This window comes from Manis javanica, chromosome 17 (genome assembly GCF_040802235.1).
Source record: "Manis javanica isolate MJ-LG chromosome 17, MJ_LKY, whole genome shotgun sequence".
NCBI classification, from domain to species: domain Eukaryota; kingdom Metazoa; phylum Chordata; class Mammalia; order Pholidota; family Manidae; genus Manis; species Manis javanica.
The window spans coordinates 54,376,543-54,664,900 of record NC_133172.1 but is presented as its reverse complement, the minus strand read 5'-3'; the positions used below and the strand labels follow the sequence as shown (position 1 = coordinate 54,664,900).

Genomic DNA, 288,358 nt, shown 5'->3' with positions numbered 1-288,358 from the left:
GCTGTGGCTGGAACTGAGGCAGAGAGAATGCTGGCAGAGTGGCGAATCCACACTGCTCAGAGAGGCGGGTGTTCATTTAAAGTAACACGCTCTACACAGCATTTTCTGCACTGCTGGTTTAAGGAGCCTTGAAAAGCTGTTGAGTCAGTCTCCCCTGTAACCAAATACCAGTCTCCTAAAGCATGAAAATTAAGAGTACCTAAAGGAAAGTAGGGTTGTTATTCCCCTTGGTGGCTCCACGCCTGCTATCCAGTCCCATGGTAGCCTCTAGCTGTGGGCAGCCATTGCAGATTTAAAATGTGGCTAATTCAAATTCAGATGTGCTAGAAAGGAAAAGTGCACAGATAGTCAAAAGGGATCTACCTCAGCTCTTTCTTAGGTTTCTCATGGGCAGAGAAGCCATCTCTCTGTGCTTTTTAAACTCTCATACACCACGCCCAAGGCTATGGAATGGATGGTAATCCTTTAACTGTTTCCTAGTTCCTCTAAAAAGACCTAGTTGTGCCCCTTTAAATACAATTTTTAACTCTTCTTTTTGGTCTAACACTTCTATTACTTATTTTATTACTTATTCTGCAAGCTGTGGTAGGAATTGTTAAGGTCCATTTCCTGGTAATTAGCTTGTGAGCACCTACGTCCATTTCACTATAGTATCTCATCATTACATTATTTTATCATACAGGCATCTTGGTTACATATAACAGAAAACAGCTCTGGATAACCTAAGTAGAAAAAGAACATTGGAAGGACATCCAAGTTTGGAGAAGGTGGCTTAGTAAACTGGTGGGAACAGAGAGGGGACAGGCTAGGGGAAGTTGAGCAAAGGCCCCTCCTTGGATTCTAACACCCTCTCCACTGAATGGTCAAGGATGGCGATGCTCCCACTGTCCCTATAGTTATGCGGCTCCCTCAGATTCTCTGTGGGGGCATTTGATTGGTGGAGCCCAGCAATCTGTGCCCAAGCCCTGCATACCACAAAAGGCTTGTGGGGACCCATCGCACATTGGGAGAAGGCCCCTGCCCACCACCAGGACTTGCATGCTGGGTGTGCCTGTCACAAATTTGAGAAAGGTGTTCAGATTCTGCATAATATTTTTTAATAACAAATATCCCTACAAATCCATCCAGAAATATCACATCTGTGTATATAATAGTTTGGCCATCAGGTTGACACAGAAATTTGAAATTTCTATTTTTGGTGAAAAAGATACCGGTTATATTAAACACAGCATGGCTTTAAATGCATACGCTTATAAAAATAAACTCTATGATTTAAATTCAACAAAAATTTCCTGTGCTTTCCAAAATTGCACTGGCACTCTCCATGTGTTCCTAATGAGGACTGAATCTAAGTTTCAGAACCTTTCGATTTTTTCAATGTACAGACATTTATTGACCTATTAGTCTTAGTTCAGCCTCTAAGAATGAAAGATCAAGGAACAGCAAATAATTGCGTATAGACATTTCCATTAAAGGAGACCACCTAGGTCTTTTTGCAGTTGTTAATGGTCTGTTGACACTCACAGTGAGAGTAACTCATTATATTCCTGACTTTATATAGAGCTCTGCATATAATTAGCTATTCGTAGCTTAGGGTACTCATTTAACTGAAATTATCAAATTAAAAAATTCCGTTTTTTCTTTTACTTAAAAATATATACCCATCAAAACAATCCAGGCACATCCTCAAAATGAGTAGTGCCGAAGGGCTTACCAGGAAAAGCAAAATTCTTCTAACCACTCATTTCGTGCCCTCACGTATTTTAACCTTTTTTTTTTCTTGGTTCCAATTGTTCTGGAGGTTATACACACAACTTTAAATAAAGTATTCATACTGCAATTTAAAAAATCTATTATCTAGACCCAAGGCACTAAATGACAACATTCCCACTTCGTATGTCACCGTCTATTGATTACATATCATCACAAACAACTATAATTGGTGGAGACAAAGTAGAAGTAATTTCATGAGTCACAACGGAAGAGGAAAATGGACTGAATCAGAGGTTTTCCAGTGACCATTTTCTAGTCCGATTTGCTCTTATTCTGTTTCTTAGTGCCAGGGAGAAAATTGGGTAAATTGTCAAGATGCCCGGGTATTTATTATTTGGGGCCGCAAATGAGAAGGGAGAGGGGTTCGGGGTGGGAGCTGGGCTGCTGGGTGTCACGGGACCCGCATGCCGTCGCTAAGCACCACCCACTCTCTCCTCACACTCTCTCTTGTGTGTGTCGGTCTGTTGACAGCTCAGCAGCCAGGATGCAGCTGCTACTTGCGGCTTGGTTTTTTTCCCTTAGAAAACTCAAGCTGAGAGAAAAATGCTAAGGAGGCAGAATATTTATTCTGGGCACTTGCGCATCTATTGAAGCTTTAATGTCAGAAGTTAGAAAAATCTGAGCAACGACACAAAGCTGGCACCGTGGTGTGGGTGTCAAAAATCAAATCAAGGAAGTAGTGATCTATTATTCGAAGTGAAAATGAGAACCTCCCTAATTCTAACTGCTTTTTACCGTTGTGTGCACGCATGTGTGTTTCATTGGCACACGCACACTCATTATTGATAGAGATGGTCTTCCAATTAGGTTTGGTAATACTATTTTGAAAAAGACAAATATGATGTCCACATTTTTCACTTTGTACTTCATTATCTGGGGATAAAGCTCAGGAAATGATAAAAATTCTGCCCTCCAACACAAAACCTGATTTCTTGCAGTATTTGCCATCTTAATAAAAGAAGATGCCTTCCTTTTTGTTCCTTCTGTCAAAAATGTGGAATCATCTTAGTTATTTTTTGTGTATTTCGTCACAAGGCACAACCAACCCACAAATGAAACTGCTCAGCTGTCCACTCAAAGCATGTTCAGAATCCAGCCACTTCCCAGCACCTCCACGGTTCCCTTCTTGGTCCAGCCTGGCCTGCGATCGGGTTTTCAGTTGTGTGCCAACTAGTCACCCTCCTGCCACTCACAGTCACTTTAACCCCCATCTGGTCCCTCCAGCATCTCTGCCGTGTCAGCTCTGGTACTTGCTTTATCTCTTCAAATTGTGATTTTTGCCCTTTGATAGGTCTTATATATATTTTTGGCAATGGACATGATGGGCAGGATAAGAGGCTGCGGTCTGCCAGCCTTCGGGACGTGGCGGCGAGGTGTGCAGCGAGGAGTGGGGACGGGAGGGCGGGGGGACAGCGGTCTACAGCCCGGGGTTCAGTCTTCCAGGGAGCCTGGGCCTCAGGGCTGGGAATTTCACAAACGTTCCTGGGATTTCTGCTCCTCACTTGGGCTCCTTCCCCCTCCCACGGCCGAGGCAGGAGAGGATATTTTTCTGATATTTACTGTGTGATCCGGTTGAGCTCCTGGAGGTACATCTGTCAGCACTGTGGGAGTGGCCCTATGATGGGGCCTCCGGACATTTCTGACCCTCAGACTTGTCCACCTGGGAGCCATGGGCAGCCAGTCACAGCTCAGGTTTCCCACCCCGTCGCCGGTGCCCCCGGGATGTCACCTCCCGAGCCCCTAGTGCCCCTAGGGGTGCCCGCGGTCTCCCAGCCTTGGGGCAGCCTTTGGCCCTGCACCGCCCTTCTCCCAGGAATCCACGAGGAGCTGCTGATTTGCAGGCTGCTCAGCTCTTTACTGCCTGTTAGGATGGAGGGGCAACTACCAAGCTCCTTCCGTGCGGAACGGGAAACGAGAAGTCCCTTTGGCCGGGGAAGTAGGTTTCAACATCGTACAACCTCTTTCGGCGGAGCTCACGTCCTGAGGCGCAGGTGGCGTGGGGTCTTGGCGAAAGTTCTAGGCCGTGAGTCATCACCTCACCACTGGAGCTACTGCTCCTGTATTGAGTCTGAAGGAACTCCCTGTATTTCTTTATTAATTCATTCATTCAGTAAAGATATTGTGCTTCTCCTAAGGGCTAGATGCCACTCCAAATTCTGGGTAGAAAACCTGAGTTCAACACAGTTTCTGCTTTTAAACCATACACAATTCAGGGGAAAGGTCGGGGAAAATGTTTTACGACATAGAGGACGGTGAGGAGGGAGACTTGTGTGGTAGTTTTACTTAACAAGGAAAGAAGATGATACTGGTGAATACAGGGCAGCTCCAAAATACTTGTATTTATTGTTTATAAAGCAATGTAAGACTCCAGACATCTACTTTTGGAGTTTTTATCACACATTATGCTCTAATGCAGAGAACAGAAAATCCTTTCTAAGTGCTTAATTGGATTGAGACTATCTTGAATGGTAGTATCTCTGTACATAACATTTCTTGAACAATTCTAGTTGTATCTTTGGTTAAGGCCATAAGGTAGAGTTTCTGCCTTTCTAGTACATATCTAATGGAAGTCCTAGTTGGTGACTGAATTTTTCTTTTTCAATGAATATTACAAAAATAAAAATTGCTTGGAATTATGCTTATGCTCCTGTGGGCATATCATGTGGGCTTGGGGAAAACTACCTTTTTGCATAAAACAGTGCATTTAAATGTTGGCAAGCTTTCTTAATAAGATGGCACTTAAATATTCATATATTCCATTATAGATTCAAATTTTTATGAAGGGTATAATTTTTTAAGTGAATCTATGATACAACATTGCTCACAGCACATGAGTAGCAAAGTGCAAGATAATAAAGAATGTGTTCTAGACATACAGTTACCACCAAACACCACTCAGGTTACCCCTTCTATGAGACTTCATTCATACACTCATGCATCCATTCATTCATTCAACCAATTTCCTTGTAGCGCCCCGTGTGGGTCAGCCATTGCAAAGTGCCCTATGAACTTAAAGATATGTTTAATAAATATTTGTTGAATCAATATTGGGCAAATGGAAAACAAAGCACAGTAGTTCGTCTCTGGGCTCCTCCAGTCCAGAGGAGAACACAGACAAGAACCAGTGTTTTTACATATACAGCACTGAGGGGGTCACGGTAATGGGGGATGTGGAGCCAAAGGGCAAAGGGGCTCGTGAATTTCTCTCCTAGCGCCGTGACTGTAAATGCGTTGCTTGTAGGCTGACTAGCCTCTGCGTCATCTGCTAGGGCCGGTGGCCTTGGAGCAGATGGGTGATCAGCAGGTTACTCAGGGAGCTTCAAGCCTCACCTGGGGAAAATTCAACCTCCTAGTTTTACCCAGCCTCCTGCAGGCTGGTGCTGGAGCGCCCCCGGGTGACAGAGGCGGAGGGTACGTTCTCTCAGACTTCGGGCCACTTGTCTGTCTGTTCACTATCTTGTATCTCTTTCAACTTTCAGCATTCCTACCATGGGAATGCACTGGATCATTTCCAGCTTAGAGAGAAATCCCTTTACCCGGGGCCCACCAGTTACCTCCATCCTCTGCTTCTCTCTGCTGGCGATTTATGTCACCACCCTACCCACCATTCCTCCCCTAACTCTACAGTCCTTCCCTGTCTCCCTTTCAAGTTTCCCTTTTCTTACGACCACTTAAATATCAAATTTCTTCTGACACTCAGCCTCAAATCTTCTCTTTCCATTCTATTCCATTCCTCGATGATTGGACCACTCCCATGGTTTTAAATACTGCCCCCCTGTATCAGTAGTTCCCGATTTACATTTCCAGCCCTGATGAGCTCTAAGCTTACTGAGCCAAATGCCTGTTCAACACTCAGACATGGACATCTCACGCACAGCTCAGATGCTACGTGTCCAGGAACGACACCTTGATATTCTTGATTGTCTACTGATGTCAATAAAGAGAATTTCCATCCACCTGTCCGTTCAAATGAAAAAACAAACAAGTTTGGGTTGCCTTTTTTGGGGAAGATGACAATGCGATGATGCTTTATCAAATATATCACTAGCCCTAAACTCATCAAGTTGTACATATGAACTACATACAGCTTTTTGTATGTCAGCCATACCTCAAAATTGATTAAAAACCAAAAGAAACAAACAAAAAACAATCAAAGTCAGTCTTCACAGTTTCTTTACCTTCAACTCCCACATCCAGCTAATCAGAAAAACCTGGTAATTGACATAAAAGTTCTTTTCAATCATGTGATTCTCTCTTACCCACATTCTAAATCTAAGCTGTGGTCATCCCCTACATTCGCTCTGGCCTCAGCCCATTCAGACACATCACATGGACCTAAATTTGATATGTGAATCAGGTGTATCTATCCTTCAGCGGCTTACGCCCCATTATGAACATCCTATTCCATCAGTGACAGAACGGCTCTTTCATATATATTCACATGATGCACTGAGAGAAAATCAGTTTACAGTCGTAGGTAAAGACAGGGTCATATCTCAGAATCATACTGCTGGGTGAAGCAAGACAAAAACAAGAGTCCTTACTTTATTATTTCATGTAACTTTAATAATAAAAGGAGTGAAACTGATCAATGGTGGTAGAACTTAGAATAGAGGTTCCACGTGGGTGCACAGTCACCATAAGGAATTAGACTAGTAATGTTCTATAGCAGCCACCTGCCTGCTTCCAGTGAGAAAATTCACTGAACTGTGTAGTTATATGTGCATTTTTCTTTATGCACATTATGCTTCAATATAAAGCTTACTTTAAAAACCAAATAAAGAGCAGTCTTTTTTTTTTTTGAGTTACAAACCACTTTGGTTATGTTAAAACTAAGAAATAGAAATGGTAGGATCTTCTGCTGGGTAATTATTGTGTATTTAGAAAAATGCCTAATTATACATTCAACTGACACACCAAAATGATTTCAGAGAGCCTAGGCTAATAGAAAAGTATGTGTTCTGGATAAATAATATCCTATTAGAAAAGTAAATATCAAGGCCTATGATTAAATAATGTTAATACAACTACAGTAAAGAAATTAAAAAACATAAACGAAAGCATTGCAATACAACATTACAAGTTCTGTTCTGGTTGTTCAGTTAACAGAATCACTATTCTGTTTGAACAGAAAAAGTAACACAGAGGAGCTATAAGAAGCCGTGCTCTACAAACTACACTTACAATATGAATTCTCCTGTAACTGAGATTATTTTGCAAGTTGTCAGGGTTGGTATTTTTATGTACGTTATCTAGGTAGGAAAGAGCTTTAATAGTGATTTCAGTTCTAGAACTTTTGAGTTACTTATACAGATATTTCTTTTCTTAGGTTTTTTTTTTTCCCTGAGAAATTCAATGACATTCATTCATGGGTGAAAACTATCAAAGCCAGTAAATAGGACATAGTCTGTTTTTAATAACAAACAATAAAAACCTGATTTTGAATTCATAGGACAAAATGGTGATATCAGCTTTCAGGACAAATATTATCGCTTGACACACCTCATTCACAAAATACAAGGTGTAATACAAAATAGAAATAACAATTTCATAAGTAATATAAATTATAGTATTAATTATGTTCTTTCAATTTGACAGTTATGTTTACCTAGGCAAGAATAAAACACTGAAGACTAATCATTTGGAGATATGATGTGAAAATTCTTAATATGATTAAGCAGTTGATTTAAAATGTATAAATCATTCACTACCCTTGAAAACTCAGTTTTCTTAAATTATCAAAAGTTCCATATATTACAGCTAGGGATAATATTACCACTATATATACTACAGATGATTTCTGTTTTATTCTCTTCAATATTAGAATGAAAGATGTTACATTTGTTTTATTCTCTTCATTATTAGAATGAAAGACGTTGCATTTCTATATTAATGTAGCTTCCCCCTTGTCCCTTTTTTCTTATTTTTCATAAACTTTTCTAGCAGAAAATTGAAATTTTTACTGATTTTCTCTACAGACTTATCAACAGCTATGCAAACATATTCCTAAGATATATTTACACACCGTCTTTAATAGGTAAGCTTTTGTGACGTTTTAATGTTCCCGCTGAGGAAAGAAAGTCCCTAAAACAAATAGGAGTTTCATTGCCATTCTAAAAACAACTTCATTTTTCTATTCTCAAATGATTAACTCCATTTTACAGCCTCTGATCAACATCAGCCTGAATGATATCTTTTGTGCGGGGAAGGGGGCGCTGGGTAGGGAGCCGGGCAGATGGATTTTGCAGTCAGTCATGAGCACAGAGCATGACCCCTTCAAATTCCATTTCACGACTCACTTCATGTTCACAGCTGAATTTGCATGAAAATCAAATTCATAAATTCAGCCGCGGCTTTGATCAGGAATTTGTGCTTGTTATTGTTCTTTTTGAATTGTTGTAAAAGTCATGGCAGATGGTAATGTTTCTTGAAAGGGCTGTATATGCAGGTTCCTTCTGTCTCCCGGCAGAGTACAGGACTAGAACGTCTTCAGTACCTTCCCAGGATGGGGCCATCTCAGAACCTACACGGTCTTGGACCTCCGCCCCTCATTTTGTGTACGAGGGAAGTAGAGCTATAATCTGAAACAAACTTCTGTCCTTTAACTGCCAGCCCAGTGACCTTTCCAATATACTAGTAGGATCTTCCAAAAAGTGAGTGCCAAAGAATTGGAAACACTGGAATTGCAAACTCTGCTATAGAAATGACCATGGGAAAATAAGACAACATAGATACAGACAGATATATGTACATGCGATTGTTGTATTATGCCTTTATATAGGATATCTGTATTTATATCTATATATGAGAATTATAAATGAAAAAATCAATTTACATATATATGCAATTGCTGTAATTTATATATATATATTTACATATGCCCTTATAGATGATATTAACAGCAATTACCTGTAAGGACACACTGGTCGAGAGCATGGAGTTTGGAGACCAAGGAACATTTGAATCTCAGATCTGGGGCCTAATACTATATGTCCTTGGTCAGGTTATTGAACATTTTGTAGACTTTTAAACTATATACACACATATATGGGATTGTTGTGTGAATTAAATAAATGACTTTATAAACGTTTACCTCAGTGCAAGATGAATGTTAGTTAAGATGTTTCACAAGTTTCAAAGAAATATTCTATGCATGCATGGAAGTGGAGAGTATCACTTCTGTGTGCCAGAAAATGGGCCAACTGCTTCTCATGCATAAGCATCAAGCTCTTACATTTACCATGGAAAGATGGTACAACCGACACCTGGTTATAGGTGAGGGCACAGCACTCCAAGGAGTAAAATGGCCTGCTTACCATCTATTGACGGTGACTGGTATAGCTCTTAGCTACACTACCACCATGCATACAGAGAGGTAATTTCAACTTAAGCCACACAAAGAGTTCCAATTCAATGAATCCAAGTGTTTGTTTCAACAGTCCAGTCTCTAAAATCAACTTCATTCTTACAATTTCCATGTTCCTGAAGTGTTAGAAGACATCATAAAAAAGGGCGTTAAAATTTCTAGTCTGACACTTCTTGCCCAAATCTATCTAGTATCATCATGAAATGATACAACACTCTTCTCTTCAAGTCGCTTTTCCTTGATCTGGACATAAGCTATAGACAGATGGAAGAACAATAATCAACCCCCACAAGAAAGAGAAGATGGGTACCTGCTCGTTGGAACTTTAACCACACACCATGTTGCAATCTCATCTCTCCATAACCATTAATCAACTTCTAGGCTAGGACCCAAGATTTCTGTTTGGCAATATAATTTAAAAAGCAACCCTTTTGCATTCAGCATGCAGGCAACATGCCAAGAGAAGAAACAAAAATGATCTTGATTTGTTTGCCAGCTGGTGCCTTGAACTAAATGGCAAACCACCAAGGAACCGCCATCTCCCTATCAGGCGAGTAAAGTGAATTTCCTGCTGAGCACACGTACTTCTGACTGTTGAAAAATCATCCTAAGAAAATACAAGTTACCACAATACAACACCATCTTCCCCCACCCAGTATCCATCTGGAAATTCTGATAGACAAATATAAGGGATTTGGGATTAATAGGCCTATTGATTGATACACAGCCATTCATCATTTTTTTCTTGTTGGAATTGTTTCGGTAGAGTTAGTATCCCATTCTCAGTGTAGATAACATGGTTTTATTTGCTAACACTATTCTTTAAATGAGGAAATGTTCTTTATGTAGTTGTGATATATGCATGCATGTAACATACATACACATGTATACATATGTGCATGTGTGTGGAATGCTCTAGGCATCTAAAATATGTATTGTAAAATAACTTGAAGACCCACAGTGAATAATCTCCTTTATGCAAGTATAATGAATAATTCCTGGTCATTTTTATTATTTATTAGTGTCAAAGATATTTAGAAACCCTTGAGACTTGCTTTTGAAAGTGGGATTTGAGATTGGACTGACACGGGTGAAATACTAAATAGTAGTCATACCCACATGCCAAAAATTGTAAATGATAGGGCAATCTTCTAGGTACCACTAGCTACCGAATTATCACTTAAAGTATTTCACATGGATTTTTCTCAGGAAGATGTAGTAATTTGGAATTTCTTGCCCCTTCTTATTCTCCACATCATTTAACTGGAAGTTTGGAAAAGAGCTCAAACATCAAATTCCACACCAGCTGATATTTTAAGATGGGTGAAATCTTGTGGGAATGCTTCAGTCATTTTCAAACGCACTAGAAGCGATACTAGCATGTGGCATAGCAACATCCCTCATGTGGAAACATGCATCTTAACATGCTGGACTGACTGGTTTACAATGTCCACTTAACTCGTAAGTAACTACTTGAGCTGTAGATACATCCAGGCCCCCAAATTCCATTGCACGATAACTGCGTAGTTTGGAAGAACATAATGTGAGTGGACATATTTATTATGAACACTGATTACAACTAAGTCTGACAAGTGATGCTGACCTATGGAAATAAAATCATAAAACTTCCACTTCTTATGAAAGGAACTGAAATCCTAATTTGAAGAAATGCTCCATCTGCATCTACATGCAGCTTTATGATTGATGACAGAGAGAGGTTTCATCAAAAAAGGAAGTTGACTCTAGGAGTTATAATACAGTGGGAAGAAAATCTTCTATTTAGATGAACCAGGTTGCACATTATCTCACTGCCTTCATTTCAATAGCTGCTGCTGCTAGTCTCTCCCTGCTGTGGAGGAGAAGGAGATAAAGAACATGTTATTCCATGAGAATGGGAAAAATGTCTCATATTTATTATATTCAAATTTAAAAAATCTGCTAAGAAGAGTAATTTAAAACTATATATAATGATTCTATCCCTGAATTATTTTGTATTTTGTTGTGGCATATAAAGATGGGAGTAACTCAACATTTTATTAACGATGTCCTTTTTATTAGCAGTATTTCCATACACAGTAATTGAGGAAAAAGAAAGAAAAGGAAGATTTTGAAAGTTCTGTAATAAGGCTCAAATGCCATGGAAGCTTATGAAATTTCACAGTGTCCACCTTCCCTATTGATGGGATCCCCTAAGTTACTAAGTACATAAGGCTGTTCTCGCAGCAGCAAACTCCTTCCCCTGAATGTTGTCGGTTTCACTTTTTTCTGCATTGTCATTTTTAGAGCCTTCATTTACCTGTTCTTATGCGGCTACAATGAAAAGTCGGTAGTGTGTCAGATAAGAAAACTTTGGACCCAACATCTTAAATTAATATAGATCAGAATAAGTTTTAATTTTTTATTTTGATTTCTAAGCTCCCACGGAGACTGGAAAATGAAAAATCACTTGCACTGTACAGCTTTCTATCTTAGTGAAAAAGGCTCCCGTCATAAATCACACAGCTGCATGTAGATGCAAATGGAGCATTTCTTCAAATGAGGATTTCGATTCCTTCCACATTACAGCACTTGCCCATGCATGACCTTCAGAGGGTTGGGGTGGGTTTTTATTGCGTGTGTTTTTTTAAGAATTTCCAAATGTGACAGGCAGCGTAACACCAAGGAGTTGCTGTGCATCTCTGTAGGAATGTGTCAGTCAGCTGAGTACACGTGGTCATCAAGATTCAAGGTTAGAAGGGAAGGTAAAGCTCACTTGGTTCAGCCATATGGTCTGATCCTTGAAGCCTCTCTAGAGGGAGGCTGACGGGCCTTGGCTGCACGGGGTTTAATCCCGGCTTCTCCCTTTCCAAGCTTTTGACATGAGGCCAGTTACTTAACCTGTTAGTGCCTGTTTTCCTTATGTATGGAAAGGGAATGGTATTAATGGAACCTCTCCACAGCATCAGCATGAGAACCAGGTGGTTGTTACGTATAAAACATTTGGAATTGCATCTGATACCCACCTGCCCTTCCTCATTTCCCACAGTGAGTATCTAGTCTTTGCTGGGTAACTTCAAACAAGCCTATTATTTCGGACCAGCTTAGCTGCTGATGAAATCTTTCTTCTACTGAGCCCAAAGGCATCTCCGTGGAGTTTCTTATTGTCCTTACCCCATCCCTTGAGATCATGCAGCAAAAGTCTTAATCCCAACTTCTCTTGAATTATCTTCAAATATTCAAATTCAGCACAGGCTCCAAATGCAGAGAGATTGGATGGGGACTTGGAATTCAATGGGGCTAGTAACCTGAATCCTCTAACACCATGTTTTCTCATGGCTTAAAAGAGCGAGAGAGAGACTGTAATAGTGCCAGATTCTTAAAAGTGTTTTAGGATCAAATCAATATAAGTGCTTAGAATTGAATGAGTAGTGATCATGGTGAAGACCCTGATTCTCATATAAGGTTAAAATACTAGGTTATATATTGGACAAACAGGAGCTTCTCTGTGGATCACTGAATGCCATAGTCTTTAGACAATTGCAAAGCAAACCCTCACGCCTATAGTCCTCCACTGATTTCTGTTGTGGGTAAATTCTATTTCTGTAGTTTTGCCCATGGAATGATCTTGGTAATCGCTTCACTTATTTCATAGGAAAAACAATGTATCTTTGAGAGATTGCACCTATTGTTAAGATGTGAAATTTTCCCTGGTACGAAAACACTATAGCCAATTATCTACAACTTCTGAGTAGAGACCTTTATTTTCTTTATTTACGATTGCTCATTAGCTCTCATGTTCTATTCCTGTTTTATTTACTTTTCATATTGAAAAAAACCCATCCTTTCTGTACCAGCTTTCTCCAACAGAACTACATTTCTATTTCAGGCAGCACTTGTTTCTTATGTTACAGTTAACAATTTCTCCCTGACTTGTTTATACTGTGTGTTTTCTAAGCAATACTAAGGATGTTGATAAAACAAAGCATCACGTTACCTCTAAGAGAATTATGATAGCTTATAAGTACATTGCGCCTCCACCATTCATCTTATCACTGGAAAACAACAGTTGGTCGTCTTTCTACAACAGACATGCTTCCTTCATAGATTAAATCTTCTGTTTCACCACAATCACATCCAGAACGAGATGACTTTTCAAGGCCTCTACAGCCCTGTCTTACCTTAGGATTTATTTTCTCCCCAAATTTCTTTTTGTTAAAACTATTTGCATCTTATACATCATCTGTACAACTACCTGGGACTTACCCAGTTATTTCATGCTGCTCGGTAACTCTCTCATATCATGCTTGATATTCTGGCTACATGGAAATGCAATTACCTACACACCCACCTACCTACCTCTACACACACACACCTCCACTTACCCACACATGCACATGCACACACACACTGTTGCTTATCTTGAAAACTCTTCCTTGTTCTTTGATTCCCAGCAACAAAGATCTATCTCCTCTCTGAAGTTTTCCGGTTTGCCTTCTCACCGCTCCTGCCCTGCACCTGGTGTGCGTCGCACTGGATAGGATTGTCTGGTTTACCTCCAGGTCTCCTCTCTGAGATTTCACTGCAGGGTCTATCAGTTGCTTTTGCATCTCTGGTCTCAGGTAGACCAAATCGGAGTAAGCATACCACAGCACCTCAGCATGGGGAATCAGTAGTCAGACTGTGTGAATTACAAACCATTTCCCCTGCAGTGTAATTAATTTGGAACACGTTTCTAAATCTAGTTCATCAGTATCCAGCTCAGAAAAACTGTGCTGAGGAATAAATTAAAATGCTTAAATAGTATTTGGCATTTAGTAAATATTCCACTAGTGCCAGTTATTAAGTATTTTTAAGTTATGGGGTAGTACACATAGGCGAGGATATAAACTAAAATTAAAATAAAAAATTAAGCCAGTTAAGTTCCCAGGCATTTAAGTTTTTATGTCAAAAAAAAGGGGGGGGGGAGTCATTTATTTCAATGTCATTCTCATTTTCAATGATATAAAGCTCATTGATAAATTGTTTATTGTGCAAATAATATTTAACATTTCGTAAGCAACTAGTAATAATCACCAAACATTCCTAAATAATGGAGTAACCATTTATATATAAAAATGATAATGTCCTTGATATTCAAGACTGAAAAAATCAATTTCCAGAGAGAAAAAGCAACACGCATACAAGTTATAATGCCTGAATTTTGTTCTTTTTATCAGAACTCTCTGAGTTCTTTACATTTAGTCCTTTAGTTATAATGTGTGGTTTTTAAAGGACTGAAATGACATTACTTTTTAACTTTAGATGTTGTAAAAGCAATACTTTTGTTTTTAAACATTTGTGTATAACTTTGAAGTTTCCTTAGTTTCCCCTGCTTATTTTTCACTTCAAGTACATGTAAAGCTTTCTATTAAACATATTGTACATATTAATATTTAAAAATTCACTGAACATCAGCAACATTATTTGCTTCCTTATTCCTGGGGCATGAGAATGAATTTCTGCATTGGGAGAAAAACCTTTTTGGTTATATGGTAATAGACCGATTTGTGCAGTTTACCTTTTCTATCACAAGTATATATTAGTTTTCAATACAAAAATTTCATTTCAAGATAGAGAATGTAATTTATTTTTAAATGTACTTATTTCTATAAACCTGTCATCTATCTACTCTGCTTTTTGTGTATGTGCTTTTTAAAGTGAACAGATTCTGTTAACATTTGTAAACAATGGCTATTTTTAGACTGTGGGATTTAGAGAAATGCTTTATTTGTGCTTTTTGTTGCTTGAATTGTATGCATTTACCATTAAAAATAATGACAGACAATATCCTCTGAATGGAAAAATTTAAATTGTTTAGGATTTTGCACAATGGAAAAGAAGGTATCTGAAAACCAACAAGAATCTGCTAATTGCACATCAAATCACTCAAAAGAGCATAAGATTTGAAGTTGAGTAAGCAACTTTATATAATTTTTAGAATTCATGTATCCATTTGGCATATATTATAAAAATCCAGATGGCATTAAAAGGAAGAGGAACTTGCCACATTTTTAAAGCCATTATGGTCTCCCTGCCACAAAATTGAATCAAGAAATAAAAATATTCATTATGTAGTGGAAGCACTTATGTAATATATAATTGGGAAGATATTCTGGAAATTGCTGGGTAGTCATATGTGAAAGAACCGCTGTGTATGCACAGCTAAAATATCACCAGACCCCATCAGCTTGGGCATTCTCCATGCTTTGCCATAGGCTCAGACAATTATGGTAATCCTTTTTATAGGTGCTTACGGTAGAAAACACATTTTAAAGAATAAAGTAAATTAGCTAAAATACTCCAGAAGCAGAGGATGCTGAGTGGCTCTGCTCCCGCTGTCATCTCAAAAACAGGGAAGAGATAACATTCGTGTTTAATAAGCGGGCTAACATTCGGCTCGTGTGAGTTTGCAGAGAAAAAACGATCCGCTTCATCCCGTCTAACTACCTCTGACTGCGGTCAAGGACAAGGGAATCCATTCTATTGTGGGATGACATCAGCTCCTCAAAACTAGTTCGCCGAGATACTAACTGTAAATATTCACTCGCTTGCAGAGCGGCTACCATTTTAAGCCGCTTCCCTAGCTGTTCTGTCTTTCCTCGAGGACTAGCAGCCTTCAGCATCTGCTCACCTCACCCACCACAGGATCCAAAACACGGGGCTCCTCCTTCTCATTCAGTAAATAACCGACCAACAAGAAGACATAACAAAGCTGAAAATAAACAGTAAGCACGTATAAAAACCTAGTTTCATATATCCGACTCTATAAAAAAAACTGTACCGTGGGTCTGATTTACCCCACATAATAATGCTTTCTTTTTTTAAATTTTATCATAAAGGCATAAACCCTAATTCAGAATTGTCTGATCATCGCACTTGATAGATGGAAACAAAAGTAAAGCAGAGAACCCTAATACATTTTAAATGCTCTAAGTAATCCACTTGGTAGTTTCCCTAAACGTCTAATACATATGCACGAATTTGGTACCAGAGATATTGAAACAAATGCGTTCAAGTCACATCCTGACTAAATCCTTGGGCGCATTACAGATTCTCTCTGAAAGGGAATTTTCTCACTTCAATTTGGACATATCAAAAGTAAGTGATTACAGTAAATAATAAGCCTTATGGTGACTTGAGGTTCGAACAGGATAATGCATGTCGATCTGGAAATAAACTAAGTGATGATTCTTCTTTCCAAATCGGTTACACATAAGCATCCTTTTTATAAAAGGGCTCTTTTATGCCTAAACCGGACCCCCAGAGCAGGCTAAAAGCTTGTTAGCATATTTAAGCACAACTAATTCCTACAACTTGAGACCCAAGAACCTCACCCGCAACCCCCACTGACTGATGGACCTGAGTTGCCTTCATAAGTTTTTGGCAACAGAATTCCCAGGATTCCTAAGTTTAAACTGTGGTCTAAGTTTAGGAAAGAGCAAGATGAAAGAAGAAAAGTCAGTATTTCCCATGTTCCCCTTGGATGTCCAAGATCAGTGAGAGCTGGTGCCCTTCACAAGGAGGACAGGAAAGCTCAGACTGCCCCCCAGATCCTGGGCAATGAGCCCCCTCCCAGGGACGGTCCACGCCCGCCCGCAGCACCTGAGCATTTACGCAATGACTTCAAGCTGGCCCTGGTGCGGAGTCCCCCGGTGCCTCTAATGGCACAAATTCTCTGGGGCATCCAGTGTCCCATGTTTACCCAAAAAGTGTTTGATTTGTAGGAGAATTGATAACTCTCTGTTGGCTTGTCAATACCACCTCCTGAGGGCAATTGATGAGTATCTCCACGAGGGAAGCCACACTTTTATGCTACAACATTTCTTCAAACAATACTTCTTAGGGAACCTAAGTCGATACTCCCTGGAGCCCCTTTAGGGAGCCAGGGTGATGCACCGGCGGAGTGAAACACGAGCGGGCCCTGGTCCGGTTACTCTGCGCCTTATGGCACGCCCATCCCTGGCACCACTGCCTGGTGACAGAAGCAACGGGAGATTCTTATTTGCCTGACCAGAGCTGAGTGCACAGACGTTTCAGCATCTGCCTGCAGGGCCACCTACCTCACTTGCCTTCAGCAGGCTCCACTTTCCCACAAGCGCTGAGGTCCTCCTAAAGACATGTTCATTCTTTTCCAGTAAAGTGAGAAAAATTTACCACAGCAAAAAAGAGACTTGAATGTCAAGACCTTGGCTTTCTGAAACCCAAGCCCCAAAGAAGGAAAAGAAATCTCTAAAAGAGATAAAGGGAAAAAAAATACTATGTTTGGGAGAAATAACAGTAACATTTATAGGTTAATCAGAGGGATGCTTAGTAGGAGCGTAATTGGACCCCTACACTCACATTCTTTTAAAATTTGCTTACTGTTAATATAAATAATAAGAGTTGATAATTATATGTTGTTTTGCTATTTCTAATAAAAATTTTATAATGGAAAAGCCATTATTACCTGCTTAATGTGTTAATCTATTCTCTTGATTTCCCCACACGCAGGAGTAGCCTTTGCCAAATGATTAATAGTCTTTATGGTCACAATTAACTGTAATTGAATCCATGAAACTCAGGAGGAAACGCGAAATCTCTAAAAGGCAGCCTTAAAGCCCATAAAGAGACAGTAACACAATATGTATTGAGTCCACTTAAGACTCCTAGAATGTGGATTAAGACTCATTTTGTGGTCACCATTAAAAATACAATGCAACAGGCATTCACTTTTAAACAAGGTTTAACAGCAGAGGTGGGCTGGAGCCATCTCGGACCAGCTCACAGAAAAGCCAATTCTGTGAATTTCTTTTCAGCTCTTAATTCCGTGATACCAATGGCTTGAAATGGACCAGGTGGGAATATTTACACCTTGGAAATTGGCAAAAGCTACAAATTAGGATTGGGTTTTCCCTTTTTCCATCCTTTTCTTGTTTCTCCCTCAATCTCTCTCTTTTTGAGAATCTGACCAAGACACCCCTAGTCCAAAGAGTGAATTTGAAGTGTACTTAAAGCAGAGTTACTTTCAGAAAGATACTTTGGGATAAAAAAATTGACTCAATAAATGCAACAATTACCTGAAAACACTGCTTCTCATTCCTTCATTTCATTCTTATATTATCTTCTTAGCACCTACAATCTATGCTGACAATTATATATATTTTTTCAATCCCACATTTAGAATTTCCTGTTATCTACTACATTTTATACTTTTATCATTCTTTTCCAAAATCTTCCATTTATATTTATTGATATTTATTTACTTCTTGCTTCTATTAATAACCACCCTTAATCAATACACACATAGGAAGCTGGGAACCATTAAAACCTAATGTGTAAAAATTCAGCATATTGTGAATGAGAAATTTAGTAGTGCTGGTAGAAGTAAGCATAGGGGAGGGCTGGGTAATCACAGGTACCGTATGCTGCATTATCTACCATATGCTGGACATTGATCCTAAAATTTTTCATTTGATTTTTTAAATCAACCCTGTTAAGTACCTGGTACGGTTGTAATTATAACCTACTTAAATGGGGTTATAACTTTTGATGTTGTCACCCCGTGAATGTGTGGCAGAACAAAGATTTGAACCCAGTTTTTATGCTTCCTCCGGTGTTGATGATCTCTACTGACAGGACTGAGATGTGTTGATGCTGTTCTGGGAGGTCAAAGGGCATTCTGGACATGTCAACATGTAAGAAGGAAGGACATGTAAACAGAGGAAGGATGGTAGACTGCTTTTAAAGTATAACAAAATATATTCTGAACTAAGCAGAGGAGAGGAGAAAAATTAAAGAGGAGCAGGCATTTATATAAAAAGCAGCGCTTTCTAATCTGAGTCCTGGATGATATCTACGAGTTCATCATGGCTTTGTTGCACTTCCCAACAAAGATGATGCAATTGCTGGTCTAATTAAAAATTGGGTTTAACATTGAGCTCAGTGGCAGGAAAAAGATACCCCTGGGAAGGAACAGCCAGTACTCTGCTTATTAAAATTTGGATCCCCATGAAAAAACCATTTGTTTGGAATTTTATGTCACATATCAGGTGTCTGAGGTTCACTTATGATTGGTGATGCCCAAGAGAATGATAAGCAGAGCTCTGTTAGAATTGTCTGGAATGAGAAAGCTCCAAGCCAGGGTCTAGACCAGTCTACGTTCACTTTCTGTCTCAAATTGGGATCACATCTTCCATGGGGCAACTCTCCAAGCCTGCGTTAAATACTCCAGGGTGTCTGGGCTTCCTGAGTCCTAGTACTTATCACACAATTGCTTGTCTCCCTAAAATTGCAAGATGCATGAAGGAAAGAGAGATGTCTGTCTTGCAGATTACTCTATCCATGGTACCTACTAGTATCTCAATGAACTCATTTTGAATAAATGGATGGATGAATGACTGTATGAGGACCTTGGTGGCCACAAAGGTACTGCCTTTCATTCTGTGGCAAAACCCAATTTGGTTGGTCACCTAGACCTCTTTATATTTCTCATTTCAACACCACCTATTAATCTCATCTACTAATAGCATTTTGTTAGAGGAAAGTTTAAATAATAAATCAAACATTTCAAAAATAAGTTAATTTTATATATTTATAACCATAACACATTTTTCAAGAAGTAATGGCATTAACTGCTGATAGATCCTCAGGAAAATTTCAGCCACATTAAACACAGACTAGATTTTAGAATTTTAGAATTTTCACCATTTTAGAATTTTCCCTAATTCCATTCTATTCTTCCTGACTCCCAAATTTAACCTCATCATGGCTGTCTGGCCTCCGACAAGACACTTCAGGGAGCACTGTCGGCTCACATAAATGCTGCTCTATTACTTTCAGAGGAAGAAAGCACACTTATTTGGGTATAAAAGTAATCACTGGTATTGATCTCAATTTGATTATGCAGATCAAGAAAAAAAGTAATCACTGGTTAAAATGTTTACTTTTAAAATCCTCCTAATGTAATAAGGCCTCACTGCAAACTTGTACTTGTCTTCAATCAGGAGACTCAAACAAAAAAAAGGTAGAAGAACGGACAGTTGGCTAGGTGGTGCACGGAGGTAAAGAGTATAGTGGCCCGCACAAGGTCAGAAGTTGGGAAAAATGATAGAACTACAAAATTGGGCCCTGGCTAATTTGAGTTGGATTACATAGCTACCATAAAGAAACTCACAAGGCCAGTAATAGTAATCAGTAAAGTTGATAGAATAAAAACTCTCCATTATGAAACAAATTTGTTGTAAAACGATACAGAAAAGGTCTTCGTGAAAATATTTTCAATAAGATATAATTAAAAATAAAAAAATGAAATAGTTTTATATCATGCTATGGAATATCAATCAATGAAATAAGTTACATTAATAAAAGTAGCTCTAGAAATATTTTTCTTGATACATTGTCAATGCTGTATAATTACTATGATAGTATTTATAAATGTAGATGCAAGATTCAGAAACGATTTGTTCATGCAGAGATGCCAAATAACTTGATTTCTGTTCTTAGGAACAACATAAACATTTTCCATTTTAGCTAATAACATCAATATTCTTGACTATTCTGATCTGTGGCTGTGTGAAGTAGGCATATGTACTTGGCCTGCATGTACTGGGCTATTTAAAACTATTTGAGAATACTGGCATCCAGTGTATTCTATAATTTATGTGACATTTGTTTAAATGCAATGCCAATTATTTTATTGAAAGATTACTGTTTAAATAACACATGTGGTCTTTTCCACGTCAGTGGAAGATTTTGATAGCATCTATCTTAAGATTAATAATAGCATAAAAGGTAACAAGATATCTTTGAATAACTCAGATTGGTTGATAAAAGCGTTCAGTGACTTAATCCACAGACCTAATATTGCAAAACACATTTTAAAAGTTGGTTTTATAAATTTACTTAGAGAACCACATGATCTCAGCTTTCCTCAGGGATCTGAGAAGCCAATTGGCTCTGCAACATGCTCCTTAAAACGTGATTCACTGGTGACCGCCAATAACATTTCAACCCACACAAATAACTTCAACATGAATCAGTTCAAAAATGTAATGTTATATAACATCTACCAAAAAGTTTTGAAATAGTTTATCTCACTTTACAAATGACTTAGATGAAGCAATTTGCCTCAAATCACCTAATTTTTAATGATAGAACCAATACTAGAATTAGATATAATGACTCTTAATCATGAGCTCACTTCTAGAAAACCAATTACGTATTCCAATTCATAATGTGTTTTTCGATTTTCAAAACACATTTGCCAATAACCTAATGTATTTATAAATCAATCTTGGTAATCTCAATCTTCTTTCATAGCCCACCTCCAGATGATGTCACTATAGATCTGAGTATCAACCTGGCATGTGCAGGAGAAATCATGAGGAGTATTTAATGTGTCTATTCCACTATTACTATTTGAGTTTTTGAAGAAATTGGTTGGGTTCCTTTTTCTTGTTTCCTCTTCTCAAATCCTTTAAAGAAAGATAACTTCTCAGAGTAAGCAGGTCAAGACATCAGACTCGGCAGACTCAGACTGTACATCACAAATCATTTTAACACACCCACCCCAGTTTCTTCTTCAGCATATAAAGGCATTTTTACCTCACTTATATGGTAGACTATTATTTGATCTAAACTTCACGGTGCCATCAAAGAAAACTGCTAGGATGGGCTCCCACTGTTTTCATTAAAGTGTTAACTCTTGAATTATGGCACTGTGTTCACGTCAATGAAGTGTCGTATTCAGTTTTATATTGCATGCATGCACACAGTCTAAGACCCTTAAAAATTTACTCCTATCCACACATGCCTGGTTCTGATTGACATATATTAGCAATGTCCTGAGTCCACTTCACCATGTTGGCCTTTTTCTCCCCCAGGAGCATGGTCTGTACTTCATCATTCAGGACATATTGAGAACTAAGCCTTGTTATTGACTTGGAGGCAGTGAGGGGCAGTGGGGTGGAGAAAGTTGTATCCTGCAAGGCACCTGCTTTTGGCAGGGTGTCCACTTGGTCTCCAGGCAAGGGAAAATTGATCTCCTTTGGCAAGGAACTTTGAAGACCGAAGGCCTTGTGTTTATCTACCCATATACGCCCAGGTAAGTCTCAGGGACCTAATGTTTTTCCATCAGTGCCCTGATTTTGACATTGGAAATTTACGAGGGTTGTACATTTAGTTTTGTTTGCAGCTTTGCTATCTTATAAGAAGAGCCCAAGCCTTATCTTGAGCACGATGTTCTCTGAGGCTACAGGAGGGCACACCCGGAGCTGCACTGGAGGCCATCTGGCTTCCAGAACATCTTACATTGGCAGTTGGCTGCCCTGAGATGGTCACATCTGTCATTTCTGCCAGAGGCCATTCTACTCCATTATCCTGATGTATAGCAAGATTTCCTTGGTCTTCCAGGGTAGTGCCAGGAGCTAGTAAACCCAGCCACTTCATGCTAAGGATTACTACCACCTTCTTTCATGGCTAGCAATATGGTTACTATTACTTTCATTCAGGGGAACAATTAAGGGAGCAATTCAAATCCCAAAACCCATCTTGAGGATCTGTATTTTAAAAATACTTTTGGTACAAATTATCTTACTCTAGGAACTTTAGAAAGCAGAGCCTGAGGAAAGGATTCTGGTGCTAAAACATTACTTGGGTGGTAAAGCCCACAGAAAAGCAAAGGAGAGGAAAAGAACACAAGGCAAAGGGGGCCGGCTCTGCAATGAGATGGCTGCTCCTCCACGCTGACCCCCGGACTAGCAGATCACAGGAGCATTCATTCAGCTCTTGGGAATTCTCTGGAAGTGTTGCAAAGAGGAATCTCATCTTAGGGAAGAGAAGAGTGGGGGAGCTTATCTACTTGGCTCCTCCATGTTTCCCATCTCCTGTTCAGTTTTCCCTTTTGGTGTGCTAGTGCCCTCCAGACCCCTGGACAGCCATGCAGGAATCCAAATCTCATACCCTGAAGTGTGGTGATGGATCCTACTTCACAAGTCTCGCATAGGTGAGGTGACAACCAAGAAAGAGAAAAAAGGCATCTGGGAATCTGACAGGGGAGATGACAGTTTTATCCCCAACCAGCCCAGTTTCCACTCATTAACAGAGCTCTCCAAGCCATGTGGGGCCTCCACTTTGTCCATGAGAGAAATAAATGCATTACAGCGATACAAGGCATGCCCATGGGACCTTAGAATCTGGTTGATGAGAAAGCATAAGTGAATAAAAGAATTAAGGCCCGCAGTTAGGTGTGGATATGGAGTAAAGTGGAAGAGAGAAGTGAGGAGTTAAAACTTTCTGGAAGTTGGATGGGTTTGGTCCCCATTTTTTTTTTTAAAGCAAAACTTACATAGCTTCTGCCCCTAATATGTCTTGACCCCTTCCCATCGCACTGTGCATATGGCCCAGTTCCTCTCGTACTGCATTAACATGACCAGGAACAACCCAAGGGGTTAATTCAATGGAGTCCCGATGACACAACATGATTTCACATCACGTTGAGGGTTGACATAGAGGGACAAATCTAACTCATTTCCTTGACAATCTAGATAACACGGCTATCACTAACTATTCTAACAGTCTCAAGGATAATTAAAGAGATGAATAAGAGTTTTTTATAGAGAATTTTTTAATAAGAATAAAAACTTGAAAAAAAAAGATAGGGAATAGGCAGAAATGATAATGCCAGGGAAATCATTATCTTCACAAATTATATAACTGAAATATTTAATTTTTCATTCAAATCACAGTTTTAATCCAGTAGCAATTAACGCTGAGCACATTTTATATAAGTAGCATATTTTAATACAAACCCAATTAATAAGCAAATTGCTACCCAAATGCATTAAGTGTATAAGGATGATTACTTTCCCAAAGCAGATGCATAATGGATGATGCAGAGATTCTTTATTACATTGTTTCTTTAAAATTCTCTCAGTAAAATGGACTTGTTTTGAATGTCACTGTTGAAACCCATGACAAGCCACACCCAGATGAGGATCACATAGTGATGGAGGATATTTATCATGAATACAAGTAGGATAATTTAAGACCATTTTGAAGAGCAAATGTTTTGTGCTTCAGTTTTATATGACGACTCTATACACACACACACATCACCTTCCTCTAAGAATGTAATAAATCAGGAATCTTAGCTGGCCTTAATGGTGATAACCTGACCTCGGGATATGTTTTCAGGGTGAGTTAATTCCTTTTTGTAAAGCCAGTAGCAAGAGAAAAAAATCATGTATCAGTTTTGTACTATGTGAGTTAAATAACAGTCCCCACAAATTACATTTGTGTTATCTACATTAGTGACTACAATTAGGCTAAAACAGGTGATATACATGATACATGCTATTGTGGACAACTGCACTCTGACATTTAAGCTTTCTTCCCCCAACTGATTTTCCAATAGTTGTTGGCTTGATTTTTGTCACCCTGCACAATAATGATTTGAAGACTAACTTAGGCAATTTAGTTCATGGAAATGCCTAGGTCTTCTCTGAGATGGACACCTTTAAGCCTTACTTACACTTAATTAGTATAAATCTTTATTAGTGGTTTATATGTGCAAGATATTTATTTCCACCTCCCATTTTCTGTTCTCTGCACTGCAACTTTTCAATCTTGGTAAGGAACCCATCCATGTTGTTTTGATAAATCAAATTTCCATGTTTTAATCACGCTTTTTTGTTGTTTAAACAACTGAATCAATGACAGAGCCTTCCAGCAAATTCATCTAGCGTGTGGCTTTTGACCATATTGGGTCAACTGACCCCTTTGGCTGTTCGGTGAAGTTTGTGGACTCCATCTCAGAATGATATTGATATACAGATATCAAAATATTATATAAATATGTATGTTTATTACATTACATCTTTCATGGCAGGCTACTAACCACTGTGATTTCTAGACATGAATGTAAACCTTATTTTGAGATTATCTGTAACAAACATAATGTGACATAAAAACATTCGATTTCTATCAAAGCAAATCACAAGTTCTATTAATACTACTCTGGATAGCTGCTGAGAATCAAACTAAAGGAAAGGCCATGGATTTCAATGAGCTCAGCTATCAGCCAGTTTAACTGTCTTCATCCAATCCATAGATAAATGGTGAGCATTTAGTAAAATGTGTCCTGAAATGAAGCACCTTTCAGTATAGATTTTATTTCTAAAGAATAACCTTCAATTTCATCTATTTTCATGCACCTGTCTTCTGAGGTGGAGATGCTGCCTTTCCAAAAAACCTCCAATTTTCAAGTGGTAAAGTCTTTAGGAAAAATGTGTGATAAAATAACTTCTGCTTTATGCAAATTGGAATAAACATGGTACTGAGGGAATTGGATAAACATTGCTCAAGAAACATGTAAATACACGCTTTGGCCCCCAAATGAATATGTATTTCCATATTAGCATAGATGTAACCACAAAATTACGGGTGCATCTAATATTGTTGGGTACATTTTAGCAAACGCAAGACAAACTGACAGTGCTATTTGGCTTTTAAAATAAACATTTATCTTTACAATCTCTATTTCCTAGTTTTCCCAGTGCTGCTTCCTAAGTACTTACATCATAAAAATAATTTAATTTATATAAAAAAGATTACCAATCTTCGAGTATATCAGGGTTGCCCAGCCTCTGAATCATTGAGACATATTTCATTTGAACATCCATCCATCAAATTAGCTCTGTATGTCAACTCAAGGAGCATTAACTTTCTGATGGACAAAGGATTTTATACAACCATCACTGACAAAGTAGTTTCATGGCCCTTATTTTTATGTGAAACTGAAAAACTGATTTGAATGCCTACTGGAGAAGCTTAGTTTTTATTAACTATGTGGGCCGATAGGACATACTGCTTTAGCCTAACATCCAAACTGAGTCAAGGCAAAACAAAGACTCTAGCTGTTGCATAAGCCACATTACTCCTAATTCTTTTGATTTCATGAAACACGTAGTTTTGGATTAAGCGAACTTTCACCAGCAGCGTATTAAATCTTAAAGCATACATGTGTGTGCATACGTGTGTGTATGTATGTCCACACTGAGTCTAGACATGCGTGTCGGGAGTGTGAGTGTGGATGAGTGTGTCTATCAGTGAGTGTATGGGTGAGAGTGGGGCACACATGCTCATCATCTTTAACACCAGCACATTCCTCTGTTTAAAATCATGGAATCTTCAACGTTCAGGCGATTCTTAAGGTAACTTACTTCCAACCCTCGGATTGGCACTGCCATAGATGAAGTCCAGGGAAGTTGTAGTTTATTACTCAAACTTTTCTTTTTCCTTCAGACACAGTTGGTACTTGCATTCTAACTATGTGGTCTCAGGTACCACTATGCATTTGTAGGAATAAAACGAACTTCATCCCAGACAAAAAGAAACATCTGGAAAATAACCTGCCACAGGGGCCAGTAGAAGAACCAGGAGCTGAATAAACTTCAGATCTTGGAGGGTCCCACTGGACCGAAGCATAGCCATGGGCTGTAGATCTACAGGGCTCTGTGGGTTTTTCGAGGTAGAGAATGAAATCAAGCATATCAGCTCTCTCCACTGTAATTCCTTGCTCTTCTCCACTGACTTCCCTATTTTTTTAATTCCTGTAATACTTCCACCCTAAATGGTCAGTCTGGATGGCATTTGGACCTTTGGACCCCAGGTGGTAAACCAAACCTCAATTACGCAACATGTAATTGCCTTAAATGTACTTTTAGAACAATCTCAAACCATTTTGCCATCTTTTGAGCATTTGATGCTTTTAAACATTTTTATTTACAAGAAGCTCATTTTTAATAGGCAATTGTGTGGATTGGCAACACATATACTTAGAAGGAACAAACAAACCCCCAGACTCAAACCTCAGACCTCTTTCGTATCGACCCTCCATCCTGGGTGATCTTCTCCAGGACTGTGGCTTCAAATATCATCTGATTCATGACTCCAGATATTATGTCCAGTTTCACACCCTCCCTGAACTCTAGATTCACATATCCTTAAACTTACTCTCTGATATCTCCAAATGAAGGCCCAGCTGGCATCTCAAAATCAGGCTTTACATGTCCAAGGAGAACAAAAGAAAACACAAGTCAACAGTTATCTGCCTCTCACACTTCTACTGTCACTCAAGTAACTGTTTTTTAACCCTGGTAATATTATATGCATGCATCAGGACACACACACACACACACGGACCTGGTCGGGGGCAGCTAAGAAGATGGTCCCAAATGACCCCATCTTCTGGCGTTAGAAGCCTTCTGTAATCCCAACACTTGACTCCCTTGCTGCTAACAAATAGAATACCTCAGCTTTGAGAAACAGCCACTTCTGTGATTCAGTTATAAAAGATTATATCTTGGATTTTGCTAGCCAGCTCTCCCTCTTGCTGGCTTTGATGAAGCGTAAGAGAAGTGAAGCCCCACGGCAAGGAGCTGAGGGCAGGGTGCAGCCAGCAGCCAGCCTGACAGTGTGCGTATGAGCTTGGAAGCAGAGCCTTCCCCAGTGGAGCCCTCAGCTGAGACCCCACCTCTGCTTGGCTTCCTGACTGCTGGCTTGTGGAGACCCTGAGGAGGAGAATCTGAGACAGCAGGGATGTTTTGCTGTACATGTTCACTACCATATCTCTGCTACCTAAAACAGAGCCTAGCACAGGTCCAGTGCTCAGTAACCTTTTATTTAGTCACTGAGAGAGGTGCCCCTCCCCCAACAGATCTTTCTCTCCTTCGCTAATAATTGTGCAAAATTTGAACAGAGTTTGGAGGTCATCCCTGAAGGACCCCCTTATCTCTTTTGGATAAGGTCCCCTTCTCAGTGACTTCATGTTATTTAACTCAGAACCTGAAAGCCTGGGATGGATTTTCTTCTTAGATATACATCTATTGTAGGGACACACAGAAATTTACCTCTTCCTTAAAGTCTCATCAGTAGATATAAGAAACAAGAGAATCAAATTAAAAGAACATTTTTAAGAAACAATTAAACCTATGTGCAAAACAGAGACAATTAACTTCCCCACTAAAGCTGAAATAAAGTTATGGGATTCCATCATTGATCACAGCCTCCTTTCAAATAAGAACTACAGGGTTGTAATTATTCCAGGGCTACAAGTTTCACACAGTTTCCACTGCCAGTATTGGCTTCTCTGGTAATAGATGGCTTCATGATTCTAGAGGGCTTGGAAGCATCAATAATTCTTTTTCCTTAGTCTACTCTATTTCTGATGAAGTCTAAACATTCCTCCTCCAGATCTTAATTTAGGCATCAACTCCATCTTCAGAGACCTTCCTGAATATGTTCACCATTACAAGACACTTATTTACATATTTCTAGCTGATATTCTCTTAAGACTATCTGTTTTGTTAAGTTGCTAAGTCCTTCTACAGGAAAAGGAACTAAGTAGCTCTTGGTACATCACAGTAGATTCTCCGAAATGAAAGTTAGGTCAGCCAAGGGGAAATTTTATTGAGAAATAGCAACTAGAACTGAGAGGTAGTGACGTGCCCCAGGACCCAGCGTAGGGACAGTAGAGAGATGCTCTATCTTCTGCCACTTTCTCCTTCCTCTGGATCCCACCGCCATTACTGCACCACATCGCTCTCGCCCATGGCACAGCAGGTGTCGGAAAACAGAGGCACAAATAACTGTAGCCATCAAGGATATTTATGAGGTGTTCGAATTTTTTTCTTAGCATTAAAGCCCAACTTAGTGACCAAAACAGTTGAAAAGCTACTGAAATTTCTTAGAAGCTCATTTGCTTCCCATTTTATTTGGGGTCATAGTGTATTGCTAGCTTTAGTTTTCAGGAAAAAAATGGCAGTGACAGCAATGATGCTTACTCTCTTATATTTTTGCACTTCAAGCCCAAGAGGCAGTTTTTATGCCACACTCCCATCAGGAACATCCACCCTCTTAACCATGGATGCAATTTCTTGGTTCTTGTGTGCGGTGCCGCCTCCCCTGTTTCACACAGTGACCGCTAGCACACGGACATGCTAGTCGTGTACTGCATGCTGTAACTAGGAAGTGCTGGGCTGCAGCTTTTAGCTCTACCATTGTTGTCTTGGATTACACCACGGATGCCAAACCATCTGTCAGGAAAGTGCTGCCAAGAGTGGATATGTATCTGGCTTTTCTGTCAATTTAAGAGGACTTAGCAAGGTGGCCACCTGCCAACAGCTACAGAACCAACCTTCAGAGAGATGACTGCTGAGGAAAAGATGGAAATGGTACAATTTTAATGTCCCTTTTCATTTATCCAATTTCTCCACATCTGCACAAAATGAAAGGGGAACTGACTCAACACCTGCACCCTGGCGCCCCCACGCTTGCCCGGAATTCTCTCTCCTTTCCCATCTGTCTCTACCTGTCAGAGTCCCGTCCATCCTTCAGGGTCTGGCCCAAACCATAGCCACAGGTGGGACCACAACAGCATGCCTACCTTTTGTGTTCTTGCTGGCCTTTGGCCCAGCACATTTATGAAGCATCTATCACATGTTGCATTACTGCCAGACACCTAATAGATTGTACAGCAACCTAGCCAGGAATGCAAGAGTCTCTAACTCGCTCACCTTCTCACAGTATCTACTGCATGATACCCACGGAGTAATTATTACAATAAATGGAACGAAGAGGCAAATCTCTAAACAAATTTAGAGGTAGCAGATACTTGTGAGAATCATTTATTGAAATTTTCCTATGGGACCAAACATTGGCGATACAAAGACAAGTCAAACACGGGAGATTAAGCCCAGCACTGAGGTGAGACAATGCCCATCCAATATGGGACGTGGATTCCCAGTGAGCTTCAGGGGAGGGGCGTGCAAAACTTCCAGAGAAATTATTGGAGTTATGGTGCATATATATGTAATAACTGATTGCCTGTTTTCTCTCTCTTATAAACACAAATAGAAAAGAAGAAGGACATTTAAGAAAAGGCCTCACACAATAGTCCTACGTTAATTTACTCAAGTGGGCAGAGAATGAGTTAAACAGTTTTTGCTTTTCTCTGGGATGCCTGTCCTACCTTTGGTTGTAAAATATGCCTGTAAATTCAGCAGATTGTTTTTGGCAAAAGGAAAGAGTTTTAAAGGAAAACAGAAAACCAGAAAAATCAGGTTTATCATCTCACGAGAGTAGCTTTTGGAACGTCCCTGAAGTGTAATTATCTCAACTGGAAGCTTGGAGCTTCTCTTTGGGGTGAGGTGAATGATTTTGAAGAATATGAGAGCACGCAGATCAATGAGTAGAGGTCCGGGGTTGTCAGAAATTGACACTGGCCATTTGTGGGGTCAAACTGGCTTGCTGGCTGGGAGCTCAGAGAGGCTGCCATGCAACCAGGCCCATGTTGTCAGCTGGCCTGTAAGTCTGAAGGCTTCCGCAGAATGTGATCAGTTAGAACACTGATGCCATGTGCATGTGATGGGGAGGTGTCCCTTAGAGCCTGCACTCTCTTACTTGGCTGTATGCTGGAATCTCCCAGGGAGTTAAAAAAAAAAAAACATGCTTGGGTCCTACCCCAGGGATTCTGATTTGACTGGTCTAGCGTACAGCCTAAGCTTTGGAATTTTTTTATACATCCCCTAAAGTTTGAGAAATCTGCCAGAGAAGATAAAAGGACTCAAGATACAGTATTAGGGACAGTTGGCCAAAAAGGTCCTGAAAACAGATGCCCAAACTGGTCCCCCCAGGTATCAAATTTGTGTGGAAAATCGAGACATGAGATTATACAGTTGGCAAAGAGGCATCCCTAGAAAGTCACAGAGGACTCTTAAAGGGGGTAAAATACCATACAGAGTGATGGTCAATACCGGTGTCCAAGACCCTGTGGCCAGCAGTTAAGGACCAAAATGGGCCTTCCCCAGAAAGGTGCAAAGATACGAGAAGGGACAGCTGTGAAGGGCCCTGGGAGGAATATTACTTGTTCCTCGGTGATTGTGATATGAGATCTCTACCAGATTTTACGAGAATAAATGCATTGCACAGGTTAATCAGCAAACATACCCATATATGACCTACCACGAATGTCAGTATTTCCCCCAGATCCCTCCTGATTAGCTCTACTTCCACACATTTGCTTTGCCCACCGAGCAGCGCCGGCAGGACTGCAGGACCGCATGATTGCAAGGGGTGATGCTGACCCACGCTCTGCTCCTCCTCACCAGAGAAAGGATGTGGAGTCTCACAAAGGCCTTGTTTCAGTAAAACTCCCTCTGTATCAGATGGGAGTTCACATAAATCTCTGGTACATCTTTGTGTTTCCTCCCCAGCTGAATGTTTAAACTCCAGCCACTCCTGGGCATGTACACACTCAGTTTAAAACCTCACTAGTCAGAGTGTGGTCTGTGGACCAGCAACATCGGCTACCCTGGAAGCTTGTTAACAAGGTGCTTTTGGGGTAAACCCCGGACCGTGTGAATCAGACACGGCTCTAACAAGATCCCTGGGGACTTGTGTGTAGGTTAAAATTGACAATCCCGGCTCTAGATAACCTGCCCTTCAGATTCCTCTGGATTTTTAGGGTTTGCATTTCACATGTTTAAAGTTTTTGTGTTCATTTTTTAAAATCTTAACTTCCCACTGATTTCAGGAAAAAAGTTCACAAGAGATGGAGAGAACAGTTGAATATATGATTTCCAAGGTTCTATCCTCTCATGCTCTCCTACAACTTCAACCGTGAACACTCATGCAAACCATCTTCCTTAGTACATCTCCACTCACCTCCCTCAATATTCAGGTTCACACTTAAAACATGCTTACTGGACAGAATCCATCATTACAGGCCTGTAACAACTAAAAACCAAATGGCCTAAAATTATCTTCTGCTTTAAAGATGCTTTGTTTTTAGCATTACAAGTGATAAAAAATAATAACAAGAGATTCCCATGGGATTCTAATGATCAAGCCTGTTGGATAAATTCTAAGTAGATTCAATACTTCTTCCCACCTTTTGAAAGAGGCAGCCAACTTCTGAAATAACTCATTCACTTCAATGTGTATTTATATTACATCTCAACATATATCTTTGCAATGGCTTTTAAGATGATTAATCGTGTGTGTGCATGTTGGGGGTTGGGGGGTGCCTTGTATTGGCAGCCTAACAGTATATAGATCTACCACTGAATTAAGTCAGAAGCCCTGTAAATTCGAATTTATATTTCTAGGAATTCCAATTTTCCAAATGACTTTGGAAAACATCATTGGAAATTGAACTTTAGCCTCTTAATTACAACAACAGCAAATCTTTTGCTATTACACCACTTTGAGATCATGTTCATACCCCCAGGTGAAAAATTTTTGGCTTACATTAACATTTCTACTTGTATTTAATTCCCAGAGACTGGGGAATCTCGATATATTCTACAGCTCAGAAGATGCTCAACTGAACTGAGTATCAACCTCAAAGGAGTTATATTATGCTTTGAGTGAAAGTTGGATGTTACATCCTCTCTTCAAGTTTGAAAATAAATAGAAACAGGAGAGCGGAGAAAAAAAATGGTGTGCAAAAAAGTAACTTACATCATATGAACCCATGGTTTCCGTCCATATCACAAGCCAGGAATGAATAAATCCAGTCAGTTCTGTTTATAACAATTAAGGTGAAAATTGCCATTGATTCTAAATAGCACGCACTCATTTTAGCACTTTCTTAGGCGATATGCTGTTGCAGGGTGGGTACTCATTCTGAAAACACATATTTAAAGTTTATGCCTTTTCCTGAAATCAATACTGAGATGACTGACTTGTCAATAAATGCAGCTCTGAATCAGATGAGGTCAAATGCAAAGGTTGGGTGGTTTCTGGCTCACTGAGAAGGAGAACTCAGACACTCACCAAGCTTCCCACTGCGACTGAGCTTCGCTGCCTCCGGGAAGCCCCAGCTCACGCGTACCCGCTCCCTCCACAGGCTGCTGCTCTCATAAGTTCGCCCAGTCTGGTCTCCTGCAGCCGCCCCCTCCATGCCCCTGGCCTCCTCCAGAAAGGCCGGCAAATCCCAAGGGCAGCTCTGAAGCCCCCAACTCTACTCTGTCTTCCACGAGCATGGAGATGTTGATTGGAAATGGAAAGTCCTGGTGCTCACACTTGGACTCACTTGACTTGGGATTTGGGTGTACACAGCTGAAATGACTGATTTCAGCAAATTTTGAGAACTACTGCATCTACTATATAGAGAATGTGGATCCAAGTCACATACGCCGCTTGCACATACGCCTATCTTGCCAAGTGATTTGGAACCTGCTTTGGAAAAGATTTTTGGAATTTATGCTTTGATTGGAGTAAGGCAACTAATATTTTCCTACGTACATTAACATTGCATGGAAACTACTACCGATATTTTACTGACGAGTCAACCGACTGAGGTGAAATGCATAATAATAGATACTAATACTTCCATAGAACCTAGTATATGCCAGGCTTACATATCCTGGGTGAATATACAGATACCATGGAAAGTCACTTGCAGTGTCAGGATTTCTAGGATGTATCTTCCAGGAAGCTGTGATGGGAAGGCTTTGGAATATGTGTTGTTAAATAGATAAAGTGAATTTGGAAGAGAGAGGTGCCTTGAAAACATAGCAGGCCAAATGAATGTACAAAGTTTTTATAGTGACCCTTTAACCATCTCACAGTTAGAAAATGATCTAACTGCCTTTATGCATTCCCAGCAAAACAGATTTTAAAACGTCTTTTCTAATTCAGGTGACTGTAAAAGAAAACATACAGACAGAGTACAAGCATACATAGTACATAGACTACATAGGTATATATATATATACATATACAAATATATATACATCATATGTGCACATACATATGTATTTATATAAATGTGTTTTAAAACATCTAGAGGAAAACGTTTGGTCCCATAAAAAAATCGAGGTTCACAAAATACACTGACCCACGGAAAGACTTTAAAATAAGCACCAGGTGTGAGACACAGCAGCTGCAGCTGGGAAGACAGACCCAAGGCATGACCGGCCGCGTCTCTTTGTGGTGGACACATGCTCACAGGTAAGAGCCAGACTGCAAGGGGATGAGGTGAAAAGCTTTGTGTCGAAAAAGATACTCTCAAAACCGATTCCAAAACTTCAGAGCGCTAGTGTCTGCAGAATAAAATCATAACCATATTTCTGGGTCAGAGCAAACTCATTAGCAACCAACAATCGGCCCAAGAGTTGGAGGCTTCATGACAGACTCTCCCCTTGACCACATCCCAGCCAGGCGCCTGCGAGCCTCTTGTCCGAACTTGTCCTACAGAGTTGAACCAGCACTAGCACAGTTTCTAACATGCCTAAGATGGTCCTAGCCTCCCTGAAGCAACTCCAAGTTGCCAAATAATTTACTGTTTGTTCGAGCCAGCACTGAGGGCGGAATCCTAGCTCTGGTCATCGGCAGCAAGCAGACATCGGGCCTATGCAGCACTTATGCTGACCAACCCATCTCAATTTTTCACTCCCGGAGCCCACCCCACCCCATACTCCCTCATTCCCCCTTTCCAGTGCCCAGTCATCTCTGGGCAATCCAAGCCCAGTTCCGTTCACACTGGATCCTTTCTTGCTGCAATAATTATTACTAATTAAAATCTGTCCTTACCATTTTAACTAGTGTCCGACTTTATCTGTCACAATAGCAGTATGGACTGTTCAAAACAGCCAAGTCAAAGAAGAAGTCACAGGTTTCTTCTTTAAATAGAGAAGGGAAGGCAAATCAGACTTAAACTGATCTGAGTTCTGCTTAATATTGTTGCAGCATAGAAAGGTGTTTCACATGGGAAAATACAGTTGTTTACTCCTGTACCATTAGGTATTTTCCTGCTAGAAATATATACAGGTTAAGTATTTGTGATTAGATCAATATCAGTATCAATGCCTTACAAAAACCCAGCTGATGCCTCTCCGGGCGGGCAGCACCACAGGGGCCAGATGGAAACAATCTGAGCAGCAAAGTAAACAGTCATAGTACGGGACCACAACTCAACAAACAAAATAAATATGCATGCATCCATATTGACATAAATAAATAACTGAATACATAATTAAATGATGGAGAAAGGCAATGCTTCCTTATAGAAAAATCCAAATTGATAAATGTGGAAGGTATGAGGGAAATAAAAATGCATCATTAGGCATATGCTGCAGTAAAAATCGTCATAGGCAAGATCCACTAATCGATGCTGACATCAGTCAGTGAAAATTTAAGGAGAAATAGGCTGTCAGACTAGGCTTAAAGTAATTTTACAAAGGAGCAACCCAATTGATGCCCCATGAACCAAGAACCCAAGGCCCAAATCACAAGTAATAGGACATATTGGTATCACCGGGGATATAAGGAGACATCATTTCTGTGGTATTCTTGCCAAAAAAATGCATAAGCTCGATGTAACCATGAGAACACATAAGGCAAATGGGAACTGAGTGACATTCTACAAAATGATCTGTTACTTTAAACATTCAGATGTGTCAAGGTTATGAAATACAAAGATAGACAGACTAAGGGCCTGTCACAGAAGGAAGGACATTAGAAAGACACAGGAACTAAACGTAAGCAGGGATGCGGGGCTGGGTCCTGAAACAAACACAGGACATAAGGGGGAAAACTGGAGGAATCTGTGTAAGATCTATAGGTTAGTGTTCAACGTAAATTCCCTGAGTTTCACAAGTAAAGTTTGAGGGAAGCTGAGTAAATGTGATTCTCTGTTCTGTAAGTCTAAAATTACCTCAAGTAAGAGTTTTTAAAAAGGTAGAGACATAGTTTTTTCTACCCATCCTTTCTTGTGCTCTTTTCAAATGACGCCTAAAACACTACTGAGACATTTAATTTCCTTCCTGGAACTCATGTGAGTTTATTCTTCTGAAAGTCACTCCTAGTACCGGACACCTCTTCTCCTGTAAGGTGCCAGAGGTCTGCGATAAGCGGAAGTCCAGCCTGCTTACTAATAAAATGCGTTTACTATAAATGTGGTTACACTCTTTAAACATTACAATAAGTAAAAGATAATTACTGATGAATATAGCATGCCAAAGGAAATGTTAATTGCCCATAAGTGTTATTGTGGGTAAATTGGTATTGAACTAGGGCGACATTTTTAGCACTAATGTATATAATATGACTCATTTAAAACACATTTCAGTACCTCAAAAATAAAATTTAGCAAATTTAGGGCATTTGAGTAATTGGCTTTCATTAAGATTTTCTTAATTAGATACTTTCTAAATAGGTTTATTAGTGATCACAAAATGAATCTATAAAGCAACTTGTAAAAATGTAAAATTTACCGTGTAATGGACACTGTATTCACGGTTATTACTCTCAAGAGGAGTTGGGCATGTGATAGAAAAGCTACATTTTACTTAATGTTTGCTTTGAGGTATTTTATTGTTCTAAATAGGTAGTAAATGTCCATTTAAAAAGAAAAACAATAGTCAGCAAGCTGCATAAAAAATAACTATAGAGAACTGCCTATGTGTCTACCGATTTTAATCAAGTAAGTGAAAGCAATCACCCTCCATCATCCTGCACGCGGAAGCCACTCTCACTTGGAGCCACGCTGACGCTGCGTAAGCCACAGGCGGGCTGCTGCAGCCCAGCTCCTCACAGCCAACCGCTGGAGCAAGTGGGAGCAGCCAGTCCGGTAAGAGCACATTCCCTCCCTCCCCGCCCCCTACCAAGTCACAGAGATCTCAGGCGAAGCAATTCTCAAACCACACAGAACAATATTACAAAATGTAATCCACCCAACAAATTATGCAGGGCCATTGCACTACTGAGAATCCGCATCTTTCCCACTAATGCAAACACTAGTGTCTAATCTATTTTGCTCAAACTGTACCCTTTTTCTTTTAAGTTAATTCAAATGCTCATAACAGCGTTTGTAATTGTGACCAGATATCGTATACCTCTTATATAAATTCAACGCAAGAAAGTGTTACATCAGCTCTTGAGCAACTGGCTTTCAGTTCTACCTAGTGGCAGAAATAATCCTAAACAGAAGTAAATGACTGCTTGTGGCAGCATTGTTTATAAAATGTGGAAAAGTGGGGTGGAGGTTAATGTGTTTTATTTATATTGTCCTTTATACAATATAAGGAGTGTAACTAGAGAACAAAGTTTTCAGTGCAGGCATTTGCCTTTTGTTTTTGGTTTGCTTGTAAGATAGTAAAAGAGGACTAGTTAGTAACCGTGTAACATTACATAAGCCCCTGATTAAATAAGCTTGACTGGTAAGTCCACTGGCCTGGGGATGGGTAAATCTGTTTTGTAATAGCAGAAGTTGCACTTAAACATTTCTAGTGGTCTTCAAGAACTGGAGATAATTATTCCACTTTGTAGCAGTCTTCCTTAGTGGGTGGGCCACTTGAAAGTGACCCTTTGATTATATGTATACAGAAAATAACTATTTCCTAGTCATTATTTATCCATTTCACTCTATTGGGTGGCTGTGAAGCACTGGATCTTGTGCTGGATGTGAAGCTGGATGTGAAACACAGAGACAGCTCTGGATCTATGGGGCTCTGTCCCTGGGCAGAGGCACTCGGGGGCTGTGAACCAGTGCTTGCAGTAGAACTTGACCTGGCAAAGGGGACCAGGGAAGGCTTTGCTGAGAAAGGGTTGCTCCAAATGATGGTAATGAGTTAAGTAATTAATTTGAAGGGAGAAGAATTGTACTACAAGGGAACAGCAAACTCAAAATCTATGTGATAGGGGCAGGGAATAAACAGAAAATAAATGCAACTGGACTAAAAGAATGGTAGGGTGGAAAAACATACAGGTATCTTTGATATGAGACTGGGACCAGATCATAATTATGTTTAGGTGAACCACATAATCTATCATTTAAAAAAGAATGTTCTTGATGGTGAAATATGATACATTTATTTTCAATCTGGGACAATAAGGATAACCCATATGGAACACATATATGCTCACCATGACCTTCATCTGAAAGAGCAAGGAGAAGTTTCTAGAGTGAAAGTGAGTTGACAAACAGATTTGCAGAAAAGAGGATTGCCAGGAGGTTGGGGGGTGAGAGCCTAAGAGGAAGCCACTTCAGTGGACCATGGTGCAAGGGATGACAATAGCTAAAAGGGGGTCTTGGAAAGAGGGAGAAGAGGATAGATTTATGATATATTTAAGAGACGAATAGACATATTTTGGTGACCAATCAGATAAGGAGTGTGATGAAAGGGGCCTCCTGGCTTGATTTCCACTTCTGACAACTAAATGGATGTAATAAAGCTCTTTCACAAAACAGGAACCATTGCAGGAGGTCAGCACCAGTTGCTGCAGACAGACGCACTGTTGGGACGAGGCTTAGAACATGGAAGATGAGGATAACCCTCATGTGAACCCAGGGACAGGTCCACAGGGTGTTCCAGAGAGAGTAGGCTGAAATCCTCTGCAGAGTGCTCCACACGGAGGCTCTAGACTTTAGGAAAATCTCTATCAAGCCTTAGAACTATCCTGGTCATGATTTGGGAGCTAGAACCCTATCCTGCACTGGGTAAAGGTTTCTACTAAATAATAGGAATGCCATTCACCCTGGGGCAGAAACACAGCAGGTGCTGGCAAGGAGCTGCCCTTTCCCTTGGCTACATGTTGGGTGGTGGGAAGGCAACTGTACCATCTCATGTGAGAGGGACAGTAAGACAGAAGGCTAAGTAGGATGACTGATGGGAATGGCATGATTTGTGGACTCAAGGACTGTGGTAATTGCTAACCAACTGAATTCAGTTGTTCTGCTTTGTAATTGTTTTGTATTATTTCCAAGGTGTCCGTTCTTTTTTCTTACCTGCTATACGCTGGTCTTCCCTGTATTTGGTGAATGAAGGGAGAGACCTGAGCTTCAGCTAGAGGAAGTTGGACACGGAAAACAGAGATAGATAACCTACTTAACATAAATTCTGTTCCTGTCAGTAGAGTAAAGGTCTAAGAGGGGCCGCTGGCTGCAGTAACTTATAACGACCAAGCTGGGTTTGTAGAATATGACACGATTCATCCAGGGCCTCCAGAAGATCTTGGAGTGGTGGGGAGGAGGCATCCACTTAAAGGATCCAACTTCCTACAGTCCCAAGATAGGAGCTCAAACTATTTTTACTTCAATATAAAAAGAAAGGATGGTATCTGAAGGCTGAAGGAATGAGGCTGAGGTGTGCCTTGGTTTCCCAGAGCTGCTGAGAAGCACCCAGGAGATTCTATGCCTGTTCCCATACCTACTCCTTCAGGGGAAAATCAGTCGCGTGGCAAAAAATGGTGCATGTGTGTGACTACAGTTTCTGTGGGCAAGTTAGCAGCAATCTTGTTTGTACAATATCATTATTTCAGAAAATAGTTCCCTTCGAATGAAAGATTTCAGAGAAGACTGCCTGTTCATTTATATTATGTTTTATAGCTTAAATTCCGTAGCTGAGCTTCAATTTCATGATAGAGGCCAACACGAAGGTAGAAATTGCTCAAAGAAGTTTTCAGAGACATTTTAGCACCATATCCATTTCAAACATCATGAAGTTTCAACTATGATAAAGCCAAAGTGTACTAAATTTTGACTAAGAAAGTCATCAGGGAAGATGAGAGATTTCCTTTCTTATGCAAATTACAGGTAGAAAAAGGATGTGTGGACAGAAAATGACACTACTCAGAAACTATCACCAGCATTATCACAATAGTTCCTAACGTACAAAGATTCTGAGTGTGAAATCAGTTTGGTCAGTATTTTCATTTCTGATTTTTTTCTGGTATGAAACGAGGTGGTGCTTTTGTTATATGTGGCTTATTTTCTTGCCTGTCACTATAATCCTATTCCAGAAGATGCCACTCTACATTAATTTACCAGGTGCCATAGATAACTACAAAGAAAAGTTTGTTAAACCTCTTAAAGAAATGAACAGAACTATTGTGGGTCTTAATCATCATAGTCATTTGTGACCATCTTCTTTTAACATGCATTGTAAGAGCGAGTCATTTAACACTCAATTAAAAATTAATTTGTTCCTGTTGAAAATATAGAGAAACATGAACCATTTATATCTCCTTATTTTCAATGAAAATATGAATTCATTCACAGAAACATATCAGAAAGTGTCTCACATGAACAGCTTGGAAGCAGATATGTTAGTTCAATGGGCATAAAGTCATGTCTCATCACACATGGCATAAGGAAATTATTTTATTAAGAGCAAACACAAATTAGTCTGGCATGACACAAAGAATTATAGTAAGAACTGGTTTTGCTACTTAATGGCCTGATGTGATAGATAGTAATCATTTAAGGAATTCTCAAAAAATAATGGTTAGAGCTCCTAGTTGTCAGACAGGCAATATAAGGTACTGCATGACTCAAGTTACATGCATTTCCAGTCCTTTCTCAGGAGGAAAAAGTCAACAGAAAGCTAGAGCCACGGGAGGAACCCGTGCTCCACTCTGGCTAGACTCACTGACTATTTCTATTCCCTCCTGATAAGAAAGGGGAGACAAATTTACATAAAGAAATGGACCAGACATTATATATCTCCCTCACGAAATAGGCGGACAGGTAGTTACTTCAGAGGCATTTTACATATAGAAGCATCGTGACACCTGAATACAGGTTTCTCTCTAGAATAGCTCAAACAAAACAGATCTGGAGTGAAAGCTATCAGGCCAGTTGAATGAAGAAAATTGTAGTAAACAGGGGGTGTGGTAGGCAAACTAATGTCCCCTCAAACCTGTCCACATCTGAGTCCCCATACCCTGGGAATATGTCGCCTTACATGGCAAAGAGGAATTCGGTTGAGAAGCGCCAGTGCAACCACTATGCCAGCTGCTGGCACGTCTGCCAGAGCAGAGGAACGTGGTCTCAGGGCTACAGGGTGTGGATGCTGATCTGAAAACTGCATCCTTTCCCAAAGCTAGCAGAGAGGATATTTAGAAAGTTTGTAATTACCTGGACTGGACACCAAGGCTATGTCGACCGTCCCTCCGTCTGTCATGGTATAGTTTGGAGCGACGTGCATCAAAAGACCCTGCAGAACACCACACCAGTCTACTATGTTATTAAGGATCTAGTGTTTGGGGGCAGAGGTCAGAACATACAGCTTGTGCATCAAATCCAGCCTACCACTTGTTTTGTGCATAGTTTAGTTGGAATGCAGCTACACTCATTTTTTTAAATGTCTACGGACACTCTCACGTGACAATGACAGAACTGAGTAGTTGTGGCTGAGACTGCATGACCACAGCCTAAAATATTTACCATCTGGCTTTTACAGAAACAGTTTGCTGACTCCCCACCTCCATCTTGGGCATGCTGGGATCTCTCTCCAAATACACAGTGCCTGGTAAGCTTCTGTGGGTTCTGGAGGCAGCCTTTTTCCACACTTAGGAATAGAGCCGTGACCGTATATTAGGTAACATGTAAGGCTTCATCCAGCTTTGCACAGGGCCCAGAGCAAACGAGGGCTCTCTGGGGGGTCTGGATGGCAGATGAGTGGTCCTTCCCCTTGGACTATACAGCCCTGCAGACTCTTTGCTCATAGTGGTATCATTGGTGGGGAACATGCAATGCAGACTTCATTGGCAGTCACCACTGGAAACATGACATTGCAGAAATTCAAGGCTTGGGAGTAAAGCCATGCCATCTGCAGCAGAGAAATACACGACTCTCTAAACATCACCTAGCACACTGCTGAGCCCCGTAGAGATTAAGTGCCTCACCACGGGACACAAAGTATGAGTGGACCTGTCCATAATAAGCTGCATTCTGTCAGATTCACCGAGTCACGGAGCCACCATAAGCTGGAAATGGTGCATCTGGGTTAAACATGAGGAGTACAAACAAGCTGCACGAGTCACTGGCCCAGACCCCAGTGTCACCTATTGCACCTCCCCCAGGGCGCTTTCCTTAGCTCACGTTTCAAGTTGCATAAATGGTCCCTTATTATCACCTGCTTGGAGAAGGGCAAGGTATGTGCTTGGTGCACAGAGGGGCTGACATAGAATGTGGTACAGGCTGAAAATGGAAGGTAGCACCACTGCCGTCCCCGTCAGGGTGGCCTGGGCAGTGGTGAGGAGGAAACCCTCCTGATGAGCAGGGCCCTTGGAGGGTGCCATGGTCATTCACTGTGTGTGAAGGAAGTCGCCCAAGGTTATTATACAGAGGGACTTACGAGCAGGAATTTGGCCAGTTTGTGAGAGACCTAGAAGGAGATTTGGAAGCTTGGAGATGAGAAGGTCTGAAATGGAAGCAAATGGATGGATCTGTGGGAGTGGGCGTGGAGAGGAAAGATCTCCGGCCACCAGAAAGAATTATGCTGCTGCTGGCGAAGTGCTAAACAGCCAGGCAGATGAACGACGCAGCCAACTGTGGTCAACCAACCTCAGCCACTGGCCGCTGAAGTGCCAGGACCATGGGTCATGAGCAGGGTAGCCGTGGAGGCAGGGAGGGAAGCTGTGGCTCATCACGCAGCATGAGCTCCTGTCATCAGGACTGATGTAGCCACTGCCCCTCCTGAGTGTTCGAATGTCAGCAACAGAGACCAGTGTTCAGTCCCCACAATGGTTCTCTTCACAAGGACACCGGTTTTGCAGGAAGATGACTACACTAGTTCTTCTCCGCCCTGAGAGGATCAAAGATTACTTCTGATTAGAATCATCACTTATTTCAGGCATGGGTTGGCTTCACTGCCTGCAAGGCATCAGCGACACCACCTCTGATGGTATGGTAGTGAAGGGCCGGTGTGCTTGCCCCACACACCTTTGGCTGTGGTGTGGACCCTCGGCTGAGCAATGTTTTGTGGGAGGCTATGTCAGGGGGAAGTGTCCCAGATCAGTCATAAGAAACAGAGCCACTGTTACACCATGGGGACAGGGAGGAATATGTTTGGCATGTAGATGCTCCTTTGACCAATTTTCATGGTAAATGCAAAACTCCCGCAGCTACAGCCTGAGACGGTCATCTGAGCAGCACAGGGGTGGGCCCTGGGGGATGCTGGACTGTGCCCCCCAGATCCCTGTTTCAGGACTGAGCAGTTGATTTTCCCCAGAGGCTGAACTACCATTCATGAAGTTCATGCCCACATCCCAGATAGTCAGCAACCAAGCCTGGCTGAGACAAGAGAATAAAGCCCAACCCCTTCACCCCGACTCAGGACCCTCGTGGCAACTACCCCACGGCCCATACATGTGGATCTCAGCAGAACTCCCCAGCACATTTCCTTCATGACAATGTCTGTCTCAGAGTTTGCTTCCCAGGGAACCCAGCCTGTTCCAGCATGTAAGTAAGAAACACAGAGGTAGCTAAAAAGAGACCATCAAAGCGTCGAAAGTGGCAGGGAAGGGATATGGCAAGGAGAACTTATTTTTCCTTATAAGAGTTCTCATACTATTTGATTTTAAAATGTATTCACATATTTTTAACAAAAACATAAATATAAAGGTATAAATAGGGAAAAAGATTTTTTAAAAAAAGATCGTACTGGAGGAGCCATTATACTTGCAGGTCAGACTGTTTTCCATTGCATTTTGTTTCCATTTGCAAATCTTCAAAACCAGGCTCCAGGAAAGCTATTGATTTACTCAAAATCCAACCCTCTTACTATATTATTTGCAAACTGTTCCATATTCCCCTTCTCCTCATTTCACATTCTTTCTCGTGCACTTCCATGTGCGCACTCACACACATTCCTGGCACCCAGACCGTCAGCATCGGAACATGCTCTTCCCTGTCACCACCCCATCACCCGAACTTTAGAGAGGCAGACCACCAGGACAGACTGAGGGTCTCTCATGGATCAGGAAGCCAAAAAATCAACTGAATGCATCTTGATGAAAATGCCCATTCATCTTTCTTCTACCATAAGGGGACTACTTGATGGCTCAATCAGTCCCATCTAACTCACACTGTATATTTCACATAGACCACAGAAAAGTGTAATTGTCTCTCCTGGAGTCCAGGACCACAACCGTAATAAATATTTTTAAAGAAAACCAAATCCATCAATGGTAGTGACCTATCAAATAAAGGTTTAGGTTCATTTTATAAGGCTTTGGACAAGATCTAAAACTGCAGGTTACTCTGAACGAAGAGATACTGAGACTCTTCAAAGTTTCTGCACCGCTAAATAACTGTCAGAACTCCAGGTCTTAGAAGTTCTAAGATCAGCAACATGTGGAGTTAAAAAGGAAATGCTAGTCACAGCTTCATTATTTATACACTGCGCCATGTCGCTCTGGGGACATCACCTCATGTATCTGCGTCTCGGACATTTCCCCTGTAAAGCTGAGCTGTTCGCATTAATATATATTATTACATAATAACACATCAGGGCTCTCCAATTGCGTGATGGTCTGTGTTTCAGGATTCTGTTACATATGATGGACAATTCCAGCGAAATGATTTTGAACGACTTCCTTCTTTTTGATTGGCCCTTTTGTTGGTTCTTATTGTTGAACTTACCATCAATAGAATTGATTACATGTGTTCTAAAGAGCAACACTTGGGAAAGGCTTAAAGAAAATGCAGCCATTTCTCAGACTGGACAAGGGCCATTCTAGGGCCAGGTTTCTACAAAATTCAGGTGTCGTTTCCCACGGATGAGCCCCACTTCATAGAGGCAAGTCTTCCATGCCAGTAGCTCTGCTCTATTTGCACACTGCACATTTGATTTGAATGAGATTGGGAAAGTCAGGCCTCTCAAAGAGGACTTCCATATTATTCTTCCATAAAATCCTGTGCATTTATATGGGGCTCACTGACTAAGCTCTCTGCAGAATTAAAAGGACATCACCGAATTCAAATATATAAAACCTTTCAACAAGCAATTACTGATGGTCAAATCATTGCCTCTGCCAAAACTTTAAATCTAGTTTAACCTCTTTTGGTTGTTACAACCAATAAACATTTTTCTATATTTTTTCTTTCACTTTTGTATGCATTTAAAAGGAAAAATACACGATAAATGCAGTTTTTGTTAATCACTCATAATAATCACGGCATGTACCAAAAGGTTTTTAAAAAAACACACACACACCAGTAGAAAAGGGGAACATCTACACATCCTTTTACTGTTTTAAGAAAATGAAAATTCAGTATAATTCCCTCATTTTAAACTTTTATACAAGTCTCTTAAAATATATTCTGCATTTTACTTCAAAAATGCATTTTATTAAGAAAAAAGAAAGAACAGATTACAAATCAGGAAATGAAAATCATGGCATATGATGTATCAATGCATTTTGATGCCATAATGGAATTTCTAGCAGAGCAGACCACAGTATACAGTGAGGCTTCACCATCTATATAACCTGTCTACCTTCCCGCCCAGCTTAATGCTGCTCCTAAATAACATGAGCACTTGTAAAAGATTCAGGGCTGTTATGATGTTTGTGTTCAGCTTGGCATCAAATAAAAACTACCGTTTCTGTGTTACATCCTTTGCTAGCCACTACAAGTCTTTCAGTTAAAAAAAAAAAAGCCATTTATCAACATAGGTCCCTTCGTAAGCTACTGTGTTAGTTCATGTCCTTAAGATTTAATCAGGCATTTACAGAAATATAAAAATGGATCCAGTGCTATATAATATAAAGACAGGCAGCTTTTGTAAGGAGAGCTAAGAACAAAAAGACAGCAAATAAGATGCTTAATTTACATATTTCCAAATAGTTCTGATGTGGGAAAACTAAGGAATCCAATTTTTCCTTGGCAGGTACCTGGACAGTATGAGTAGAAATGACAAAGTGCATTTATTATATAATTGGCTTATGGAATTTAAGGATAACTACATGCAAGTATCTTGATAACCTTGCCTCAGAATTAATTATGGCAATAGTTTCATAAGGTTATTGATAATTCTTTAATCTCCTGGTGTGTATATATATATATATACACACATATATATATTTACACACAGACACACACTGACTAGAATGCACTAGTTTGTAGGTTATATTGATTTTTGATACTTTTTGAAAAATTTACCCCATCATTGTAAATGAGAAGTGACTAGAATGGCAGACTTAATATAGATCATGTAATATCATCACCCCTTAGAGAGATCACCTTTAATCACTCCACTGGTTTGTAGAAAGGGGGCATGGTTGCAGCTTATATTTCAAAAAGTATATCCTAGACATCAGTGCACTGCAGAATGTGTGCCTAAAGGGGTATATATTTTAGGATGGGGAATGGAGCTCTACACTTCAAACTGTCCCTTTTTTCTAATACATAAAGAACATGTTCCACAGAATATAGTCAAGGGAGATCAAAGAAAAGTTGGTGATAAACTTTGGAAAAACAGAACTATAAACCTATAAAGAAAACTGACATAAGTTTTGGGGAAAATAATCTCAGAAGTATATTTCATTCGAGATATTACAGTTGTAAATAAAATTCTCTTGCAGTGTTAAGAATTGTGTTTTTTTTTTTTTGTATCCACAAGTTTAGGTGCAAACCTCTCCCATTCTTTGGGAAATTGGCCTTCCCCAGGATCTTAACTGTTGCCACTACCAAACAATGATAGCAAATTAAAGAGAAAATTTTTAAAAGGCAAGACTTCACACGCTGACAACCAATGCACTTTCTGAGTCTCATTACCCATGAATTTTTATGTTCAGAGATGAAGTCTGACACTCAAAACCCAACAGATTCAAAACCATTGAGAAAAGCCAACTACAAAAAAGAGCAATACAAACAAAACAATGACAACAAAACATGTTTCAAGACTACTGATAAACCATATCGAATGTAATACGGAGAAAGGCAAAGGGGTTTGTATGCTTTTGGCCACTGAAGATGCAAACACCAGCCAAACAGGATCGCAGAAGCATTGCCAGGTCTGTGCGGAACACCACGGGAACACTAAAGCAAACACAGCAAATGTTCTCAAATAAAGCAAGGTCATTATAGTCCGATTTTGATGGTGACCTCCAACAAAATTAGGTATCACATGGTTGAGAGACCAGGGCTACAGTTTTCACGTTTAAAAACTGCAGTCATCAAGTCAGTTAAACTTCCGTTTTCGATCATATCAGAACAGTAGGAAATTAACAGCAATTCTAATTCCTCGTTATATAGGATGACTTCTATGGGAAACACGTCACTGGATGAGGCCTCCTGGAGCCACCTCAAGTCTGGATATGGCAAGATGGCAGTGCTGCAAATCCATTGCCTGTACATTCAGTGTGAGAACATTTTTGTGTCCGGTGAGAGCCCCTGGCTTTTAAAACAGACTGTTAGAATTGTAAATTAAATCATAGCCACCAATCAGAAGAAGAACTCTTTCTGATTTTCATTGACAGCATTTTGTGTATTAAGCTGGCTTTTCAACACAGCCTCAGCACTGTCTACGTTCTCTGACCTTTCTGCTTCATTTCTTTTGTATAACCTTTTCTGCTGATAAATGCGAACAGCTATGGCAGTGATGCACAGCAAGATAAAGATCACAACAGCTATCAAACCTAGTGAGAGAAGAAAAAAAAACACCAATCAGAAGTTTTGTCCAGATAGAAACAGTGTAGCCTTCCTTTCTTAATAAGCCGTAATAAAATTATTTTCTACTTAAGCATCTAGTATATACAAATTAGAAATATCAGCACCTTGGGTATTTCTGGATAGAGTGACATCATAATAGGTTGAGCTTACTTCTTTCTGAGTTCTATCAGCCTTGTGGATTCACCTCTACTGTGAATGCACAGTATACTGGATCATTTAGTGCATTTATATTTAACACAAGATATTACCTATGTATTTCTAAGACCATGTGGTCTCTTCATATTAATACACAAATTTTAATTATTTTGAAATTACAGAGAATATCATAAAATAATTAAAGAGTTTCATACTTAATTATGTAAACATTTTAATGAATTTCATTTTCCATCATTTGTCATACTGCTGAATAGCAGCAACAGGTTATGTACATGAATTATCCTAATGAAACATATTGATACAGATATATAGATATATTTAGATTATTTCTATATGAGAAATATTGATTTTTTAAAGTAATTATTGTGTTATAATTCCTACAACACAGTCAGCAAGTGAATTTGAGGCATGGAAGGAGGCTGATGAGGTTGGCAAGTGCTGGCTCATACAGGCTCCTGGTAAGGAGATGTTTGGTTTTTTTCTAATGAGATTTTATTTTTAAAAAATTTTTTATTGAGGTACATACAATAAAATGCACAAATCTTAGTGTACAGCTCCATACATTTTGACATGTGTATACACTCGTGTAACCATCACCTAGATCGAGATATCAAACATTCTTGCTAACTTTTTTCCCAATTTTTTGAAACATCTGATTGTCAATAAAATAATTAAACACACAATTGGTAGCCTGGCCAGTGTTCATCAACCCTGGCATGACGCTGGGTAAGTAGTCTTCAAAGTGTGACCTGTGAGTCCTTGTGGTCCCCGGGACACTTTGAGGAGGTCCACAGGGTCAAACCATTTTCACAATAATTCAAAGATGCCTTTTTTCATTGTGTTTATATCCTCGCTCATAGTACAAAACATGATAAAATTCCTAGTACTTTATCACAAATTAAGGCATGGCCACCAACTGTAATAGTGGTCATTGAATCTAGAAAGTGGAAGGCACTGCACTGCCACATAATTGGAGGAGAAACAAAAAGCCAGATTCATTTATCTTTTTCTATGTTGACAGATAGGAACCACACCAGCGGGGGTGAAGATTTAATAATAAGGGTAAGTGTTAAACCGCTGTGTTGTATACTTGAAAACAATGTAAGACTGTTTATCGATACTTCAATAAAAAGAACAGAGTGTCTTTGATGATGCACTAAAAATTAATCATTTTATTAAATCTCGACTTTCGGCTCTAAGTCTTTTTAATGTTTTGGGGGATGAAATGGAAAGTATACACCAGGTATTTTTGGCGCATTCCAAAGTACAGTGGTTGTGTCCTGGAAAGGCACTTGTGTGATCACTTGATTCTGAGCTGAACTGTGCTTCTTGCACGTGGAATACCATTTTTATTTGAGAGAAGGACCAAACTGTGGTTGTTTTGACTTGGATATTTGGCAGATATTTTCTCTAAAATGAATGGAGTAAGCCTTCTGATGAAATTAGTTGAAGTGCTAACTGGTGTAGTTGTTTTTAGATAAAAATAGGTACAATGACGGCAGCAATGTGGATCAACTCCCGTATTGTTAAACTGGGACTCTTCATTCTAAATTAAATTAGGTGTGTAAATGGAGTCCAGCCAAGTCAAAACTTTGAAGGTTCCTGTCATTCACGATGGATTCCTGAGCACATGATTTCATAGGCATGTTCACCATAGCAAATTATAACACTGCCAATGGCAAAGCCGATTTTTGGCTAGGTCAGTCTTATCTGAGGATAGTAATTCCCTGCTGATAAATCTAAGATGAACGTGGCAACCAATTCTGCACTTGAAATCTGAAGAATTTACTAATGGACATGGCTATTTTTTGTTATTATTAGTCATATTAATAAATGATAACTTTAATCAGAATATCCATTTGTTATAATCTTGGCCTCTCATCCTAGAAAAGTAATCAGTTGAGTTGCTATAAAAACTTAGATTGTCTGGTTAGAGGCCTCTTGTTTAAAGAGAGAGATTCTGAACAATTTCAATGTGAACAACTGATGAAGTTTATCATAGAGAGCAGACTACTGCAATTACAAAATAAATGTCAACGTCACATTGGCCCAGACGGTCAAAATCATGGATGGACTCTGAACTATTGCTCCACAGATGCCATGTTCCTCCTTTAATTTGGGAAAAGCATTGATCAAATTAGGATTTTTCACATCCAAGAAAACTAACCTGCCCTACACACAAACACAAAAGACATTCTATATGAAATATGTCCTACTACCGAACTCCATGCTATCTGCAACTCTTGTGAATGTGTTTTTATGAGGAAACTTTGTAGCTTTCTCTCTGTCTAAATCTGACCAAACATATTTGTGTAGCCTAGCCAAAAACCCTCTACAGTATCTGGCTGACCAGTTTCAAATGTCTTATTAAAACTATTTTCCCATCTTACATTATTCAATGTTTATAAGTGAAGAGAAAGATCATCTAAAATGTAGAACATAGAGGGATTAGCCAATTTGGAAAATCCTTTAAGTAGATTAATTATTGTTACACAGTGGGGGCAATTTATGAGTAACTAGACAACAGGCAGAGAATTCTACCACGATGCTACCATACGGAGAAATGCACTGGAGAATGATATTCTGTGATTTAGCAGATAAATTGCATGTGGTCCTAGACAAGGCCCTCTGAGCTTAGATGCCCATGACCGGCTGCTCTGCTTCTGAAGCTCAGTCCCTGCAACGATCAAACACAGACACCACTGGATTCATAGTCCCTGGCAAGTCCCTGAACGGCAAAACTTCCATATTGTCTTTCTCTGCTCTATGCATTTGAGCCAAGGGAGAATTTCACAGGTGACCTATAACTCGCTTCCATTCTAGAATTACACAGAATGACTCATCAACACACCCCTCCTTTGCTCTGTAAATCTTGCCAGTGATCATTGCCTAAAGCTACAATATTCTAAAGATTAAATATTTTGTTCTAACATTAGCTTAACTATATACTTTGTATTCATATTTACTCCTGTATCTATGTCTCCCTGTATTTATACTAAAGACCACCATTATGAGACTGAGACAATTTGTTTGACTAGGAATCTAGTTTAAAAGGTTGAGCACATTTTAAATGCTATAGCTTAAGTGAATTTTTAACCATATAACGTATTAGTGACATTAATGTATTTCTTTTATACACCCACTTATCAACTGCTATTCTAGCAGCATTTTCATTTTTGTTTTTTGCTTGTTATATGACTAAGTGGAGATCCCATCCACCTTTAATTTATATACCACTGATTTAATACAAAGAAAACCAACAAAAATTGCAATGGAAATGTTAGTATCTCACACAGTGTTGACCAGTACTACTCTCTATATAAATGAAATCCTACTACTTAAAGGAAGTTGTCCAGATGACTAAGGATATAAAACTGAACCAAGTGGGTCAGGCATAAAGCCCACAAGCATAAGAGTAATTATCTGCCAATGTAATAAAATGATTGTTTACTTTTTATGTCCATATTGTATGCAGTGTGGAGAAAAGGTGAGTCACCTAACATTTCAATTATCTGATTTATAATTCTTAAGCCCATTAATCAGGAAGGAAAAGGTATATTTGGAGGACTGGTTTTGAATAAATTATGTCTCAGAGAACAGCTGTTTCACTGCCAAGAAGATATACTTAAATTTTTTTGCGTTAATTCTGTAATTTAAAATACCTATGAATTACTTTTATTCCATTAGCCCACTATTTGACAAAAATGCAACTAAAAATGTTATATTCATTGATGGGAACATCTAACCCATAGGCGGAAATGCCCACTTTACTGAGCATTAAGGCAACATAATATATATGCTTCTAGGGTGAATCTCAAGTTTTTCCTACTTTTTGCACAACCCCCTGCAGAAGCACTGATATGTTGGAGATGCTAACAAATATCCTTCTTCCTCAGATATATTCAGAATTCCCTAACGATTCATGGCCATTTCCAAACTAAATGACATTCGCTGTTACACAGTTTAGCAACTGTTACTTTGAGTGGTGTTCAGTGAAATTATCAATTATTTATAATGAAAATCTCCAAGGAAACTGGAAATGCGGGAAAACTCTAGAAAAAGACAATCCAGTACAAACAATAAGCCATCCCCACCACTCAGGATTCAGTGCCTAACACTGGGGTATATATAGATGCTTCATAGGTAGTTTCTAGAATGCTAATTATCACCATTATTAGTAATGATAAGCACCAGAGAAGAGCCCATTCCTGCTTTCTGTTACCTCCAATTACTGCAGAGTCATTTTTGATTGCGTTAGCTAGGGGTTCTCTGTCATCTCTTGTTCCAGAATGATCTGCAGTTAAAGGACACAAACGGTGAGGGGTAATACAGGCAAGTAAAAAGAAGAAATTTTTAGAAGTTCATACATATTTTAAACCAGAACAGGATTATGGAGGTCAGTGTAGGGATTTTAAAACTTTAGCAAGGTCACCGTAATGGCCCACATGAATAAGGAACTGAGAATATAGGGAAAAAATGGGAAAGAGAACTGAGAATTTAGAAACTGAAATGGGAAAGTTAAACAGAAAAGAAGACTATTTTAAGAGGCTGTCTCAAGAATGTAGCTTAATAGCAACATCAGATTTCAATACCCAGTGGACAAGTGTGTGTGACAGGGTGAATGCAGAGCCGTAGACCACCTGCAAACGAGTGTGTCCTTTCCCTCGATGTGGCGTCAGTGCCAGCCTGGGCTACGCAGCTGGACTCTGTCACATGTCCAGAGACAGTGATGGGGGCTGGGTGGCTGGGGTGCAGAGCAGCCTTGAGGGGGGCCACGTGGCTGAGCTGCACAGCAGACAGACAGCCCAGGAAGCCCTGAGCACCGGCCAGCGCTGTTTCCGGGTCTACATCACTGGGTTCTGCGAATCCAAAGAAACATGGTAATATTAATAACAGCCCAAGTGCAAATGGGCAATGCCACAAATGGAATGTTCTGAGTCTGATGACGTAAAAGCAGTAGGTATACATATGGTACATACCCAATTACAGTGACTAAGTTCCTTTTTTTGGTCTTTTACAAGAATCAGAACCGTTAAGTCTTTCCACTATTGGTGAATCTTCCCAGGTTAACGGGGGCACGTTTTTAAGTATGCCTAATTAAATATGATACGGTGAACTCTCTGGAAATGATTAAAGCCTCCCAAAGAAAGGACCAGATTATGAACTCATGAGGGTTCATCAGATTTTAAACTTGAAAATATATCATTAAAAATGTATTTTTGATAGGGTTTGTAGTCAATATTCGAGAGATTAAAATGCTTCCTGATTTGGAAATGAATTCAGCTCCGCTTTGGAGATCTAAGTCATGAAAATAAAGGAAGTTAGAGAGAAAAGTGAGCTTCTGGAGTTCCCTTACGCCCCCAAGCGCTTAGAACCACTCCTGACTGACGCTCACCCCCCCGCCCCACCCCTTCTCACTGTTGCCTTGTCCTCTTATCACTCAGACAGAAACATGTGTGTCCCCCTACAGAGGGAAAATGCCTCTCCCGTATCAATGACAGTTGGGTTAATAATGGGCCTGTTGTGGAACAGAGTGACTTCGTGAATGCCAGGATATTAATTTATAATTTTACAGTGAAGAATATACTTATATTTCATGTTTGGTGACCATGAAATCTAAACAAGGGGAATTAATTACAGAGTTTTAAAGTTCAAATGTCATCAGACTACAGCGCAGCCATCCACCCAACAGGATCACAAAATCGCACGACCCTTCCCCACTGCCCTGCACATCCTTGGACATGGACACAATTTGCACTTCTGTCTCTCTTGAATGAAAACAGATATTAAGTATTTATTTATGAAGTGCTTAGTATGTGTCAGGCACTGTTCTAAGGGGAGTGCAAGTTTGTGCTTAAATCTTCCGCAGCCACGAGCATCTTCCTGCAGTCATGCAGGCAGGCACTGAGGTTCCCGCTTCCAGTGATCTGCCCGAGCTGATGGGTGTCGGCCTCATGAGCTGGACTCCGAATCCAAAGCCTCTTTTGTTTGTGAGCCACTCTCTGACTGACACATGCTTTCCTTTCCTGTGATTATATCTTCTTCAGTACTGTTTTCTTTCTTTCTCTTTTGACTGAAGAGCTATTCTTGAAGGAACTCTGGGCAACTCTACTGATTGAGCCCACCTTGTTCCATCAAGGTTTTTGGAGAACACTTCTTTTTGCTCCATTTTCACTCAAATTTTATACCTTGCCTAATAGCAAAAATACTGGTTAAATGTTTAGTATCTTGAGTGTCATTTGCTGTAAAAAAGAAATACGAACACTAGAGAGCTCACGTCACTTTTCTGCTGTGTGGGGATACAGTGTTCGGGCCCAGGCCTTCTAGCTGCGGAGGCCACGTCCTTCCCACCAGGCTATCCCGCCTCCTTGCACAGAGACAGTACTGAAAGAACGCCACTGCTGCTTACGTGCTAGACTGTCAGCCCCCTGAATGGAGAGGGGACCCTCGACTCCCAGCACTACACTGCTCCCTAAGAGGCATTTCATCACTGTGTATAAACCAAAGAACAAACCTGGTGCCACCCCAGAGCAGTCCCGCATTTAAATGGATGTAACGTGCAAACATACATATTTTTAGAAAGACCGCATCCTTGCTTGCTTTGGATGCTTTCATAAGAAATGAAAAGGAAATATAACTCAATAGCAACATAATTGAGACGAGTGCTTTCCCATTTCTTCTGCAAGGTTAAAATCTTAAATAAAATTCCTAAAGATCTTTAAAAAAAAAAAAGTCTTACCTTTGGAACCAAAAAAAAAAAAAGAAGTAAATAGATAAGATTCACTTCTCTTGTAAAAGTCTGATATGAGATAAATTTTGAAAACTGTACTTTCAAATTAGAAACATTCTACCTATTATAAATTATTATATGAAAATTTTTGAGCTCAAACTTAAAATAGGCAGTTAGTCTCTTAACATTGTAAGAGCTAAAGATACAGGAAGGAAGCCCCTGCGTACCAGGCATCTTACATTCTGGTCGGGGAGAGAGAAAATAAACATCGAAACAGGGACTGATGGAAATTTTGAAGATTGACAGTGTTAGGAAGACATAAATTACAAAATGTGACAGAGTGTATCTGGAACAGAGATTCACTTTGATGCACTACAGATTCTGGGGGGCCTATTTAAAGGAGGACTCTGCCACAGTCCTATTCTCTTGGTAGCTCATGGATATTATTCCAGCATCTTCTGCCTCTGTTACTTCTTTCTCAAAATTCAGAAGATTCCCTGTGATTTAGGAATTTGGCACAGAACATGGTGAACCCTTTTAATCTAGAGACACAGGATTTTTTTGTTAGCCTTTAAAATATCTTACTTAGTGGGGGGCAAATACTGCTTCCCTTTGTCCTTTCCGTCCTCTGGACGGCCAAATACATGAGGTCTCTGGTGCAGACTAACCATTTTTAGTTTCCCTCCCGATTTCTACCTTTTAAGACTTATCTTCGTGCGAGCCATGTGCTTCATTCACTTGATGCTCCAGGTAATGAATTCAAGTACCAACAAAGGTCATTCTCTCCTGCTGAATTTTTTGTCTGGAAAATCATATATTTTAGTTCCTCAAGGTCTTTTTATGGCTGTGCTAGAGTTTCCTAGAATTCCCTTTAAGTGCTCTTAACTAAGCTTCACCCTGGATGGTGTCTTGTGTCCCTGAAGAGCTTTATTTTGGTCAGAAATAATTCTGATTGCTTTGGTTTTTCTCCCATTTTATCACTGTTGAACCTCCTGCAGTGGGTCAGCCTCTCTCGCCTGCCGGCTGAGTCTCGGTCGCCAGCTTCCTTGGTCGCCCGTGGCACAGGGCAGGTGGCACGGGAAGGCGGGCATCTCCGTGGGGCAGCTGCAGCTGGGGCGCCCCCCTGACTTGGGGCCAGAGCGCTTGGCTGCGGTGTCAGGTCACCCTCAGCGGGCCTCAGGTGAGCCTCAAACTTAAGGTCATTAGCTCTTTGTGAAAGCGGGAAAATGGGCACATGGATGGGCACACGGATGTTCTCGGTGCTGCTCTCCCCAGGGGCCCGAGGACATCTGCAGGCCAAACATTTCCAAGTGGCAGGGGATTCATACAATTCAGGGTCTCCCCCTGAGGCTTTCTAGGCCGGGCCCAGAGGGTCTTCCCACCGGAGGCAGGGAGTCCGGCAACACTTTCTCATCGGCGGCCTCCAGGCCCCCCACCGCCTCCTGGGCCCGGCCAGCAGCTCCTTGCTGCAGGAGGTCAGTGGGCTGGGACTGGAATGAGTGAAGGGCCAGGACAGGGACTTGGCGGATCTCCCCAGGATCGAGTCCAGACAAAACTAACGACTTTGTTCAGCTGCTCTTCGGCAAAGCTGGCCTTAGAAATACACAGCACCAGACCCCTGAATTGACGACTGTGCTTACAAAGCCACTGGGCAAACTAACACCCTTCCCTACTATCTGCCTATGGAAATGCCAACAGCATGTGAGGATTAGACCAGAAAAGGTAGAGGAGTTGAAGACAAATGCCTCCCACTTTACACCAAATCCTGATGAGACAATCATGTTTTGAGTATTTCCGGTTATAAAAATCCTTAACTGGCTCAGATTTGTGGGTAGTCTTGCCTATTCCAAAATCAACCTCAATGATATTTTCCACCACAGGGAATGCCTCCTGCTTTGCTAAAAAAGAAACCTTTTTAACAAAAGGCCTACAAGAAAAATAGAGTACTAAGGACTCTATGGAGAGCCTTTTTCTTGTCCAGAGAGAGGACGGTTTCTGGGAAGGGCACGAGGTAAATGGAAGAGCGATGGCCAAGAGCGCTCCGTAAAATGTCTCGTGGCGCTCATGACCAAAACCAGAACGGAACACTCCCCACAACGCAGAAACACAAAGCAGCGGACGCGGGACACAAAGCCAGGTAGTCTGGCCACAACATGAACAAGGGGCTGTCTTTGAAAAGGATCCCAACATCTTTAATCCACAAAGATAAAGAAAAAGAAGGCTGGCCAGAAAATGGTGCAGTGAGTCAGGGCAGGAGCAGGGCTAGAACCCAAGAGCCTTTCACCACCGCATTCGATTACAGCAAGGGCTCAACAGCAAGAGTTGGCGGGACAGTAAAATGGCAAAGCAGACAACTCCTGCGTGGATGAAGAACCAGTTTTTCATAAAAGGCATTTATCTGCCGACCAAGCCTACTGCTCTGAGATACACCCTTAAAAACCTAATTAACACAAAAGCTATTTATAGTTAGATATCTCGGGGTGCCCTGTACTTCTCTTTTGCTTTCAGCATAACCTGTCTCATCCCCAGTGTCACACGACGTGACATTTACAAAATCACCACGTCCTTAAGTAATCTAATTAAACTTTCTTCTGTACCCCCTTGGCTTTGAAGCAGCCCATAAAATACCCCTGAGATTGAAGTTTGTTCCTGAAGCTCTTGTGAGGAGGCGGAGTAGACATCCTCTTCCCTCTGACCACACACTTTATTTACATCTGGCCGAAATCCCCACTGCAGAAATCGGTATCACTTCCTGGCTCTGCGGCCTCAGAGGAGATAAATGATCCCCATGGGTCATTGCCTCTAAATATACCAAAGCAACGGCTCAGGATGAGTGAAAAGCATCTTTAGGTTTTTACGAAACTCATCTAACATAAAAAGCAATCCAGAGCCAGAGCTCAGAATTTAATTTTACAACAAGTTTTGGGTATTGAGAAAACACGTAATGCAGTGTAATCATTCCAAAGGACTAGGAACCAAATTCACTAAACGCCACTGGCTCCTCCCGCAACCACCATGATGTACGATACGTTTCTGAGGTCAGCGCTCTTGTCCCCTTACGTATCTGCTGTGAGAAAGTAACAGTAGTAATTGTGAACTTCACTCAACTTTTGAAGAGTGATTTTCCAGTCATTTTGCAATAGGTTAAATTTTATCATTATTCAAGACGTGGCATATTTTTTCATGAGAGGCTTTGTGCAACTTCAAGATTAGGTAACACTCTTAGTTGAGACTTTTTTTTTCATGTGGTGGAACTGTGGCCCAATAGAAGCTTACTGAATTAGCAAACAACTTCAAACCTGCATATTTCCCTTGATTCGTTGCATCTTAGAGAGATCCCTTTTTATATAATTTTAGGGTAAACGGTTCTTCTGAAGGAGCTGATGGAGGGACCATTCACTTTGGCATCAGTATTTAATACATTGTGAACAACACACTTAACAAAGAAATTATGTCAGTCTACTTTTCAGAAGAAGACCGGAAAGAGGCGAATTGCCTTCTCTCTATTCTCCCCTACTCATTCCCACAACTGAGGATGGGCTGTACGGACAGTTTCTAAATTCCAATCTTCATTAACAAGCACTGTGAGCCGATATCAAGCAAGGAAGGTAATTTACAGGTTAACAACATTCAACTGCACTGTGATGATGCGGCAGCCATCTCTCAGCCTCTATTACACTTGACAGACAACACCAGCAGAACTCAAATGTCACTCATGTCATCCAGCTGGCCTGTCCAGCATCTCTCTGCTGTGGCTCTGCCCTCTCTCCATCCCAAAGATGTGTCTCCACCCTCCTGCTAATCTCTTCCTCTCTCTTTCTCTTCCAGCAATTCCTGTTCTTTAATAAATTCACTCACACAATGGTGTAAGCCCCTGACCGTGGCTTTATTTTTTACTTGTTAAAGCATGTTAAAGCATGTTAGTAATTAAAGCAATAAGCAATTGCTTTCTCCTTTTCTTTTAGACATCATTCTAGTTGATCATTGTGTAAAGCTTTCTAGATTTGGTAGCTGATAAGCATATAATTAGGGATGTGTGGCTTTTGCTTTTACAGTCTGGTGTTCTTTGCAGTGTCGGGGGCACTCTGTGTTTTATTATGCCTGACGCCAGATGAAATGCAGGTGACGTCACTGTGAAGGGAGCACACCTGCCCGTCCCCCCTCAAGCACATACTCATGAGGAAGTGTGCTGCCCACAGAATCCCTGTGTCTTCCTTATCATTTGCTCTATAGTTAAAAATCAGATGATATGTTTCAGAATTATGAGCATTCCTTGGGTTTGGCACCGGACACTTCTGATCTGTGCTCCCATATCACGATGAGGAGAAAGGTTTTTAAGTTTCAGGGAATGGCCAGTTCAAAAAGACAAGAGCTAACTCTCTGGAAACCACCTAAGCCTCCACAAGGATGAAGTCATGCTGTGCACAGGAGATAGCTTGTAACATTTGAGTTGCTAAAATATTCCAAAATCAACCTAACAAAAAAATATTAAGTAGATTTCTTATTATTCTTGCTCTAAATTATACTTCTCTTTCAAAACATGCTTTAAAAATTACCAGTCCACTATCTTAAGTGTCATTTCACAAGATATTTTCAAAATCAGTGTATCCTTAGACGGTCTGCGTCACCTCTTCCCTCACCTCCATGCACTGGAGCAAGTGTTCCACACTGGAGTGACACACTGGAGATGGTTCTTAAAACAGAGACTGAGTAGATGCCCTTTTCTTGCTGAGTACAGACTTTACCTTTACATCTGGCCTCAATCCCCACCACAGTAACCTGAATATACTTCCTAGCTCTGTGGTCTCAGAAGAGAGAAATGATCACTATTGATCATCAATATTAATATACAAAAGCTACCATTCAGAATGAGTGAAAATAATCAACCAGCTCTTTCTTAAATAAATCATAAAACTATTCTGCCATATGAAAATATCCAGACACAGAATTTAGAGCTGGATTTTACAATGAATTATGAACATGAAAAGCAAATTTAATGTACTCTGTTGATTATAGGAAGATCTGAGCAGAACAGCTTGGCTAAAACCTTGACCTTCTCACCACAGCTCTCAACCACCAATGATCACTGTTGCTGGGCTTAGTGGGCCCTTAAATGATCTATGTGTAACAGGGAAGTAGAGATGGTTTCCATGCCATCAGAGTACAGTTTGATATTGTCTCTAAAATTTATCCTCGTTTTCAGTATCTATTATTAATGTTTGTTAACAGTGACAGTAATCCAAAATTATCCCCATAGTTCTTCCTAAGTTTAAGAAACGAGTACCGGAGAAAGTTGAAAGATGGGACAAACTCCCTTTATTTCTGAGTTATCATCTAAAATGGCAATGGATGATGACAACCACATCTTTGGTTGAAAATGTAGATAAACTGCAACTCCAAAATATAATTAGTCAATGTTTATATTCTGCTCCCTTAAAAGAAATATCCAGAAGTTATAAAGTGATACAAATACAGTATTTTCTTTTAATTTGCAGAGTAATTTGGAACCATTTTATCTAAAGCAACATAGCTTTAGATAATGCTGCTCCATTAGCTACATGGGAACATGGTACAGAATGATTACCTGCAAGCCCACTAACCATAAGCTCTGTGATGTAATGTCCACCTTGTTTGGTGGCATTCTCTGTGTACACAACAGGCGAGCAGAGCATGTGCCACATGAATCAGCGAACCAAATGCACTTCCAAAAACAAAAACATATTTGATCAGTGTGGGGCTATAAGAAGGCGCCTTGCAGACTTCCAACTAGAGGAAGTTAACTGACCAAGGGCCGCAGCTGCTGGGCTCTGAAACTGATTTTCAGACTTGGGCCACGGCCTTGACTCCAATGGGCTACTCCCAGCCCGTGGCTGATCACAGCAGGGATTCGAAGGCAGGCCCATTCCTGGGGGACATGGGGCTCCTCTGAGGGCTGACTGACTTGAGGGCTCCCCAAAGACTGCTCGACTTCGACTGCACAGAACTGCAGGATGCTTCTCGCTTTCCCTCCCTCCGTCCTTCACTTGGTGGCAGAGCTGCACGGCCATCTGAGGCTCTGCCAGTCTTGGCCAGCAGCCTCCTTACTTTCTCTTTCACAAATGCTCCCTTGATAAAATCCTTACACCATCTACTTTGCCTTGGCAATTGCTTCTTGGAAGACCTGGACTAACATAATAAGAAACTTCGAGACTGAGCAACTCTCTGGAAAATTAACAGCTCTGTTTCAGCATCCATTTTACTATGAATTAATATACCATATTAAAATATAATAATACACTACATAACATTTTATTGTAAATTCATACACCATACCAAATTTGACCACAGATTATTAGTCTCCTTTGAACTACAAATGATTTGAATGTAACATTAGGTCCCTGGTCAAAACCCTCACCTTAGGCACATGCCAAATAAATTCTTACTTACAATTTTAGGAAAATGAGTCCATTCAGACTATAAAGCTCACTGCTGAATTTGGTCTTTAATCCTGTTTTTCAGCTTGAGTGATATGCATTTTAATAATATGCTATTTTTGAATAAAAACATTAACATCTTTAAATCCTTACTAATCTCCCCTATTCATTTACAAAAAGGGAAACAAATATTTATATAATGAATGTTATTATTCTCCTGTTTGACTGATACAGTCCTCCTCACAGAATGCACATCAGTTTCCCCATTGTTTTTTAATATATTTAACATATTTCTACTCACAAAAAACATTTCCATCAGTAACTCTGGCATTAAATTTAAATATGTTATTTCTTCAAAAATATGATTTTTATCAACATTCTACATAAGTGTCAGAATTTTTTACCTTTTTGTGTAATAGCTCATCTCAGACCCTGTTAGAGGAACTCTTGAGATCAGGATTTGTTACATCTAGTTGACTTTTTTATCACTATCATTGAATTTATATAGTTTATGTTATGAAACTCACTTGAAATTTTTCAGTTAAGCTTCCAAATATTTAAGTTCTACTTTGCACATATTTTTATGTCCACAAGAGCATACTGGAAGAACATTGCAATTCATGATATTTCCCATTTGTTTGGAGAATAAGAGCATACAATTTCGGTGCTCAACACAGTACTAGAAAGTCTATAAATATTTATAAACTTAACTATTAATCTTCTCAAGGGCCAATATTTTGATCACACACTTGTGGGTTTAATCAAACATTCTCAAGATTCTGAGATTATGTACAGGAAATGTAAGGAATGATTAATCATGGTACAAATAACTGAAAAAGGTCAAAAAAAAAGATTCCATTTACTATCTTGAACAAAATATTCCAGGTTAGTGTCAAATGTCAAACTAGGAATGAAAACCAGACATAAGAAGTCCCTTACCCCCACCAAATAATGTGAAATATCAATACTCTTTGTAGTTTCACTTCTAAAAGAAAATCTCTTTTAAAATTTCCTGCTTCTCTTTCCATTTGGTCTTTGTTAGCAAGTATTAAAAAAGTATACATATTTTGATGTTAAAAGGCAAGGGTATGTTTCTACTTCAGTGCTATTATCCGAAGTAATTGGTGGATATAAGTAAGAATTTCAAGATGCTTCGATAGACATGGGTTATAAGATAACATCTTACAAACATCTCAACAAAGCAAACAGGATCCAAGCCATAACCAGAAGCATATTCACTAACTAGAAGGAAAGAATTGCTTTCTCCTCCCTTTTCTTTTAGACCTAATCCTAACACTAGATGATGGTTTGTATATTTGCCAGTTGATTTACACATAGTCTGTCATTTCTCCCTTTTTTGACATTTTCGAAGCGTGAGAACAATATCATGTTTCATTACACTGGACTGACGCACGGCAGAGTCATTTTTATGCTTGCTCAGCAGGAAGTCCCTCTCACACTTACCTGCACCTCTGAGAAGGTCCAGCTTCTGGCTTGATCATCCCCATCACTTCGTTTTAAAATGTGTGTGTGTGTGTGTGTGTGTGTGTGTGTTTACAGTATGACTCTTCTGACCCACATTATACATCATGAGTATGGGACGGCTGTTCCTTTGCTTACCTAAAATCCTGCCCAGCACCAGAGATTTGATTGCACTGAATTCTGTACCCGATGACAGGTGGACTTGACTCTCTGCATTCTCGTCAACCTGTACAATTGTTACATGAGATGCAAACATCCAAGTGGATGCCATTTGGTTGAGAAGACAGGAAGCAAAGGAAAACAAAAGAAAAATGATAAAATAGGCAACTATCTGTATGGCCCCAAATATCTAGAAAAATAAATTTTAAAGAGTTAGCTATGTATAAAGTTGAATATTATTTTCTAAATTATTTCTATACTACCCTCAGATACTGGAGCTCTCTATCTTCTACTCCTTATATCACTTTATTTTTCTCCATGGTTTAAGAAATCCAGAATTGGTCAAATGAGCAAAAATATGAGTTATTTTCACCTTGATACTTTTACTTAGCTTGGTATTTTTACTTGAGTAATTCAGCTAAGAAATTTTCCTGTATGTAGAGGAAACATTAGCGCTCTCCTTCAAAAGCTAGCAGAGTGAATAATTCCAATTTCTCTGCTGTGACTCACATCTTTTAAATACAGTCTGATATTGCAATAATTAATTTCCGTGCAGTCTTAACAGCAGTACACTATGAAAGACTAGACCACAATTCCCTCCTGAGCAAAGTAAAACAAATGAGGGAAGTGGCATTTTTAAGAATCAAATATTGATAATAGTTTAGCCAGAATCTTATCCCTTAAAAATCTCCGACCACATTTGATGAATAGCACAGAGAGAATGTCTTTGTTTAGTCTGTTCATTATTAGCACATTTTTGTTGAGGGTCCTCATGCTGGGAAGTCATAATTACAACCATTGCTTCTGTTGAATTTGCTATATTACCTCTACAAAGACCACTCCTTCTTCTCTGTTAATCTTTACGTGGTGAAGGTGCCCATCAGCCATGTTTTTGAAATCAAAGTTAACAACATCAGGTTCTTGATGTCTATTTAGCTTGTACCTAATCTGCAAACTTCCTAAAGTAGGGGGAGAAAGTTATATTTTTAGTTAAAATTGTATTTTAAGAACTACTTATAAAAAGTCAGAGTACTTTTTTTTTTGGTATCATTAATGTACAGTTACATGAGCAACATTATGGTTACTAGACTCCCCCCATTATCAAGTCTCAACCACACGCCCCATTACAGTCACTGTCCATCAGCATAGTAAGATGCTGTAGAATCACTACTTGTCTTCTCTGTGTTGTACAGCCCTCCCCATGCTCCCACACACATTATGTCTGCTAATAATAATGCCCCCCTTTTTTTCCCCTTATCCCTCCTTTCCCACCCATCCTCCCCAGTCCCTTTCCCTTTGGTAACTGTTAGTCCATTCTTGGATTCTGAGAGTCTGCTGCTGTTTTGTTCCTTCAGTTTTTTATTTGTTCTTATACTTCACATATGAGTAAAGTACTTTTTTGTTATTTATTAATTTCTAGGGAGGACTTCACAATCATTTATTTGGATGTAGCCTTTCATCACAATTTCTAGAAGTCAATTTCCATGTGAAATTGTGCTATTTCAGTATCAAGACCAGCCATATTGCTAACAAGCAGTATCTTTTCTGCAAATTTTCAATTTTTTCCCTAGACGTCAAATATGCATTTGAACATACGCAAATCTCTGTTTTAGTCTCTAAGTTGAAAAAAATAGTAAGTCTTAGTCTTATATTATGAAATGCCTAACTATTGTGGAATATTGCAATAACATTCTGTTTCTATCATCTCATCTTTTCAAAGATATAACTACCACGCCTAAAATATAACTGTTTAATAAAATTTTTATAAAAAATGTAATTTTGCTAAAGATGAGAAATATTTTCAAATGGACATGGTCATAGACTTTGGGATGAAGTTAGGATGAAATGGATGGTTTTAGTCAAACCTAGCATGAGATTTAATACTACTCACTTAATTGCCTACAAAGAGGTCAATTAATTTACTTTACAGGATAGTTTCCATTTTAATAAATATTCTAATGAATAGATAAGTTTCAGGCTCAAAATGCATACAGTGAGGGTAAACATATTTATTGCACACTATTATTTTTATTTTAGTTTCCAGTGCTCTTGGGCCATATTTATTTTAGTTGAAATAATTCATGTTCATAAATTTATTTTCCTTATCCAGTGAATTCATTTAAACTATTTTTATCTTTACTCTGGATATAGGGAAGAGAAAAAAATGTCAGTAAGTGGTTTTCTGTGGTAAGTTTTTGTGGTATACAGATGCCCAAATTCACATCCCATTTCTCTGCATTGCGTATCAACATTTCACATGACTCTTACATTGCCTGTATGAGAAGTGACAGATTATTTTGGGGACATTTTCTTATACATAATTCTAGTTTGTTAAGATTTCCTCAGGATTTCTCTACCTTTAATTAAAGGAAATATTTGCTATGTACAAACAGATAGCTTATTTCAAACTGATACCGATATTCACATGGTACAGTAAATAACTGGCAATAATAAAATGTAAGAAATATTTTGTATAAACTTCATACTGAATATGTAAAATTATCAAAATCATAGAGAAACAAAGGCATGTTCATTATTTTAAATAATCCTTTTCGACTCAATTTACAGGATAGTACTACAAAAACAGAAATGAAAACACAAAACAGGCCCACTTTTTTCCCGTTTGCAGTTTGAGAGGCAAGAACAGGAGAACGATCCATATTATCACCGATCTAATGTTCTAATTCAGTTTTCTCTCTCTCATCGAAAAAGAACTCACCATTTTTGGCAATGATAACTGAAAGGTATTCTTTATAAAAGGAGCTCACGTATAGCAGTAAGCTTGGTGTTCGGGTGGTTCGGAAGCTAAATGTGACCATTTCTCTGCTCAGCTTCATATCCCCATGAAATGAAGCAGCGTGGGAGCTGGAATTTTTACTTAACGAATAATTTTCTTGAAAATTGTAAACCACAGATGAGCCAGATCCAAAATATGCGGAAATCTCTGAAATGATAGACACATTTTATGTTTTAAAAAATCAAGTATGAGGAGCTTGTTTCCATTACTTTTTTAATTAAAAATAATGAATTGTATAGATATAACAAATAGCCCCAAACCAGAATGAAATAACACAGCAAATTAATTCTGTGTTCATGACAGTCCTTGAAATGGCTGTATGTCACAATTACATGTAATTAACTCACTAGTTACCCTATCATTGAAAGCTAATGCTTTCTTATCTGAATCCAGACATAAACCAGGCTTCCTGACTTTCATTTCCTTTACCATTCATTTTTTATTTAAATTTTAAGTCCCAACTATTATTTTGTAGCTGGAATACGCTAGTATTCCTGTAATAGGAAGGAAGTTTGAGGGATCCTCTTACTTCCAGGATCAATAAGCAGAAACTTCCCTTTATGCCTAAACACTCATATTTATTGGGCACTATGAAAAGAAAGCTAAGTCTAGCGTTAACATGAGAGAGTAGCGGGCATTTGTGTGGCAGTGATCAACGTAAGGCACTAACCAGTCTCTTTAAAATCACTTTACAAAAGCGTAGTACTTTCTTGATAGTAGGAGTAGTACTTGATTCCTATATGCCAAATTCACACATACCAAATATATATGTGTAAAGTGAAGAGAATTGTGGGAGGAATAATTACTTTCAGCTCCTTGAATCTTGCTTCTCTCTATGACTATAAAGGGCCAGTTGTGGAATATAAATTGTAGATGATGCTCACGGGGTTCTAGAGCAACAGCTCCACTTTAGGAGTTTCTTGGTTGTTTTATTATTTTTATTATCTATCAAGTACTTTCTATATTTAGTATAACATGTGGGTGCAGATTAACATTCCTAATTGCACCTAGCAAGATGAACTGGAAAGAAATCATTTAGATTGAGAAAAACGAAAACATGTTCTCCTGAAGAAATGGTGTTAATTCTAACTTAAAACATGAAAAGTTTCCTGGAATGACAGCAGCAGAGTGTGGGTTATTATCACTGGTTAATTTTGAATTATAACTTATTCCTGATAAAAAGTAGACAATTTGAAGAGTGTGTTTCTGCCAACTTTTCATTAAATAATCTCAAATGCTTTCTTTGCAAAGCAGGGGTTGCTTTGATTTGGAGCCAATTTTTGTTAGCCTTCTTCATGAAAAGGTTCAGTTGCCCAGAAACACACATAAGGCAGCTGAATTAAATTGTATGACAGTTTTCTATGAGGAACTATGAAAGCATAACCAATGTTTACGTATTCAGAGAAGTCTGCCCAGAACACTTACTACTACACTCGGCTCTTTTCTTCCATGACCTAGATCATGAACAAGACTGAAAAACAGTCCACTGTCGTATTTCACCAACAGATAGTCGGCATATCACACAGAAAAATGCCTGAGAATCTCCATTTTGTTCCACATCAGTTTTTAATGGGAAAGTTATTCTCATTCCCGGAAAAAAATATTTGTTTAGCAAACAAAGAACAATGCTTCCTACATTTTCCTTCATTGTTGACCATCATCATCAGAAATAACAGTAATGCCTTTAAAGGTGTTAAAATAGAGAAGTGCCCCATGGGGCAGAATTTTGACAGTCATAGCATTTGAGAAAATCAACATTAGAGAGAAAATAGCTGATTGAACAGCTAACCCTTTAAGACATCTGGAGGCAACTTTAGAGGACTTATCATCACAGGATGCTAGTTTTTAAGAACTGACTTAAGTATCTGAGTAATGAAATGTGATTGGCATAAAATAGGTAATTTGCCAAAAAAATCAGAAATGGAAATATTTTTGTTTCCAACACCTACACAGAAAAGAACTGGGAGATGTCTTATTCCTATTGGATACGTTTTCCTGCTGAGACACCGGGGGCATGCTTACCATTGGAGCAGAACGGCCCTGTATATGCGGAGAAGGTGCAGTCACAGGAGAACCCAGCGGGCCTTTCTCTGCACTTCCCTCCATTACGACACAAACCCCCGTAGCTGCTGCAATGCCCCCGACAGCCCGGCTCCACACCGGGGGTCACCGTGGCTCTCTCTTCCAGGTCCAGGGCCAGTCCATTCAGCTGCAGAGACCGGATGCATCCCAGGAAGCCCCTCTGTCTGGTGGCCGTCCCACCTAAAAGGGAAACACTGCACATGGAGATGCGTTCCTAGGTGTTTGATTCAGGATTTAAAGACCAAGCAAAACTGAGGCCTCAGAGAGAAGGGCAAAAATCTGATGAGCCAATATAATTTTGGAAGCACAGTTTGTGACAAAGTAGCAAAATAATTCAAAAAAGATAAAACGGAAGCTCAATTTTTCCCAAAAGTTGAGTTTGTTACATATTTGTTTTCTAAAAAAAATTTAGGAAACATTAAATTGGAGAGGTTTTTTTTATTATTATTAGTCTCTTCATTTCAAAGAACAAAATAAAGGCTATATTTTTTCATTCAAACTAACAGTGAAATATTTATATTCTTATGTAGAAAACTTTTTTTTGTAATTTTAAATAAGCATATGTTTGTGGGTACTATGGTTTGTCCTTCATATGGAAATCAGGTCATGATGTGGGTACTATTTTTACCTAGTGACAACTGTGAAGGAATCCTTGAGTCTTCTGTCTTGACTGTGCTATGATGTAGTGTTTCTGTTATTACTTTTTCATCAAACACTTGGACTTGGTAATTGAGCATCAGATTATTTGCTTTTTTCTGGCATATTTCCCAGTGGATTTTTTCTAAATATTGGTCCAGTGTTCACTGTTTTAAATTTGGAAAGATCCTCAATAAAACTGGGAAAGGAACTGATGAAGAAACAGTGGTGTAACATTTACTGAATTACATTTGACAATATGCATTTATCAAGTCACCCTTGAAGAGGCTGACAATGTTTGGGTAGAATCAGACTCCAGCATCGTACAGCAGAGGCTCTCAAACTCTAAGGAATATGAGCATCACATGGGAGCCTTCTTAAAAACAGACTCAGGGGATCACTCCAAGAAACACTGACTCTGTGGGCCAGAAATGGGGCTGTGAATCTAAACGGTCAACAAGCCTCACAGGCGATCACTGGATCACATTTTATAAACTTGGTTTCAAGTAAACAACATAATTGATTTCACAGTTATCTACATTATGCGATGTTCACCCCAACTAGCGTAATTACTATCTGTCAACAAATTCCTGGCAATATTGGACTCAGGAAATTAACACTACTTAGAATTCAGATTCACAGACATAGTGGTTTCTATTCAAACAACTGTATTTAAACTTCTGTATTCAGATTGACTCAGTTGATTTAATTTGCACGTCTTTGATGAAGACTATGAAAGTCTTAGAGATGTGGGTCACAGTTTCTGTTTACGAATCCAGATGCAATACGGTATGGAGCCAGACACGTTCCAGTTCCAGCTGATGTGGGCATCGCAGGGAAGGAGTTGATTTCATCCCAGAGTCTCAGGATTGCTGACAAGCTTCTTGCTCTGTTCCTCCCAGGTTTACTCAGTTTCCTTCCATTCTTGAGGCCTCTCTTCTCCCCTTACCCTTGGGACTCTTTTTCCTGCCCCATCAAAGCTGCTAGTCACCTTACCTCCATACCTGTTCTGTCTCTCTGCTAACGCATCTCAACGAGAATGTCTAGGGCTCAGAGTTAAGTCTTTAACCAAGATTCTTTCAGTCCTCTTGCTGGAGTTTTATTTCCTGGGTAAAGGATCCTGCAACCTTGCCTGGTTTTAGCTTTGTCCCAGGAACTCTCTGGAGGAGGGCCAGGTGCTTTGAAGTCTGAATTAGAGGTGTATTCCTGGTGTGTTTCATCTACTCCATGTCACAGTACTTTAAATCATGGTATATAGTGTATACTACACAGTAACACTAAATCATAGTCTGTTAGGCACTTGTCACCCAGAAACATACAGTCTCTCTGATTTAGGGGTTGATCTCAGTCTGCCAGTGACATCATAATAACTACGTAACTTGGAGTCCAATAACTGAATACCATCCATTTTCATCGGTCCCGACCTCTTTATTCGTGTTTGTTTTCTTTTGTTTTGTTTTAGATGATGAGGAACTAGTGGCATAGAAAAGTCCAGACACTAGATCCTGGGCACAGTTGAGGAAATACTAGAATAAACACATTGAGTTGGAGGCAAAAGAGGATTAGAACCTACAGCTGGCCTTTTATTACAAGACGTCCCTTCCCTCTCCACATCAAAATATGGTCAAAAAAGAAAATTTCCAATTTCTTCTACTTCTCAGATCATTTTTGGTTTGAATGATACTTCAGTTCTGTAAGCTTTATTTAGTAGCTCTTTGCTGGGCATGGTGTCTGACTCTGTAGGTAGAGAAATATATGCAATTGATCTGGTACTCAAAGAGTTCAGAGTCTAGTAATAGATACAGACAGGGAAATACATATTTACCACATGATATTAATGGTAGAAATAGATACCAGGTAGAGAAGGTCAAAGAAGCGTATATTAACAGGAAAAATATACACATGTGTGAAATACATGTATTTGTAATAGAGGGGAAGGAAACCAACACATAGCTTTGTAAACAGGACTTCCAATTCTGCACTTGAAAAGAGTTAATGTCTACCTAATTAGTTTGATATCTTTAAATTATCAAAGAAACAGTGTCTAATTAAGCATAAACATTTGTTTCATACACATATTGAGCATTTCTACTTTACCATTAGGTTTCAAGCTAATAACCTTTTAAGACGTAACTTATTCTGGAAAACATAGCTAATGTAAATAGGATTGGGTTTGAAAGCTTAATTAAAGATTCTAGGGACTTACCGGGGTTAGAGTATGTCCAATTAAAATGAGCTGCAGTTTGATTAATTGATTCTGGATGTTTCCACTGAGCTATTATGTTTGGAACTGTCTTCCAATTAATTTCCTATCAATTTACCTGCCATGCTATATCAGATATAATGAATTCTGGAACTTCAAAAACACTGGGTATCTTGCAAAACGAATGCCTAACCTTTCTCTGTGAATGAATAAAACTGAATCTGTTCACACACATGCCAGTATTGGGGTGTTGCCCCTAATAGGTGTGTTTGGTGCTGAGTAAAGACTGAGTCCAATCCTTTTATCGTGCTCATTACTCTCAGGAAGTGGGTCTGTGACAGATGCCATGGTCACAGGATTCAAGCTGGCTCTTTCCTATGCCAAATTTTTTTGTAGCAGGAAGACCTTTAATTTCTTAATGGCAAATTATTTATGTGCTGTGCTTGAATATTATTGAGGATTAATTGGAAACAACTATGCATTTGCCCAAGGGCCTTGGAGAAAGAAAGAAATCAAGAAGCCCACAGTTCTCTTTAAAATTTTAAATAGAAATTTGTCTGGCAAGTATTATAGGCTCTCCCTGACAGGGCTCTGTGGCTGAGGAAGGCAGGTAAGGCCCTGGCCACAGCAGTTGGGGCAGGAAAGCACTGGGGCACCCAGGCTGGGGCCCGTCAGCCAAGGGACTGAATCATGCATCGATCCTTTCCCCACCCAGCCATCCTGGGGGAAGACTTAGCCTTGCAGAAATGGCAGCATGAGTTAATGGAGAGGGCTATGGAAATGGAAGCCTCGCTATGGTTTTGCCATGGAATGTCCTTCACTGAGCAAAGCTAGGAGCAAGGGGACTGTGTTCTCCCTTAGGTTCAAAGAGCTGCTATGGTTGAAGGAGGCGGCTGGTGTAAGCAGCAGGGTCACAGGCAGACTCTCCATCACTTTTCCCTGAACCAGAGTCAGCGTGAGAACATGCCCAGCGCTAGGAGCGGCAGGGAAAAGTGGGTCTATTCAGACTTCTCTCATGTCAAGGCCTCTGGTGTGACCCTACAAAGGCCTATTTTAAAGAAATGAACAGTCGGTGGTATTGGTCATAGTCTTGTCTCAAGAAATCCCATTCGAATTCTGATGTCAGCCAATGGTCACTAAGATTTGTTCACTGGACCTGGAAAAGGACACTGGGAGCTTCTTAGGCTAATCATGAAAAAGACATCTCACGGAGGGGAGAAGAACATAGTAAGTGATGTGATTCCATTCAAGAGAAACTGGCTTTTACTGCCCTGTACTTTGGTAATGGGGGGAACATACTTACTACAAAAGAAAATTAGATTGAAACAAAAAATATTCAAACATAAAGCTGTTTGATCTTCACTTTCAGTTCCTGTAATTTGGCCTATCAAAAGTAAACTGAAAGCAAAAAGAAAAACACTAGAATATATTATAATTAAGAACTTCTGTTCACCAATAGGCACACTTAACAATATGAAAATACAATCCACAGAAAGAAGGTATTTGTAAAAGATTTCCCTGAAAAAGACTGATCCAAAATACACAAAGAATTTCCACGAATTTATTTTTCAAGAAAGACACCCCTGTAGAAAGTGGACAACAGATTTGAACAGCCCCATCACCAGAGAGGATCTCCAATGGTCCACGGAGATCTGGCTGGGCCTCCTAATGCTCGCCATTCGCATACCCTGTGACCCAGTAATTCCACTGCTAGGTATACACCCAACAGAAATACAAGCAAATTGTTCACCACAAGGCCAGTACAAGGATATATTTGTCATATACAACCTACCCAAATGCCCATCCACAGTAAATAAATGTATCTTTGAACTGGTACTGCCAATGGCCTCAAGAGACCCCCAGGTGATACTGATGTGAAAATGAGGTTAAGAACCAACCTTCAGAGCTCCCTCATGCTTACAGCTCCACATTAACCTGTGTGTATGGCACTTAGAGATTATTTGCTCTAGATACTCAATAAATATTTGTAGATTTGATGCAATTCAAATGCAATGACATGTCTTCTGAGTTTATGTCAGGAGTTCTTACTTCTCCTTCCAGTCTCAGTCATGGAGTATTGAAATGGAGTTTGCCCCGTGTAAAAACCTGTCAGTGAAAGAATTTGCACTGCAAACAAAAATTGCAGAGTTGGTTGAATGAAAATCAATTCAAGGCTAATTCAAGAACCTTCTAAAAAGAAAAATGCTGAGTTTACAAACCAAAATAGAAAATGACCACTGTCACATTTCAGCTTTAAAAATGATTGATTCTGTTTTCTCCAACACTTCCGTGCCTGGAGAATGTTTGTGAGCATATGATAGCAGCAGCGTCTCGATATCGAGTCCTCAGTGTTAACTAGGTCAAGTGCATATGTTTAATACATCAATTAGCGTCACGTCTCTAAACTTATTTTGAAGGTAATGCTTAGCACCTCTGAACCAGACATGTCATGAATCAGAGGATATGCCATAAATCACACGCAGACAAGAGAGGACAAAGTGAAAGAATGGGAAAAGGTCGGCAAAGACCCAGTGCCATAAGTAAGTACAAGAATGGAGAAAGATGGGCTGCGACTAGTGTGTGAGTCATCATTTGTATTATGAAAGCAACATAATGGCTGCGATTATTTGGGGAAAGAGGGGAGATGTCCACTGCATTGGGGTTTGCCGTTTCTAATCCGACTATCACATTAATGTTAACTTTTTTCACTTTTTCATATGTTTTTGTTCATTATTTTATTACTCCTTCACTCTGCATGGCATCCTACAGTTTAGATTAGTTGCGATAATTGTTCTAATATCTGGAACTACAGGGATTGCTAAAAATCCCTGTTCTGTAATTCTTTGCGAGTAGGCTAACACTAGCTGAATTTCTGAAACTATCATCTTATTCCTATTTCAATTGTCATAAATAATTATTGCCCAGTGGAATCATGTTTTCAGTCATGCTTTCTACTTATTTGTACTGATTGCTCAGAAGTAAAAACTTTAGTTTTACCTCACAATTTCACTCTGAAATGTGAACACTGGTTTGGAAGACAGAATGAAGCAAGCAATGGAGAATATATATCAGAATCTTTCATGTTATCCTATTACAGTGGACTCTTTTCAGAGACTGCCAAAAACTTGTATCTCAAAAAAAAAAAAGAGTAATGTCAATAAATATCATCAACATAGGCCTGGCTATGAGGTGGAGAATATAAAGTTACCATATATTAAAATTTCCACAATGTTTTACTTGTAGGTAAAAGCATTAATGATAGTATCATATCTTTATGAAGATAGAAACATATTTCTACATAATCTCAAATTTCTAATGTTTCACAGCATAGGGATTAGAACATAACTTTATTTGGTATTTGAATTATTCCACCATAGTGTTAGTGTTTTCTGCTAAATTTGTGTACAAACAAGAAGGTACATTTTTGGTAAACTTACTAAATGTTGGAATAATAACATGATCTATCTTAGAGTGATTAACACTAACCTGATCTTTCAGTTTTGTCCTGTGTTTAAAAAGAGTGTTTTCCATGTGGCTTAAACCCTTATCATCACCATTAGTGTCTGGATTTAAACATTTTTACTGGGAGAAAAAAGTTTGCTGAAAACTGTAGACCTACTCTTTGCAATTACGTTTATCTCATTCATTTGTCCTGAAACACAAATACAAACGGTAGTCATTATGCACACTTGGAAATACTGATTAACCATAATTATTTTTAAGATGGACAGGTGAACTACAAATTACACTCTTTAACTTCTAAGTTAGGGGAATGAATTTACCCTTTAAAATTTGAACCAGAAAATAAATTGTACCAGATTAAAGCAGAGACTCCCAGGCACCCAAGGAGTCATCAGCTCCAGGTGCGGACGTAACTCAAACCTAGTTGAAGGTATTACTAGGTGGGGAAACCGATTCCAACAGCAAGTTCCTTCTACATCGGACGTGTGCTGGCACAGAACACATGAACAAGGAAGTGTGACGAGGTGGGTGTGATGATGGGGCGGGTGGGCTCTCACTGACGGAGGGGAAGAAGGTGAGATATTTAATATGGACTATAAGAAGGACCAGGGATCTTGGGCAGCCTGGCAAGGATATGTTTTGTCGTACAGAATCTAGCTTGCTGGTGTCAGGGAACAGCCTGACTCATACTACAAGTCAGAATAAAGGAAGAAAACAAGAAAAACTAACTTCAGTTGAAATTAAAAACTGGAAAATGATGTGAGGATCCCAGAGATCTGCAGAGAACTGCCTTGCCCACGAGGACGTGACCGGGGCATGTAGTAACACACTGAGCAGTCCGTTGCAACTTGTGCGCGTCCACGTTTGCAGAATGCCCCAAACTGCCTCATTCTCCACCTCAGCCCTGCCACCCCTCTTTCTCACGGGGACCACTGGAGCCTGCTTGTACCTCTGCCCTCCATCCATTCCTCACGGCAGCAAGAGGAAACACGGAGAGGGTACGTTTGATATGCCATTCCTCTGATCCCTAAAAATCCAGTCCCTCACCAAGGACTTACAAGGCCAGTATGCAACTTGGCAGCATTTCACACTCACACTGGTTCTCTCCTCCAGCCACGATGACCTGCTCCGTGCTCCCTGACTAGCGAGGGCTCATGCCCACCGCACTGAGCATGTTCGTCTGCCTGGGATTCTCTGCCTTGAGATGTTCACAGGGTTCCCTGTCTTGTTTCATCCGGCCTCCATTCAACTGCAAGGTCCCAGAGAGCGCTCCTCTAGGTGCCCACTGGAAACAGAAGCCCCAGTCAGTGCCTGACTCTCTACCCTACTTTAAAAATAATCTTTATCATCATCTGAAATTATATATATGTACATATGTGTGTGTATATATATTGTAAACACACACATATGTATGCATGTGTGTATATATAATATAGATATATAAACCTATATTATATATAGATTTTTGTTTTACTTTTTGTTATTTGAACTCTTATTGGCTGCCTCTTGTCTCTTCCACTGAAATATACTCCTCTCAGGAAGGCAGAGAATGACTTTTTGGTCTTAGTAAGCGCTATGTTAAATTAGCTCTCATTGTTACCGATTTTTTACTCATTTTCACCCACTTTCATTAATTCAGTATAACCTTTTAAATTATCATTTAACTTCCATTGAATCTTCCTACTGGGAAGAAGTATTTCATTCAGAAGTTAAAAAAAAAACTATTCTGATTTGTTTGGTAGTCATGTTGTAAATTGATAAATTAATACTTCGTCTTATACGTATTATTTTATTAACTTGGTTAGGGCCCTTTCCTAAGAGAATGGTCTACTCTTGTGGTAGAGAGGTAGAGATAAAAACAAGAGCCCTATGTGGCCTCTTGACAGCGGATGATCAGCCTCTACCTAAGACTGCCAGCCCTTTTTTAAACATAAGTCCTTTTTAATACCATCACATTAACCATGTCAATTTACTCAGTTGCCTGTAAGTAGGAAGGGGAACTGCAGAAACAGATTTTCATTAATAGCAGATGTTTTTCAGGGATTTTTCTTCTGCCTTTTTAAAACAAATTTCCAGCGACTTAAGCATAATAAAGATTTCCGTTTTTAAAACTTTCACATAACACAGTCATCCTTGAATTTGAACACATACAGGAATGTCAAAAGCCTAATCAGCTGCCTCCATAAACATGAAATCTCTCAGATTGTTATCAAAATTGTGACCTGTGATTGATGGCAACAGACTCAAGTCGGTCCTGACGCAGGATTCTGATATCATGACAATACTGCCCTCCCTTACAACTCCCCGAAATTAAGTCAAGGTCAGGGTTCTTATCTGACACAATATAGACATAGACTCCATTTCTATAAGGTTAAAACTCACACCAAAGATGAAAGGTCTTGTGCAGGCAAATGTAGCAGATTTCACTGAAAAATCCTAGGACTGTTCCAGCCTTCTCAATGTCCAAGAACAGTAAGGCTATTTCCAAGATACTGACAGATTTTAAATTGCCATACCTTTTGTTGAGGCCACGTCACATTTTTTTTGTAATTCAAGAAATATCTATACCAATATCCTGACTGAGCCTCTAAGATGTTTTTCTTCTAACATGTATTTCTTCTCATGTATTCTTTATTATTTCCATACCCTTAAATAAGTCAGTCAAGTGGCCATAAGATCATGATTAGATTGTCTATTCAGCGCCTTACTCATAGAAGCTGTTCATTAAATATTTATTGACAGAAAGAATAAATAATAGAAAAAAATGAGTCCATAAGCTCATTAGAAATCCCACTATATCACAAATAAGCTTCATCTTTTGCAGTGAGAAAGTGTTAACAAAACAAGTTATTAAGCAATAAAATGGGGATCTGATGTAATGGGGATCTGATTAATTTTGTTCTAGAACATCACTCTTAGAAATGCTTGAAATATAATTTCTGATCATTTATTATTTATCCTGCTTTATAGTGTTGTGCATTTACATTAAAATATATGAAAAGTGATCAAGTAAGAGATAATTCCTTGAACTTTACAGTCTGTAAGCTCTGTGAAGTAATTAGCAAAGATGCAAAATAAAACAAACACATCAGAAGGATTCCACTATCAAGTGCATAAATACCAAGTGAATGTGTTTAGAAAATAAAAGGAACAAGGCTTAGATATAAATACAAGGTAGGCAATCAGAAGTTCTCCAAAATATGGGCAAAATGAATGACACCAGCAGGACACTGGTGAGACAGGCCAAGCTATGGGTTTGCACACTTTTCTTCTGCTTTTCTTTTTTCTGCTCTTGGCCTGTTTTTATGGGGATCACTGGTTGGCATTAGCTGGAATTACCAGGAAGGTTCCTGGACTCCTCTGGGAACAGAGATAAACACCTCCAATATAACATGAAAAGCACTAATATAAAAAAAAAAAAAAACAGAAACAAATTTAGAACAGAGCACATAATCTGAAATATTAAAAATACAGATTTAGGAATTAGACAAACAGAAATTTGAATCTCACTTAGTCGGTGGATTTCTGGAGGCAAGTCACTTCAATCCTTTGAACCTTGACCTCATTAGTACAACAGGGATAATAATACCTATTTCCCAGTTTGGATCTGAGGAAGAAATAAAAAACCCTGGCACAGCCTGGAATATAGGTTCTCAATGATCAGGGGTTTGTGGTTGTTATTATCATTATTTTCAGTTGGTATCGTTTTATTTGGCCCATCTCTGCACTTACATGACACAATTAAATAACAAACTGCTGACAGAGCTTACCCACAAAGAGCTGACTGTTCAGCTGTAAAAGGACATGCCCATCAGCTGGAGCGGGTTGTATCTTTGGTGGGAGCTGGTCCACTTGAATTGATGCCTCTTTCATGTTCCTTTCGACTCGAACATGGTGCCACTGATTGTCATTGAAGTGAGCAGGTGACTGCACTGAGATTTCAAAAGGCCCATTCCCCACGTCAAATGAAAAGGTCACCACTGCTGGAGCTGGAAATCATAGATACAAAGAAGCTTGTATCAGGTTAGTGCCTGTGGTGGGGAGCTGAGCTTCAATATCCTTAGGAAGAGCCCCACAGGAGAGCAATCACTAAATATAAAGATAACGGTTTGAATCCTACACAAGGAAACGAAGACATTGATAAAGGACAGACACAGAAGGAGACAGCACAATGTATTTGGAAAATAACAGATTTCAAGAAATTCGCCCTCTGAGTTAATTTTTCATATTGATAAAGAGCAAAGCTATTTAGCCAGGGCCACAAAACTAAACAGCCTCTGGCATTTTCGGTAAAAAAATCATTTAAAATATTTTATTATTTAATTTTATAATAATTTACATAATTTTAAAAGCATGCAATACATATTTGCTATGAAGATACTAATAGCAGTCTAAGACAATGTCAAAATCATGGCTGGTTGATTGACTTTTGCAATTAACTGAGAATTTAATTTAAAAAATGTTTCAATTATTTGAATTTAAAACCCCTCCTAAATTGGTTCTAGAAGATACCAATGATTTTCCCTAATTATCACATGTAAAGCATTAAATTATCTTCTTGCAAAAAAGGCTAACTTTAGTAGAATTTTTTCCAAAGGGACACAATCAAATGATTCAGCTGATAAGGTAAAAACAGAGTACTCTAAAAATTAGTTCAAGGATTTTCTACTAAATAGAATCCCACAGACTGCTAAGAAAAAGGAAACTTACAGAGTAGCTCTATCCGTATAAAATCGGTAATCCCCAGGTTCTCTAAAAACACCCCAGAAGAAGCTGTTGTCTTAAAAAAGAAAGACACATCTGCACTAAGCTCTCCGTGGAAAGTAGGAAAATGAAGGTATGACGCCTCAGTGTCGAAGGAAGCTGAATTCCAAAATGGCCCTGTGTTTTTAAAAGGGAAAATATTTAAAAAGAAAAATTCATGAAATAAACTGACATAATTACATTTTCCATTTTTAGCATATTTATTAAACATACTGCTAATCTATACAAACTCGCTTTTCTTTTTTTTATTAACTATAGACTATACAAGACATGAGCATACAATGGAGATATTACGAGGATTGCAATCCTGGATTCCTTCCAAAACAGGAGAGGGATGATCGCTGCAGAAATGGTCTGAATGTTGTATTTTATATAAGAAAAACAGCCTCAGCCTAAATGCCATCACCTGCCGAAGTGATATGATAAGGACCTGCCAAACATTAATAGACTCAATCTTTACAGCTTCAAATTTTAAACACCTACTTTACTTTGAATAACAAAAACTCTTAGGAAGCTTGGGGTGTTTTTTGTTCTAACACTTCTAACATACACACTTCACAGACTTACACCCTCAATTAACTGTTTTCATTAATAGGCCTTGTGATTTGCTAAACCGAGATTGGCATTCAAAATATTCCCAACTAATTAAAGACAATTACTCTGTACTATGCTGATATTCTTAGGAAAATGCACTTGTCATTCAGTTATTTTACTTTGCTTATAATAGTGAAGTAGATCAAGAGTAGGAAAAAAGGCTCTCAAAAAGTTTAAAAATGTTCTAAATCGGGAGAAAAGGTGTAAAAGGCTGGGGTATAAACTAAGATATGTGAAAAAATTACATGCACTATAAATTTAATAATAATTTCTGTCCAAATATAACGTCTGGTCTTCACTCTCCCGTTCTTTTTGTTGTCTCTACAACTTTCCTTTTGAAAACAATACTGTGAGTCTTAATATAGCAGAAAGTATGGGAAGTAAAATATACATGCAGCGGCATGAAGTGACAGGAGTGAAATCCAACGGATCATGTGTGGTTGATGAGAACGACCATCAGAGAAATGAAGTATATGCATCGTCGCTGTCACCAGCAGGTTCCTGACACACCAAACATCATACACATCGTGAGTTTTAACCCACCGCACTCATAACACTGGATAAAATTCTCCTATCTAAATCATCTTCCTGGGGGAAAGATGTATTGATCCTCTAAAGCTAGAAAACAGTAATTTCAAAACGATGGTTCATTATGTTAGCAGAGGACGGATACCTAGCTAGAGTTAAAAATCACCCACTTGACTCAGCTTCTCTTTGTTCCTTAGGTTTTAATATAAATTCTGGACCAAACACACAGTGCTTATGTCTGTCTTATTTTTTCTGTTTTTCTTATGGACCTGACTCAAAAGTCAATTCTCAGCTCATCTGTGGACAATTTTAGAGCTGAAATTATTCAACTGAGAATATTCTTTGAGGGCTTGGTTTTTTCCTACAGCCAAGAAATTGGATATTATCTGAGTATGTCAAGCCTGGTCCTTGTTTCCATTTCACAGTTATTTCTACGCATCGACATTTTGATCTCTAGGAAAGAATGCAAGCAAATGCAAAATATCAAATCAGGGATTACAATACATTTGTTCTCTGGAAAATTCTTACCTGACCTATTTTTGGAAGGAATTGAATAAATGTCTTTCTGTTGAAATGTTATATATATGAAAATTAAAATAAAGCTATAACATTAAATTATGGGATAATATTAAATCTTACTTATTTGGTCAGCTTATTCAGAATTAAAGGACTAAATTAGATAATATTACTGTAAGACATAATATTTCACTTGTTTCATTTTATATCACAACCTACCCAATAAAATATGATCCAGAAGGTTTTGGGGAACGAGCCGAAGGAGAGGAATAATTCTTTGAATTGCTATCTTTACAATGAGCCCTTTTAACAGAGTGAACACAATTTTATTACCTTAGGAAGCTGAAACATTCTCAGACACATAATAGAACCTATTTTGTCTAGTTAGCAAAGCTTATTGTACAGATTCACAATAGGTAAAAAATGAAGAACATTTTTATTGGATCAAGAAATTGCTAATTCAAAACAGTTATAAAGAAAGCAAAGGCCAATATTTTCATGATCACATACTGTTAATGGTATATGAGATTTCAGCTCTTTACAGACTGTGCTAAGAGCCGAAGACACTGAGCTGCCTCAGAGAAAGGAGGGGCCAGGAGGAGGGGACAGCAGAGCCCAGCAGGGAGCAACAGGCCTTCTGAGGAGAGGAGGGTGTGGCTAAGGTGGTTTAAAACCCCTAGGAAGCTCCAGTCACAGATCTGGATGCAACCACTTGTTGTATGAGTTCAAGTTAGGAGGGGAAGACCCCTTTTATCAGCCCAACAAAAACAAATCATGATGTATTATTCTTTGTAATTAATAATTACTAAATCATTTTCTAAAGGAACTAATACTATATTTCCAACTAAATTGAATATAGGGTCCTAGAAATTTGGAAAGACTCCTTCAGGAATGCCACCTTTTGTCTTTCCAGAATTAAAAAAAAAAAAAACTGTCACAGGTGACAGGATCCTTACAGTTATTTACATAGAAGAGGAAGATGTACTAAGTATTTAAAGCCATATATAAAGTAAAAAGAGCTTGCTTGGGAAAATAAAATTAGTGGAATATTGAGATTACACGTGATTTTTCTAATATTTCTTTTGCTAAACTTTAATTTATACTATTAATAAATCATCCTTTAAAAAATAACAGACTTACAGAGACTGAAATTAGATTAGGGTTTTCCTAGGGCTACGGAATTGGAGGAATTGAAGGATGACAGGTAGGGGAATGGAGTGCAGAGTTCTTCAGGGGTTAATGAAAATGTTCTAAAATTGATTGTAATGGTTATACAATGCCATGAATATACTAAAAGTCATTGACTTTATATGGGTCACTTGATGTGGGTGAATTGTATGGGCTGTGAATTATCTCTCTATAAAGCTGTTCTTAAAAAATATTACTTTTTAAGACAGTATGTTCTACACTTAAAATCGAAAGGCATATGATATGCCAACACTACCTTTCTTTTTTATACCACTTTATCGAGGTATGATTGACTTACAAAAAGCTAATGTATTTAATGTATAAAACTTGGTGAGTTTCATAACACTACCTTTCTTAGAAGTAATTAAAGTAAAATGAAATAGAGAAATGCCAAAGCCAAGGGGTCATTTTCTAGCCAAAGGAATCTTTCTGAATGCAAAAGAATCATTTTAAAAAGCTGGAAATATGGATTTCTTTAACTAGAATTTTTACTTTTGAGATCATTGTAGATTTTCATACGGTTGTAAGAAATAATAGAGAGATTCTATGTACCCTTTACTAGTTTTCCCCAGTGGTAACATCTTGCAAAACCATAGTACAACATCAAAACCAGGATATGACACTGGATACAGTCAAGATGCAGACCATTTGGATGACCCCAAGTATTCCTCAGGCTTCCCTTTATGGCTGCACCCTCTTCTCTCCTGCCCTCCCTGCCCTCTGTAACCCCATGGCAACCATTTGAAGACTCTTCTACAAATAAAGGCATATGGCATGCAGCTCTTTGAGACTGATGTGCTTTTCACTCAGAATTACTCTCTGAAAATTCACCCAGGTTGATGTGTGTATCAATAATTCATGCTTTTTCATTGCTGAGTAGTATTCCATGGTATGGATGTACCAGAATTATTTCAGCCATTCTCTTGTTGAAAGACATCTGGGTCATTTCCAGTTTTCAGCTATTACCAATAAGGCTGCTTCAAACATCCATGCACAGATTTTTGTATGAACACAAATTCCCAGTTCTCTGGGATAAATGCCAATGAGTACAATCACTGGATTGTATCAGGGCTGTGGGCTTTCTTTTTAAAAAAACTGCCAAACTCTTTCCAGGCTGGCAGTGATCCAGTTTCCCAGGAGTGATCCAGTTTCTCCACAACCTGGCCAGAATTTTGTATTGTCACTGTTTTTTGGACAATACATTTTGGATGTTGTGTAGTGACATGTCATTGTGGTTTTAATATACATTTGCCCAGTGGTTAATGATTTTGAGTACCTTTCCATGTGCTTATCTGCCATCTTTATTCCTTCTTCTGTGAAGGGTCTTTTCATGCCTTCTACCCATCGTATCCCCAGCTTGCAGATGGCTACCTTCTCACTATGTCCGCACATGGCCTTTCCTCTGTATTCGGTTGGAAAGCGAGAGCTCTCTGGAGTCTCTTCCTCTTCTTATAAGGACACCAGTGCAAGCAAATTAGAGCCCCACACTTATGACCTCATTTAACTTACCTTCCCTCCTTGAAGACCCTACTGCTTAATACAGTCACATCAGAGGTTAAGACTTTGACATGAATTTTGGAGGTGGGGAAATACTTCGGTCCATAACATCCATATGATAATTGATTGTTTCCCTTTTCTCTGCTGTTAACTTTTGAGGGTTCTTTATGTATTCTAGATGCTAGTCCTTTGTCAGTTCTTGACCCTCATCTTACTTAACCTATCAAGTAACATAATTAATTGTTCTCCTCTCTATGAAACATTGTCTTTACTTGGAGTCCAGAATACTAGCATCGTTTGCCTTTGTCATTAACAGTACATTTTTAGTTTTCTTTCTTTCTTCCTCCTTACCTCCAACTTATCAATGTTGGAATGTTCCAAGGCCCTGTCATTACACTTCTCCATCCACAGTAACTCCTGCTGGTCCACCTTGTGGCTTTCAATATGCTGATGACTCATAAATATATATCTGAAGCCTGGAACTGTAAAACAAATAACCCTACCATTTCTATCTGAATATCCAGTGGCACCTCAACTTAAATTGCTCTGGGACTCCTTTACCCCAGCAGCAATCTTCTCCATCTCCATTAGTGCCAACTCTATGCCTCTAATCGACTGCTAGACCTAACACCTTGGTGTCATTCTTGACTCTTTCTTTTGCAACGTACATCTATCCAGCAGCAAATTCTATTGCTTCTCCTTCTGAACTATACCCATATATAAGTATCATCACTGGCCCATGGCCCAAGCCACCACAATCCCTCCGCTGGGCTGGCGGAGTGAGCTCACCAATGTTCTGCTTATTTCAGTTGTACCCTATTCAATCTCATTAAAATGAAGATCACACCATTCCTCCTCTCAGAATTCTCTGTTTCCTTACCTCATACAGGTTGGAAAAATAAAGACCTTTGAAAACCTCCATGATCTGATCACTAGCTCCCTCCCTGCCTTCTTTTGCTCTTCTCCTCTTTGCTCACCTGCTCCAAACACACTGACCATTGTCCTGTTCTGTGAGCAGCCAGCTACGTTCCCATGTCTGCATGTTACTCCGACTTTTTCCTCTGTCTAGACAGAGTACACTCACAGATATACAGAGGCCTTCTCTCTTAGTTCCTTTGAATTTTATTCAAATGCCAACTTCGTAACAAGCACTTAATGAAAATCCTACTTAAAATTTCCAGCTTCAGCTCCTCCTGCTCAATTACATTGTCTTCACATCACTTACTAGCATCTATCATACCATATATTTTACTTACTTGTTTACTGTCTATCTCCTCCCAAGAAAACTCAAGGTCCAAGGACAATGTATTGGCTCAAAATATATCAGTGAATGAAATTATGTAAGATTTCCTCTGTCAGAGTAGCAATCAGAAAGTTGAATCACTCCCAGGTAGGTTGCATTACATGTATCTCAATAAATAAACTCAGTTTCTTTGGTAAACAAGGAGAAAGAGGAACGGAGAGTGGGGACAAAGAAGAGGGGAAGGGAAGAAGTGGGAAATGGGGAGAGGAAGAGAGGGTAAAAAAGTGGAGAAACATTAGGAAAACTAAATAAGGGAAACCCAAGGAAAGAAACTAAAATATAGAAATTAAAAAGAATTTCCCGATAATGGAGGACCATCAGACATAGTGGAGCTTGCAAAATTATATGATTATCTGTTAAAATGGAATTGATCCTTACTATTTTTAATGGTTTATACATAGTCTGCCAAATGAACAAAATTTTGTCCAACAGAAGAGAAATTAACCAAATCACCAGTCGATATCTATTTCCAGTCTAAGAATGCAACTTCTGCAAAGTTATTTATTGCCAACATGCACCTTTGGTTATTTAATGCATTCTGGGCAGCTGTGATTTCTCAGACAGGTGAATGAGTTGATGCAGAAGAAATAAAGAAACTAATCTCAATGACAAGAATTTCTTATAACAAGAAACTTAGAACAATCCTTTCTGACTATGCAAGTTTTCAGAGTTACTTGATTAGGCAAAAAATTTGTATGCAATGAATTAACTGAGAAGAAACGCATTTAATAAAATAGGTTGAAAAATTCAAATGACAGAGAGTTAAAAGTACTACCTTGTTCAGATTAATGAACCGGGAAAAGAAATTTAGATCATGTTTGCAACAATTTTAACACCTTACAAAATATATGTACATTTTACCATATCACATCTGATTTCAGGAAAAATTAATACCAATGCACAACACTGAGGTACATCCTTGTTAACTTACTGACCTTTAAGGATAATTATTCCTTTAAGTATCAGTCTGAAAAAGCTAATCACCTACAAAGGGGAAAGTTAACGTGACCTTAGAATTCTCCATAGCAATATTCAGGACCAGGAGATAAAGAAGCGCTGTCCACAACTTGGAATGGGGGACCGAGGGAAACGGAAGTGTCTGGTAAATGCATTTTTTGGGGTGATGAAAATGTTCTAAAATTCACTGTGGGGATGACTGCACAACTCTGTAATGTACTAAAGATATTAAACATGCTAAAAGAAGGTTAGATGAAATGATTTCACTCATATGTGGAGTATAAGAACAAAGGAAAACTGAAGGAACAAAACAGCAGCAGAATCACAGAACCCAAGAATGGACTAACAGTTACCAAAGGGAAAGGGACTGGGGAGGATGGGTGGGAAGGGAGGGATAAGGGTGGGGAAAAAGAAAGAGGGCATTACGATTAGCATGTATAGTGCGTGGGGGGCACGGGGAAGGCTGTGCAACACAGAGAAGACAAGTAGTGATTTTACAGCATCTTACTACGCAGATGGACAGTGACTGTGAAGGGGTATGTGGGGGGGACTGGGTGAAGGGGGGAGCCTAGTAAACACAATGTTCTTCATGTAATTAAATAAAATAAAAGAAGGTTAGATGGTACAGTTTGAACAGGTAAATTGTAGAGCATGTGAATTATATCTCAGTAAAGCTGTTACCAAAAAATACTATAAAGTTAAACCAGCCAAGATTATTTTAGAGTTCTGACACAACAAATACTCTCAAGTACGTGCAAACTCAGGATATGCAGCACTCATGAGTCTTTCTGGAGAGAAGAAAATGGAAAATAATCAACTACCTGACAATGAGACCCAAGAAGAAACAAATAAAAATAAAAATCATTCAAGAAACAGGGAGCTTAGCATTAAGAAATGAACAACTAGATAAATAACAGCAAAACTAGTGAAAAGTGGGTGGTGGGGGAGAAAAAGGAGAGAAGAGAATGAAAGCTAATTTTCTCATTTTTCAAAATAGATCGAGACTGTCCAAAATTTAAAAATGAGTTTAATACAAAACCTTTGCGATGCTATAACCTTTTAAAATTACACAATCTTTTTCTAAGGTTCGGCAGGATCATTCAAGTTGAATATGTATTTGAGATACAGTCAATATAAAGCAATTCCTTTCAATTGGGTTTCTTCTTTCTCTGTCAATTTCAGTTAATAAGTTTTGCCAATGTATTTCTTAATCTCTTTTTCTACTCCACTGTCCAATTCAGTGCTTCTCAACCAGGGGGAATTCTGCACCCCAGGGGGCACTTGCAATTTCTGGAGACACACTTGGTTGTCACATGGGGCAAAAGGTATTACTGGCATCTAGTGGGTAGAGACCAGGGATACTGCCCAATGCCCCACAATGCACAGGAGGCCCCACCCATAGCAGGGGCAATTACCCAGCCCAAAGTCAAGAGTGTCCAGGTTGGGAAGCCCTGCACTAGAAATATTTAGCAATGTCTGCAGTAATGCTTTTATGAGTAATGGTATTAAGCATTATCTTGGAGTTATGTAACTCTTAGTGATTATTACATTATTTTCTCTGACATTTGTGTGGGTATCTTAAAATTTTATGACTCTGTCAATTAAGCCATTCATATTTAATTTTAAAACAATGAATCTTGAGTATCACTAGGATTCCCAGTCTCAAGAAAATGGAAATCTTTTGGAAGTGTCACAAAGAAGGTTTCTTCCCTCACATTTGTCAAGTTTTCTTGATAGTAATGGGAGGCTTTTTAAAAAAAATAAAAAACAAAGCAAAGTAGGCCACAAAATTTTTTTTCTCTCCAAGGAGAAAGTATTTCAGTTTTACAAAGGTACTCTCATTAAAAGAGTGAAAATCAAAATATTAAGTAAAATAGTGTGTGTATTTGAAAATACTTTTCCTGCCACAAACTCGTGTATTGATGAGACATGGCTTGGGTGGAACTAGCTGCTTTTTATAATGTGTAATTTTTTTAATCAGAGTAACTCTTTACAATATAATCTAAATTACTTTCATTAAAAGTATATATTTGCATATCATTCGATTGCTTACATGATCAAAAATTTATTTATGTCTCTGACAAATTATTCACAAGCTATCGGTTTCTTGGAACTGTCTATGATGGATCATCCTCATTCTGTTATAAAATGCTATTTATTGATTATCTTTCATGTAACAGGTAATGTACTACATGCCAGGAACACAATAATGAGCAATGTACTTGCTTTTGAGAGACTCAAAAATAATTAAAAACCAGTATGAGAAATACATCCTTGTAATACATTCAAAGTTCTTTGAAAGGGCAAGACAAAGTCCTCTAGGAACCCGTGGAAGGCTTCGTGGAAGAAGGGTTTGAACCTGGATGTGAAAGATTTCAGCGAAAGGATTGGGAGATTTTGCAGGTGAAGGAAGGCAAGTGGAGAGACACGGGAGCCAGATGCCATCAGTGGTCCACAAATTTCCTTCATGATGCAGGACCTGCAGAGGTGGGGAAAGGTCCCTGTACTTGTCTTCCTGGTAGATGTTAAACATCTAACCCTATGTGTGAACACTGGACTTCTACTCTCTCCTTAGCATCTGGGGAGGGTTCTGAAGATCCTGCAACCATAGTCGGCATGCTTGCTGGGTTATTTTTAGGTGTGCTGAACAGTGGAGGAATTACTGGAAGACTTTTGATGGCATCTCAAACATGAAGACGATCCCACTGCTCCTGGGAGAGTGACTGGAAAGTACAGGAGTGAGCCTCCTCGTTACAACTCCTCTGCCAACTGGCAAGCCCAGATGTCTTCCTATGACTCTTTCTTTTGACTCTTTGCTTCTAAAGTTAATGTAACTCGAACATTCAGCAGGATTCCAAGACTGTCTTGGCGAATACCCATATTCCTAAAACCCTTATTATTTTATGAGTTTTCTTCTGGTATTTCTTAACGACCTAGATTTAAAAGCAGCAGCTATGATCCTTGGTATGAAATGTACCATTCTTGTGAGTAATGGTAATGGGGGAGGTTATACATGCATGTGAGCAGGAGATAAATGAGAAATCTCTATAGTTTCCTCTCAATTTCATTGTAAACCTAAACTCAAAAAATCTTCTTAAAAAAATTAAGCAACTATAACTAGTCATAATATCATTTAGGTTTTGCTTTCATTTTTGTTCTTCGAGTCAGATGTATTGAAGGATAATTTCCATGAAATAAAACTGAGCTTTTGTGGGTAGCTTTAGGAATTCTGACAAACACATAAAGTCAAAAGCCACCACCACACTCAAGATACAGAACATTTCCTACACTTGTTCCCCTTTGCAAAATTTCTCTCACTTTCAATCTGTTGGCGACAGAGATCCTTTTTCTGTTTCTGCAGTTTTGCCTTTTCCAGAGAATCTTAGAAATAGAATCATCCAGTAGGTAGTCTTTTGAGTCAGGCTTCTTTCACTTGGCATAGTGCATCTGAGATGCACTCATGTTGGGCGAGTATCTGCCAGTAGTCCATTTCTTTTTTCTCTTCAGTAGCATTCCACGGTACACTGTGGACACACCACCGGAACACGGAAAGTTTACCTATTTGCTAGCTGATGGATAGCTGGGTGGTTTCTGGTTTTGGGAGACTGAATTGTGAACAGAGCCAATATAAACCCTACCTACGTACAGGTTTTTCATTCTTCTGTGTATCTAGGAGTGCAACTGCTGGGTTAAACGGCGAATGTGCGTTTAACTATTTTAAATTGCCAAACTTTTTTCTAAAGTGGTATGAGGAGTATAGCAGCCCTGCATCCTCAACATTGTTATTACCAGTTATTTTTCTTTTTTAATTTTAGCCATTTTAAGAGTTGTATGTTGGCATCTCATTGTGGTATTAAGTTACATTTTCGCAGTGATTCGGTGAGATTGAGAATCTTTTTATGTGCTTACTTGAAATCTGTCTATTTTCTCTGATGAAGTATGTCTGCAAATCTTTTGTCCATTTATTAGTTTGATTTTTTTTTTTATTATTGCCCAGTGAGAGAGTTCTTTATATATCCTGGATACTAGCCTTTATCATGTTAAGATATGTATTTTGCAAGTATTTCCTCCATGTGCGGCTTTTCATTTTCTTAATAATGTCATTTTAAAAGCAGTTTTTTATTTGGGGGAAACCCAACTTACTATTATTTTTTTAATTTCATGAATCATGCTCTTGGTATTGTTTCTAAGAAATTAAGGTCTAACCTAAGGTCACTAAGATTTTTCTCCTATATTTTCTGAGACATATTTATAGCTTTGAGTTATTTTTTGTATGCGGTTTAAAGTATGGGTTGAGAGTCTTTCTGTTTTTGTAAATGGATTCTAATTGCTCCAGCACTATCTCTTGAAAAGGACTGTTCTTTCTCCATTGAGTTGTGTACACACACACATATATATAAGTCATATATATATAGATATTTATTTATTTATTTATACATCCCTCCCCCCCCCAGGCTCTCCATTCTCTTCCATCAATCTATTTGTCTACCTTGATGTCAATACGACACTGTCTTGAATTCTGTAGTTTTGTAATACGTCTTAAAATTGAGTAATATAAATCTCCAACCTTATTTTATTTTTCAAAATGCTTAGCTATGCTGGTTTCTTCACTTTTCCATACGAATTTTAGAATAAGCTTGCCAAATTCTACAAAAAAGAAAAAGAAAAATACCTGCTGGATTTTGATTGAGATTGTATTAAATCTGTATATCCTTTTGGGGAAAATGGACATCTTAACAATATGAAATCTTTCAACCCATGAGTATTATATTTTTATTTAGTTCTTTAATTAGTTCTCATCAATGTTATATAATTTTGTTATATGTATATCAAAGTATTTCATATTTTTGGTGCTACTGTAAAAGAAACTTTTTAAATAAATTCAATTTATAGTATTTCATTATTAGCATATAGGAATATAATTTATTTTTATCTGACTTTGTATCTTGTGACCTTACTAAACTCATATTTTAATAACATCTTATAGATATTCTATCTAAAAATCCATGTCATTTGTAAACAGACACATTTTTATTTCTTCATTTCTGATCTATATGTCTTACATTCCTTTTCTTGATTTATTACATGTGCTAGGACCACCAGTATGATATTGAATAGGAGAGGTGAGAGCAGACATCCTTGCCTTGATCATATTCTTAGAGGGGAAGCATTGAAGTCTTCAACTATTCAGTACATTAGCTATCAGATTTTCACAGATGCCTTTAAAACATTAGGGAAATTCCCTTCAGTTCCTAATTTTCTTCATTTTTATCATAAATAGGATGGCAAAGTCTGCCATTTACTTTTTACATATATTTTCAAAAATTTATTTCCATATTCATAAATAGATAAGTTCATTAAGGACAACAATATTTACCAAGTTTCATGTCTACAGCACACCTTTAAAGGCAGCTTTATCATCCATATCTGACCTACTTTTGGGTAAAACGCATAACGATGTTATCTGTGACTTCTGGCATCAAACAATAACAGCAGCAGTAACAAGGAATTTCAGAACCACCTACATTTAAAAAAAATTAAAAGAAGCTTAGAAAAAAACAACATCAGTTAATTAGGGGTAAGCTCATATCTGGCTCACATCTGGGACCAATAGCTCTCAGAGTAATTTTTGTTTATTTATCCTACTTTCTCAAGGCTTCTGTCTCTTTCCTAGAAAAATGGCTAGATATAAAATTTTCAACATCTCTAGTTTGTGTGACAAAACTAAAATGTTTCTTTTTTATTCTCATCTTTCCATTTTCAAAGAAAACCTAAAAATTCCTTGTCTCAATGAAGTGTACTAGCATCCTACCAGCATCCTGTTATCATAGTGGTGGGTACCAGCATCCTGTTATCACAGTGGCGGGTACCAGCATCCTGTTGTCTCAGTGCTGGGTACTAGCATCCTGTTGTCTCAGTGGCGGGTACCAGCATCCTGTTGTCTCAGTGGTGGGTAGCAGCATCCTGTTATCACAGTGGCGGGTACCAGCATCCTGTTATCACAGTGGCGGGTACCAGCATCCTGTTATCACAGTGGTGGGTACCAGCATCCTGTTATCACAGTGGTGGGTACCAGCATCCTGTTGTCTCAGTGGCGGGTACCAGCATCCTGTTGTCTCAGTGGCGGGTACCAGCATCCTGTTATCACAGTGGCGGGTACCAGCATCCTATTGTCTCAGTGGCGGGAACTAGCAGCTTTACTCAAACCAGAAAGCTGGGGAGCACCCTCACATTCTTTCAACCTTAACTCCTCTCTAGCAGAGTCTCTTCTTTAAGCTCCATGCCAGTCATTGCTTGGTTCCATCTACATCATTTTCCCTTGTCTCACATCAAAGGTCACTTTGCTGGTCTTTAGGTTTATAACTGGTTCTCATGATTCACTGGGATCATAAGGATGAAGTGATTTCTTAGCCTTAAATTATTCAATGTTCCAGACCTAATGCCTTCAGGATAGTGCCTGCATATCTTTCTCCTGTTCATAAGGCCCACAGTGCATGATCCTCTGTCTGGATACCCCTATCTACCCCAATTTAGCTCACCTGGGAAGAAAAAAACTGCCTAGGGCATTGCTTCAGGGCTGCAGATTTCTCCAAGAGAAAAGGGGGCAGTCACTGTGTGCGGCCATTGCTCTGCTGACTGAGAAAATGAAAAACGGCCCTTCATGCAGAAAACAGTCCTGCGACCACATGTGAGGATGAGCCTCAACCCTGACCCAGACGTAGGAGACAAGAAGGCCAAGGAAAGCTCGCTCCACAGTTTCATTAATAAGTCAAACTAATGAGCAGGTCTCCTAATACTTCACACTTTGTGAATTCTTATTCCCAACATTGTTATCCTCCCTCTAAACCCCAAGGTCACAAAAGTTTAAGGCCGTAGTTTCTCAACTCTGCACTCCTGATGTCCTGGGCCAGATATTTCTCTGTGGAGACCCGCCTCCTGAGCTGCAGGATATTTAGCAGCGTGGCTGGCTTCTCCCTCTAGATGCCAGTGGCATTCAACCTACGACACCTGTGACAGTCAAAAATGTGTCTAGTTATTGCCAAATGTCCCCTAAGGGGGCAAAATTGGCTCAGAGAGAGAATCACTGCTCTAAGCAAAGAGGTTCTATGTGTTTAAGATCATGGCAGGACATCTGCAAGAAAGCAGCTCTAAGGGATAGAGTTCGAGAGAGTCAGTCAAAGCAAACCAGATTTCCGGGGATCGTGGCAGCCGGAATAAGGGGGATGGCGACAGCCAGCCTAGGACCCTGAAGGATTAAGATCAGAGCCGGCAGAGAAACGGGCATGTGATGTACAGAACGATTTCTCTGCTCACACAGGCTCACTGCACAATCCTGGATGCATCCTGAGTTTACAACCTCATCTCTTTGCACATAATTTTTCTCTCCATGAAATATCTTAATGTCATCTTCATGTGACTGTGTAAGGCCTACCGTGAGAACAGGAAGCAGAGATGATAAAGATTAGGGATAGTAGGTATAATGGCTGACAGTTTTTTACAAGTACATATAAATTTTTATAGGCCGGTCATCTTTGCTTTTTAACGAAGCAACTTCTGCTACATATCTCTGTAAATCCACAGCATTGTTAGATCGTCTCTTCCTCTGTTGAGTGGCTGGGGTAAAATTTTCATTTTGGGGCACACTTTTAATATAAATAAATGTTTCTTCCATTTCCATTTTAAGTTCTGGAAATAACTAAAAGCATAAATAATTAATGTATCAGTCTCTAGCCTAACAGGTTTCAGACAGGTTATGAATGGGTACATATGCTCATTTCATTCCCTGCTGAAAATATGTATTTTCTGTGAAACTGTATTTGAAATTTAAAATTCTGGTTTAGAGTGTTAATACATTGGATATACAAAACAGCATGCCTCATTGATTTAGAGTAAACACACACACACACACAAACTGAAAAAGAATGAGATTAAAAGTTGAAACATGTCTGATTCAACTGACATTCGATTCTATTGATGCTCTACTTTCAGCCCAGGCCCCAAAGTAGGAAACTCACAAACATTTGTTTCTGAACAACTGTATGTAGCACACTGAGGTTTTCCTATGTGGATAATGCTATGGATGAATACGGGAATGTATTTATGAACCAATGAAATTGGGATGCTTAGTGGTTCCTTTTTCTTGGAATCTTAACAAGGTTTGCCATGACAGCATTTATTACATTTATTTATTGTGCTTTATAGGGGTACTTTATTCATTGGCTGACTAGAAGAACTAGTTCAGACATTGCTTATGAGTTTTTGTAATAGAAATCTGATTAGTTATTATATGATGGAAACATGATTCTTAAGTGACATCACTTTCCTCAGATGTGTTTGCAACACACGGCCACCACTTACTGTCTCCCCGGCAGAGTAGAGGCCCCAGTTTATAAGCTGCTTCTGAGTGCGGTCGGCCTGTGTCTGTAATCACTATCTTAGTCACTGGCAGATGTTCTTTGTAAGAAAGGAATCCGGTGTCATTGGTCCTAAAAAAAGAGCATCAACAACAAAATTCTTAAAATTACTCTGATTAACATAACTATAAAATAAATAACAGTCTTTACTGCCTCTCAAAGCCAAGATGTTCTGAGCTAAATTTGCACATACAGAAAAGTAAGGATCAAACTGCTCATCTGAGTATATAAAAATACCGCACTTTAATGTCCCTTGCAGACAGAATAAAGCTGGTGATTTTTAAATTCAGTTGGCCATTTTCTATTTTTTAGATGGAATGCTTATATCAAGGTGATCATTTTCTAATGGTTAAAAATATCAAATTACCCCATTGTGCACCTGAAACCAGTAATTCTGTCAATTATAATTCAATTTTTATAAAACAAAATAAATGAATAATAAAAGGAATGGCTTATCTATTGTGTAATTAGTGTAATGACTGATACTTTGTGGACCTATCATTTTGGTACTTGTTAATTTTTTCCTCTAGGATTTCTTGTATTTCTGCTCCCCCTTTTCTACCTCAACTTGGTTTCCTCCATATTTTTTGTATTCAATTTTATTGTTTATGCACTTTTTAGCTCTATGTCTGTTTATTGTATTTTAATGTTTGCTTTATGGATCCTTACTAATGCATCCTTAATTCATCATAGTCTACTCGGATTTTATGCTTATATATTTTATTACTTAATATAAAATGTCAGAAGCTTACTGGGATAACTTCTTTATCACCCCCTTCACACACACACCTGTTCTTTGTGCTGTTATTGCAATATATTTTAAATTCTTATGTTATAAACGTTATAATATAATTAAACAGTGAATTTTAATTTTTTAATTAAGAGAAGAATTTAAACACTGGCTATTTTATTTACTGACACAGTCAAGATTTCCAGTCCTCTTCTTTCCTTCCTGAGGTCTAATTTTTCATCCAGTGTTATTTCCCTTTAGCCTAAGAATTTCTGTTAGTTTATGGTGTAGTTCTACTGGCAAAAAATTCCCTCAGTATCTGTTTAATCTGTGAAGGACTTTATTTCACCTTCATTGAAATATACATTTGTTCAGTGTAGAATCCTAGGTTGACATCGCTTTCTCATTACAGCACATTAAAGATATTATTCCATTGTCTTCTGACTTGCGCCCCTGATGAGAAGTCGGTCTTCATTTGCACCATTGTTGCCCTGTATGGACTGTGTTCTACCAGATACACCCACCCCGGCTGCTTTCAAAATATTTATCTTCACCAATGGTTTTTTGCAATTTGAACAACAAGCCAACATGCTTTTCTGTGTTTTTACTCTGCTTGAGTTCCTCTGAGCTTCTGAAATCTGTACATTTATATTGTATTAATTATCTACTATGGCTTCACAAATTATCCCCAAATTTACAGACTTAAAACAATAACATAAATGATGTACAGTTTCTGTGTGTCAGGATCCTCTGGCACAGGGTCTGTCCCAAGGCTGCAATCAAAGCACTGGCAAGGACTGTAGTCATCCTAGGATTGACAGGGAAGGATCTGCTTCCAGATCCTTCCGCACTCCTGCGGCTGTGGGCTGCTTCTGTTCCTCGCTGCTTGTTGGCCTGAGTGCCTCCATTATTCACTGGCTGTGGGGTTGACGGTCACCCTCAACTCCTTGCCATGTGGGCAGCTCACCACATGGTAACTTTTTTCATCAAAACAAGAAAGCTAGACGCGTCAGAGAGAGAGCTGCAAGCAAATCAGAAGTCACAGTTTTTTGTAACCTAACCTCAGAAGAGCCATCGCATCACTTTCACCATATTCTATGTATTAGAAGCAAGTCACAAGGTCCAGGCAACATTGCAGGGGAGGAAATTACACGCTGGTGTGTATAACAGGAAGCGCGGACCATCAGGCGCCATCATGGAGACTTGCTACCATGGGTGTTTTACTTTAAACAAATTTGAGAAATTTTCAGCCATTATTTCATCAAATTCTTTTCCACCTCATTTTATTTCCTGTCTTCCAGGGACTCCAATTTCTTGCCTGTTAAGTCTGCTGTTTTCCCACAAGCCACAAAGGTTCTGTTCATTTTTCCTCCAATCTTTTTTCCCCTGTGTTCTTCAGATTGAGTGATTTCTATTAAGCTGTCTTCAGGTTCACTGAAGATTTCTTCTGCTGTCTCTATATGAGTTCAAGTCCATCCAGTGCATTTTCCATTTCAGATGTTGTACTTTCCTATTCTAAAATTTACCTTTGCCTCTTTAATAGAATTCTCATTTGTCTGCTTCAAATACTCTCTTGTGATTATTTTTGCCTTCACATCTTTGGTCATGTTTATAATTGTTGCTTTAAAGTTTTTGCCTACTAATCAAACATCAGTGTCCCAGGGTCTATTTCTACTAACTGCTTTTATTTTCTTGACTTTGGATTGCAGTTCACCCTTTTGTGGGATATGCAATAATTGTTAAGAAGGCGCTGAATATTGTGGGTGATACACCATAAAGGCTTTGGACTCTTGTTATCATTCTCTGAAGACTGTTTTGTTTTTGCAGGCAGTGCAATCAGAGCCTTATCACAATAAATTGTGGAGGTTGGTTTTATATGTCCGCAGGGTGAGCTGTGTCAGTTTTGCTTTTCATTTTCAATCATACTCAGTTCTGGGGACATAGTCCTTGCTGTAAAAACATGAACCTTCTGTCATTTCTATGGAAAGCTGAGGGCTTTACAAAACCCATTACAATTAATAAGCCTTAAACTCCAAATTCTGTCTCTCCGCTGGTAGTAGCCACTGATAGCTTGTTTTCTCTACAGTTTTCCAGCTGTAGCTCTCTGATTGGTTCCTAGAAACCTCCGCTCTGTGTGTGCAGTTCAAGGGTCACGTGGGGATCTGGGCAGAGCTGATAGTAGACTTCCTGCAAGGTTTTCCTTTCTGGGATTTGCACTCCCTCAATTTCTAATGATTCTGGAAGCCCCAAACTCTATCCTCTGATACTTCAAGTCAAAAAACACCTAGAAATGTTCTAATCACCCCACGGTTTGTGGTTTGGGGAGTGCCCCGAAGGGAAAAGGCACATAAACATGCATCTCACCCACTTAAGTTCCTTTCTTTCACAGGTTAAAGGCCCCCAACTAACACCGTAGTTTCTGCCCACATTTGGTTGTTCTCCAATTAACATCAAGTGGGTGTTTTTATAAATATATTTCCTATTATAGATGCTATATGAGGGAGGTTAGTTCCATGCAAACTACTTTACCATAAACAGAACTTAATATGAGAAGTTTCAAATGTTATTTTTAGAAATTAGTGTTGATGAATAATGTTATGGAGGCACTAGGGAGTTGCTGGTGATTAGGTTAGGCTGTTTTCTTTCTGTAAACACTGCTCTTAGCCTTTTTATTCCCATTTTAGAATATAAATATTACTGTGTAGGCATTATTTTTGAGAAGGCAGTGAGAAAAGAGTGCTTTCCAAAGGCAGGAGGAATTTTGAAAAATTGTAGTTTGAGTAAGAGAGACAATATTCTTATCAAATGTGTAACACTGAAAAGAGTCATGATGCCATACGGATGCCTCTTTCTAGGATATTCTAAAAGAATCTGTCTTCTGATATAATATAATCTTGATGTTTGCCAAATAAATAAATGAAATATCAGGCAATCCAAAATATGAGCTCAATTAACAGCTAACTGATTTCTGGAATTAATGTTTATTCTGCAACCAAATCAATCATATTTACAGCCAAATTGACTGTTAATATTTTTTAAAAATTCTTGTGTGTAAATTCAGTTGCTCAGCAATGTAAGATATACATTTTTGAAACATGAATATGAGAATTTAAAATTTCACTTCACAAATAAATAAAGTCAATCTACATTCCACCTCTGGTCTCAAATATAACATAATAATTGTATTAAACTTTCCAAAGGAGAACATATGCACAAGACTTCTCTTCTACTTAGAAGAATACTTTGAGCTCGACTTTCATATCCTTAAATGTTTTAGGTTCAAAATGCGACAAACAGAACTTCAGTTCTTTGTGGCATGGTCTGTCCTTTGCAAAAATAAAAGAGCTACACCTTCCCCAATAATTGTGGGACCTTCTAAGTTTACTTGTTTAAAGGTTTCATAGGCAGATTATTGAAATGTGCTTTAATAATGAATGGTTGTAAGTATCTTTTGAGAATAATGGAATTTTTAATGACACCTGATTTTAAAGAGAAAGGTAACTGGTTTACAATGAAGAGGTATCATGAAACGGACGCCCTGTCTATTGTTATTGCAAAAATAAAATGTACACGATTCATGGTTAACAAAACATCCCTTTACCTAATTTCATCACTGGACTAACTTGTTCAGTATCTGCCTTGCTATACATATTTTGAGTGAACCATTTCGAAAAATAAACTTCGTTTTGCGTAAGGAAAGCATAGGAAAATCACCATTCATTCCGGTCAGCGTCACAGTTGCAGTGATACTGAGAATCGATGCAGTTCCCCTCTAATCCACAAGTACATTTTTGGGGATCAGGCAAAGAACCTCCCCAATACGTCTGCGTTTCATTGGTTCCTCCAACCCACCAGCTCAGAGGGGTTCCATCTGAAAGACAAATGTAAGAAATGTGACACCTGATTCTCACCCCACTGCCTTCCATCCCCTTATAATTTCCTACTTCCCTTCCTTCCCAAATCATTCAAAAGGGTCAAAGAAAAAAGAGAAAGATGGATTTCATGTAGTGATATTCCAAACACTTTTAATGATGGCATTTCCTTAAGAAAGCTTTTTTAAAAAATACTTTATTACTTAAAATAAATGATTGACATATTTTTCTTTGAGTAGAAAAGAAACTGCAGTTCCTATTTAATTTGGGCACAATGCTAAAAATGTATCGAGAGTAGTTCCATATATAATTTCTTTAACAATAATTTCTGAAATCACAAGTTAACAAAATATAAAACACAGTAATTAACATATCAGAAACAAAACTGACTTGATATCATAAAATGCCCATTAAAACATCATGGAATGTTATATAAAGTCAGTGATTTTTCTCAATGTGCTTATTGGCTAAATAAAAATCAGTTGTTTATTAAATATTAAGCATGGTAAGGCACTCCCCTGTCATGATTTAAGACCTATTTGAATGTACTTTTTTTCTTCCATTTAATGGTTTGGCTATTTATGTGGAGACTATAAAGTAACACTGGAAGATCTTTAAGCCTAAAGCAAATACTACATTTAAAAATCAAAGTTTCTCTTAGCCAAATGTACTTCTTTATATAATGAATGATCAGCTACCAGCTCTTTTCAGAGTTAAGACCAAACATGAAGCCAAGGAACTGGAGCAAAGGGAAGACGGCACATTTCGGTGAGGCATGCAGGCAATCTGCCTCAGGAAAAAACACGTAGAGAGGAAAAACCATAGTCATTTGAGAATCAGGCATGAAAAGAATGTGAGAACAACACAGCTCCTCAAAGGTGCCTAATCATTATTCTGTTGACTTTCAAACCTTTAAATTGTTGCCAACGGCCCTATGAAACTCTGGGACACAATTTCTCCCTTAGAAATGCCAATGCGCATAATAATTTGCTATTAGATGGGTCCTCTACTAATGTGACAACCTCTCTCCCAGTGTCACCATGCATACTGGTCCATGCCATGCCAAAAAACAAGACGTAACATAATCAGAAGCTTGTGTTATGCATGAAGACATTAATATCAAGAATCTTCATTTTTTAAAATTCATGATTAAGTATCAACCAAACGTAACATCACCTTGAAATATATTTAACAGATATATTTCAACATATACCTTCAAACATTGTGTTCATAGATCAAAAAGAAAATAAATCACTACTCCTAAATACTGAATAATATTTTCACATCTAAATTTCCTATCTTCCCTATAAAATGAAAACCACATGTTTTCAAGATACCAAATACCTTCATTTCCTCTCAAGACTTTTTGAAGTGTTCCAAAGAATTTAAGTATGAGATGTAAGTAGGAAAATCATGAAATTTTATCAGGCATGTAGAAAAGACATAATACCCACTCTCCTTAAAGTTTTCCAAAAAACAGAAGAAGAGGGAATACTTCCAAACACATTCTATGAAGCCAACATCACTCTAATACCAAAACCAGGCAAAGACCCCACAAAAAAAGAAAACTAGAGACCAATATTCCTGATAAACATAGATGCAAAAATACTCAACAGAATATTAGCAAACTGAATTCAAAAGAGGCTCATACATCATGATCAAGTGGGATTCATCCCAGGGATGCAAGGATGGTAGAACATTCCAAAATCCATCAACATCATCTACCACATCAACAAAATAAGGACAAAAACCACATGATCATCTATCTCCATAGATGCTGAAAAAGCATTTGACAAAATTCAACATTCACTCATGATAAAAACTCTCAACAAAATGGGTATAGAGGGCAAGTACCTCAACATAATAAAGGCCATATATGACAAACCCACAGTTAACATTATACATAAAAACAAGATGCTGAAAGCTTTTCCTCTAAGATCAGGAAAAAGACAAAGATGTCCACATTCCCCGCTTTTATTCAACATAGGACTGGAGGTCCTAGCCATGGCAATCAGACAACACAAAGAAATAAAAGGCATCCAGATTGGTAAAGAAGAAGTCAAACTGTCACTGTTTGCAGATGATATGATATTGTACATAAAAAACCCTAAAGAATCCACTCCAAAACTACTAGAACTAATATTGAATTCGGCAAAGTTGCAGGATACAAAATTAATACACAGAAATCTGTTGCATTCTTATACACTAACAATGAACTAGCAGAAAGAAAAATCAGGAAAACAATTCCATTCACAATTGCATCAAAAAGAATAAAATATCTAGGAATAAACCTAACCAAGGAAGTGAAAGACCTATATGCTGAAAACTACAAGACACTCTTAAGAGAAATTAAAGAGGACACTAATAAATGGAAATTCATCCCATGCTCTTGGCTAGGAAGAATTAATATTGTCAAAATGGCCATCCTGCCTAAAGCAATCTACAGATTCAATGCAATCCCTATCAAAATACAAATAGCATTCTTCAACAAACTGGAACAAATAGTTCTAAACTTCATATGGAACCACAAAAGACCCCAAATAGCCAAAGCAATCCTGAGGAGGAAGAATAAAGCAGGGGGGATCTCGCTTCCCAACTTCAAGCTCTACTACAAAGCCACAGTAATCAAGACAACGTGGTGCTGGCACAAGAACAGACCCAGTGGAACAGAATAGAGAGTCCAGATATTAACCAAGCATAGATGGTCAATTAATATATGATAAAGGAGCCATGGACATACAATGGGCAAATGACAGCCTCTTCAACAGCTGGTGCTGGCAACATTGGACAGCTACATGTAAGAGAATGAAACTGGATTATCGTTTAACCCCATACACAAAAGTAAACTCGAAATGGATCAAAGACCTGAATATAAGTTATGAAACCACAAAACTCTTAGAAGAAAACATAGGCAGAACTCTCTTGAATATAAACATGAACAACTTCTTCATGAGCATATCTCCACTGGCAAGGGAAACAAAAGCAAAAATGAACAACTGGGACTATATCAAACTGAAAAGCTTCTGTATAGCAAAGGACACCATCAGTAGAACAAAAAGGCATCCTACAGTATGGGAGAATATATTCATAAATGATATATCTGATAAGGGGTTGGCATCCAAAATATACAAACAGTTTACACACCTCGACAAACAAAAAGCAAATAATCCAATTAAAAAATGGGCAGGGTACTGAACAGACAGTTCTCCAAAGAAGAAATTCAGATGGCCAACAGACACATGAAAAGATGCTCCACATCACTAATCATCAGAGGAATGCAAATTAAAACCACAATGAGATATCACCTCACACCAGTTAGGATGGCCACCATTCAAAAGACAAACAATAACAAATGTTGGCAAGGATGTGGAGAAAGGGGAACCCTCCTACACTGCTGGTGGGAATGTAAGCTAGTTCAACTATTGTGGAAAGCAGTACGGAGGTTCCTCAAAAAACTAAAATAGAAATGTCATTTGACCCAGGAATTCTACTCCTAGGAATTTACCCTAAGAATGCAGGATCCCAGTTTCAAAAAATATATACACCCCTATGTTTATCACAGCACCAGAATAGCCAAGAAATGGAAGCAACCTAAGTGTCCATTAGTAGATGAATGGATAAAGAAGATGTGATGCATATACACAATGGAATATTATTCAGCCATAAAAAGAAAACAAATCCTACCATTTGCAACAACATGGATGGCGCTAGAGGGTATTATGCTCAGTGAAATAAGCCAGGCGGAGAAAGACAAATACCAAATGATTCCACTCATCTGTGGAGTATAAGAACAAAGAAAAAAACTGAAGGAACAAAACAGCAGCAGACTCACAGAACCCAATAATGGACTAAGAGTTACCAAAGGGAAAGGGACTGGGGAGGATGGGAGGGAAGGGAGGGATAAGGGTAATAAGGGGCATGACGATTAGCACACATAATGTAGGTGGGGCACGGGGAAGGCAGTATAGCACAGAGAAGACAAGTAGTGATTCCATAGCATCTTACTATGCTGATGGACAGTGACTGTAATAGGGTATGTGGTGGGGACTTGAAAATGGGGAGGAATCTAGTAACCACGATGTTGCTCATGTATATTAGTGATACCAAAAAATAAAATCATGGAAATTTTTCAAAGTTCAAAATTAAAATTATAAATTATCAGTGATCATGGTAGAACATCCCATTCCCCATAGTTAAAATCCCAATGACTAGAGCATTCCCATTTATTAGCCTTCTAATGTACTGACTCACAGCTTTACAGCTTGCTGAAAATGAAATTTCCTACACATCCCAGTTTATTCATCCACAATTATGGCACCATTATTACTCGAAACTTCTGTATGTTCAAGATCTGAAACAACTGTACATTTTACTTGCCTGACACCACCTTCCCTTCCTGTTCTGCCCCAAATATTCCTTATTGTGAACTCAAAATCCAAATTGTTCTATTTTCCAACTCATGTCCATTCTACATGGATTCTAGGGGTCATGGATCCAAGGAAAATCTGTATATTCATTAATCATCACCATCCCTTATTCTAGATGCTTCTAGAGTATACTACTTTCTTTACTAGTGGCTCTCAAGCCTGGCTGAAACACCTGGGCAGCCTTAACCAAAGGCACCCCACACCACCGGCCGTGAAGGCAGGACCTCTTTCCTACTCCAGGCCGATGCCTTTACTCTGTAGGGCCCTTGCTCACTGACCCCTTGAGGGTTTCTCTTTCTGGTTCTTTCCGTGTCTGACCCACTGGTGACTCTGAGGATTGTCTTCGTTTTTGTTTTTTTATTCCAGCTGAGCAACTCAGTTCATTTTCGTCTCATCACACTCACTTTACCTTCTCTATATTTAAGGTTCTCATTCTTAGAATGCACTTCCATATTTGCTTATCTCTTTTGTTAGATTCCAAGATTACTATTCAGCAACAATGAAAATCAGTTGCGCATGAAACTGGCATGTTAACTATAACCACGATGCACCTCAGAGCTGGGAGGAGAGGGGTCCTCTTTGTCGTCTTTATGTGGCATGTCACCCACTCCTCACCACACCCCTGTGAGGTCGGTATTCCTGGCCCCATTTCAGAGAAGAGAAAACAGACTGAGAAAGATTCTGCACTGGAGCTAATCGGGAGAGGCCTGGGACTTGAACTCACGTCTCTCCCCACCTTTAAATCTTATGCTGCTTGCACTACAATTATCCGAAGGCCATTCACAGGTGCAACTGAAGTTTCAGAGGGACAAAATCAGAGGCAAGACCAGGAAAATGGGAAGAATTTGGAGGGGTCAAAGGCCAAGTCAGGACACTCTGGAAAAGAGGAAAATTATGAAGAAAAGGAGGAGGAGGGGGAGGAACTCAGGCACAGGGGAGAAAATAATTGTATTGAGTGGATGGAAGTAAACAGGTGAGATGTTGAGAAGAAAATGAAAGGTCCAAACACCTTTCCAAGGGCTCAAACTCTTCCTGCATGATCCACACAACACGTGATGATCACACATGGAGTGCATTTCATTTAAAATTCTTCTATCTGGAACTCTCATCTCTTTCAAGACAACAAACAGAGTAAACATTTGAACAAAGTGGCTTCATGGTGCAGATGTCTTAGAATCTTTAATTTCTGAAGAAATACATACCTCAATATTGCTGCTAAAAAACAGGTTGTTGGGGGTGGCGTGAAGGTTGCCTAAACAGAATGGACCCATAGTCTAAGTTCTGGTGTCCAGACACAAAAGTCTGTTTTGAACAGACAGGAACCAGGGGGCACTGGAGTATCTTACACAGGACGGGGTCATGATGGAAGCAGTGTTTCTCAAAAGTTAGTTCTTTTCAGAAAGATCACTATTTCAGACTCTCTGTGGGGTGGTCAGAGGATACGCAGAGATGCGAGCTAGGAGCCCAGCTGGAGGCTCTCAAAGAAGCTTCAAGAATCAGGCCGCTGAGGCCACACAAAGGCAGAACTGGGGGGACCTAAGACGCCCTCGCCTAATGGGACAGTCTCAAGGGAGAAAACACAAAACCAGAAACAGAATTCAGACGTAGACTGCTCATTACAAGTAGAATAAAAGAAAGAGTTAAGATGGTTTTCCAATTCCTGTTTGAGCTACTGAGCTGTTTCCAGCAGCCTGTTCTAATTTTCAGTTACACCCAGAGGCTGTCAACAATCCATGAAAAGAGTCACACAGAATAGTCACTTTCAGAAAAGCAAGTCATATTTTTATTAGCTCTTGTCCATGATAAAAGAAGCCATACGCGTCACTTGCCCTTTATGAGGGATAAACACTGTACATTCACTGAGTATCAGAATGAAGCCTCATTCTGCACAGTTACCCGATTAAGGTCAGTAAGAGACTCTCAAGGCGATCAGGGCTTTGAACAAAGTTCAGTGTGAAATGACCTTGTTCTTTTCTTCAGGCAAAAGCATCTCTGTGACTTCCAGACTGAGACATGTTTGCTAAGTATAAAGACGTGCACCTGGGTATGCAGGGGCATGCTAGATGCCACCGCCACCTTGGCAGATTAAAATCCTCAGGAGCTGATTAAGTAAAGTGCCCTGTGTGAGCAGCGGGGCAGAGGCCTCAGGTTATTTACCTTGCTTATCCACAAGCCGTGACTTCTTGCAGTAGTAGGTAAGCTCCTGTTCACAGTGCTCCGCGCGGCTAATCGTGGCCTGGAGTTGCCCCATGCTGGCCACATACTTGAAAACCCCAGCATATGGGTTCTCTGGGTGAGTATTTCTGACTCTTGTTAAGTCAGAACCATTGTGCTGTATGATGGTCCACGCAGTTTCTTGTAGGCAGAAATGGGGAAGAAAGAGAGGAGACCATCACTAGTCTGCAAAAGTTAAAATAAATAAAGAAAATCAAAATCACCTTTTATCTGAGTCAAATTTTTCTACTCATCAAACCTCTCTGAGAGGCAGAATCAGCACAAATGGATTCTTAAAAATTTTTAATTACAGTAAAGTGATTCTTTTCCCTGAAATTTATATGATTGCCATGCATTTGCAAGATAACTTAGCCAGAAAATATTTATGTTGAAAATTTAAGAAATCTGATTATTAAAATTTGTGGTATATTTCATCAAACCTGATATCTCCTTGTTAAAGATAAATCATTATTTTCCTTTAAGAAGGAAAAAAAATGCTGCCTATTATAATTGCCAAATAGCATTGATTGTTAACACACCCAGAATTTAGAGATGTTACAATGTGAAAAAAAGTACATCTTCAAATTTGTAAAATATGTTAAATTACATGAGGTAAGCAATGACTTTTTTACTCTTAGAAATCATTCACGTTACCAGCAATAATAAAATCAAATTTTTATGGACTGTATCTGTCTCCCTTCAGACAACATTTAATTATGAGTGTACACCTATTTCTTTACAAATCAAATTTGAAATACTCATTTTGGTTTTCTGCTACGACACTTAAATAATGCAATAGTTATACAACGATAAGAAGTTGAACCATTGTTCAACAGCTCTCTTGAGCCACACATATCTGATACATTATCAGCAACTCAACTAACACAAAAAATATCTTTTTGAGTTTTCAGTAGAGCTGTCATTGTTGCCACCTGAATGTGAACATTTCCATCATACTGATTACCAAAATTGTTTAGATGAAACAAATATCCTACAATGTCTACAATAGAAGATAGGCATACTGTACTTTCCCAACAATAGACTTCATATTATATTTACTGTGATATATGCAGGGACAGGAACAGATTAATCAAAAGGCCTCTGATTTAATAGGTAAGAAACAGATTGGAAGTTGTCAAAACTCTGCTGTATTTGTGCTATTAAATCACATAATTCTTCTGTATGACAGAGGAATATTCCAAGTTGGAGAAAAGCAGTGGGTAGAATGTTCCCCCCTCTTTTAAGCTAATACATTCACATGGAGTGATCAAAACAAGGTAAGAAATTTCATCCCCACCCATCTCCTGGCCACCAGATTTTTGAATAGAGAGGCCTGCTCAATAACTGAGGCAGGAAGCAAATCTGACAGCCTTATTGCCTCTGATGTGTGGACCATTATTTTTCTCTGAAACAACAGCGGTTACATGTTTTTCCACCTTGTATTTCAGCTCACCATAAAGCTTTATCAGTGAGCTCCTTGGAGGATATGATATATAAGCTAGTGAAATTAATTATGGATGGCCAGATAGCAGTGCAGTGTAGACCGTTAGGAGATGTGAACTGCAGATCACATGGATGTGTGCCCTTAAGAAAGTCAGGTAAAGTCTGAGCCTTCATTTCCAAATCTGGAAAATAAAGTGGCAGAATATAGGAGGCAATATAGTAGGTCTGAAATTCTACAGTTTTAGTCAAATCAACCTTGGCTATGGTAAGTTTAAGATTATTAACAGGCAAATCTGTTCACCTAGCCTCTGTTGGACTCTGCTTTTATTGTTCAGCAAAATGACTCATCTTTTCTTGTGGTAAATTATGGCCTTCATGAGGAAACTCAAATCTGGCTGAGTAGCTCTGAAAAGAACAGGATAATAAACCTGCTTGAAGCCTTGGTCTCTTTGCCTTTGGGTCACAAAGAGAGGGACTTCCTATCATTTAGCAGCTACTGGGTCACAATTAACATGATTCTAAAGTTCTTCTAAGGTGTTGTTGGAAATCAAGGCCAAACTGCATGACAACCGTTACAGGGCAGCTGGTAGAAATGTTTCCTTTTGAAATACTAAAATTTCAATATTATGATAGTTTCTGCAAGTGATTTTATTTTCTAATATAAAGTGCTACAAAATATGATGTTAAGCAGATCCTGTGCTAATCAGACGTTCTAGATTTCCAGAACAATCTAGCAGATTGTAAATGGAATCAAAATTGTCCAATGAAATCAATCAGAGACAATGAAATCATCACAACAGATTCTGAGCAACAGAAACGAGTGCCCAGCAGTCATGTTCCAAATCTCACGCACTTTACTAACGGGGAATCTCTCAAAAACTATTAACTTAGAGTCTCTTTACTGTTCCTTCCGATATGGTTATATTATCTGATGTTTCTACAAACACCCATTTAGAAATTACAACTGTAAAAGTCACAGACCCATCACAATTTGTAATGGAATATTTTGTGATTTATTCTATTGGTCTTTTTTACTAATCTGTAAATTCTATGGGAAGAGTGAAAGCTTCTAGTTTGCTAACCATAGTATCTCCAGCACACAGCGGAGGGGCTTGGCACAGCAAGCAGAAGACACTCGTTAGAGAAAGAAGGGAATGAATGAATGAGTGAGTGAGTGAGTGAATGAATGAATGAATGAATGAAAACAATGCATTGTCCAGACTACAGCACAACCTTCCAGGTTATCGGATTCCAACTGCATGGCAGCTCTGAAACTGTCACTGCCTTTTAGAACTCTGTAAATTATGGAGAACTGATAGAATTATAAAACATTGTTGTCTAAAACTGAAGAATGTGGGATGTTATCCTACTTGCACATTATCAGGTTATCTTGCCTCATATCTAACTTGTCTCATATATAAATTATATTGGTCTCTAGATGTAGAGATATAGATGATATGGATATCAATATATACTGACAGACATGGGGTATCTCTAGATCTGGACCATTTGCTCAGAGAATCCCAGCAGCACCCACTGTCCACACTCCCCATGTCCCTTGGGCTGACACAGTGATGACTGCCAGATGCACCGCACATGCTGGGGCTGCACCACCAGAGGAGAACCCAGTCATGAGACGGAGCTTAGGGCAGGCGGCTGGCCTGGCTTGTCCCCTCTGACAGCGACAGAGGAACTTTGGCTCTGGGATGCAACAAATCTTCTCTGAGGAGAAGAGAGGCAAGTCCTTCGGTTTTTATCACTCTTAGACTGTAAGCAAATGCATCTGGGGGAGATCAGCCTTTAAATCTCTCCAGAGAAATTTACTATCTCTAACTTCTGAGACATATTTACATTCAATTATCCTTTAACACAGGCTTCAGATTTTTTTTCTCTTTGCAAGCAAGGCATTGTTGCCTCACAACCAGTAATTCTTGTCCACACAAGCAAATTCTACCTGCTGAAGGTTCAGCTGACTTTCCTCTTCCAGTAAGGAAAAAGCCAGTTTTGTTTCCATTTGCACATTAATTTCAGCATTACTGATACATAGATATGTCTGTTCTTGGATTCTCCTTGGAACTGGTTGTAACATCTTACCAGTTTCCTCATTCAATAATGTGTTGAACAAAATCTTTAAAACGTGTGTTTTAGCTCTTATTGTTATATCTGTGTAAGAGTCATGATTTGATTGTCTTGCAAATCATTCTTTACCAGATGCCGAGGGAGTTGTTAAGGCCAGGAGGGGCACAGAGAAGTGAGAAGAGATGGCCGAAACAGGCAGAAAAATTTATGAAACTTAATGAACACACTAAAATGAAAGGCAGTTTGGTTATTTGGGTGTCTCTCCCTGAAGAGATCTATGATATATAGATTGTACGTAAAGCAACTGAGTAATTAAGAACTTGATTTATTTTAGGCTGACTGCTATTATTTGTGTGCTACCAGTGTAAAGAAAAATTCATGCTGTGTAAGCAACACAGTTGCAGGCTTGTGCTCCTTCAGGATTAGCAGCTGCGGGGGATAAAGGCAGGTAAGAAGCTGCTGTGTTACGGGAAGCCAGGGAGACGAAAGGAGAGAACAGCTAGCCTTCCGGAGCAAAACGATGCAGACAAGGTTGCGCTTGAATAATGAGAGATGGTTAGTAACTGTCTTAGCTATTAAGAAGGGCTTTATTACTGAAATCCCTGAAGTAAAAATAATTTTGTTATGGTAAGTCTTACACACTCCAGCCTTCTCATGGAATGATCACAGGAGCCCTTATCTCAGAATCACAGCGGGGAGCTTTTTAATAGAGCAGAGACACAGCCCTTGGTCTCTAAGCTTCCTGAGTCAGTGAAACTAAATGCAGGGGTCCTGGTCCTGGTGCAGTGGGAAGGGAGAGCTTAAGCCGCAGAATGACCATTGTCACAGAAGTGTGAAAGCCACTGCTTTAGTGCTCATCAATTTTTCCCCACTGAAACATTTATCTATAAAATGCAATCTCTGATAATGAGATAACTTCTTGAACATGAAACTATTTCATTATAGAAAAAACAATCTGTTTAGTGTGGAAGAAAAAAAAACCTGTATATTTCAATAGGGATGGCCACTGGGATTCATATTATCCTAATTATCTTAAAATTATATTTGGAATACCCTGTTTAGAAAGAATTTTCAGTCTTTAACATAGTTTAGGAAATTATCCATTTGAAAGAGATTTTCTTTGTATCTTTTTTTTTTCTTTGTATCTTTTAGCTCACAATGCTTGGCGGTATTGGTTTGACATGAATTCTAGACTAATAACTGGACTTTTAAGTTACACATGTGCAAGCTACCGATTCCGCATTTTGTCTTGTGCTCATTACCGTTACACCTGAGTTGCATAACTAGAGGATATGTTATTGGCTACAAGCAATGAGACATTGATAGAATGTGACTTTTTCTAGTGGAAAAATTTTCCAGCTGGGAGGAAAGAGACCAAGGTTTTGTTCCTGATCCATCCCAAATGATCTTTCACCTGCCTCACTGAGCATCCCTGAGTCTTGGTTTCCCCATTTGCAAAACCAGATCAATAAGGAACTGTGTCAAGCTGCAACATGTATTTCTCACTGGGTTGTTACGTTCTGGGAGTGTCACTTTTGTTTGAATTATTTCAATATTCCAGAGCTTCTGAAGACACTTAGCTGTCTCCTAACTAGATTATCTGGGTCTCTGCACTCAAAAGTTTGGTTTTCAAATGGCTTTAAATTTTGTGGATGTCTTCTTTTTCATCAATACATTTTGATAATTTACTAATTCACCTTTACCCTCTGTGCGTGTCTATGTATTTATATATGTATTTACTTCAAGTCTCTTAGAGTTTCTAGAGTTGGTGTGTGGTTTAGGTGATTAAAATAAGGAACATCAATTAGTAATGTAATATGATGAAGTAAATGTGGATTTAATAGAAATGAAATAATTCATTCAATAAAATGAAATTGATGATATCATTATCATTTAAATAGTGAAATATGCATATGGCCTATAAGCTACTGAATTATTACCCTTTGAACCTCTGGTCACAATATCATATATGTGTATGTGTATATAATCAATCTACACTATTTGTGAATTTGGTTGCTCACTAAAATGTATTTATAACCCCAAAATCAATACTCAATGCACTCTCATACATCTGCAGACAGGTAGGAAGCTGCAAAAGGTCTGAATCACCCAACATACACATATCCCGCTGAAGTTAAACAAGAAAACGTTGTCCCCTTGTTTCAGAACTCATACAAATTTCCTATTTGTGGTCTATTTAGTGCCATGTGTTTGCATTTCTGTCTTTATGTTATGTGCCTGCCAAGAAGACATGTTACATAAGCTCCGTTCAGGTCTGAGTTACAGTGCTGCTAGCTATGAGTTCACACTAATGAATCAACAATATGTATTGAGTAAGGTGTCTTTAACCTGAAGTACACATAAAACAAGGCTATGTGTTGATTGGTTGATGAGAATGTTGTGACCAGAGGTTCAAAGGAACCTCACCTTATTGCATTTCCTCCAGGAGCAATGGTCCAGTGTCTGCTAACTCAGAGTCTATTACTTTATAGAATATAGCTACCATGGATGATGAAAATCATACATGTATGTGTGCACATGTGTGTCTGTCATGTGTTTTTTCAAGCTTTAAATATTAGCAATATTTATCAATTTAGAGGAATCTGATTTACAGAATCAAAACCTCATAAAGCAGGTGCATGTGACTAGTTCACAATGGCATTTGTGGCAATGCAAGATACAGTGACAGACTATTAAATCTCACTCACGACTCAAGCTACACAAATCGGAAAACTAAAAAGTAGTGAACCTTCCTGTGTAACACCTCCCGCTGCAACTTAATGTTTCCTTTTTCCATTTATTTTGCTCCATGAAACTTTGACTTCTTAATACAGTGCTGTCCATTGTAAACTTTCTTCAATAATGGAATAATAGGTGGCTACTCTGCAGTTAAAACTTGGCCAGTGAGAATGAAGAACTGGCAGTTTATTTAATTTTCTTTTAATGAATTAGTTTAAATTCAGATTTGTAAAATTTGTTTCAATTCATTTAGTTTTATTCATTAATTTTAATTAAATTTGAATCTAATTGGGCATTTGTTGCTGGTGGTTACTATATTGGACAGCACAGTTCACCTAGAGTCCATTTCTTTGTGTTTGATGATGAAGGAATCAAGATTCCATCTTACAAAATTTATATACAATTTTCCCCAGGCACTGCTGGTTGAAAACAATCTTTCCTTTGATACGTCAGTGCCACCTTTGCAATAAATCAACTATCCATACATGACTGAGTGTGTTTATTGATTCTCTTATTTTGTTCCATTGTTCTATTTATTATCCTTGTGCCAGTCACACAGTTTGCTGAGCCTGTAACATCTTTATATCTGGTAGAATTGAGTCCTTCAACTTTATTTTTCACGACTGATTTGGATCTTCTTGTTCCTTCAAATTTGCTGATAAATTTTAGGATATGTTTGCCAATATTCACCAATTATACCAACCAAAAAATAAACATTCTTCTGGAATTTTAATTAAAGCTTGCACTGAATCAATACCTTGTTAGGAAGAATTGACATTTATACCAGAGTGAATTTTCTCATTATGACAATTTCGTATTTCTCCATTTACTTATGATTTTATTTTCTCTCAAGAGCATTTTATACTTATCTGTGTATAAGTCCTGAGCATCTTCCATTAGACTTACTGCAATGTATTCACATTTTTGATGCTATTGAAAGTAGATTCTTCTAAAATTTCCTTGTTTGATTGCTTATTGCTGGTATATAGAAATGAAGTTATTTTTTATAATAACTTCATATCCAGTGATGATCCTACATTTTAATAGTTTATCTGTAGATTGTTGAGAATATTTTCAATGTATCACCTGCTCATCTATACATAAGGACAATCTTAGTTCTACCTTTCCAGTATTTATATCTTTCATTTCTTTCTCTTGCTTTGTTACACAGGCTAAGATCCCTAATACAATGGTGAAGACTGAGAGGAGCAGGGATGAAGCTTTCACTGCTTCACCATAAACTGTGATATATGTTGTAGGTTTTTTGTGGGTACTCTTTAACAACGTAAGGAAATTATCTTCTATTGGTAATTTATTGAGTTTTCATTTTCTCTTTAATCATGACTGGATATTGAATCTCACCAAACATTTGCCCTAACTATTAATTCTTATTTAGATTTATGTAAATAAAGAATTCAAGAATAAAATTCATGTTTACCTACAATTCAAAAGTAAATATTGTTCAAACCTTTCACACGTATCAATCTTCTCAGAGAAATAAAAGTTTCTCTCTTTTGTTTTGGAACTAAGTAAGATACATTTACTATTAAATACCACATGCATAGAAAATAATGACAATATTTTAAATCTTTATCATTAAACTATTTTTTAAAGATTTATGTTAGATTCTTCTACTGAACTATGTATTTTAATCAAGTTACAAATTAGGTCAACTTTCTGCTTGTTTTGTTTTAATTCTGTATGTTTAAAGCATTTGCAAAAACTTAACTACTGAATGAAAGTTGATTAACTCACCAGTCATGTTGCAATAAAGGAGAAATGGTTCCAGGGGACCACTTCCATCTGAATCTATATAGTAAAACCCTGAAGTATTTCCTCTATGCTTATAGGCTTCACAGGACTGCTCATAGATAGCTGTAAAAAAAAATGGATCATCATAAATGGAATAGTATAAAATGAATCTCTTCAATTTTAATTTGGACACAAAATACTCCAAGTCTCAAAATTTAATATGTACATTACTAACCAGGAGAAAAGGTAAAACATACTTTAAAACAAAACTCATTCTTTTTTTTAATTAATATAGATGAAAGGTAGACAGAAAAAAAGAGGAAGAATGAGCTTATATTTTGTACCATTTCTTTTTTATCACTAAAGGAATATGAGATTACTTAGTCAAAAACGAAAATTGAGTTGGTTTTTACATTAGGTGAAACAACAAAACAAAAATGATGTGTTTTAAATGTAAAGACACTTATAAGTATAATGCGACATCCACTTTGGACATCCATCCAAATGAAGCCTTCAAAATTCAATTTGAAATTTCTGTGTCCAGTATCACCTGGACTTGTATCTGAAGTCCTCATATCTGAAGCATTACTGCAATCTCCTTAGATAATCTGCCGCTATCCAATAATTATGCAATAGAAACATTTCAAATAATGCTGTAATTATTCTCCTTTCTCACATCAAATTATCTATAGGTAAAATCCTTCTTTTCATAAAACAAATATGATTTCCAAAGCTCCTTATCGGTAATTTTAAAAGTAATTTACAAAAGGTATTTTTTTCTAATGCTCTATAATGAGAATTTAAGATAATTAAAATGCAAAGCAGATGAAATATTTATATGAAATATGCCCTCAAATGGTCTCAGTGTGTTTTGATCCATAATTGAATGTTTTTAATTATATGATTATATATTTGCCATGTACAAGGTTTGATATTAACAACTGTATATGATGCACACACACACACACTGAACACTTAACCCAAGGTACTGATAATTTCCATCAAGACCTTTATTTTGTGAAATGAAAAAATACAACCCTTGAATGTCCTTCCCTTGATCTATTCTGAATTTTTGAAAATTATGTTAATTAGTTTTTAGACAGTATGAAACAATGTGGTTTGTTCAGTGTTATGGAAACTTTAGATAATCAGACTTCTCCACTTCTCCACAATGTAATGGTTTTATTTTGCTCCTATTTATATTATATAGACAGAAATATAAGCATGGATTGTTTTCTAGTCACATTTGTATTTTATGCAGTGAAATGGACATGTAAAAATGGTTAATTTATACATTTTCACATGCACATACATAGGTTTATAAATTCCTTGAAAGAGGCTGGCAGGACATATGCATAACTCAGGGGTGAGGCTGTATTTAGAAAGGGCACATGATGCATGGGGGTAATTTTGGAGTACCTTTGCTCTATCTGTATTGCTTGATTTTTTATTATATGACTATTTAAAATACCATTTTATAATAAAACCTTTTTCAAGACCCATCCCTCCGCCTCCCCCTACTCATGCTAACGATAGTGCCAGCTTCACTGTAATCAGGCTTAGCATCCTAACCCCATTTCTCAGAAGTCATTGGTAAAAAAACAAAAACCTTCAGCTCCATTTAGACTACCTGCTCAAGAACCTAATAAATTAACTTAAAAATGGGATCAAACTGTGGGCCACAGATGATATTATCTTATTATTTATTACATGACTTTTTCTTTAAAGCTGTTTGTGTTTATATTTTGATTCAGTCATTGGTAACAAAAACGAATAGTCAATTAAGACACACTCAATTAGCTTTCTGTTTTGAGTTAGTTACTACAATTGGGATGATGGGGGGTATGACAAATTAAAATACCCTCTGCTGACTGGGTGACCTGCACCAGGTAAGCTGGCCTTTGGCTATAGTAAGGTGTGGCTTTAGCAGCAGCAGGCATTCTTTATGATGTCATGAGGCCCCCCAATATGTAAGCTGATGCCCCGCGGATGAGGCTGCCCACAGTGCTGGGGGCATTAAGGCGCGGGGCTGGGAGCTCCTGCTCGTACACTCTCCAGCATGAACTTCTGAGGGTCCCTTGTGGTGCCTCCAGCGCTGGGAGCCCAGGATCCAGATCTCACCTCCAAGAAGCATGCAGTGAAGGGATGGAGAGTGGGGAGGCTGATGCCTCTGGACCCAATACCCTTGCTCAAAGTCAAGGGCAGGGGAGATAGTGCGAGGAGTTGCTCAGCATGTCAGTAATCGCATGAAAAATTGGGAAGGAAAATAAAAGGGTATTGGGTCTCCCCATCACTTGGACTGGACAAGCAGACAACAAGATGACATGAGTCTTAAAACACATGCAAACCATTCATCAGAAACAAACGTGTGGAGAAGAGCATTGGTTGCTCGGGAGCATAACCGCAAGCGCTCACATTCTCACTGCGCCTCAGCTGCTTACGGAGCCTCGGGCAGGGTGGCTCATCTCTCTCCGTTACCTCATGAGAAAACTAGGGGTAACCATAGTACCCACCTCCTAAGTGGTCACCAGAATTAAATGAATTGGGAAATACAAAAAATACTAGCTCACTACCTGGCACTTAGAAAGCACTCAATAAAATTAATGATTACGATTAATACCATAATAGCCTCATCTTCCTCATCCTCATTCACAGGGTTGCAAGAGAACTTAAGGATGACTTAAATTGTACTTCACACTTACCCTCAGCTAATTTCCGTTTTCTATCTGTATCGTCCCTGTGCCCGCTATCCTACTCCTTCCTATCTTGTTTCACATCACATATTTCTCTAAGTTACCTTGACTACTTTACGAAGAGGTGTGGATTAAAAATAAAGTAGAAATCAACCGGATGTTAAAATTCAGGGCTTTACATTCCAATACATGGTTGCACACACCTGGACATACACACACACAACAATGAAAAGGGAAATGCAACAAGGAACTCAGAACAGAGGCAAGAACAAGCAGATGTGTTCGGCTTACAGTTGTGGCAAGTCGCTCCCCTGTAACCAGTGTTGGCACAATTGCAGTGAAAGGTGTTCCAGGACTGGGAGCAGCCCCCGCCGTGTTCACAATAGTTGGGCGAACACCTTAAAAAAGGTGCAGACATGGTCCTTATTTTTCATTTTGAGATATCATAAAATATTGATCATTTACACATGGTCATGAGAAAGAACAAAAGAACAATGTCAACAGTAACGGAAAGAGCAAGTGTAACATGACTAATGGTCATTTGGCCTTTCGTTAAGGTACTGTAATCACAGAACTAAACATCAGATCAATAAATTCACCAGATTTCAGCCAATTCTCAGGTAGTCGTGACTGCTTAATTTTCAGCATGTCCTACTACATCAGCGTCCTCTCTTTTCTGTCAGTGATATAACACCGATTCATATATTGCCAGAAATGCCAGTGCTCACATAGAATAACAACAGTGATTCACTACATACTCATTTACTACACGGAATACTTAGAGGAAGAAGGATTACAGAAGGGGGAAGGAAAGAAGAAAGTGGGAGGGAGGGCGCAGATATCCGGCAATGCTGACAGTGTGTTGCGCAGACACACGAACCCACGCAGAGGGTCAGGGGCTCTCCGGGGCTGGACCAAACTCACAGGGGCTCCCAGGATATTTTACATTTTCAAGAGAAATACAGGCATACTCAACATCTGTCAAACACTGGCCATTACTGGCTTGAGGCCATTCGGTTGCAACATTAGATTGTGACACATTCCTTTTAATGATGTCCTGTCTTTGAGAAGCTAGGTAGTAGTAGATAAAAACTTTAAAAATTGTATATATAATATTAACATATTTATATATGAATATAAAAATCATTAACATATTTTAAATACATTTATGCATTAATATAACTTAGTTTTGATATATTAATTACATACAATATATACTTTAATTATTAATAAAAGTCCTAGTTGCTGATCAGAAAAGGGCAGAGCAGCTTATTCTTTAACGGACTACAAACCATGTTTTAAAAGGGGGCAGATATAAGTGGCTATAGCTAAAACTCTAAAGAGTGAATCTTTCATTAATGTGATTCATGTGCTATTTCTATTTGATCTGCTGCTGAAAATACTGACCCCATTTTCCTTGATTCTTGTTAGAACAGACTTTTCATATTTTTTAATTACAGTGTGAGAGACAGGGTCATGGGTTTTATTTAAATTCACTATACAGTAGTTCTGTTTGATTACTGGTGAGTAACCTGTGACAGAGTGCATTGTATAGTGAAGTACTGATTATTCTTAAATATTCTAAACAATTTATTTATACTTTTCTCCTCACTAGTCCTTCCGGTACAAAGTAAAACAATCCATCAACCCATTTGCTCTAGCTTCCAAAGCTTTCCCTTAGACATTTCCATCATTACTGCCATTGCTTGGGAGCTTCAACAACTGCCTACACGAACATACCCAAACCGGAAGTGACACGTACGATCTTGGTTCATCCTGATTTCCTGTCCATTTCCATTTAAATTTCAAAACACTTTCACATAATGTGGAACTTGCCTGGAATTAATGATGGTGAGGTTAAAAATCTATATAACATTATCACATTTAGGAAAATTAAACAGTTAGTACTTATGGATCCTAGGATAATGGTAAGCACCTGAATTCAAAGAGCACATACTTCCTCAAAACTGTGCAATCGCCAAAAACCAGCCCCTCACCTCCCACCCTACTCTCTTGGTTCCCCCCCACAAAAATAAGTGAGCATTGTCTTCAATACTGCAGGGAACAGAGTAGCACCACAGTCTTCAAATCAGCTGTCAGCAGGGGATAGCACCTCACGTGGGCCTAAGGGAGAAGCAACAAGGGCAAGCGGAAGGGGTCCTCGGAGGAGAGGAAAGGGAGGTGGGGGGCTTGGAGGAGGGCAGGAGGGAAGGTGGTGCAACGCGGGCCTGACGCCCCGGCCCCACACGCAGGCGGTGGGGGCACCGGGAGAGCAGCTTGAGGGAGGCCCAGAGGCTGCAGGCTGGGGGCCCAGGAGGCGCGCTGGGCCTGGCCAGGCCACCGTGGGGAGCGCCGTGACCCAGCAGCCGCTTCGTTCTGGCCGCGGCCTCTGTATCATCTGGACCACAGACACACCACGCCTCCTGCCTTACTGCACTCCGGAGGGTAGGTGGCGTCAGGGGAGACGGCGGCCTCCCCACTCAGTTGATAATCTTAAAAAGTTGGTATCAAGAGATATATCTATTACTATTATTTAATACATAATTAGGTTCAAGTGACTTAAGAATTATTTATGCCCTGATAACTGTCTCCCCTGCCCTGTCCCACTTGGGTTTCTGCCACAAGACACAGGGACATGAATGGCAGCTCCCTCTGCAGCTTGCCCTCACCCCCGTCGAGGGACTGACTGCTCTCACTCCTGAGTAATCCCCTCCCAGATTTCCTGACTAACGACTGCCCCTGAATGTCTACAGAGGACAGGGGGTGGGTTTCTAGATGAGTACAAGTTTGTGTATATATAGCATGTGAATGTGCAAATGATCCATGACTACGTGTGAGTGTGGAAGAATGGTGTGCGTGTGGGTGCATGTGTACGCATTAATGAGTGAGGATGTGTGTGAATGTGTGTGTAAGGAGCATGTGTGAGCTGACCGTGCACTAAGGTGCTTTGATGTCAGTGAGCACACAAGCATGTGGGTATGCATGACAGCCTGTGCGATGACTGTGTTAATGTATATAAAGAGTGTGTGTGAATGGCTGTGTAGCTGTAAGCACATGTACAAATGTATGTACATCTTTATACTAGGTTTGATCCAACTTAAAGTTAGTTACAGTAAAAAAAGATCTACATTGTTTAAGTTCCTGTCAGATTAATATGTTTTTAATGTTCCTGTTTGTTTTTAATTGCAATTTATTAAACATTAAATTATGTGTTTATTATACATAGATTAAACATTAACCACAATAAAAGCTCATGTGCATCCAGGGAGGCTGCACAGCATGGCAGGTAGAGCGTCGGCAGGGCGCTCCTGGAGCCGGGGCTGAGATTCGATGCAGGCCCCACATCAGATCTTGGCCATCTGAGCCAGTTACTCAACCTCTCTGTGCATCTGCTTCCACATTTAGATGAAACAAATACTACCAAGAACAGATTCTAGGGGCTTTGTGAAGATCGATTTAAATACATGCTAATTAATTAATTTAAAATTAATTTAAGAACATAGTCATGACACAGCCTCCCACACACATACACATTAAAAAATGCACACACATATCTAAAACACCTTATATATCCACACAAATCCTTACACACATGATCACACAAGTCCTCACACATCAACCACACATATGCACATGCACACACACACACTCACACACATATCCACACCATCCCTTGTAAGTTCATGCACACTCAGTGCCAGACTCCTTACAACTCACACCATCCTCACACACACTTACTCACACACAGAAACTTAAATATTAATTCATGTTTAGTGCTTAGAATATAGCCTGGTAAACAGATAAAAAAAAGCTCTATTTAGTAATGCTTTGAGAGCTATATTAATAGTTATAGCATGTAACACCAAAATAAATGGATATGTTTTTTCTTTTGAATATAAGAGAATGAGCTTAGAGATACTTTCAGAAATTTAAATGGTATGCAAATATAAAAGTTACTTTGATTTTTGCTATTAAGATGGCCAGGTTTACCATTAGCCTATGGCTTTTCTTAAAAAACAAATACATACAGTCTGGATCCATCCATAATTTGCTATTTCTGATAAGTGTTCTAAGGTGTGGTTCTGAAACCACACACTGCCCAGTGATGCTGTATCACACCCGACTTTACAAGTGTGGCCCCCAGAAAAGAGGCAACATGGATTCCTTGGGTGAAAGGACAGCTTCGGAGAGGCCCACATTAGAGAAGGACGGATCCTCTTGTATCAAAGTGTTCTGCAGTCTGAGATAGTCAACCTGACTCTCATTCACAGTGTGGATGACCCACTGGTGGCTGAGGGCCGCCACCCACTGTGGGTGAGGGCTCCCTGCCTCTGTGAGTGTGCTGGCCCAGGGGACCTTGCTGCATGCCTTTCCCCAAACAGGAATTAAGTTTCCAGAACTGGTATGTCTGGAACTATGGAGAAGTTCACTGTCATTCAATCCCCAAATCAAACCGATTGAGGTTTATTGTCTAAGTTCTCCCTTTATATATTATCTTTCATTACAGGAAGAATTATTTTATCTATACACTGGGTTAAATAAATAAACATATATTTGTAGAGGAAATGATGTCCTTTTGATCTGTTGCTAGATAAGATTATAATTATTTTTTCTACACATATCACAGTATTCATGAGTTCAAAATAGGATCAATAGACATTGATAGAGTAAATTGGGTCAATCAGATATAATAGATGTATGTTCATGTTGATAAAATGTTTCATGCAAATAAAAAAATATTTTTAAAGCTCAGAACTTATGTTGTTATTCAAAATATATATATTAAGCACTACTATAGGGTAGGAGCTAAATTTGTCACATTAATTCTTTTCTTGATCTCTAATAGCCGTGACATTCCATTGAACTCAGTAATTAAAATTAACAGCCTTGATAGTAAAGCATGACTGGCTAGATAGTATTTGGTTATAGTTGCCCATGTCTAAAAATACTTTTAAATTAGTAACTATAGTTATTATTTCAAAAGGTGTCCTCTACAATTAACCCCTAACTATCCTGTCTTACACTTGCATTCCTGTTGAAACTACCAGATCATCCTTATACCTGGACCAACACTATGGCACCAAGCTTTTCCAGAAGGGAGGTTCCTTTCTGTTTCCTGGCAGAGAAGGTAGTCTTGGCTTGTTGAAGGTGCACAGTAACCAGTTCGATTCCTATGCCTCTGAAAACACGACTCAGCTGTCATGGAAGCAAAAACCAGTTGGATAACTGACAACACAGGTACCTACAGTATCTATGGTACCTGATGACCAATATTATTGTTGGAGTGTCCTAATCTGTTGAGTTTGATGATATATAGATGATACGTCTGATACCCATCTAAACTTACAGCAGCATCAACATTATCTTTTGTGATTTGGTAGCATGTGTAAATAAAAATAACATGGCCACATGTCTTCTATCTAAATTATATCACTGGAAATAGGAGGTATAAAACTAAAAGTGCATTTTTCTTACTTTTAATGTGAATATAATTCACTTCCCATGGAAGAGAAGATGGTGGAAAGAGGACAGAAAAATGTTCATTTTATATATATATATATTTTTTTAGTCTGCTGCCAAATGTTTGGAAATGGGCATGTCACGATAAAGAAGTAAGACGGCCCTTACCTGTCTGTGATCCCACATGAGTCTATCTGAAGGTCACTGAAGTTTCCAACAGACCCGTGCTGAACTGAAATCAGATCGACCTCCTTGTTACTAGTAGATATGAGTCTCATACATCCCTGAAACCCACCAAATGGGTTTTTACATTTAGATCCAATGCTCTTGTCAGGACAACCTGATAAAAACAAAACAAAGTAAATCAGGATATGGCATAATCAAGATTCAGTGTCACAGAATACCTCGTTGAAAAAATTACAAGAAATAGACATTTGATTATTTTCTTAAAATTAAAAAAGGGAGGAAACACCCATTGTAGTTATGATTAGTTTGATCTAAGTTGCAAATTGCAAGTCATACAAAGTATTTACCCTTATTACCATAGGATTCACAGGGGATTACAAATGTTATAGTAATTATGTGCAAGTATATTAACTTGATTCAACTTTTTAAAATACACATATTAGTTCCAGAATCCTAAACATGTTAGCCAGCAGTATGAAATTATGTATAACTTCAACACAGGAACGTAGTCTTTTGGAGCACAAAAGAAGAGCATAAAGGGTGAAAATGTGCACTACAGGCAAGAAAAGATAAGTAATGACATGCCTTTGTCTTTAAAGCTGTTTGGAAAAGGAGTTATATTGACGTGGAATAGAATTACCAACTATTTATTTAATTAAATACTTTTATTTCCAAATGTATATGAGAGCCACGTATACATGCATTTTAGTAAATCATAATGGCTTAATGTCAAAAACGATTCACTGTTCGATTGTTTATTCTTTGTCTCATGAAAGAATGCTTATATTGATTTTTTTAAACATTTATCTGAAACCTATTTCTAATTTTTTAAATAACAAAGAATTATAACATTAACTTTTATTGTCTGGAATTTAATTATGTTCTAAGTGTTTATACAAGTGAAATAAATAATTTTATGGAGTAGGAACACATACATTATGCTTACGTATTTTTCATTTATCTTTCTTTTTCATTATGGCTGTCAACCACTGTTACAATTTCAAGGAATAAGAAATGATTCAGTAACTTCCTAATTCCTGTACAATCCACCCTAGTTTTCTACCTGGGAATTTCCATTATAATTTAATATTTTAACTGAGGAAATTTCCATTTAATGCTTGTTTTTCTAACAAAATGCATTTACGTGGCAAGTAAAGGCCAGGATGCATGTTTAAAACTGTTATCAGGCACACTAAAGTATTACCCTTCAGCTGACAGAGACTCTGCAGTTTCAAATTCAATGTATCAGGAAAAGGTGATGAAAGCTTTCTGAGTGTCAATTTATTGTACATGGTACTACATACACTTTCAGTGCTTAAAATTCTTCTGGGTATAAGATATGGTTACCATAATCTCAATATGTTTTCTAGATGACTTCTTAACCAATTAAGAATGTTAAAATAAAAACTGAGAGGATAATAGTTCAATAATAAGGGGCAACTACAATATGCCAGGAATGTAAACAGTTCTGCTAATCTCCTTTTCTCCAGGTGTTGTTTCCTGACACATTTCAAACTATTTCAGAATAAAACAAATTGTGCAATATGCCTGTAGGGAACAAAATTAAGCAAACTCATAGCCACAAGGAAAGGTCATGGAACTTTAATGAAAGCACACCATTGTATCATGGGGCACTTCACACTCCCAGCTACAATGTTTAATAAGCAAGAGATTCTAAGAACAAAGGAAGGTTCAAGCTAGGTTAGTCTCATTAGTCCGTGATAACAGGCATCCAAAAGTTAATATAATGCAATAGCAGAGTGAAGTTTGGCACTGAACCGGTTTGAGATGAAAGTTCTAAAACAAGAAGATTTCTGGGGAATACTTAATGCTGAATTAATGGATGGATCCATTACTAGAGGCAGTCAGCATGTTAAGCACCTCTGAGGATGACAGATAAATTATCACTCTATGTCACTGTACCAGAAGTGAGATGTCGGCTTTGACTTCACGGTGGTATAGCCAGTTCACTGGATGCATAAGGTTTGATTTACACAAGCAGGGGTGTGAGGATTCTGCACACAGTTCGGTACCTCCAGCTTGAGCCGCACAGTGCGCTGTTCAATAGCACGAACATTGCATACGGGAATAGATGGAAATTAGACATGCATCCATCCTCAACCTGAAGAACCCAGATTGCAAATTTATAATTTATAAATGATAAAAGCTGAGCACAATGCACCACTATGCAGTCTGACTTTTGGAAAAGCACTCATTTGACAGGGTGAACAAGTGAAAAGTGACAGACAGACAGTGAAGTCTGTTTTGGTGTGGCGTACAGGGAATACTGTGGTTCCAGCGCAGCCTGCTCTTCCAGCACGACAGCCATGCTCTAGGCTGGCCGGGACGGAGATACAGCCCAGGCTGTTGGAATAGCCTGCTCCTTTGCAGGGGGCACTGCAGCCACATTAGACTGAGTATGCTATGAGATAACTGGAAACTGCAGCTGAATTTAGAGAGAAGTAAAGGAGGATTGATGGAAAGTATCTCAGAACCTGGGGTATTTATTTGCTTAAAGATAAACTGGCTGAAAAATTAGATACCAAAGAAAATCTTCCACTTAGATAAAGTGGATCCTACTGATACAGGAGACCCTCAGCAACACAGAACAGAAGGTTTTCTTTGCCCTGGGACTCAGGATTTCTCGTGCTAAACTTGGGAAGAGTTGGTCACCCCAATGTCAGTAGCACTCACGCAATCAGGGTGCCATGCCCATGCTGCATGGTGGGGACCCTACTCTAGCCTTCTCCAGCCATACTTTTGCCTGCAGCCCCAGGACACCTCCTGGGGGAAGTGATGTGCCACTTGGAAGCCCCTCCCCTCCAGTCCACTTGCAGAATCCAGAATCCCCAGCCCAAAAGCCGGATGTGGGCTTCCAGGGGAATGCCATCCCCCTACCAGTCCCTGAAGGCCTAAGACTGGGAAGAGGAGAGAAAGGGGGAGCAGAAGGCCTTCTGGTTTCTTTTGGACCCTTGCTCCCAACCAGGGAAATGTTAGGGCACCCTAAGTTTGCAGGGCATGTAATTAGGGATCACAGAATCTCATGCCAAACATATTTGGGTTCTGAAGGTCACCATTTGAGAAGATGATTAAGTAAACAGAGATATCTAAATAAACCTGAGATTGGTTATTGTTTTTAAGTCCTGGACTCAGGATTTTATTATGGATGCTTCCAAATTATATTGTTTAGGAACTTAGGACCACAGCAATAGACATCAAATCATCAAGAGCATGAGGGAGAGAACAGCCCCCAAATGCAAGACAGCGCTCACCTGGGGAGATGAAGGGGTGCGATCCTGGGAGGGCAACTGGGGATCAGTAAGACCGCCGTTCTAAGCTTGGAAATGCATGTGTAGATGTGTATTTAAAAAAAAAAAAAGATTATTCTTTAAAATGCATACATGAACGTGGGTGATGTGTAGGAGACAATACTGATTACACCCACTTTATGCACAATTCTAATTTGATAGAATTAGATAATCAGTCTATATGAGGCCTCTTCTCTGCCCTTAAGAAGCCAACAATCTCATTAAGTAGATTATAAAAAAAAAATGCATACATGATGTAAGATGTGAGCAGCAGAGGAAACCAAGTGAGGGTATATGGGAACTCTGCATATCTTTGCAACTTTTTGAAAAGTTTACACTTTTGCCAATTAGTTTTATCCAGTCTTTTTTTTTCACATTTAACAATATGCCTATTTTTTTCTTATCTCTTTTAGTGCTTCCAAATCTTTTCCTTTGAAGTGAAAGTTATTGGTTTACATTGTTCTATATATCTGTATCATGTATTAAAGGAATGTATTCCTATGGATTGCCATAAAATCAATCATACATTCCATGAGGTTTTATAAACAACTTGGTTCAAAAAGAACAAATCTCACTAAAAAAAAGTAATTGTATCTTTTAAGATTATTGGCACCATGCTGCCTTTTACAGTAGTAGAGTATGTAGGGGGTCTTCTGTTTGTTCTTAAAAAGGGTGAGCAATGAATGGCCTGGGTGCTTACTGTGAATTCTTAGAAAGGAATTTGTTCTTTTTGGATGAATATAAAAGACTGGGCTACTTCCACCAAATCCAAAAGTCATTCTAGACAGAAGTTAAGTATTAAAATTCAAAATAACAGTAAGAATACACCTCAAGTCATGATCAGAAATGTCGTACTATTAAGAGCCTTACAACTTTGCCTTTGTAATGGCAAATGCCATTTTATTTTACTTTTCCAGTGCTAAAGATTCACTTCCACTTCCAACAGCTCCTTTTCCAAGCTTTCAGATTGATCAAACATCCACTGGGCAGGTAAACGCTTCATTTGTTTTGTTCTCTAAGAGAGATGGCCTGGTGTTGAAGGCGGCTGCCCTAATTTCATCAAATGTATCAGAACATTACTACTTAGCAATGAGAAGAGGTTTCTATGGCTAATTAAGTTAGATTATTTGCCCATTGGCATAATTTTGCCCTTCTATACTGGGCAGTAGGAAAGCAATAAGGATGCTCCAGAGGAGCTAAGAGGCATGATCAGGAAAACACTGCCATAAAATCAGCTAATAAAATCAGAAAAAGACATATAAGGGCCATTTAACACTAGGAAAATACAACAAAGTTTGAAAGTAAGAACTGAAGAGGGTGGCCTATGGAATCATTCTCATTATGGAAATTGTAAACATAAGTAAATCTACCTCAACGAAACACATTTGAGGTCATAGTGTGTCACCTCAATCCACTCAACATTTCCATGTTCAAACCGAAGTGAGAAATTATTCTGTAGTATTGATTGGTTAAAACATGATGGCATCATCCCCACGACACACGGGTAGTAACTGCAAATGTGGTCCAATTGGTCATACAGCCTGACCTCTTTCTTCTCTCACCTCCAAAATAATAGGTGCCACCTGAAAAAATCTGCTCAGGCCCCAGGGAAGGAGCGGCAGAGACCATGTGACCGTCCACCACCACGCTCAGGTGATTCCTTTTGGCAGATAAGGAGACGGAATGCCACTGCCCGTCACTTAATCCAACACCTGGAGGAGATAAAATCAGTTAACAGAGGTATTTCTTGACAGTGGACAGGATAAGCAGTTGGTTAGAAACAGCAATATACACATCACCCAAATAAGTACAGCACACACATCTATTAACAAAAAGAAACAAAGAAAGGGAGGCGAGTGGGAAATCGGGGCCCTCCAGTGGGAAACGGTGATTATTTTCCTTCCTTAGGAACTCAGTAAAGAGAACAAAATTCCCAACTTCGGACAATGTCAATGGCTGAAGTTTTTCAATTATTTGGCACAGACCAATTTTCTGTATCCATGATATAATTTACCTTTTATGGGGAGGGGTTTAGGAGGAGCCCAGATGTTTTCAAAATTCTGTTTTACCAAAATTCTATTTTCTGATTTATCTGCTTTTTTACATTTTTGTGTAGTCATCTCTTATACCATTAAGAAGAATATTTAGCAAAGCATATCAAGTCAATCATTACAAAACTATTTGAAAAGATTATCGATAATGAATCTTGAAAGTTTACCCAAATAATGCAAACTCAAAAAATAAAGCAATGTGCAAGACCACATTTACACAGCTGATCTCTGTAATTTGCAGATTCCATATTTTCAAATTCACCTATTGGCCATAATTTATTTGTAACCCCCAAATCAATACTCAGGGCACTTTTGAAGCAATTTACTGAAATGCATGGAGAAAAATTTGAGTTGACCAAATCGCATGTTTCCAGCTGAGGTCAAACAAGCAGATGTTTCCTGTTTCAGCTGTCATAGGTAAATGTGTTTTTCATGTTTTTGTGCTTTTTGTTGGTGATTTTGGCACTGAAAAGGCCTGCAAGCAGAGTGATGAAGTACTGTCCCATGTTCCAAAGTGCAAGAAGGTTTTCGTGTGTCTCACAAAGAAAAGACACGTGATAGATAAGCTTCATTCGGCATGAGTTACAGCACTGTTGGCTGAGCATTCAATGATAATCAATTAACAGTAAATACTAAATAAGGTGTCTTTAAACAGAATCACACATAAAACAAAGTCATGTATTGATTAGTGGACAAAAATATTGTGACCAGAGGTTCTCAGGAATCTAACCCGGTGCTTCCCGTAGGAGTAATGGCTCAGTATTTACTAATTCAGTGTTCACAGTAACTTTATAGAACATAACTACTGTGAATAATGGGAATTGTTTCTATATATACTAACAATTCTAGCATATATAATTCTAATTATACTCCTAATTTTTGTATAAATGTGCAAAAGAACTGCAAGGAAATGTCCCTACATATAAACAGTCATTTTTGCATATGGGAAAATTGTGGGGTTTTCTACTCATGTTTATATTTTCTTCTGTATTTTCCAAGTTTATATATCATCAAAAATCAAAGTTTTGTTATCACCTCTAAAAAACAACCTCTAGTCCCTCCTAAGGTAGTCTAGTCTTCATGAATCTGGGAGATGATAGCCTTTCCTTTTTAAAGGGAATTAAGTCAAAAAGGCTCTGTGGCTGCATATTCAGCAGACAGATGGAACCAAAGCATCCGTATTGCGGACTCACCAGTAAGGTTTACGTCCACTGAATACTCAACTCTGTATGACTTTGTAGACCAAATTAGTAAACAAAAATATAAGTACTCTATTAAACCCAAAGGTCATGTGCCTTTTTTCTGACATTATATATGATTCCTTTATTCACCCAGCTATTTTTGGCCACAAGCTTTCAGACAGAAAAAGCGTAGAAGCTCCCTTAGGTGATTAAGCTTTCTGCCCTGGACTTATTTGTATAATACGAGTTCTATCCTGGACACCGAAGTTCATTTTTACACTACATCCATGAAGCAGAAAAGATCTTCAAAGACCCAACCCTGGTTTAGTTTGTGAAAGCGAATGAGAAAGGCCTGAAGAATGAAAGATGAAGAATGTAGGTTAGATACTTGAGACACATTTTCTAGGAGTGAATTCTGAAAGAGACGACTGAATAGACTTACATAGTCCCTGTAGGTATGAAATTGGCCTAAAATAAATCAAATGTCCCAGATTTGTCATCCAGTGCTTCCTTTAAGAGGATACATTTAGGGTGAAAATCCTGGTACTGAGCTTTGCGTCACCCACAGACCCTTCCCACTCTCCCCCAACCACACTTCCTCAAAGTCAGGATGTGCCTATAAACATAACGTTACGTGTGTCATTTTATTTTAGGCTTTCCAGTGTCAAGGACAGAGCTTCTCAAACTAACTGTGGTGACAGACATTTTCTTGTCCCATCTATTGCAGACGGATGCTTCTAGAGAATCCAATAAAAATTAATTACTAAAAAGTTACATGAAGAAGATATATAACATACAGCCCACTGGCCTTAGATGTTGCAGGAAGATCTTATTGCTGCAGTTTCTTCCATCACTACGGAGGCCAATTTAGATTAAGCATGAAAGTCTGCCTGGATAGCCCACTCTGTAACTTGACACAGTGAAATGCACTCACTTCAGCAACTAGGTTATGAAGTTGTCTGCGTTTGCAGGGGAACCTTCAGGAAGTATTGTGAGCCTCACTTATACTAGTTAGACACTGATTGCCAATGATAAGAGACTTGTGACCCATTGATGGGATTCATTACACAAATAATGAAAGACCCACATAATTCACTTCACCTAACTCTACATGACATAAAGGAGAATTTTTAAATCAGATCTTTTTTTTTGCAGTATACAACTCCTCCCCACTTTTAGGTCTGATGAAAAGTGAGCCCCTTTCAAAGGTCACATCACTGTGAAAGAAGGGAGGGAAAAGGAGGAACCATAGATTTGCATTTTTTTGTGTTTGTGACATTAGGTAGCTAACTGCTAATTCTCGTTTACTGCTCACCACTCAGAACTTTTGAGTCTGGGGGGAAGAAGAGGCACATAGTTCGTACAATAATGATGATGACAGTTTTACTGAACTATCATTTGTAACAGCTCCTGTGTATGTTACATGTGTGGTGTTTCTTAATCCCCCACACTGCTATTATTATTCTCATTTTAGATATAAAGAAAATGAGGTTCAGGCAGGCCAATCCTATCACCCAAGGTCATATCCATCTGGGGAGCTGATTCTAAAACAGACACGCTTCTCTGTCTGTGCATCAGGTGGTCCCTGTTATATTTTTGTCCATGTTAAAACTAATTTTGAGAAAGAGCTGGAAAAAGGCCAGGTGCTCTCCGTGAGGCCTGGAGTGGGGTGAGAAGTCGGCACGCGAGGCCAGGCCCTGGTGCTCTCCCGCTGACCATAGACAGTCTCCCGGCACACCAGCAACAGACAAGGTCACCCTGTGGCTACAGTGCATCGGGACCAACAGCATCAAGGCGACTTCGTCATCTTGTCTGAGTCTAAGCACAGACAAAAGCAAGGCCACTGTGCAAGTCACAAAACACCAAACTTCCTCCCTGGAGAACATGAATCACACCTGGTTTTTCTAAAAATTATTTACCAATTACAACTTAAACCTTAGTTCATCGCTCTGTCCTTCTAGTTGTGATTTACAAAGATATCTAGTCACGCAATTACCCTCACTTCCCGGCAGCACTGAATCCAGGGGCAATTGTCCTCTTCCTTGAAACCTCCTCCCAAATCAGCTAGCACAGCCCCAAATCCTGTAATAAGTGATCCCTAGCACCTCTGTGTTAAGACCCCGCCATGGCTCCCCAGCGTGCGTGTTCCCGCTGCAGTGAGCCACACAAACCCAACTTCTTGATTGCAGGCACGTCACCGTGGACTTGGGGTGGAAACACTGGCAACTCCACGTGGCAGAATGGCATTGTAAATGGAAGTGTTTGCAACTGCAGGTAGCAGAATAGGATTGTTTATCAGGACTCTCCCTCTCCCTCTCTCTTTTCCTCTTCTCTTCCCTTCCCTATAATTTCTCTCCCTTCCACCTTTCTGTCTCTGTCTCCCTCTCTCTTTTTCTCACCCTCTCAGGCCAATCACATAAACACACAAAATACGGAAGAAGCTACCAGGTTTCTCTCTGCCACCTTGTATATAATCTTCTGGTACCAGTCCTAAATTGCTACAGAAAGACTGTGACAGCTTAGCCACCACCATGCTCTCATAAGACTGTAGCAGGCACCCACAGAGTTAGATGCATAAAGAAAAAATAAGATTCTTTGCAAAGACGCAGAAAGTAATTATACATCGGCTACTGCTCAAGGAGCAGCTGAAGGACTGTGTTTGTTCCCAGATATTTTTTTCAATGCTCAGAAAGAATGCCATAAATTACTATATCCGTCAACTACATACATGGATCAGAATGAAAGAACCCAGCCACCAGATAGCTCTTGTCAAGATGAATATATGGAGGTCACTGGTGTCAGTCATTTTAGGGGAAAGTGGGAGTTTCAAGGAGAGACAGGCTTACAACCTGAATGTTAGGAAAATTCCAACAGTGAAGGGACGAAAGGGGAATAAAAAGAGGCTTCTCCTGGGTGAGGCAGATCGAAAGGGTTGCTCCATTGCCAGGGCCACAAGATCACACATGCCTAATAAATGAAAAATGCAGAAACATCTCATATTCTGTAATCCTGCATCTGCCATACCCTGCCTGTGAGAGCAAGAAGTTTGGGTACAGGCCTGATTTTCACCTTTCAACAAAAGTAGCAGGAGAAATGCTAAAATCAGAGTCGAAATCTTAAATTTGACAATAAAAACAATAGGAAAATATAACTATTGTTCGTTGGGTTCCTGATGCCATCTGAGTGATTTTTACTTTAACATCTATAAAAGTGTCAAAGACTGAAAGTATCTTGTGTTATGAGAGATTTGTAGTACTGCTAACATTCTTTAAGATTTAGACTAATATACCTTTAATATTTCGAAAGTGATATAGAGAGACATAATATTTTCAAAGAATTCTAAGTGACAATTTGCAAAACTGTCCATCATATTAAAAATTTAGCCTGATAATTCGAACATTTTCACAATTCAGTTCTTTCTCACCACAATTTAGTTTTTATTCCGTCACAAAAGATATAAAACTTTGTGTTTTTAAAAGGTGTTAAGATTAGTAATGTATATTTGCAGGAGCTAATAAAAGTTGAGTCATCCTCATAAAATGGAAATATTCAACATTAATTTGGTACTAATCCATCCGTAAGTACTTGATTCTCTTTAAAGAATCATTAAAATCCATCTTGACAACTGATTTAATTATCAAGCACTGTACATGCGAACATACCCCCATGACAGAATAAACGGACTACCCACCCAACTACAACTTAGTTTGTTTTCAAATGCAAAAATGTACACACTTCACTGAAACTAGCAAAAATTAGTACTTTTAAAGAAACTGGAAAAATGGGGATGGGAGAGTTGGTAAGTAAAGGCCTACTTGTGTTATCTGAAGTATAACAATTTTCCTATATTGATATTCATATTTAGCCTAGACTCATTGTTCACTAAAGAAAGTCATGCTAAACCATATGATACCATAATGGATTGTACTATATAAGGATTTAAACATTAATTTAGAGATTTTGAAATCAGTCAAGGTGTTCTATATAGAGGTACACCTAGTAATTTATTAAATATATGTGCCTGTGAAGTGTTCAGAAATGAACTAGCTTCATAGGGCTCACTGCAGTAACATTGTATTGAAGCAGTTTCTTTATGCTGAAAATTTGGCTAGGAATATAACCACTTCTAAGGATGTCAAATAAATCACAATAAACTACATATTAATGACAAGCTTACATTTTTAGGCCTTCATTTCAGGGAGTCTATTAATTATTAATATGACACTGATTAATTTATTTCCTTTTGTCAAGCCTCCAAATCTACCACATTTTGAGCATTACATTAAAATGTCACGGCCTAAAACCTCTTAAAAATTATAATTAATATTGAATTACCAGCTCCCTCATTTAAACTGCAGTGATAAAGGGACAACAAAAAAGATATATAAAGACTAGGTATTTGTGTATCCATTTATATACCTGTTTTTCTTGTATTTAGTTTCCAACTGTACTTTGCTGATTTTCCTCTCCCAAATTTTATTAATTTTGGTCATAGTTAATATAGAGGAGTAGTACAATGGCATGTTTAAATTGTTTTTAAAGATCATCTATTACATTGACGTAGCAATTTACCCCAATGTGACCTCCAGTTGCTTGGCTTGGGTGTTATTCCATATATATGAAAATGTGATGGAGATTCCTTGTCAAGGACTATATAATTTTAATGAAGAGACAAAAATATCCGTCACCCAACGCACTGACCTAAATTAGACACCAATTTTCCAGATATTCACGTAAGTCTCCTTAATTATATTACTTCTAATCATTAAAATGATATTGTGTTGCCTAGAAGTGGAGAAAATTCTATTTGATGCCCAAATGAGGACCTTTGTATCTTTGCATCATCTCCAAATATATCCAACTCTGGGCAGAATACAGCAGCCAGTGGAGTTACTTTGACTCAGTATTTAGGTTTGAAAGTGCACGCTAATACAGAGCTACAGATGCAGGAGAGATGTCTCCCTTTCCCTGCCAGACAAGACTAATAGCTGTGTTAAAGCCTAGTTTTCTGCTGAAGTCACTCAGTTAACTTCTGGGCCCATTTAAAAGTCTTTCAGATTTTTCCCAAAGACACATTTCCTTGGGGTATGTTCGTTTATCTGGAGTAAGCAAGAGAGACATGGAAGGAAATTTCTATTCCCCTATAACTATCATGTTGGTTAATAAGAACTGCTAGTGTTGGAGCAGTATTTAAAAGGAAATTGGAATCAACTTCCTCTAAGGAAGAGTACAGATAATCTTATTAACTCAAATATTCATTTATTGAGCACATATTAATTTGGGGGTTATGCATAAAATTTTATGGAGAAGGGACAGAGAGATAATGAAATCTTTTGAATCCACATGCTTTGCCTGTGGGAATACACGTATTACCTGCTGTGATGTCACTGGGCAACTTTCCCGGCTGATAGAGAGTCAGCTTAAGTTTTCCATCTTTAAGAAAGAGGAGGAGACCCGAAGCCAGCTGAAGTTCACTGAACAGCAGAAGGCCTGCCTTATTCCAGGTTCGAAATTGAAAACTAGAAGAAACCTCGTCCTCGCCAGAAGAGGCTGGCAGCGCTAAGTAACTCCTGGGGCTGAGAAAAGTCACAGGCACAGATTGTGACTGTGAACAGGAAAATGACACATTTCCCTGAAGATAAAGTAAAAGAAAGATCTTTAAGAATGACTCACATCACGTTAGCAGTAGTAAGTGAAATATTTACAGAGGCTCTTGATCAATTTCAAATTATCCTCAGTCAAAACAATGACAACAAATTGCTATCAACATGAAAATTGAAATCCTTGCCATCTATCGGGATGGTTCTTCAAATCTGGTGATATTACAGTCAGGCAAATCTTTCCCTGAGTTCGGAGTGAAATCCCTTTCATTCTTCTATCGTTGGTGCCTTTGGCTTCAAATCCATCCCATAACAAAACCAAAATTAATGAGCTACTGTTTTTCTTCCATACTTTTTCATATTTTTCTGTTCCCACTGAATGACATACATACAGCTTCAGTTACATGCACATACAACACTTAAGTGTTTATGGATATATATATGTACACACTAGGCACTGTTTTACAAAAGTGGGAGTTATATTTTATGCTGTTGACTGTATCATGATTTTATCACTAAAAAATGCCTTATGGAGATCTTTTGGAGGTATCTGGCATAAGTCGAATTCCCTCTTTTTATTGATGGCATAACATTCTATTACGTGAATGTTCCAATTTTTTTTCGATTGTTTTCCTGATAATGTGCATTCATTTCATTTCCAGATATTGCCTCTCCCAGCAATGCTGTGATAAGTAACTTTGCATCCTTCTATGTGCACTCGTATTTTGAATTCCACAGAAGAGGGTTCTAAATACAAAACGGTATGTACCTATATGTTTAAATAAATATTCCTAGCTTCTTTTCCAAAAAGAAAAGGTTAAAATACTGCATATTTCCACCAGTAATATATAAGAATATCCTCATCCCACCTCCTCAGCAAGAGTATTGCAGAGCTCCTAAATTTACACAAGTTCAATGACAAATCACCATAGTGACATATCATTCTTGTTTATCTTACATTTACCTAATGGTGATACTGAGCCTGTTCCCTGAGTTTGCTGCTTTTTCGGACTTGCATTCCTGAATGTTCTGTTCATATCTTCTGTGCCTTTTTCCTTTTTTCCTTTTTTCTTTTTTTAGGTTTTACACTGGACACTATAACATACAATGTACCACTTACATTCCATTTTTTTAAAAATCTTGTCTTATCATTTTGCCTTCACCATCATATTTACATGTATTATATCCCTTCTACTTGTTTAAAATAGATCTTCAAGAAACATTAGAATTTAGAATTGCATAAATTTTCATCAAAAGAATGTACATGAAAAATTACCTTGCTATTAGAGTAAAATACATAGTTAAAGATTTTAAAAATCTTTAAGGTCTGAATTACTTAGAAATAATTAAGCATATTCCTTAACACGCTTCAGAAATGAAGATGGATGTTCTCATTTTTCCTGAAAACAACCTCTAAACAAATTCTCCAAAAATAGATTTAATAAGTCCATGAAATCAACATTATTTAGAAGGACACACATTGGCATTAGAACATTTGATTTTGGTTAAACAAAAACATTTGGCTATATTGTAGTTCTGCTCAAAGTGAATTAGCTTTCATCTGTGGACAAATACCTTATTCCAATGAATGAAACAACAAAAGCTAAAGAGTAAACTACATAGACCCATAATGTAAAGGCAATTATAAGAATAACAAACGTAAAAATGGAAACATTTTACCAGCTGCGGTTCGGGGCTTGGCTGCCTTTGGACAGCTGCCTGCCGCCCTGCAAGCAGCAAACCCTCTTGCCAATGAAAAGTGCATGTTAGCTGTGGAAGTAATTCCTGGAAAGTCACACATCTGTGAAACACACACATCTGACTATAATATTTTAATTTTCTTTCTATTAAAAAAAAATCTCGCTGAATGGTCTCCTCATGTAAGTACTACAAGTTCACACAGGAATTAGGATAACATTTTGTAAACAATAAATAGTCCCGTGATGTGCTCTGGGATTTGCTGACACACTATGAACTTAAATGAAAATATTTTGAATTTTGAACTAATTAAAAATTGTTGTCTAGTGAATATATATGTCTGCTTTTCTGTCAAGAAGCTGATTAAGCTGGAAATCATGTTTCCCAGAGTCCCTTTTCTTGTCTGATTCTAGCCAAAAAGAGAGCTTGTGTGATATTTGAGTCAGAAGTGAAATGTCAGCCATGTTCCTCCGAAGGTTTGTGTGTGTGTGAAAAAGCACAGGGAAGGAGGATCAGAAGGGGCTGGTGAGTTCTAGCCTGTCTTGCCTTTCCTCTCTGCTCCATCTCTTCCTCCTGACAGCTGGCTTCCACTTCCCAGTTCGTCTGACAATTGTTAAGATCCAAGCCCTGAAATAGATCCCTTGTTCACAAAACTCATAGTGCTGCTTCCCCAACTGATCCCTGACCGACACAGTTATATTTAAATTCTGCCACATTCTCACAGAATGAGATTAGAATGCAGCCTGACCAACACTGCTTACTGGGACAGACTGGCAGCTGCACTGTTGTGACAGCCTATTAGTTACTTTTATTCATTATGAATGACCGTGGCAAAACACAAGTTTTTCAAATGCCTCTCTAATACACATGAATGTTATCTGACTCCAGGAACTCGGTATGCTTATTTAGAGAGTTTGTTAGGGAATAGCTTATTAAAGAAATCACAGAGCAAAAGAAATTATTCCCTTGGTAGTAATAATATCACAACAAAATCACATTATCAACTATAAAAAAAAAAAAGACTGGCTTCACTGGAGATGGCTGGTAATTATAGATTTGCTTAGTTTATATTGTATTCCTATTATGTTAATATGTGTGCGCAAGTTAGTTAGTAGTTTAAAACCTATACATGCTTAAGGTACTCTACAAGAAGATATGGCAAAGAAATAATCAATCCTCCCATGTTTCCTTCCATATGCTACATCTACAGCTTTTCTTCTTCCTTCCTAATTACAACCCTTAAATAGAATTCATGCCTCATATCGAATTTACCGAGCATCATAATTCCTCCAGGTGGTAAAGATACCTCGAGACAAGTGCTGGGCATAGAAGCCACAGGGCATAAATCTGCAAAGAAGTAAAAAGCTAACCTTTTCAAACAATATGGCTTCTCTCTCACTTACCAACTTTACATCTCCCTGTATGGCCCCGGAAGATGACTGGTTAGCCAGAGACGGGTAAGATTCCTCAAAGGAGGAACAACCTAAGACAGGCACAGTCGCAGGGGGGCCATCAGGTGAGAAATTGGGGATCAACAGAGGTGAGGCTTAGAACCTCACCCCCCCGTTTTGAGAGAAATCTTCTGCATCTGTGGATGTTTTATTGCCCTTGTCTAGCTTGGATTAACACATAGTCTACAGGCACACACCTGATCGTCTATAATTGCCCTCTTACAGCACTAAACTATGTTTTCTACCTTTATCTTGCATCTACCTACCACTTCAGCATTTTATTAAAAATAATAATAATAATAAAGGGAGAAATGTGGGATCCACATATAAATCAAGTATAAAAATCAAACGAATATTCTTATTTGACCTGATTGTTTATAGTTCATAATGCGTGATCAAAACCGAAAGTTTCTGTGATGACTGCCCTTGCACTGTTCACCATGTAAGAACTTATTCACTATGTAAGAATTTGTTCACCATGTAAGAACTTGTTCGTTATGCTTCAGAAGATTGGAGACTGACGAGAATTAGGCTTGAGATGGACTAATGATTGTGCATTGAGCATTGACCCCCCTATACAGAATTTTACTGTTGTTAACAACCATTTGATCAATAAATATGAGAGATGCCCTCTCAAAAAAAAAAAAGACTGCTTTACTTTTTATGAAAATAATCATGCCCTATGATTTTTAGTTCCTTGAGATAGAACTAATCCCTTATGTGTATATTGCCAAACAGAGAAAAAGTTTTAAAGAGTAAGAGTAATCTCTAGAACACCTTAGCATATGGGATTCTAAAATGGAGCAACTTTGTTCTATGGAAGGCCACGTAGCTTTACTCATTCATTCACATGAAGTCTGTCTTACCATAGCAGTGATCTGTGGACTCTGTTGCTTGGCCAAATCAATGATATCCACTCCATTATAATAGAGATTTTCTAAACACCCATGAAAATTTTTATGGGGAAATGACATTGGTTTTCCATGTGCTGGAATCCCTCCAAAGCTGATCTTAGAAAGAAAAATGGCATCAATAATATTGTTTAGTGATTTTCTGATAATCTGCTTAAGTAACTTCTAATCATTAAAATGATAGCAACTATAGCTGTAATCATCACAGAGAGATTGATTGTTCATCAACCCACACTGCTGTATTATTAATTTATATGGAAATTTTTTAAAAATTAAGATGCAGATTTTAAAACACATTTATATGCATTCAGTTTTCATTTACATGAAAGCTTTATCCTTACAAGTTCTTAATCACACCTGGATTTGATACTTATTGGTTGATGAATAAAAATCCATCCTCATATCCATGGTAAATCTGTTTAATAATACAACCAATTGTAATAGCGTTCTATTTTATATACATTTCTGGCACACACTGTATTTGTACATTTGAATCAACTGTTAATGAACTCATTAATCTACTCATATCCTCTCCATATATCTACACTGTTCAAGGGTACCCCATGGCTCAGAAAAACCAAGCAACACATTCCATATTTACTTCTGGTAATGAGACCTCTTCTTGGAGATTTCCTACATGAGATGATCTAGGACTACACATTGCAGGTAAAAAAAAAAAAGATGATGACCTCTCTCTATAATAACAAATTAAAATATTGCCAGAAAAACGAAGAAGCTTCACTAGTATAAGACTAAATCGCTTATTGTGAGTGAGATCACTTTGGGAAACACTTCACCAGGAATTTGATTTACTCTAGAACCACAGGGTAGGTTTTCTGCAGCATATCTTCTTTTGCATGGCTACACCACATAGACATCACAGAATCTGTGCAAGCATACCTGGGAGATATTGTGGGTTCAGTTCCAGACCACTGCAATAAAGTGAGTATCTCAATAAAGCAAATCAGATGAATTTTTTGGTCTTCCAGTGTATTGAAAAGTTATGTTTATACTATACTCTAGTCCTTTAAATGTGCAACAGCATTATATCCTTAACAACTATGTACATACCTTAATTAAAAAATACTTCATTGGTAAAAAATGCTAACCAGCACCCCAGCTTTCAGCTAATTGTTATCACTGATCACAGATCACCATAACAAACATGGTAACAATAAAAAAGATTGAAATGCTGTGAGAATTACCGAAGTGTAACACGGAGATACAAAGTGAGCAAATGCTATTGGAAAAAAATGGAGCCAATAGACCTGTTCCATGCAGAGGTGCCACAAACGTTCAGTTTGTAAAAATAAACCAGTATCTGCAAAGCGCAATAAAGCAAAGCATGAGAAAACAAGATAGGCCTGTATTAAATGAAATGTAACCATCACACCTCATAGTCAAGATCCGGGTAACGGAACTCGCCCTGGGCATGGAAATGGTGCCTATGCTCATCCACTGTGAAGTTGACCTGCCTGCCCAGGCGCTGGAGGAGCACAGAATGCCAGTGTTGATCGTCCAGGAGGCTGCCCAGGGTGAGACTGACCGGGGCGCGAGTAGAGGGCAGTTTAGCTTCACCTTAGAAGAAAACAAAACAACACCACCATTACTCCCAGTTAAAAATTTTTTTAAATTCCCTTTTGTGGACCAGCATCTCAACTCTTAAAATAATCACAATCTCCTTTTGCGCATCCCATACAAAGACTAGTGTGGGGGTAAAACAGGTGAAGGGTATAAAGAGGCACAAAATCTCAGCCATCATATAAATTAACCACAGGGATGAAAATGCAGCATAGAGTATATAGCCTGTAGCTCTGTAACATCTTTCTGTGTTGACAGATGGCAACTACTCTAGCTGGGTAAGGAATTAACCGTGGATATAACTGTTGAATCTCTATGTTGTATATGTGAAACCAATTCAGTAATGTGTATCGATGACACTTCAATAAAAGAATATCAAAAACAAAACACAATAAAAGAATATCAAAAAAACAACACTAGTGTGGAATTACTTGAAGACTGAATATAATATTCTCTCATCCTTGTTGCAGTTTCTCCACTGTTGTGTTGTACCTATCGCACACTCATTTTTGATGTAAATCTTATCTTTGCTACAACCTCACTGTTTTTATGACCTCAATATTTTTCAATGACCTGTCCCTTTCTTCACAATGCTTGAAAATAGCAGTGTAGTTCGATTGGCACTGTGTAAAACACATCAAATGAGGGTCCTGTACAATTTGCAAAATAGGAACCATTTTTACATAAAAGTGCAATATTGGCATATACATATAAGCCCTTCAATCTGGAAATAAGTCCCTTTAATTATTATAAAATAAGCTATAAAAGAATGCAGTCACTGAAGTAATATCTAAATGATCAGATTTTCAAGCACTTCATCAGTTAGTTTACCTGAATTAATAAGTAAAAAAAGTTTTCCTCTTCTTAATTCCAGTGTAATGTGATCTCCATTTTGCCCTTCCCCATGGAGTATAATCCCATCACTCTGCAGAGTTTTGAATTTCAAAGAAATAGTATCTTTTATTGGGCTCAGGGATTTTTTATCAAATCTGTAGAGAAGGGAACTTCTTCCATCAAAATCTACCACCTCTGATCCTAGAGACAAAGATGTTAAAAGTCATTCTAAGGATGAATACGCTTTTCATTAGAGCATTTTAGTATATACAGAGAGAGACAGCATTATATACACACATAGACATGAGCAGTTCAGCTCTAAGCCAGTCATAAGGGAAAATAAAACCACCAAATATCTAACACCCTCCCATTACCTGGGATTGACTCCATTCTAGTCTTTACTAACTTATTTACAAAAATTCATGATCTACAGAGAAATGCAAATTAAAACCACAATGAGATATCACCTCACACCACTTAGGATGGCCAACATCCAAAAGACAAACAACAACAAATGCTGGTGAGGATGTGGAGAAAGGGGAACCCTCCTACATTGCTGGTGGGAATGTAAATTAGTTCCACCATTGTGGAAAGCAGTATGGAGGTTCCTCAAAAAACTAAAAATAGAAATACCATTTGACCCAGGAATTCCACTCCTAGGAATTTATACTAAGAATGCAGAAACCCAGTTTGAAAAAGACATATCACCTCTATGCTTATTGCAGCACTATTTACAATAGCCAAGAAATGGAAGCAACCTAAGTGTCTATCAGTAGATGAATGGGTAAAGAAGATGTGATACATATACACAATGGAATATTATTCAGCCATAAGAAGAAAACAAATCCTACCATTTGCAACAACATGGATGGAGCTAGAGGGTATTATGCTCAGTGAAATAAGCCAGGTGGAGAAACACAAGTACCAAATGATTTCACTCATCTGTGGAGTATAAGAACAAAGCAAAAACTGAAGGACCAAAACAGCAGCAGACTCACAGAACCCAAGAATGGACTAACAGTTACCAAAGGGAAAGGGACTGGGGAGGATGGGTGGGAAGAGAGGGATAAGGGGAGTAAGGGGCATTATGATTAGCACACATAATGTAGGGGGGGCACGGGGAAGGCAGTATAGCACAGAGAAGACAAGTAGTGACTCTATAGCATCTTACTACACTGATGGACAGTGACTGTAATGGGGTATGTGGTGGGACTTGATAATGGGGGGAATCTAGTAATGACAGTGTTGTTCATATAGTTGTATATTAATGATACCAAAACAAAAAAATTTTTTAAATAAAATATGCATTACATTCTCAGTAAAAAAAAATAAATTCATTATCTAGAAATACATTTTAAAATGTATTCTTAATTTTCTCTTATATTACTGGAGGCTGTTTCTTCTCAATCCATAAAAAAGGAGAATAAAATTAGGAAAAAGGTTATAATCCATATCCAAAAACCACTTTGCATATTTCATGATCAATATTTTTTAATGGTGTTCTTTAAGTGTTGATGTTCAATAGTTTTTAGCTCCTGAAAAAGTGTTTTGATATCTCAAAATTCTTTCATACGTGTTATACATAAGAAATCCACAAACACATGCACACACATATATCAAACTCATCAAATACCACCTTTGTGTAAAAACATTAACCTGACCTTGGTAGGTTTTTTGGTTTATTATTTTTGTGTCTAAGTAATAGTATTTAAGAGCAATACTATTTTCTGTCTCAAGGGCACTGCTGGCAAGACATTCATTTAATATTATAAGGGCTGCTTTGTTACATTCATGTCAAAACTGTGACACTGACATGTTTTTTCAGCTTTCTGGTGGTGTCTTATCTACTCATTGTCAAGATCACTTTTATTCGGTTCATTTGAAAAGAGGTGTCATGTTATACCAGTAACATAACAGTACATCTGTCAAAATCAGTTGCACCCTTGAACAAGAGGTGCACACACACACACACACACACACACACACACACACACACACACACAAAACCTGATAATACTCAGAGAGTCTAGCAGTGTTTTGTATATTTCATAAATCAAGGATGTTTTTAAAGGCAATTACACTTGAGAGCACACTTATATAATAAATGAAGAGGTTAGAGAAACCCAATAAAATAGGAAGTTATTTTTCAACTGGTTAGTTGACTTTTCCCAGTCAATGAGATGGCAACAGTTTACTCATCCTGTTTCATTAAAATGAAACTATTACAGCTACTTGTACGCCCAAATATACATTTCACTCAGATTAGCCACTGTATTTAATGTGAGTCATTTATATTCACCACCCCCTGAAAATGTTTTCAACTATGTCATGCAACTATCTTTTGAAAATTCCGAGGTTTGCTTTTTCCACATCTTGTTAATGTGCTTATAAAGAATTCATTCACCAAGTGCATATGAATAAACATTGCATTCTGTAGAAAGAATAATGCTAACTGAACAATTACTCCTTGTTATATAGCTGAATGAATGTGCATGGTAAAAACATAACTCTGTGTCAAATACAAATAATGTGTTCTATGATTATTAGGTTACAATAAATTAAGAAAAATTCCAATAAGACAGACTTTAAATGCTGACACATTTGGAGCAATGCAGTTATCTCTGAGTTAATGTATTGCTCAAAGGCAACCATGATAAGAATGACTTTATTTCAGATAAAGTTTATTTTTGGAATTAACTACCAAGAGAATATTTTCCAGTAAAGGGTTGGCCTGTTACTTTAGCCTATTGTTTCTTTTCTTCTCTTCTTCACCATTGCTATTATGACATTATTATGGTCATATTAACCTTTCATGGCACCTAAAGCTTTTGTGCCTGGACCGTTTAAATCAGCAAAATGAAGTAGTGACTAACTTACCAGACATGCCTAAAGCAATGGTGTACCACTGCATCTCTTACACTGAAGCCACTTGCCATTTTCTCTCACTCCTACGATTGTCTTCTTACTTCAAGGGTATAACACTAGGTAATTCGATGCATCCATTCAACAAAGATTTACTTAGCCCATTGTACCTGAGGCGGTGTGACGGATGCTGAGGTTAGCGGGTGAATAGCATCAACACAGCCCCTGCCCTCATGGGGCTTACATTCAAGGAAGATGGACAATAATCAGCAAGTGAAAAAACAATTTCATAAAACCATTAGAGACTGTACCAGGTAATCTGATCCAGATTCCAGAAAACTTTAGTTAAGACAGCTAGGGTCCCAGATCTAGTAACCTGAGGCCAAAGCAGATGGTAATCAGTTATCTTTCTATTCTCCACCATCTGCAGATCCTATACTGTCCCCATAAACTAGAATTTAGCTATTCTTAAAACCCCTAATTCCAGGAGGCCTAGAGATTCTCCCAACATCCTCTCCTTCACAGTCACAGTCCTGACAAGAATCTCTAGGGACTGCTGAGAATATATGGTGACAGTCAGCAATCTGCCTCTCAGATGAAGGAAGGGGCAGGAGCAGTGGGGTTGCCTTGAAAACAGGCCCGAAAACAAGAAAGGAGTAAATCAGAGAATCAACAAACTCGCTCAACCATATCACAGATTTCATGCGTATGTGAGCAATTTCCTGTGCGTGCCCTGCAGGGAAAAAACACGTATGTATGTAACTCAGAATGTGAGTACAATGTCAGTACAGGAAAACTTCAAGTTACATATGCAAATACACATATATGAGGATTCTCACAAAAGAAAAAAATTCAGGATGACTCCTAACCATAACACTTAAGATAGAAAACTCACTTAAAACTGGTCTCAATTAAGTCACTCTTATTAAAAAAAGCTATTTACACATCTGATATAAAAAAAAGCATATAATTTTAAACAATAATTACAAAACACTGTGTTCTGACACATATAGTTATGATATAACCACCTGGAACTACCTGAAAAAAAACTGATCTTTTGAGAGGGAGATGGAAAGAGAGAGGAAGATGTTTTGAATTCAATTTAAGCATCTAGCTCTCCAAGGATACCGGCGGGAGAAAGAGGTATATGGTCTCGCCTGGAAATGATCTTACAACTGTTAAAAATTGTAGAACCTGGAGATAAATCAAAGGAATAACTTCATATCCTTTCAGTGTCATACTGGACCATTTTCTAACAGGACCATCTAAAGATTATTTAATTCTATATAAATTAATAAATGTCAGATTTACTATTTATTACACATTTGGATCAGACTGTGAAATTACAAGTCAATTTATAGATTTTTTTCCCAGTAGAGATGCAAATGATTTCTCTCAGGTAGAAAATATATCCCCAAAGGTTATGGCTTTTTTGCCCTACTGGAGTTAACTATTTGAGTACTTAGCCTAGTAACAGCGATCCAACATTCTCTTTGCATTCTTATACTCAGTCTCTCGAATTTTCTTTGAACCAGCTTTATCAGCCTCCTGATTTCTTCTCCAATGAATCAATTACATCTTTAATATGTGCTTATTCTATATTTGAATAAAGGTCATGTTTTTACGCTTTTGCAAATTTTACTTTCAACACTGCCAACTTAAAAAGTACACTCGGGCTTCACATCACTGATTGGGGACGCAACATTTCAAGTCTTAGCCATTGCCAGTAATGTTCGGGGTGAATTTATTTTCATTATTCCACAAAGGTTTTCAGATTTTTGAACCCTTAAGAAAACACTGCCAATGCAAATACATTCTCACAAAAGAAAGTTCAGATGATGCATAACAATATTCCTTGATACTGAAACTAATCTTTAAACGAGCTGAGGTAAGCATGCACCATGAATGAAACAAATCCAATTTTAGAAACACTAAATTAAGCATCCAAAGGAACATTAATATTTATATTAACAGTCAATGTCACAATTTATTCCTCTTTTGTCGTACATTTTAGGGAAAAGGATCTTTTGTACACAGTTAAAGGGGAAAAGTAGAGGTATTAGAAAATTCACCACAGGAAAAACTGAAAGTCAGAAGTTAACCAAATTCGTGGCACTGAAGAACCTATAGACTAATGATGTCTGGGAGGAGACATATTACTTGATTGAAAGGAAGAATTATTTTTCTAATTTTAAATGTGTTCATTAGTATGCTTATTAACTGAAGTTATATTTTAATGATTGGATTATTATCGATATTAATAACAAGGCCCTGTCATACCCTGGCTCACCACAGGGAGGGCATGAACTCTAATTTTCTGGTTAAAAGTTGCTAATTGTTCTGACTATTTCATCTCCTCTTCGTCTATTGCCCTTTTGCGTCTCTCTTAATAGTGCGTATTCTGGTCTAGCTGGGTAGTTAAGGCAGCTGGTCCGTGTGGGTTTGAATCTTCCCTCTATCTGGGGCAAGTGCGTGTGTTTCCTATCATTGCTGAAACAAATGACCCCCGACTTGGTCATGCCAAACAACACAACTGATTATCTTACAGTCTTAGAATTCAGAAGTCCTAAAATCAAGATGTTGGCAAGCACTGCCTTCCTTCTGAAGTTTCAGGAAGATAACCCCTTCTTCCTTGTCCAGCTTCTAGGGACCATCTGCATTTCTTGATTCCTGGCTCCTTCCTTCACGTCCCAGGCCAGCATCATGGCATCTTTCTCTTCCCCCATCCATCTCTTTCTCTCTCTCTCATCTCTGCTTTCATAGTCCTATCTCCTCCTCTGACCTGACCCTGTCACCTCTCTTTTATAAGGATACTTGTGACTGCACTGGTCCACTGGATAATCCAGGATAATCTCTCCACCTCACAACCCTTAATTTAATCACATCTGTACAAAGCTTATATCATACTGTAACATATTTACAGGCAGAGGGCATTATTCTCTCTAACATAGCAAGTCAACCTCTTTGTCCCTGTTCCCTTATCTGAACATGAGAATAATAATAGTATATCCTTTATAGAACAATTGTATGAATATATGTGTGCAAAATTTCTGGAAGAGTTGCTGGCACATAATTAGAACACATGTTAAACATTATGTCAACTATTCCAAATGCTCATGCTATTATTTACTGTTAGAATATTGGGCAGAGAAAGATGTAGAGCAAAAATAGTTTAATAAATACATTTGGTGTATTTATTTTTAAAGATAGACTCTTTAAAAAATAATGAATTTCTGAAGTGCACAAGAAATGTTCAATTTTCAATATGAATGCCAGGTTAGGCAGCAGGCATGATTTTGAGCCATCTGTGGGCTCTATGGCTTCTTCTCTGCCAGTTAATGCCATGGCAATTGTCAGCGACCTGAGTCCCCCTCAGTGAATACCTCCATTCTCAGATCTTCTCATTCATAGCAGGAATCAAGGAAAGAAGACACTCACAAAGACTGTAGGCCCGATGCCCATATCAATTCTCCCTGTGACCCCAGGAGAGAGGTACAGTCTGCTGTATCTGCATGATTCAGAAATATAATCTCCCATGAAATTAAGAGTTTTCTGATAGAAAATATTCAAATTTTTTTCAGGCTATGGTGTCACAAGTGGTTTGCTGAAACGTGCATTCCGCTCTCCTTCCTACATCACGTATTTATGGAGAGCTCTCTGTGAATACAGTGGAAATACAGCAGTGCATAAAAACAAAGCATGTTTTTTTTTTTTCAGGGAGCCTACATTCTGGTGGGAGGACACACATCCCTGAGATGAGATTAATCACGCCAGTTCTCAGAGCTTCGCTTGTGCATCGGGGCTGGGTCCCAAATGATTTCTAACACGCGCAGGAGGAGTTGATCCACGCAGCCTCAGAGAAGGATTACAGCTAAACTGCAGAAGTGCTTTCCCTCTGTGGGCAGCAGATGTGTTATTCCACCTCTGCATATTCACATGCAAGCACATGCCTCCATATAATAACTTCTACTTGACCCGGTATCCTTCCCTCACCCCTGCATCCTATCCCTGGCTCCAGAAATTTGAGGCTCCCCAAAATATGAGAGATTGCCATTTGAAAAAGCCATGTCCTCCGTGCCCCACATTGGACGACTAAGAGAAACATACCCAAAAACATGCTTTCTTAAATGGAGCCCTATGGCCCTGCCATGGTGGAATCAAATGATGAGGGATCTCCAGAAATATCCTGGGCTCTGCTTTTTGTCCACCAAATTAGAATCTCTGACAGCCACACCTAGGACTGTGACAGCATGAGGGTTGTCTGACCAGAAAAACAAGACAGTTACAGAAACCTATTCTCTGAAAATGAACAACCTTGCATAAAGAATTGTGCCATGGAAAATGAGTATGTTTTATTTATTTATACTGCAGGTGATATTTGCAGAAAAATTGTGGAGGTGGTAACGACTTGTCCCTGAAAGATGTTTTGGGGAAAAGTTGATTCTGTGAGTTAAATTATGAATCATCACATTATTGATGAGGTCAGTTGACAAAGAAACCTAAAAAAACTGGAATAGAAAGTGTGTGAAATGGAAAACAAATCCTTGAATAATAGAAATGGACTTTATTGAAGGTCATGAAAGAGTTCTTGAAAAAGACAAGAGCATTTACTCCTATTAATTCTTTGGCAAACACCCCAAAAATATAAATAGAAAAAAAGTGCTAGAAAAAAAACAATGGACCAAACTCCTCCCAGTGAAATGAAGTCAAGTCTTCAACACTGGTCATACTGCTTACTTATTTGAAAACCACCACCTATGAATTTCTAAACAAATAGTAGCCCAATTCTGACTTCTAAGAAACATAAGTCAGACTGAGTCATTATCAAACTATTGTACAGTGAAATATTAAAGCAATAGCATGATGGATAGGCACTTGAGATCTGCATTACTGAAGTAGATTTTAAAGAGATGGAGAGGAGAGACCAAGCATTCGAGAAATCAACAGGAAATAGGTTGTACTATTTTTGCATAGCAGCATAAAAGAACAATGATTTAAGGGACTCTTAAGTTTGAAACAACTAAAATTAATACAGTGAAACGGAAGAAGGCACAGGATCAAGTGCTGCCTACAACCACAGGGCAAAGGGGGCTTTACTATCATGGCTTTAAATAGACAGAGTTAAGGTCACTGACAACACTCCAGGAGATAATGGAAATAAACATGCTTGCTGCCAGCTATATATCAATCGAAATTAACCTTTTAAATAGATTTTTAAGTTGGTAAATATCTACTACATCGAGGACACTTGAGTATGTCATTAGGGAATGTAAGTTGTATTTCTGTTTCTAATAATTATTTGTAACTTTTGTAATGTCACTGCCATCACCAAAATGCTCATTCTCAATTTCCTTATTTGGAACATGTGGAGAATAATTGCAGCCTCTCACAGTAACCAAAGAAGCTGTGGGTATCAAATTGAGCCTCGAAATGCCTTAATATTTATGAAATATTTCATGCTCTTTTTATCATTTTAATAATAACAAACATATGAAATCTTATATGTCCATCTCAGAGAGATTTGTCCTTTCATCAACTGCTATTGTATGAGTGTAATAAGTTCGTGATTTTTACGTATTTATTCATTTTTTAGTTTACATTGTGGCTGATCAGATGTTTTTCTTAATTATTCCATTTAACAAATAGTTAGTTACTGAACATTGACTCTGCCGAGTCCTGCCGTGGGAGCTGGTGCTGCGACCGCGAACACATGCTGTCCGCATGGATCCCCCAGTCGGAAGGGAAAGGAAGACATCAGGCAGCTCATCCCACATGCAGACATTCTACACATTATAAGGAGAATATGAGAGGGAAAGACAGGGTTTTATGGAGCTTTGAACAGACAGATCTAAATTGGGTTGTCAATTAGGGATGAGATCTCTGAGGAAGTGCTATTCAAACCGAGTAGCTGACCACCCATATAAGCATCCAGAGTTAGGAAAGAAGGAGGACATGGGGAAGAGGAGGGGATGAGTAGGGGAGTGGAAAAGGGGAGCTGGGAGGTGGGGAGAGACTGGGGAGGAATGGGTGGTGCGGGCAGGAGGTAAATGAGGCAGTGCACAGGGAGTTCAGGGCCGGCAGAGCACCTGACCCCGTGAAAGCTTCGTTCCAGGTTTCCGAGGAGCAGGTCATTTCGTTTTGTCCTCCATGCTAGGATACAACAAGTGGACCCGAGACTGGTCTCTACTCCTAAGGCAATGCCCTTCTGGCTTTTCAGTTAGAAGCTCATGGTATTTAACAAGCCCCTCTGAGCTGGCAGGACTTGACCTCCAAAGATGTTCTTCCCAGCATGAGGCAGACGCTGGTTTCTTAAGGACTTGAATCTCCCACTTCTGCTCTCCCTGGACTCCTCAGTGTATCATCTGGGGCACATGCAATTCAGGAATCAGCCAAGGATTTAAAGGGAATTTGTATGCAGGGGTTGCAGCTCTCCCTGTGGAAATCCCTCCTTTTCAGTAGGCCACCCTAAATTTCCAGCCTCTCTGGCAACCCTGAACTCTGACCTCTGCCTCCCCAGTCCTGTAAAATCTGGCTCCTTTCTGCTTGGGCATGATGCCCTGCAAACTTGGATATGTTTTCAGGAAAAAGTCAGTTAAATGTGGATCTCCCCAGATTTGCTCTCCTTCTCTCAAGAATCAAATCTTCTCAAAGTTCTGCCTGTTTTGAGTTGAACTTCAGGGCCCTGAAGCAGATTTTTTTAATGGCTATATTTTATCATTTCATCCAGCAATTATAATTGCCATGGGCAATAAGATAGTTCAATAAATGTGACTCTGCTAGGACCAGAACCAAAAAACGAATCCTCTCTCTACTTGTGAACTTCTCTAATAACTGAGTTGCTTTTAATTATTTAGGATTTCAAAATGGGCATATACCAATTCCATTATTCCTTCTTTATGCATTACCTGGAATATACCTTTAAAGAGAAATTCCCTCTCATCTCCTATTTGGTTACCTTGAAGTACAGATTACATAGGAAAAGTAAGATAAATGCTCAGTGTTTTCCTTCATTTATTAGTTCTCAAAATAAAGAGTTTGTCTCTTAATATCTCTCATAGGTAACCGATCAGATTTGATTTTGGTATTGTCATGAGCCCTTCACTTAAACATTTCAATATGTTTCAGTACTGCAGTTGCTATCCTACTGATGCTACAGTATTTCCATTTTGGGTCGGTTTCCACCAGAATCTAAGGCCCGCTTTTGCTCTGAGTTCTTTTAACACAATCCTGGAGAGTTTTCAGAGTTTCCTTATTTTCTGGTATTATAATAGCTAAACTTATCTTAATTTTCATATAACTTCACTTGTCATCACATTAAAATCTTAAGACTATACACTTTGCAAAGAATTAGAATTTATCATCTTTGGTCTTAGGCCAACAAGACAAAATAGGATTCCTCAGCTACACTATTTAGCTGATAAACAGTCTGAGAGCAGGGACTGGATTTAATTCAACTTGGTCAAGTTTTTTAGCAGTTAACGTGGGAGTTGCTTAAAAAACAGGTATTGAATTCAATTACGACAATTCTAGATAGTAAATCTAGTAACAAATTTTCTGCTTTTCACTTTTTTCCCTAACCAGTCGTGTGTTAGGGAAGATCAACATGCTGAATAGACAGGAGAGTATTGTCTAGCCCTCTGTCATTTTTTTTCCCATCCAGGTGAATATTTGCACTTCTCAATTTTCTTAAATTTCCTATCAATTTTCTTAAATTTCCTATCAATTTTGTAAAAATGAAATCTACTGATGTAAGTAGTTCTAACTTTCAATGTTTTACATTACAAAATGCACATTCCTATTTTTAAACATGAACATGTTTTACAATTATTGATTTACTCCCATTTATTAAATAGTACCCACAATTCTCTCTTAAACAGTCTGCATTTAAGCAAATAAACCCTATAGTTTAGCACATCTATTAATTTCTTATCTTCCCAGCTTCTCACTCATCCTCCTGTAGTTTACACCTGATCTTTCACATGCTGAATATGCCCCTGAGATGATGGAAAAAGCCTTCCTAGGCACCAATCCACCTCCATTCATTCATTCATCTCTCCAGAAGACTGGGAAGGGAAAGGGCCAGCCCATAACACTATAGTACAACGTGTGCGTGATAGGATCAGAAGCAGAACGGCTGTTCCAGGAGCAGGTGGAAATGCCCTCTGACCTAAATGTGGGGCGTCAGAGAACTTGTCAGAAGCAGTGGTTTCTATGCTGAGAAAAGGTGATGAGCAAAGCGTTATCCAGGTAGAGGAATGAAGGCTGGATGTGTCGGCAATTGCCCCAGACATCATGCAGAGACCCTGTCTGGAAAAACCATGAAGTCATGGCAGGTCAAAGTTCAGGACGGCTGGGCAGTTGGGTGCTCTCACTCTGTTGAGAAGGAGGATCTTTACACAAAAACTAGAGAAAAGGAGTTTAGTATTTATATTGAGAGCAATTATCTCAGCAATTCATCCACAATTAAAGAAGATTATCTTCTGTGGCTTAATTGCCACTTGCTGAGGACATCTCAGACACAATCACTTTCACCCAGTTATTTTCCATTCTCTGCCTTTGTTGACCGCTGTTTACCCTCCTTTGGGACATTCAGTAAAGTAGCATTACTGTACCATCAAAGAAGTTCTTTTCTTTTTCTTTCTTCTACAGGTTACTTCCTTACCTACATCTCCTGTCTAGCTCTGTAAACATGTTCACAGAGGCTGTGGCCAAGACATCTGAAATTTCTACTTTCCCTTTGAACCCATAAAATTTAGCTTCCACTTCTCATTCCTCAGGAAAGAACTTCAAGTTTACTGACATAAAAGTAGAACATGCGCTTTGATATGGATTTTCCATTCAGTTGATGCTCCTTCATTACAAATTACTGCTCTAACTCATTGGGATAGAAGGCAATAAAAGCATGTGTGGTTCTTGAAAAAGCCACTTGTCCTGCCATATTCACAAGACCAGCTTGCATCTATAACCTCAGCAAACATATGTATTAGGCACAAGGGGGCCTGGCATAAAAATGCACCTTACCTGAAAAATAGTACAAAGGACCTGCTTTCCTTATGATAGAAACGTGTTTCTGCTTTTCAAAGACACAAGTAGCTGTCTACACATAGCACTTTATACTTTATTATTAACAGTAATGCAGTAAGTGGGAATGTTATGATTTAATAACAATAATATTTGCATAGGTTTCAATTATATATCTTCAACCCAGACAGTTTAGAGTCCCAACCCTCCATATTTCACAGACACGTGAATTCTGTGAGTTAGCAATGGAGTTGATTCTCTCTCCTGTACTTTTTCAGAACTCACTTATCCTCAATGCCGCCACCCGGTAAGTAGCACCACCTTCCAGACAGTTGTTCAAATCTATTGACTCAGCGTCCCTCGCACACAATCACTAAGCTCTCCTGATTCAATATCCTCAATACATGGAGTCTGATTCAAGACAGGAGATCCGTCTCTCCTGCTGCTGGTCCTCTGGTTTGAGGCCCCACAGTCACTTGCACAGATTAGCTCAGAAGACTCCTAACTGAGTTGCTGCCTCCAGACTTAACCTTCCAATCTGCAACCCTTCACTTCGGTCTAAGTGCCCATTCTCAGAAACAAACAAATCCTCCAAGCAATCCTTGTCCCTGGGCATGACTACGGTCCACCTCTTCTCCTATGTGAACTATCCTCCCAGCTTCCTATGTGAAAATACCATCTTAGTTTCAGAACCTATTGCTATAAACTCATACATGAATCTCAATTTATTGATCACTTTATTCTCATACCCTACACTCACGCTACAATATTTTGCATTGAGTTTGTACAATTTTAATGACACTGCCTCTTGTGATCTCCAATGCCCACACCACATGCAAATGGCATAAATGGTTCTGTTTTTACACATATTCATGTACATGCTCCTACACCCCAATCTCCCTTTCTCTCTCTGAAATTGCTGAGCCAGTTGAGAGTCAGCTGTGCAAGGCTATCAGGGCACCCCCCTGCTGTGGCTTTTATTTATGGTGGTCTTTCAGGTTACCTTGGCAATGCGTATATTGCTTTTTGGCTTTTTTTGAACAGTCAGTACTATAAATTTTCTGCTCGCAGTTTTGTAACTATGCAGCATTTTATATGATGTGTTTGTGCTTTGTTGTAGAGAGTGAAAGGATTGTGTTGAATGAACCTAGGATTAGGATGCCAAAAAAAAGTATATATAATAATCCCCATATTTATAAAAAACATATGCATATTATTTTAGAGTTTCTCCCTACACCCAATACCTAGTAGGGTTCTCTTTCAGCAAGTGTCAGTAAATACTTAAATGGTGAATGTATATATGATTCATATAGTTGTCAAGACTTCGGAAAGGAATAGATCTGATTTTCAATCCTTGATCTACCAGGTTGTGTAGTCCTGGACAAAGTTCCTAATTTCTCTAAGGTTCACCTTCCCCCAGGTCAGGAGACTGAAAGCCCCTTGGTATATACACCACTCTTGAGAGAGTGGCTCTGGCAAACCCCGCCAAGCGTCTTAGTAACGTGGTGCAGGTGTTGTGGACGCACAGGCTGGCGGGTGGTACACAGCCCACCAGACCTTCCAAGCTCACGTGAAGCTCACGTAGTTGTCAGAATGGATGGGCATCACATGACTGTGTTCCAGGGAGAGACTCTGCCATCTCCCTGCCTCCCAAACCACTGTTCCTCTTCACAGGGGTTGTGGGACAGTTGCCTTCTATGTCTAGAGAAAATCCAGTCTGATCATGGATCTGAGCTACTCAGAGGAGTTGCAGGCAAAATCCTGCAGCTGGGTCCTTGTGCTGAGAGTGGTGCCTGCAGCTCCTCCTTCTGAGGACGGGGTGGTGGGTGGTCCCTGCTATTTCTGCACCAGGCAACCCAGAGCAAACCACAGGGCTCATTCAGCCCACAGTTCTGTTTGTCCCCTCTTACTCCTTCATACAATGGGAAGATTCATGCACCTACTACACTGTGTTGTTAGGACTAAATCAGAAAATACCTAGGAAGGATAGTATCTCCACATATTTACTATTCAATAAATGATGGCTATATAGTATCATGCTTTCATAAATTAATATTCTGCAAGGCTGCCGCTATGAACAGGTAGAGAATATGAATGTGACTTGGGTGTAATTGAGGAATTAAAGTCAATTTGGTCAAGTATATTCCTGCTAGGCACTTAAACTCAACTGATTCTGAAGTTATTTTAGGTAATCGATGAGAGTATTTTTCCATGACGTTTATTACTCTTTTTTTATCCAAAATTATACAATAGCCATTTTACATTGAATCCTGTCATATCAGTTCACCATTTGTGTTTATGTTTGAGTTTAAAATCATGTGCATTTCTAGTACTGCTAATTCAACCATGGGTCAATGAGAAAAGACTGACTAAATACATGGCCAATATGCTCCCTCCAAGGAAGCAGAAAGTCACACAGAAAGAACGTTCCCCAGGACTGCAGACCAGTGCCAGTGGGAGGAGCCTCGAGTTGCCATCAAGCACATGGCAGCAGAGAACTCAAAGGGGCCTGCCCCTCGGCAGCCCCATGGGGATGGTATGCATGGTGCTCTCGTTTTTGAAAAATAGCAGAAATGGTCTTATTAAACTAATGTTGAATTTACATCCTAGACTGAATGTGCATTAAGTGTGTACTACTGAGAAAATTACTTAATATTTCTAAGACTCTATTAGATGGGTAACTTTTAGGATTAAATGAGAATGTCTATAAAAACCGTGTCTGACACAGAGTAAGTGCTCATTAGCTATTAACTGGTCTAATACTGTGATAAATAAATATTTTACAAGGTGGGTGCTCTGAATAAGTAGAGAATGTAACTACAAATATGAAGCATTTTTGAAGTTTGTCTTGCTGATGGTCCATCATGTGCCATGGACTTTGCTAAACTCTCCCATGCAAAGACTTAAGAGTTAAGACTGACTGGACTCTGTTCTGGAACTGCAATTTGGGTGGGATTTTTTTTTTTAGAGGATGATTTTACTCAAGTGTGATAAGTTTGGGAGGGAAGAGCTAACACATACCAGGAACAGCTAAGCTGAGTTGTCGAAGCCAAGAGGGCCAGCAGTAAGTTGGGCAGATGGTGAGAAGTAAGGTGCCCGTGGCTCATCGCCGCGGTTCACCAGCTGGAGGGAGTGTGAGCGTGAGCTTGGCCTCTGGGGCCTGGCAGACGCGGCTGCACACCCACCTCTGCCACTTCCTCCCCGTGGGGATGCAGCAAGTCACCCTCCTGAAGCCTCAGTTTCTTCAGTTGCAAAGCGGGGGAATGGAATATTCTCTAATAATATTTATCTGGACTGTTTTTGGAATTATAAACTAGCTTTGTAATATAGTGCCAGATATATACTAAGCCCTCAAGAAAAATTCCAAAAATTATGAAAATTTGTACTATTATTTCTTATTATTATATGTAATTATATATTACTACTGATTATATTACTTAACATATTTTTATATTAAATTATATAATTATTATTACCACTGATATTAAGACTATTACTACTATCCCATAGGCCCTGAAGGGAACAGAAGGTGCACCCATTATATCTGACGGGGGAGGCGGCACGTTAGGAACCACCAAGTACACAGGAGACCCGTGCGATCTGTGTGCCGTGGTCTCTCCGACAGGGTAGACAAGTTCAACAGGTGGCCCGCCCACTGTAAGGCATGTATTCCTTTCATGTAAGTAAACTGGAACCTAACGACTTACATCACAAAGCGGTTATGTCTGAAAAAAGCTTTAGTAGCTAAAAAATGAACGTTTACCAGAGGAATACTGATGTAGTGGAAATGAAACTCCTGGGTTCTTTTCCAGAATCTTCCAGGTACTAGTTGTGAGATGCTGTGCAAATTACTGTATCTCTCTAAACCTCAGGCTGCTCATCAGACAAATGTGGATCATGTTAACTAACTCATTCTATAATAAAAGAACCATCTAGGCAGGATGGTGTGGCTTGAGGTGGACTATCAATAACTCCTGGGCCCCTGCCCCACAAAAAGATATAATAAAATGCTTCATTAAAAGGAGACTAAGTGAAATCTGTGGTTTCTATCTTTCTTTATGTGACAGTATTTCAAACACATTTTATATTTTGGCAGAGGTCTTCACCCTTTTTATGAATTTATGCCGAGGGGCATAGCATGTTTATAAGTGAGGTACATAGCATATTATTTTTAGAACATTCTTTGGTCTTCTAAGAGGTGATTGGTTACACTAAATGGAACACTGTCTCTTTTATTAAATTCAGGGTGCCTAAATGAAACATCATCAAATATAGTCCATGAGGGAAAGTTCAAATATTTGAAAGTTAGAGTCTAGTCAATAATATTAGATTTGGATAAATGGACTCACATATGTCTATACACACATCTGTATCTATCTATATATGGATCTATCTATTAAATGTTCCATTTCTGACTTAAAATATAAAAGCTAAATGCTAAGTTAATATTGACATGTATGGGCACCAAAAAAAAAAAGCTTCCTGCAAAAATCATTCCTGTTTTATACCTCTTTCTCTAACTATAAAGTCAATTTCAGTATGTAGGTTGGCTTCTAAAACACCTCCTTTGATTTCTATTTGTTTCAGTGCTTTGGGTAAACAAACACTTACTATATGCACATCCGAATGCCTCTATCCGCATTCCGATTCTGCCCTTGGGGTTCCATTCTAAAGGGATGAAGCGCAGAAATCTGGCTTTGATAGAAGGCTGGAGTCTGTAGTACACAACACTGTCTGCATTTGCATTCCCTGGAAAACCCTAAAAGAAAAGGGAAAGAAGGGAATCAGTGTGTCTAGAGAATATCTGTGTCATCTTGTCACCTATGATGTCAATGAACGATGTTTGATGGGCTTATTTACTATAAAATGGCCCCCTTTAAGAAAGTTACATTAACATTTACGCTGTAATATCTTTGCATGTACAGAAGTTAGTATTGCCTCAGTTTTTCTTAACGTTAAGAGTAGTTTAAATCCCATCATCCCCATTAAGCCAGCTTTCCACTATGATACCCTCAATAAAGTTTGTTTCTAAAAGTTACAAATTAAACAAAAGTTATTTACATTATGAGCCCCAAAAATTGAGACAATCTTTCAGTATTCCAAAACCAGGATCTGATTCATCAAAGGATTTGCTCACATCATTGATGAGTAAGAAGTTATGACATGTTCCTGTTGTTTCACTTTCTCATCTTATTCATTAATACAAACAAAATGTTCGAGTCGCAACTACACTCTGGTAACAGGGCTGTGAAACCTCATAGCCAGATCCCCACATTAACACTGTCACACACCAGATTTAGTCAATAAAAAAAATAATAAAATAAAAGCACCTGTTATTAAAAAAGTTGTTAAGGGAAATTGGAAGCACTAACAACTTGAAAGGACCTATAATTAGACTTACAGACTCTAGAATTTAAAAGCTAGAAAGACCTCAGAAATGATGCTAACCTAGCACAAATTGCAGATGAGGAAATTTAAGGTCAGGAGGTTGATAAAAAAAGACCCTCTGGTGTTTGTAAAGCTATCGTCTGGCAAGATCAGGAGCTAAGCTCCTTCCACAACGTCAGGATGCATCCATCCAACACATGGCCCCCCTGCAAAACCCACATATTATAGTGCCTGACGTCTAGTAGCTTTTATTTCCTCCCACACAACATACAGGAAGGCTTCATATATGGAAAGGTTAGGGTGAAACAGAAGCTGTTCTCAGTAATTTATATTTAATTTTTATTTCTTCTTCTCTTTCTCCCCTTGCTCCTCCACCTCCTGCTTTCTTTCTTTTTAACTGTAACAATCAGCATATGTAGGAGTAAATAAGGGCTACTGCTACTATCTATTCAGGCTTATGAGGCCCTGTTAACCATGACTGGATCAACAAATAAGGTCAAGTTCATGTAGATTACATAAGACAAAGGCAGAGGCATTAGGAATATGAAATACCCAGAGAATCTCCTCATTTGCCTACTTTTATTTCTACTTCACAAATATCCCTTAACCAGCAATTACCAAAATATTTTTAATACATTTTTTGAAAGCGGGGGTTGGGTGTTTCATTAGTCAAATTAATTTGACTTAATTTTCCTCATCAGCCAATTCCCTACCTCCTGCCGCCACCCCATCAACACCCCATACATCCAATTCCCAGGCTCACACACCACAGGCAGTTCTGCGGGGACACTTGCAAATTAGACCCTGAATCAGGGCATCTCTTCATCTCAGCTGTGACCACCCAGTTCAACAAAGCATTATCTCACCAGAACTATCTCAAAGGCCTCTTCCTCATCTTTTTTATTCTTCCATTCCCTGTCACCATCCGCACCCCCATCCCTAATCTCTAGCCCTCTGAGCAAGCAGATTTTTAAAGGTAAATTAAACCGCATCATCCCACTGCTTCCTTTCCCACTTAGACCCAATCCAAAGTCTTTATCAAACTTCCACAGTATTTGGCAACATCCTCCGTTATGCTGTAACCATACCAGATCTCCCTGAACTCAGGGCCTTTGCACCAGATGTCCATTCAACTCCAAAAGTTCTTCCCTTGGAAGCTTTACACAACAGCTCCTCTTGTCAAAATATTACCACCGAACACAGGCCCTTTCGGACCACAGCTCCTGTAGTAGTGTTCCTGGCACCCCCGTACCTTACCTTCCTGTTTTATTTTCTTCACTCCTCATGATTGGGGAGTCTTCTTTTATGTGATTATTGTTTGTTCATGTATTTTATCCTACCAGAAGACAAGCTCCATTAAAGCAAGGACCTTTACTGCCTCCATGCATAGTGCCTAGAACGTGGCTTGGTTCAAAGTGGTTCTCAGTAAAATGTTTGTGGGATGTGTATGTTTGGGAAAGACTGGACTCAAAAATAAAACATGGCAAAGTTCGACACATTTCTCAATTGCAGGACCTCTCAAAACACGTCAAATGCAAATGCGCAAGTATGCGCTGAATCTCCCATGACAAGGATAGCCATCAAGCGCCCAACCTATCAGGCCCACACTCCTAGGTATTGTTCCCAGGACACAAATAGGAGAACATGTGGACACCTATTTATACTGATATTTGGCCTTATAACCAGACCATTCCAGAAAGTTCCATTCTATTTCACTGGTCAAAATTTCATACACTGGTCGCGCGCGCGCGCATGTGTGTGTGTGTGTGTGTGTGTGTTTACAGACTCTCCAAATCAGGGTAATGTGCATCCACAGTTGAGAACCTGATCTACAGATACTCAATCCTAATCAAACCCTCTCATGGTTCTGTTTTCCTGGGTGCTACTGGCTAATACACCCTCTAATTAGGATTCCTGGCAGTGAACAGCTGGATGATGAATTAGATAACCCTCCAGAAGATTTCACATATTTTCAAAATTAATGGAAGTTCATAGATTCAGATAGATACCACTGCAACGACCTCAGCATCTTCAGGGATTGGGAGAAAAGATGCATAGTGATAGTGGCAACAGGCAGGTAAGTGGAATGGGGGGATCTACAAATAACAACCTTTCACATTTAATCTGATCCATTTATGATTTATTTGAATTTTGAGAACATAAAGAAGAAGTAAGATTTTAGTTTGTATACATAATAAAAATATCCTGGCATATTCAAAATTTTAAACAGTTTTTTTCTTACAAAAAGTGAGGAAAATTGTGAAGCAGGGAATAGGGGATTTTTAGCACGTTTCAGTCATACATGGATTTTTTTAATGAGCATGAGTTAATTTTATGATCAGTAAATAAAGCAGTTTGTAGACACAGGAAGTATGTACAGAGACAGAGCCGGCAGAAACATGTGCTAGGGCTCTGGCACCTTACATAACTTCAGTATCAATGTCATTGGAAAAATATGTACCTTTACTATTAGTTAAATATATTACATTGAACAATAATATTTGTATTGTTTTGCTCCACTTGTAGTTTTTTCAATACATAACGAAGATTCTGCTGTGGAAATTAATATTTAATGGGAATTTTTTCAGAATGTTTGTGAATGAGGCATGGCATTGATGTTATATTAGCTTATAAACGAAAAGTCCTATGCTTACTATCACATTTCAAATGTGTTCTCTTTGCCTAGGAGCCATTCCTTAATTTGCTGTGGAGATTTTTTTCATACCATTACAATTCAAAAAGAAATGCATGGATTGAATTATCTCTTTCGAAAAAAATAATTCTGTTAGTTGAATGCTTATGCCTTCCCTTATAGATTCTGAACGTTAGTGTAGGTCAGAATTACTCGAGGTGCTGTTGAGAAACACAGATTTCTAGATCCTGTATCTCGTGTACTAAATCTGTAGGTGGGGCCCTGGAATCTGAATTTCTAATGTGCACCCAGCTAATCTGTGCTTTTGGTCTTTGGCTTACTGTTTGAAAATTCTTCTGGCTTGTGGATTAACCACACTCTTTTTTCCCTCCCTGCATTATGTCAAAACTTTTCAGAGACAGGAAAGATTTTAGGAGAAGAGTTCACATGGCCGACTTCCAAAGAAAGAAATAAGGAGCAAGTGTGTTCTGGTCATTAACCTACGTGTCTCCAACATGACAGTCTGTGTCTCCGCGTCAGACTGTACATCAGAAATACATTACACGTGGCTCTAATATTTGCATCAACCCTGTGAAGTAGTCATTTTGTATTCACTTTAAAACTGAGGATAATGAAAATTATAGAGGTTACGTGCCTAAAGCCACACAGCTAGAAAATGGCAGGGGAAGGATTTAATTCCAGCATTTTCTGACTCCAAAGCCCATAATTTAAGCCAAGCCATCAATAGACCTCATTCTAGCAGAACAGGAAAGCAAACAGTTCGCCCTAGAGGAAACTTGGTGTTTTATCTGAAGCTTATTTCCTTATTTTCTCATAATATATATTTAAAATCTCTGACACATTTGAGAGTAACTTAGATTGCTCTAAGTTTGCTCAGCTGGGTTACAGGTCTACCAGTTGACTTTTACACACACAGAAGGCTTATTTTTTTAAACTTTACATTTCTCAAAATTATTGGAGTAGAATAAAAATAAAAGACACACGTTCAATAATCAATAGGACTCTTGCATTCAAAAACCTCCTAATAGACACAGAATGTAAAAGAATATGCCACTGTATCATCAAATAAATGAAATATCTATAAGTAAAATTAAGGTGATGGGTCTGTGATAAAAATAAAAAAATATGAATTTTGTTTTTTTTTCTCCAAGATTTGATTTTAAAACTCAATGAGGTGTTCATAGGTGGTTTAAAATGTATTCTAACCAAGATAATTTATGGCGTTAATGAGTTAAAGTTTTTTGCAGGATTTCAAGTATTTCCACAGCTATTCTAAAGTTTATGCAGAGGCGTCAGAGCATTAATTTCTTTTTCAAGTATTCATGGAACAGCTCATCTAAAGCCAAGATGCATAAAGGGAAATGTCCGTATGGCAGTTCATGAGGGGAACCAGAACTCTGCTGTAATAAATCAGGAACGTGGGACCAGTTATTTGTGGTTATATAGCAGACTCTGTAATTACATATAAATTGGTCCAGCTCCCACCAAAATAAATGACAACACTAGTAGAAATTAAACATACAGGCAAACACGAAAAACTCCAGATCTCTCCTATTATAAAAATTCATGAGACTTACATATGACCTGCTTCCAAATACAACTCATTTTGACAGAGGCAGTTGACATGCAGACACTAAATATATCATAAAAACATGCTGTCTAATGGGTATGAGTTCTTTGTTTTATGATGTTAGTTGTAAATATTTACCAAGTGTGCTTCCCAAAAGATTGTCTGGTTTAAAAAAGTACAAAAGAAAAGAAAAATAAGAACTACTAAAAAGTGGAAATTTTATTAACATAAACTCAGATAAACATGAAATCGAATAACTTTTCAACATATGTTGAATAAGACATTATATCTCTAAAAGTTGACTTCATCTTGAGTGTGAATGTAATTCATTTATCAAAACAGAGAACAGCAATTAGCAATAGAAACAGCAAATCAAATCAGGAAGTTTTGTCTTATGTATATAATAATCAGAATTTTTAAATATAATTTGATTAATATGAAATCAGTTTCTACCACCCCTCTGAAAATATTCAGCATCTTTCAAATATTTATTGGAAGAAATACCAAATTATTAACAATATTTCAATGAGGTTCCATGTGCTAGCCATTATATTAGAATCTTTGTGTCTCCACACCAAGTTGTATAATTTTCCATTGTATACTGTTTAGGCCCATTTACCATGGAAGGGTCTGAATTCTCCAGACAAAAAGATCAAATGGCAAAAAAGAAAAGACATGTGAAAGTTGCAACCTTCACTATAGTCTGTAACTACTGTTAAGACACAGCAATAAATTGTTTTATGGAAGATACATGGACAGGTCATTAAGCCTAAATCTGTATTAGGGTAATATATGTACAGCTTTGTGGAAGACTAAAATTTTATTGAGATGGAAAACAACTTTTAATGAAAAAATACTATAGTAATGGTAGACTAGGGCATTCTGAACACCCCTCCTACTGGAAAAACTGTACAAAATGAAAAATATAGAATGAAGCTTACTGGCTGAAATGGTTTTGTCTGCTCAGGGAATTTTCAAGTCTGGTATTCATTTTGCATTTCACTTTCATACGATCATTAATCTAAAGAAAGCTGGAGTGGCTATATTAATTTCAGATGAAGTAGCCTGCAGGACAAGGTAGATTACCAGAGATAAATAGGCACATCGCATAACGACAAAGCAATCAATTTTCCAAGATGGTATGACAATCCACTATGTGTATGCACCACAGAGTCAAAAACATGTAGCAAATACGGATACAACCACAAGGAGAAACAGACAAATCCATTATCACAGTGGAGTAACTGATAGATTGAGGAGGCAGAAAAGCAGTAAGAATACAGAAGACCTGTGTATCATTATTAATCAACTGGATCTAGTTGACATTTTGAAATATTCCATCCAAAAACAGCAGAAACAGTCTTCTCGAGCTCACAGGAAACATTTGCCAAGACAGACTGCATTATGGGCCCTAAAATATACCCTTCCAAATTTAAAAGCATACAATTCATACAAGGTATGCTCTCAAGTCACAATAGAATTAAACTAGAAATCAGTAACAGAAGATAGCTAGAAAGTCCCAAATATTTGGAAATCGACCAAGAGTTAAAGGGTAAGTCTCAAGTGGAATTTTTAAAAGTTGATCTAAATGAAAATGAAAGCACAATTTATCAAAATGTATGGGATACAGCATTTCACATTTATGGCACTAAGTACATATATTAGAAAAAAAAACAAAGCTATAAATAGTCTAAATTCCCATCTTATGAAACTAGAGAATGTAGAAAAACAAACGAAAAACGCTGAAAGTTAGAACACAAATTAGTGAGACTGAGAACAGGAAAACATTCGAGAACATTAACAAAACTAAAAGCTGGTTCTTTGAAAAGCTTGCTAAAATTGACAGATCTCTAGTCATACTGTGCATGGAAAAATAAGACAGAGAAGGCCCAAATTATCAAAATCCCACGTGGAAGAAAAGTCACGGCTTCTCATCACATGGACATCAAGAGAAGAAAGGCAGAAGACAAATGAGCTAAGGATGGATGTTAAGACATCAGCGAAAAAAGACAGTAAATTAAAACCAAGAATGAAACAGGAAGTAAGGGATAAAAGTAAGGCTTTGAAAGGACGTTGAAATTAATGAAACCCTCTATTACTCACCAAAGAAAAGAACAAAGAAGAGACACAAATACCAACATCAGGAATGCAAAAAGGCATCTTACTGTGATTCCACACCCATTAGAATGATATTAAGTGGCTATTTTGAACAGTTTTGAAAATTAAATGAAGTGGAAAAATTCCAAACAAGCCACAAATTCCCAAAACAGATGAGAAATTAGAAAATCTGAGTTGCCTATATCTATTGGTGAAATGAAATCCATAATTTTAAAATGTTCCCATGGAGAACACTTCAGGCTCTGACATCTTCCCTTGTGAATTCTTCTAAACATTAAGAACAAAATAACACCGATCTTACACAAGCACCTTCAGAAAGTAGAAAAACAGAATGCTTCCCAACTTGTTCTGTGTGGCCAGCATAACCGTGGCATAAAATCTGACAAGGAACTTTCAAGAAGGAAAATAAAAGCCAATCTTCTCCTAGAAACATAGATCCAACAATCCTTTCAAAATAGTTGCAGAACTATTCTAGAAATACAGACATAAAGAGAAAGTGTAATAGATCATAATTCAATCAAGTTTCTTCCACAATATAAGGATTGTTTAATATTTAAAAACCTTCCATGTAATTAATCAAACTGAAGAAAATATGGTCTTCTAAACAAATACAAAAAGAGCATTTGATTAAATTCAACATCTAAATGTGATGAAAACTTTTAGCCAAGAAGGAAATTTCTAATTTTGTCAAGGGTATCTACGATAAAAATTCTTAGAGCAAGCCTCACATTTAAGAGGAAATCCTGAGCACTGCTTTGAGTCTGAGAGCCAGAAGAAAGTCCTCTAAAGACTCTTTCATTCAACATGTACTGAGTATTCTAATTATTGCAATAAAGTAAGGTAAATATTTTTAGCAGGTAGTCAGGATTGGAAAGTAAGAAATAAACCTATTATTCATAGCTTGCATGACTGTGTAAGAGGAAATTTGTTTTTAGTCCACAGAATGAGTTGGGCAAGTTTGCTGGATGGAAGTCTATACATAAGTATGAACTGAACTTACCCACCTGTTCGAATGGCCAAAATCCAGAACATTAACACCAAATACTGGCGCAGATGGGGAGCAACAAGAACTCTCAGATGTTGTTAGTGGAAATATAAAGGGACAGGAATCACCAAGATACTCTTTAAGAAGAAAAACGAACTTGGAGGATTTTCTTTACTGGCTATCAAGCCTTAGAATGTGATAAAAAAAATTAAGAGAATGCCATATTGGCAGAAGTTTACTCAAACAGACATGTGGAACAGAATAGACAATCAAGAAACAGACTCAACATATATGAAGAGTGGATTTTTGACAATGCCTGCCATGCAGAGCAGTGAAAAAACAAAAAACAACAGTAACAATAAAAACTACCTCTTTTCAATGCACGGTGCTGAGTCAATCAAATATCTAGAGTGGAAAAAAGAAATCCTTAAATACCTTAAATCACAGGCACAAATAAATTCCAGTAAGACTGTAGACCTAAATGTGAAGGCATAACAATGAAGCAACCAGAAGACAACACAGCCGAATACCTTCACGTATGAAGTGTGCAAGGACTTCTTAAATATGACACAAAGGCACTAACCATAAGAGAGGAAAGGTAGGAAAATCAGAACATAGTAAGTTTAAGAACTACTGGTCATTTAAAGATGTTAAAATAGTGAAGAGAAAAGTCACAGAATGAGAGAACCTATTTTCAGAATATTAGTACCCAGAATATATAGAGAACTACAAAACGGTAAGAAAAAGAGGGACAAAGAAATATCTAAATGACAAACCAATCTATGAAATGTGTCCAACCTCATTAGCCGTAGGGCATTGCAAATTAAAACCTAGTGTGAGAGTTGTGCATTCCAACCAGAATGGCTAAAATTGAGAGACACAGTAAAAAGCTAAAATTAAAAGAAAACTGACAATACCAAATGTTTTCAAGAATGTGAAGGAAATGGAGTTTTCACGCAGTGTTGTGAAGAGTATAAGCTAGCACAATCTCCCTAAGAAGTATTTCACATATTCTACTAAAATTGAACATATTTTCATTTGATGAGCTAGCAATTCCACTCTAAAGAATGTACCCAACAGAAAAACAGGCACTGTGTGCCAGAAGGCCTACACATCAATGTTCTTGATGTATTATTTCAATGGCCCCAAAACACAACTCACAATGTCCATTCATAGCATGGATAAACAAGTTCAGATATATTCATATAATGAAAGGTTGCAGAGAATGAAGATAAATCAATCCTACCTATGGACAACAATGTGGATGTTTTACAAACATAATGTTAACCAAAGAAGCCAGGTATAAAAAAGTACATGATTCCTTTTGTATATAATTCAAAACAGGCATTACATATCAGTAAATGATAATGATTACTTTGGGGGAAGAGGCAGGGAGTAGTGATCAGAAAAAGCATGAAAAGATTGTTTCAGATACTGTAATATTCTAGGTAATACTTGCATAGGTGTGTTCACTTTTTGTTAATTCAATGAGCTGCATACATATGTGCCTTTCATCTTTTGCTGGATGTATCCTGTACTTCAATGTAAAAAGTTAAATGAAAATAATAATGCTAACTATGGAAAAGAAATAGGTCTTTAATGCTTTAAAAAGACAGTTTAGTGAGGACAATCAAAATTGAAATTTGCATGTATTTATCCAAAAGCTAAAAGAGAAGATTTTTGAAGAATACCTCATTAAAATTGTATTTTTTACTTTTGTGCTTTTCTATAGATCATTAAGAACACCATGAGCAGTACCTTTCAATTTCAGATTAGATATCATATAATTTGTCATGCATTATACCATAAAGAGCTCCATTAGCATCTTTCCTATACCATTAATATTACAAAGAATAATGGCATTCTTATGACCATTACCATTAAAATAACTATTGTTCAGTGATGAAAGAAAACTACTGAGTTCTCTATTAAAGATATTACAAAATTTAAAGTAAATTAGTCCTCACCTCTATATTCTATTAATGTCTTTATACAGTCTTTCTAATATATTGATTATTCAGAATGCTTCAAATGCCATTTACTAAATGAATTGCTAATAGTTTGCCCAAGGAGAAACTTAAATATGTGTTTTAGAAAGACACTAAAAAGTCAACCAATCTTTCCAGCAGAATAAAGTAAAATATTCACCTTATTATACTTTGAAAAACTGAAGTGTTTAAAAGTGTTTAAAAAGCTTGGACAGAGTTCAATCAGCCCTTACTGTTCCTTATAGTTTTTCTCTGTGGCTCTCATTTCAGCATCTGAAGCCATTCATTACTTAACATACACTAAGTACATTCTATTAATGACTATAGTATGTACATTAATGCATATTGTAATATACACTGTAATATACCTTAAATACTACATATACATTCTATATAATATATATAATTTATATATATATATTATATATATTTTTTAACTGATGAACACTTTATCTCCATTTAGATCATAACCTAAACTGTCATAGAAGATTGTCAGAGAAGCTATGCAACCTCAGAGGTATGCCTAATTGTAACATTAAGTCTCAGCAGATACAAAGATTAATGGGCTCTTAAGTATTCTTTTTAAAGTTGGTGCCAACTTTAAATTTTACCAAGTATTTTTAGAACATATAGACAAAAATGTGATGCAGTATTATTTTTGGTTGTCTGACCTTCAGATTCTGTATAATTTGGTCACACAATTAAAGTATAGACAAAAATATGATACAGTATTATTTTTGGTTGTCTGACCTTCAGATTCTGTATAATTTGGTCACACAATTAAAGTCTCACTACAAAGAAAGTCAAAAGAGAATGTTTAGTAATAACATAAACAGGGAGCAAAAATGTACAGATTTTCTTAACCTATTCTTCACCAAAGAGACAAACTCCTCTGTCCCCTGGGAGCCAAGGATGAATAATGCACACAGCGGACACTGGGGTACAGAGACTGGCGCAAAAGTGTTTTTATTTCAATCAATAATAACACCTGCCGACTTCCATTGCCTTTTGAAACACTGCCAGATGTAACAAAACAGCAGCACAAACCAGCAAATGGCTGACATGCCCATGGGTACCTTGATATAGATAAATGGAACAAGGAATACAGAAAACTCAAACGCCTGAATGCACGTCCTCCATTTTTAATGCTAGGATGTCTGAGATTTGGAAAGTATTTCCTCTACTCAACATAGACAACACAAGCTCATTTACTTCATGTTCAACTAAGCATCTCTTTTGTCTTTGTAGACAATTTTTTTCAAGCCCCCAAATCATTATTCTGACAACTGAAACATTAATAATGCCTTAACCTCCCCTCTCCACGAAAAGAGAGAAAGAATGTCCATCCAAACCTCTGTCCTGGAAAAACAATAGTGGCTCTTAACAGTGGGGAATCTATCACTTAGCTGAAGAAACTTGAATGCGATGTATTTCTAAACCTCAGTTTCCTTATCTATAAATTGGGCATAGACATAGTTACTTCTAAAGTTTGGGGTATGAATTAATAAATGGATTAACATCTGCCTGGCTAATAATGTGCCTCAATAAAGTGCAGCTGTGGTTGCTATGCAGTGCAGTGATCAAGTCCTCACAGATGGCACCCTGTCCCTGATAGCTCCTAGTCTGACTCATTACGCGGGTTTAATACCTGAATCTCCCAGCTAAACAGTCAAAAGAGAAACAGCAACTCCTCTCAATGTACTTGATCGAAGTGGCAGTCCCATTTAGGAAATAAAGCCAAATACTTATTTGAATGTAGTTGACGATATTTTTAACCTCCAAACAAAGATATCAAGAAATTACCTCCCAGGAAAGTTACCTAACACCAATAGCTATAATTTCTTAAACGTAGTTTTATTTCTTTTTTAACTAGTTTGCATTTGAATATAAATTTTGGAAATTATATTCAGTCAGTGTAATTATAGCACCATGCAGCAATAAGGTTCCTAAATGCCCATATCATTTCTATTTCAATGCAAATGAAATTAGTTGATGAACATTTGAAAAGTATTTCAAAAGTGTGTAATAAATTACAACATAGATAACTTTTATAGATATTGCAGGCATCCTTGAAGTCAGTTTATAAAATATATTCTATGTGGCTTTAATAATATTTTGTAAGTACTCAAATTCTGCTTATTTGAATTTTAAGAAACTACATTATTTGTAATATACAGAATAACCATATTTCCTTAGGAACCAAATAAAACATAAAGAAACTAAAGTGAATGAATCTGAGAGCAACCTCTACTAGAATTCCAATGACACAGTATTGGGACTTTTTATTTTACACTTAAATATATTTATCTTAATGTAGTATGTAGTGTAGGGTCTATTGTTCCATACATTCAAATTTTCCTTTAAATTCTTCCAGAACAGTGGCAAATTCTATGGCCACAGAAGTAACAATTATGAACAAAGGAATGACAAACACAATGACCAAGTCTTTGATCTCTCAGGAAAGAAAATCATGGCTCTGTAAAAATAAGTGTCTGCTGTGAACACGTACACCTTCAGGAATTCAAACCTCGGCTGAACAACAACTACTGAATGAGGTGATATTGCACAGAACACACGCACAGGTACATGTGCCAAGGACAGGCTCTGGCATCAACAGCCCTTGATATGAATCTTTATTTCTTATTAGACTGAGGTCTTTGAAAAGTTAGAGATTTTCTTTCTATACTGGGAATAATAAAATGCCTGTTTCCAGTTACTTGTTAAAAATTCAAAAACCAATTACATCAATGATGTAAATGAATTATTGTTAATTTTTTTAGGTTCTGTTTTGAGAAAGGCTTTCACCTTTCAGAGATTCACACTGATATAGTTAAGGATGAAAAGCTGGGAATTTTCTGTGTTTTGCTTCAAAAGAGTGCAATGTGGGAGCTATACTGGGGGGAGATGGCTGGGACAGGATTGGCCATGGTGGATGGACACTGAATGTGTACAAGAGTGTTCATTTTACTTTTCCGTTTGCTTGTGTGTATGGAATAAGTGCAGGCAGGGATTGTTATGAAGATTAAATGAATTAGTGTACATAAGAAGCCTAGTATGTTTACAAGCTAATAGTTCCCCTTTATAACACTCTTCTACTTATCATAGGTATATTTTGAAAGTTTCCTATTGACAGGCAAGAAACATTTATCTTAATATACCTAGTCGACTTACAAAACTCTCAATGCACCAACAGAAAACTGTTCTACTTAGTAATCAAGACCGACTGTGTTTGGGAAAATTATATTCCATACATATTTGTTTCCATATATGATATTCTTTAGCTATGTAAAAAAGTATAATCTGGGGGCCATTTACATGCTATACATTCTGTTTCCAAATAATTTATTTAGAAGTTGATATTCAAAGTTGCAGTTCACCATTTTATTTTGCTCAGCAATTAAACTGGTCAGACCTAAACAAACCACAGGGAAAGAGCAAACAAAACACTTACGTGGTTTTATGGTAGTGTCTGGAATAACGTAATCTAACGTTACCTTTGATAGTGAGGGCTAAGTGACACTGGAGAAACAATTGTTCTTTACCATAATGTCATTGTCATAAGTTCCAAACTCCTCATAATGACTGTTGATATAAAGTACTCTGCAGTTCTTGTAGCAAGCCTTAAATGTATTCACCGTGGTGAGCAATTTCACACATTCATGTAATGCTCACAAAAAATCCCGACAGAGTCTGATAGAAAGACACCACATTATCAAGCAATTTAAGAATGATTAATCAAGCTTTCCAAACACCCACCTGTAGGGAGAGATTATCATGCAGCCCCTCAGTTAACCTTACTCCGAGCTGTTTCACTAAGAATTGGGATGATGTATTAAGCATCATTGGAATTGGAAAATGGAACACCTGTACAAGCTCTTGCAAAGGTCGGATCGAAGGCGTCATCTTAAGCACACAGCCTTGCTCAGTCCCTTCACCTCTGACCAGGTACTAATGCCCAGACCGCCCGGATCACAGCGCTGCTTGAAGACGATGTTGCTAAATAAACGAGCTTACTCTTCACGGCGCCAGGCAAATACAATGTATCGGTAAGCACACAGGTTTACGTGAAGATACGTTAGCATGTCTGAGTCCATTTATTAAATTAATCTGTAATTTATGCCACACATTTTGAAGATTCTGAATTACTTTCAGATCCACAGCACTAAAATATAATTACCCTGGCACATGCACTTGGTGGAATATTATGAACCAATTAAAATGGTGATTTTTGCAGACTGCTGCAAAATTAGCATGCTCTCTTCCTTATTTAACTATGACATGTTATTGTGTGATCAGCATACTTATAAGTTAAAGTGAAGCATAATAGAAAAGAATAAAGATGATACATCAAAGATTTAACTGAGGTTTTTGTTAAGTGATAAACTTACAGATTTCTTTTATAATTTCTCCTATTTGGCCATGTTTAGTGATGTGATTATAATACCTACACATAGAAATGTAGACTAAAAAAGGATGAGCAAATTGTCTTACTCTTTTTTCATCTACTGCTAGTCTCATCCCTTTACCAAATTTCTTTGTCCTAGACATTATCAGTTTCCTGGATATTGTCTACTGCAAAATTTCTCTTGAAATCTTCTTACCATGGGTTCCATTGCCATCATGCAAATATCCCCTAATTGGACTCTGATTATTGACAATTCTCTTATAACCCTTACTGTTTTCTAAATTTGCCTTCTGCTAAGTCATATTTTTTAATCAAATCCAAGAGTCAAAGCAAATACAAACAACTCCTTTGGAGAGCTTACTACTTTGCAGACCTAGCACAAATCCCTTTCCATGCATGATCTCATCTCATGATCTTCCTATGAGAGAGAGATTTACTTTTTCCTCATTTTAGAGATGACAGAACCTAACTTAGGAAGGTGAAGGCACATCCGAGATCACACAGTTGGCGAGACTAAAAAACAAATATGCGGAGATGCACAATATCATTATTTTAAAAGGCAGTAAGAAAAAAAGATACCACCTTGTTGCTTAAAAGCCTAACAAAAGTCAGAAAGCTGAATGGTACCATGTGTGAACAGGAATGTGGGGCTATAGTCACCCTCGTGCACTGCTGGTGGGAATGCAGGCTGGTGTGGCTGTTCTTGAGGGAACCTTGCATTACGCAGCACAGACACTGACCAATCATTCAATCATTCACATGAGTATACTCTCTTACCAGTGCCTCTGTTCCTAGTTACACATCCAAAAGTAATTGTCACATAGGTGGGCAAGTGATCTGTGCATGATGCTGTAAAACACGGTGACTGAGAGCTGGAAACAATCTGAGTGTCCACGGCTGGGAGGTTGAGCAGTGAGTGTCCAGCTGGCAGTTGTGAGGCAGTTAGCAAGCCCTCTGGATGATTCTGGTGTGTAATGAACAAGTCTGAGAACCTCTTTACAAACGAATCTAAGGTTTCCTCTGGCATAAAATCTCTCTCTCCCTATATATACATATATACATATATACCTATGTATATCTCCTTTATTTATTTATTCATTTATTTATAATGCTGTGATTACAATCATGAAATTTTATTCATAAAATGACAGAATTCATCAACTGACTATAACACTTGTATTTCATCAGGCCTTGTTGTTTCTAGCTATTTCCGGCTACTCTTCAGTATGTAACAGTCTCTACATATTCTCTTCCTGGAAAGGCATAATAATGGAAACAGTATCTGATGTGTGCTGTGTGCACCTTCCAAAGCTTCCTTCCCCTGTCGTGTGCCCAGCCCTGCTCCCCTTGGAAAGGAGGCCAAGAGCCACTGAATTTGCTTGTTCCATTTCCGCTAACAGTTAACCTTATGAAATCACCTCCTTCCCCACAGATCTCGGGGCATTAATTTACCCAACACGTTTCTGGCTATCACATCTCACAACTTTTCTCAGCTCTCACTGGTTGAGAAGCCCTTCATCTTCTACCATCCCTCAGCCAGCAGCAGCATCTGTGGATTCTCTACCTGGAACTTGCTCCCCCCACTTGGGACTCATGGCCCAAACATGCCCTATTGCATGAATCCTTTCCTTGCCCCCCACTGAAGGGTTGTTCTTTCTCCTGCAGGTCCTTGGGCGTCCGTCATTCACATTTACTAGAACAGAAGCTGGACTGTTTGCATGTCTGCTGTGATAGCTTCTAGGAAAGGTAGTGTGTTACCCCTGGCTGATTCCCCTGTGTCTAAGCCACAACTCTCAATAAGTATTTGCTGAATAAATGAATTAATATTTGATGCAAAGGCTCAGTGAATGTTTTTCTTATTACATACACCACTCCCATCTTGGGATCATCTTTAGTCCCAGTGAAAAACATTCAGTGACAAAGTAAGCATGACCCTCTCAGCCTCCTGTCCACACCCCACGCCAGTCTTGCCTCCCCAGTCTGACTCACAAACTCCTTCCCATGTGCTGTCACTCCAGCCATACCACCTACAGCTCTTCGTACTCTGGCTTTTTCTCCCCTCTACCTTTACTCACAGTAGACAGGCAATAATTCCCAGACACACCAACCCAGGAAAACTCTTTGAAGTTCTCCCACTACATACACTACATCCCAGATGCCCCACTTCCACATGCCCCTGAAACCACCTGTGTCTCTGCTTCCTTTGAAACTTCTGTTACTTGTGTGTTTCCTTATTGACCTAATTATGTTTTTGTGACCCACTGCTTCAGTTCTTCACTGTGCATAAATGGGCAAGCCACTGGACTTCTGAGAGATGAGGCTGTTTTCCGTGTAAACTGGGGAAAACAATACCTCCTATCCTGGCAGGGGAGTATCAGAGAGCACACGCCTGCGTGCAGGTCGGACAGTGCTGCCGGTACACAGCGTGCACGACGTGAAGAACAGCGAGAGAGACAAGAGCAGCCCTAACCGCAGCCAGCTGGGAGCAGCCAGGAGCAGCCGGGCTGCTGTTGTCCTATTCAACGTAAACAGCTTCACGGGACACCAACTTCACACGAGGCCGCTCTGTGACTGTGATGGAGGGAGACAAAAGTAAGGCCGCTCTGTAATCCTGCATACCAAACCGAAATCATGTCTGCCCCTCAAAAGGGGCCGCATGCCTGCCTCTTGGCTAACGGGAGTGATTGATTGCTCCTTCTTTATCAATTACCGCTTTCACGCCATCTCATTCCTCCACCCTCTAGATAAAAATTAGGATACTCAAATGTGGTGTGCCTTCTCTCTTCTTGTAATGGGGGTAAGCCCAACTTTGTTGGCCCATGGGCCTTGTTTCTGGTGATGTCTGGCAGATGGGCAGCAATGGCAGCTATTATTGAACTCATAGTATGTTTGCTATTATTTGTTCAATTAAACTGCGAGCTACCACATGGGTTTCAAGGGATGTGATGTCATCCCTTTTGCTCTTTTAGATATGTAAATACCCAAGAAGTTAGTAACCAACGTTTAAGGTAGCAAAATTCATTAAGTGAATTCCACATCACAAAGTCATTCACAAATATATCTTATTTTTAGTTTATGTTGAGCTCTTTCCTTATTTATGATCAATATTTTTTTTATTTTACCCATTGTTAAGGTTAACAAAAAAACCCAGATCTTTTCAGGAACGACAGTGTGGCCATTACCTGTTACCAGTGTGTATGACCAAGATATAACCGCTAAAGGGCTCTCCTTGTACATTTATTCTTACTGAAGATATGTTCAAAATGCAATTTCTCTTCAAACAAAATAATTTATCACACTCTATCTTAATAATCTTTAGCCTAAAAAAGGAATAGTGAAAGTGAAAAAAGTATTAATAATGTCAAGTCCCCTGATGCCCTCTAAGAATCAGACCTGAGCAATTTCAAAAGGTCATCACCCCCCTCAAGCCAGGTCTTGGTGCCTCCGGTCCGCTCCCGTTTACTGTCCTTATGGCCATTCCCCTGGGAGAATCATGTGTTGTGTTTTCAGAAGTAAACCATTTCATGCACACAACTAACTGCCTTTTAGAAAGAGGAATGTTTGGGGGTTTTGGTCACATTGACTTGCCTACTTATTCTCTTAATTAGCAGAAACTTATTTATTATGTTATCTAGCCACCACTTTGGGAAAAGGGGAGTGACTGCGGCCCTAAGCACACAGGGCCTGCCATCTGTAGGGTGGATTGGAGGAGAAGACATGAAAGGATGTTTTCAACGTTGGGCAGCTGCCGTGGTAGGAAGGTGTGAATGACGTATGCCACTCGTCACAGGGGATGGACTCTGCATGCGGCCTCTGGGTTTTTACACATTCGTTCATTAATATTGCCTGGGGCTTCTTCAATAGTGGTAACATTTTAACTGAACTAAATAAATATTTAAGTAGATGCCAAGAATGCTTAAATTTATTTCAACAAAACTATTTTATTTCAGAATATAATTTATGCTTGAAGTAGTGAAAACTTCCATTATAAAAGTAAATTATATATGTTCTTACAGAATTTGGGGGGAAAAGAGAAGGAAGAAAAAAACCCTACTCACAGTCTCATCACTCTAAAAATTAGTGGAAAATTAGGTCATTTCCTCTTGCTGCTTGTTTTGTTACAGTCCTATCTATTTTATAATCATACCTCAGCATCAATAAATAAAGTATTTTTCATTTTTATTATGGTTAATTGACATTTGGAAGATACATGGTTCTTTCCACACTTTCCAAATGCTGTGGAGTGTGTACACGTGTGTGTGTGCACTTGCAAATCCAACCTTCCCACTTTCAATGACAGTAGAGGGTGTACACCTGTGATTGACAGAATAACCTCCATTTAAATAGACACTATATAAATAACTTGCTCAAGGTCAGCTTGCAAAACAAGTAAGCATTCCTGGCCAACTCTATCCTACGACTGAGATCAGAGCTTCTCATGATGAATTTCAAATGGTAAGATGAATTTTAAAAGGCACGTATTTTCTCATGAATTTTCAGATGCTCTGGAAGCCCGAGCTTGTCATGATAAATAGGCGTGACTTCTCTGCCTGCTCCATTTGGCGTTTTTCTTTGGCTTGCCTGTTCACCCCCGTGAAGGAGTATATCCAGAGGAAAAACGATCCGGAGAAATATTAGGCACACTAAAGTGCTCACCGTCTAATGGAGTTTGTTTCTGTTCGGCAAAAATGAAATACGGCATTTGTTTCTACTGTATTCTCCTCTGACCTCATGTAAGCCCCTAACGGTTATGTTATTTTATAATCCAACACTTCTCTGAAGAGTTATCAAAGGCTGCTAGATTTTAGGTGGATCTCACAGCACAGAGGGCTGAGCGTCCTTCCAGGGAGGCTGGCTGGGGACTTGGTGCAATGTGAAAGCAACCTGTTTGCAGCACCCCTCAAGCCTCCTTGGGTGCACCCTCCACTGCCCTGGGGAGCCCCTCACTGCCTGTGTGCACCCCCTCACTACCAAACCTTTGCATATACTTCCTCTGCCTCGAATGTCCTCATTTTCCCTCCTCTCACCCAACCCCCATGAGACCCTCACTAAAGCCTGCAGGACCCCACAGACAGGACACTTTGCTGAAACGACACGCTCTCAGCTGCTGACAGGCCTCCCAGTGCCACCACGCTGTGGTCCCTTTGGGGCCTCGTTCATCTTTACACATCCAGTAACACATAACAGATGTCCAGGGCTTGGTACACGCTGACTGGACAGGTATGTGATCGCCCTACACAACGGGGCTCACACCCATCATCCCGGGGATAAACGGGTGTGCAAGGAGGGAGACGGCATAAACGGGAGGTGATCCGGGGACACGCCCCCTTCGTGTCACAATATGATCAATACTACCTCTGAGCTTTATTGGTCCATTCATCATATAGCCTATCTAGGATATATTCTGGGACTTCTCCATGGATATTAAAATTGTTCTCAATTGTTGAGAATAGCAATAGCAATAGAAAAGAATCAATTTATAGGTTTTCTTTTTTCCTAATGGAAAAGACATTATAAGGGAGTTGGTGAAAGGAGCAAATTCGGGCAAGAATCTCTGAGGGTGATATGTTGGGAACAAAAAAACGAAGAGCCTGATACCGGAATAAGATTTAGGCAATCACAGTTGTTAAAGCCATTTCACAGGCCCATAAAGATTAAAGTCTTTGTGATAAAACTGATACACCTATCATACTAGGACCCCATTTCTCAGCCTTAGCAAAAGCAGAAGTGCTCCCGGCGTGGCGAGCTATGAAGCAGAGCGGCTGGTGTAAAGGCTCCGGCGTCTTCTCCGCACTCTGCGCCTGCAGCCCTGCCTGCCGCACCGTCGCCAGGCAGGCAGACTCAGGGACACCAGGCAGGAGGGATGACCCTGGGGCCCAGGGATCCGTGTGTACACACGCAAGCCTTAAAAAGTCTAATGCCATATCCATTTGTTATTTCAAATAAGAGTTCTTCCCGAAGGACTCGACACTCAGAAAAAATCGTTTTGTCTTTGTGTTTGACTGAGGAAAATTGTCATTTCCCAAATGACAATATGTGCCAGAAAATAAATCTCTGTACTACGCACTGAGCGGTGTTTTCTCCCCATTTCCTCAAGGATGTGTTCCAATCATTGTGAGTAGTCTTACATAGTGGCTTGTCTGAAAAAAAAGGAATGAAGGAGAGAGTGGGTCTGCAGTGCGACTTTCTCTAGCCTTCTTTCTCGAGCTGCTGTCTTTCTGTAGGACTCAGGTTATGGACAAATACCCTGGTTCAAGGCTTTCCAACAAGAAGTTTGATTTCAGAGTTAACATAGGTTCTCCTTCTGGGTCATTTATGTTTAGGAAGATTTCTTTAACGTAACTCTCCATTTAAAATATATTGGGATCCTTGTCTAACGGTGATCTTATTGAAGAGTTTGACACATCTTATTTACTGACACTGAACGCAATAGCTAAGTCCTGTGGAACAGTGCTATTTAAACTTGAATATGCACATGAATTGCCTGCAGCTCTGGATAAAGTGCAGATTACAGCTCACTAGGCCCGGATAGGTGCCTGAGATTCGTATTTCAAATGAGCCCCCTTTTCCCATGATTCTGAAGCTGCTGGTCCGAGCGTCACGCTTGTGGTAGCAAAGCCGTAGAGCTCTCTAGTCAGGCTCGGTGTGCACAGTATCACATGGAGGGATTACTAAAACAAGATTCTTGGACCATAGTCCCAGAGGTTCTGATCGAGTAAATCTGAGACGGGGTCTCACATTCTGTGTTTCTAACAAGCGCCCATTTGATCCTGAGACTTGCCAATCAGCAACTCAGACTTTGAGTAACATGAGGTGATCTAGATGAACCACAGAATGCCAGCCTGACCCTTACTAGGCCAAGCACAAAGTGGCCTAAGAGGACACTTCAGATAAATAAACATGAGCATGTTTCAGAACATTCCCTCCTAATAAAGCACTTTCTGCAAGTCAAATACAAATTGAAAGACTGCCAATGATGGGCAAAAAAAATTGAGGGTACATTGACTTTTTTGGCCAAAAATAATATGAGATGTGAAATAAAGAAACATTTGAGGTCATTTATGTTATATTCTTCCTCACATGCAAGGAGGGCAGTAGTATTCTTTATGTTTTGGCCAAAAGTAAGTGCAATTGAACAGTCCACATCAACAGACAAAATCAGTCAGTGGGAACTAAAAGAAAAGCCAGACTCTATACCTTCCAAACTTCAGGAAGGTAAACTCCAAAGGTTCAACCCAGAAGTGAACAAAAGAATTCAATTCCGCTAAGATAGCCAAGAAGTATGAGGCAGAAAGACAGACATGAGCTGGGTGGAGACAGAATAAAGCCAGTAAAGCCACTAAAAGGGAATCAAAGAGTTAACCAGATAGAACCAGAGAGCCAGAAAGGACTCAGAGCTAATGAGTTAATTAGTGGAAGTTTCAAAGGCCAGAAGTGACTTGGAATGTCCAGATATTCCTCAGATGACAAACAATTCCCCAGGGACTTCTCTGCGCTAGGTAGGGCAGGGAAATGGGACAAGGGTCATGCCACTGCGAAATCTGCTTAGTCTGAGAAAAAGGCCCTACAAGACCCCAAACCCTGTACCCTTAAGTGTGCCTCCTCTCTGAGGGTGCCCACACTCCCCTTTCCTAAGGGTGTCCCTCTCTCTGTTCTACTCCAGATAAGCAGGTAAGGGCTACTGAGAGAGCTCTGACTGGGCTTGCAAGTTCCTGTCGCCTGGGTGACCCAGACAGGACTGTGGCTGTACAATCGTGCTCTTTGGCAGCCCGCCTGAAAATCTCCTTTCTTGGTCTCTGGGAAGTTCTCAGAACATAATCTCACTTCATCCAGTGCTCTGCGGCTCCCCCAGATCCTGGGGCGGTAGGGGCTTAGTTCCCATGCTGGGCAGATTCAAGGGGACACTGGATGCCCGGTGACCCTGGCTATGGGAGTTGGTAAGGGATTTGCCCCATGCCGAGCAGGAGTTCAGTGAGCTTCCCTTTCCTGCCTCTGTTCCTCCTTGCGCTCTGCTGCCTGCACGCCTGCTGACATTCCCTGCTACTCTCACTGTGACGAATTCCTTCCTTACCCTTCACCCATATTTCCCTGAGTTTCCGAACAGAATTTCTTCCCAACAGAAGGATGGATAGAACAAAAGCTGATAAGGGGCAGACTTGTGAGGGTTACCTTTATGTGCCAACTTGACTGGGCCTCCAGATGTGTCTATGAGGGTGTTTCTGGAAGAAACTAGCATTTGAATCGGACTGAGTTAAAAAAAATGGCCTTTCCCAATTTTTTCCCCCAATATATGATAGCCATCTTTTTTTGTAAAAATCCAAATGTAAAATGTATTCTTTCGGTCTTGCTGAGCTTTTCCTTTTTACAAAAACAAAAAGGTACATTAAAATCCAATGTCAGTGAGCATGATCCAGTTCACTGAGAGCCTGAACAGAGCGAAAAAATGGCAGAAGGTTGGATTCACGCCCCCTCTGCCCGACTGACGACCTGGGGCACGGCCTCCTCAGGCCCCGTACTCGCGGCTGTCAGGCCCTCCGACCTGGGCCAGTGCCCACCCCTCCAGCCCTCCCACTGGCCTTCCTGGCACTCCAGCCTGTAGACAACAGATTGTGGGACTTCTCGACCTCCGTAATCACGAGTCAATATCTTATGATACATCTCTTTATACATGTGTGTCCATAAAATTGGTTTCTATTTTTCTGGAGAATCCTAATACCAATTTAGGTACCAGGACTGGGGTTACAGGGACAAACTTAGTCTCAGGCCACATCCTAGACTTTCAATCTGGACTGCCTTGGTATTGCAGAGATGAAAGGGAGCAACATCTACTTAAAACAAGTAGAGTTTTTTGGTACCTATTATTTATGGGCCAGAAGATTGAGTGGTGAGCTTCTGTTCGTGAACAGAGCCCCTGCTGTGATGGCTTAATGAACTAAGGAGTGCTGGTCTGGGAAGTGACACACAGTGAGGTTTTAAGAGGAGACAAGAGTCCTAATAAGGGGATAAAGTCCACACCCTGGTCTTCAGACTGTGGTCCAGCCCAGCAGGTGCAACGATGATAAAGAACTAATGTCAATAACTCTCAGTACACTGGAGGCCTTTCCTGTTTCTAGAAATGTCTTACTAAATCCCAGCTTACAGACTGCGGTAGTTTACCTAAGGGCCTCTGCAAGGAAGGAGAGGCCCTCAATGAATGACCAGCGGCAATAGTGGATAACTTGGCCCTGAGGTGGATGCCACTAAGGTGTGAAGTACACTGACTCCTAGAATTAATTCCCTGCCCTGATTAAGCTGCAGTTGTCCAAATTACACTCTTATTAGCTGCTTTCCCTTCTCTGTCTCATCTCCCCACTTTCCCACTGCTGTTTCTTTGGGATCATCTTCCACCTAAATCATTTGTGAAATTCTTATCTCAGCCTTCTGCTTCAGGAGGGACCCAGACTAAAACACCTTAGTCTGGGGAGGCATATTAGAAAGGAGAATTTGAATACCTGCGCCCAGCACAGGCCACCCTTCTGAGGTAAAGAGGTGCCCATAAATCTGCTGGGGCCCTGGATGGGAAGGAGGGCTCCAAGTCATGCTGCCCAGGGAGCTCCCGCACCACTGATCTGGGGTTAGTTTCAGAGGTAAATGCAAACGCAAACAGACTGTGCCGCCTGAGATGACATGCGTATGTGTTCACCACATGTGCCTACGTGATGCCGTGGGCACTGCCTGAGCATACAGGCACGGAAAGCTTTACTCTGCGCATGAGCTCCCAAACATTTGTGTTTCTCTTGTACCTAGCAATATCCATTTTCCTCTTTTTTGTACATACTTACATTGTTATATAGTGTTCTATATGTGATATCAATAGATAATATTTTGGCTTTTATACACATATATAATATGCCTTAGGTATACATAAATTTTTTCTTTTTGTTTAGAATTACTTTCCTTTTTCTTTCTAGAATTGCTGTAAAGACACAGAAGTACTTATAAAATATTATAACTTGAAACACAAAATGAATGATTCTATGCTAGCAGCAGAGCATGTTCATCAGATGTGTACTTTGGTGTCAGGAACTACCCACACTGTATGACTTGTAAACAATTATTTAATTTCTCTGATTTCAGTTTCCTTGTATGTAAAAATGTCAATAATATTTCCATTTAATATAGGTTCAAATGAGAAATATATAGATACATTTCTTGGCACAGACATGCAACATATAAATAAATGTTTATATATGTAAATAAAAATTAGTGTCTATAATTATTATACTATAAAATAACTTATAGTATCTTAATTTTTAATTTTGTGTTTATTCTACCTGGTGTGAATTGACTACCATATACATGAAAACACTAGGACTATATAATGTCTCCACCACTTGTTTCAATTCCATTTAATAGTCCACTAATGTACATTTCAAATGTTTCAGAACCACTTCACCATTGCCCCAAATAAGAAAGAACAGAGTTTTGCTGTGTAGAGGAAAATATTTTTTTCCTGTTTTAATTATTATACCAATGCTTGAAAAATGCTGACTTTCTGGGAGTGACTTCCTGGCAGTACACAATGCTGCTGCCTTTCTGAGGACGGATGAAGTCAACAGCACTGATGTAATGAACTCTGGGTAAACGTGCCCGCAATGTTCCTGACAGCACAAGATGCTGACTGAGCCAAACCCATAGGGTGGGAACTTGAAAAGTAATTGCTAACCACCTACAATGACCACCTACATTTTTATGCATTCTTTCAACTCACTCATAGGAGAATGTGAAATACCTTTTACTTTGGGGTAAAATAGACTGGCAAGCACATCTTAATGACTAATATTTACACACTTTTAGACTTCAGAAAAATCAATGTTTTTTTCAATGAAACATTTTCACTAGCCTAGAAAACAAGGGAAGAGGAAGATATATCCCTAGCATGTTTACATAACAATGACAATGGACCTTGACAATAACAATAGCACAGCCTATACAGTAGGCTGTGCAAAATAAGCACTGTCCTATTTCACTCTCATGACATGATCATTCTTACCTAAACCTCCCTGAAATCACATTGGCTGACATATGCAATCAACATTTTGTCTATGTTCAGTGGTTTGTAAAACAACATTAATTTTCATCACTTCTTTGCAAGATTATTTCATGAACATTAATTTCTCAAGTTTCAGAGGGCAATTCTTTTTTGAATACTGTGAAGTTGATCTTACCATATTTTATCCAAAGCCTGATTATAAAAATTTTGGAAATAAAGAGGTATTACTTAGCACATGATTTATAAATATATAAAACATTAATTTATTTTACACTCGAAATGACAAAACAGCAAGATAACAAAATCAATTACTTAAGCCTTAAAGCGAGACAAGCTATTGGCTCCAAAGGATTTACAAAATCAATCCGTTTTATGAATATAAAACGATATGGTGAGATTTAAAGACTGGGAATGAGCTTCTCTCCAAATACCAGTCCCAGTCTTCACCATGATGTTTGGCATTGATACCTAAATATTTATTTCTAAGTGTGTCTTAATGACTTTTCAAATTTGTGATGTTACTTACTAGACTATAAATACCATTTGGTGAGTGTATTAGTTTTTCTGTGGCAACAGCTGTGTACCCAATTGCCAAAAATATAGTGGCTTAAAGCAACACAAATGTGTTGTCTAACACCTGCATGGGGCAGCAATCTGACACAGGCGTTCCTGGGCCAACATCAAGGTGTAATAAGCAGGGCTGCTTTTCTTTTTAGAAGCTCTAGGGGGCATCACCTGCTTCTCCGCCTTCCCCACTTTCTAGAGGCTGCCCACATTCGTTTATCTGTCCCCACTTCCTCCGCCTTCAAAGCCAGCAACGGCACGCTGAGTCCTGTTCACATCACATAGCTCTGCCCTCCTCCCATGACCACATCTCCCTTTGGGTATCCTCTTTTGCCTTGTTCTTTGACTTTTAAGGCCTTTTGTGATTGCCTTGGGATAACCTGTGTATCTCAGATAATAGTCCTCTTCTAAACTCAGCTGATTAGAGTCGGGCAAGGTGTAACAATAAGATGACGTAAGAGATGACTTTGAAATCGAATGTCATCTTAGGGGGAATTTTTTTTTCTTGAAAACATTCATCAATTGCTTATTTGTAATCAGAGATACCAATTTTGTAAAGCTGAAAAGTTGTATTCTTACCAGTAGATTATGCTTGGAAAACAACAATATGAACTTGCACCATCCATATTTAAAGATTCGGAAGATGTAGCTCTTCCCAAGGACAGAGCCAGCGTGTGCTCAGGAAGTCGCATAGGTAGGGCGCTTCCTCCACACCACAAGCATCGATGCCTGCATCTTAGAATGCCAAGAAAACACGGTGAACCATCAAAATTCAGTTACCTTCTTCTAAGTTGGATGTCAGCTACTATAACTATTATTCTTATATTATTATAGAATATTGACCACCCTGGGCCTTGTCGTCTGATACTCTCTGTAAATGCACTCTACAACTTTCTCAGAGTTTTCTTCATACCTTACACTTCTTTTCTCTATTGTCTGTTGTCATTTACCTACAATTTCTTTCTCCTAAAACTCTCAGGAAGTTATCAATACTTTCATACTATCTTCCCCAAAATCTATTTCACTGGATGGGCAAATTTTTAAATTTTTAAATTTTAATGAAGGGAAGGAAGCTTTTATTTTTATAACTTGATATGCTCCAAAAGCAGGCAGCCCCCAGAGACATTAACATTGAGGCTACCAAAATGCTTTTGGAGGGATTCCCCAAAGCTAACACTGGCCCCTAGAGTCAAGAGCCTCCCTGTCCTCCTCCACCAGACACACACCAAATCTCTCCCCAGAAGAGACAGAGAGATGTACAGCTCTGTCCATGAGAAGTTACAATAATTCTGACATCATCCTGGTGGGAGGAGAATGCAGGTGACCAGTAACACCTGAGGAATAGCTGGAAAGTGCCCCAAAATTTACTGTGGGATGTCCTGGACCCTGTTTCCCTTCCTTCATAGGCTCAGCACTTTCACCTGGATAACGCTTCTTGGGTGAAAACCATTTAAAAAGATGAACATATGATTTACCTCTACCCCTTACATACATCTGACTAGACCAAACAAGGTGAAGAAAATGGACAGGGTCTACTACCATTTACTTAAATAAAGGGAATGGAAATATATACATATGTTCACATATTGCTTATACTTTTTAAATAAATGGGAGGGTAAATAAGACAATGTTTTTAAATGTTACCTATAATAATCTATAGGGGGTGTGATGAAATTGGGATAGAAGACAGCCTTTTGTGAATATACCTCATTTTTTAGACTTGACCATAAAGTACCATAAACTAACTCTACACCAAAATAAAATAAAATTTAGAAAGCTATTTCTCAAAATCAAAAGTAAAATGAAACAAATGAAATAAACATACTAGGCATAAACACACAGAAAGGAATTATTTTAACGGACTTCAAAACACAGTAATTTGTATTTCCTTACTGTTTTAGAGCCCATCAACAAAAAATAACCTTACACTACTTTCAATAATTTCATTTTGCTAATGAAACTAATTCTATGTACTTAAAGTATTGTATTGTGACTCTAGAACTTATTCTGATAAAACAGTTAAGTGACTGTATTAATATCATTAGAGATCATAATTTCAGTGTAAGAGAAATGAGAAACACATTAAAATTTAAAGAGGTTAATATCGTGCAATACTGAATTTAAACTGCATATATTAGTATGAACTCCAGATACATTTTCTCTGAAGGACAATAGAACTATTTCCTAGTTCTACCAAGAAACTATGACCAACCTAAAACAATATTCAGTTGAGAGTCTCGAAAATATTGTAGAGAATATCAAAAATCACTACATAATTCTGACTTTCTATAGAAAGCATTTGAGTGAATGTCATTAGATAAACAGATGAATATACTCTAGTCAAGGACTCCACACCCTGAGGTCATCAGGGTGTATACCATTATACAGATGTTAAGCATTTCTTTTTAAATATGAATTTAAGCATAGAGAAATCCTTCACATATCATTAACCCAAGCACAGTACAGGAAGTCGAATATTACACATCCATGAATCAATTTAGAGAAAATGAGGACCATCGTGCTGGTCAGAACCAGCTAAGATCGGTCAGTAGTGATTGAAACTGATGTGTGCGCACATAACTACTAAATCAGAAGCAGAATGTCGTTAGCCACTCAAAAGGTAATGTCACAGCTTGGTTAATCTCTCAGTTCCACTGGGAGGAAAAGCATGATTAATAGATTCATCTCACATGAATGATAAAACAGCATCTGAGTAATTAGGGTGTGACCTCTGGCTGCAATGTACAAGGTAGAATGGTAATAATAAGACAAAATTGGTAAGAGGAAAAGTGGCCTATTTTGGAAATGACTCAGCTAGAATCAGAAATGAAAAAAGAGTGAAACTAATGCCAACTTCAAACTCCAAAGAAAGTTTAAATGATAAAATAAGTTTTACCACTTAAATTTTTAATGAGAAGGATAAACAAAATGAGACCCAGCAGAGGAAAACGAGCTACCCTTTAGTGTAGAGAAATAAAGTGTAAAGTCCCTGTTCATTTCACTCTTTTCCAGGATACGCGAACTTCCCTGGGATGCTTTCCAGTCACTTCCAAAAATCATGATCCTCCTGCATTCTCTTATCCTGTTTCCCACATCTTTCTGTGAACTGGAGTGATTTCTTAAGGACCGGAAAGTAGGGTTCAGATTTAATTAGATTCTCAAAAGCTAAGGAACAGTGCAGCGTGAAAGGCATCTGTGATGGTTAATTTCAGGTGTCACCTTGATTGGGCTAAGGGATGACCAGGCTAAGGGTGTGTCAGTGAGAGTGATTCCAGAAGAGAGTAGCCTGTCCCATGAAATCCCCAATCAGCACTCTGGGACTTAAAGTGAAGTCTGCTCACTTTTCTCTAATGCTGTATTTCCATGGAGCAGTAAGTATTTTTACTTACTGACAAGTCTTCTGTCAATTCCATAATGTTTCTTTCTTCCTCATAAAAACAAACCAACAAAAGAAAAGAGAGAGTAACACATTTTTTCTTTTTTTTGAATGCCAAATGGTCACTGTTCTGCCCCTCTCAGCTTGGGTGCCCTCCCAAACTACAGGTCATGCCCTCATATCCGCTGCAGTCTTCTCAGCAACTCGGCCTCAGTACCTTGGGATGACCCATAACGCGTCCTGGACGTAGATGCCTTCCCATGCTCCTCCTTGACACGTCCCTGCCCACACCTTGTCCTTCATCATTTCCTATGACTGAATTGTCTTTGGCATTGTAAACGCTTACTCTACTCTTTGATCCTAGACCACTAGACCTTCCCAGACCCCTCCATCCCCTCCTCCCAGTCTTATTTGCTTCTCAGCCTCAGTAACCCGACTGTTCCTTTGATTCTTTCCATCTCTGTGACTGATTTAGATGCCAAGCTGGCGAGGTCGTGGTACCCAGCCATTTAACCAAACATTATTCTAGATGTTCTGTGAAGGTTTTTTTTAAAGATGAGATCAACACTTAGATCGGTAGATTTTTGAATAAAGCAGATTACTGTCCATAATGTGGGTGGACCTCACCCACTTGGGTGAAGACCTTAGTTGAAAAATGACTGACATCCCTGTAAGAAGAGGGAAACCTGCCAGCAGACTGTTTGGACTTGAACCACAAGTCTTTTGGGGGTCTCCAGCCTGCCAGCCTACCTTGCAGATTTTGGACATGCCAAACCTCCGCAATCACATGAGCCAATCCCTTAAAGTGAACCTGTGTACGTCCTGTTGGTTCCATTTCCCTGACTGACATGGTATTCCATCAGCTTCGCCCCCAACCCCCACCGACTTCACTTCGCCTCACAGTGCCAGCTCTGTGGTACTTTCCTTCCTGTATGCCCTTTTCAGGCCATATGCGTCCTTGTCCCAGTGCCCCACAGCACTAACCCTGTAGACTCCAAAATAAGAAATTACACCCTCTTCCCTGCCCGTGGGCAGTTGCCATGGCTGCAGAAAACCAAGCAACAGTGAACTTCGGTGCTCTGAGTGCGGTCTCCAGCCTGAGCTGGGCTCCTGGTGCCAGACGGAGATTCTGTCCCCACTCAGCACCATTCTCACCTCTCCCTCTTCGTTCTCAGTAAATACAGGACCTTTTTGCACATCAAGGGCCCTCTCTACAGCCTGAAGTTCAAACCCATCTTCACTTTTTTTCTTCTTCTTTCGTAAGATGTCTCTCTTCAAAGCCGACTGTGGTCTGGATCCCCTTGCCCCATCGACCACCCTCTGCAATGGCTTCATTCTCAGCTCTGGACCCTCATGGGCTTCACCATTAGGTTATGATCAAGCTCAAGTCTCTCTACCAGTAAATCCTCTATTGGCCTCTGCATCACTCATCCTGCATCTCCGCTGTCAGTCCATTCCCCTCCTCTCCACAGCCAAACTACTGGGAATAGTAGTTGCCCCTTCCTCTCCCCTCCTTGTCGTGTTTCCTCTTCAAAAACTACTGCATTCAGTTAGGATTTACTCTCACCTTTTTGGCTGAACCACTGATAACCTCAGATCTATTATTAATTTTGCATGACTTTTATGTTTTGTTCTGTTGTCTAATTCTACAAAGATTCCTTCCTCTCTCCTTCCCTTCCGTCCCCCCTTCCCCCCTTCCTGGCCTCTCCCTCCCCCACTTCTCTCTCCCTCCTCCTCCTGCTCACCTTCTTTTGTATTTAACTTCCACACAGATTCTTCAGGCTTTGATTATTGCTATGCCCCTTTCTGCAAAGGAAATAGAAGCAATTCGCCCATGATCACACAGCTTGTAAGTCTGTCTGCATCTGAAGTCTGCATCTGAAGGCATGCATCTGAGTCTGCATCTGAAGGCATGCATCTGAGTCTGCATCTGAAGGCATGCATCTGAGTCTGCATCTGAAGGCATGCAATCTGAGACGGAGATGACACCTTTAACTGCCATCCTCCCGTCTCTTCCCCCCTTTTGCATACTAAAGCTCTGGTAGTTTGAGCTGGACTTGATTTGACATCCCAACTATTCAAGTCACCCTTGGCTCAGACCAGAGAAGCAGGGCCACTGATTGTTTTCACAAAGCCACCGTAGGCATGCATATAGAAATTGAGACAGGGTGCTGATTGTGTTTGCTACACTTGCCCCAGATTATAAGATAAAGTTATGTTTACTCTGTTTCCAACCCAGGATCCAGGTGAGTTTCAATGGAAGAGAACAGAGGATGATTCACAGCAACTTTCCCCAAAGAAGAAGCAAGTCATGGTTCACGGTGCGGCCCAATGTGAAAAGTTGTACAGATTTCCCCGGTGACAAAAGGCTACAATGAGAAGCCCTGTGCAATGTTCAAAGTAGAATGAGATAAAAGGAATATGTCTCATGACTATATCCCTGTTCTAATCGCGCAAAATATAGTTCCTTACTGATGAAAATTTCTTTTTAAAAATTTATGCTATAATCAAGTGTTTACATTATTTGGCTCAAATGGACTAAATACTCAAAGGCTAAGAATTTGAAAATATGAACTGAGGCTAGCCCAAATGAATATTCAATGTTTGTAGGCAATGTATCCAAAGAGTTTGATTTTATGGGAAAAGGGAGACTGGACAGACCAATTTCTTTCTAATCCTGAGAAGTTTCAGTATTTACTGTCATCTTGGGCATGCAGATTTTTAAAAAGAGCGTAAATAGCACAAGAGCTTAATTCATGTATTTATTCCTGCTTAAGGATCGTAACTCTATTTCCAAAGTGACATATTGAATTCTTCCTTTACCTTTTTTTATTTCAAAGTGTAGAGATGGAACCACTACTACCATAATAGCTTTGTAGCTCTTGGGAAAATTGTCTGCAACTCCCCACAAACTTGCTTAAGTAAATACAAGTTTTTTCCTGAAACCGATATTCCCCAGCCCACCCCCAGCTCACGATGACTGTGACATATTGTAATAAAGCCATTGCTCCCTGAGGAGCTCCTTTGCAATTTTTCTTTTCTCTCTTATTGAAAAAGAACCCTATTATTAAGTACTTAAAATGTTCAAGGCTCCAAAAGGAAGACAACCTTTCAATATGAGAGATTAATAATAACAATAAGAAATACAGAATGGGAGATAGGAGTTCAAAGCCAAATAAAAATTTCATTTGCAGAATACAAATCAAATATGATTTCTTTGGAACTGCGTCTCTCTGATTTACAGGCACCGCCCTACAGAATATTTCCTATATAGTCTGTTTCTTTGCTGCCTGTTTCGTCCTTCCACATGCATGGCTGTTCTGCACAAACGTCCTGACACTTGAATCTTTTCTAAACCATGGCTCTTTAAAATCAACCAAAGGTTTTTCTCTGTGAACTGTCCTGAAAGGAGTAAGATTCAGATAAAAACATGAAAAGGAAATCTCAGACAGTACCAACTTAGAGGTGTAACTCCTAAAGGCAACTGGATAAAGCCATATGGATTCTAGTCCGAGTTCTTATGATTTAAGAGTTTCTCCTTTACATATTTATATAAGTATCAGGTGGATGCCCTCTTCTCAGTACATACACAGACCACTGCATTGTAAACCAGCAGACATATCACCAGATTATTGTATTTTGGGTTTGAAGTAAGTCATCACAAAAGCGATTTCTTTTACTGTTTGAGTAAAAGAACAGGGTCTATTATAAGCCACATTAGCAAAAAAGTATGGTGCTTCTATCTCCTAGGAACTCATAGCCTTAATCAAGAAATGGTTATACTTTTTAATACAATATACACAGCTTATTACATATAGTATAGTACACATTTTAGCCAGCAGTATTTGGGTATTTATTTATGTCAAGTGTGTAACTTGGAATAATGGAAAATAAGCAAGTAGAGTGAAAGAGAATTAAAAATACATGAATGAGTTTGGAATTTGATCGATTAAGGCTTTACAAACCACACAAAGTAATCCGGAAAGACTCCTTGGAAATAACACTCTTGCAGATGTCATTAGAAATAAGACCCTGGAGATGAGTTTAGTGAATATTGGGAAAGCAATAAGGCAGGGAACTAGGAAATAAGTGGCTGGAAGGCCCTGAGTCGGAACGGATGAGTTGAAGCATACAGGGCAAGGCGGCCTCAGATAAATGAAGAGCCTGCCTCAGAAGAGAAGGGTGAAATACAAGAAGCCCGGTGAACACCCGAAGAGCAAAGACTATGCCTCTGAGACTGGAGCTGGGGTGCACGAGGAAGCCGTCGGTGACAAGGGCCAGGTTTGGCGTTGGACGGGATCGTCTGGTCTGTCAGTCAAATAAAACACTTCAGTGAAACCCAGTAGCATGCTGGTTTCTGCACACCGAATGCATGTAATAGCCCCATCCAGGGGCAAACAACAAATGTGTATTGATCGACATACATACGCTCCCACCTGGCCTTGTGCAATGCGCCTTGGCATTTACTGCAAAATGTTTGATGAGGAAGAGCAATACTAATCTTTCCCACAGAGAAAACAAACCTATACTTTGAACTACAATACATATTTTGATAAACAACAAAGGATTCTGAATCCATAACTTATTAAAGATAGCATCATTCTACTGCCTCAGAGTAGCTTATGTGTAAAAAATGATCCTAAACCAATGATTTTACCTTCATCATGGATTTCCTTCTTTTCTGTAGACCAAAGTACTGTTCTTGGCTAGCTTTGCACACTTAATATTAGCAGGAGGGAAGACAGCTAAGGGTAAAACTTCACAAATGTGGTACTAGTTAACATGAACTTCAGTGGGAACTTATTATCTTAAATCTCAACTTCCCCAGGATCAAAGTATTATGGATCTACTTTCTTCATGTGGGGAAGCATGCAATTTTACAACTGAAAGGGAGTGAGAGCTCCCTCGGTGAGCACCTGGATTTTACCTGCACCCTCATCGTGTAAATAAAGAACAAGAGGCTCACAGAAATGAGCTGCCCTTGGTAACTTATCACCTTCTTGGGGCTGTACTGCTCATTCGCTTGTTTCACTTAGAAACGTGTATCCCCACTTCCCTGCCCTGCTGAGACACAGGAGGGTTGAGTGATGCGGACTGAGAATTCTGGACTCCAATGTTAGCAAGCTTCCAGCTGGGCACTAGAGAGAGACTGGCAGGTGAAGGAGGGGCCAGGACACGTCTCCCGGCTCTGCTCTGCCTCAGCCAGCTTCTCGGTATCAGTTGAGCTTTTTGCAAGGCTCCCGCTCTCAATGGACACCCCTGCTTCCATAATCCTCTATTAGGCACACTTGCCGTGGTTCTAGCACTAACGGGCCAATGCCAGCCTCTAAGTGCTGGAAGCACAGGATCCTCCAGCTCTCGGCGCTAGAGCATCTTGCTCTTACTAAGTTCAGAGGGGCCTCACTAACTCACATTCGGCTGGTCAGCTTTTCCATCACCCGTAACCAATCTCCTATGATGACTTCACAGATCCAGATGTCCAGAATCACGTCTGTTTTTTCTGACTGGACACAGACTCAGAGATATATTTAGCATCAGAGCCAAGGTGTTTTTCTCTTCTGTCGTAATATGATCAAAGATTAGATAACATGCTGCATGTGAAAGTGCCATGCAACTATTACATAAAAACAAATATGTGCCTTTTAAACTACTACTAAACTTTAAAAAATAATATATGATGCTTCACATTGCAAATACCATAGACTTTATGCTATCAATAAATCTTATAAGATAATGTCATACAATTGGGAAATATCCATAATCTATTTTTCTTAAAAACTTGATAATTGGATTACTTCCTATCCATTCTCCTCTGTTGTCCTTCGTTTCTTTCACTTCCAGATTGCCTTATCCCATTTGAAACTTTATATAAATCTAATCTTTACCTGTGCTTTTAATAAACATATATTCCACCCATGCCCCCATCCCTTCCTCCTCACTCCTTAAGATTCACTCATTAGTATTAAATGACACTTCACTTCAAAATTTTGCGTCAGTTTTGGAGTTCACTCCAGAAATGGTCAATACATTCCACATGATGGGTTTTTGAGGGCCATAAATTACCCCATTGTGTGGAGGCACCATAATTTACTTAAGCAAATGACACGGCTGGTGGCCTGGATCAATATTTTGCCTTTGCTATTACAGACAATATTGCAATGAATATCGTAGCGTAAGTGTTTTGTTTGCTTGTCTTGCGTGTTACACAGTGCAACACAATGAACTCCTAGAGTGTGAGGTGCTTTTTGGTGTAGAGTCTGTATCTGGATGGATTTAAAACATTAGCAGCATTGTTTTGGACTCCCTTCCTTCAATACACTAGAAGCACCCACTAATTTCTAGAGTCTGTGCCTATTTTATTCTCCCACCCACGGAGTTTGAGAGTGCCTTTTTCCCCATTCCCCACCGCAATGTTTTCTGTGTCTTATTTCAGTTCTTCAAAATGTTCATTTCATACACATGATACTTGAACATATAGCACAGGAGATATTTGGCCCAGATTCCTGAGCATCAAAGTCCTGCCCTATCTAGATGTGTGGCCTTGGGAAAACAGCATTATCCCTCAGTTTTCTTATATACAAATGGCATTATCATAGCACCTAACTTCCTGAGCTGTGAAGATAATTTGAGTAAGTATATATAATGCATGTAGAATAGTGTCTGGCCTACAGTAAGTATTTAATAAGCACTCATTCTTCCTATTTTTTAAATGCTTTTCTTTAAAATTAATCTTTAGTTTCTTCTTGTGTTAAACAGTAGTTTCCATAATAGCAGTTTTGATGCAGTAAAAATTTTTAAAGGAAAGTCATTACATTAAATGCACAACTATTAAAGATAAAGATGACATTATTTTGTTATATACAACAACTTGAAAAATTATGTCCTAAATAATATTGTAGTTACAATATTCTCATTTGTTTCAATCTTTTGGGAAGTGTTACCTAACACCTCTTTTAATTGGCATTTCTCCAATATTGACTGAGGTTGAAGACACTTTTACATATTTATATATCATATTTCCCTTTCTAGGAACCACCTGTTTATACGTGGCCTCCTTTTAAAAGAACATCAAACTTTATTTTTTATAATTAATTTTAAAGAATGTTTTGTGCCTGTGTTAATAGAATTTTCTGTGATGATATGTCTTCTGACTGCATTGTCTCATACAGTAATCACTGGCTTACTATAGCTACTGAGCACTTAAAAATGTGGCTGATATGAGTGAGAAACTTGATTTTTCATCTTAATTGAATTTCAGATTTAAATAGCCTTACATAGCTAATGGCTACTATGGAACAGGATCGCTTTAAATATTAAGGAAATTGGGTTTTTCTCATTGGAAGGACAAGTTAACATCTGGTTTATCACTTTTTCTATGCAGGCTTGATCTTCAGCCAAATCCTTCCTGCGGTGTATACCCAGGGAACGTACAGGAGATACTGGATCTACGACGGATGCGCATCCTGCTGTTGTCGCGTACTGAGCAAAGAATCTGTATTTGATTGTCAAATATCAATGGGTCCCATACCTTGCAGCAACTTGGAAACACCTGGTACTGTTTTTTAAATCCCAATACCTGGGTTCTCACCCGCTAATATTATTTCATCTGTATGGGCATCAGAATTTGAATGTACAGTAAGATTTGGGAACCACAGGCATAGTCTATGTTCAGTAACCTGGGACTGAGAGCAAGGGGCACACTGCGCAACAGGGTTGCCAAGTGTCTCCAAGGAGTCAGAACATCAGCAAGGCACAGAAGCGGGACGCCCCGGGAGCCAGTGGCTTCCCCACCTGTCGTGATTGCACCCACTCAGCCTGTCCGTGGTGACCATGTTTACCCCAAAGTGCGTTGTTGGGGCCTTTAGAAGGCGTTCGGCATACCTGAGCATCCATCAAGTCATTGCTCTGCCTGCAGGGCTCCTGTCTTCTATCCTTTTCTAAATCTAAGTAAATGTGCAGGTAATGAAGTCTATTCAGTCATCGTCGGTCTGAGTATTAGCTTCACCAGGTCCACTGCTGCTGGAGGAGCCTATCATACTGGACGTTGCTAACATATAGGCTGAAAATATTTTCCAGTGTATATGCTTTCTTTTCATGTTGTTAATGCGATTTATTTTTTTTTCATGCAGCTTTCTAAATGTTACCTAATTTTTCATCTTTTTCCCCATGGCATCTGGGTTTGGCACTCTTGCTTAGAAAGCCATGGCCCTTCCAAAATTATTGTCCAGTGTTTTCTTTTAATACTTTTTTCTGTCTGTATTGTTTTTAAGTATTCAATTCACCTGGAATTTATTTTGATATAAAGGTGTTATTTACTTTGCTATAAGATATAGTTTAGCAAGTTCCATCCTGACTACTTTACATTTCCTCACATATTTTCAATGCTACATCTATTTTAAGCCAATCCTTAAATGCATCTGGACTTAGTAATGGATGTCCTATTTCATTCTTCCACTGTGTTTTAATGTGCCAATATCATCATGTTTTAATTAACCCAGATACATAAAATCTTGCTAATATACAGATTCTCCTTACTACTGTTACTTGTGCTAATTTTCTATTCTCATATACATTTTTTATATATGAAATTCAGAATTATTTCATTTTTATGGGTTACTTTAGGTAGAATTTTTAAAGGACAGAACTGCTTCCACCAGAGAACTCCAAATGTAGCCTCCTGGGCTGGGGGATGAGAAAAGCCAGTAGACATTTATGACATCATATCACAGCAATGACGAGAGGGAATGGAGAAAAGGGGCTGATGTTGTCACTGAACTGCCACATGGCAGAATGCGAGATGCAAGTTGGGAAGTGTGTTTAAAACTTGTTATTCTCTGGTTCATGCGTTGAGGATGATCCTGAATGTGGGTGAGCACTGTGCAGAGGGCACCAAATCAAATCTACTAACTTGAATCACTCTTCATATAATTTTTATTTTACTTGCTTAGAAACATCAATTTGAAGAGTGTGAAGCAACATCACCATTTATTTTATATCGCTGTGTAAGTGTACGTACAGTTCACAGGAGTACATATTTATTGTATATTACATATGTAAAGTTCCAATATATGTGTGCCCAAAGGAATTCATGAGAAGGGACGGACACAACATGTTACAGAATGGGCACAGAGGCAGTGAGGTCAAAGAAACCACACTACTTGATAGAGGAGGAGCTTAGCAAAGGAACTGTTCTGATTCATGACCGATGGCACATTAAAAACCCAAATGCCGCCACATTTAACTATGCATGACTAGGTTAATCATTTTCAAAAGAGTGAAGAACTCACAGTTAATAGAAATATAAACAGGAGATTTTGCAAGGATACAGACTAAAAATGTAGACTTCCATTAAAAATGTCTTTTTGGCTCTCAAGGAGAGGCAGTCTTGAAGACAGAAGCAGCTAAAAGCATTCTCTTGATTTCTGCCCAAGTACTGAGGCAAGTATCGCCATGCATTAAACCTCAATAATTTGACATGTTGACATACATGACATTGGTACTGCTGTACATTATATCACCACAGATGATTTCTGCAGGCGTAGGTCCCTGGGATAAGGACTGAACAGAAGGGAAGGGCTAGGAAAGACATGCCTAGCAAGGTGGGGAGTCCACCAAGCTTACAGCATACCTCCCACTCCGATTTCTGCCTCAGGTTTTCTTTCACACTCCCCAGCCACTTATTCATTTGACTTGAAACAATACATGGTAAAATCTTTGCAAGTAGTGTTTCTGCCCTGTCTGGCTTAGAGAATTGACAACTCAATCATTCACAGTGATAAAAATGGCATGAATGGCTTGTGACAGGTGATACAGCCCTTAATTGACTATAATGCCACAGGGGCCCTGGGTTTCTCACCAGCCAAACCCAGAACTGTGACATTAAACACATCTAATTAAAAAAACAAAAGCAGTTATACTAACTTTAGAAATATGGTAAAGGATTTTTCCTGTTTGAAAAATCTTGGAATTTTTCATGAAATTCATTAAAAAAAACATAAACTATCCTTGTATATAACAATTATATTTACTTAAATATCCTTTCATGGGCACCATACCTCTCCTTGCCCTTACAATCTGCAGTATGAAAGAATGTTGGGCATTCAGATTCATGTATCAGAGACAAGTTGGATAATTGAGCTGTAAAGTTCCTGCACAGGATGATTTACTTAAAAGTAATTCCTAAGATTTTAGTTTCAAGATGTTTCAGCAATTGTTCTTAGATGAGTGAAAATTATACCTTACATTTACTTTTTCAATCACTTACAATAAACTGGCTGAAAACTCTTTTGATTGTAGATGTTGTTGAGGGCTTTTATCTTCAATTCAAGAGGAACAATTTTAGTGGCTTGCATTTTCTAATTTTTTTGTAAAATATTTACATGTCATCTAGTACAGTACTTTGTATAAATTACATTTATGGGTACTGGACTATAAATTTTATTTGAAAGAAATGTTTTAACATGTAATTTCTTAAAATATCATCAATCTGTCAAGTTTACAGTTCTATTAAACATATGCACGACCTGTTCAGATAATAAATAAAACATTTAGTCTTTCTCAAGATAATTTGTAAGAAGCAGCAGGACATTTTATTAATTCTTTCAGGTAGATAGAAGTCATTGTTCTCTCCAGAGTTTGAACAATGGGGATCAAATGAGGGGAGGATGAGGTTCTTTATGGCAGTATTTCAATCCATGTTGATGGGTTTCATTTTATTTGTTTCTAAACTCGTAACAATTGACTTTTCTTCCTTTTTCCATCACACACTTGCATAATGCCTTATGTTTCTTAACTCTCTTTCACAGATTTATTTGTATCATCTAGAATGGAATGTGAAGCTCTTAAAGCAAATTGGCATGTTTTGTATAATTTGTATACATCCCATAATATGAAGAAAAACTAGGCAAAAAAAAATACCAAAAAAAGAAGAAGTTAGAAATACATATTTGTAAAATGTGACAGAGGTTTAAATTCCTTACTACATACATCAATTAAAAATTGTTCTTTGGCTAAAAAAAATCAAATTGAAGAGACCTGTGTTATTTCCAGGTGAAAATGTCAGAAACCAGGGTAAAATTCACCACGTTTCATTGTTGCTGCTTTGGCAACTGTAGATTCACAGAAAGGGCACATCTCTCAGAGTGGGATCTGAGCAACTGAGTAGAAGAGAACTTTGCAGCCTACCTGGGATGAACAGGTAGCATGAGTGTGTATGTAGGTCTGTGTGTGTGTGTATGTGTACCAGTGACTGCAGGGAGGTTTGGATTTTGGGGTTCTCTTATATACACCATAACATCACCTATTTTATGTGGTCACGGCACCAAGTCTTAATGTTGATCTTAACATTTAAAGTTATCCATCAACTTTATGTGGGTAAAATTGCAGTATTTCCAAAATCTCTCACGTGGCCTTAGTGCATCTCCATACCAATAGGCATTTCCAAGAGATGGAGAGAAGTGGTCCATCTCCATATCAACAGGTGACTACAAGGGTGGAGGGAGCAAGGGTGTATCTGGACTGGAGAGGTTTGGTGGGGCCCCCTTTTGCAGCCAGGTTGCAAGAGACATGGGAGAGCAGAAATGGACAACTACTTGTTGGCAACAAATGGGTTTCTCCCACTTGATTTCTCCCTTTGACTGATTTCGGCTTCAAAGGTAATTTGTCCCAGGCTGGGAACTTATTTCCCCCTGGAATTACACTTTACCATATCGAAGAGTATTGTCTAGACTATTCTGAACTTGACGGTCTATTCTGATCAGAAGTCCCCTTGTTATTACATAAAAAACTATTTCTGGATAACTTTAATATGTATGCTTTTGTTCACACTTTTCCAACTTCATGGAACAGCTTCTTAATTCTTACATATCTAAGTTATAATGTTTTTTGCAGTACCCACATAAGCCTTACTTTTTTGACAAATTCAGTCTACAGTGATATCCATATTCTGTCAATTTTCAAATCTCTAGTAGTCTGTACCCCATATTTCCACACTCCTCTGAATCACTCTGGTTTTTCTAATGTGCTTTATCTTTTTGATGACATCAACATGAACTCTTTTAATACCTCCCAGAATTTTGTACAAAGTTAGGAACAAATTAGCAGATTAATGTATTCGAATCCATTCATTCATTCATTCATTCATTCATTGAATTTTTTCACTAATTCACTCAATGTCATGTGCCACATTGGGTGTTACCCAATGCTGGAAATGCAAACATGAAAAACATAAACCTTTTTCATAAAAAAGCTCAAGATTTAGAGGGGAGAGAGAAAGGAAACATTCTAACTCTAAGTATATTAAACAGGTACAACATAAATGCACCAAAAGACAGAGCTGATGGGGGAAGAAGTGAATCACTGTAAGCAATCATAAAACTAACCTACATGAAAGTGCATTTCTGTTATTCATTCATTCCCTCTTTCATTTATTCAACAAACATTTAGTATTTGCCTGTACCATGTCAGGTACTGTTAAGGTCTGAGGATGTTGAGATGAAAGGTTGTAAGGTACAGCCTCTATTTTGAAGGTATTCACACTCAAGAAGAAAAGACAGAGAATAAACCAACAAATCCCAGCAGAGTCAAAAAATATTATTACCTTGACAGGAAATCACAATCGATACCATTTGTCTTTACACTGACTTGTTAGGATTAATTAAGAATATCTTTCATGCCACTATTTCCCCAACTATCTCACGTTTAATAAGAGTAAACAAGAAAGGCAAAGGGCACTATCTAGGTCTGGCTTTCCCCAAGTTTGATTAACAGACACACAATTCATTTTCACGGTTGACCTATCATTTTAAAAGTGTCAAAAACACACATTTTACTTAACACAAAGCAGCTAAATTTTAGCATGAATTAGCCACTACTTGACCTAGTTTAAAATCTAATGCTTATTTTTTAAAAAAAGTAAAAGATAATCTAAATACCTAGTTAAATAAATACCTCATTAAGCTTTGATTGTTATTGGTTCATAATTACTGTTTACTTTATCCCTAGTTTGAATGGTTTTCATGGATTTAGTTCAATCATAATGTCCAATTTTTCTCACTCTTGCACACAACTTCAACTTGCTCTGGATTTTAAGGCAGCTTTTCTTAAAAGTGCATATAGGCAACTTCTTCCAGCCCAACCGTTGTTCACTCTAGAGAATAAACAGATCTTCTTCTCAATTCAATTTACATCATAAACATGCACTGAATGGCCACCAAGTGGTTTAGAGATACAAAGGTGAGTAAATCACAGTCCATTTCTTCAATGAATTTATAATGTACAATGGAGTTCTTAGAAGTTTCAAAAGAGAGGCAATTGACTGATCAAAGAAAATTATCATTATGTGCCCAAACAGGGCTCCAAATTATCTGTGCTAAGAATGATGCCTCATTAAGTTACTCATTTTCTCTGGTTACAGCAGCTCAGCCAGAGGAAAATTTAAAAAAAAAAAAAAAAAAGTACTTCTTTGCTTGCAGTGTGTTGTCCCTGGCCCACATAAGACCCAAACCAATACATACTTTCTGTGCTAACAAAGCAGTCCTTTCCTCACCATCAAGCAAACTTCCCTTCGCGTCCTTCCTCCACAGGTGTTTATATACAGTCAGTCAACTACAAATACCACCCACTTAATTATAAACTGCCTCCTCGTCAGTCTCTCATTGTGCACCTGTCCACAACACACAGCATTCTACACAAAAACTTTAAAAAGACTAGAGAATGGTTTATACATAAATCACATTTATGTATATGTACACATACTCTAGGTATTATATATAAATACTCTTAAGTATTATACATAAAAATCTCCATATACTACAAAGGGAGCTATCAGAAGTCTCAGAATCATCAGAAGAAATAAAAGGAAGAAATTATCTTGACCCATCTTAAATAAAGACCACAAAAAACCACTGTTATTGAACAAAACTTAAAATCTTTCATACAGGTGTTGCTTATTTCTTGGACTTCCCCACTATTTAGTGGACTAAGATTTTTTTCAATTTCTGAGGACTCTAAAAGAAATTTAGCTTTAGCATTTTCATAAATTATACCATGAATTGTATTAGAAAATGAACATGAACATTTTTTCTCAAAAAATGTTTTGTAACTCTGAAGATTCTGTTTCTCAGTTTAGCTCACTTTTAAGCTAAGTAAGTCCATGAACAACATGCAGGATGACTGCACTTCTTTCCCTGAGAGGCTACGTGTTATTCTGTTAAGAAACATACCCAGATGCTGTCCTCTTGTCGATATTGCTTCCAGTTCCTGCCACTGTCACTGGACATCAGCAGGTAGCTGGTCACCCAGTCGGAACTCCCATATCCGCCTTGGGTGGCCACAGCGGCGACCTCCATTCTCTCCCCAAGGTCTATCTGCAACCACTGGTATTTGTTCGACACAAGTGGAGACCAGCCACCAGCTCCTTTTGTGAAAACAAAAACAGGAGAAAATTGGCAAAGAATTAGTAAAAAAAAAAAAAAATCGGTTAGTGGACTAGAAATGCCAATAAGACTGTATTCCTCTCTGGTACTTAAGAAAGTCAAATTTCCAAAGTATGAAACAGCACATAATTGTAGAAAAACATAGAAAAACAAGAATTCGGTGTAAATAGATGGCGCCTCTGTTAATTACATTCGTTTCTAGGTGTTACAACTTCCTGACACTGGTGAGAACTAAGGGTCTCGCTGAATGTTTATAAAGTGCTTAATTCGACACAGGGAACATTCATGGTCAACGTGGAACTAGTCTGCTGCTGGCCCACACCCATGATCGGGCAACGACTCGGGCTTCAGTCATTGTTCACGCTCGGCCGACTAGACAACCACCTTTGATGTCTGACCATGTTTAGCTTCCTTAGAGGAGGAAGTGCAGCATCAGACCTGAGAGTACAAAGACCGTCAAGGAATAGTCCCTCCTCTCGCTCTGTTTACAGACTCACAGGAGGAATAGACATTGAAAGCATGTTTGAAACACAAAATGTTAATGGAGAGGCAGATGCAGGGAACGATAATACAAGAAACGATCGAGAGTTCTGTCCAGCGGCAGGTTGGAGCAGGCTTGCAACCGTGCGTGAGAGATGATTAAATGTTCAAGAATTTTACGAATTTATTGGTAAATACAGCCATCTTTGCAATTGGCTATAGTAGGAGTATTTAAATCAAGGAAATTGGCAAACTCTACAAATCAGCACGCACCCCCACCCTACCCAATCCCACATCGGCGATTCTATCCGATCTGGTGGTGGGGAGGGTGGGTGAATGGATGGGGAAGGGGAGAGTCCAGGAAAAGATCACAGAGTAAGTTGCCCTTGAGCACTCAGAAGTGAAAAATAGGAGCCTGTTGTACCCTCAAGGAAGTATGGCCACAGCAGAATTTACTTTTTCCTTTATCCAAAGCCCACCAGAATATTATAAATGTGACTACTATGTGTCTTATAAAGATGTTTCATTCTTCCAGTTTAATATAATAATGCCTTATTTGGGGAATTTACTTAAATTAATACTGACTTTGCTGATTGCATAATATACAATCTTACATTATAAAAGTCATGAAATAGGGTTTAACAAATTCTTGAATCCATAATTATCTAATATTCAATATCTATTAAAATGCATCATCTAGGGAGGGAGAAGGGGATTGAGGGGTATTATGTTTAGTGCACATGGTGTGGGGGTCACGGGGAGAACAGTGTAGCACAGGGAAGGCACATAGTGGTTGATCTGTGGCATCTTATTACACTGATGGACAGTGACTGCACTGGGGTGTGGGTGGGGACTTGATAATATGGGTAAATGTAGTAACCACATTATTTCTTCATGTGAAACCTTCAGAAGAGTGTATATCAATAGTACCTTAATAAAAAATAAATACAAAAATGCAACATCTATTACATAACACCCCAAATAAGAATATTAGCACATGTCTCCTTCCCCCATTCTTTGGCTACCCACCTTGAGGCTTTGATAAAAAAGTCTGACATTTTAGATACAGAGTATCATTAATTTATATGCAGTTTTTATTCAAGCACTATTCTTGACATCTGTGCCCTGTTTCATAAAACCTTGAGCACAAGCCTCGTGCAAAGAGATACCCAATAAATTGTTGCTATTATGGTACAGCACATATCATTGTAAAACCTACAGGGACACATCTGTGTTAACAACTGTTTTATAAGATTTAAAACTCTTTTGATGGCAGACACAACACAATGACACTCTGAGAGATGAAAAGAACTATTTTACAGCTCCGAAGAAAAGACTGCCAGACAGGGCCAGACAGGGAGATGGACCCACAGAAAAAGTGTCAGCCTGGAGCCGTAGGGGCAGCTTATGGATCGCAAGTGGGGTGGGGTTGGCAAGGTTTTGTGGGCTCCTTGCATTCTGGCTAATTTGAAGGGGCACTAGGGCATAGGCTGTCCCTAGTCTGGTACCAGGCCCCAGGGCAATTGGGCTGCTGTATACTGGCTGTAGAGGGTATAAGTCCAGTAAAGGTTGGACTATAGATATAATCAGCTTCTCAAAACTGAGTCAAGATAGCATTTTTAAAAAGTTTTATTATAGCAATATCCTCTCTTTACAGTATAACAGGAACTCCTGGTTATATCAGGGGATGATTCCTAAGATTACTTACTATATTGTCTTCAGAATTGAATACTTTTTTTCAAATTTCCTCCTTTCTTGGAGTGAATCATCACTCAAAAGTGTCTTCCCCTCCCTACATCAAAAGTACAATGTTCTCCTTTTTCTGATCCAAAATATTTATACATACTACAATTTTTGTCGGTGTGTTTTACACTGACAAAGAACCTGTGGTTTTGGCCAATTACTTGGAAAGGTGGAGTTCTCTTGGTCACCAATACCATCTCCCATGTTTAGGTTAGAGTAGGATATTCTCATATTTTAAGCAATGGGCCTTGGCTGCGTTTGGGGTGTCTGGTGTCACTGATCTAGCATGGCTCTGCGGTCCACAAGGGGCACCTCCTACTCTCGCAGTCTGTTTTCTATATGAATTTGTTCTCGAATGATCTGCCACAAATAACTCAGGGAATTCTTGAACCCTCTATGGGAACTATTCTCACGGCATTATTTTTAAAGCTTAGCTAATTCTTTTTCCATCTTTCATTTCTCAAGATGTAATGAAATTCCACCCTACCTTTTCCGCTTATTTTACTCTAGTTTAACTTAATATTTATTGAGCAAGTGAGTATTTTACGTCAGACACTGTGTGAGGCCAGTGTCATTTAGTTTTCAAAGCAACCGATTGAGTAGACGATATATCATATGCAGAGAATCTGCACATCTTGCCCACATCTGCAGAGCATCTTAACTAGGACAAAAGGGTGCCTCCCATATTTTAAGATGCATAAAGGGAATTGATAGTTTCCAATGGATATGGAAAAGATGGTGCTAACAGGGGTAGGAGAACCTTGGGATTCAGCCACCAGGCAGGATGTCAACTTCCCCCACCTGAGTTAACAAAAGACCATGTCTTTGAAGTATGGACACTTGGTAGGAGTGGTGAATGGGCAACTATTTCCCTGTTCTGTCTTATCTAACATTACGATGGTGCCACAGGGCCTACCAAGAGTTCAGAAGTTGAAAGCCTTCTGGGGTCTGATGCTAACCAAGCATCCTCAGCCCTCTTACTGCTACAACTGCTTATCTCTCTGTATTTTTGTCTTTTATTTTTTTAATACAAAAGTTGAAAGAGTGCATGAAGTGACCCCAGCCAGCCATCACCGTAACCTGACATTTCAACATTTGGAATTTTATCTGTATCTGCTTATAGCACTGAGAAAATGCTGGTTATTTTGCTTCTTGCCCTTTCTAGTTAATTTTAATGGTCTAAAGTTAGTAATGAGGATACCTTTTTTAATATAGAACTTCATAGTAATTGTCTGACATCCTGACACTCTTCTATAGACCAGTACTTAAAAAAGAGAACACAAGAGAGAAACACAGTGAGGAAAAAAGAATCAGCATGATTCCGGTGGGCTGAAATTGGATCGTCAATTCTCATCAGGAGCAAAGGAGCCTCTCGCTGACCGCTCCCTCCGCCCCACATCACTCACCGTTAAGGCTGCACTAACCTGACTTGCAACATTTGCAGTTAATTGACCTTGAATGTCTCAATTACTCACCTGTGGTGAAAAGGCACTCCTGATATGCAAATTAAGCCATATCATTAAGGAGGTGCACCAATAAAGTAATGGAAATTCAGATGATCCTAGGCTTTACCAAGTTAAGTTGGCCACAGGGAATCCAGAGATTCCCCACTGGGTTTAAAGCTGTGCAGCTCTGCAGATGCACATGGTATGAGGGTGTGATGGAGTGTTATGCTTGCTCCAATTTTAAAGCAAATGTTGAAATAGTAATATGAAAAGTGCAAATGATATACACAAAGATATAGCTGATAGATATAGAACTTGCCCCACTTCGGTAGTGCCAGCTTGTGAAGACAGGTACAGACAAAGTGGCATGAAATGAAAATGCAATTGCAGTGGTACGGCCACCACCAAGCCACTCAGTGTTCTGGAGACACTACTGTCATTACTATTTTAATGGAGAAAATGATAGCTATCTCCAGCAAATTGTAAACTTGGAATTACTATAAAATATAAGAATTCTTTATTTCCTTTATTAATTAAACCTTTCAGCTGCTAGGTAAGTATTAGTTGTCCTTAATGATGTCCTTACTACACCCATATATTCACCATCACATTGGACCAATATGCATAGACCGAAGACCACTTCTTCATAACCCTGACTAAGCCCTGGTTAGTGACACTTAACCCACAAAACAAAAACAGGAGTCTCATCTTCCAAACTCATTTTCTTCCCCTATAGAAATCTACCTTTCCATATCGAACCCTCCTCTTTTCCTGCCTTGGCCTTCTTACTGAGACTTTGTAATAATGAAGAGTTGTAAATCTATTAAAACAGAAACTTCTCTGGACTCCACATCACAGCCTAAAAACTCACTTTTAAAAATAAAAATCCTTGCAGAAAAAGCATCTGACAAAATCTGACACACATTTATAATAAAAACTCAGTACACTAGGAATAAAGGGAAACTTCCTCAACCTGATAAATACTATCTACAAAAAACCTACAGCTAACATCATACTTAGTGGAGAGAAACTAGAAGCTTTCCAACTAATATCAGTAAAAGGGAAGGATGTTCCCTTGTACCACTCCTTGTTACCACTCCTTATCAGTGTCATACTAGAAGTCCCTGCTAATGCAATAAGGCAAGAAAAGGAAATAAAAGGTATACTGATTGGGAAGGGAGAAATAAAACTGTCTTTCTTTGCAAACCAAACTAAACTTTGTTTGCAAACTGGAACTAATAAGTGATTTAGCACTTATTGTGATATAAACTAAGCACTTAGGTGATATAAACTAATAAGTTTATATGGAGAAGCAAAAGATCCAGAATAGCCAAAACTATATTGAAGAGGAACAAAGTCAAGGACTGACACTATCTGACCTCAAAACTCACTATAAAGCTACAGAATCAGGAGAGTGTGTGTTGGCTCTCCTGGGCAGCAGACCCTGTAAACTCCATAGTCCACAACTCGAGCCAGGCCCCTCATCCAGAGACTGGGTGAGCCAATCACAAAGCTGTGCTTTTGCACTATAACCCCCAGGGCATCCTCTTGCATGGTCAGAGGCCACCATAATGGGAATAAACATAGCAAGCATGTCTCTGAACTGAAGTCAAGGCATGTGGAATGTCCCTGATACCAGGACAGAGGTACCAGGTGGGGGGACTGAGGAGCATAGATGGGACCTCCAGAGGAGGCATGAGAGCAAAGGAGACTCCTGCCCTGACAGTCCCCAGGACCACCCTGGTAGACACACCCTTATTGCCCTCTCCCATGCCCACTGGTCCACTGTGGCAGCCAGCCCCAAGATGACGGCCAGTCCTTATGGACTGTCCCCCCACACTGAATAGGGCTGACCTGCGTGACCACTAGAGACATGACAGAAGTAACCATGCATGACTCTGAGGCAGGGCCATGGGGCAACACGGCTTCCACCTTACTGTCTCTAAGATGGCTCATCCTGGGAACTAGTCGCCATAGTATGAGGATACCAGAGCAGCCCTAAGGAGGTTCCGTGTGGCAGGAAACCGAGACTTCATGCCAACAGCTCTGTGGCTCAGACATGTTAGAAGTGGATCCCTGTGCCTGGACAAGCCTTCAGGGGACCAGCTCAACTGCCACCACGAGACTCTGAGCCAGCACCACCCAGCCAAGCCACTCCTAAATTCAGGAGCCATAGAATTGTACTCTATGCACTGTTTATTGTTTTGGAAGCCACTAAATTTGGGGGTGATTTTTTTACTTTTGTTACTGATAATACGGCACTGCCATATGGTCACCTCCTATGAAAAGTAGGAATCACTGGCTGAGAAAATGAATAAATAAATAAATAGATTTTAAAAGTTAAAATAAAAATACTCCCCATTGATGAGACTTTTAAATTAAATGTTGTAGTATTACTCTGAGAATTAAATTTAAACAGCTTATTAACCGCCTATTGATTTCTCTCACACAAAGCAAGCATGTGAGTATAAGGTCACTGTCACTCTTTGAATTGTACAACAATTATTATTACTGTTGACTCCAAACAAACAGTTGTCATCACAGGACTAAGTGGAGCTTTGGTAAATTTAGTTACTGAATGACCACAAAATATAGTATCTCTTCCACCTGTTGCCTATCACTTTTAAACATCAGATTCCTGAGAAGCTTGTTTATATATTGCTGTGAATTGTAGGATAGAAAAGCAAACTATAAATTCTCCATAGTCTTTTGTATAGTAAATACTCTACTCAAAATTTTATGTGCCATATCAAACTTAATTATTAAAATTATCTAGTGAGATGAAATATGTCTTAACATCTCTTCTTTTCAAATAAAACTTTTTAAAGAAGACTTACAGAGGCTATGTAAATTTTCCCAATATTATATAAATCATTTTAGTGTAGATGAGAAATTACTTATCTTTACAATAATTTAATTCTGTGTGAGGATCTCATTTTTAAAATCACCTCCTTTCCAATTCTTTACCCCTGAAGTAATTATACAACTATTACTGCCTATCGTGGTATATTTTAGCCCAAGAATATATCCTAATAATTCATGCAGTGTTATTTAAATACAAATAACTGGCTGGTTGAATTATGTTTAAGACCAATATATCCTGTCTGAAACACAGCAACAATTTTTAGCTCTGGCTTTGAAGGTACATCTTACAAGTTCAGGGAATAGAAAAGAAAAATGGAAGGAAAAGCATTCTTGGTTGAAGACTTAAAATATAGAAAAGAATCACTTCCATCCCCTTATTAATATTAAGAATGGCATAACTGCCACTCTTGGGGGTTGTCAGTGAAGGCAATGCGTCATCAAGCCTGTCGACTTTGTAAAGGAAGGAACTGCACAGAAAAGGGGAGTCACATTTCTTTTTCAACATTAAAGTGTAGAAGGACACAGAGTCAAGGACACAAAACACAGTGAACCTAGTTGACTGACCGTGCTAGCTACCATCAGGGCACCTACCGTTCTAGAAAACTGTCGGCTTAATTGAAATCGTCATACGAAAGTTTTCCTCGAAGATAATTACTTTGTTTTTCTCATGTGATTTCATCCAGATTTCCCCAAGAGTTTGCATTTGCCCAGATCATTTTGATCTTGACATTAAATTACAATAACTTCAGGAAAACAGGAAGAACATTGTGCCAAGATTTGCTTGGCTCCCTTAAATGGTTTGGTGTCCGGAGGCCACTACTGAGAACCGCTTAACAACTGCATTTTTACCAGTGTAGCTAGCTCTTTTTGCCAGAAAAACAAAACAAAACAAAGAAACATGACTTGACTGAAACTGTGTGCATTGCTGTCTCTTCTCAGGCACCCTCCTGAATGCTGGCATGGCATCCCCTCTGGCCACAGCGACCGTACAGGGATGGGCAGACCCCCTGGGCCAGGCCAGCGGTGCAGCTCTGGGATTGGGCTGGGACTTTCAGAGAAGAGACACTGTTTCCCGCTCTGAGTGCTGGAAAGATGGGGTTTAGGCGTCTGGTCATGGGAGGGGTCTTTGCAGAGAGCCTGTCTAAGCGAAGCCAACACGGAGCGAAGCGAAGGTGAGGCGAGGCAGGGCCAGGCTCGGACGGCGCGGTCAGCACGCCACGTCCCCTGCACCTGCGCTGCCCAGTCCCAGGCCCGCAGGGGGTCAGCAGACCTGCTCAGGCCACCGCGTCAGCAATTCTCTTCACTCTCCTGCCTCATTATTTTTTTCCTCTTTCATTGATCATTCCCATTAACGTGCAAGCATGCTGCTATTTTTCCCATTTTAAAAGAAAAAAAGCTTCTCTTGAATCCACTTTTTTTCTGCTTTTTATGTTAGCATACTTCAAAGATGAGGTCCCTACTCAGTCTTCGCAATTTTCCTCATTTCATTCTCTTTGAGGCCAACTCCGATCAGCCTTTCTCTCCATACCACTCATGGAAACTGCTTTTGTCCAAATCACCAAAGAACTCCATGTACATTAGAAAATGGTCAGATTTCAGTCTTCTGATCCCTTGGCTTACAAGTGACACATGAGTCTTCTGAGATTCCCAGTACCTGGGTATAGGCTGTTCACTTGGCTTCCACAGAAGCTCATTCTCTTCATTTTCTTCCTGCCTTGTGGGGCAGCTTCTTCTCGGTCCCCACGGCTGCTCTTCACCTCATGTCATCTCTTAAGGTTTAGGTGCTTGAAGGCTCTGTCCTTTGCCAAATACATTCACCCCTGTGTGACCTGACATCCTCGTGGACTTTAAATATTACCTAAGTGCTAATAATTCCCCAATTTATATCGCCACCCCACACCTCTTCCTTGAATGTCAACCTTGTATATTAACTCCCTACCTGACTTCCGAAACATTTTCCAAACCAGAATCCTGTTCTTCCCCCAAATCCTACTCTGTTCACACCCTTCCCCAATCCAGTTCACGACAATTCCATCCTTCCAGTGTCTTGGGGGAAAAGAAAATGGAGGCAAGCTTGCCTCCTCTCTTCTCTCTCCATACTTCCAAACAGAAAATGTGGTTGGTACTCCTGGCCTCTCCAGAATCAGACAATTTCTCCATCTTCCCTGGGACTCCTTTGGCACATTAGTTTAGCCTGCATTCCTGCAGCAGCCACCTAACAAGCCTCCCTGCTTCTATCACTGCTCACTGAGACGCTGTTCTCTACATGACAGGTGTAAAATGTTATCTGTGCTCACAACGCTGCCACAGCTCTCAATTTCACATGCAGTGAAAGGCCAAGCCTTCACCGTATCACATGGCCCACAGGGTCCCACGTGCTCTGCCCCCTTACACCGCCGCCACCCACTTCCGGCCTGCCCTCTTCCCAGCTCACTCACCGTCACTCACCTCACATCAGCAATGACCTCCTTGAGGCTCTAAGAAAACACCAGTCACTTTCCCCCCTCCCATCGCATGTTTTAGTAAATGATCCTTTCTGCAAGGAAAGCTTTTCTCTGAAATGCACTGGCCCCCTTCACGTCCCTGCCACCTTCACGTCTGCTCAAGTCCGATCCCGCTCATCAGGTGTGCATCTCCGGACCTCCCCTATTAAAATTCCTTCCAGCCAGCAATCCTGCTCCCAGTCATCTTGCTCTAAACTACTTTTTTCATTTCTTGACAGAAATTGACATCTTTATACACAGCATATGACTTTCTTACTTATTACATTTATTGTTTGCCCTTTACCTAACCTTATTAGAACATAAGCTCAGTGAGGCCAAGCATCTTTGCCTGCTTTATTCACTGACAGATCCTCAGTGTCTAGCACAAAGCCTGACACAAAGTAAGTGCTTAGTAAATACGTACTGCATGAAGGAATAAAATAAATCTGTAGTCGTATGGGTATAACTGTGTAAATTCATAGACTAAACTAGTGGCAAAGATGGAACTGGAGCCAAAATAAATAAAAGCATAAGATACTTTTCTTTGCAGCAAGGTATTTTCAAAGAGGTTCTCAAAGAGAAAGCTTAAGCGCTTGACTCACACACACACACACACACACACACACACACACACAGACTACCAAATGCCTCAAAGTTATACAGTTTAATCATTTATAAACTACATTTCCTAGATGTATTTATTGCTTTGTTTCTGGATTTTTGATACAATAAAAAAGAGATGCTTTTTACTTCATTTCCCCAGAAAGTTTCTAAATTAATAATACTCCACTCAATTCTCATATGTTTTAGCTTCTTTGCTGTTGATCAGTTTTCCCTCACAGCAAACTGGCGGGCTGACCTACAGAGGGCTCCTTCTTGTGTTGCCAGATCGAACATCTCTGAAATCTTTAATAATTCAGTGGATTGAAAAGTAAATATTTACACCCTTTCTCTGTTCAGGCATTTTGATTTGTATATTTGATTTGCAAATTTTGGGACAGCCAAATTTTCCTTTAGAAGGCTAGAATAAAGTTATGAAAACACCAAATTCCATGCCAGCAAGTCTTATGTCATTCACTTGAGTGGTTTTGGGGAAATGACTTTTAGACGTGATGTCTAGAAATTCAAATGATAATCAGGACTTGCCCATGTTTTGCTTTTTAAGCCCATTAGAATACTTTTCTGAAAGTTCCGATTTAGATCTGTTACAGTGAGGCAGGTCATTGCAGAAAATGACATCATGCCTCAGAGAGAGCACAACCACAATATCCCAGAGGTTTAAAAACCATTTTTTGCTTCTGTTCCTTCTTGCTTTTTTTATCTTCCCCAGCCAGACAGAGATGATAAGCTGTCATGAGCCAAATGTCCCCACATCACTCCTTCTGGGTCAACAGATTCACATCCCTCTGTTGTATCCAACAGTCATTATTTCCACATAATGATTGGGAAAGGCAGTGTTCCTAGAGCATAGTATATCAAAAAGGTAAAAAGTGCAACACCAATCCCAAGCATCTAATTGATTAAATCTTTCAATATTTTCCCAGTGCGTAAAAATGTTAAAATGTATTAATATGGCATCATGTTCCCAATTAATGAGATATGTTTACCTTCAGGCTTAGGTATTTGTTGAATCCTGTCTTGAATACACATACTTTAATGCCAATGATTTATTCCTTTTTAAGTGTCATTTCACTGGGGAACCTTTTATTTCACAGGCAATAGGAAAAATTGTAAGCAATGGTGGCAATGGAAATGGCCTTAGCATTCCCCTTAATTTGACTAAACTTTCGGACGGGTTTCTTCCCAACCATAGACCCTGACTTCCCTTTCCTCAGAGTTTTTAATTTCAGAAGCCTGCCATTGTAGATTATTTCTCTGCCCCTTGAGATGTCTTTCTCAAGGACCTGAGTCATCCCTTTGAAATGCAGTCATCAAGAAAGACAGTGCCCTTATCTCTGTGGGGGGTAAGAACCTAACTTCCATAATCACCAATTAGCAAACACAAATGGCCTAATCACATCGGCCAGCTTTCCCCCTCCTGTTCTCCAGACTTCTCCACTGGCTCAGCCCAGGGCTTAAAAACTTTCCTACCTTTGTTTCAGGAGCGTTTGAATCCAATCTCTCTCCCCTACTGCAATAGTCTTCACCCCTATTGTTAGAGTACTGAATAAAGTCTTTCCTGTCTAACTCAATCCGGTACAGTTTTTCTGTGGCAGGAGATTATTTTTTTAATCAGAACAATGTGTTCTTCATTTTTCTGCCTAATGAATCATATTCCCCAGAAACCATTTCACAATGGTATCTAGGAGAAGATAGAGAACAGCGCTTAGAAGTGAATGACGGTCTGACAGGAAGCTAACCAGAAAGATGCTCATGGCAGTGAGAGCACCCAAGGACTACTGTGCATCAGCTCCATCTACCAACCAAAGGACGTCACAGCCAGCTACAGGGAATCTGAACAGCAATAAGAACTAGCAGCCAGCAAAGGGTGATGGCTCTTGCCGAGAGAAGAAAGGCACAGAGTGGCCACAAAAATTGGCAGTGCATGTCAACAAACATCCAGGGTAGGACCAGCCCAACCACACTCAGCAGGTATCACTGACCTGGGACACAAGGATTCAACCAATGATCTGGTGGTGGACACCAACACAGCAAGGAACATGTGCCAGGGGAGCCCCCCACCCAACCATGCCATGCGTCACCTGAGTTTCTCATATGCCAATGGCCATTCTGGAACAGAGGAGAGGAAAGGTCAGGAAATCAGAAAGTCCGAGCACTTACCTGGAAGAGATTGGCACAAAAAAAGGAGGCTGCCTTTCCCAGCACGGACAAGGGGCTTGAGGTGATCTGATACATGGGCATATATAGAAAATAGCCTCTGGACTGAATAGCAAATAGAATCTCCCCCACCTCACAACAACACTCACTACCAAAGCTTTGACAATACTGAAAAATAGGGGGTGTTTCCGTGTTATTCCTCAACTACTAACATAACCTGCAGACTCAGAGGTTTGAAATTAGCTGAGAAAATCAGATCAACCAATATTTCAGATATGAATGATTAATGTGCTAGAGTATCATTATGAGCATTTTGTTTGCATGCCTAACATTCCAAAAGCTGCTTGCTTGTGCATTTTATATAAACTATGACTTACAAACCTATACACAAATTGTCAAGAACAATACTATTTGTGTGTGTGTTTGTGTGCGTGTGTACACACACACAAACATATATATATAGTCAACCAGAATTGATGCATCTGATTTGAAAAATATTTTGCCATATGTATAGCAGTCACATTTGCACTTCAGAGCAGAATAGCTCACCATTTAGTGGGCATCACAATGATTCTTGATACAAACTAGACAGCGATAAGAAAAAAAGAAAAAATACACACACAAGCATATACATACACACGCACACATATACAATATACCAGCTTTAATAGCTATAATGTTCTGCAATTGTATGGTGGAGAGGAATGCAAATAGAATTTAGTGTCTGAAGCCAACAGGTGCAATATTCCCCTGTGTACACATTCAGTTCTAGAAATGCTTTTGATTGCAGACCCCTTTGCTATACATAAATGAATTGCTTCCTCTAATATCCAAGCACCCTAGCCGGCTCCATCTGCCTCCTGGCCTGTGTACAAACAGAAGAGCACACGAGGGTTGTGATCTTATAAAAAAATATAAAGAAAAAATGCTATTATGAGGCTTATGCCAAAACTGTGACATATCACCATTAATTTTACCAGTGATTTACATACATTTGGACTTTTATAAATTATTCTCAATTATTACATGTGTTCGAAACTATTTATTTACCTCATTATATAAACAAATCAAGTTTCAACATATTTGATTTGGAGATATTATGTTGTGCTACAATAGGGAAGGGCACAAAGAGATGCAAATGTAACAAGCCATTGCTGGGTGATTTTTCCAATAAAGCGCTTTTCCTTTATTTATTAATTTGATTTTAACCTACAGTTCCAAACTCAGATTTTTGTCATTTTATCTCAAAAACTGAGAAATAAATACATTCTAAAATTATATGCCAGTTATTCTGTATTAGGAAGAGGAAGCAAGTATTTCCCTGGCTTCACCCACATAAAAATCCTCTTATTTTGAGGGTGCGTGAGTGAGTGGATTAGGACGTGAAAGGTTGAGAAGTACAGGCATAAGAGTAAAAAACATCATTTTACTGTTATCTCCATCTTATTCCTATTTGTAATACACAATGGAAAATTCCAAATTGTCCTTTTTGATAAAAAGAAAGTCTCACAAAGCAACCTTATTTCCACTCAAAGCAATGAGGCCTTTCATACAATTGTCAGGCCACCTATCATAGTTCATGGTTTCCAACGTATGATTCATTGAGTCATAATAAAGTGGTGCTTCCAGCTGGGGATGAGAGTTAATGCAAACATTTTCTGGATCAGAAAAGATGGACAAGAAAGAAAAAATAGGTCATGCTTTTGCCTAGCCAATTTCAGGTTGCTTCAGGCAATACTGTGAATCTCATCCACACTCCTGCAATTTCCCACACACTCTGTTAACATAGAGGACGTAGGATCTGAAAAACAGCATCCTAGCAGAAGCAGCTCAATGCATGTTTATGATGACAGCTACAATAATTGTAAAAAGCAAATGCTTTTGATAAACAAAATGGAAAATCAATTACAAGCATGGATTATTATGTTGCCATTGTTATTGCTTTTATTATATTCTTTACTGAAAAAAAGAAAAGCTAACTTTCTGTTGATGGTTGGAATGTATCTTCACTGTTCAGAGTTTTACATTTTAATCTAAAAAGCTACCACAAAAGAAAAAACATTTTTTGAAATTTTTAATAGAAGGGGCAGAAAAAAACTTTTGGAGGAGATGAATAAGTTTATAGTCTTGATTATGGTGATTTTATGAGTGTATACTTATCTCTAAACTGTATACATTAAATATGTACAGGGTTTTTGTGTATCAACCATACCTTAATTAAATGGTTTTAAAATTTTAATGATTTGTAATTTTTGGAAATATGAACATAGTATTTCCAGAGTCACCTAAGCTCAACAGTCAAAAATGAGGTCAAGAACTTTGTACTTTTAAATAAAACCATGACTTTTTCCTTCAACAGATGCAGAACTGACTAGAAGAATATTGCCTTGTGTTATGGACCCTTTGTAAAATTTTTAGTCTATCATTTTTGTAAAGTTATATGGAAGCCTGAATGCAAACTTCCCAGCAACTTATGCTCCTTTATGGTGAAAAAAGGAGGGACAGAATGATGGTATGGACATTATATGGAACTCCCAGTGATCTACAAGTAGAGTTTTAATAATGAATTCATGATCTACATGATTCCTGAGATGATGTTTTAGAAAAAAAAAAAAGAACAACAGCGTCTTGCTTTTGCTATGTGACATCTTGTATCTATAGAACATTCATCTAGGTCAGTCAGTGAGCTGAGAAAAACCAGCAGGAAATGTTTCCAGATCACAAGTCCTGCCCAAAATTGTGCCATTGAGAGCAAGCCCCTCCTTCTTTAGTTTAACTCTGCAACTTACTGATTTTTTCTCAACCTTTCTGGCCAGCCTTTTCCAGCATCCTTCACAGAGCAACCTTTTTCTATATTTTTTTTAAAGCTACCACAACTCTTCTACTTTACATCATCAGTGGACTGTTTCTCATGCCAATGACTGCAATGATTAATTTTTTTTTCAGAACATGAAGCCTGAATTTTTATTTTTAGCTCTGACTTTGCTTTGAAATCTGTATCCCAAATCCTGAGTACTTCCTATATATCTATTCACGGACGTCCTACAGATATCTCGAGTCAACATTCTAAAAACAGATGCCTTACCTCCTGCCAGAACCAGATGGCCACATCACTGCACTCTTCAAGTTGGTCAGACTGAAATCTCAAAATCATTTCCAATTATTCCCTTTCAATAATAGAAGTGGAAACTTCTATATGTATAGACATTGCCAAATCAGGTCAATGTTACCTCCAAAGTGATTTTCATACAGCTTTTACCTTTTCATAATCCTTATTTTAACCTCTCAGTTAAAACCTTGCTTTCTATATATATTTGTTAGGTTCTGGAGGTATTTTTCACTGAGTATATAAAAGAATGATAAGACATGACAGCATTTGAGAGATGGCAGTGAGGGGGACGTGGCAGGGCATGGAGACCTGTGGATGGATACCCAGCAGATATGAGATGTTGGAGGGGAGGCAAGAAGCTTGGAAAGTTGAGGATGACACCTTGGAAAACTTTCTGGATGGTGGTGCTGAGAGTAAAAAGTCACAGGAGAAGGGAAATGTGAAAGATGTAAAATGTGAAGGAACAGGAATGCTGAGGAAGTACAAAAGATTCCGAATACTGGCGTGATTCACTTTAGAACATCTAAGAACAGCTCTTCCAGAGTGAGGAGACGGGAGGAGGTTGGTGCCATGTGGACACATTCACAGGCTTTGGAGAGGAAGATAACTTGTGTTCCTACCTGATGTCCTACCCTTCGCAAAAATCTTCAATATGTGCCTCTTAAGGAACCAGCCTACTTTTTGCCATTGTACTTGGAGTTGTTTTAGTAAAAGCAAGTTGAGTACTTTTTCTCCCAGCAACAAAAGGCATCCTTATAGGCAGGGCACTTAATGCAACTTCAATCTGGCATTGGAGCCTCTGAAACAGTGTGTTTTTCCATGAAGTCTAGTTTCAGACTCTAGTCTGCGGGCCTCGTGTGAATTATGTGTATTCCTGTGGCTCTCGCTCAGTCAGGACTTTCTTTCCTCTGCCTCCCAGCTGCAGCTCTGCTCCCACAGATAAAAACTTCGTAACATGAAAGAATAGAGTTTATTTGCATTTGTTAAATTAATAACTAAGAATCAAATTCCATGTTAGAATGCACTGCCATAGTTGCCTCCAACCTTATAAAACTTTTTTGCGAGCTGGCCAGACTAAAAGTGAGGCTTGCCACTAGCTGTACCGTCATTGTTCTAATATGACTATACTCGGAGCAATAGAAATACATTAGATTCTGAGAGGACTTCAGAAGGTCAAAGGGCTGTAAGGGTTTTGCTTTCTAGTAACGAAGCAAAACGATAGACTTTTTAATGAGCAAAGTTGACCTTTCAAAAGAATCTTAAACTCTCTTTTTGCCATTTCTTTTATTAGAAATAGGTTTGGTTAATTCCCATCAATCTTTTTTTTTTCGGAGTATCTGAAATGTGTCTTGAATTCTAATTAATATATATTGAATATTTATTTAAATAAAATATCTTAGTATCTTAAATTTTTAAATGTTATGACTTGTATATAGATTACAAAGTAGTTAGATCTTATGTTTTTTAACAATCTAAACACTTAATAAACTCTCCTCAGACTTCTTCAATAGAGAGAAGGCAGAAATTAGATATTAAAAATTGAAAAAAAAAAGGGGCTACTGAAAGTTAGGACATTTCTAATTCTTCATAGAAATTGTAGGAACACAAGAAAATAGAAGGTTATGAAATACCACCTTCTTTAAAAATCCCCAAATGTCACCCCTCGTAACAAAGAATACAGAATTGATCTCTCTAATCACATAGACTAGTTACGATTTTCAGTACTAGATCACACATAAACTTTTCAAACAGAAAAACCTATTGCATACAAGGAATGATTAATACCATTCTAATCACCATCACTAATACTCATATTAGCATCCTAAGAACCTGAACCAAAATGTAATCAATATACCCATCAGCCTACACAATCAAAAGAAATGCTAGGCACACTGAATCTGCTAGCTAGCAACAGAAATCGCTGATGTATTCTACAAGGTACTAAGCCCCTCACGGTCCAAACTCATTTGAGTCTCATGATAAGTTAACGTGATGGAAACAATTATTTTTCCTAATTTAGACATGAAGAGGCTGAGGCAAAGGGTTGTGAAGTCCCTTGAGAAAGGTCACACAGATGTAGTAAAATGGGGCCACACCCTGAACACAGTTTGACCTCAGAGCCTAGGTTCTTCCTCACAGAAGAGACGGCATCCGCCTTTGGGGAGTCTGTCCTTTAGGGAAGAATTGGGTGGCCCATCGTCAGGTGCTGCGTCTTGTCTGGGGAGCTGACCCAGGGCGGACACTGCAGAGGTTTAGGACCTGGAGAGTCTGCTGGCTGAGCGATCGCTAATCGGAGAAACAGACGTTTCATTTAGGTTCTGTGGCGGGATTCTGAAAGGTCAGAACGAAGGCCTGGAGCCTTCCAAGCAGAGAACTGACAAGAGGACAGACACATGCGAGGGACATTTTTCAGACTGGCAGTAACAGGACTGAAGGGAGTGATGGGGCTTGGAGAGGGCAGTGGTCATCAGGCGAGAAAGGAGAGACATGCAGCCAGACTGTAGGAAGTCTTTCCGTCAAAGCCAAGAAAACAACTGTCAAACTTTCACCGTCTGAGGACCTCTTGTAGTGTGTTTTGTGTTTGGCACACATGTGCATTACCAATTTTAATTTAATTAGATAAATTTACTTTTTAAGAAGACAATTTTAAATGTACAGAATAAATAATATTTTAAGATCACTGATAATATGCATGATTATTCACACTGTTTTACGAGAAGATAGTATCTGCAATCTTCTACCAAGCTATACAGCTCAGGGATGGATAGTTTGATCTGCATGGGCAGTTTCTGGAGCCGACCGGCTTAACTTCTCACTCTTGACATTTACTGAATAAAAAACCTTAACTCACATTTGTAGGTCACTGAAAAAATAAACAGAAGATTTTTGGCCCTTTTGGAGCTATTTAGATGTTTTGATCAAAGATAGACACTTTAACGCAGAAAAGCAGAAACTACTGTGCACTTCTTTGCACAGTACAATGAGAAGGGCCCCCTACCCCACACTTCCCAGCACACAGCGTTTGGGAAGACTGTAACACCAAGACCTGCTGCTGTCGGCCGGCACTCCGTGAATAGGGCTTCTCGTGCCTACCCATGCTGCCTCAGTCCAGCTCCATGTGGCACACCGAATGATCCAGAGCACAAGGGAAACGGGATTTTTCCTACAGCGTAGGTCACCAAGGCTAACCGGATTAAAAGATTGATGAGTGTTCGGCTCTTCTAGAGGCAGAAACTGGATTAAAACTCAGAAATCAAAGTAGTTTTTATATTGAAGAAAGCAGGAGTCCACCAGCACTATTTCATAATATTTACTCTTCCATATCCAGAGCCACTACAAAACACAGGCTTTGATAGAATCTTTTGATAGAGGAATTTTGCAAACAGCTTGTTCTACTTTACTCCCTAACCACAATATTAGTAATGAGATGGGGTTTTGCCATTAGATGTACAACAGATGATACGTAGTTGTGTTCTTTTCCATTACAGAAAAATTCCTAACATTCACATTAAAAACACTAGTTTAGTCCCTTTTTATAATCTGTAACTCTTTATTGATATTATTTTTTGAGATATCACTCTGGTTTCCTTTGGCTCTTTGAGCAGATTTAAGAGAGTTGATGTAAAGTCTTCATCTGGGAGGTCCAATGTCTTTGCTTTGTCTAGCCAATGCTTTTCTTAATTAGATGCTCATATGACATCACCACATTCAAATAGTCACATATCCAGCTTGCATGGTTTATTCTTTATACTAAAATGAAGGTTACTCCTTCTATATATGACATTGTTTGAATTTCTATTTCTCACTTTATTTCATATATGCTTTTATGCATCAATGAGCTCTTTATGTATTTGTCCTAATCACAGAATTGCATAGAGCATAAGATTTATTTATTAGATTTGTAGAACAAACATAGGTAGTGATACACAAATAAAGCAAAGACAAATTAGTTCAGAGAAACTGTGCTCTGTTAACAAATGGTACACAATTCATAAATTATCTTACAGCTTAACTTATGAAAAGTTCATGAATATTTTTTATTCCTTTTTCCTTGAAACTACGAAATTACCTGCTCGACCACTGCAGAATATTAGCTGGACTTTGGAAAGCACATTCAGAAAAGCCCACACCTGCAATCGTTGTGGGGCTGAAAGCTTTAAGCATGCAAAAATCAAGGTCACGACTGTGCTTTATTTTTACTAAGGAAAGCCTCAAAATTGCATGACCAGTTATGGGCTTATTAAAATAACCTTGGCGAGAAATCCGAAAACTGCATTAGGATAGTAGCAGTGGAAACTGAAATGAAGAGTGTAAGAGAGACAGAGATTGCAAACCAGGAATACAGAGAATTTATCACCTTTGGGAGGCGTGATCAGGGAGAAATAAAAGGCGATTCTGAGAAATTTAAGCTATCGTGATACAAATAACCACCAGGAACCAGGAAGAAAAAATAATTACAAGAAGAAGCTGGTTTGGAGGTGATACGTTTAACTTAAGATATGTTGAGCTTTTTTCTGAAGACATCTAGCAGGCGGCTGGCAAATCCCAGCAGGAAGTTGAAAATACAAAAAAGGGGACTGTTAGACATGCTTCGCCTCCAGCACAAATGTGGGCAGTGTCTGCACAGGTCTCCCGGGGCCTGGCAGTGGACCTGCTCGTTCAGGGAGGGCATGTCAAGGTCAAGGATGAGGCTTTGGAAAAACTCACCTAAACACTCTCATTTTGGCACAGTCTCCAATCTTGTTTTTCATTTTTATAGTCAAATACTCTTATACTCTTATATGGTCTATTACATCACCTATATTTTACATGGCCAATTATATAATCAATCTTACACGTGCCCCTTTTATTTTCTATTGTTAACATTCGTTACATGTCAATTTTTTTTAAGGGATCAAAAAAGAAAATAACAATCCCCAAATCATTTAAATGTGAGGCTTTCTACTTAAATTATTAGACCTTTAAGGACCTGACAACTCCCACGGAGGGAGAAAATCCTTGATATAAAGTCCTATTTGAGAAGAAACACGGAGTAGTCTTTTGTAAGAAATCATGTAATTTTTCTACATCTTTTCTCACGGAATTACATCTGCAGGGCAGCCTTCAAAAGGATTATAGTTAAAAATCAAATGAGATAATTTATGGGAACAGATTTTAAATTACAGAACTATTAGATAGATAGATAGATAGATAGATAGATAGATAGATAGATAGATAGATAGATAGATAGATAGAATATATGAAGTGATGTCAGCAGAAGTCTCCCCTCATTCCCAACTCAGCAACAAGAGTCTAGCAGCCATCCATGGACAAAACTGCCTCTGTGGGAGCTTTGGGATCCAGCCACAGGCCGGGAGCAGCCCTGCCTGCTCAGGACCTGGTAGGAGACATGCTCCCCATCCCCGCGGGCAGGCCTGCAGACCTTGGCCCTGGCTGTGGCCCCTCATGTAGCCCTGTGGGTGGGTTCCAGCACTGTCAGACACGCTCAGGGGCCAGTCCTGCCTGTGGCCCCTCACGTAGCCTTGTGGATGGGTTCCAGCACTGTCAGACACGCTCTGGGGCCAGTCCTGCCTGTGGCCCCTCACATAGCCCTGTGGGTGGGTTCCAGCACTGTCAGACACGCTCTGGGGCCAGTCCTGCCTGTGGCCCCTCACGTAGCCTTGTGGATGGGTTCCAGCACTGTCAGACACGCTCTGGGGCCAGTCCTGCCTGTAGCCCCTCACATAGCCCTGTGGGTGGGTTCCAGCACTGTCAGACACACTCAGGGGCCAATCCTGCCTGCTCAAGGACCTGCCTCATGACGCTCCTTCAAATGCACAGACGATGCAAGGCTACATAGATGATGAAAAATCAGGCAAATATGAACACCAACAAAAGGCACTAATAAATTTCCAGTAACCCACCCCAGAGAAATGATGACCTACAAACTGCCTAACAAAGAACTCAAAATAATCATTTTAAAGAACTCGGTGAGATACAAGAGAGCACGGAGAGACAACGAAGCAAAATCAGGAAAACTGTATCAATAAAATGAGAAGTTTAACACTTCTGAGCAGCCTTACAAGATATCTCAGACCTTTCCACCCTGAGGACAAAAGGGGGAAGCTTTTATCTTTTATCAGTGCCCATCCTCTATATGTCCCACCATCAGAACTCATGCTGCCCACTGGATTCCCTGGGGGCAGATCGTCTCTCAGCATCCGGGGCACCTAGGGGCAGGAAGCTACGGGTAAGGTACATCCAAGATGAGGCCCTGCGATAACTGTGGGAAGCCAGACCTGACCCTCACAACAGTGGGTGGAGGAAGAGCAGGCCTGAGAGGATGTAGGCGTCACCCAATAGGTGTCCAACATAGAAGAGCACATGGTCAAGTACAATAGGCTCTAACACGAGGGAGAACAGAAAACATGGCTTCTGCTGCTCGCTGTCCTCATACCTCTCCCTGCTCCGTCCTTGCCTGGGGAGGATGCTCGGCATACTAGAGTATGAACCAGACAAGAACGCTCTAGGCCCCTGCTTTCACTGTTTCTTTGGTCATACAACCCACCACGCTTTCAGAGCACATTACATTCTGGTCGAGGTGGTACATTTTCATTCTGGGGCCTGCTTGGACTTCTTTCACACATGTATGCTAATATTGTGTTTAGAGTGTTTTGCATTTATATTCATGAGAGAGAGTGGTTTTTAATTTTCCTTTCTTGTTTGTCCTTGACAGGATTTGGTATCAAGGTTGTGCTGGCCTCGCAGAATGAGTTGGGGGGCATTTTTTCTTTTTTTCTGACCTCTGGAAGGGAATATGTAAGATTTGTGTATCTTCCCTAAAAGTGTTTGGGAGAATTCACATATGAAGGCATTTTAGCCTGGAGTTTTCTCTGTTGAAGAGGGTGAATTACAGATTTATTATCTTCAACAGACAGAGGAATATATTAACTTTCTGTTTTATTTCTTGGGTACAATTTTTTAGGCTGTGTTTTTCAAATATTTTTTCAATTCATTTAAATTTTCACAATTATTCATAGGAAGTTTATTAAGATATCCTCTTATTACACTTGTCTTATTAATTGTATTTCATGTTCTCTATTTCATTAAAGAACTTTTCTTCTTTTCTTTTCCTTTTCTTTTCCTGACTTTTGGGTTAATTTGTTGTTCTTTTTCTAATTTATTGAGAAACTGGAGGTAGGCACTGGATGGGTCACTAACATTTAACCTTCCTTCCTCGGTACATGTGCAATAAAGTCTGTCGGTTCGGCCTAAGCCACATCTCACAATTTTGACCTGTAGTATTTTGTCATCACTGAGTTAAAATGTTTCCCTAATTTCCACTGAGACTTCTTTTTGAGAAGTGTATTAATTAAATTCCACACCTTTCTGGGTTTTTAAGTATTTTTTAATTATTGATTGCTAGCTTAATTCAGCTGTACCCAGGGCACTTACTCTGTATGATTAAAACCCTTTGAGATTTATTGACACAATCTTTATGCCCAAGATAAATTTAAGTAAATTTCCTAGGTACACTAAATAAGAATGTGTATTCTGCAGTTATCAAGAGGCGCAATTTTTATATATGCTACCCCTTATATAAATATAAATTCTATATTGACATTTTTGTCAAATTTGTTAACTTTGCAGTTAAAATCTATATTTCCATGGATCCTTTTTTTTTTTTTTTTGGCCTATTTCTTCAATAAGCTACAGAGAGAGAGAGTTTTGTGTTTCAATTTGTAGAGTTTATTTCTCCTATTATTTCTATGCATTTTTCTGTATATATTTTGAAGCTGTTTATTGGTATATAAAACTCCAGGCTCACTGTATGGTATTTCCTTTCTCTCCAGGATCTTTGCCCCTGAAGGCCCGACTATCTTAGTTTCTCTCAGATATCTTTAAGCAAATTAACACTTTCTAGTTGGCCTACTACTATACAGAAATGCAGCTAACTGTTACGGGCTGAATATGTCTCCCCAAAATCCATATGTTGATGCCCAAACCCTCAATTTCTGGTATTTGGTACTGTTTGGAGGTAATAAGGTTTAGATTAGGTCTTGTGAGTGGGACCCTCTTGATGGAAGCAGTGCCCTTAAAAGGAGAAGAAAACAGAAAGATCTCTCCCCACTCACAGGGACCAAGCCAAGGCCATGCGGGCAAGACCGAGGCCATCTACGGTGGGGACAGGTTCTCAGCAGGAACCGTATCTGCCAACATTCCAGTGTCCAAAACTATATGGAATAAATGCCTACTGTTTGAGCCATCTAGGGAGAAGGAGGGGGGTATGGTGAAACAGATGAAGAGGATAAAGAGGTACAAACTTCCAATTATAAAATAAATCAGTCACAGAAATGGAAGTATACAGCACAGGGAATATAGCCAATAATATTGTAATATCTTGATATAGTGACAGAGGGTAACTACACTTGCCATGGTAAGCAATTAGTAATGCATATCATTGTCAAATCACTATATTATATATCTGAAACCAATATAATATTGTACATCAACTGTATTCCAATGTTTAAGAAGGCCATCCAGTCTACGGTGTTTTGTTACAGCAGCCCAATCTGACTAAGACACTAACTTTTTCTAAACAGATCACACAACCAGCCGCCTTGTTAGACCCTGCTTCTCTACCACAGGTAGGATAAAATCCTGGTAAAATTCCATCATCTAAAGTTTCCTGGGGGATCAAGCTGTGTGGGACTTCACCTGAAACTGTTTGGTTTCTTCCCCTTCTTTATCCTGCTTCCTCCACCCCCTCACTCTTCTCCAGGGAGCTCTCCCCTAAGGAAGCACCAGCACCTCAGTCGTCACCCAGGTGTGCTTCTGGGAGCATCCAACCTAAGTCACCATTGGTTCTCACTATCCCTACTTGTGAAATAATCCCATTCGGGCTGTGAAAACTATCAGACATACACAAAGAAGTGGAAGTTACATATTCATAATTTTTAAGTTTATGGGTATATTTTAACTGACCAAATTTCAGCCCTTGTATTAACTTCTAGGATCATATTTACAACTTGAATCCCTAGATTTTATAGCAGATGAAGAGACTTCCTAAACCAGGAGCATTCTGTGTCTTCTTGTTTGAGGGGACATAGAAGACAATCTCTATTAAGGTACTCTATTCACCTTCTTATGGAAGGCCATCAATTTTACTCACAAGCTTTGAAAAGTTACATTACTAGAGTGAGTTAGAAAGAAAAGACATTGCCTATAGAGTAATACAAATAAATAGAGTGCACTGTCACAGAATTTGGAGATCCTCAAATTCATCCCTTTACTTCTATAGGAAAGAGAAAAAAAAAGAGAGGAGATTGCATTTTCCCAATGCCACCCACAATTTGGTATTATAACCTATTTTTTGTGATTCCAAAATAGCATGTTTTATCACTATAAATTGCTTAGGATCGGCTACAGGGCACATTCACTCAGATCACGTTATCAGATTGATTTACAGCTGAGGAGAGTGTGCTGGGGGCAGACAAGGACAGCCAAGGGCAGGGTAGAGGGCGTACCAAGACACTGGCGAGAGACATTGGGAGGAGGAGGAATGTTTCCTTAGGCAGGGGCCCAGGAGGGAGGGCAGCGTCCGAAGTGAAGAGAGGACCGGACAGGCAGGTGAGCGGTCACCTCGGGCGTTAAATCAAATGAATCAATAGAAGAACAGGCAAGGTTCTATATTAATCCCAGAAAGGACAGCAAACTCTCCTTTGCTTTAATGAAGAGAGGATATAGGCATATTGAGAAATAAGATTTAAATCTTCATTCATTTTTATTTCACCTTCTCAAGGCCAGTCCACAAAATAGAATCTATAAGCACACAGACACACCACTGACCATAAAATTGATCTGGAACTTCATTTTCCAAACCTTTATAAAAATGTTAATCTCTTGGCAAGTTTTTTTTTTTTAATTTACAAATCTATCTCCAAATGTTAAGAAAAGTAAAAATATTTTAAATGAGCCCATCAGATCACTCCACTTCACAGACATTGACTAAGTATATGTGAGAATATTTTATCTTTACTTCAAGCAAATAGCTAATAATGCACATGTAATATATAACTATAATTCTTTGACCCTGCTTTGCATCATAATTAATCAGAAATAAATCAACTATTTCTACCAGAGTTATAGGGAGCCTGAATTCCCTGGAATTACTTTTGTATAAGTTGTTGTATATATTTGGTCCTGTGAGGTTTCCTAAAATATGGTTAAGTGGGATTGGTTTAAAGATAGTGGTGTGAGAGGTCAGACAGAAACCTCCTCTCAAAACCACATATAATATGAAAATATAGCAAATACAACTAATCCTGAAAGAGCAACAGAAAAGAATGCTGTGGCAGGCTGCCTACACCTGGGGAACAGAGCACACCTCACAGAAAAGGGTAAAGTACCAAAACCATAATCCGGTGGGATGCAAGCCCTTCCCCCACCCCATCTCACCAGTGGGAGGAACAGAAACAGAGCAGGGAGGGGCTGGAGGCCTAGGACTGCTGAGCACCCAGCCCTGGAGATCTGCTCTGGGAGCAGGAACCTACATTACATGGTGCTCTGGACTTTAGTGAGGTTGGAAAATTAAGACAGGCAGAACACTTGAAGAGACTAAGATTCCAGCCATTTGTGAAGAACAGATACTCACAACCGGCAGCTCTGGGACAAAAGAAAGGCGGGCACTCGGAGAGACTTCCTAACAGTGAGAGGGCTGCTAAAGGGGCAAGGATTGCACAGAGCTTGCTTCTCATGAGAAAGGACAGGTGGACAAAATTGTCCCAGTGCACTCAGCCCAGCAGGTTGGGAACTTTTAGGAGCTTCAGGCACTCCATCCCCTTGACTGGCAAAGCAGCTATGAGGCCCTCCACTGCAATACGCAGCCTGCTGCTCCTTCCTCCCAGCCGGCACTGGCGCTCAAACTGGCTGCCCATGTCATAGTACCAGGCCAGCCCCTCCTACAACACCAACAAGTGCATACCATAGAAGCTCCTCCCTGCATGATCAGCCCATGGGCCTTGGCAGTGGAGGCAGACACTGCAGCTGGGAAGCAGAAAAGAGCTCTTTCCTCCCAGCAGGCAAAAGCACTGCATGCCTGTGAACCCTGCCTTCACTCCAGGGGATGAGCAGCTCCAGAAAGTAGAGCTTCTCAGCCCTAGAGAATACCACCTGCACATGTGAAATATCAAAGGAACCTAATTCAAAAAAAAATCCCACAAACACCAGAAAGAGGGCCAAGTGAAACTGAGCTCACCAATCTTCCTGAAAGACATTTCAAAATAAAAATCATAAACATGCTCATGGAGCTACAGAAAAATATTCAAGAGATCAGGGAGGAATTCAAGAATGAGATACAAACTTTGAAAAATACAGTATCTGAAATGAAACATACAATGGAGGGATTTAAAAGCAGATTAGATGAAGTAGAGGAGACAGTAAATGAAATAGAAATTAGAGAACAGAAATGCAAAGAAGCTGAGGCACTGAGAGAAAAAAGGATCTCTAGGAATGAAAGAATATTGAGAGAAATGTGTGACCAATCTAAATGGAACAATATTCACATTATAGGGGTACCAGAAGAAGAAGAAAGAGAAAAAGGAATAGAAAGGGTCTTTGAGGAGGAGATAATTGCTGAAAACTTCCCCAATCTGGGGAAAGAGACAGCCTCTCAGGCCATGGAGTGCACAGATCTCACAACACAAGGGACCCAAGGAAGACAACACCAAGACATATAATAATAAGAATGTCAAAGATCAAGGATAAGGACAGACTATTAAAAGCAGCCACAGAGAGAAAAAAGATCACTTACAAAGTAAAACCCATCAGGCTAACATCAAAGTTCTCAACAGAAACCTTACAGGCCAGAAGGGAGTGGCATGATATATTCAATGCATTGAAACAGAGGGGCCCTGAACAAAGAATACTCTACCCAGCAAGATTATCATTTAAATTTGAAGCAGGGATTAAACAATTTCCAGAAAAGCAAAAGTTGAAAGAATTCACCTCCCACAAACCACCTCTACAGTGTATTTAGGAGGGAGTGCTATAGATGGAAATGTTCCTAAGACTAAATAGCTGTCACCAGAGAAAATAAACCACAGTAAAGAAAGTAGACCAATTAATTACTAAGCAAATGCAAAAATTAAATCAACTACCCCCAAAGTCAGTCAAGGGATAGACAAAGAGTACAGAATATGATACCTAATATATAAAGAATGGAGCAGGAAGAAAAAGGAGGGAAAAAAAACCTTTAGATTGTGTTTGTAATAGCATACTAAGTGAGTTAAGTTACACTGTTAGATAGTGAAGAAGTTACCCTTGAAACTTTGGTAACCATGAATCTAAATCCTGCAATTGCAATAAGTACATATCCATTGTTAATTACCCTAAATGTAAATGGTCTGAAACAATTAAAAGATGTAGAGTCACTGAATGAATAAAAAACAAGACCCGACTATATGCTGCCTACAAGAGACTCACATCAAACCCAAAGACATACACAGACTAAAAGTGAAGGGAATAGAAAATGATATTTCATGCAAACAATAGAGAGAAAAAAGCAGGAATTACAATACTTGTATCATATAAAATAGACTTCAAAACAAAGAAAGTAACAAGAGACAAAGAAGGACATTATGTAATAATAAAGGGCTCAGTCCAACAGGAGGTTATAACCATTATAAATATCTATGCACCCAACACAGGAGCCCCCAAATACATGCAACAAATGCTAACAGAATTAAAGGGTGAAATAGAATACAATGTATTCATTTTAGGAGATTTCAACAAACCACTCACTCCAAAGGACAGATCAACCAGAAAGAAAATAAGTAAGGAGACAGAGGCAGTGAACAACACATTAGAACAGTTAGACCTAACAGACATCTACAAAACACTCCACCCAAAAGCAGCAGGATACACATTCTTCTCAAGTGAAAATGGAACATTTTCAAGAATAGATCATATACTAGGCCACAAAAAGAGCCTCAGTAAATTCAGAGAATTGAAATTATACCAATCAGCTTCTCAGACAACAAAGGTATAAAAATAGAAATAAATTATACAAAGAAAACAAAAAAGCCCACAAACAAATGGAGGCTTAACAACGTGCTCCTAAATGATCAATGGATCAATGACCAAATAAAAACAGAGATCAAGCAATATATGGAGACAAATGACAATAACTCAACACCACAAAATCTCTGGGAAGCAGCAAAGGCCATGCTAAGAGGGAAGTATATTGCAATACAGGCCTACCTCAGGAAAGAAAAACAATCCCATATGAATAGCCTAAATGCACAATTAATGAAACAAGTAAAAGAAGAACAAATGAGGCCCAAAGTCAGCAGAAGGAGGAGCATTAATAAATAAAATCAAGAAGAATAAACCAATAGAAAGAATCAATGAAAATGGAAGCTGGTTCTTTGAGAAAATTAATAAAATAGATAAACCTCTAGCCAGAGTATCAAGAAAAAAAGAGAGTCTACACACTTAAACAGAATCAGAAATGAGAAAGGAAAAATCACTACAGACACCACAGAAATACAAAGAATTATTACAGAATACTATGAAAAATTATATGGTAACAAACTGGATAACCTAGAAGAAATGGACAACTTTCTAGAAAAATACAACCTTCCAAGGCTGACCCAGGAAGAAACAGAAAGTCTGAAAAGATCAATTATCAGCAACAAAATTGAATTGGTAATCAAAAAACTACCTCAGAACAAAACGCCTGGACCAGATGGTTTCACCACTGAAATTTTTTATCAAACATTTAGTGAAGACCTAATACCCATCCTCCTTAAAGTTTCCAAAGAGAAGAAGAGGAGGGAATACTTTCAAACTCATTATATGAGGCCGGCATCACTCTAACAACAAAACCAGGCAGACACAACAAAAGCAGAAAATTACAGACCAATATCCCTGATGAACATAGTTGCAAAAATACTCAACAAAATATTAGCAAACCGAATTCAAAAATACATCAAGAAGATCAACCATCATGATCAAGTAGGGTTTACTCCAGGGATGCAAGGACGGTACAATATTCGAAAATCAGTCAACATCACACACCACATCAACAAAAAGAAGAACAAAAATCACATGATCATCTCCATAGATGCCGAAAAAGTATTCAACAGAATTCAACACCCACTCATGATAAAAACGCTCAACAAAATGGGTATAGAGGGCAAGTACAGCAACATAATAAAGGCCATATATGACAAACCCACAGCCAATATAATACTTCATAGTGAGAAGCTGAAAGTTTTTCCTTTAAGATTGGGAATAAGACAGGGATGCCCACTCTCCCCACTTTTATTCAGCATAATACTGGAGTTTCTAGCCACAGCAATCAGACAACACAAAGAAATAAAAGGCATCCAGATTGGTAAGAAAGAAGTTAAACTGTCACTGTTTGCAGATGACATGATATTGTACATAAAAAACCCTAAAGAATCCAACCCAAAATGACTAGAATAGCTGAATTCAGTAAAGTTACAGGATACAAAATTAATATGCAGAAATCTGTTGCATTCCTACATACTAATGATGAACTAGTAGAAAGAGAAATCAGGAAAACAATTCCATTCACAATTGGTTAGGAATAAACCTAACCAAGGAGGTGAAAGACCTATACCCTGAAAACTACAAGACACTCATAAGAGAAATTTTAAAAGGCACCAACAAATGGAAATACATCCCGTGCTCATGAATAGGAAGAATTAATATTGTCTTAATGGCCATCTGCCCAAGGCAATCTACAGATTCAATAAAATCCCTATCAAAATACCAACAGCATTCTTCAACGAACTAAGGCAAAGAGTTCTAAATACATATGGAACCACAAAAGACCCCAAATAGCCAAAGCAATCCTAAGAAGGAGGAATAAAGCTGGGGGGATTATGCTCCCTTACTTCAAGCTCTACTACAATGCCACAGTAATCAAGATAATTTGGTACTGGCACAAGAACTGACCCATAGACCAATGGAACAGACTAGACAGTGCAGACATAAACCTAAGCATATATGGTCAATTAATATAGGATAAAGGAGCCATGGATATACAATGGAGAAATGACAGCCTCTTCAACAACCGGTGCTGGCAAAACTGGACAGCTACATGTAAGAGAATGAGGATTATTGTCTAACTCCATACACAAAAGTAAACTCGAAATGGATCAAAGACCTGAATGTAAATCATGAAACCATAAAACTCTTAGAAGAAAACAGGCAAAAATCTCTTGAACATAAACATGAGCAACATATTTCTGAAAACATCTGCTCGGGCTAGGGAAATAAAAGCAAAAATGAACAAATGGGACTATACCAAACTAAAAAGCTTGTGTACAGCAAAGGACACCATCAGTAGAACAAAAAGGCATCCTACGGTATGGGAGAATATATTCGTAAAGGACATATCCGACAAGGGGTTAACATCCAAAATAAGTAAAGAACTCACATGCCAGAGAAATGCAAATTAAAACCACAATGAGATATCACCTCACACCAGTTAGGATGGCCAACATCCAAAAGACTAAGAACAACAAATGTTGGTGAGAATATGGAGAAAGGGGGGCCCTCCTACACTGCTAGTAGAAATGTAAATTAGTTCAACCATTGTGGAAAGCAATATGGAGGTACCTCAAAAAACTAAAAATAGAAATACCATTTGACCGAGGAATTCCACTCTTAGGAATTTACCCCCAAAAAAAAAAAGATCCCAGATTCAAAAAGACATATGCATCCCTAAGTTTATTGCAGCACTATTTACAATAGCCAAGATATGGAAGCAACCTAAGTGTCCATCAGTAGATGAATGGATGAAGAAGGTGTGGTACGTACACACAATGGAATACTATTTAGCCATAAGGAGAAAACAAATCCTATCATTTGCCACAACATGGATGGAGCTGGAGGATATTATGCTCAGTGAAATAAGCCAGACAGAGAAAGACAAGTACCAAATGATTTCCCTCGTTTGTGGGGTATAACAACAAAGCAAAAGTGAAGGAACAAAACAGCAACAGAGTCACAGACTCCAAGAAGGGACTAGTGGTTACCAAAGGGGAAGGGTTGGGGAGGGAGTTGTGGAGGGATGGTGAAGGGGATTGAGGGGCATTATGATTAGTACACATGGTGTGAGGGGTCACGGGGAAGACAGTGTAGCACAGAGAAGACAAGTAGTGACTCTGCAGCATCTTACTACACTGATGGAGAGTGTAAGAGATAGTAGTGATTTAAACTCAGGAATGGTGATTTAATCCCAGAGATTGTCTAATACCAAAGAGTTTGCTCTACACCTAAAATTTAAGATCCACTGGAGATGGTTTAAGAGAGGGAAGCAGAGGAGGTCAGCTGAGGTGCAAGGGTATTGGGGAAGCTTGTTCTGTGCCTGTAGGGGTGACTCTCAGGAATCTGACCATTCAGGGATTGTGCCAGGTTTAAATGCTCTCATCTCAATGTTAAAACAAACTGTACATCTCCTGACCCCAGAGATAAATTAGGGTGCAAGACAGAAAAACCGGGCAGCGCTAGTAAGTCATGCAGCCTGAACCAGCCTGAGGTGTGGGACCCTTGCAATTCGAGTAACTCTTCAGGTGCCCAGGGCTTATTGAGGCACATCTGACCCTGGGTGAGATGGGGAAGCAGGGGAGGTTTGAGCAAATGAACCACTCGCATCTTTTGTTCTCTAACAAACTCTGCAAGAACAGGCATCCCAGGGTAGCAATTCTGTACACTCCAGTCAGCGAGGCCTGCCGTCCCATCCTGGTCCTGGGGACCTGCCCCCCAGGCACATTTCAGACCCACACCCACGGTGCTATCAGGACCCCTCCCTTTCCTTAGGCTGGAACATTTTCAGTTCCGTACAAAATTCCTCTCTTATTTAGTATATTAATGTTATCATTTTTTAATGTGATAATTATAAAAATTTAAGGCAACTCCTTTTAGCAGCAGGAAACAGTCACTTCATCTGTCTTCTTAAGCACTGACATGCACTATGCATATCTTGGGGATTTATCTTTTGGGTTTTAATTTAAGCATAACAGTTGTATGAGAAGAAACACAATGATTTAGGGCAGTAAGAACTGCCAAATAATTCTGTATAGAATGTTACAATTATTCTCATCAGAAGTACATGCAAGAATGGGAGTTATTTCTAACAATTAATGAAATATGCTGATTTCCCTACAGATAGATGATTGATGTTTAACAGCAAACCTCATAGGCATAGGGAAAGCACTGCTTTACAAGCATCTAGAGTAGAAGGGGCTTAGCCGTTGTTAAATAAAGCAGACAATGGGAAAATACAAATATTCAACTTTATAGCAACATAGGAAATATTTCTATCTGAAAGAATAGATGAGAGAAAGCTCATGGTATTTGTCAGTTATGGAAGCAATCTGCTATATAATTTTTAAAATGTACATATACATAAATATTGTTTACACTCCTACATATATTTTATTTCTGCTGTGTACAGCAATTTTATTTAATGCCTTATTATTTTATCTGTATACACAAGTATATCACTTTGCAATAACCCATTTCCAAGGTTTCCCAATTAGATGAAAATAGAAACTTTTATTTGGACCATACTGTAGCCTCAGGAACAGTTCTGCATATATGGCTTCTTTGTGTTCTATCCTAAGAACACACTTGGACTATCGAACGGTACACTAGAACCTGTTTAAACTCTACATTGACAGAGTAAAAATTGAAGTTGCCCACTATAATTCAAACTATACTCAAACTGCAACAATATGATGTTACATAAAGGCAGGGAGAGATATAATTCCATTATATAACCAGTATTAGCAGTAACTGGTTCTTATTTGTGTTGTTTACAGTTAAGTTTGGATTATACTTCTCTGAGCTATGAAATCCTTCAGGTTCAAATGGAAATGCATCTTCCCAGCGCAACGGAAGTACAAAAGAGAAGTCACTGACTCGCTGGCATGTGTGCTGGTTTCCCAGGGCTGCTGTAACGAAGTATTACTAACTGGGCCTCTGGACAGAAATGGATTCTCTCACAGTTTTGGAGGTTAGAAGTGGAACATCAAAGCGTCAGCAGGCCCACACCCTGTCTGTAGGCTTTAGGGAAGATGGCATCCTTCCCTCGTCCCAGCTACTAGTGGTTGCTGGCAATATTTGACATTTCTTGGTATGTGGCTACATCAGATTTCTGCTCCCATTACCATGGGACTTTCTCTCTGTCTTTTCTGTCTGTGTGTCTCCAAATCTCATTCTCCTTATCAGGCCTCATTTGGAGCCCAGCCGAATCCAAAATGACCTTATTTTAACTTGATCACAAATGCAAAGACCCTATATCTCAGTGAAGTCACATTCATAGGTATCAGGGTTAGAGTTTGAAGGATACAAGTCAACTCAGAAAGCACTCAAGCAACAAAATTAAATTAATATACCTCAAAAAAAGTTAAATGTTCTTCCTGTCTCCCTACTGGTAGAAATGGAATCACTGTGTTTAACAGCAGTGTTTTCCTGGTCTCCGTCCCCCACTGCATGGCCAAGTCATCTTCTCGGTGTTACTCATTCCACTTCTCATGGCACAGAGGGAAAGCAGTGGGCTGCTGAACTTGACTCCTCGTGTCTTACTTGTCTGTTCTTTGGCTCTTAAGTTATCTGGATTCCACAGGAAAGAGGTCACTCTGGGTCACTAGGCTACTGAGACATTTATTTGCTGGTTTAGTTTAGGGGTGTTCAACTGACTTGGCTAAATACCCCTCAACAGCCTGATCTAGCTACTACAAGGAATATTGCAATACTAGAAATAATATATAGCCTTTAATAAACCACTCAAAAGCTAACATTCCTTTGTGAACACTTCATGTAATTAATAGGAAAGGAAAAAAAAGAAAAACTGAAGAAAAAAGAAAAAATGTAATCAAGTAGGCTGACAACCAGCAAAAGACAATTAAAATTATTCTGTTTTGTTTTTCCATTTCATTAACATGCAAATGAAATTCATGAAGTTTGATGTTGTGGTTCACCGAGAGCTACAGAAATGAATTTAGAATGAAAATGAGTCCCACTGATGGAGACTCCTGATGAGTCTATAAACTCATGAAAACCATGATTTGGTCCAACTAATGACATATATTTTGTGTGATGTATAGAACTTCACCAAATGAAATTAGGATAAATAGTTAAATTTTGTATCTATTTCCATGGGCCAAATTCTATGAAAAGCTTTTATTACTCACATAGAGTGGTGGTAAATGTTAAACTCTGCCTTATTTTAAAAAGGAATATAAGGTGGAGATCTCGCTGTGAGATCGGGGTTGGGATGACAGCATCCCTTCTGGGAGGGCCATGGGTACAGGATCAGACTGGCCCTCAGAGAGGACAGGAGAGCTCACTTGCCTATGGTCAGGAAGGGGTTCAGAACCGCAAATAGGGAGATAGTCTGGTGTGGCCAATAATTCTCATTATGAGACAATAAAAATAACAGGCAAGCATAATCTATACAAATATTATTCAAGGCCACCCAAATGCCCCACCTGACACAAAGACCTCAGTTCTTACTCTCCATTGATGCTCTTCCATTCAAAACACATATAAGTGATTATCTCAAATAATATGAGAGAATTTTTTTAATAAACTAAAATTTTAAATTCTGCTGAAGTGCTGGATATTTACAATGTATACCAGATGGCAAAACACAGACACACAGACACATATGATCTATTTGTTATGTCCGATGTGCAGTGTGCTCTAACATTATGACAGCACCGTGGGTAACATCAAGGAGAAAAATTATAAGAAGTGGCTGACATACGGCATGCGAGAAGGGGATAACAAAAGAGGAAATCGCCATTTTAATAATATACGATGTTGGTACCTATTTTTTTATGGTTGTCAAAAAAAAAATTTTATGGTTGTTTTCTGTGTTATTATTACCAAGCCTCTTTCCATAGAATGTATGTACAGATGGTTTTTGCCTTAGCATGTTATAAAAAGGGACCACAATAATGTTCTGTCTTTAAGTGCACAATGCCTTGAAATTCTTTATTGCTACAGCAAGTTGCCATTTAATTACCTGCACTTGCCTTTAAACATAGTCAAGCAATCAAACACAACCCACCTAAAAGCTAGTCAACAGTATGAACTGAGTATTCCTAAAGGAACATGAGAGCTTATTAAGTGCCCATTCCCCAACAAGAGAAAAAATCATGTCATCCACATTGAGAATTAAACAAACTGAGGGATTTTATTTTTAAATAATTAGCATCTTCTAAAATTACTTCTTGCAAGCTTCCTTGTTTAACTTGAAATAGAGGGCCAATTAAATTCTTATGGCTACTGTATACATAATGATTGCATATTGTTATTGAAAAGTTTACGGTGTAAGATACACAGAAAGCTCACCCAATTGAAAGAATTCAATTCTTTGCTGAAATTATGATACAGGATTTTAAAATAGGATGCATCCCTTTGCCATTCCAGAGCAAGTCCTACAGGTTATAGATAGCCTTTGAGTTTCTGCCATCTGCTTATTTAGAAATCTACTTTTACCAGACAGCTCTTACAATTATTTTACTAACAGAATAGACAATTACTGAGATTCATCATGAACCAATCCAAGGAAAGAAAACAGACTTACCATCTCTTCGATTAAGCCTTGCAAATCCAGGACCATGGCTGCTGGAAAGCTCAGATGAACTGCTGAATGATGCCTGAGATAAGGAAGACACGAGAGGTTCACCACAATCGTCTGCCAAGAGGAAAAAAAACCCACATTCAGGTTAGGACAGGGCTGACACCTTCTTGGATTCAATAGATAAACCAAACCAAATCAAAGAAAAAATACTAGGATCTCTTATAATACACCCAATGCTTATATGCAATGTTCTACTGGATCTAATAAGTTCAATGAGAAAAGAAAAGACCTTAAACAGAAGAGAAAAGGAAAATTTCATAGAAATTATAAAATAATATCATAGCTTGAGGTAGAAAAGATTTATCAAAGCAAGAAACAAAAGTACCTAATCAGTATACCTAATATAGAAATGAATGTATATAAGAAATGATTTATAAATTCAATTATATCAAAATTAAGATCTTAGGTTACCAAAAGACACTTAGAAACATCACAACATGTAGAAAGTACTTGCAAAACAGTATGCAATTAGTATTCCAAAGTCAGGAAAACCAAATACAATAAAGAAAACCAAAAACTACCTTTAAATCAGTCAGAAAACACACTTGGGAAAAATGGCATAAGGGAAGAGCAGAGAGTTCACAAAACACACTTCACATAAGTTAACACTCAAACTTATCAGTAAAAAGAGATATAAACCAAAACTACAATTAGATATGATTCTACAAACAACAGATTAGCAAGACTTCAGAAGTCTGACAGCACCAGATCTTCCAGACAACATGGGCTCAGAGAAGCTCCAACATGCTACAGTGGGAGTGTAAATCTGAGCACCTACATTAAAAAACAATTTGTCATTAGCCTGTGTATTTGAATTTCCATATCCCATGTTCCACCAGTTCCATTTATATGTGTGCCCCCTGGACAGAGCATCCCTATGATGAACCACTGGTCTCAAGGAGTTTGCCTTCTTACCCAACCAAGGACACAATACAAATATTAGTATTTTTTATGCAAATATTTGCAATTCAAATTACTAGAAAAAAAGTCAGGAAGCACTGACCCAGAGAAACTTCTGCTTTTGTGCACCAGCAGACATTTGCCATTTCTAGCAACACTGTGCATGACAGCAAGAAACCATTAACAACCCAAACATCCAATGACCACAGAACAATCTATAAATCGTCATACTTTCCACAGAGGAATAACATACAGCAGTAAAAAGGAACTACAGCAACACACACCAAAAAATGGTTGGCTCTCGGAAACAAAAGCTCTAGAGAAAGAAGCTCAAGTTAAAGAAAACCATATACATTCCATAGTTTTGAGAATCTTGAAAACACCAAAGCTAAGTAATATGGTGTTTAGGGACATACGTGACTTTTTTTAATTATTAAAGAAACAAAGAAATGGAAAACATAATATTCAGGATACTGGTTACTTCTGGAGGAAAGAAGTATGTGTGTGTATACATACATATATGTATATGTCAGTATGTACATAAAGGTAGATATGAAAGTATATACCTGATTACCATCTATCCTTTTACATGTATCACATATAAAACAAAAAATTAGGCACAAAGAAAAAGTATAAAAATAGTCTCATATTGACCATGATATCCACATATGCTTATTCTTCAGCTAATCCTTCATTCCATACAATCTTTAAAGTATTTGTTTTTTATTTTACACAATTATTAAGTTGTTGCCATTTTTGCTCTTATCAGAAACATATTTCTCTCATATTTTGGATATAACATTGGTAATTAAAAATCATGCAGGGTAATTGTTCTAATTTTTTTAATGAGCTACAAACAATTTAAATTTAAATTAAATAAATCTAGGAATTACCTAGATTCATCTAAACTTTTATGAAGCTTATTCTGCCTGAACACAGATTTTTTGAACAGTCACTAGAAGTTTTACTAATTAAATATTCAAACTACAATATTTTTCTGAAGTCCTGCTGTCTAAAGCAGAAGTGATAAGTAAAAATTGACCAAAGCCTTTCACAAGAATCTAAGATAGCATTTTAATTTTTAAGATAGCCTCATTTTCATTTAAAGTCCACTTTTTCTTCTTTCACACTTGAAATTCTTCAGCAAACTCTTAGGAGAGACCTGATAACCAGTGGACAGTCCCTGCATGTTTGCCGATTGGCTTAAATACTGACGCAGTCAATCTAGTTGTGATTCAAGTAGTAGGTAGTGTAGACATACAAAGACATACAATCCCAGAAGTGATGAGGGAAATTCTGATTATGCTAATCACAGCTCCCAACAAAATGCTTTGATACACTGTAAAAACGCTGATGTGTGTATTTGCACATACAAATAAGTACCTTATCTATTGTGGGGGGTCCATGTATGGGTGTGTACTTACCATAAGTAGAGTCAGTTTTGAATCATTATGAGTTTTCAGGTGTGTCATAAAAAAATGGTGTTTAACTGCAATTCAGAATCAATTATGCAGATTCAAATCGATGTTTTGGATGTAAAATGCCTCTCTAGTGAAATCGCTCTAAAGGGTATATGTTTATTGCTCATTTGTTTTTGCCATTATAAACTGAAAATCAATATTGTTCTATTTTTATCTTTAAAAGAATGGGATTAAAATAAGAGAAGGATGCTTATTCCATTTGTGGGGAAAATCATGTGTGATACAGGAAATGGATCAGGGAGGCTTCTGGGGTGTTAAGCTCTAGTTGTCGACTTGAGTGGTGTTTACATGGTGTCACTATATTTTACCAAGAGCGTATATATTTCCCTACAATCTGTTGCATGTTTATTTGGCAATGAGATATTCTAAAGTTATTCTTATGTAAAACTAGTAACAGCGCATGTTCAGTGAGCGTTCTGTGCTAAGAAATTACAACCATTCCACACCTAGTTACGGGTCTCTTACCACTCCCTTCTGAAGTACTAATATCAATGTTATTTTACAGATGAAGTAACTGGGACCGATTTTGGTTAATTTGCTCCTCTCATTTTGGTGGGAACATGAAATTTAAAAGGTAATTTGGGGTTTAAAATTCAGTACATAAGAACACTGTGACTACAATTATTATTTCTTTAGGCTTGTAGTTTAGGAATTTCACCAGACACAATAATGACATGAAAAAAATATCCCTCAAGAAGTTGCATACTCCAATTCCAGGTTTGCTGTGCTATTTGTTTATTACCAATTTTATCTTCAGTAGTCTTGACACCAGGGAAGGAAGGTCTCAGACAGCAATAATGAGTCTGGGGTGAGTAAAAGGAGTACTTCCCTCTAGACATTAATGACATGGAATTCTGGATTAAGTATCAGTCTCCTGTGAATTTAATTCCAGTTTCCTCTGATGGCACCAGTAAATGCAGTAAAATGCAAGTTCTGGTCTTGCAAGGCTGAGAACAACTGGGGGTGATTTTGCCCACAGAGGAAATTTATCAATATCTGGAGACCCTTTGATCTTCACAACCTGGGGGTAACTGCTGGAATCCAGCGGGTGGAGGCCACAGACACTACTAAACATGCTAGAGAGCACAGGGCAGCCCTCCACAGCGAAGAATTATCTCGTCCACAATGTCGACAGTGCAGCAGTTGAGAAACCCTATGCTACACTCTGGTCAAAGCAATGCAATGAACTAGTCTTCCCCTGGACTCATCTGCAGCTAGAACTCTCAGCTGCCTTCCCAATTTCCACAGCATTAGCTCTCATTTACAGCTTTCAGAGGCATGCAACCATCACTCAGAGTGCATAAATATACAGGCATTTAAGTAAGGAGCTTTTCCGATCTGACACAACAGTATTATTTCAGTTCAAAACATAATCATATTGTTTGTTAATTAAGTCCTGTATCAGATCATTATACCATCCTGGTCCCTTAATCAGGAACATATATATGTACATACATTACTATTCTACATATAATAGTATACGCTATCATACACATTTTATATTTCTATATGTACAATATCTATACTTAGAAATATATATTATAAATATGTGTAATTATAATACATATGTGTACATACAAATATATGTCACAATATACATATGTATTATATATTATAATGAATACATGTACATATATAATGTATATATAAGCCGACCCTGTATAAATACTAAGTTGGCCATCAAAACATAAGTGTGAGGGCACACACTTATTGTGTGGTATATGTATGTACATATCTATATATGGATACATATCATATAATCATATACATATAAACATGTTAATAATACATATGTGTGTACATGTTTACATTTATATACATTAACATGCATGTATTTACATGTGTAAATATACTGTATATTATGTGTATACTATACAATGACCTTATATTATTTATATAAAATATAAATATTACATAGTATAAATATATGCTATTACAGAATATAAACATATATAGTATACTACATGTACTATGGTTACATATTATATGTACATTACATTACCTATGTGCAATTTACGTATCTACACACGCAAACGTATAGTGCGCAACTATTGCCACCTTTGCACCCACTGCTGCGAGTCCGCAGATGACGGCCCCCCGCGGAAGCTGCCAAGCTGGGAGCCTGTGCTAACTGGAGTGTAGCGGTTGGGCCTGGACCCTGCACCTCCGCAGTCCCTCCACCCAGAACAAGCGAGAGGCTCAGACCGCTGCCCTCACCTCAGCCCCAGGGCTCTCCCGGGGCAGCGCCTGCTCACCTCTCTCCTGCTTCCTGCACGTCCCTGGCATGTGTGTGCCGCTTGCTCCCTTTCTGATGGGCTTTCGCTTTGCGTTGCCAGGGAGGCCCTAGCTCCCAGCTCCCAGCTCCCCTGACGCTCTCTTTTGACACCAAGAAGGAAGGTTTCTGAATTTCAGGAGCAGAGCGGCCCTCTCCAGCTTTTAGGATGAGCCCTGGGAGGCTGAGGCCTTCCTGGTCCCAGGGCTGCTTTTGGTACCGCCGCCTCCTGCACACGGGATGGACAGAGCTGTCTACCTTCCAGCAGAAGAGCCACGGCTTGCATCCCGCTATCCCCGAGACCGACGTGGAGAGGTACCAGGGCAGCGTCGCTCCGGGCTTAGGGCTGCCGTGTTGCATGCTGGGAATCAGCTCCCTCCCCCCACCCCACCTGGCTCTGGGGCCCTGCAGGTGAGCGGCTTGAGTATATCAAGGGGAAGGGCTTGTACAGTTCAAAATGGTAGGGCATGTTTGGTTAGTTGATGATGTTTCTCGTCAAGGAACAAATTAACATCTCTCTTACTACTCTGTGCTTTTCCAAAATTATATTATTTTATGCATCTTTTTTTATAGTCACATTAGAATTTCCATATTAACCTTGATAGACAGTTGGAAATGTGAAGCTATAGTTTTTAGTCTTCCTTTGCTAACAAAAAATCCGTATATTAATTACATATAGAAGAGCTTTAATGAATGCTGTTAGAATATCCATATTTACCTACTTTGTGTTGAGACATTTTCACTCACACTCACAAAGACACACAAATATACAGCTTTATACTTCTCAAAAGAGGTCAATTTCTCAAAAAAGTCACCATTTACTCTGCACATTAGAGGAAAACTTACTATGATCATTAAAAAGACAATGATAAATTAGACCTGTGGCAAACTTGAGTATATGAAAAAACTCAATAGCTTCTTACAAAGATCCAAGCTATATTGAAAGTATTTAATATAGCTCAATCGAAAGTAATTTAATTTTATTTTACAAATGGCTTTAATGCATAATTCTCATAAGTAAAAGCTGTTCAGTTTTTAATAAAAGTAATTCAATTTTCTTAATCTCTGTGTAGCACTACCTGTACTAAGATAATAGGTGTTTATTATTGGCTGCTTATGTTCTCAGTGCTTCTCATGTATTAACTCATTTGATCCTGACAAATACTCTATATACTATATGTGACAACTCCATGGGACAACTGAATGGTTAAATAATTTACCAAAGGACACAGAACTCCTTTCTGGGCCAATACATTACTGAAACAATACTTGACCAAAAAATCAGACTGATTTTCAGCAGCATTCAGCTTAGTTGCCACTAAGTAAAACAACCCTCTCTTTTACTTGGAAATATATCAGTTGCATGCCTACAAATGAATCAGTTTCGCGCAGGAACATTCATTGGAGAAGAATGGAATGGGATGGGATGGAATGGGATGGAAGGAAATAAAATAAGAATAAAAATAAGCATAAGAATAGAAAGCAACTATCCTCAAAATCTTTCACAATTCCCGTACCCTGGAGGCAGAGGTAGGACCTTTGACAGGGAGCTTTGGAAATGTTGGAATCTCAGTCTTTTTAGAAAACAGTTTATTTAGACCTCGTCCAAATGTTCCACAAGAGATTCAGGATTAAGGAATGACCTTCCTTTAAGAAATCTACTTCCTTTAACAAAATGTTTTATTCCAATATGTATTATTCAAATTGTCATCCAGGTGAGATTAGAAATCATCAATTAATTTAAGAACGTGTGCAATTATTCTAACATCTATCAAAAATACTGTATATAATGCAAGACTCCATCTCAAGTCATATAATGATATTTTTCTCTAACCATAAGCCCAGTCTGGGTTAGTTCTACAAATTATTCAGGTCTAATTGCAGAGCTCCAGGAGTGAAGTCCCATTTTCCTGCCCTGGCATGACACAGGATCCATCCAGTCTCTGATGGCCTCTGACTCCTGCCCAGTGAGAGACTGCATACAAAGGGACAATGGCCAGACTACATACAAAAATAGGACTCTCACCATAACCTATGGCAACCATCCCACAGCAACAAGCCCAGGAAGCCAACAAAATTCCCAGAGCAACAAGCCCAACAGTCAGGACTTGATTAACAACTTCCAGGACTTGATTAATAACTTAAAAGTTCCCTAATTTTTGCCCCTGCTTCCAACTTAGGGTAGGATAAACATATTTAGTAGAGATTTCTAATTCTCTACTAAGTACAGAGGAAGCCAAATATACACAACTAATCAATCACGTAAGATGGCCTGCTTCTCGTTAGCCCACTCACAGCTTCCCCTGCCAACAGCCCCCAGTCAAGGCTCACCTGAAGCCTTCCCTGTTTTTCCACTTTATAGTTTTCCCTCCCCGCTGCCTGCCTCTGAGTCTCTGCCAAACACCAGGGATGCTGGCGGACTCCTTTGCTATAGTGAACTGAGTCAACAGCCCCGCTTGCCCTCATTTGGGCGGTCTTCACTAAATTCCAGGCTAACGAACTCTTCCCAAGTCTGCAGGCTCTTCCTCCGACTTGTACCCATCCCAGGCACTCAGCACAAATCAAAAAGCCACAGGAGTCCATCCTAAGAACTTAGAGTAGACTCAGATCTGATTGAAAAGCAGCATCAACCTCCCTATAAAAAATATATGGATCAGCTCCAGGTCGTCTCTTCTGTGGAACATGCACCTTCAGTAATTCATCCTTGCTGCCCAGTAGGATCATATGAGAGAGATTTAAAACTTGCTCATGACTGTGCCTATTCCAGATCATTCTGACTTTCTTCATCTGGGGTGTAGTTTAGCCGGGATCATACTAGTTTAGAAAACACTAAAATAGACTTGCAAATTAATTTCTATCCAATGGAGAGTTTTGCTCCTTTCACAAACATCTTAATGCTTTTCAAACTGTTTCATGAGGCTCTTTAAAGAATGAAAAATGGTGATGGTATTGCACCCTACCCCTTCTCCCCTATGTACTGTGTCAACTGACAGTGTGTGGAAACAACGACTGCACAGTGACATTCTGGTGGGGAAAAAATGGGGGAAAGTTTTAAAGAAAATGGTACAACTGGACTTGAATAAAATATTATTTTTCATAATAACAGGTGACAAAATATGGGCCTATCCTGATTTTATCTCTCATTATTACCTAAAATAACATTTCAAATCAAACATCACTAACTATAGACTACTGCTAAATTCTTTAGCTTCTTTGAGTACTAATATGACTTTGATATGAAAATGAACATTCACTTAAGGATACCAGTTTTAGGGATAGTAAATATGATAAACATGAGCTTCTAACTTTGTCAATCACTGGCTTAAATCTGAAAAATAACATATTGCTGCAATTTTAAACAACTAAATATTTATCAGCATTATTCTCTATAGTTGAATCAAACACAAGGGTGATTTCCAAGTTGTCAAGAATTCATTTTTGCAACAGCCTGTATGTTTCTATGTATTTTCCCCTATATAAGCCATGGGTGATTATACATATATGTGTAATTGTTAATAGTCTGATGTCAATAGGATGAGCTTTCACTTGGAGGCAAACACTAGCTTGCATGTCCCAAGTTACAGCCTTGGTTTGAATAGCTTTCCCAATTAATCTTCACAACTAATGGATTAATGGGAAGGCAGTTAACTTTTAATGATAGCACAGTCAGAGGCTGGTTGATTTTAGAGGCTTAATAGCGACTATTTAAAGTCCAGATATTAGGATAAGGAAACCTATAAATCCACCAAACAAAACCAACCCAAGGTGAAGTGGTAGAAGAAACAATTAAATAGCAAAGAGTATCGAAGCTTTAGGAATCTGCACACATCACAGACTTGCCGACAGAGGAAATGACCACATGGAACAACAAGAGTAAATAAAACTTGTATATAAATCTCTAATCAGTTCCTTTCATGACCAAATCTAAATTTCAGAACTGACTATTGATTAAAAAATGACTCAAGTAGAGAAACTTTAAATGAGTGCAAAACCAAAAATCAGTCAAATAGTTTGCAGATTGTAATATGTTGGAAATAGTGATATCAAGTGTCCTCTCACAAAACTGGGATTTTTGTGGAGTGGGGGTGAGGAGAGGCTTACAACATTGGTGGGTGTGTAACCTGGGAAAGATAAAGTATGCTTCCAATTAATAAAGATGGGGCCCAGTCTAAAGAAAACTCTCATGATAGGCTAAAAACTGACAGTTACAAAAAATGATAATAAATGCAACTAAAAATGATGTTCACAAAACACGGGGTCTCTGCCATTGACAATCTGCAACAATGCACAGTGGAGCAAGGAATAGGATGAAAGACATAGAAAATGCCACGTATAAATGAATCCAATGAGGTTCCATATGCATTTCCTCATAAGCTGAGTCGAATGTCTATGGTTTGAGCTCATGCACAGTTTATGCGATTCTTCCTCCACTTATTGGGAACTCAGATGAACTTGACTTTAAACCTACGATAGGACAACTAACGTCAAAGGGTAATGAAGACATGTCTTCAAAAGAAAATAGGTTTAAATGTATAGTATAAAGAATTTTTTCTCTTCTTTCTTCTTTTTTAATAGGTTCACATAAAACCTTCTGAGTGAATTAATATAGACAATTGCTTGTTTTTTTCACAGCCCAGGAACAGAGGCAGAGGGAAAAAAATGGCTGCTGTATTAGTTTGCTATTTGTTACTGCTTTAAATACCACAAACTACTGTCTTCAAACAACACGAATTCATTACCTTAAAGCTCTGATGTCAGAGTCTAAAATTAGCTTCATGGGGCTAAAAATCAAGGTATCAGGACGGTGACATCCCTTCTGGATGCTCTAGGGAGAATGTCTGCTTCCCTTTTCCAGCTTGTTGAGGTGCCTGCGTTGCACGCAGCCCTCTGATCTCTGCGACCATTATCCCATCTCCTTCCCTGACTCCGCTGCCACCTGCTCTCACTTAGCAGCCCTGTGCGAGTACAGGGGGCCCACCTGGATGCTCCAGGATCCTCTCTCCATCTCCACAGCCCGAATCTAATCACACCTGCTCAGTCCCTTTTGCCATAGAAAGTAACACACTCAACGTTTCCAGGAATTAGGATGTGGACATGCCTGGAAGGCCACCATTCTCTTTACCACGGTTACCAAACTAGAATGGTAGAAACAAGAAATGGAAAATTTTTCAGATTCTGTGGCTCAAAATATTGTCCCCTGATTGTTAAAAAGCAGTTCTGAGTCAGATATAGGGACACACATGTACTGTGTTAATGTCAAGGCCTCCTATTTTGAATAAGCCATCAGAGTTGACAGTGGAATCTATGTGTATATAATCATAATTTGAGATAGACAAGATTGGATCATTCCCGAAGTCACCTGGAAGATTATCCCAGTTCTCTCCTCAATGCAGAGCTGAGACCCGTTCTTCCCTCCATTTTTTGAGCACTGTTTCTCCGGGTCTGAAGTAGTTCCCCTTCTCTGTGATACCACCCCGCTGAGAACCGCCTCCTCTCCACCCCTCTACAAAGTCTCTCCTTCACCTGAACAGGGCTGTGCGATGGCATCTCTCAGGTGGGCTGGGTCTCCACTTGCTGGGATTAAAGAATCAGCACCATGTGTTACCGGTCACCTGCCCAGAAGCTGGAATGCTGTGTAAGAAGCGGTAACCAGCTAGCTTCAGAGCCCTCCCTCCTCCCTGGGCTCAAGTCCTGCCTCTGTCAATTACTAACTGATCTTAGGCGCTTTATTTAAATTGCCCTCCCCCATCTCTAAAGGGGGATAATGATAATACTAAGGTAATCAGCTTTCTGAGAATTAAATGAGTCAGCATGGAAAGAATACTGGCATCTGGTGTACCGAAACACTAGCTAAGTGTTTGTGATGGCTACCTTAAGTGTTTATTATTATAAATTCAAAAAACTCAAGAGTTGGAACTGAATAAAATTTAGCAGGAAGGATATCTCTTACAAAATCTTATTATCAGAATTATCCCTGGAGAAGGAGAGAGGGGGCAGCGTTTACCAGGCCTAGCCACATTGTTATCATTCCCTCTAAAAATATTTCGCACCAAATTATTAACCTAAAAAGAAAGTAAAATTATGTTCGTACTAGGAAACCATTTTTAATCTTCCAAAAGGCTGTATTTTCTTTCTATCTCTTGGCCTCTAGATTTATTTGTTTCATTTACTCCAGGAAAATAGAATTTAAGACTGCCTGTGATGCAGAAATCAAGTGGCCAAAGTTCACAGGGACAGAAGAAAGGAATTCAGAGAAACAGGCATCTCTTCATATGGACACCTTTGCAGATGCAGTTAGAAGGTTCAGAGCATTCATGCTGTGCCCAGCTAAATAACACATGCATGAAGTCAGAGCAACAATGACCTCCTAAGTATGTACTACTCCCATTAACTAGTATTTTCAACCTGAAATTGCCAGGCTTTAGACTTTGATTCCTGAAGGGAAAATTGAATAAGCCTCGACTCAATTCCTATTCTAGTCATATTAGATGATATTTCAACATCTCTGAGCAAATGCTCCATTTTATTACTAAATTATTTTGAGGGTTGTTATTTGTATCTCAAAATATCACACTTGAGGATGAAGGCTGAAAGGCTCCATCGTGATAAAAGATTTTTTCCACAGATAAATGCATTTTAATAGGCGGGTCCGCAAAGCTATTTTAATAAACAGCTATTTCTAAAGGGGGGTGGGACCAAGCCAACTAGAAATAAGCTTCTCTGAGTAATAACATGAAATTAGATGGAGGATATTTCCATTTCATCGGCTAAGATTATTGTGTTTGATTTCATCATCTGGCAAAGGACAAGCTCCACGAGCCTTGGGTTCATTTCTACTCTGGTTTTGGCAGCTGAGTTAAGCCCAGGCTGAGCAGGTGTGAGTTAGCTTGAGAGAGCAGACCAACACCTGTTCTGAGTCTGGAATCTCTTGTTTCCAACAAGGCCAACCCCCGCCCGAGAACTACTGATACAAGGACCCCTGGATGTTTCCAGCCCCTGATATCCTCATCTTGGCACAGGCCCCTCCCTCCTGGAAAAACAGTCAAGTGTGTGAGCCCCTCAGGCGGCAGAATTATAACATGGTCCCAATATTTCAGCCTCTTCTTGTAGACACCTGCATAACCACCTCCCTTGAAAGCAGGCAAAACCTATGCATATGATGGAATATCACTCCTGTGATCATGTCACATTTTATAGCAAAAGGAATTTTGCAGGTATCACTAATTAAAACCCTAATTTAGTTGGCTTTTAGTTACTCAAAAGGGAGAATATCTTGGGTGGGTATGACCTAATCAGGGGAGCCCTTCAAAAAGTCTTAAAGGGCAGAGACACAAAGAGGTTGGAAAGACATGAAGCATGAAATTGCTCCCTCCAGCCTTGAAGGAGCAAAGTGCCACGTTATGGAGAGTGCCGTATGGGAAGAAATGGTGGGTGGCCTCTAGGAGCTAAGAACAGACCCAGCCTGACAGCAAGCAAGAAATCGATGGCCTCAGCTGCCAGGAGCTCAACTCTGGTAACAAATGTGAGCTTGGAGAGGACTCCAAGCATTAGCTGACACTGCAGGATGCGCCCTTAATGTTTCTAGGTCCTTCGTCTCTTTCTAGAACTATTGTAACCCTCCTAACTTTGTAACGAAACCAAAGACTGTTGACTCATTTACTTTCAGGTCCTTCAGTGTATGAGTTCACATTTATTTGCAAATTCTACTCTACTAAGTTGTTAATGTTATGTTAGATGGATATGCACTATGCCTTGAATTAGATCATCGATTATTTACAAATAGAAAACCTGTGTCAGTTCCTTTGCATACCCCACCCTGATCGACTACTGGCTTCAAAACACAATTTTTAAAAAATCCTTGAATATTTTTCATTTGACTTTAGAACTTAAAATTATTAGCTTAAAAGTAATCTTTGGAGCTTTGAATATGCTGACGGTATTACAGTATGTCATTTTGTTTTTCAAGACTACTATGCTTTAAAACTGATCATTCTTACAGTAAAAGACAAAACAGAGTCGCTTTACGTGGCTGCAGCCCCCATTACTTTCTGCAGGATGTGGTCACTCCACTCACTGACTACTTGCCTTAATTTCAAATTCTAATGCATTTCTTGCCAGAACTGAGGTTCTGGCTGCTTCTCAGTATTGCCCTCCAGCCCTACCCCAACACATATGACTGGGGTAATCTAAATAACCTAATAGCCACCTATAAAATCTGGAGCATTCATTCTCCACTCATCTTCAATTCTATTCCCCTTACCAATCCCATCCACCTTCTATGTATACTTCGTGACTATTACCTTTGGTTACACTTGATTATTGCATTTTAGTAAAACTTGCAGCTGTATGTGGGTTCACTGCTCTGTGCCACTGCTGAGACCATCACCTTGGAGTCGCCTCCACATAGGAGCCACCAGCTGACCTCCGGAGGCTCAAGTGTCCTCTTAATCCTCAGGGCACCCTGTGTAAGCCTCTTGCACAGTAACTGAAATAATACATTGAAATTCTGTGTTCACATGTTCCTTGTCCCTCTCTAAATGTTCAGCCCCACAGTATGGTTGAGAAGGCCTCACCCTTCTGGCTGTGGCAGTAAAATGAAAGTAAAGGGGTGGATGTAGGGACCCTGACCGAGGAAGAGCCAGTAACCTGTGACTATTCAAAAAGATGGGTGAAGGTAGCCGAGAAAAAGGTCTCCTAGAGTTTCTGACTGTGGCTATCAGAAAAAGATAACACATCTAGTAAGAAGAGGAAGGAACACAGAAAAGCAGACATGATTTTGGGGTTCTAGGTTAGTATCTGATTTAAGCAGGACTTACAGTATGAGTAATAGTTTTTAAAGAAATATCTGAAATGGAAATTTTTATTTCTTGAAAATGCCAAACAAAATTAGAAAGGGCAAGATACTTGGAGTGCTTGGATGAAGCAACCTCAAACAGCACGCTGGAGGATCTACATACGATCATTCGCAGAGTGAAAGATTATCTATCATAAATGTCTGGGCTTCTTTCTATTTAGTAAGTGTTGACAAATTTAAGTGGTAACAGCCAATTACTCCATTGACTTGAGGGAAGTTTAAGTGATAGATTGGAATCAAGGCTTTCTTTTAAAATGACTATCTCATTGCTCAGTACTAAGGATTTAATTTCCATTGTAAATCAACTCATAACATGCACATCTGGAAGAACATTTCCTTTTCTATATTTTGGAGCTACAACATAATAAATTAAATATATTATTGTGGTTGAATAAAAATAAAGATAAATAATCATCTCTTATTATAGTTCACACAATACCTTAAGTTCTTTGCAGTACAGAGAATGTATATTGGTAGGGCACATACCTACCTAACAGCATTTTGAATATATGTTTGGTTTTAAGCAACATTTAAGTTAAATAATAGTGTATTACAAATGCCAAAATCTAAATGGCCAAGAAGAGTTAGCTAAATAGTATCATCGATTAAAATAGCTTTCTAAAGACCAGTTGCTCGTTTGGTTGTCCTTGTTGTTCTGATGTTCAAAATACTAAGATACTTCTTAAAAGAAAGGTTTCCTTCTTACTTTTCATAAATCCTCTTGAGTTGACTTATACATTAGTAAAGATTATTTCTTTAGAATGTGGTTGAGTAAAAACCTTCTGGGTTTTCCTTCAGAGCTGGATATGTCCAGGGGCATATTTTAAAAATGTAACAGTTGCCACTGGAGAACAACTGGAGACTCAAATGCATCCTGTCGCAGATTTTTAAATCTGGCAAGATTGCATAACCCTGCACAGTGGAGAAATGAAGCTCTCTGGAGGGGCAATTACCTCAGCTCTTCTCGATGCTAGGATATCAAATCCGGTCAAGAATTCAGGAGCTCTCTCACCATGGTTTCTGAATCCTCAGATATGGCGAAAGAAATGGATTCAAAATGGTGTGGCATTTCCAAAACTAATAACAGTACCATCGTAATAAACTGCACCGTTTCTCTTTCTGCTCTTCTCTCTACCCTCCTCTCTTACCCTTTGGGAGCAGAATCTATATTCTTCTTTATATGCCTGTTTTCCAGCACCTGCTTCCACAGGGCAAGCACTTGGCAAATGTTTGCTTAATTACATTGAACATAACTTGAAGAGCACATTGTAAAGTTGTAATCAACTTTTGCTTTTCCATTTTATCAAGGTCCTCTTTTTATGTATCGAGTGATAGATACTTCAACCCAGAATGTATTTGTCCCAAAGCATTTAAAAAACCAACTATAGGAATTCATCCTTCTGTCATATGAGGCAGGTATTTCAGTCTCTACTATCTAAGCCAAATGAGTGGGAAAAAGGAAAACATCACAGTCGTGAGAGATGGGGAAGAATACACCATGAAACCTGCAATTCAGATTATGTCCTTGTTCCTGCCAAAAGTAAAACACTTCATTAAAATGCAACCACATGTGACACCAGAAAGTATTTTGTATGAAACTTATCTCAGAAAGATTTTACTCAATTTATCACCATGGCATGAATCTTTGTAAAATATCACACTATACATATCATAGGCAGCCTCAAGAAAATTTAAATATGATCCTTTGCAGAGAGGTTGGAAAAGGGAATGAAAAAAAAGAACGATATGAATGCACTTAAACGTCCTTATTCAGAAAGAAAAGAGCTACATACAAACAGCTTAGTACACTTTTTTTAAGAAGCACACGCATAAAAGAGCAAAACTAAAACTGCCGCCTGGAACTGACCTCTCCTTGGTCCCATGTATCTCTGGTTTCAATCAGTCAGGACGTTCTGTCAGTCTTACTGGAACATGTCTTTTGCGTGCTCTTTATCGCCATTGTCACTATCTGGGTTATTCTGTAGCTCTTATTGCTTCTGAGCTGAATTAATGCACCAGATAAATATTTGATCTCCGTGTTTCCAGTTTAGACTCCATGCCCTTTCCCTTGTCATTCCCATCCTTCATATTGTCAACAGTTTTAACTTTCAAAATGCAAACCTTATCAGTGTCACACACATGTGTGCACATAACACAATAATAAGATGACCCCTTAGAGATTCTGGCTAAAATAAACTTAGGACTTCCCACCACCTGGTTGCTTTGTGACTATTTCTTTAGCTTTATCTGCTGTCCCTCCTCATTCCCGGCCAGTTCCCCCAGAGCACCTGTGGTCCACTCGGATGCTCCATGCTTTTGCGGGGCTCATGCTGACTGCAGCGTGCCTCTCCTTTCTTTCCCCCCTGGCTCCCCCATTCGCCCTTCAAGAAATACCTTTCCCTGATGCTCTGCCTACAACCACCCAAACGCCTTGTATCCCTATCATGCTTATCACGTCGTCCTGTGCTTTCCTATAGAACCAGAAAGTGGCAAAGCTGAGCTTTAAGCCCAGGTGGGCTGGTTAAGAGTTAGACAAAAGAGCGACTAAACACATTGCCTATAATAACCTTGGCCGTCCTGTCATTAGCACCCTGAACAATACTGTACATTCTGTTGTAACGGAAAGTAAAACCTCAGGCATAAAACACCATCTCAAGAGCATTACGAATCTGAGAGTCAAAATTTCCATTCTTAATTGTTAGCGAGAAGCTACTGATTCTAACCATTAATAGCATTTTAAAACCACTGGTGCTGAAGACATGTGTGATGACAGGACGCACGCTGCAGAGGATTACTAAATATTTGTTGAGTGACTAAATGAATAAAATGAGCAAAGTAAGGTGAAACCTCAAAACGTCTCAGAAATTACAAGGGTAAAGAACACTTCATAGACTGAACAAATAACCACCCAAACCAGTGAAGAGTAATTGTTTATATGAAACTAAATACATCCAGGGATTGTAAATATTTTTTCACTAAGAATTTTTATAATATACTTAGCAAGTATCTCTTTCTTTCTTCAGTGTAATTCACTGAATCATCAGTGTCAATTGAAAAATAACCAGAGTCCCAAAGCATGCGATTACAGGGTTCATTTAACAGGGAACATATTCACCCAATGTAATTCGTGGGGATAAATTTTCACACTATCAACTTATAGTCAGTGAAAAATATAAAAACTCATTTTCTATCAACTCTAGTAATATTACTGGTTATTTATTGATTTTTAAAGGAAATGAGAACACATGGGTTACCAAATAAAGCAGAAATTATATCAGGAATCTAGACTGAAGTGGAGTATGTATCCTAGTCTGCCTTTTATCAGAATTACTCTAAAGCATGTCTTTTTGTCTTTCCCATTTGGTTTGGGGTTCCTGAATGGCAAGGACTTATGATTTTACACCACCAGGACTAGAACAAGAAGCTCAACATAGTTCTTTTAGAGGTTGAATAGATCATTTCCTTACCTACCCCACCCAACCTCTGAAATCTGGAAACTCTAGGGTAACTGTGATACTTGCTTTTCTGTCTATCACATAGGAAACTCACTTAGAAAATAAGTACCCTCGAAACTGCAACTCATAGACAGGTACTTACTCTGTTTGCATCTCTTACTTAGAGAATAATGTGTGGCCTAAGAAACATCTTTGAACATCAAAGTACAAAACTGAGTACAACCCTCAAACCACCCCACTAGAAACACTACATTCAGGTCTGAACATGAATTGTACCTTTTAATTAAAAAAGCGTCCACTTTAGAATATGCAATAAATTTCAACTCCAGGACTAGCCATTTGCTTGTAGTATTTCACCTGGTATTTTCAACTAGCCTATGAAACGTGTGATTAAAGACATTTATTTTCAACAATATCCAATTAGTTCCGAGTAGGTAGCTATAAAGCAATGAAGGTACACTTGGTGAAAGATTGCCTTAAGTGCAGTCGCAGGAGTCCACCGAAAATTTATTATACAGATTAAGAAGAAATTCATTTTAGACCAATTAATTAATGCCCTATGAAGTCATTTTCCCTTAATACATTTTACTTGTATAATCAGAAAGATAGGAAGGGAGCTAGAAAGCATCTCACAATATTGCTACATCAAAGAAAATATTATTAAAATGGTAGTCTCATTTCTTTGCTCAGTAGAGCAAATATTTAAAGGTGTAGTGTATTGCTTGTGTGAAGAAAAAAGGAAATGTTAAGAGCCTCAGGCGTAACTATAAAGAGAACTGGGCTAGATGAACAGGGGTTGACAGGCAAAGAAAGAGTGAGGCATAAAGTGCCCTGAATGTCTCTGATGTTTTTCTTTTTTAGAAATGGGTTGGGATTAATGAGGAACACCATTCAAACGTTTATCAGATATTTCACAGAATTATGTCTACTCTCTGGGGGGCCAGCTCAAGTAGTATTGGTGTTGGTCTAGCAAGGGAAACAAGGTTGTCGTTCCAAATTATAAATCTGAAATGTTTTCTTTTTCATTTTGATCTCCATTGAATACACATTGCTTTCCCAGATTTTGAAGGGAATAAAAATATTGAGGAATACTGGGGTGTTTTCTTGAGATGTCGAAATTTTTCTCAAAAAAGACAGAAGAAATTTTAATTTTTAAAAAAGAAAGACAAAACTGTAAGACCCCAGAAGGATATGAACATCAGAACCAAAGGAAGGGTGATATGGCAGCTAAGAGGTTCTTCCCACAAACAGGGACGCGTGCTTCCTGGAGAAGACACTGGGCTCACGGTCACAACTGAAAACCTGCATCTGCTCCCGAGAGGGACACACGCAGGCATGACCGGTGACGCTGCTGAGGGCTGTGTGTATAACTGACAAGACCGATGGATGAGAGAGACGCGTTCCTGCAGGCTGACAGATGTGCTCTAAGATCTGTCAAATGTAACAATCTCTACCCACCTCCTCTGATCCATGTTGGAACAAATGATCCTGCTAGAAGAGACACAGAACCATCTTTAAGTGTTATAAATTCTTGAGTGAGACAGAGAAGGGTGTAAGACAGCTATTGCCTTAAATCTCTCCTTCCAAAAGAAATTTAGAGTTTTGCCCGATAAAATGGGACAAAGACATTGAACACTTCCTGACAAGGACATCTGTAAATGGCTTAAGGTACTGTGATCTTCGACAACTGTAAGAATCTTAAGATAACCTCTACTACAAGAAGAGGCTGGAAGACTAAGGGAATTTAAAGATAAACCAATTGGTTTAAAATAAAAGACAGTTGAAAGAAGACTGCATCCACTCAGCCACAAGAGAAATGCACCAGAGAGGACGGAGACACACCCGTCAGAGGGAAGACTGGGCGCGAACAGATGCTGTGTTAAGATTGAGGGAAATAATGTATGGTGAACATCTGTTCCTATTCTTGATACTAGAGGGCATTCTACAAATTTAGAGGTGGACACATTTTAAATTGAACTTGAAGAAGGTATTAGAATGATGGCTGTTTGTTTGTTTTATCTGTGTTTTGTTTGTGGCTAGAGAGAGGAGGTATCACAGAAGAAAAGCGAGAACCTGTGTGCTCTGAGATCCACAGATTAGAAGTGGAAAGTGCCAGAGGAAACAAGCTGCAAAGTCAGCTCTCGGGCAGGGGACCTGAGAAACACCCCGAGCAAATCCCACTGCAACAGGAGCTCGGCGATGTGGAGGAAGAAGTCATTTGGAGGGGGATAAAATAATATTTGTGGTAACAGCTGCAGGAGTGTAGGTGATAAATAAAGAGATCTTAATAAATGGCAGTAAATTACCGTCCTCTATGTCTCTAAGACTAGTTGGAAGCAGAATTTGGAATGGAATAATGCACTCTAAGAAGATCACTTGCTTCAAAGGCATAAAACTGTGGTGAAAGGGTGGGGAGGCCCCATGTGCGGCCCCATTAGGATGCAGCCCTCTAGGGGACACCAGAGATGTCTGAGCAGAGGCAGGGGGAGAGCACCAGTGCAGATAAAGGGAAGAAACCGAGGAGACGCGGCGGTGGCGGTGCCCTGCGGCAACCAGGCGTGGGCATGCGGGGTGGGATTCCCCAGCGCCTCCAAGAGGGGTTCACCTGGAAGACAGCTTAACTCACTTGGTAAGTTTCAGGGAGTGAAAGTAATGTATCTGCTGCTGAACTTTCTAAATCCCTCTCAGACACCAAGAGAAGACTCGCTTTCTCCAGGCAGCTGGGACAGGGAGGCCAGCCGTGGGGGAGGGACTGTGCCCCCTCCCCCAGACCCACACACGGAAGCCCTAACCCCCAATGTGACTGTGTCTGGAGATGGGCCTTTGAGGAGGAGGTAATTAAGGTTCAATGAGGTCATGGGGTGGGCCCCAGGCCTTCGTGGTGGGAGGGGACTGATGTCCTCAGGAGAAGAGGAAGGGGCCGCAGAGAGCTCTCCCTGGCTGATCCGCACGGAGGAGAGGCCGCGTGGGACACAGCAAGAAACCAGCCCCCCCGGCACCTTGATCTTGGACTTCCAGCCTCCAGAATGCTGAGAAAATAAGCTTCTGCTGTTTTGGCCACCCAGTCTGTGGTATGTTGTTATGGCAGCCCTAGCAGACTAATACAGCACCCTAAAGGAGTGTATCCCTGAGCGCGCGGAAGGAGGTCTCCTGGAGAAAGAAACAAAATGGGCAGAGTGCCTTGGTAAGGCAGTGATGCAATCTTGCAGAAAGGAGTTGGTTTTTCTTTGTGGTTTGAGCTATTTCAGCCTCTTCTAACCCTGGTTCTTGAAAAAGTTGACACAAATAAGGAATTAGACCAGTGGATAGGTCTTTGGGTACCAAGGAGCAAGGGGGTCAGTGAACACCCAGAGCAGAGTACTTCTCAGCTATATACACCGAGCGATGCTTGACACTTCTCTCTGACTCATAAGGAAGAGTTGCTGGTAATGCAAGCGACCAAATCCTTGGAAGAAAAGTGAGAAAATGACCTTATAATTTCTCATGCTGGAGAGGGAACCCTGAGAATAGGCATGTGTGGGTTCTAATACTCAGGGAATGTGAAGGCTTATGAAAAAGTTGAGGGTACGCCATTTCAGACAGTGATGGATTCGGTGCCACTGGTTGGATCCAAGTCTTGACTCTACTCTTCCCTTCCTCAGTGGCTTTGAAAGTAGCTCCTAAATTCCAGTTTCCTAGTTTGTGAAAACAGAGATAATAGCGTCTGCCTCACACGTCTGCAAGGCATACTTCACCACCTTAGAGGCCACTGAACCCAGTACAAAAGGAATATCTGTCCATATTAATGATAACATATGTCAGCATATGTGGAAAGCTATGAACTATAAAATTCTGGCAATAAAAAATCACAAACATATATGATGAGAAGTAAGGAACATGAGAGGAATCTGGGAAAATGATGAAGATTTACAGGAAATTGATAAAAAGAGAATGTGCAATTAAAAGAGGAAAATAAAAGTTCAGAACTCATTAATGTCCATAAAAATTGCTAAAAGCAATGAAAAAAGTTCTGGGTAGGTTTGTAGGCAGAAGAGCAAGGAAGCTGTGGGCATGCTTGATCTTGGACTAACAGCCTCCAGAATGCTGAGAAAATAAGCTTCTGCTGTTTCGGCCACCCAGTCTGTGGTATGTTGTTATGGCAGCCCTAGCAGACTAATACAGCACCCTAAAGGAGTGTATCCCTGAGCGCGCGGATGTGGGTACACTCTACGCACATACTCAACCTCACTAAATGAAATGTAACCAGAGATAAATACAATGTCAAAGATTTTTAAAAAGTAGCAAAACTAAATGGTCTCAAGTTAATGAAAGGGAAAAAGAAAACCAACTTTATTTTTCTCCTATCCTCCATAAAGAGAAAAAAAATCTTCAAATGGGCAAATATAAAATAAAAGCCAACATAAAGGAATTGTAGTCCAAGATAGATGAAGGAGTTGAACACTTCCTTCCAGAAAATTTCATTCTCTGGAGAGAACTTTGTAGTCCAACTTCCAAATTGGAGATGATCTGGGGGACATTACAGAGATAGAGACACCGGATGGCGTGGCCAGGGCAGAATGCCGCTGCAACTTTATACTCGTGGTGTATTTTTGATTTGCCTCTGTTGAGAGTCCTCAATCCAAAACTGATTTGATATAGTGGCCTATTAAATTACATTTGCTCTGAGGAAAAAAAAAAAGGGTGGGGAGAGGGGAGAGAGAGAACAAAAAACTCTAAGAGTAGGTTGGCCATAATCTGAATCCCAATGGATGATGATTGGAAGGAAGTACTCGACCTAACTAAATGAAATATAATAAGAGACGAATACTCAGTCAAATCAAGTTTTCTTTTTAAGTAGCAGAAATAAGTTGTCTACAAAATAAAAATGATTGTTTTTATCATTAAAATAACACAATGCTCCAATTTAGCCTATTTCTGTTCATCTCTCTGTTGGGTGTTTCAACTGAAAAAAATATATGTAAGCCACCTTCTGGTGTATTCTTTCCACATTTTCTGAATATCCTGTGTACTCCAGGCACTGTGCTCAGTGTTGCAGACACAGAAATGATTGAAATAATACCTCTGTCTTTCAACAGTTTCACAGTTTTGTAGAGGAGGCATATTTTCTAAAAAATTCTACAATGAGAATAGGAATAGGCGAACACCCACGGTGCTATGGACTTTCCGTAAGAGAATGGTGACATTTGAGGCGATGTGATCAAGTAAGACCCAAGAGGGGAGGGGGTAAGCTTGCTTTGAGGAGATGTTTTCCAGGAGGATTTAGAGGGGAGAGATTAAAGGCCGCCGGGCAAAGGGAACACAAGCGCGACAGAGGCTAGAGGACATGGGTCAGGGGCAGAATTGTGACAGAGATAAGCACAAGTGGAAAGTTCTGACAGACAGAAGTAGAAACACAAATTTCAGCAAATCCAGAGAAGGAAGATACTTGTTTGCTGTGCTAGTGAGTCTCAACTTAATGTTGAACACATCCAACAATGAAATATAGATACAAGGCAAAACTTGCTTTCTTTTTTGACAAAAACCATAAATGGATTAAATATATCAATGTCTTATGGCAGACTTGCCTAAAAATACAGAACATGTAGTGGGATGGGAAGAATGGAGGTCTCAGAAGTAGTGAGGGAGGTAGGGGAAAACTGCCTCAGCAGCCGTATCAGCCAAATCAACGCTGGCGATCGCTGAGAGGGCAGATGCCACAGCAGGCTCAGCCTCACATCCGGGAGAGGGGAACAGGTCAAGGATCACGGCAGACTCAATTCTGCTCACTGAGAAAAACGGAGAACTGCTGGCATCTTCTCTAGAGAATGTTTCAGTGATTAATGATACTACATGCATTCTCCTCATGCTAATCTATTTCATGTTGCAGTTACATATATACACATATGGAGAGAGAGAGAGAGAGAGAGAGAAACTATTCCAGCGGCAAGCACACAGCAAGTCTTTCGAGAAATGAATATGGGCATTTACATGGCCACACCAGTAAATGGCTGTTTTGATGTCAAGTGTAGCAAATTATTGTGATCATAATTTCCTTCTTAGTACCCAAAATTCTACATCATATTTTTATTAACCTACTTTTTCCATTTCTGTAATAGATGTTTGACTATGAAGTATTTTATTTTATCATGTTCTGTTCTGTGATCAGGTCTTAGAGGATGCTACGAGTTTAAGAAACCAAATGTTCCCTTCGGTGCTTGCTCTTTGATTTCTTAAATGTATCCTTCTTTACTCAAATGATCCCCTCTTGTTTGTTTAAGGAAACGTTACACACTTCTGATACTTATGAGGTTGAGTTGTGACCTTTTACAGGCATCTAACAATTTCTGGACAGGATTATAATACAGGCTCCATGTTAAAGTACAGTTCAAATAAGCACAGAAATCATAGACACAATGGAACAAAAGAGCCTGATTGAGCAGCTTTATAACCTTGCACAGAATTCCCGCACCACCACTTTCGATAGAATTGCTTTTATTTTAGCAATGTTCTTTTAATTAAGTCCTAAACATCTAAAATATGGCAAATGTAGACATATATTATAAATCCTTAATTATGAGATCACTAAGCATTCATGCAGCTTTCTGCTTTGGTAATAGATTCTTTTTGTTTGAAATCAGCCAAAACTTGAGATAAAAGTGAATGATGTGGAAAATGTTAAACTTCGCTTATAATGCCCTTCTCTTGGTACCAGGATCACTTCTCTGCATTGCTTCTGAGAGTTGAACTCTGTTTCAATTCATCTAGTGGTTTTTAAGCCAAAATCTCCCCTGAAATTTTCTTCCTTCGTTGCCATGTTCAGAAAAACTAGCACCCTGTGACTGCGTAGAAGTTGGGATAAGTGTTGAGGACCCTGAGGTCTTCATCTCCTGTCCTAGAAAATAAAGCACTTTAAGATGGCAAAAGAGCAAGACGGCCCTTATGTTTGGGATGAGTTTAAACAGGATCCAAAAAGTCCTCTGGTTAATTTCTAGTCCCACAGAATGTTTTAAAACCATACTGCAGACTATTCTGGTATGGTAGCAAGTAAGAAACAATCTTATTCTATATTTGCCCCACTTAATCAAAAGTGCGCCACCTAGGGGCACTGTTTCCATTTCTCTGCCAACATGCAGTTCCCCAATTCCCACCAGTATCTTCTGACATACGTGCACACACACGCACACACAATGACAGTTTCGTCTCAGCAGCTCATTTCCCTTACAGACCATTTTCAGTTTACTTCTTTCCTTCTGTTACCTGCTGAGCAACATATTTTAAAAGACAACACGTATCAATGTTTTTGAAAGCTAAAGATGAGTCTTGAAGATCTAAATATATATATTCGATCTTTTACAGCAAAGCTATTTGCCCAGAGAAAAATCTAACTTCCTCAAAATTTTCCAAAAAATCTCACTCTTGGGTCTGATATAGCAAAGATAATTGGTTTATATCAACAGAAAAATGTGGGGCTCTCAGTTGTGGGCCACAGGGTTCAAAGTTTGTTCAGCCTCATCCAGGTATCTGCCAACCCCAAGGCTTGCAAAGAATTCCTAGGACAGTTTACCAGTGCCTGCATTCAAAGAACATTTGAAAAAATCTCTCTATATAGGGTATAACTGCACAGTAAGTCAAGTAATGAAATTACAGTTTATAGTTCATCTAAAAGCTATACGATAAATGTAATTTAGGAAGCCAGGTGAATTTATATGTCTACAACACTGCTTCTAAACTAATATCAACCTATGACCTCACTTGTAAGTACCATAATTGCCAGTGGGAAAAAAGTGGTTACAGAAACAAATATGCCTTTTATGATTTAGAAGCACATAATATCTTATTCTACAGCACTGCCAAGTAATGAGAGGTACCTAATAAAAAAAGTAATTAGAGCTATAGGCCAACTGATACATATCGTACCATTTTTTTCTTTTGTGATTTAAAAACCTTAGAGGTAAATTTCATCACTGCTCTATTAAATACTTACGACATTAAGAAATTTTATAGTTACTAATTTTAAACTACTTAAAATGTCAAATGTTTTCAGGCTTCACTCACTTTTCCAATTATTACATTGGAATGACTCATTAACTGTAACATAAACAGGCTCACTTTTACCTCCTGTTATGCTATTTCTCCCACTTTATTACCAGAGTACCACTTTTCCATGAACCATGAAGAAAATTCAATGGGGTGGGGGTCGGGGGGGAGAAAAAGTACATACTTTCTCTCTTTCAAATACCAATTTTCCTCAAGAGAACTGAAGCAATAATGGTAAATTGTAATGGATTTTGCCTGTACTAACTTTAATATTCACCACGTAATTCCAGGTACCATGGATGTGAATACCTCGGCAAAAGACATTTTGACAAAAGCTGTATCCTCCAAAGTCAACTGGAAAACAGAAATATTCTCACTTGTGCAGTAGCATGACAGATATGGTCTCTACCCATACAGAGTCCTGAGCATTGGTGCAATTAGCATTGTGAAGGGTCTATTCACAGGTTAAACACAAGGGAGCCTAGTTCTAGAAGTCAAATGAAAAATACATACACATGCATACATACATGCATACCTAATTGAAGCACACAGTCAGACAATGGCCAACTTTGACCTCGTTGAAGAAATTTGCATGTTGAAACCTCAGATTATCAGTTTCCCCCAAAAGTGTTAAGAAGATAATACAAAGGTCAATGACATCTTTGTTATTTAGAAATGCAATTTAGTGTAATTTAGAGTTATAGGTAACGTATCTATCATGTCTCAAGAAATTTTAAACCTTTTCTTTTTTAACCTCAAAGCCTTTAAATTACAATATTAATCTTCAGGGTAAATTACTTCATTTAAGTACATTCAGTTTATGGAGGCTTCTTGATGAGTTCATTCTTCCTTCAAGAAAGACTCTGAGTGATAATCACAGGCCTTCCTAAAGCTCCACAATTTTTATCTGCATTTAGTTTGGGCATTTCTTTCTCTTTATGAGATTTTTCTGTTTTTAGGTGACCAAAATCAAACTGACCTTAGCATTTGATGTTACAATTCAAGACCTGTTTCTAAAGATGTTTGTGAAAGAGTATTTGTACAAGTTCCTAACTGAAATACTCATTAAGATAATATCCGTATATTCCATGAGAATTCACCCTCCCACCACCACACCACCAGTACAGCCCATTTCACCTCATGACTGTGATTGATTTGTGAAACATCTCCTACTTTAAGGACATACTCTGTGGTTAGTCCAGTCTTCCCTATCATACTAGTTAACCAGAAAAACAGCAATGATTCTAGATAAATACTAAACAAGCTACTGAGGCCCAAATTTCTGAATCAATAAAAGTGAAAACAAAAATTAAGCTAAGCAATAATTGAAACACCAAGTCACTGAAAAAATCAGAGAGTTGGCATTATTTAATATTTTGCCAGATATATTCATCTACCAATCTGAATAGGTTTATCTGGGATTTAGGTACCAATGTACCTAATTTTTGTTATTCTTCCCAATGTTTTCATGTGCCAGAATGTAAACTTTCAATCACTAAAGAGGAAAGGAAAATATTTTTTTAAAGGGTAGTGAAGGATCATTTACCTAACTGATAACCTAAAGGTCTTAGGAAAGGCCCTAATATTGATTTATCTTAAGTAAAAGACATTCAAATTCTATATATGGTATCAAAGTGAGAAAAACAGGTATTTGTAAAGCAAGACTGATCTTCTATTAACAACAACTACAAAAAAAGTCAGAGCCATGTAATGCCAGTGTCACTACCCCTGTCATCTATTCACAGTGGATTGTCTTGAACCCAATCACAGTCTTGTCGACACCCACATTTAGTTACAATTCAGTAAGCTCTATGAGACAGTCCTAGTTGGTCTTTGACTTGGAAATTGGTCTTTTGATAAGTCAGAAATCTTCATTAAAGCTAAACCATTAAAAACGGTATTATGAAAAATATTTTAACACATAGCCATTTGTTTTGGAAAAAGAGTGTTAAAATGGAATTCCAATGAAAATAATTTTTAAAATACTATACCCCACTGTATTTTTTACTCAAACTTTTAAAAAACTGCCTAAACAGTGTAATAACATAATATAATGTAAATAAAATGAGACCAATGATCTCTTCTTAGAAATGAAAAGTAAATACAATTCCAAACGGACAAGGCATTTACATAAAAATTAATTATGTTGGCATGAGTAGGTGAAAGGCACCTGCTTAATTATTATGAATTCTCAGCATGCAGTGCTTAAATGAAAATCTATTTTTCAATTGATTCTAGAAAGTTTTCCAATTTCAGAATTTTAGGGAGCTGTTACTATAAAAGTCCCAGGGACACGAACACTCTCCTGACAAGATCACCTCCCTCATACAATCAGTGACCCCAGATGCAAGTTTCTGATTTGTAGGGACTATTTTACACTCATGAAAGTATGAAATAACAGCAAAATTTTCAATCAAAATGTCTAAAATGCAATTACACATAGACACGTTACTGACCTTTATACTAATGGAATTACTTGAAATTGAAAGTGCCCGTTTAGCAGCCAAAACTCCTGAAACTTTACAAATATGACAAAGATTTCGCATCCACTGAAATAACAAGACTTTCTGAACAAGAAAGCCTTTAAGAGGAAACATACAAGAAGGTATTAATGTGAACGTATCTGCTGTTACAGTTCTTGGCAATGGTACCATTATCTTCAACAGCACAACTCTCCAAGTATGTATTTGTGTACTAAATAACTAAGACTAAATTTTATCACAGCAATACAATTTGTAGTATACCATCCTTGTCCCACCCTTAGATATTATTTAAATCAGGGGTCAAGGAGCTTTTTCTATACAGACCCAGACAGTAGATAATATTATATAGGTCCTTACATTCACAAGAAGGAAATCAGTTTTAAGAAAATTTTATTGATAAAACTCAAAATATAATAATAACTGAGTATGAATTTTTGCCATACAGGTCTACTAATGAGAATAATGGATAACTGAAATTTGAATTTCATGTAATTCTTTTGTGCCAAGAAAGAATTCACTTTTCAATTGTTTTCCAAAGTATAAAAATGTAAAAACTATTCTTAGCTCACAGGCTATACAAAACAGGCAGTGGGCCAGATTTGGCCCATGGGCCACATTTTGCCAACGTCTGAGCTAAATACTGCATTAGCTTACAGTTGATGTTATGCAATTCTATTAATTTGTTTTCACTGAAGAGATAAATTAATTCAATCTTGATATAGAGATTGGCTCACATAAAGGACTTGTTTATATATGATACAAAATCCAAAATTAATTTTAGAAGACAACAAAAATGTTCATTACAGGAGTAAGCATTAGGTATCATGTGAAAGTCATATTTTTGATCCCCATGTCAGCTATGAGCTATGTTACCCCCAGAGCTGGAGGCTGTCATTATCAGAAATTATTTGGGATGCATATAATCAGGAGTGAAGAGAATACACTAAATTGATTGACACAAATCAGTATTCTTTTAGAAAAGGGAATCAAAGTACATTCTCACCATTAAGTCCAAAGGCCAGATCTTTATGCACTGCATCATATAGTTGTATTTTATCAGTACTTTACTGTTGCATCCTAGTTATTTCTTGCTATGGAAAGGAATTTGGGGGAGGAGGAGGAAAAGAAGGAAGCTTCTAGAAAGAATTACAAGGGGCCCAGTTGCATTCAGGTTGCATCCAGAGCCCACAAGGGTGATCTACTTAAGCAATTACCTTCATCTACTGCTGATTTTAACTTATTCTAGTGCTTCATTCAGGGTAGATATTGGATATAGCTTTTATTTCATTTAGAGAAAATAAAGAACTTAACTTCTAATTAGGTCACTCATAAACTACCTGGTAAGCATTAAATACTCCCGGAGTTAGGCTCAGTATGCCTGAGGCCAGAAAGCTACCATCACATGATCTGCACGAGTAAAAATAAAAGTAGAACACTTACTTGCCTTACTTACACTTGTTCCTTTTCTGTGGTGAGCCAACTCCTTCCCCAATAACCTCGTAAAGTTCAGAAGGACACTGTGGGTTCATAACAACAATCACAAAATAGGCGTCCCCCTTCTCAGTGCATGTCTCTTAGCAGCAAGTTAAGAAAACCAAAGGATCCTGTGCAGCTTCATCAAAGGGCAAGCTCTCTGGGGAGATGTCTCTAAACTTTCATGGAAGGGATGCCTCGTAGAAAAACAAACTCATCATGACTGTAACAGAGAGGAAAGGCCTGGGGCTAGTTCACTGCTTTTGAAATACCACATAGAAGGCTAGTAGGCAAAGAATGTGGTTGTCCAACATATTATATGGTTAGATGAGGAGTAAGTAGAACCATCAAGAATGGGTGAACTGATGGCTTCTTTGTATACATACACACATACACATATACATGTACATGAATGTGTGTATGTGTGTTAAGTGTATATGTGTTTGCACTGAATCCTAATATAAAGCTACCTATTGATTAATTAGATCAACTAACATTTAAATCAAAGTACACCTGATCCCTGAGCTGTCCCTGGTTCACAGCGTGCTGTTCTAAGAAGACTAGGCATTGGCAGCCTTGGGCAGTCTTGGAGTGTCTCAGTGGGTGACAGATTTGCTCCTGCAAATCAACTGTAAATACAGGGAAAAGGTATTGGTCTTCACCTGAGAGACCGACCTTTTGTTCTTTTTTTTTTAATTTTTTATTAAGGTATTATTGATATACACTCTTATGAAGGTTTCACATGAAAAAACAATGTGGTTACTACATTCACCCATATTATCAAGTCCCCACCCATACTGACCTTTAGTTTTCTTTCTTCTTATTTAGTTGTCCCTGATTTTAATATTGGTGTTCAAGATTCATTCATGTTTTAGTATAAAGTCTTCTCCAGAAGAATTACTGGAGTTATTGTAACACTTTAAAAATGCTTATGCTGGTTGACAGTCACATGCCCATACACTGAATTCCAACCTTGCTAGTGAAGATATATACTTGTTCTTCAAATAGGATAAAATGTATGAAGTGCCTTGGTAATAAGTAGGTCTTGCTTCCTCCCCCTGCCAAAAAAAAAACACTACATACTGAAGAATAAAATAAAAATTGGGAAGTGAATTTTTCCCTTTATATATATGGCTGTAAATTACACCTTCAAAGTAGTATTAAGAAGAAATTACTAAGTGCAACTTTATATGCGGTCATTTAATTGCATTTTCACACTTTAAGAACTGTCAACTCAACATACATGGTAACCAGGAACTCCTACTCTAATATTTAAGTATTCCTAATAATTTAAAACTGTATAGGTTCTTTAAGTTTGTCAAATGTTTAGAAGAGCATTAAACTACTTCCTGAACGAACCACTTAAAGAATACAAAACCAGGATGGAAATTCTAAGGGTCAGCCAGGAGCCCGCCAAAGCTACGCACCCAGGAATATTCTGCTCTCCTCAGCCATTCTCAGCTGCTTATCTTTCCTTTACTAAGAAGATATATTACAAAAGAAAGCTATTGAATGTTGAGCTGCTGTGTTGGACTTCAAGAATACAAACATAAACAACTAGTAACCCAATTAATCATCTAAATATATTATATACACAAATACAGGCGGTGTATAGGAAAGACAGGATGCGTCTTGGCCAGACTTAAGCTCTGCATTTCTTAAAGGATGCTTCAAGGGATGTGCTCCACATTGTAAGAGTGACCTCTAGTGCCTTCTTTTTTTGTTGAACTTCAGGAGCTGGGCAATGAATGATGCCTTTTCTACAAAACTTTGTGTGTATGCGTGTTGGGTGTGGGGCGGGGCGGGGGAAGGGTCTGTGTTGCTATTGTTTGTTGCAATGCTTGTCAAATGCTACCATTACAACATCCTGAGATTCTGACTAGGTGAAAATATGCAAATTTTACTGTCTCTTGGAATTCTTACACAACCAAATTAAAACTGAATCTGAAACACAGTGCAGCATCTAAGTGAAGTTCTCTTCTTTCCGAGTGACAGATACACCATGCCATTATGTGAGGTAATACTGCCTGGAAACACAAAATCACAGTAGCCATGCAGTGTCGATGGACATTTGATTTGTGGCCGTAAGGTCATTTTATAATGTTTTCCCCATGTCAGAGCGCCTTAGTGCCCTCAAGGGTTCTGCCACAGCAAAGACTTGATTACTGGCTTATTTGTTCCTCCAAAACCAAACCTGGTAAACACAGTGGTGACATAAATTCCTCAACAGGCCTCAGAGAGAGCTCTTCCTTTTAAATCCAAGAAAGAGATAGTTGACTTTGCAGACCCTGTTTATCATTCATCAAAAAGAAAACTCTCCCATTTGGTATTTTTAAGGCAAATATAACTGCTAAAACTTTTTCTATCTCTAATAAAAAGTGGATGAAGGGAATTCTGCCAAATTATTTTGGTTGGTAATTAAAATTAGAAATAAGGTCTTTAAAAAATCTTCCCTGAATCAATTAACTTCGAAGATTCAATCACAACTTATAAAGTTAAAAATTCAACCACTGAAAAATAATATATTTGAAAAACCACCTGACTGTTTTTCCTTTAAAATGTAGGAACCAAGCTCCCTCTTTCAGAAGTGCTCAAAGCTCATTCTTTGAGCAGCGAGGGCACAATTCTCACTATTGAGATTCACCTCCACCGATTTTGCCCCTGAATTCTGCAATACATTTTGAAGACACAGCCAGCTATCAGTCTGCCAAATTGCAAACTTCCAAAATCTAAGCTGATGCAACACAACGTAAAGTCTGCCAGTTGTTTTCCTGTTAGACATAATTCCAATAAAATTTAGTAATCTTAAAAAAGGCAGAAATGAAGACATTCACAGGCTACTCCCTTGTTAAGATGCTAATTTGATGTTTTACTAGAACTTGAGCTTTCTCAATGAATATTTAAAGCCGAGGATAAGATTCTCCTCGTAGACAAAAAGAGAAATGACACTTGGCATATCCTGACCAGACCAGGAGAAAAGACATGTGGAGACCCAGCCATACGTGCACGATTGTTTAAGTGCTACTTCATTGACAGCAATATTGCGGGAATTCAGGTTGCAAATAATAATCATAAAACAGCAGAAGCAAAGTTTTGCACAGATTCCCCCAGCCCCCCGCAAGTTTTATCTTTTGCCGTATACTTACAGGAATTCCCAGCTATGACCCTGTTCCAGTTTTGAGTGGCTAACAGGAGTAGCATGTTGAGGACAGCTCCGGTGCCAGGCCCCATGTCCACGTTCACTGGGCTCCCCCGAAAGATTCTGGGTGACTCTCTCGGAGGGCCTCTCTCTCAGGCGCTCTCCCGCCTCAGTGCGGGTCTGGAGCACCCCTGGGTCTCTCCGTCTCGCTCCCTCCTTGCTCCTGCCCTCCTCTGCCTCTCTTGCTCTTCTACGCACACACCCCACAGCCCCGACTCCTCACGGGAAAGCCCCCAGCCTCTCTATCGCGCATCCGCGCGGCCGAGGCCACGCCCACTCCTCGCGGCGGAGGTCCCAGAAACCGGCCGCGCAGCCCGCTCCGAATCCCCAGCCGCGCGCCCGGCCGCTGCAGGAGGCAGGACCTGGTGGCGCCGCCCGCTGCTCCCGGGCCTCCTCGGGGCTCCCTCCCCTCTCCGCTCCCCTCCGATACTCCTTAACCCTTCTCTCCCCTCCGGAGATGTGCGTGGGGGAAGGGGCCAGGCGGGGCAGCCTCCTGACTTTCCGGAGGTCTTGCCTTTCGCTGAGCCGGTCAACGTACTGAGCTAATTCTTGAATACACGGGAGTGCATCCAGGTAAAATTGCGTTATGTTTCAAAACAAAAGCATAAAATACGACAGAAATAACTAACCAGCCTTGGTAAATCGTAGCTAAAACTGTCCTCCGGGAAAATACTTGCTGTTGTTTTTCTTTGTTTATATAAAACTATCCTCTTCGGCTATGGTGCCAGGATTTTATTATGGAAATCCCTCACATGGAAACAGACATTCCTGTTTGGCAAGATATTTAAAATCATCTGGTAACCGTCTACGAGAAATTAACATTTTTTATTTTAGTGCAGCAGGAGTACAAATCCACAAATTGAATGCTCTGGAGAGATTTACTGGGAGGAATGCATCACGCTGTGAAGATGCGGTTGCATGCTACAATCAAATTCTTTAATAACAATTCCCAAAAGGCCCCAAATGAAAAATGGTGGGATGCTGAAGAACAGGAACCTCCCGCCGACACACACACACACACACACACACACACTCACACTCACACTCACACTCACACACATACACCAAAACTGAGCAATGTAAAGATGTAATCCAAATGGTCTAAAGGAGAGCAGTAAAGTTGAATTCAAATAACCAACTACAGAAACATTACTCTTCTCATGGCTGATTCGTGGATACTGTTATTTCTTAAATGGAATATTAAAATATTTACATAATGGAGTTAATATCACATAATGGTAAGGGTATCACATGGTGTCATAGAGGATGATCTCTTTTAATATAAATAGCAAGATATTAAACTAATAATGTGCTAGATGGTGTAAGAATACTGGAGTGCAATCAAGCACCTCTTGGTGATTACATATTAAAAGAAACATAAGCCTTTAGCAGCAGTAGCTTTATGAAATGAATGAAATAAAGGGGAATATGACAGAAGCATCTTCCTGTATCCACTGCAATTCCTGTCCCTTGTCTGATGGCCACAGAGGGGAGAGAACAGCATAAAGCAGTGGGCAGAGGTGAGAGAGCTTGGACATTGCACACAGACAAACCTAGGTATGAATTCAGCTTCCTCCGTGGTTCTGCTAAAGTGACTCAATTACTCTGGTCTTTGATTTCCTTTAAAAAAAAAAGATAATAATAACTAAAGAGCCATTGCGATATAATGTGTGACAGCCCCCTACTGAGTGCCTAGGATTTAGTGGGTCCTCTGTGACTTACTGGCCTTAGACCTCTCCTTTATGACATACAGGGTAGTGGTTTGGGCAGGCAGTGATGGAGTCCAGCACCCCAGGTTCAACGTTTGCACTGGCTCCACTGCCCACCAGATGCAAGCCCGTGGGCAAGCTGCTTCTCATCCCTGATTCTTAGGGTCCTAATTTGGGCACCAAGGAAAAGTCAAATACGCACGTCTTGGCTGAGACAATGCCTGTAGAGGGAGAGTCCCTTAGGAATTACACAATCAATGTTGTTTTTGTAATCATTGTATAACTGCAGCTCGCTGCCCAGATGAGATATCTGATGAGCAGAGGAATTTCGACTTGCCAGAAGGACAGGACACACTGGTGGCAGAAAAGGGTTGGTCACCAAGACTTAGGGACTTGTGCTTCTTTTCTCTCTCCCCACCAGAATGGAACTTATTGTCAGAATAAAGAGTCTGAATGGGAAAAACCAGGAAAGCATAGACTCCATTTAGCTCATTACTGTACTGCTGACTCAGATGCCAAGAATCACTTCTCCTTGTATTTGCATTAGAAGTTATATTTTTCTTCAATTAAGACAAAAACAATTGAAGGAGGTCAGGGTTTTGCACATGCATATTATGAACCAGACCCTGGCTGAGAAAGCATTATAAATCAAACCAAAATGTTAGAATTTGAAAAATAAGGCTTTCAATTTCCTCTTGGTACAACTTGCCAGAGAATCGCATGTCCCACCACAGCGTATACATGGAGGTTCCCGGACTTTAGACTGGAAAAGAACCGTCAGGCCATAGCAGAATCGTCACATCAAAAGACTGAAAAGAGATTAAGATGTAAAAGTTTTATCAGGTGCCTGAGTCTCTTAACTGGTTTCTGGCTTTCTCACAAAGGTAATCAATCTGTGTATTTTTGTTAAGTCAATATCCCCTGTGGGGAAGGAGGGTCGAGGCTTCCTACCCGGCAATTTTGCTGATGTCACTACTCAAAAGTGATTTTTTTGAAAACTAAAATATATTTGAGGTGATATATAAGATATATATATATATATGGTCATTCAGATGAGCAAAATGTATTTCTCATGTATATTTGGTCTTCCTCCACATTTCCTGGCTCACAGCAACTTAAACCCTTGAAATTTCCTGTGATAATGGTGTGGGAGGAGTTGGGGGGTGGGGAGAGGTGGCGGGAAATGTGTCTTATGTTAATGGTGGCTTTGGGGAAACCCTTATGTAACCTAAGGATGGGGGCCTAGTTGCTTGGCTGCACCACATGATCAGAGTAACTCCATGATTAGAGGCCGAGACCCACCCCAGCCTCTGGGGAGGGTAGAGGGGCCAGAGGCTGAATGGAGAGCCAGCGGCCAATGCCTTAATTGCATGCCTATGTCATGAAGCCTCCATAAAAACCCCAAAGGACAGGTTTGGGAAGCTTCCAGGTTGGTGAACATGGAGTTCAGTGAGGGGCACCCCTGGAGAGAGCCTGGAAGCTCTGTGCCCTTTTCTCATGCCTGGCTCTACGTAACCTCTTCCATCTGGCTGTTCCTAAGTTGTTTCCTTTTACAACAAACCGGTGATCTAGTAAGTAAAATGTTTCTCTTGAGTTCTGTGAGGCACTCTAGCAAATTAATCAAACCCAAGGAAGGAGTTATGGGAACCTCTGATTTATAACCGGTCGGTCAGAAGTACAGTCAACAACCAGGACTTGAAACTGGAGGCTGAACTTGGTGACGGAGGGGCAGTCTTGTAGGACTGAGGCTTTAACCTCCGGAAACTGATGCCTTCTCCTCATAGCCTGGGTCAGAATTGAGTTGAATTTTCAGACACCCTACTGGTGTCCAAGAATTGATTGTTGGTGCAGGGAACCCCCCCGCACACACACTGAAATTGGTCTCAGAACACCCATTTATGAGGCAATAAAATTTTGGCCAAAAGTCCCTTCCCAAATATATTTACATTGAATAGAAGCAATGTTTTCCATGTTACAACCATCAAACATAGAAAATATTTATTGTTGTCATTGTTGCGATTGAATCTTTATCAAGTTAGTATTTTATTAATGGCTTTTATTTTATTTTGTACCACATTTTCAGTTAAGGGACTTCACATTCTGTAACATAAATAAACTTTTCATTTAGTGACTTCTATGTTGCCCTAAGTGGTACTGTTTTGTTTTCTCATTTAATCAGTATGTTGCAAATAGAGTGATGACTTTGGTAATAACACACATACCAAGTTTTGCAACCCTGCACACACCCAATTCTAATCTATTACCACATGGATTATTCTAGCATCCTTCTCTTAACTGCGAACTGCCATTGCAACAGTAAGAAATTTAACTCCTATGATTCACCATCATTTACTTAATTGTTCAATATACCTTTAAAAAGTATCACAATTTTTACCCTGTACTCCATGGGAAACACCTTTACCAACTGAAGTACAGTACTTAGGTACTGTCCATTTTGTCTTATAGACTCCACTCATTTCCAGACTTATTTCATTCAGAATTTTTCATCAATCCCCTTAAATGAGGCTGTTTCATACACTGCTAATACAGGTAATTCTTTTGTCACATTCTGTAGTCCATCCAAGTAATCCTACCCTCCCACATGATTTTTTTAAATTTACATATATTTAGGTTAACCCTTTGTGCTGTAAGGTTCTATGGATTCTATGGTTTCTGACAAATGTGTAGGTTCATGTATCCATAATTATAATATAAAATGGTTTCTTGCCCTAAAAAAATTTCCTATGTTTCATCTATTTCTCTCCTACTCTCGCCCAAAGCCCTTGGTAACCAACGATCTCTTTACTATCCCTATAGTTTTGCCTTTTCAAGAATGTCACATAATTGGAATCATACATTATGGCCTTTTACACTGTCTTCTTTCACTTAACAATATGCATTCAAGATTCATTTTCATGGCTTTTTGTGGCTTAATAGCTCCTTTCTTAAAAGCTCCTTTCAGCTCAGTAATACTCCACTCACTATTGTAAGACTTCTTGGTTGTTTCCAGTTTGGAATTATTCATAAAGCTACTCTAAATATTCACATGCAGTATTTTGTGTGGACACAAGTTTTCAGTTCATTTGGATAAATACCTAGGAGTGTGTTTGCTGGATCACATGGTGAAATTATGCTTAACTTTGCAAGAAATTGTCACACCACCTTTCCAAATGACAATAGTGTTTTGCATTCCCACCAGCAATGAATGAGAGTTCCTGCTGCTCCGCATCCTTCTCGGCAATCTTGTCAGTTTTCTGGATTTTAGCAATTCTTCTAAGTTTGTAGCTGTATTTCAGTGTTGTCCTAATTTGCATTTCTCTAATGATAGATGATCTTGAGTATTTTTTCATATGATATTTTTCATATGCTTGTTTGGCATTTGTATATCTTCTTTGGTGAAGTGTCTTCAAATTTTTGCCCATTTTCTAATTAAGTCCTCTTTTTTCTTATGGTTGAGTTTAAGGTTTTGTATATTTTGGATGCAATTCATTAATCAGATATATGTTTTACAGATATCTTCCACCATCTGCAGCTTGTCTTACTCATTGACTTAACAGCGTCTTTCATAAAGTGGATTTTTAAAATTTTTAATGAAGTGTGTGTTTTCACTTTTATCATTCATAGGTCTTGTCTTTGATGGTGTATCTGTAAACATCACCAAACTCAAGATCTTCTAGGTTTTCTCCAAAGTATTCTTCTAACTTTATGTTTTTGCTTCTGACATAGGTTTATGATCCATACTGAGTCCATTTTTGTGAAAGTTGGAATGTCTGAAACTACCCTTTTTGCACTGAATTGACTTTGCTCCTTTTCAAAGATTAGTTGACTGTACCTATGTGTGTCTATATCTGGATTCTTTCTTCTGTTCCATTAATTTGTACCTGTTCTTCTCCCATGAGCATGCTTTCTTGACTAGTGCAGCTTTATAGCAAGTATTGAAGCTAGATAATGTCAGTTTCTGACTTTGTTCTTAGTATTTTGTTGGCTTTTTATGTCTTTTGTCTTTCTGTATAAACTTTAGAATTAGTTTGCCAATATCTGCAAAAAAAAAAGCCTGTCTGGAATTTATTTGGAACTGTATTCCATCTATAGATCAAGACAGAACATCTTAACTATATTGAGTTTTCCAATTCATGAATATGAGCACCTTAGATCTACATTTTATGGTTTTCATCAAATTTGGACAACTTTGGCCATTATTTCTTCAAAATTTTTGCCCAGTTTTCTTCAGGCACCCCAATTAAATGTATATTAGGCCACTGTAAATTGCCCTGCAACTCACAGATTTTCTTTTCATTTTTAATTTGTGTGTATGTGTTTCATTTGAAATAACATATATATGTCTTCAAGTTCATTAAGCTCTTTTTCTGCCACATTTAATATGCTGTTACATGTATTTTTCATTTTAGGCACTGTACCTTTCACCTCCAGAACTTCAATTTTCAACCTCTCTGTTTCTTCCATGACACCATTTAACCTCTTGAGCATATGGAATACAATTATATTAAGTGTTTTAATGCCCTTATCTTCTAACACCTGTTAGATTACAATAAGGATATTAGATTTTTATTAATTATTTTCCTCATTATAGGCATGTTCCCTGATTCTTTGCATGCCTAGTAATCTTTGACTGGAGCTAGGCATTGTGGGAATTTTACCTTGTTGGTTATTGCATCATTGCCTGTAAGTCTTCTTAGCTTTATTCCAAAATGCAGTAAGGTTTACTTAGAAATAATTAGATCCAAGTAGTGACTCTATAACATCTTACTCTGCTGATGGACAGTGACTGTAATGGGGTGTGTGTGTGTGTGTGTGGCGGGGAGAGTAATTTGATAATATGGGTGATGTTGTAAAAACCTTCCTAAGATTATATATCAATGATGTCTTAAGAAAAAAAAGGAAAAAAAAGAAAGAATTTGATCCGGTGATGTCTTGATATTCATGATTGTTAGGTGGGTCTGCAGTAGTTTTTAGGCTAAGTCTAATTATTCCCCACTATTGAGGCAAGATTTTCCTGCGTATTCTAGCCAATGCCTTGCAAATTATGAGTTTTCCCTGTCTGGCTGGAAGGCACACACATTTTTTCCATGCCCTATAAAAGTGCCCAAACTTCTTCCCTCTAATGTTCTTGGATGTTTGTTCCTAATCTCAAATAATATCTTCACACACATGCTGATTATTATTCTGTTAAATACTCAAGGGGAACTCTAAGGATTTCCGGGGCTCACTCTCTCTGTGCAACTTTTTCCTTTGTGATACTCTCCCCTGTGCATTCTAACTGCTTTGGTCTTTTCAAACTCACAGATCCATCTCCGCAACTCAGGGAATCTACCAGATTCTGGTTTTGTCCTACTTGCACCATGGCCTGGAAATGTCCTATAGGCAGTTAGCTGAGGCGATCACAGAGCTCATCGTTCAGAGATCATTGTTCTTTGTCACCTGAGATCTGGCATCTTAAAACGAATTATTTTATATATTTTGTCTCTTTATTTTGGTTGTTTCAATTAAGAGGGTAAATCTGATCCCTATTCCTCCACATTGGGTAGAAATATAAAAAATAGTGTTACATACTTGTGTTATACCTACGATAAACATATGATTATACAAACAATCTTCCTTCTAAATTATGACCCTGACCAAAAGCCAGTTAACTATCCATGAGGAATTGAGAGGTTAGAGGAGGAGAAAATAGTGTTTTTTTAAAAAAAAAACAAAAAGCTTTTCTAAGAGTTGCTTAAGGGTTTCTTTAAGGTGAGTACTATGTGGATAATCATGTCTAATGTAATATCATTAGGTGTCATGACCCTGTATTCACTGATATAAATAGGTTTCCTTATATGATCATTCTTGATTTAGATGTCTTCTTTGAAATAGGGAGATTAGGCTGGGCCTAAGTTAGGGCTAACTTTACACATAAGAACAATAGGTACAAACTTAGGGTGAAACTTCAGGAGCTGGAATATTGTAAAAATAAGATAAAACCAAGTGAGTTCTGCCTCCCCCAAAATCCAGCAATGCCAGGAAACAAATGAGGCTTAAAACAAAATGGAGTCAGACAGCCAGATACTGACAAGAGCCCCTGGAAGAACCACAACATGAGGTCTATTCTCCAAACAGAATCAGTTCCTGATACGTTCCTGCTGACTCCTGTAGTGGCTAGTAGGTCAGCCAATCAGCTGCAACTTGCATCAACTGTTTGAGACTTAACAAGTTTGCATTTACATAGTGGACAAGTATGGTAAAAGGGGCAGAGACTTCTATTATAGAAACAAACCCCTCTTTTTGTTTCCTGTGAGCTTACTTTTGGTTCAGGACCAAGGGCTACACCTCCCCTTTACAAACTTTTTTTAGCACTAAAGTTCTCTAATTACATTTCCTGTTTTACAGAGATTTGTTAACAAAACAAATCCTTGATCCCATCTAATTATTCCAAATACATTTAGTCTAAGGTAAAACACTCAATTTCTTAAACAGATATAACATCTTGCTTACCATTCAAGTACACTAAAAAGATGAGCTTGTCTTTGATCACCCTTGTCTGATCTCAGCCCTTTTCCCTAGGAGTCGACCATGATTTAAGAGGAAGCAAAGATCACCAGATTCCAGAGAGTTGGATAGAAAAGGGAAAAAAATAAAGAAAAACAAAACAGAATAAAGCACACAGTGTGGTGAAAGAAGGAGAAGATGAAGACGAGATAATTAGGTGTCAAAGATGGATTTGCCTCTTGCACAGTTTCGTCTCAGTGAAACCTGGTGACTATAGTGATCAGAGTTTTACTTCTCTGATAGACAAAGCTTAACCCAGTAGGAATGCATAGCATTAGGAAATGTCATGCTTCAATTTGTGATTTCTTTATAGTGAACTGATTTAAGCATACGGGAACACAGTCGCTGTAGAAAACAAAGAATTCTGTGGATAAGGATTTTGAAAGTGTTTTACACCTACCAGCATTTATGTTTTAGAACTCTAGACTGCTTGATGGAAAGGATTCCATTTCTCAGAATAATGAAGCAGAAACAATTCTGGCCTCAGGCAGATCCAGGAAAATCAAATCCACCCACTACCTAGATCTTCAGATCCACAGCACAGGGCAAGTGTCACGTCTGGCAGCTGATAAGCCTAAAAGTGCCTTAAGGGAGCAATTCTCCGAGTCTCAGGTAGAAAACTGTGACAGAAGAGTGAGGATCGCTGGGGTTAATCCTACAAGTAAAACTGATTGTTACTTATGCAAACATGGTAATGGTGCCACCTTTACAGTGGCAGGGAAAAGGCAGTGCCACAGCAGGGTTGCCTTGCTTTCTTAAAGAGACGAGGCCACTTTCTGTGGGCTGTCTGAACAGTGGGTCAGCCATGTAAGGAGGAGGGATGCATGAAATCATTTCATTTTGACGTGCTGTTCAACATGGTGGCCACTAGCCACATTAACACTGGAGCCAGTTGCTCAGTCTCACTGGCCACATTTTAAGTGCTCAGTATATAAAACTAGTCCGTCAAAGCAGAAAGTGACACATGCTGGGAGTGCTACTCGAGATGTTTGCAAAGGCTGGGGAAAGTTTTTATAATATCCAATATTTTAGTACCTACTTTTTTCTATTTAAAGTATTTAAAAACAGTTTTTCCTTCCAGTCTTACTGAAATTATGTGCATTACAATTTCAGATTGTAAAATCTCAAAAGAGGAAAAAAGTCGCTATGCTCTTTATGGGTAACAAGCGAACTCAGCTGCCTGAAGCAACCAACTAGACTGTGCACAGGTGATATTCGGGTGGTATATGTTGAATACTCCTACTAAGGTAATAAATAAAAAGGAAGGATTTCATGTAGCGTAACTAAAGTACACAGGAAATAGTCCTCTAGTACAAATTAGTGTGTATACTTTGGTTCACATTTTAAAAGAAAGTAGCTTGGATGTGAGGAAATAAAAGAAAAAAAAACACTAAAAAAAAAAACAAACAAACCCAAGACCTTCAAAATAGAGTAAAATTTATTGTAGTTAAAATTTAGAGAGCACGATGGCCCAGTTCAATGAAATGGTGAAGGGAAGTGGGGACCAAGGGCAAGAGTTCTGAGTTTCCACTTTTTTCACCTACTTGAGCAAGTCACCAAATCTCTCTAACCCTTAATAGTTGTCCCTGCCTCCCAGGTGTGTTATGAATATTACATGAGAATAATTAATATGAAGTTTCTAGTTTCTATAACACAATGAGTGTTTAACAAATGCGTCCCACCATTTTCAATATAAAAATAAACCCAAGAAAACATATTAACTTGTATACATTAAATATACACAGCTTTCTGTCAATGTTACCTCAATAATGTGGTTTAAAAATAAAACCAGGAAACACTTTTAAATTTTTTTCAAAAAAACCTAACAATTATAAATGTATTTGATGGCATGAAGTGTTTAAGCCCAAACCAAAGGTTAAATAAACTCACCCTTAAATTTTAAAACATGTATCAGACATATTTGCCAGAGAGTAGTGACAGAATGCTAGTTTTGACCCCTGTACATTGCTGTAATTATCTGTTGTATATTCAGATGCTAGCCCAGATCCATTATTGCACTAAAACAATCACAGTATTGAAATCCATTATATTCCTGTCCTCTTTACCGCAAAATATATCCACAAAATGACGTGAGCCTAACTTACGAAGTCCTTGTGGAATTCTTTTACAGATGGTCCCCGACTTAACAACGCTCTGACTCAATGCCTTTACGACTTCATGGCAGTGCAGAGTGATGCATATGCAGCGGAAACCCTACCTCGGCTTTTCAGTGTGGATCTGTTCCTGAGCTAGGGGGCAATACGCCGTCTGACCCTCTCTTGCGGTGCTGGGCAGCGGCAGCGAGCCACAGTTCCCGGGCAGCCACACAATCCTGAGAGCAAACAACCATTACACTGACAGCCGTTCTGTTTTTCACTTTCAGTAGAGCTTCTGATCAACTTCATGAGGTAGTCGACAGCTCATTATGAAATCGCCTTTGTTGACAGGTGACTGTGCCCAACTGTTTACAGGCAGGCGATTGCAGGTGTACTGAGCGCGCTGGAGGTAGGCTTGGCTGAGTAAGCTCTGGTGTTCAGTGGCTTAGGTGTATTCGATGCACTTTCGACTTAAAGATACTTTCAACTTAAAATGGGTTTACTGGGGTGTAACTCGATAGTAAATTGAAGATCTGCATTTCATTGACTGCCTTGGTTGAATCAAGAAAGTCAAACTTTTCTTGCAGAAGAATCTTCTATTTATATGCCACTGAATACAAATCTATTCTTGGGTTAAGGTTATTAATTTTTTTAAGTGTTTGTGGTTTTTCTTAACTTCATGGTTCTTATACGTCATGAAACAGTGTAATGATGCATGTTATATATAGCACATGTGTTATATATGCCTTTTCTATGTATATAACAGATGTAGATATGTACAGTTATATACGGTTACATATCTAACAATATTTCAATGACATCAGTTGGGAGTGTGTAGTGTTATAACTACCATGTCTTCACTTGACTGATTTTCAAGAAAATTTCAGTGTCACAGGATCTCCCTCAAAAGGAAGGAGATTTATAATGTAAGTTATAAAACTGCACATTCTTGAATAAACTATACTTTTAGCCAATGACCCTGCTAATTTTGTCAAACATATAAAACAAAATATTTTTAAACTCATGGATTCTACTGAAAATATCCCATTGCATCACATATTGTCAATATCATTAGCCTACCTATTAAATGTCATTTTTTCCTGTAAGATATGAATTTGTATTAGGATGAATGCTTTGATTGCTCATCAAAATCTGTACATTCCTCTTGGCCACCAGAAATTGAGGTTTATGAACATGATCAATATGTATTCACTCATGGAATACTGTCCAAAGAAAAAATTTAAGTGGCTATAAAAATATTTTGGATTGGTAAAAAAGGAGTGGTAAAAATATCAGTGAAATTGTTGTTTTATATGGAAAGGGCATTATCTTTTGTTAAAAAGATGACAATTATGAAAATATTGCAACTCATTGCTAGTTGCTAAAATAATCTAAAACTGAAAAATATTGTGTTTCCATCAAACTTTGCTGTGTAAAATTTAAACACCCCAAAACATAGTGGCCGAAGCCAATGATGATTTATTATTTTTCATATTTCTGGTGGTTAGCTGGACTAGAAAACCCAAGTTGGCTTCTTTCACGTACTTGGTGACTGGGTGCCGCAGAGGGTGTTTTAATTCTCCTGCCCACGGTTAAGCTGGCTTCCTTACGTGGATGTATCGGGGCAGCGATCTGGAGGCCGGGGATATAAACTGCAAGGTCTCTGAAAGCCTGATCTCTGGAGGTCACACTACGTCACTTCCGACACATTGTATTTCTCAAAGCAAGGCCCAGGCCCAGCTCGGATTTAAGGGGCTAGAAAAAGAGATTCCACTTCAGAATGGGAGGGAGTGGCAGTGTCACACTGCAGAGAGAGGTGCAAACTGGGAGAGGAAGAATTTGCAGCCATTAAATAATCTGACTCATGCTGAGTCTTCCGCTATTATTTGCATCTGTCTGACTAGCAACATAAACACAAGAGGTAAATTTTGCAAAAATTTTGTGGTCTTCATCAATTTTTCTAAGGGCCTTTCTTAATCTTTTCATATTCAAATTATTATCTTTTGTGGTTTGAAATAAATTTGCATTTAGTTTGCTGGGTATATATAATGTTGACTACATTGTATACTCAACAGTGAACTGACCCACAAACTAACCGAAGGCAGTGAGTGAGGGGGGCCTATGTTAGTTAAAATGTTTGACACTTGATTATTGAGAGGTGCCTGATTTTACAAATAATCCTTTTTTTTAAATGACTGTTTTGCTGTTAACAGTTTGTGTTCCTACAAAGTCTTGTAGTTGCAGGCCTGGAATCATATTTAGCTGGTAAGGACCCTCTCTCATCCAAAGGACCTTTTTTACTTCTTATTTTGTATTGAACATGGTACTGTTTCCAAATATGAATAAACAGCACCATTCTATGAATTTCAAACACAGGGAGTTGAATACAGAATTTTCTTACACGATGTTGGGAGGGCTGTGGGAGCAGAAGGAAAGGTTACCCCAAGATTAGTGACCACAAGGATCACCACACTACCCCTCCTGGGATGGAGAAGCACAGAAGTCAGTAATGTTGCCCAGAGCACGGAGTCCCTGGGAGCCACAGATGGAGCTGAGAACCCTGCCTGCCTCCCAGGCACCCCCTCTGCTGCTGCAGCCTCCACCACCACCAGCTGCCTCCTCTTTCTGCCTCTCATTAACGAACCTAACAGGAAGTAGAAACGATAGGAGTCTGGGAAATGTAGCCTGCAGCTTCCCAGCACCCTACACCACAGGGCAGCACAGGGAGGTGCAAATATGAAGCTCAGACAAAAATGGCAAATGATCAGCACAGGTAAGTGAGACACAGCACCTACTCCAGGGCATCCCAATGCAATGGTGGGCATGCATGTAAGTGACCCAAAAGCAAGTTGTGTTGTAATGATGCTGTCATGTGGTAAAAGTGAGGTGGACCCAGACCAAATCCAGGAATGAAGATAATAAATTGAGACATCAAAAGAGGTAAAATATAAACTGGAATTTAAATGACAGACAGGAATCTAAGTCACTCTCTGGGCAGGAGAACAGATTTCCCAGGTAAAGGAAATGACACTGTTGAGGTTTTTTTGGTTTGTAGGTAAGCCTAAAACAGACATGGGGAAGACAGTTGTCTCTTAGATTGGAGAGCATTCCAAGTGCTTACTTTTTATTAATAGGAATAAGAATACTTTGACAAGAGACTGGTGTTAGATTTAATTTGGGTTTTCTCGAAAGTGGCATCTCTTTTCACATATGTCAAGCATTTTTAAAAGTCTCCAATAATAATTATGGACATTTTCCATGTTGTAATAAAACACCGATTTTATTCCTTTATACACTCATAAGAGATCACTCATTTACTTCTCTGTCCTAACTTTTAAGAAAGCTTACCTGAACCAGTAGAGGGATTGGCTCAGTGGGGGGCAGCTGCTGAATTCCAATGAGATTGTACTTTGTAGAGCATAATAAATTTGTGGTAGAGCTAGCTCCCATGCGAGGAATACACTAGAATTTTTGGCATTCACTTTCTCTTTCTCAAATTGCATCTAAAAGCATTATTCTGTCCAGAATGAAGGAAATCCCTCAGGGCTAAAAAATGCCATGGGATTTACACACTGGAAGTGACCTTGAGTCCTGACTCAGCTTTGAACACTGTAACCTTGGGAATTTTATCTATAGAATAAGAAAATCTGAATAGATTATCTCTCCTTTCAGCTCTGATAAGGTAAAATGTTATGAAATGCTTTAAAAAGATGCTTGCATCCAAGTTCATAGAAAAATGCATTACAAAATTTGCTTTCAGTTTACTGTAAATATTTAAAATGTCAGCACTGTTCTCTGCATTTTTGTATATCTATTTTGTTATTTTCATATAAGCCTAGAAAAATATTAGAGGAGACAATTTTTTGTATAAATTAGACTTACGGAACTTAGAGAACTGTATTGCTAAATAGTTGCCAGAAATGTACACCTTCTATAATTTTTAAACTTTTGTGCAAAGCTGTCCTAAAGAACTATTCTTCCATTCCCCTATTCTTTGTGACAAATTGTTATGGTAGAAAGATACTGGATTTAAATCCTACTGACTGAATTCAGTCTTTGTGCCACTGTATTTGCATGACATTACATAAATAAATTTCTCTGATCCCTAATTTCTGATCCCTAATTAATCATAATCTTTGGTTCACAATTCCCTATCACCCCAAGTTCATGCATGATTCTCTTTAATTTCATTTTTATTTTAAGTCTATTTCTTAATTTTTGAAAAAAAATGAATATAAGATAAGGAATACCATGAACTAGACCAAATTTTACTTGTTTTTGAAGGTATAAAAAGAGTCATACTCATGTTTGTTAGGCTGGAAGAAGGAAAAACAAGGACATGCAAACAGAACAGAGAGATACCATAAAAGGAGAACAGACCAGACCCCAAGGTCCGTGCCTTATATGGAAAGGCGACAGCTCTTCCTGAATTCCATCCTTCTGATGTGCCAACTAAGACCCGGATGTCAGCCTCCCCCCTCTTGGAAGGAAAAAGTTTCTAGTTGTCTATTATGTCACCTTTAGCCAATCATACCTCTCCACGCCCCCTGGGGTAGCTTGCCCACTCCTCCCCCTGCTTATAAGTCCCCACCTCCCTGACCGGGTGTGACATCTCCGGCCTGTAATACCCAGACCAGGGAACATCACCCGGGAATTTCACTCAAATAAACTGCCTGGCCCTTTGTTGCCTCTCATCGCCTGTTTATTTTGGCTAGAATTTATCTTACAATGTTGTCTGGTTTTTTATTTTTCAATTAATAGGTTATTAACAATACTCTATCTACATTGTGCTTTTGTCCTTGGGTAGCATAGCTCATTCATTTTCATTGCTATCTATTGTGTGAATATACTGCAATTTCTTAAAAACTAATTAGGTCATCTTTGGATTTTTAAAATTACAAACACTGTTGCTATGACTTATCTTCTTTATGTTTCCTAATTACCTCCAATGCAAGGTATAAAATTTATATTAGGTCTATAACTAGGGATGGAATATTTGGGTATGTAATTGTTCAAATTCATAAGCTATATAAAACTAGTTTTCAACATTGTTGTGTCCATTTAAATTGCTACCAGTAATGAATAATACATTTAATTGATCCACATCCTCTCAAACATTTTCCTTCTTCCTATTTTCTGCCAGTTGAATGAGCATAGGTCATTCTGCATGTTTCTAATTACAGTGAATTTAAACTTTGCAAGCCCATAAGATTTACTTATTGAATATTCAGGCTTTCTTTTTGAGAAAACTCAAGTTCCTACTTTTATCCATAATTTTGCTATCACCATCTATGAATGGTATGTAATTATGTTGGTTAGTTTATACACCCCTGCACTAATGGTACACTATGCTAATCACCATGGTTTTTAAAATCTTGATCTCTAAATAGGAAAAGTTTCCCTTCATTATCCATCTTCTTGTTCAGACATTTCTTATCTTTTAGGATCATTGAAATGCTACATAAACTTTGAATCAGCTTGTCAAGTTTCATGACAGATACTTGTAAATTTTTATGGGTAAAGTCTCCAGTCTATAAATCAATTTAGAGAAAATACACATGCTAAGAGGGTGTTGCCATCATGAACATGGGATACATATCCTTGAGTTAACGTTTCATTTAATGTATTTCAACAAAGTCTTAAAAACATCCATGCACAGGGCTTGCAAAACTTGTTAGATTTATTTTTAAATCTGCTATAATTTAGCTGTAAATTAGGTTCATATACATATGCGTGTGTCCTAATTGTTTACTGGTGATGTATTAAAAAACTGTTTCATTTTTGTATATTCATCCTATATCCAACCTCATTGCTAAGCTCCTTGTATGAACCATTATTTCTCCATCTATAAAATACCCATTGCGCATTATTATTATGGGAGTGAAATGAGGGGAAATTACTAACAACACACAACATTTTAACAGGTATATCTAAATATTGCTTCTCATCACTGTCTTTGTTAGGAAGACAGTAAATAGAAGAGGGACACAGAAAGCAAGAAGATCATGGAGTGAGCTCTATTATTTTGGTTTACCAGTGCTTTGATTTTTTAGGTTTTTTGCATATTTAGTTGCATATGATTAGGCTCTATTGGGTTAGTGATATACAAAGTAAATAATTACATAACATTTATTTTAAAGCTGAGGAAATCAAAGGAGATATTCAAGAACTACAGTCACAATATAATGGCTTTGTCATTGTTAAATATGTTATATATTGAAATAGCACGTAATAACATTGGGTTATTATTTAACATTGAGTTAAATATAAATAGCACATAATAACACTACAGGAAAAAAACGTGTTATTTTATACTTTTGACTACACCTACATTTTATATAATGGAAAGTAATTTCTTGATATATCTTAAGCCTGTAAGATTTCCATCCTTCCTCCCTTCCCTCTATTTTTCCTTCCGTTCTTATTTTCTCCTCCTTTCCTCCCCTCCCTCTTTCCCCTCTTCTTCTCTTCTCTTACCCATGATGAATTTAGGACTTGAGAGATAATGTATACATGGTCTTAGACACTGACTGGAACACTAGTCATTCATCTTGACTTTGGGTGTTAAAATAGCAATTGATGGTGATGTCACCTTGGGTAAATGTGTTCACCTTTCATTACTGAATGTATAAATGGTATATATTCCAATTTTTAATATTAGTTTATGATAGAGTTATTTCATATTCTAATATTAAAGAAAAATATTCTGAGATTTCAAATTATTGATTATATTATTAAAATCCACTGCCTTGAAATAGTGCTTATGACTCACTGTTTTTGTAAGTTACATATTTAGGAAGCTTTCTCAGCATATACACATGAAGACTGTGCTTAATACTCTCTAAGCTGCAGGAGAACACATACAGTAAAGTACATAAATGACCTCTCATTAGGTTAGTTTTGCTTCAATAGGCTTATAATGACTCCTATATCTGGAATTGTTCCTATATATGCAGACAAGGCAAATTTTCCCATCAGACAAGCAGAGTTCATCTTTTATAGAGTTATAAATAGTCACATGAGGTAACTTAAAGGTGAACCAGTGAGAAATTCAACTCACTAAATTTATTTTTCACAGATTGACTCTTTTCCATCATCATCCATTTTCAATCCTGTCCTCAAATAAGAGCTATTGCTTGGAGGCAAATAATAATTCTTGGTAAATAAAACCCTACACAAAAAATAAAAAATATATTGTTTATAGTGGTGAAATACCACCAGACTGCATTTAATAGGAATTCTACTGTGTGAAGACAGGAAACTACTTTTATATCCAAGTGTTATCTGTCCTTCCACTCCTAAATTTTCATTCAACCATCAGAGTTAATGATTTTACATGTACATGCGCATGTAAAGTCAATAAAGGACAAATCTTTCCTATGTATAAACATCTATTTTTAAAAATCTAATATGTAGATTTTGTACTATATGTAACTTTTAAAAATTCATCTTTTCTCCCTTCCTTTGCCTTCTCTTGGATTAGAAAAATGCAAAGGAAATAATTAGATTGGAGATAGTGAAATCAAAGAACATATTCAAGAATGAAAGTCATGAAATGATGGTTTCATCATTTTAAAACATACTTTATAATTTTAAAAAATACCATAAATTATGTAGTATTCCACACAGGAAGTATGAGTAAAAAGTATCACTGATCTCAGGGATGGAAGCACCGCATGGAGAACACAGCCAACGCTTCCGTAACACCTTCCTATGCTGGCAGAGAGTACCCGCCCTAGTTGGGGTGAGGGTTTAATAACATGGGTTAACTATTAGGCATCTGTGTTGTATACGTGAAACCAAGATAATGTTGTTTATCAACTCCACTTCAATTAAAAAGTATTGCTGATGGACAGGATACTGCTGGACGCAGACAATGGCCTAATGATTGTTTTCAAATGGATGAAAGCAAAGTTTGTTGCCACAGAAAAACAAATTATCAAGATTTAGATTCTTATAAAAGTAGAATTAAATTACTTACTGTATTTCCTACATGAACAGCAACAACAAAAATAGAGCGTTTGACATTGATAAGTTTTCACAAATGCCTGGGGTGCCTAACTGGTTTTCTTGGTTTCACAGGAGATGACTGGTAATTGTAGGTCTGCTTTGGTTATGTAGCTGTATTCCTATTATGTTAATGTGTGCACGCAATTTAATTAATAGTTTAAAACCTATACATGCTTATGTTACACTACAAGAAGTTATGTCAAAGAAATAATCAATCTTCCCACGTTTTCTTTCGTCTGCTACTTCTATAGCTTTTCTTCTTCCTTCCTAATTACAACCCTTAAGTAGAATTCGTGCCTCATATCGAAATTACCGATTATTGTAATTCTTCCAAGTGGTAAAGATACCTCAAGACAAATGCTGGGCATAGAAGCCACAGGGCATAAATCTGCAAAGAAGTAAAAAGCTAACCTTTTCAAACAATATGGCTTCTCTCTCACTTACCAACTTCACATTTCCCTGAAAGGCCCCGGAAAATGACTGGTTAGCCAGAGACGGGTAAGATTCCTCAAGGGAGGAACAACCTAAGACAGGCACAGTCGCAGGGGGGCCATCAGGTGAGAATTTGGGGATCAACAGAGGTGAGGCTCAGAACCTCACCCCCCCTGCTTTGAGAGAAATCTTCTGCATCCGTGGATGTCTTGCTGCCCTTGTCTAGCTTGGATTAATACTTGGTCCATAGGCACACACCTGATCATCTGATCATCTACATTTGCCCTCTTACAGCACTAAACTATGTTTTCTACCTTTATCTTGCATCTACCTACCACTTCAGCATTTTACTAAAAATAATAATAATAATAATAATGGAGAAGTGTGGGATTCACATATAAATCAAGTATAAAAATCAAACAAATAATCATATTTGACCTGATTGTTTATAGTTCATGACGTGTGATCAAAACCAGAAGTTTCTATGATATGACTGCCCTTGCACTGTTCACCATGTAAGAACTTATTCACTATGTAAGAACTTGTTCACCATGTAAGAACTTGTTCATTATGCTTCAGAAGATTGGAGACTGTTGAGAATTAGGCTTGGGGTTGATTAATGATTGTGCATTGAGTCCCCTATACAGAATTTTATTGTTGTTAACAACCATCTGATCAATAAATATGAGAGATGTCCTCTCAAAAAAAAAAAACTCACTTCCATAGTAAATTCCATAATCGGAAAAGAAAAAAAAACGGCTCCCGATTTATTTCCCTTGGTGCCACCTTCTCTCAGTCTGCTTACACCCCAGCTCTCGGGCATGTATTCTTTGTGTTTTTCTGAAAGTTTCTTCTTTAAGTAAATGCTTAATGCTCAAAAAAAAAAAAAAAATAGAGCGTTTGACACCCCTTTCCCATCTCAAGAGAAGTTTTTTGTGACTAACTGTACCTAGTAGTCACTTTGCTTTAGCTGAACTCTAAAGGGAAAGCAAAGAGCCTGAGAAAAGCCTGTATTGCCTATCACATAGTTAGCTTTATATATTAATTCAATAAATGTGTTATTTCAAGCTTTATTAATCAAGATTATTAATTCCTAAAGGCATTCCAATATAAGCAAGAGTCTCTAAACACAATTGATTCGCCTATGATGCTTAGATTTCCTTTTCATAGGATTCATTTAACAGGTACTAGTAATTCATTTTCTGGGTATTTGTAGAGATGTTTGGAGACCTCATCGAAGTTGGACTAAACAATCCTTAAAGCCTCATTCAGATCCAAGGTTCTAGGTTCTTATGACAGGAACAAAAATTCAGCTTTACAAGTTCTTGAACACTTCTGAAGAAAATCATGATAAATTATCTTTAAAGGAAATAACATTGGTTTCTCTGAGGTAAAAGTTAAAATGAAGTTAATTTATTTTACATTCTTCCTAGTTTTATCTGATCTTACTTTAATTTAAAATTAATTCAATCTATTTGGCTATGTGGTGCTCAATGGAACAGAAACAATTACCTAAGCCACATGTAAATGCAAGATTTGCCAGCCCCCAACGCATGGTTTTCTTTCCAGACGCCTGACATTTCTGAATCGTGTTCATCAGGAGAATTTCTGGCCAACACAAAGCCCACTTCCAATGTTGCCTGAAATCATAGTCATCGATTTAAAGCATTACTTACTCTCTTCAGACTCTCACTGTTAAATTTCAAGAACATAATATGACAATACAACAATTCAGCGATATTAATTCAGGGATACATAATTTCTTTAAAAAAT

At 38.7% G+C, this 288,358-nt stretch overlaps 1 protein-coding gene across 3 annotated transcripts; it reads right to left on the bottom strand.

Annotated features, from left to right (window-relative positions):
- Nucleotides 1-45,157: 45,157 nt before the first annotated feature.
- On the bottom strand, nucleotides 45,158-268,314 carry CNTNAP4 (contactin associated protein family member 4). 3 transcript variants are annotated; one of them, XM_073225716.1, is made up of 24 exons: nucleotides 267,740-268,314; nucleotides 235,603-235,713; nucleotides 199,876-200,069; nucleotides 156,186-156,333; nucleotides 139,689-139,892; nucleotides 138,670-138,854; nucleotides 137,232-137,375; nucleotides 132,990-133,248; nucleotides 125,947-126,096; nucleotides 121,059-121,230; nucleotides 115,722-115,828; nucleotides 112,741-112,860; nucleotides 104,668-104,865; nucleotides 97,926-98,082; nucleotides 93,426-93,553; nucleotides 78,431-78,601; nucleotides 77,491-77,709; nucleotides 67,360-67,599; nucleotides 65,260-65,484; nucleotides 63,366-63,499; nucleotides 62,520-62,607; nucleotides 52,349-52,615; nucleotides 51,979-52,050; nucleotides 45,158-47,566 (listed from the first exon to the last, which is right to left on the bottom strand). In XM_073225716.1, exons 1-24 carry the CDS (start codon nucleotides 267,822-267,824, stop codon nucleotides 47,373-47,375), a joined length of 3,972 nt encoding a protein of 1,323 aa, XP_073081817.1. In that variant the 5' UTR covers nucleotides 267,825-268,314; the 3' UTR covers nucleotides 45,158-47,372. The 3 variants fall into 3 exon arrangements, with proteins under 3 accessions (XP_073081817.1, XP_073081818.1, XP_017523409.3); XM_073225717.1 differs by having other exon boundaries at nucleotides 235,603-235,675; nucleotides 267,740-268,313; XM_017667920.3 differs by having other exon boundaries at nucleotides 52,397-52,615; nucleotides 267,740-268,312.
- Nucleotides 268,315-288,358: the final 20,044 nt, after the last annotated feature.

Coding starts and splice junctions, on each gene's coding strand:
- CNTNAP4 (XM_073225716.1), bottom strand. CDS start 267,824: ATGGGGCCTGGCACCGGAGCTGTCCTCAACATGCTACTCCTGTTAGCC. Junction 137,376..138,669: donor ACCCGGATCTTGACTATGAG/GTGTGATGGTTA, acceptor TTTCTTTCTAAG/ATCAGCTTTGGAGGGATTCC. Junction 78,602..93,425: donor TCTACTCTGCCGGGGAGACA/GTAAGTGGTGGC, acceptor TTAAAAACACAG/GGCCATTTTGGAATTCAGCT.